Source organism: Culex quinquefasciatus, chromosome 2, assembly GCF_015732765.1.
Source record: "Culex quinquefasciatus strain JHB chromosome 2, VPISU_Cqui_1.0_pri_paternal, whole genome shotgun sequence".
Classification (NCBI taxonomy): Eukaryota; Metazoa; Arthropoda; class Insecta; order Diptera; family Culicidae; genus Culex; species Culex quinquefasciatus.
The window spans coordinates 120,800,965-121,033,254 of NC_051862.1; the positions used below are offsets into that span (position 1 = coordinate 120,800,965).

At 37.8% G+C, this 232,290-nt stretch overlaps 5 protein-coding genes across 6 annotated transcripts; 3 read left to right on the plus strand and 2 right to left on the minus strand.

Moving 5' to 3' along the window:
• Positions 1–12,608: 12,608 nt before the first annotated feature.
• LOC6038598 (E3 ubiquitin-protein ligase TRIM9) lies at positions 12,609–209,301 on the minus strand. 2 transcript variants are annotated; one of them, XM_038250894.1, is made up of 10 exons: positions 207,626–209,301; positions 85,349–85,444; positions 81,440–81,571; positions 81,260–81,361; positions 70,936–71,095; positions 66,811–66,843; positions 32,236–32,375; positions 24,286–24,424; positions 13,516–13,749; positions 12,609–13,426 (listed from the first exon to the last, which is right to left on the minus strand). In XM_038250894.1, the coding sequence occupies exons 1-10, from the start codon at positions 208,415–208,417 to the stop codon at positions 13,137–13,139; spliced, it is 2,118 nt and encodes a 705-aa protein (XP_038106822.1). In that variant the 5' UTR covers positions 208,418–209,301; the 3' UTR covers positions 12,609–13,136. The 2 variants fall into 2 exon arrangements, with proteins under 2 accessions (XP_038106822.1, XP_038106823.1); XM_038250895.1 differs by lacking the exon at positions 66,811–66,843.
• Positions 111,203–111,804, minus strand: LOC119766387. The gene is made up of 2 exons (XM_038250897.1): positions 111,470–111,804; positions 111,203–111,403 (listed from the first exon to the last, which is right to left on the minus strand). Exons 1-2 carry the CDS (start codon positions 111,647–111,649, stop codon positions 111,269–111,271), a joined length of 315 nt encoding a protein of 104 aa, XP_038106825.1. The 5' UTR covers positions 111,650–111,804; the 3' UTR covers positions 111,203–111,268.
• Positions 191,614–193,393, plus strand: LOC6034167 (cytochrome P450 9e2). Its single transcript, XM_001844416.2, has 2 exons — positions 191,614–191,888; positions 191,953–193,393. Exons 1-2 carry the CDS (start codon positions 191,677–191,679, stop codon positions 193,343–193,345), a joined length of 1,605 nt encoding a protein of 534 aa, XP_001844468.2. The 5' UTR covers positions 191,614–191,676; the 3' UTR covers positions 193,346–193,393.
• A 3,206-nt stretch (positions 209,302–212,507) lies between the features above and the next one.
• LOC6034103 (zonadhesin) lies at positions 212,508–217,416 on the plus strand. The gene is made up of 3 exons (XM_038257161.1): positions 212,508–212,547; positions 212,856–216,858; positions 216,919–217,416. The coding sequence occupies exons 2-3, from the start codon at positions 212,856–212,858 to the stop codon at positions 217,095–217,097; spliced, it is 4,182 nt and encodes a 1,393-aa protein (XP_038113089.1). The 5' UTR covers positions 212,508–212,547; the 3' UTR covers positions 217,098–217,416.
• A 4,751-nt stretch (positions 217,417–222,167) lies between these two features.
• Positions 222,168–222,967, plus strand: LOC6034106 (barrier-to-autointegration factor). Its single transcript, XM_001844419.2, has 3 exons — positions 222,168–222,325; positions 222,389–222,561; positions 222,617–222,967. Exons 2-3 carry the CDS (start codon positions 222,436–222,438, stop codon positions 222,761–222,763), a joined length of 273 nt encoding a protein of 90 aa, XP_001844471.1. The 5' UTR covers positions 222,168–222,325; positions 222,389–222,435; the 3' UTR covers positions 222,764–222,967.
• The last annotated feature ends 9,323 nt before the right edge of the window (positions 222,968–232,290 follow it).

Genomic DNA, 232,290 nt, shown 5'->3' on the forward strand with positions numbered 1-232,290 from the left:
TTTTCAGTCTAAATTGAGGTAAAATTACATCATAAAATAGGTAATATTCAAGCTTTTAAAATTACACCTTCCAAATTTACACAATTTTTGCTGGGTAATTTGTAAACAAATCCTTATCTTTGAAGCTTTTGATTTCAAACATGGTTTTATGTCGGAAATATAAATATATCTATAGAGCTTAGTGATAAATTTAACTAATTCTGGATTCAAGATTCGGACGAGAGAGGCATTTGAAATCCGTATTAAAGCCACCCCACCACAACAATAACTAATATCCTGCACAGAAAAAAAATGTAAATTTGGAAGCTGTAATTTTGGAAGGTTGAATATTACCTCTTTTATGATGTAATTTTACCTCAATTTAGACTGAAAAAGTGACATTACACCAGAAAAGTGGTAAAATTACACATTTCCAGAGGTAAAATTACACTTTTTTTCTGACATAAAAGATGTACCCCTTCCCAGATGTAATATCACCATGATTTTTTTTTTTCTGTGCGGACGGTCAATTTAATAATTGCAAGATTTATCTCATTCATAACAAATTTATGCTAAATGAACTTACCATGCGAAGTTATCAGAAGCCTGTTTTTTTAAATTAAAAAACCAACTTAATCCACCTATGTGGTTGATGCCTTCCTCTTTTTTTACCAACAATGGGTAATATGAGTGGTTTGGACACATATTTCAGCTATTTTTTTGAATCCAGAAAAAAACGTACACACATATAACATAAGTAATCATAACTCGGGACAGGGTTGCCAGATCTTCAATGTTTTGGACTCGTTGGAAAGGGTTTTCGATAACCTAACCAACGATGGGTCGGATGGTGGATCCGGACATAGTTTACATAAATTTAAGTGAGATCCGGCTTCCAAAAAGTACATAAATATTACTTATAGGGCCATATCTCGAGACAGGGTTGCCAGATCTTCAGTGTTTTGGATTCGTTGGAAAGGTTTTTCGATTATCTAACCAACGATGGGTCGGATGGTGGTTCCGGACATAGTTTACATACATTTAAGTGGGATCCGGCTTCAAAAAAGTGCATCAATATCTCTAAGTGGACATATCTCGAGGCAGGGTTGCCAGATCTTCAATGTTTTGGACTCGTTGGAAAGGGTTTTTGATAATCTAACCAACGATGGGTCAGATAGTGAATCCGGACACAATTTACATACATTTAAGTGGGATCCGGCTTCGAAAAAGTACATAAATATTACTTAAGTGGCCATATCTCGAGATAGGGTTGCCAGATCTTCAGTGTTTTGGATTCGTTGGAAAGGTTTTTCGACATAGTTTACATACATTTAAGTGGGATCCGGCTTCAAAAAAGTGCATCAATATCACTTAAGTGGACATATCTCGAGACAGGGTTGCCAGATCTTCAATGTTTTGGACTCGTTGGAAAGGGTTTTTGATAATCTAACCAACGATGGGTCAGATGGTGCATCCGGACACAATTTACATACATTTAAGTGGGATCCGGCTTCAAAAAAGTACATAAATATTACTTAAGTGGCCATATCTCGAGACAGGGTTGCCAGATTTTCAGTGTTTTGGATTCGTTGGAAAGGTTTTTTGATTATCTAACCAACGATGGGTCGGATGGTGGATCCGGACATAGTTTACATACATTTAAGTGGGATCCGGCTTCAAAAAAGTGCATCAATATCACTTAAGTGGACATATCTCGAGACAGGGTTGCCAGATCTTCAATGTTTTGGACTCGTTGGAAAGGGTTTTTGATAATCTAACCAACGATGGGTCAGATGGTGCATCCGGACACAATTTACATACATTTAAGTGGGATCCGGCTTCAAAAAAGTACATAAATATTACTTAAGTGGCCATATCTCGAGACAGGGTTGCCAGATCTTCAGTGTTTTGGATTCGTTGGAAAGGTTTTTCGATTATCTAACCAACGATGGGTCGGATGGTGGATCAGGACATAGTTTACATACATTTAAGTGAGATCCGGTTTCCAAAAAGTACATAAATATTACTTATGTGGCCATATCTCGAGACAGGGTTGCCAGATCTTCAGTGTTTTGGATTCGTTGGAAAGGTTTTTCGATTATCTAACCAACGATGGGTCGGATGGTGGATCAGGACATAGTTTACATACATTTAAGTGAGATCCGGTTTCCAAAAAGTACATAAATATTACTTATGTGGACATATCTCGAGACAGGGTTGCCAGATCTTCAATGTTTTGGACTCGTTGGAAAGGTCTTTTGATTACCTAACCAACGATGGGTTGGATGATGGATCCGGACATAGTTTTCATGCATATAAGTGAGATCCGGATATATGTGAAAACACATTTTTATATATAACTTTTGAACTACTTATCGAAACTTCAAACAATTCAATAGCGATGTATGGGACCCTAAACCAAGTCGAATGCAACCGGTTTGATCAAAATCGGTCCAGCCAGTGCTGAGAAAACTTGGCAAGAATTTTGAACACATACATACATACACACACACACACATACACACACACAGACATTTGTTCAGTTTTCGATTCTGAGTCGATAGGTATACATGAATATAGGTCTACGAGCTGTATTTCAAAAGTTCATTTTTCGAGCAGGATTATAGCCTTACCTCAGTGAGGAAGGCAAAAAAAGTTCACTTTACAGAATTGCCTTGGCGCTCTCGATTGTGAGATTGCTACTCGAACTAGGTGTCCGAAGGCTTGATTGTTAAGGCATTTTTTAAACCTCTTTTTACACCTTAGCTTCCATCCACCCCGGGATTCAAAGTGACGACCTTTGGATTGTTAGTCCAACTGCCAACCAGCGACTTCACCGAGACAGGGCCCAGGTAGACGACCTGGACTGAGCTAACGACCTAACACCTCTAGGTTATACCGGGGCCCACATTTACTTCCCCGTCCGATGGAAGGTGATCTCAGACAAATTTCGTCTCAAAAACTGGCACCGGCACCTTCTGGGATTGAACTCAGGCCGACTGGGTTAGAGGCAACCACGCTTACCCCTACACCACGGGTCCCGGTTTTTCAGAAACCTATTTTTAACCGTCAAGAATTATTTCGAAGGGCTGTGATATTGTAAAATTCAAGAACATAAGTTTTTTTTAAATCTTTTTTAATAATTCGATTAGAACGATGACCTACAATCATCCCTTGCTAGTTTCAGTTTTCTTCAGTACTGCAGTTTAGTTGTTTAATAAATTATCATATAATAGACTTTCCATAATTCGCTTGTTCTGTTTTATCTTTTCACACGGTTTTCACCACAGCTAAAATCGATCGTTGAAGACTATTTCAAAGCTTTTTTTGTCTAGTACTTTCTTTTGCGTATCAAATATGGACATTCCGATTCGATGTCAAATTGAAAGTTCCTCACTTTCAAGATTTGTTTGAGATGGGAGTACGAGTTTAGTTACTTTTGTTTTGATTTAGTGTTTAAAATCCATTTAGTGACCTGTATTTGAGTTATTCGTGCGGCATTTCATTTTTTACACGCTGGTGTGCGGTTTCACTATCAACTGATTTAATTTTTTATGTTTCAGCTGCAATGGTTGCATTTGCGTGTGTGGGTGCTTTTTGTTCAATAGCGTTTTTCAACGTGCCCGGAATTTTGCGATAGACTATTTTCCCTACATGATGACTCACTTGTACTAAACTACACTTTTTTTTGCGTGTGTGTTTTATTGTGGTTGCTGCTGTGTTTAAATAATTGCTAGCCGAATGCAGGAATAATTTAATTTTAATTTACAAATGTACAGAAACATCATCGCGGAAACCAACACTATTGCTGATGTGTGTGTTTATCAAAATTGATTCATCATGCCGTTGTTGGGTTTGTCATATTTACACTAGATTGTTTAACCCTTTCGAGCCTGATGGGTCATATATGACCCAAATATCAAAATTTCCAAAACTAGCCTATAATTTTCGTATGGTCATAAGAATCATTTTCCCATCATTGACTAAAAAAATATTTTTTTGAAAATTCAGGCCTGAAAGGGTTAAATTAACAATCATTAATACTGGCTTGCATGTGGTGTTTGCTGAAAAAGGCTGCATTAATCTTCCTCCGACAATCGGAAATCAAGCGACTAGCGATATTTTTTGCTCTCCCTATAGAAAACACACTCAAAGGATAAAGCGGGCAATTAAATGAAACAAAAACTCTATCAGTTTAAAAAAATTAAATCAAACACTTGGTTCGCTTGAATGCACATTTAATAATTGCTGATTTTTGTTGTATCGGAATGTGTGTTTGAATGGAGCGCCCAGCAAACAATTGCCGGTGCTAATTGACCTGAAAACAGGATTAATAAGGTGTGGAATGTTGTGTTTTTTTCCTGTCTTTTGAAAATATATGTTCTATGGTATCAATAAATTGGCAAAACAATCGGGTCAAAGTGTGGCCGAGTTGCAATTACACTGTCCAACAGAAATTGATTTTTTTTTTGTAATTTTAAAACTAAGGCATGATTTTATGAAGGGAATTTAGCCTTTGAATCCCAATCAGATTCTTTGTTTGGGAATTCTGCATGATTTCAGGCAGTATTTTTCTTAAATTTTGTCCCAACTTTTGTTTTTTCCTGAAATTAAAATAATTCTATGATTCTATGATTCATAGTTATGTTGTTGTAAAAACGACAGTGTTACACTAATTTAACATAACAAAATAATTTTCATTACCATTTCATTTCATTTTCAAATATTGTGGTTTGGTTGAGCGTTTTAGCAGAATGCATTACTGTGAATACAAAGCGACGAATTGTTCCTTTTAATTCCGCTATATATTTTTAATATCTTGACAGATACGTATTTCGTCTACTACTTGCAGACTTCATCAGTGTTCTGTTCTCGACTGTTGAGGAATTTTTTGATCCATTTGGTGTCTTCGGCAAAGTTGTAGGTATGGATATGGACTACACTAAAAAAAATGATACGTGGTAAAAAAAATGGTGATTTTTAATTTAACTTTTTGTCACTAAAACTTGATTTGCAAAAAAATACTATTTTTTTTATAACTTCTCAGAAATTTCCAGAATGGGCAAAAAATCTTTGACCGAGTTATGATTTTTTTAATCAATACAGATTTTTTCAAAAAAAATCGAATATTGGTCGCAAATTTTTTTCAACTTCATTTTTCGATGTAAAATCAAATTTGCAATCAAAAAGTACTTTAGTGAAATTTTCATAATGTGCACCGTTTCCAAGATATAGCCATATTTGAGATTTTTTAAAAGAATAGTCGCATTTTTCCATTTTTTTAAATGAGTGCACATGTTTGCCCACTTCTGAAAAAAATATTTTTGAAAAGCTGAGAAAATTCTCTATATTTTGCTTTATTGAACTTTGTTGATACAACCCTTAGTTGCTGAGATATTGCCATGCAAAGGTTTAGAAAGCAGGAAAATTGATGTTTTCTAAGTCTCACCCAAACAACCCATTATTTTCTAACGTCGATATCTCAGCAACTATAGGTCCGATTTTCAATGTTAAAATATGAAACATTCGTGAAATTTTCCGATCTTTCCGAAAACAATACTTTTAAAATTTTCAAGACTAACATTTCAAAAGGGCCAAACATTCAATACTACGCCTTTTTGAAATGTTAGTCTTGATTTAAAATTTAAATATTTTTTTCGGAAAGATCGGAAAATTTCACGAATGTTGTAAATCGGATTTATAGTAAGACTTAGAAAACATCAATTTTCCTGTTTTTAACCTTTGCATGGCAATATCTCAGCAACTATGAGTCGTATCAACAAAGTTCAATAAAGCAAAATATAGAGAATTTTCTCAGCTTTTCAAAAATATTTTTTCAAAGGTTGGCAAACATGGGCACTAATTTAAAAAAATGAAAAACTGCGACTATTTTCAAAAAAGTTACCTAAAAAGGGTTATAACTTGAAAACAGTACACTTTATCAAAAGTTCACTATATTACTTTTTGATTGCAAATTCGATTTTACATCGAAAAATGAAGTTGAAAAATTTTTGCGACCAATATTTGATTTTTTGAAAAAATCTGTATTGATTCAAAAAATTATAACTCGGTCAAAGATTTTTTGCCCATTCTGGAAATTTCTGAAAAGTTGGCATTTTATGTCCTCTAAAATATATCAAAAAATAAAAAAAATTAAAAATATTGTTTTTTTGCAAATCAAGTTTTAGTGACAAAAGTTAAATTAAAAATCACCATTTACCGTGTATCATTTTTTTTTAGTGTAGGCCATATCCATACCTACAACTTTTCCGAAGACACCAAATCGATCAAAAAATTCCTTCAAAAGATACAGATTTTTTAATTTTCACATATCATTTTTGTATGGACAGCTGCGAAATTTGTATGGAAAATTATATGGACAAACTAATGATGCAAAATGGCTTCTATGGGCATACCGAAGGCACCAAAAATGTTTCAGCCGGATTAAAAAAATACAAAAAAAAAAAAATCGAATGACCGAAATCTCAGAGAATTGCTCACAGGTTTTTGAATTTCCATACATCATTTTTAGGGTTAGTGAAATTTTACGATTTCACAGACAGCGTGAAATCCACGAAATTTGTCTTTTTCCGCGAACTTCAGAACTACTCTAGGATTAAGCGAGTGAATAACCTTGTTCAATTACTAATATATAGGGTTAGCAAATTTTGACGATTTCGCAGACGGTATAAATTTTTTGAAATTTTTCAGTTTTCTCAAATCATTTTTTTCAAATAGCATAATAATAAATATTTCAACAATAAAGACTATTTAAGTAAGTTTCATTAGTTTTTAATTGAAAAGATTAATATGAACCATTTGAAAAATTGTTCAGATTTTTCAGTATTTTAGAAACTAACTTAATTTGTTCATATTTTCATTCGTAAAAAAGTAGTAAAAAAAACTTACTACTGTTTTATTTGAAACGTTTATTTTTAAAAGAAATTTAAAGAGTTCAACTTTGTTTTATTCATAATGAAATAAAGACTATTTTTTATCTCTGAAATCGCCTTTAAAACATTTCAGATTTTGTTCTGAGTCCTGTTTAATTTTTACCATATTTGATTATTTGGGTGGATGGTTCTCGTGAAAGTTAAAAATAGCACCTTTTTTGTTTTCTGTTCATATCTTGAATAAAAATTTCGATTTCGTTACCAAATATATTATTTTTTCCTATTGATTTTCAATTAAGTTTTTGAAAAAGGAGATTAAAACCTTAAAACATATTTTGAACGGACTTATTGTCGCAGAAAATTGAAACTATTTTACTCATTTTGGCTGAACAAGATTGTTGAATCTTGCTTTTATAAAACAAAAAGTTCGGTTACACTCTATATTATACTTTTTTTCAACTGAGTGCTTTTCCAAAGCTTCAAATGGTGACCAACTGGAGCGAATTTGTTCGTGAATTCTGACTCAGGGTTCAAATTTTAATCAAAAGCAAACATTTTGTTTCCGAAAGAATCTTGCTCAGATTTTTAAACATTTTCGTTTTGAAAACACTGTTTAAATAATCATGGTCAACTTTGTTTTGCAAATACAACATTTCCAATCAACAATCCAATGAACACAATAAAGTACTATAGCTTGATAAAAGATTTATTTAAATTTTACACCATCCAGATTATTTTTTTTACTGTGTTGGTATAATCGATCAAAACTCTTTTAAAGAACCACAATATGTTTCTAAAACAAAGATGTAGGAAAGGTTCTCTGACATGGGCTGCAAACACTATTATATTTGTTAGCAAACCTTCTTTTACCCTTAAAAAATTACTCTTAAAAATCTTTGACTAAGAAATCTTAACTGCAATTAATTATCGAATTGATATTGGAAAATTAATATTTCAAATTCAAAGAATTTCATTCCAATATTTAGTCAGCTGACTGATTTTTTGAAATCGATTTCCGGTCGGAGGAGATTTCAGCATTTTGTTTTGCTTCAAATTTGATCTTATTTGTTGAGTTGTGAATTCTCGTGTGATATTTTATGTTTTGATTTTCGTTTTTTCGCTAATTGGTTCCACCTTTGGTGACCGCGTGCAGTAGGACGACGAGGAATGAGTTACACGACTATTTTGTTTTTATTTCTTCTCTCTCATAAAATCGCTATAATATCGTTTGATGATTAAAAGCAATCGATGATTTATGATACAATATTTACAGCTGAGTGGCTCGAAATGTGTTTGTGAATAAATTATTATTTTTCTCTTTCGTTAGACTAATATCCGAATCGAGTTCCAGCGGTTCGATTTTTTTTTCCGTTTCGTTTGTGAAGCTTGTTTTATTTGTTAACGTAAACGAGTTGAGGGATGGAAGTAATTATGGTAAATATCAACAGCATCATCGATGGCAAATCGAATGGAAATTAATTTTAATGAAAAAAAAAATCGTCAAACGCTTTTTGAGTACCGTCCCTTGGTGGCAAATTGTGCGCCATTCAAAGACCACATTATGATAATTAGGGGTAAAGCACACTATCAGGAATTAATAAAGTCATCGCCGCATGTACTTTCCGGCTCCGTCACAGCATGAAGAAATCGGAGTTCTGAAAGAAACGTGGCCACGAGCAAATCCTTTCGCAGCACCACGTGCCTCCCTCCAGCCGTTTGCCAGTGGCATCATCCTCAATAGACCAATGAGAGGGGGATGGGGAAAGCTCTCGGAAACCCCCCGGAGGGCTTTAGTTGGGCTGCTGATTGCCATCAGAAAACATTTCTATTAGTATGCAGCAGAGCTCGGACGACAGCCCAAAGGAGGAGAAGATGCTGCTTTTTTGTTTTTTTTTGCTCACTGTGCGGAAGAAAGTATCCAGCGAAGATTGTAACGAGAAGTATTTTTTTGTTTCTTTTTTCGGCAAGTCAATCGATGTCTTCAGCTGTCTTCAGTTGTCTTAATTGTCTTCAATTTTAATGAAAATTGTCTTAAATGTTTAAAATGTCTTCAGTTGTCTCCAACTGTCTCAAAATGTCTTCAAATGTCTTTGATGATTAAATTGTCTTCAAATGACTCATTTACCTTCGTTTGTCTTCAATTGTCTTCAAATATATATAACTGTCTTGAAATTTCTTCAATTGTATTTGAATGTTTTCAAATGTATTCAAATGTTTCCAAATGTCTTCAAAAGTTTTCAGATGTTCTCAAATGTCTTCAAATGACTTCAAATATCTTCAAATGTCAAATCTCCAAGTGTCTTTGAATGTATTCAAATTTTTTGTTTTTTTTTTTCATTTGTCTTCAAATGTGTTTTAGTGTCTACATTAAATATCAAATTTTTAATTTTTCAACGCCAATAACCACAAAGCTGCCAAAATGACACACATAATCCCACAATTCTTTCCATTAGCCACCATCACAAACACTCCACCAGTGCGCTGGACCAAACCTAGAGAGGACAAGAGAGATGGCAACCCGCTGATATGGCGTAATAGTTTCCAATCTCATTTCCCTTTCGCAACCCTCGAGCCAAAGTGAAACCAAGTCGAAGAGCTTTTTCCTGCCGGTCGGTCGGGGGTGTTGGTCTTGCGACCTCCCCAGAGTCAAGAACAATTTAATATGGTGGGATTTGTTGGCAATTCGCGCGCTGATGCTGTCGATGTGGCCCGTTTGACCCTCTCAACTCTCCCGGGGATGGTGATTTCTGTTGTCGCGAAGGGTGGTGTGCTTTTTTTATTTTTCTAACAACTTTAAGCTTTGTCTGTACACATTCTAAATAGCATAAGCATGATTATGTTTTTCTTTCTTTTTTTTGCACATTTTTGCCTTCGTTTTTCCCGCTCATTTCGTTTAGCTTTTCTCAGTGGTGCCTCCTCAAGTCGAGCTGAATTATCTTGGCTGTGCATCATCGTCATCAGCATCACTAGAGACTAGGAGAAATAGAGTTGCAGGTAGAGCAGTTCTCTGAGATTTAAGAGTCGATTTTATTAATTGGATGCTTCCTGCAAATCAAAGTACACAATATTTAAAAATATTGGAAAATTACAATAAAATTTTCCCTCTTAAAGTATCTTAACAATATTGATCGGTTTCTGGTATTATTGGTATTGTTCCAGAAAGTAAAAATTAATTGTTGTCATTGTGTCATAGTCAATATGATATTTATTTTCTAAAATCACAAACTGAATTTGTTTTAGAATCGTTAAAAAGATAACGATCATCTATAGTTATTGTAATTTCGTAATTGTAATTATGGATGACTACGGAAAAATACTATTTTTTTTAATTTCTAAAACTTAATTAATCCAGCCATATCTTAAATTTTCAATGCTTCTAAGAGTATATTGTTTGATATTGTAGTCAGTTTCAAAGCATAAATATTTTATATTCTTCTCAAAGTACCGTTTTTCGAAAGTAATTGAATTTCCAAAATTTGTAATATGGGTATCAAAACAAAGCAACATTTTGAACGAATTTTCACATTGAAGATCTGGCAACCCTGTCTCGAGTTATGACAACTTAAGTGATATTTATGTACTTTTTGAAGCCGGATCTCACTTAAATGTAAGTAAACTATGTCCGGATCCATCATCCTACCCAACGTTGGTTAGGCAATTGAAAGGCCTTTCCAAAGAGTCCAAAACATTGAAGATCTGGCAACCCAGTCTCGAGTTACGGCCACTTAAGTGATATTGATGTACTTTTTGGATGCCGGATCTCACTTAAATGTATGTAAACTATGTCCGGATCCATCATCCGACCCATCGTTGGTTAGGCAATTGAAAGGCCTTTCCAAAGAGTCCAAAACATTGAAGATCTGACAACCCTGTCTCTATTTATGGCCACTTAAGTGATATTGATGTACTTTTTGGAAGCCGGATCTCACTTAAATGTATGTATACTATGTCCGGATCCACCATCCGACCCATCGTTGTTTAGGTTATTAAAAGACCTTTCCAACGAGTCCAAAACATTGAAGATCTGGCAACCCTTTCTCGAGGTATGGCCACTTAAGTGATATTTAAGTACATTTTTATTCCGGATCTAAAATATAGATTAAATTTTTGTACAATTCTATCATATCAGCCATTGTTGGCAATAAGTGAGGAAGGCTCCAACCACATAGGTGGATTAAGTTAGTTTTCTATTAAAAAAATCACAAAATACCATATTTTTCAATATTACTCATATTTTTATGATTTTCACTGTGGGTCAAAAAACGATGCGAAATTTTGAATGCATTTTCACTTTATAAGAGTTTTTTTTTAAATACAAAATTTTTAACAGATTACCAAATTATTCAAAACAATCATATTTTTATAATTTGCAATGCGGGTATGAAGCAAAGCAAAATTTTGCATGTATTTTCAAATAGATATGAATTGTTTTTAAAACACTCAAATTTTAACAAAATATTTTTTTAAATTCGGTAAAAAATCATGCAAAACTTTACTTCGTTTGATACCCGTACTGTTAATTATAAAAAAAAATCGATTATTTTCAAAAAATACGTTTAATATTTGAAAATTTTACAAGAAAAACTCTAATAGAGTGAAAATGCATGCATGCAAAGAATAAATAAATGAAATTTTTGTTACATGTAAAAAGAAACTCTGAGAAATTCGAATTAAGAAAATTTGAATATTTTCTACCGTCAGTGGGGGTGACTATGGGTCAAAAAACGATACACCTCTCGTATTTTATAATGACAAAAACAATTTAAATAACATCGAAAATCTTTCAACGTATATTTATTTGTTCTTAGATAATTTACTAACATTTTCCCAAAATATGGTGGATTTTGATGAACACTACCTGAATGCCAATTGTTTGAAAATTGACCCAATCTCACCCCTCAGAGGGGGTGACATTGGGTCAAATGAAACTAAAATGATGCTCAAATACAACGAAATGGTAAAAACAAGTCATCCAACAGTGTTTCTTGTTCGAGGGAATCGTATTGGCATGCTACAATGTTTGAAGTAGATATTTTCAAACATTTGGGTAGTTTTGGAGCAATTCCAACAAAAATATTAGAAAAATGATTTTCCGAGAGGTAATTTTTGGCCAAAAACGTACCCCAACTTTAGACAGCTGCCAAAATAACAGGATTTGTTCTAGGAAAGAGATTTTTTTCAGCGAAGTCATCTGAAGATGTCCCCAACACAACCCTTTCAACAGAATTCATTTTCATTGAGAAAAACCTGAGAAATGGAAAAATCCGTAAAAAATCACTTTGACCCAATCTAACCCCCCAGACCCAATGTCAACCCCACTGACGGTATATAAACTATATTTTGCTAAAATGTTTGAGTATTGATACTTTAAGACTTACTACATTATTAAAATAGTAGTTTATGCAACAAGTTGCAAAAAGAAGATTTTTTCAGCACGAGTTGTACATTTATCCAACGAGGTTTACCGAGTTGGATAAATACGACGAGTGCTGAAAAAATCAAGTTTTGCAACGAGTTGCTTACAACATTTTTTGCAATTCCGAAAAATGCTTATTTAATGGAATTTTATGTCAAACATTCATGTGTTTAGTAAATTCATTGTTCAAAACAAAACAATATTGAAAAATGTTACTTTTCAATACTAGTGCTGAAAAGTTCAACTTTTCAACACCCATTTCAGTGCTGAAAAGTGGAACTTTTCAGCACTGTTATTGAAAGGTATTAATTTTCCATTCTGTTATTTTTGGTAGGGAAAAGTAGGCCGTTTCGTTTCTCCAGAAGGGCAGGAAAAGTTGACAGTTTCACAGTGGAATTGCAAAAAAATCTTTTCGAATGTATTCTTAGTGAAAATTTAACATTGGATTAAGTGAATTTTAGAGAGATTTAAAAAATGAGGTATCGTCTGTTATAACGATAGATAATTCAAAGAAGTTTATAACATATTTTGAATAATTTTTAATCAAAATATTCTATTTCTGGACTCTATGGCAAGATATTTCAATTTTGGTTGAAAAAAGTTGTACTTTTTGTGTTTCCTAGAGAACTGCTCAGCATCAAAAACTCCCTCCTCGTGTTGTCATCAGACGTGCACACACACTCAGACTCAGTACTCGGTACTTGCCAGGCGCGCTTTGGAGTTGTGCACGATAATTTGAATAAAATTTAAATTAAAGAAGGCTCGAATGATTCGCATGCTCGGCACGCCCCCTCATACTGTTATGCTGGAATCTGTGTCCTCTCCTGCACCACCCCCTGCCCCTCCCCCTAATGGTAGTCCATGTGGGGCGCATCCAGCCCGGTGTGAAGTGTCAGCGTGACGCCCCGGTTGACGCTAACGGCCGGATAGAAGACGCCGTACAGGTCACGGAACGCCACCGAACCCTGGGGCATCTCGTTGACGATAAAGTGCAACGTGTGGCGCTCCAGGTCGAGCAGCACGCCGATGGTGCTGCCAGTGGAGATTCCACCCTCGACGCGTCGCTCGTGGATTGAGTTGTGCTGGAACCAGGACCGCTGCCGGTCGATGTACATCGCAAAGCCCTTATCGTCCTTACCTGGAGAGATGACAAAAACAACAAAACAAACGCCCACAAGTTAGCAAGGCAAGGTAGTCCCGGGGAACAAAGTCCCGGCCATAACTCACCCAGCATCATATCGCGGGCCACATCAATCCGGGCGATTCCGAAGGCCGGGTCCGTGTCCGCGGTGTACTTGTCGATGGTAAACTCCCAGTAGTGGACACCCCGCGAGAAGCCAACTGACCCGAGGGCCACCCGGTGCTCCCAACCGTCCGCCGAGACGGTCCGGTTGTCGTTGGAGAAGCTCATTCCGGAGCCGGCGCCGCCGCTCAGCACCGAGTCAAAGGTGAACCAGGCCACTGGAAATGGAGAGAGAGGAAAAACAAAAGGGGCGAAATTTGTTACAGTTTGCAGATTCGAAATGGTTGATATGGGAATGTGGGTTTGCACGTGGAAAGAGAAAACGGCCGCCGATTTGCCCTTTTATTGCGGTTTGTTTTTGGGGTCAGATATGCAAAAAATATGTGTATATTATGCTGATTCGAAATCTGGAACCAGAAGTGATCTGTTGGAAAAATTGGCCTTTCGATAGGTTTAAGAAATCCCATATAAGATGTATTTCGTTTTATCACGATCTCATAATTGATTCCAGTTTTCTTTACATTATTTTAGGTCGAAACCGCTGCTGAATTTGTCATTTCGAAAATTGATGATGAAAAATAAGTTAATTTTTAAGGCACTATTTTTGTCGGAGACGAAGACGCCAAATTGATGAGAAAATTTTACCGAAATAATGTCGTACCGCCCCTTTCAAACGTTGCTCCAGATGTATAGGCCATCGCATAGTTATCGCATTTTGAAATTTTCTGAGGAATCCGATTAAAATATTTTCAGACATAGGCTCTTTGGTCTAGACATAGTCAAAACGCCATTTTAAGTTTTCATGCGACCTTTTCATATGTTAGGCTAGATTTTTGAAACTTCTTACTATTTTTTTTTTTGATAGGCCGACTTTTCACCTTTCATTTGCGTATAAGACAGCTAAAATCAATTTCATTGCTCATAAATGAAAACATAATATTTTTTCAGTGTAGTATAGTAACCTAGATAGTAAATTAGCTTATATCTGTAAGCCCATGCATCCAATTGAAATGAGGTCAAAGACAAACTTATGGGAAATTGGACGAGCTTTCCGGTAAAAATATTTTCGAGACTGAAAAATCAAGTCTGTCATAGATAAATTGCCAAAAACCTATTTTTTTCAACATTTTTATTTTTAAAACCGCTGTAACTTTACAAGGATTGGACTTAGGACAATGGTCAATATGGAGACTTTTGTCTAAAATTGTCTGGAAAATCGACTCTCGTGTTCGGTTTTTGAAAATTTTGACGTTTAGAGCACTTTTCAAAAAAACTGTTTCAGTAAATGATTTTTGTATTTTTTTAGGTGAGTTGCTCCATCCTGCATTTTTCGTGAGACTTTTTGTAACATCTTAGGCTATCTGAACAAAACAAATCGTGGGCTCACCTTCAAATTTGAATTTTAAACTTAAAAATCACAAAATCTCATAAAAGTGGAGTGTTTTTTTCTTTCAGTGTATTTTTTCGATGCGATGCAACGGCTTCGAGATACAGCAATATTTAAATTACAAAATACAAAAATATTTAAAACACTTACGCCCTTCTCTAATATCATTATCGAGTGTCACTAGCTCCATATACACAAAATGGCTTATATATGCATGCCTAGGATAACATGTCTACAAAGTTTCATTGAAATCGAAGAGGATCGAGAAAAATGTACCTAAAAAAATCTTGTTTTGGGCTGGAATTGCTCAATTATGAATTGAAGTTGTTTATGGAGTCGACGTGGTTGTATTCAACCAGAAGCTGTCTTAATCTTGATTTGATTCCGCTTGAAAACCTACAACACAAACAATTTTCCAGCAAAAATATCAAAAACTAGCCAAAATGAAACACAAACAACTGATTATAAAACAGCTCATTTATCAGTAATAAAAAAGTCATGATTGTACTTGAACAGCTTCCTAATTTGTAGATGTAAACAAAGTGGGATCATTCGAAAATCACGTTACGCATTCGCTCTACTCATCACCAAGGTTTACAATACCCAAGATTAACCAAATAAAAAAACCTAGTGTGCAGCTTGATAACTGACTGGTTAATTGACGTAACATCGTGTAAAAATATTCACCGAATTGTTTCTCTAAATAGTTCTACAACATTTTCAAAAATGAAAAAGTGTACGGAGCAAGTGTGTGCACTTAAATTTCCCAAACATTTTGATATGAGGAAAAAGTAAAAGTTGCTCAAATCAATTGATTCATAACAAAAATATGTTAAAACGATGAAAAAGTTACATCCATACCAAAAACATCAAAGTTTTCAAATAAATAACCTTAAATATGGCTGTTTTTATAATTCGAAATAATCGAAACTTTTAATTAAGTGTCAAAAATACCCTTCAAAAAATGTCTTTTTCATTTATCGTGGAATTTGTTGTATTTCGGCTGAAAAACAACCCACCAAACTAAAATAGGTGAAATAGTTCATTAACAAATTATAATAACCGGGGCAAGAGTGCGTATTTGTGATTTTTCTAGATTTTGCCCTTTATTTCGAACAACATATTTTTTTTTGAAAAAGTTTTGAAATACGTTTTGAAGGCAATTGATATAGCTTCCTTTTGATAATAAGGTCGAATGCTAAATCGTTCATTTTCAGTAGAAATCAGAACGATGTTTGTTAGGTGCGCACACTTGTCCCGGGCTACTTTATTGCAAACTCGTTGTAAAACTGGATTTTTTTCAGCACTCGTTGTATTTATCCAACACACCTCGATGGATTTATCTTCATTTTGCAACTCCTGACATAAACTACTATTTTGTTGTTGTTTATTGTTGATACGCAGATCGTTGCATAACTTTATAGATGGAATACAACAATTCTTCTATAAAAGAAACATTTTGTAATTGTTGGAGATGTAACTTAAGAATTGTAAATAGTACGGTTAAGGGGAATATTGGGTTGCTTAGAATTAGTTAATTTATAATTTGTAAATATCTACCTAAACCTAAACTTAAATGTAAATTTGTGCCAACACGATCTGAAAGTGATCTAAACCCGATCACACATGCAAGAAGAGATACAGCAGATAGCTGTACGGAAGGGAGTAAAAAGGGGAGAGAAATTGTACTTGAGATCAGTTCGGAATAAACGATCACCGCGTACACACCAGTTTGTGCCCTTACACGCCGCGTTTTCTCTCGGAATAAAGTTTGTTGACCCGCGATACTTAGCCGTTTTTTCTTTGCTGTGTCCGAACGGTTCGATCGCGCGTGAATTCGCTAAGTGCCCTAGAAATCGGGACTTAGCCGATTTGGAGGCAAATCGCTTTGCTCTTGGGGATTGTGGTGCATCTTGACCGACCTGGCGAAAGGTGTCAAGAGCGGCCAGCGCTGAAGATTTGTGGTCTGGGGACGAAGAAGGGCTTGTGGCGACCCAAGCCCTCGGTCACCGTGGATAGACCGTGTGTGTGTGCGTGTGCTTAACCGGTGCTACACAAGGTGTAGCAAGGAAAGCCCTTCGATCCCGGCACCGTTCGCTCTGTGCTGAACATTAGTGGTCCTTCGAGCCGGATCGAAGGCCATAAGGACCGGGAAGTGCGCGCATTGGGTGATTACGGGCCACGCGGCCGTCCGAGCTACTGTCCCGCGGATCGGGATCGGGATCGGCGCCATCGCGCTGGGAGGTTGTACCAAGACGGGTACACCTCATTCGTCGTGTGTGTGGGACATACCGTACGCGGTATCGTGCGCGCGCGCGCGTGGAATTACGGTCACGCGTGCCAGTGTCGTTGTGGTAGAAATACCAGGTCGCGCGCGAGTGTTACAGGTCGTTCTGCTGTTGCTGAGCAGTATCTGTGGTGGTGCTGCTGCTGTTGAAGAGGTGCTTGACCTGCGCTGCGGGTGATTGACCTGTAAGCGTCGTTTGCTGGAACGAGATCGTCGCGGGAGAAGACATCTTTGCTGGTAGCTGTTCAAGCCGTCGAGATGCCGCCTAAGGAAGCGACCAAAGTTCTGACCGAGCGGTTGGCCAAGCGCAAGGGGATTCTCGCGCTGCGTGACAACATCGAGAAGTTTGTGAGCAAATTCAACGGCGAGCTGGACATGTGTCAAGTGTCAGTGCGACTCGATTCCCTAGATCAGCTGAAGAACGACTTCCTGGACGTGCAGAACAACATCGAGAAGTTGGATGAGCCGAACAATCTGGACGCGAACATTGCTCAGCGGGTCGACTTCGAGCAGCGCTACTGTGACATCAAGGGATTTTTGCTCTCCAAGCGACCTGTCGATCTCAACCAAACATTGGAGATGTCTACGATGTCTCACTCGCACTCGCACAATTTCCACCTGCGTCTCCCGAAGATCGAATTGCCGCAGTTCGACGGAGACTACTCACGCTGGTTGTCCTTCCGGGACACATTCGTGTCGATGATCCATGCCAACTCGGACATACCAACTGTAGCCAAGCTGCAGTACCTGCTGCAGTCGTTGGGACCGACAGCCAAGAAGCCTTACGAATCCGTCGATATCAAGGCTGACAACTACTTCACGACGTGGTCAGCGATACTCAAGCGGTACGACGACAAGCGTCACCTTAAGCGACAGCTGTTCAGAGGTTTGTACGATTTGCCAGCAGTGCCAGAGGAGTGTGCGTCTGCGATCCACAACTTGGCTGATGACTTCCAACGCCACGTGAAGGCGCTCGAGAAGTTGGACGAACTTGTGCAGCATTGGGACACGCCGCTGGTAAACATGCTGTCGTACAAGTTGGATCAAGCGACGTTGCGAGCGTGGGAGGAGAAGAATAGCGAGAAGGCCGACGTTAAGTACGACGACATGATCGAGTTCTTGTACCAACGGGTACGCGTTTTGGAAGCTAGCGGATCGGAGTCCAAGCAGTCGGCATCGGCAAAGGTGGCCGGTTCCTCATCGAAACAATCTCGGCCGAGGTTCGTTGCCAACGCTGCATCTTCCTCCAGCTCGAACGGTTCGTGCTTGCTTGGGTGTTCGGAGAACCATCATCTACGCAGATGTCCAGTGTTTCTTGGGAAGGATGTGCAGCAACGCCGAGACCTGGTTGCGCAGAAACGGCTGTGCTGGAACTGTCTCTCAGCTGGCCACCCGGCCAGGAAGTGTGGGTCCAAGTTCTCGTGCCAAACTTGTAAGCAGAAATACCATTCACTTGTGCACGTCTCGTCTCCGACGAGGGTTTCATCGACTCCTGCTGTGACTTCCGTCACAATTGATCAACCGTCCAACACCGCGTCGGCGAACGCGGCCCCGGTAGGCTCAAGTTCTACCACTCCACAAGTCAGCATGGCAGTGCAAACTGCATGCAACACGGTTCTGCTGGAGACGGTTGTGGTGAATGTGGTTGACGATCACGGCAAGAAGCACAAGGCGCGAGCGTTGCTGGACTCAGCTTCGATGTCAAACTTCATGTCGGGTCAGCTGGCAAAGAACCTCTACAATCGGCCGATCAAGGTGGACGTCGCAGTAGCTGGGATTGGAGTTTCAACGCAACGAGTTCGCAGCGCAATCACGGCCGCGATCGAGTCCAGGAACACAACGTTTTCTACGAAGCTGGAGTTCCTGATCCTGAGGCAGCCTTCTGCAGAGCTGCCAACCGTGCCGATAGACGTGTCGACATGGAAACTTCCGGATATTGTGCTGGCAGATCAACGCTTCAACGTACCTGAACCGATCGACCTGGTGATCGGCAGTGAATCGTTCTGGGAACTGCACACTGGGCGGAAGATCTCGCTTGGAGCAGGTCTTCCATGGGTAGTTGAAACGCACTTTGGTTGGGCGGTATCTGGCACCGCATCCGCTGAAACTACCTGCATCCCCCGCATCTGTCAGCTTTCAGCTGTGAACGATCGTCTGGAGGCCGCAATCCAGAGATTCTGGGAAGTTGAGACGATCCCGGAAGGCCCCGCTCACTCTGTCGACGAGAATCGCTGTCGTGCGTCGTGCAAGACGTCGTCCGGCTACTCGGTGAATGAAAAGATGCTCGTTGGACCGGTCGTTCAACCGGACCTGCTGTCGACGCTGCTGAAGTTCCGGTTTCAAGCGGTCGCACTGGTGGCGGACGTCGAAAAGATGTACCGTCAAGTGCTCGTGCATCCTGACGATCGGCCTCTGCAGCGGATTGTTTGGCGATTCAATCCGACGGATCCCATCTCGACCTACGAATTGCGGACGGTCACCTACGGCACGGCAAGCGCTCCCTTTCTGGCAACCAGAACGCTCGCTCAGATCGCGCAAGACAACAAAGAACTCCACCCGGACGCTGCTGAAGCTGTTGCACGAGATTTTTACGTCGACGACTTGATCTCTGGTGCGCCGGACGTGGAAACGGCGATCAAACTGCGTCGCGAGATATCTACGATGCTTGCTGCTGCTGGTTTTCCGCTCAAGAAGTGGGCGTTTAACGCCCCTGAAGTGCTACGAGACATTCCACCCGAGGATCTTGCACTTCTGCCGGTTTACGACCTGCAAGATGGTCAAACTGTAACCACACTCGGCATCGTTTGGGACCCACAGACAGACACCCTCTGTTTCCGGGTCCAACTACCACCCCCTGCGTCGGTGCTCTCAAAGCGCAAAGTGATGTCTTACATCGCACAGATTTGGGACCCGTTTGGACTGGTTGGTCCAACAACATTGAAGGCGAAGCTGTTTATGCAGCGCTTGTGGGCGCTCAAACACAAAGGAGAAGCCTGCGCGTGGGACACCCCGCTCCCACTCAAGATCCAGCTGGAATGGAAGGAGTTCCACATGCTGCTGCACATGCTCAGCCAGGTCAAGGTTCCGCGGTTCGTCTCTACGCCTGGCGCCACTATCCAGTTGCATTTTTTCTCCGACGCGTCGGAAAAGGCTTACGGCGCCTGTTGCTACGTCCGAGCTGCGGCCGCCAACGGAGTCACCACTCGTCTGCTGTCCTCGAAGTCCAAGGTCGCGTCGCTGTCGTCCCATGACTCGATCAACAAATTGGAGCTAAATGGTGGCCGGCTCTCTACGCAGCTGTACAAGAAAGTCAAGAAAGCCCTGAACCTGTCTGATGCCGTTCCAGTCTTCTTCTGGACAGATTCGCTTACGGTTCTTCATTGTTTGAACTCTCTGCCCAGCCGTTGGAAGACGTACGTCGCGAATAGGGTGTCCCAAATCCAGCTGTGCACCAGCCGCCATGTCTGGGGACACGTACCCGGCGTCGACAATCCCGCCGACTACATCTCTCGAGGACTGAGCCCGCTGGAACTGCTCGATTGTCTGTGTTGGTGGTTTGGGCCCCTTTGGCTGAAGCAAAATCCGGACCACTGGCCAAAAACTGTGTTGACAGCCGCAGACGCTTCAGCTGTAACCAAGGAAGAACGCAAGGTGCCGATCGTTGCGATGACCACCGTCGAGGCTGATTTCAGCAACCGTGTTTTCAGCTTGACCTCGAGCTTTCCTAAGCTCCGTCGCGACATCGCATTCTGCCAGCGCTTTCTTTCCAAGCTTCGTGAACGCTCGGTGCAACGGCGCGATGCACCTGAACAGTACGCCCCGCTTACTGTTGGAAAAGTAACAACCCTCTATCGGTTACGCCGCTCTCTACGCACGAACTCCAACACGCTGAATTCTCGCTGGTGCGCCTAGCGCAGCAAGAACACTACGCTGAGGAGATTTCTGACCTCTCTGGAGGTGAACGGGTGTCCAAGTCGTCGCCACTCAAGTGGTTGAACCCATTTGTTGACGTTAACCGTATCCTGCGAGTCGGTGGCCGGCTTCGGAACGCCAAACTGACTCACGAAAGCAAACACCCGATTGTTCTCTCTGCGCGACACCCGCTAACGGCTCTGTTGGCTAGTTACTTCCACGAGAAACTACTGCACGCAGGTCCCGCCCTCATGCTGGCCACTCTCCGCCAGAAGTACTGGATCTTGGGCGGACGAAACCTGGTGAAATCTGTCTTCCATCGCTGCCACACCTGTTTCCGCAGTAAACCCACGCTGGTAATCCAGAGCATAGCAGATTTGCCAGCATCGAGAGTCGCACCAACTCGTCCGTTCTCTGTCTGCGGCGTTGACTACTGCGGGCCGTTTTATATCAAGTCACCTGTACGCAACCGCGCCCCCACCAAAGTCTACGTGGCCATTTTCGTTTGCTTTTCGACCAAGGCGGTCCACATCGAGCTGGTGAGCGATTTATCCACACCAGCATTCATCGCAGCTCTACGTCGGGTGGTCGCCCGCAGAGGACAAGTTGTCGAGTTGAACTCTGACAACGCGACCGCCTTCAAGGGTGCTGCGAATGCACTGCACCGTGTGTACCAGATGCTGAAGGTCGAACAAGCCGATCGGAACGAGATTTTCACCTGGTGCGCAGAGAACGGGATTCGCTGGAAATTCATCCCGCCACGCGCGCCGCACTTCGGCGGACTGTGGGAGGCGGCGGTCAAATCCGCCAAAACACACCTACTCAAGACGATGGGCACCACTAGTGCCAACTACGAGGACATGCTCACACTGCTGGCGCAGATAGAGATGTGCCTCAACTATCGCCCACTCACGCCCATGCCGGACGACCCGGCAGACGCTGAAGTCCTGACCCCGGGACATTTTCTCGTCGGGAGCAACCTCCAAGCCGTTCCGGAAATGGACCTGAAGGAGATTCCTGACAACCGCCTGAACAACTGGGAGCTGACGCAGAAACGAGTCCAGCAAATCTGGGCACGCTGGTACCCCGAGTATCTGCAGCAGCTGCAGTCACGTGCGACGAAAGGTTGCAACCCACCTGTCGCCGTCGAGGTCGGCAGAGTCGTCATCATCAAGGAAGACAACGTTCCGCCTGCAAGCTGGCCCTCGGAAAAATCGTGAAGCTGCACCCGGGAAAAGACGGCATCGTTCGGGTCGTGACCCTGAAGACAGCAGCGGCCAAGGAAGTCGTACGTGCTGTCGCCCGCATCGCTCTCCTGCCAACTCCAAGCCAATGATCATCATCAACGTCCAGGTAGAGCAACCCATTGTGGGAGATCTTGCTCGATGCGCACCTGCGCATAGTCCAGGTAATTATGTTTCCAATAACCCACATCAACCCGTTCGATCTACCTGGTCTTTCTTTTTCCGGTTTGGCGAGGATGAGCAGTCGAGGCAGAGCGAGACAACTCGCACAAAATCCAGGTAGAGCAACCCACTTGGGAGAACTTGCTCGATGCGCACCTGCGCAGTGTACAGGTAATTGCGGTTCCAATAACCCACACTCGCAAGTTTGATCTACCTGGTCTTTCTGTCTTTCTCGGTGGCGAGGACAAACGCTGAGGCTGAACGAGCCTTGCTGCACTTCACCTGCATCGGAGCATCCCACACCTGTTTGCTGCACCAATGAAAACAGTGCAATTTGAATTAGGGAAAATGCTAGATTAGGGAAGTGTGATTAGAACTTAAGTAGTTTTTAGTTGAAACGCTGCCACATTTCAAGGTGGCCGGAATGTTGAAGATGTAACTTAAGAATTGTAAATATTACGGTTAAGGGGAATATTGGGTTACTTAGAATTAGTTAGTTTATAATTTGTAAATATCTACCTAAACCTAAACTTAAATGTAAATTTGTGCCAACACGATCTGAAAGTGATCTAAACCCGATCACACATGCAAGAAGAGATACAGCAGATAGCTGTACGGAAGGGAGTAAAAAGGGGAGAGAAATTGTACTTGAGATCAGTTCGGAATAAACGATCACCGCGTACACACCAGTTTGTGCCCTTACACGCCGCGTTTTCTCTCGGAATAAAGTTTGTTGACCCGCGATACTTAGCCGTTTTTTCTTTGCTGTGTCCGAACGGTTCGATCGCGCGTGAATTCGCTAAGTGCCCTAGAAATCGGGACTTAGCCGATTTGGAGGCAAATCGCTTTGCTCTTGGGGATTGTGGTGCATCTTGACCGACCTGGCGAAAGGTGGCAAGAGCGGCCAGCGCTGAAGATTTGTGGTCTGCGGACGAAGAAGGGCTTGTGGCGACCCAAGCCCTCGGTCACCGTGGATAGACCGTGTGTGTGTGCGTGTGCTTAACCGGTGCTACACAAGGTGTAGCAAGGAAAGCCCTTCGATCCCGGCACCGTTCGCTCTGTGCTGAACAGTAATGTATTTTTTTAAAGAAATGCATTGAATTTTATGATTTTCAGAGATCAGCAATGACTTTCATGTGGTACAATACTAAAACATGAAGAATCTTCTTCAAGCTCCCCTCCATGTCAACATTATCACTCATTACACCAGGTGAGCTGTTTTCACCAGAAAGTGGATAACATACACTCAAAGCAGTCTCGTAAATGATATAAACTCAACAAGCACAAATTGGGTACTAAAGCCCTATGTAAATTTTATGTAAAACGGTAAAAAACACGGTTAAAAACCATTTCTGAACACTTTTTTTCATTTTAACGCAACAATTTTTTTGACAAGACAACATTTTTTCGATGGATCAACTATGGTCCCCTTGGCACGAGCTGTCAAGTAGGAGCTTTTCTGTCAAGAAGGATCGCGAGGTTAATTTTTCAAAATTGATTTAAAAATCCATTTTAAACTCTTTGTTGTTGAACAAAGGGTCATTGTACTAAGAAAAATAAGCTTTATCGCTGTAAACAATAATATCAGCAATCTAAGCTTCATTTTAGGACCCAATTCTAGAATGTTGTTTTCCCTTTATAAAAAAAAACTCACTGTTGGAACCCAAATGCAAACAAACAAATATGAAAATGCATCCACGTGTTTTGCGTAACTACGCGCGGGGAAAAAAAAACGATATGAAAAAATTAAAGCGCCACTCACCTTCCGCCGTCTGCAGGCCAACGAGCTCCGAGTATTCGCCCTCGCCGGTGCTGTTGAAGGCCTTCACGCGCGCGTTGTACATCGAGTTGAAGTGCAGCCCGTCGACGGTGCAGATTGTCTCCTTTCCGCAGTACACTTCCTGTGTTGGGTTGGGGGTGGGGGGTGGCGCATTTTCCACAGCAATGGAGAGGAAAAACCGTTGTCGGAGGGCGCATTTCCAGGCGGAAATAACGAAAAAGAATGAAGAAAAATACAGCAAAATGTTAGTAAGGGGATGATGTTATGCTGCTGCTGCTGATTCTGGGTAGCATAAAAAGGGGAGAAAGACATAAAAATGTAAAGGAGATCCTTTTTTCACTGGCGAACAGAAGAGCAGAGGAAACAGGAACTTTGTCGTGGTTAAAATTCTGAAGCAACTTTTGGCTCCAAATCCACACGACTCTCTGGTGTTGTTGCTGTTGTTGGGGAATAAGATTATCTTTATATTTATTCACATCGTGTACTTGCATTGTATTATTGCCAGACCGAGCTGTCAACGGAGCGGAAATGCTGTTTGACAATTAAGTGTGATTCTTCAAAGCAATTTTGTAGATTGCTGGCGGGGGGTTCAAGTGAAGTGCGACTTGTGTTTGGAATATCCTCATTATAATGAACGTAATTGTTGTTCTCAACTTTGATCAAAATTCAAAATGATCTTTCAGAATTTAACAAATTTACAAAAGAGTCTTCAATATCCCTTTGATTTATTGAAATTTAAGCTGATTTTACAGTTAATTTCTCAAAAAATAGTATGTCTCATTAGGGTGTAATATGGTTGTATGGAAAAAAATAAAGTTGTCCAAATTTAGTGAGCACAGCACTTTTTCAGTTCCTATTGGGTTCCTCAACAACTCTCTAAAGTTTGGGACCGATTGGTTTAGTCCTCACTTTGCGCAAAGCGATTAAATTTTCCATATAAATTTGTATGGAGAAAACCATTTTTTTGGAATTTGATATTTATTAAATCCACGTTTCATGCTATAACAAAACCGGACTCATATTCGGATGCTCTGGAATCTGCTCTACAACTTTCCAGAAGAGAGTATGGTGCTAGCTTGCCCCTTAAAAAAGATACAGCGTGTTCAAAACTAGTCTAAAACGTGTTTTTTGCTCGAAAATCACGTTTTAGACGAGTTTTGAGGGCGCTATATCTTCTTTCAGGAGCAAGTTAGCACCATACTCTCTTCGGCAAAGTTGTAGAGCACCTTCCAGAGCATCCGAATATGAGTCCGATTTTGATATGGCATGAAACGTCGAATTATTAAATATAAAAATCCAAAAAAATGGTTTTCCCCATACAAATTTATATGGAAAATTGAATCGCTTTGCGCAAAGTGAGGACTAAACCAATCGGTCCCAAATTTTGGGGAGTTGTTTAGGACCCCAAAAGGAACTGAAAAAGTGCTGTGCTGGAAAATCGATTTTGATATTACACCCTAATGTCTCATATTATTTTACAGTGGAGAAACAGCAAATGGAACAGGTTTAAAACTGCGTTTTTACCTGTTTTGATGAAAATCCTTGATAATATTGAATCCCCATCAAACCAGGTTTGAAATTTTACATCAATTTTACAATCAAATTTCATTCCATGTCATAAACGGGTAATTCTCCGCCAACTCACACAGCAGTTGCCCCGACCCCTCTTCGATTTGCGTGAAACTTTGTCCTAAGGGGTAACTTTTGTCCCTGATCACGAATCCGAGGTCCGTTTTTTGATATCTCGTGACGGAGGGGCGGTACGACCCCTTCCATTTTTGAACATGCGAAAAAAGAGGTGTTTTTCAATAATTTGCAGCCTGAAACGGTGATGAGATAGAAATTTGGTGTCAAAGGGACTTTTATGTAAAATTAGACGCCCTATTTGATGGCGTTCTCAGAATTCCGAAAAAACGTATTTTTATCGAAAAAAACACTAAAAAAGTTTTAAAAATTCTCCCATTTTCCGTTACTCGACTGTAAAAAAATTTGGAACATGTCATTTAATGGGAAATTTAATGCACTTTTCGAATCTACATTGACCCAGAAGGGTCATTTTTTCATTTAGAACAAAATTTTTCATTTTAAAATTTCGTGTTTTTTTCTAACTTTGCAGGGTTATTTTTTAGAGTGTAACAATGTTCTACAAAGTTGTAGAGCAGACAATTACAAAAATTTTGATATATAGACATAAGAGGTTTGCTTAAAAACATCAAGAGTTATAGCGATTTTACGAAAAAATGTTTTGAAAAAGTTGGTCGTTGTTGATCATGGCCGTTCATGGTCACCCGCGACAGACAAGGACGACGAAACAAAGAGAAACGCAAAAAGTAACTTTTTCAAAACTTGTTTTCGTAAAATCGCGATAACTCGTGATGTTTATGAGCAAACCCCTTATGTCAATATATCAAAATTTTTGTAATTGTCTGCTCTACAACTTTGTAGAACATTGTTACACTCTAAAAAATAACCCTGCAAAGTTAGAAAAAACACAAAATTTTAAAATGAAAATTTTTGTTCTAAATGAAAAAATGACCCTTCTGGGTCAATGTAGATTCGAAAAGAACATTTAATTTCCTATAAAATGACATGTTCCAAAATTTTTTACAGTCGAGTAACGAAAAATGGGAGAATTTTTAAAACTTTTTTAGTGTCTTTTTCGATGAAAAATACGTTTTTTCGGAATTCTGAGTACGCGATCAAATCGGTCGTCTAATTTTACATAAAAGTCCCTTTGACACCAAATTTCTATCTCATCACCGTTTCAGGCTGCAAATTATTGAAAAACACCTCTTTTTTCGCATGTTCAAAAATGGAAGGGGTCGTACCGCCCCTCCGTCACAAGATATCAAAAAACGGATTCGTGATCAGGAACAAAAGTTACCCCTTAGGACAAAGTTTCACGCAAATCGAAGAGGGGTCGGGGCAACTTTTTCCGATTTCGTGTGAGTTGGTAGAGAATTACCCAAACACCATTCTGTTTAGCTACATACTTTGGGAACAATGTCTCTCAAATACGGAAATATCATTTTGCTCCGGAAACCCGAGAACACAGACTTAAGTAGTTCCCCCCAAAAATAAAAGCGACAAACGCTGTTCACAACTTTCCTGTATAGTGTCAAACTGGCAAATCCGACCAAGTTTGATGGGTTATCCGCAAAGCCTCCAGAGCAGACATTCTTCATAAATATTTGAGCATGCTTTTGCCCACACCGCCCACCTGGTCAGAAGGAGGAGTTATTATAACCACCCCCACCCTGTTGCTGTTGATTTTTGCCTGGCAAAACTGTGGCAAGTTTAGTTAATCTTCCTCGCACCACACTGACTGTTTAAGCATAAAGAAGAGAGCCACGTCAGACACTCTTGTCAGCAGCACCAACGAATGACTCCTCGGTGGCCTCGGATGTTTGCGCTGTGTCCAAAAATTTCATCACTCCCACTCCTCTCCGTCGACCGAAAGAGCCACGAAGACCAGCAGAAGAATAACAATTTTCACTGAACCTGTCATAAAATATTTCCCCAAAGGAAACAGGTCTCATCTACTTAGTCCAGCCCGGGGAAATTCTCTGTTCATATATTTATGAACAGTGGTACCAGGATTAATAAAAAATTCTAATTTGCTAAAAAACAAGTTGATAAACTTTCAAATTGATTTGAAAATAATACACTAAATTTGTTTCAAATGAAATATAGATGCAAGATCAGCAAATTGTAAGTTTTCAAAATCATAGCATCACTGTAAAATATCCTCTCTGGCGTTGGAACCCACTGACAGTCATTCCAACGGCATCAAAAGGAAAGCGGAAGTGGTCCACCCACATTGCGGTGTGAACCTGGATGAAGAAGAAGAACCGCAGAGCTTCAGAGTTTGAGTGACAACGCAGCAACCGTTGGGCTTTACTTTCACTTGGTAGGGGCGTGAAGTTGCCCAAGATTATAACAATTTTACGTTTTTCATGTACTAAAATCACGGAGATATGTACTTATTTCGGCAAATTTTATAAAAACCTGTTCTAAAAAAACAAACCTATCAAAAATTGCATGAGGCATTTTGCTTGGTTTGTTCTAGAGGTCGTATAGAGGATGCCCCGATTTAGTTGAAACTTACAGGGTTTGTTTGTCTATGGTTCATTCCTTCCCAAGTGAACTGCTCATATTTGGCATGGGGGTTGTGTTTGCCTCAAAAACCAAGAATCCCAAGTTTGGTGACATTTGGTCAATCCACGCACCAGTAGCGCCCCCCTTTTTTGAGATTTTAGAAAAAACCTCAATTTTAGGTTATTTTCCCAAGGGGTCATTCTCAGCCTACTCACACAGCAGTTGCCCCGACCCCTCTTCGATTTGCGTGAAACTTTGTCCTAAGGCGTAAATTCTGGCAATGATCACTAGGGTGGTCCAAATCCGGGTTTTCTCGGGGCTACCCCCTGAAATCAAAGATTGGTCCATCACTAAGCTAAATTCCAAATTTGAGCTCATTTTGACCACGGGAACCCCTCCCTCGGATAGCGTCGAGAAAACCCGAATTTGGATCACCCTACTGATCACGAATCCGTAAAGAATATTAAATTTCCCTTAAATTGGCATGTCCAAATTGCCAATTGTTTATGGTTAAGTAATAAAAAAATGCCAGATTAAAAAAAATACGTTTTTTCCGAAATTTTGAGTACGGCATCAAATCAGGCGTCCAATTTCACATAAAAGCCCCTTTGACACAAAATTTTCATCTCATCACCTTTTAAGGCTGCCAATTACTGAAAAACATGTATTTTTCGCATGTTCAAAAATGGAAGGGGTTGTACCACCCATCCGTCACGAGAAATAAAAAAAGGACTTCCAATCCGTGATCAGGGACAAAAGCTACCCCTTAGGACAAAGTTTCACGCAAATCAAAGAGAGGTCGGGCAACTTTCCCGGATTTCGTTTGAGTTGGTAGAGAATTACCCTATTGAAAACTTAACATAATGGCAACTTTTACGTAGAATCCAATGGAATACTCAAAATTTACGTACAGTGTTGCCTGATATTAAAATTTTGCTTTTGAAGTTTTAAAATGTATTTTCAACCCCTTGGATGAGCACTTACAGCGAAAATGACAACTGCACTCGATTGCTGAGAGTTTTTAACATTAAATTCAATTTAAACCTCATTGTAATTTGAATATATTATTGGAAAGTTGCTTAGCAAATATTTTCCTAATCCATCCATTTTCTACGATATATTGATTTACAGCACATTAGGCCATTTTCTCAAACAGAAATTTCATCAAAACAATGATTTCAGTATTAAAAACGTTGTGATTTTAAGAAATGAGAATGTGTAATTCTAACAGAAAATTTCTCAAATTTATTTTTTTCACATAATTGGAATTCTTAAGAAATTCCATGTAAGATTGAAGATTTCGAGTTGCAAATTTGATATAATAAATTGCCATTTAATTTGTTATGTTTTTAATAATTTGTCGGATAAGCTGTACCGCCTACTTGATAGATCATTTGACATGCTATCTTGCCGCATGTCTCTTTTTGACGTTTCTAGAGAAATGCGTTTTTATGTTTGACCTTGAATAATCAAAAAATTGAGCACACAATGCAAACAATAACAAACACTTTTTGTTTGGTTTACCATTCTGTGCATTATATTAAAGTTTGGTTGAATTTGGTTGCTGGAGTCCCAAGTTATAATTACTAATGGTTACGATATTCGAGAACGTACTTGTGTCAAACACGTTCTGACTTGAAATCACTTTGCCCTTTGTTGCACTTACATCAATTTTCAGAGTGTGTCAATATAGCACGACAAGATTGACATTTCATTCATATTAAGAGTGACAACAATGCACGGAGTTTTTTTTTTCGATTTTTATTGAATACCTCAGGATTGAAATAGAATTTTGGGGATCTGTGAAGACCAAAGACAAAATGGCGTTCTTAACTCAATTTGGCCCAAAATGCACATGCGACAGGGTAGCACGACACTGAAGATATTGAAAAAATGAGCCCTTAATGTCGTCTTGTAAGCATACTGCGCAAAAGATAACAGCGTTGAATGTTGGTAAACAAACGCGAGAGAACGTTCGCTTCAAAATCACATCCAGTGCTGTTAAGCGTTAATTAACGTTAACGCGCCCGTTAATCGTTAAAATTAACGTGAACGCGAACGGAGCCTACGTTGATCTTAACTTTAACGTCAACGGAACACGTTAAATAACGCGTTGATTAACGCGTTAATCCCCAACTTTGAGGTATCTTCCAAACGGTAACATCTAGCGGGTTACTTCCAGTTGCAATTTACGGACATTAACTGTGACTATAAGTTCCCGGTGAGGTAATTTGTCCAAAGTGGCCACCGGTTCCGGCAACCCGGAAAACCGTAACTTCCTCCGGTGCAACCGGTAACCGGTTCCGGAGTTGTCCAATCGGGTCAAAGAACACCGGCATGATAATAGATGATTAATGATTTTAGTTTGATAAGCAACAGGTCGACTATTGAATATCACAATCATCGGAACCATTTGCGTGGTACCATGGAATCGGTTCCGGAGTGGATACAGATACTCTGAACTGACCCAATGTAGTCAGTATACCTATGCACTACAAACAACGTTTCATAACATTGGCTCAAATGTCAATTGAATGACAAAAACTAAAAAAAAAAAACATGCTTGACGGATGTTCCGGGTTGCCGGATCCGGTGGCCACTTTGGACAAATTACCTCACGCGTTAATCAACGCGTTAATTAACGACGTTAATTAACGTGCTCCGTTGACGTTAAAGTTAAGATCAACGTAGGCTCCGTTCACGTTCACGTTCACGTTTAGGTTATGCTTTGTAAGAATTAAGCTCAATGAGGCTGATCCAATAGGGTGTAATATCAAAATCGATTTTCCAGCACAGCACTTTTTCAGTTCCTTTTGGGGTCCTAAACAACTCCCCAAAGTTTGGGAACGATTGGTTTAGTCCTCACTTTGCGCAAAGCGATTCAATTTTCCATATAAATTTGTATGGGAAAAACCATTTTTTTTAATTTTGATATTTAAAAAATTCACGTTTCAAGCTGTACTAAATCCGGATTCATATTCGGATGCTCTACAACTTTCCCGAAAAGAGTATGGTGCTAGCATGTCCCTGAAAGAAGATACAGCGTCCTCAAAACTCGTCTAAAACGTGATTTTCGAGCAAAAAACACGTTTTAGACGAGTTTTGAACACACTGTATCTTTTTATAAGAGCAAGTTAGCACCATACTCTCTTCGGGAAAGTTGTAGAGCATCTTTCGGAGCATCCGAATATGAATCCGGTTTTAGTACAGCGTGAAACGTGGGTTTTATAAATATCGAAATCCAAAAAAATTGTTTGTCCCATACAAATTTATATGGAAAATTGAATCGCTTTGCGCAAAGTGAGGACTAAACCAATCGTTCCCAAACTTTGGGGAGTTGTTTAGGACCCCAAAAGGAACTGAAAAATTGCTGTGCTCGCTAAATTTGGACAACTTTATTTTTTTCCATACAACCATATTACACCCTACTGATCCAATTGATGGAAGAACATTTTAGTGCATTTCAAGCCAAAAAATAACAGTTCAAATTTCGAACATAAATACTCAGGAATCATGCTTGTGAAACTGTTGAGGCTGTATATCCATCAGATTAATTAACATTACAATGTATATCACAAGTTGAAGCTACTTACAGCAAATTGGACAATTTACTCCCAGTAATTTCTCAAAATGAGTCATAATTGTATGATAATTACACACGTTATCAAGGCAACGCAATTTGGCACCATTGCCTTGGTCGCTTCAGGGAAGGATTTTGGCAAGGCCAGCGCAGTAGTGCCAACAAGTGCCCCACGGGTAAAGACCCGGGATCCCGACCCCGTGGATGATTTACTACCCAGAAACCGCAACCTAAGTATATTTACTCACACTTACCCTAAATTCGCCACCACTGCCGTCGTCCAGCTCCAGGACGTAACCCTGCACAAAGGAGTGACTCGGCGGCTGCCATGCAACAGTTACCGAGTTGTTTTCGGCGGAACAATCCTCGGGAATTATGATCGGTGCCAGGGGAACTGTGGAAGGGGGGCGCCCAAGGTTGTCACGGGGTCGGAGATGTCCGTTTCCGACGCGATGCGATGTGATGATGGCGAAGAGCCAGGAAAATGGAAATGAATAATTTGAATTATTAATATTACGCTGGGGCACATTTTTGGCAAAAGAAGAGGGAAATGTGTTTTTTTTTGCATTCACATTTTTGGAAGGGAAAAGTTTCACTCTTTTGTCGTTTTGGGAAGGGCAAATTAAAGTAATCAAAAGATCATAATAAAGTTTAAATGAACACTGAAAGGAACAGAAATGTGAGCTTTTTATGGCAGTTGGGGAAAACGATAACCTTTAAGTTGATATATCCTTCGTCGCAACTAATCAGCAATGATGAGCTTTTGAAACCGTAATTGGTCTCATTTTACCTCCATCAGGCGTAAATTTCATTCATGCTTTGCATCTATGCGCTGATTGCAGTTGCGAATCTATAATAGGCCCAATAAATAAACGAAAATGCCATGAATGAACAGCAAACAGCTCTCGAGCCTCCTCCGATAGGCAAAAGAGGTAGGTAATTGCCAACTAAATGTGCTCTGTGCCTTTTAAGGTTAAATCTACTTAACATGCCCCAATTGACCACACTTCTCCAGTGCTGAGGCTGACGGCGGGCGCGTGATCTTGCCATCATCGGCCAAATGGCGACGAAATGCACCTTGTTGAGCTGCCTGCCACGGCGGTGATTTCGAAAACCCATCCAATCCACAACCGAACCGACACGGTTCACTTCACAGCCTTCGGGATGATTGATCTGTGGACGGTTAGATTTCATTTATCATATGGGTAATTCTCCGCCAACTCACACAGCAGTTGCCCCGACCCCTCTTCGATTTGCGTGAAACTTTGTCCTAAGGGGTAACTTTTGTCCCTGATCACGAATCCGAGGTCCGTTTTTTGATATCTCGTGACGGAGGGGCGGTACGACCCCTTCCATTTTGAACATGCGAAAAAGAGGTGTTTTCAATAATTTGCAGCCTAAAACGGTGATGAGATAGAAATTTGGTGTCAAAGGGACTTTTATGTAAAATTAGACGCCCGATTTGATGGCGTACTCAGAATTCGAAAAACGTATTTTCATCGAAAAAACACTAAAAAGTTTTAAAAATTCTCCCATTTTCCGTTACTCGACTGTAAAAATTTTGGAACATGTCATTTTATGGGAAATTTAATGTACTTTTCGAATCTACATTGTCCCAGAAGGGTCATTTTTCATTTAGAACAAAATTTTTCATTTTAAAATTTCGTGTTTTTCTAACTTTGCAGGGTTATTTTTAGAGTGTAACAATGTTCTACAAAGTTGTAGAGCAGACAATTACAAAAATTTTGATATATATACATAAGGGGTTTGCTTATAAACATCACAAGTTATCACGATTTTACGAAAAAAAGTTTTAAAAAAGTTGGTCGTCATCGATCATGGCCGTTCATGGTCACCCGCGACAGACACGGACGACGAAACAAAGAGAAACGCAAAAGTAACTTTTTCAAAACTTTTTTCGTAAAATCGCGATAACTTGTGATGTTTATAAGCAAACCCTAATGTCTATATATCAAAATTTTTGTAATTGTCTGCTCTACAACTTTGTAGAACATTGTTACACTCTAAAAATAACCCTGCAAAGTTAGAAAAACACGAAATTTTAAAATGAAAAATTTTGTTCTAAATGAAAAATGACCCTTCTGGGACAATGTAGATTCGAAAAGTACATTAAATTTCCCATAAAATGACATGGTCCAAAATTTTTACAGTCGAGTAACGGAAAATGGGAGGATTTTAAAACTTTTTAGTGTGTTTTTCGATGAAAATACGTTTTTCGGAATTCTGAGTACGCCATCAAATCGGGCGTCTAATTTTACATAAAAGTCCCTTTGACACCAAATTTCTATCTCATCACCGTTTCAGGCTGCAAATTATTGAAAAACACCTCTTTTTCGCATGTTCAAAATGGAAGGGTCGCCCCCTCCGTCACGAGATATCAAAAACGGACCTCGGATTCGTGATCAGGGACAAAAGTTACCCCTTAGGACAAAGTTTCACGCAAATCGAAGAGGGGTCGGGGCAACTTTTCCCGATTTCGTGTGAGTTGGTAGAGAATTACCCATATTGACTCTGGTCTGCTGTGCACTCAGTTTGCGTAAAAAGACAAGTTTATACTTGATTCCAACCTGTTTAAAAAAAAAACTTCTGTTGAATTTATATTTTAAATTTCATTGGACAATTTATTCGTTAGTTAGTTTTATATTTCGTTCTATAATTTGATATTCCCCGCACTCGATGGTCCCTTCAATATCGACATCGAGAGTGTCCACTATAATTAAAAAAAGTAATTGAAAGGATATGCTAATAGCATCGAGTAGTTGTCATGAGAAAAATTCAACAGTTTTATAGAAAAAATCGTTTAAATCTTCATAAATCTCCATTTTAAGCATTTTGAGCACGGCTTATCTGATCAGTTCAGATTAATCGTTGTATATTTTTGCCATATTATATTGATCCAAACCTTAAAATATATATTTTTATTTGTTTATTTTTCATTGGTTGATAAAAACATTAGAAGGATAATGATATTTCCTTCAATACTGAGCAGATAGGTAGCTTTTAAGATTATTCTGGAGAAAAATTTGAAAAGGGCGCACAAGCATTTTGACTGATGGAACTATTTTGCAAATTCTACGTCAACGGGCATTGCAAATCAACCGTACGAATATATAATGCATTTTTAAACAATTTTCTCATTGAAATGTATATATTCTGGCTTGTATTTTTGAATGTTATGACATTTTTGCCTTTCTTACTAAAGAAAGGTATAGGTTTTTACATATTTTTGATTTTTAATTTTTTAAGTGTCATATTTTGAACCACATAGATGTAAGACAAAAATGTTATCATTTTAATTATAATACACTCAAACCCCGATGGTTTGACACCAACTGTTGTCAAACGAACGGAGTCACTTTTTAGTTTGACACCCCTTTTACACGGGGTTCACACACACTACCAAACGTTTGTTTTGATAGTGTGCGTGAGCGCAGTGTAAAAAGTGACAGTTTGTCACTTTTTAGTTTGACTTTGATCAACCAACGAGGAACAAACTAAAAAAGTGTCCAACGAAAAAGTGACCAACCACCGGGGGTTGAGTGTACACGATTCTTCTAAGACATTTAAGATGGCTGAGCAAAAATTTCCGTCAAGATAAGTGTCAAACTCCATAGCATTATCGAAATGTATAATTTTTCGGTATAATTGCTGAAAAGTTGAACGTTTCTTTACAAGTGCTGAAATATTGAACTTTATTATACACAACGAACGCTGAAAAGTGCTTTTCAGTACTGTTATTTTTGACGATTAAAATTAGGTCTTTTCATCATTCAAGAATGACAGGTTGTAGATTGTCAACGAAGTTACAAAAAAATACGTCAAAATTCGTAACAATCAATGGATAATGAAAATTAATTATATTAGGTTTAGCATTTCAAATTTGAGGAACATAAAAAAATAATAGCTTGAATTTTGAGAGAATTTTTTGAAATTAAATATGTCTTTATTGAACTTTCTAATAATAATTACATTTCTTTAACATGCTAAGTGGTAAGGCTTAATGCTCTTCATCTTTGTTGTATTTTTTGTTTTTTTTTTTTTATTAACTGTCCACATTCATTTCAAAAAATCAAATTATTCGCTCTACAGCATTGCCTTGGCGTTCTCGATTGCGAGATTCCTACTCGAAACTAGGTGTTCGAAGGCTTGATTGTTGAGGCAATTGCAAACCTCTTTTTACACCCTAGCTTCCATCCGCCCCGGGATTCGAACTGACGACATTTGGATTGTTAGTCCAACTGCCTACCAGCGACTCCACCGAGACAGGACCCAGGGAGACGACTCCTACACCTGGACTGAGCTAACGACCTAACCATTAGGTTAGTCCGGGTCCAACATTTACTTCCCTTCCGACGGAAGGCGTGATCAGACAAATCTCGTCTCGAAAAATGCCACCGGGACCGTCTGGGTTCGAACCCAGGCCGACTGGGTGAGAGGCAATCACGCTTACCCCTACACCACGGTCACATTCATTTATTAACTTCAAATTGTTTTACATTTTTGCATAGAATTGAATACATTTGGGTAAAAAAGAAAAAAAAATGTTTTAACAACTAATCCTAACTTAAAACTAAAATAAACATTCTTTGGACTTTTGAACGATGTTATGTTCTTTTTATGAATCTTTGCTCTAATACTTATAAATTTGTCTTACAAAAAGTAATATTTGTTTGAATATTTTTTGCGAATATTTTTTTTATTAAAGTACAGCTATTTTCTGTTTACACCATGCCAAAAACAACCTCCTACAATTTGGGTACGAATTATTTTTTGTTGTTTTCATTTTTCGGCCAATTGAAAAACTGATACAATAGGATTAAAATTAAAAAAAAATCCCAAAGAATGTTTGGTCCTATCTCGTTCCTGGCAAAAGATATAGGTTGCTCAAAATTGGTCTAAATTATAAAAAAATCTCGTTTTAGATCTGTTTTGAGAATGCTTTGGGTGACAATACAAAAATCGACCTCAGAGATTCCCTCTGATTCGATTCCTTAGGCAAAAATAAGTAACTGTGAAAATTATGAGCGGTATCGCTTTTTTTTTATTTTCTTTAAAAAAGTTTTAGCAATTTTTCTCAATGGCAGAAAAAAAATGCAAAAATCAAATAACGTAAAAGTTGGTATTCCCAACCAAAATTTAAATGCTTTGTGGAATCCGGGGATGCACCAATTACTCTCAAATTTTGGGGTATTGTTTTGAGGCCTCATTACGATCACGATTGAATCGGACAATGTTTGAAGATTTTGTATGCATACGTCAAACCACGCTAATATTTTTTCTTTTTTTTAAATTTAACTGAAAATGGTAATTTTTTGTTAATTCAGCCGTTCAGTAAAATTTTATACTAAATTCAGCGTATTTTATGTTGTATCTTTTTTCACCCCCTGAGTGTGTTCTGCAGTGAGGCACTGGGCACAGAGAAGAGACCTCAAATCTCAGGTGAACAACATCGTTTAGTCTCAGGCCAACCTGGCAGAAGTGGTTTTGTACCGTATACCTCCCAGTCCAAGAGAATTCGATTCTGAGGCTTTGCTGGCTGGACAAAACCACAACCATTACAGCTTATTCGATTTAATTTTGCCTTAAGCTTGGCTCGGTGTTTGGCTTTCCTGTGTGAATGGTGCTGATAGTTGTGTTTGTTGATCTTTGAGCTGCAAAAGATGGGAAAATTTGTATCCCAAAGAGGAGAGTTCTTCCGGGGAGGGATCATCGGTGAATTGCTGGATAATGACACAATAGGTGGGTACTAATTTGAGACTAATGCATTAGAGGGAATTTGATTAATTGTGTTATGCAATTGCTTTGCATTTATTTACATGATAATAAGTATAGCCCAAACCATTCAAGATAAAATTAATTTGAAGAAGATTCCAAAATCACGTATAAAAAGAGTATGTATATCAAAAAAACTTTCATTAATTTCAAATGTTCATCCCTTTCCCCACAGCTACAACAGCTAAACCACAACACAATACGCTCGGCAGCCTCTGGCAACTGTTCCAAATCCTGTTACAGAGCTAACATTCGATATTGATTAGCATTCCATTTTCACCCACATTGCATAGCCCAACGACAACGCCGATGCTGAAAACCAGAGCCAAAGCTCAAACCCATTACTGCTCTCTAGAGCTGGAACTGCTGCTGCTCCTGCGGTTAGTTGTCGATGATGGGTTCAGTATCTGGCTGCAAATCTGGTCTCCAGTTCCACAGTACATCAACACAAACGGCACCGCTCCATCCGTCACGAGCAGGCTGGCAGCATCCAGGACCGACCTCCATCACACTCCAACGTGGACTGGGCTAAGCCATGCATGACTGTGGAATAGATTCGATTAAATCTAACCCAGGGCGTGCAGATATGCACATATGCAGCATGAGATTCAGTGTCGTTTCCGGAAAGAGAAAGAGAATGAAAGTGTGTTGCTGCTGCTGGTCCTCCTCTTAATGGTTGCCATGGGCACTAACCATCATTGTTACAATTTGCTGCTGTAAGCTTTCCGGGAGAGAAAACTGTGTGCCAACAAGAAACTGAAAACTGTTCAGGGATAAAAATTTGAGCTTTCCTCGGGATTCGGGACGGTACAAATGCATCGAAGCTGATTCTGGATCTAGATTGCACCAGAAACGGAATCTCGGTTACATTCCACAGGGTTTGCAATTGCATCCGATTTACACACTTGACCAAACTGACGATTACACAGTCGTCTGGACTTGGACCACTTCGGGGTCCGAGAGTAAGCAGTTTCGAAATCGGACGATTAGACTGAGCTCCGGATTGTGTTGGTTGATTCGTTACAATCATCGATATCAGTTGTTTGCACAACAAGTCTTCAGAGTGTTTGCAAGCTTTTTATTCAGATTACAGCTTAAATTCATTTCATGTTAGTTTATTGTATGATCAGAAATATTTGAATAATTTACATGCTTGGAATATTTGAAAATATCATAATCTGCAGAAACTTCAAATTATGAAATTTTTTAAAGATTTTATTTAAAAATCGCACCTTTTAACTTAGATTTTTTAACTCAAACACTCCGCAAGATTGTTAACTGGAATGTTGGAAGCAGTTGCAAACAAAATAAAAATGCATGGCATATTAAAAACTCACTTTTGAAGATAATGTTCATTGCAATGTTTTACGAAATGCAAATAATAAGGATAGCTGAATTAGTATATATTTGGTAACTTGTACTATCACTAACTTTCACAGTTGTTTTGCTGTACCGCCATCTTGGGTGAAATGGGACACATGGGGCGAATTGGGACAGCGGTTTTAGCCTTGTTACTGTACAACATTTGGATAATTCTGATTAGTTTCGGATAGAACAGACACAGAACATCTAAAATAGTGCATCGTGTTCCAAATTTCAAGCTTTTAAGTACCGTAAAACGGGGTGACTTTGATAGATTTAAGAGTTTTTTAAAAAAATTCGATAAAAAAAATTTAGTTAGTTGTAATTGGGAAAATGTTGATAAATAGCATTATTTTAATATTCTCGAAGTGTCATGATTTTCCCAATGAACTTGATTTCGAATCGGAAAAAGGTTTCCTTATTCGGATTCTTTGGACAATTTTTCTCTAAAAGATGGTAAAATAAATTTGTAATAATAAATATTATTATTATCCAAAGCACAGGAAACATAATTCACAAAATTTCTGAATTGAAAGGCATTTTCAGTAGAACAAATTTTATATAAAATGAGAAAACTTTTGCTTCGAATTCAGTTCAAAATGTAATATGAATCGATAATTTTATGAACAAAACTAGTTTTAACAAATTTTTGACAAAATTCTGTCTTTTTAGTAATTTTACCGAAAATGTTTATGTATTTTGTTGAAAAGCTTTTAAATTTGGCAAACAGCAATTCCATTTGAAAAAAGCCTAAACCGAAAAAAAAGTTCTCCGATCGGGCTTAAAAATTTTCTTGGCCAAAATAATTAGACCAGGGTGGCCACCTCGGGAAAAAACCGGGATTTTTATCAACCGGGAGAAAACCGGGAAAAACTCGGGAATTCGACTGAGAAACCGGGAAAATATTTTTAGTTTATATAAAAATTGACTAAAGCCTCTTTAATGTTCTCAATATGTTCTTTTCTCAAACAGAATATTATTCCTGTTATTCTAAATGTAGACTTCGCGAAAACTATGTTTGAATTTGTGTAATAGATTGTGTATAAAATGCTTCTTGGTTATGGATGATTTTTCTTTTGTACACCCAGAACTGGGCATCGGCATACGAGAGGATAAAGAGCACGGTTCGGTAGTAAAATGGTACTGTGTGCGGACGGAGAGGATAAATCCCAAAATTACCGAGAGTACTTTACTCATGGGTTCATTTTCAAAAAAAGTTCATTTATCAAAAAAAAGTACCGGTACCGAGACTCGAACCCAAGACCTTCGGCATATTGAACCGTGCCTATGCCGTATAGGCCACCAAGGTTCGGTGATTAAGTGGCGGTAATTTATCCATATAAGCCACTCAATAGGATGAACTGTTCCAATGAACGAATGAACACGCGAGAGGTCTATACTCTCGCAAAATAGTACTTTCCTCACGTTTCTTTTCGGGAGGACTATCCCCTCGATCTTTAACTTTGGGTGTATCCTATGATATTTTTACTTGGCGATTTTCATTTATTTAAATATGTTTGATCTACAGCAGTGGTTCTCAACCTGGGATACAGGTACCCCTGGGAGTACCACAAGCGGTCTCAGGTGATCCGGAAGACAAACCCCGTAATGGCGGGCATATGTCCCAAACTAAATATTTAAGAGACAAAAAATATCAAATGGATTTGAAGCAACAAACTAACAACCATATTTAGGGTGCAGTGAGTTACGGGTGAATTAAAAAATATTTAAATGATAAACCTATGATTTGCATTCGTTAAGCAATTTTAAGAATTTGAAGTAAAGTGCTCCGTTTATGAGTTTGTTGTTTTTTTTTTCTACGAATATTTGTTTCAAATTTGCAAATTGTGCCAACTACCATATTGGTATTTAAAACATTCGAAATGTTAGTAAAAATATCTTATGTTTGAACGAAGTTGACTTTATAGCTGTCGGCAACCATTGCTGGTACCAACCACTAGCGTTTTCCTTTTATCTACAAGGATCTTATGTTTTAGAATTTGGATATTGTCAATTCGACCTTTCTTTGCTAAAATATTAGTTTTGCATAAAATTCAAATCAGGATTTTTTTTTAAATTTAAAGATCAAGATTTTTCTCTCAAATAGTCACACAAAATACACTCTTTTAAATATTTTTCGTTGCCTGTATCTCAGCAACAAAGGCATGGATCAAAAATGTTCAAAAATTAAAGCAGTTAAGAATTTTCTCAACCATTTTTTTAGAGTTAAAATAGAATTATTCTTTATTGAAAACAGCTACAACTTCTGAAAAGTACTATTAAATAGAATGTTTAAATCAAAAAACAAAACAGTTCTTTAAAATCTTTTGAATGTATATTTTGAGCAGTTTAAAAAATCTCTGTTTCAAAAACAATTCGTCCGTCATCAGAAATATACATTAAAAAAATAATATGGGATGTGTATGCAGAAATGAAAAAGTAAATGAAAATTTGGTTTACAAAAAGAATATCTCTAAATTTATGGACATTTTAAGTAGATAGTTTAAAAGAAATAAAGAAATACATTTTATTTTGAAGCTTGACTAAAAAAACTGATTTAAAGAAACGACGTTGTTTTGGCTATCCAGTACAAGTTTTAAAAAAAAGATTATTTTTTTCAACAATATTTAGTTTAGCATTGAAATACATTTTTAACGACATTTTAATGCTTTAAAATTCAGGTCTTAATCAAGCATCAATAAAAAATTTTCACATCCGTGCAAAACAAAATTAATAAAAAATATAAAAAAGCCATAGTCTCAACATTTGAATGCAAAAAGTTTTCAAAATACATTTTACACTAGTTCAGTTATTTTGCAAACAGTAGTCTTCAAAAAATGTAAGATCTGACGAAAACAAAAATGTCAACAAAGAAAAACTTTTTACGATACTAAAGATCGACCATTTTCAAAAATTCAAGAGACTATTAAATCAACCTAAACATGCTTAAAAATGATTCTTAACGCAAGGGAATGCACTTTAAACAGATTTCAGCTGAATGCACTCAAATTTCCATTTTGATGTTTTTTGAAAAATTATTGTTTGCCCCCTGATTTTTCGGGTCAACTTAAATGGGGGGCGACAAAAACTTTAAATCAAATTTGTATCAGCCTTATGAGTTGTTGAAAAAATCTCAGAAAGGTCATTTTTTTACGATTTATACCATTTTGTGTTTTATAGAACTTTTTTTCAGTAAAAATTATTTTCGAAAAATTCCAAATTTTATTTTTTTCCCATCAATGTATGTATTAACTTACCAAAGCTAATAAATCCATAAAAAAGTCTCAAGGTACTGATTTTTTTACACTTGTTTGGCACTTTTCCTGCACTGCTGCCAAAGTGCATACATTTTTGTTTGGACTTATGACGCGAAAAGACTTTTAAAAAGAAAGTACTCACATAATATTAGCCAAAAAATAATAATTAATTAACAGGAATTGATAATTCTATGAAGAATCTTTCTTCTTGAATTTTTATAAATGTTGATATCAATGTATTCTTGCAAATCTTTTCTTGTAAATTCCATTTTCTGCTTTCTAATAATAATTCATGTTATTCTAAAAAATAAAAACTATTTTTTATTTTGAGTTTGTAAAATCTGTAGAGCATGATGATGAAAAATCCCAATCATTAAGAAAATTAGAGGTTTGGATTGGAAACAGATAAAAAGGCTTCGTTTACAACTTACTTACTTTGTTCTCAAGATATTTGAAAGGAATTCAAACTTTGAAACAAATTTATGCGTTAAAAAAGTATGTTGATACTAACGTTAGCCTGAAAAACATTGAAATTTGGTTTAAAAACATTCCGGAAAACTTCTTCTAGTATCGGGAGAAAACCGGGAAAAAACCGGGAAATTGAAAATCGAAATCTAGTGGCCACCCTGAATTAGACCCGTATTTTTTTGTTTGGCCATTAGGGTGACCTACATCGTGCTAGGGTGGTTAAAAAATGGCAATTTTCGACATTTTTCGCAAAAACCTCTTTTTTCCAAAAATCATATATCTGCGCCATTTCATCCGATTTCAGCTGTCTTAGACGCAAAAGAAAGGTAGTGAGTTTAGCTATTTGGGAGAAATAGTAAGAAGTTTCTTAAATCTACCTTACCATTTAAAAAAAAATCGCATCAAAACATAAAATGGCGTTTTGACCGTGTCTGGACCAAAGAGCCTATGTCTGAAAATATTTTTATCGGATTCCTCGGAAAATTTCACATAACATATTAAAAAATTGGCGATGTCGAACCGTACGTTTCGGAGATATGATTTTTTGAAAATAAAAACTGAGTTTTTAAACGCGCCTCGCGCGAAAACGGGAAAATGACGAAATCGGCAAAAAATCAACTTTTTCACTAAAACTGCGATAACTTTAAAATTTCAGCGATGACCTTTAGATGTTTGGGTATCAAAATTTTCGTAATTGAAAGGCGCAACTTTCTTTTGCGTCTAAGACAGCTAAAATCGGATGAAATGGCGCGGAGATATGATTCTTCGAAAAAAGAGGTTTTTGCAAAAAATGACGAAAATGGCCATTTTTCAGACCACCCTAACACGGCGTAGGTCACCCTAATGGCCAAAATTATTTTGACCAAGGAATACCCAGAAAATTTTTGAGCCCGATCGGAGAACTTTTTTTTCGGTATAGGCTCTTTTCAAATGGAATTGCTGTAAACATAAACATTGTTTTTTTTTTTCTTCTAAAAACTATATCTGCAACATTAGTAGTGGTTTGAACACCTTGAATATGAATTCAACAAGAAACACTATGACTATCAAAGCCACCCCGGCATTCAAAACAAGAATTTTTAACGTGACTATTTTTTTTAAACACTATTGAAAAAAAAATTCTAGAATAGTGCATGGACTTTGTGCGGCCTACCCCATTACATATTTTGAAAGCAATAATCTTTAGAAAAACCTTACCAGATGAAAAATATTTCAAAAATAAATTGAAATCCTATCAAAGTCACCCCGGTTTACGGTACTCTAAAAACTTATTCAGACTGTAAACCCCTTTCTCCCCAGATGACGGTACCTGATTATAATGGTTCCAAAGTGGCCACATTGGACCAAAAATGGTCTTGAGTATAATAAATGAGCATTATCTATCATTCTGGCATGGATTTGACATAGATTACACAGCGTAACAAAAATTTTTTTTTGTTATTAGCAGGACGATTCAAAAAACTCCCCGAGGGATCGGCTTCCTGAACACAATGCAACCTGGCCCATGTCTTAATTGTTACCCTAGCTCGAGATATTCAATGCAGAAGTTTTGCATATGAATCACCCCCCGTCGAAAAAATATTTTTTATTTTGTTTTCACTGTAACTTAAGTTTTATAAGGTCTTTTTAGATGCTTCTGGTGTCATTGGACGGTAAATTGTTATTAAAACCCAAAATATGGTCCCGTTGGTCGGTTCCCGAAACCGGTTCCGGTGGAAATCCGGATTATTGGCCAAAATTGTGCGAAATCTTCAAAATTTTGAAATTTGTTGCTCTTTATGCGAAAAAAAACATACTATTGCTTCAAACAATCAATACAAACTCAGAAAATGGTTTGGCCAAGCATATCCGAAGGTGTTTTATCAAAAATGTGGCCATTGAGAACCGGTTCTGGCCTATCCGGATCCGGAAACTAGAAAACATTTAAGCAGTTTTTTTTCAAAATTCCTATGTGTCAGACAATTTAGAAAATCAAATGTGGTGTTGAAGCATTTTTTGCTACTCTATACTTTCAGAATCTCAAAATATGGCCAAGGGGCCAATGGGAACCTGTTCTGACTGTCCCGGATCCGGGAAACAGTGGTCACATGACATTTTTATTGAATTTATTAAAAAGTTGTTTTAGTTACCAGAATTTCAAAATTCCTTGAAAAAAAATCTGATTTTATTTATAGCCAGAATCAGAAATGTGGCCATCGGGAATCTATTCTAAATGTTCCGGATCATGGAACCAGTGGACACTTGACAGTTTTATTTAAAATTTAAAAAATAAGTTTATTTTTTTTAATTAATCTAAATTTCATCAAAATCAGAATCAGAGATGTAGCCAAATGGCTAACCGGACCATGTTTATATATTCCGGACAGGGAACCAGTGGACAAAATTCAAGATTCCTGGAAAACAAATCAGATCAGAAAGTTGGCCGAGTGGCCTACCGGAACCTGTTTTAAATGTTGTTAAAATATTGTAAAATAATTTTATTAAGAAATTTTCAGGATTCCTTAAAATGCATCTGAATTTAATTAAAATCAGATTTATAAATGTGGCCAATGGGAACCTGTTCTAAATAATCCGGATTAGGAAACCAGATGACACTTGACATCTTAATTAAGTTTATTTAAAAAAAGAGCTATCGAATTTATAAGATTCCTGTTTAAAAAAACAGAATTCATTTAAATTTATTTTTACATTTTCATTTAATTTATTTTAAAAACATAGTTACTGGATTTATAAGATTCCTGTAAAAATCTAATTTTTTTGAAATCATTTTGAAATTTCAATTAAATTTATTTTAAAAATAACTACACTACTTACAAAAATTCTGCAGAAAATCTTGATTTATTTAAAATAAAAATCAGAAAGTATCTGATTTTAAGTAAATTCAGTTTCATTTTAGTGAGTTTTGAAATTATCCTAACTAATATATTCGACAACATTTTAACAACATTTAAAACAGGTTCCGGTTGGCCACTTGGCCAGATTTCTAATTTTGATTTAAAGAAAATTCTGAATTTTTGCAGAAATTTATTAAGTCAAATAATTTTTTTTTTTGAATAAAATAATTTTTTAATAAATTCTGATTTTTTAACAGGAATCTCATAAATCCAGTAACTGCGGGGAGCGGCTGTGGCTGAATGGTTACGGTGTTCGCTTTGTAAGCGAATGGTTCTGGGTTCGATTCCCATCTGCTCCCAACGAGAAAGTTTAAGAACGCATAAATTTGAAATGATGAATATGAACGAAAAATCAAAGTCGCTCGAGGCGGGGTTCGATCCTCCGTCCTTTGGATTGGTAAGCAAAAATGCTAACCACAAGGCCATGATGACTTGGTGAGCGTGGACTGGAATTAGGAATACTGTTACAGAGAGCGAGTTGTGGCGCTATAACCACGGCAAATAGTGTCCAGGGCATTCGTGGAAATACAATGTCCCATCCCAGAGGGTCCCGGAGTACCAAACCTTCTTAGCATGGTGCTCCCAACGAACACAACCAAATCTCGGAGCGTATGATGGTGTGTCCCCACGCTTCTTCCTCCCCTGTCGATTCAGAATTGTGTTGTTGTTCGAACACTCAGTGCTCAAACTCAACCCAATTACGAGTCATCTCTGCGATACGGCCTGGCCGGTTTAACGCTTGTGATGTTTCAATGCATTTCTAATGCAATGGCGCACTACAAATGTTAATAAATGACAAGAAGGGTGCTAGGCGTCATCTAACCTAAGGCACTCTCCAGGATCCTTTCGAAAGATTGGCTGCGCTAGGGTCTGATTTGATTAGATTAGATTAGATTAGAATCTCATAAATCCAGTAACTTTTTTTTAATAAATTTAATTAAAATGTCAAGTGTCAACCAGTTTCCTGATCCGGATTATTTAGAACAAGTTCCCATTGGCCATTTGGCCACACTTGAGATTCTGATTTTGAATAAATTGCGATTTTTTCAGGAATCTGTTAAGTCCAGTAACTATTTTTAAAAATAAATTTAATTCAAATTTCAAAATGATTTTAAATAAATTCAGATTTTTCGAAGAATCTTATAAATCCGGGCCAGGTCCGGTGAGGCAGTGGTTAGCGTAGTTGCCTCTCACCACAGTATGGCCTGGGTTCAATCCCAGACGGACCCGGTGGCATTTTTCGAGACGAGATTTGCCTGATCACGCCTTCTATCGGATGGGGAAGTAAAGCGTCGGTCCATTTGCGTAAAAGAGTTTTTGAGTGACTCACCACATATAACCTTCGGACGCCTAGAAATGAGCTTTGCTTTTTTATAAATCCAGTAACTATGTTTTTGAAATAAATTTAATAAATTTGTCAAAATAATTTCTCCGGGACTCTTATAAATCCAGAAACTATGTTTTAAATAAATTTAATTAAATGTCAAAATAACTTTTAATAAATTTTGATTTTTTAACAGGAATCTTATAAATCCAGTAATTTTTTCTTTTAAATAAAATTAATTAAAGTATCAAGTGTCAACAGGTTTCATGATCCGGATTATTTAGAACAGGTTCCAATTGGCCATCTGGACACACATCAGATTCTGATTTTAAATAAATTCTGATTTTTTCCAGGAATCTGTTAAGTCCAGTAACTATTTTTAGAAATAAATTTAATTAAAATTTCAAAATGATTCTAAATAAATTCTGATTTTTCGAAGAATCTTATAAATCCAGTAACTATGATTTTTAAATAAATTTAATTAATTTGTCAAAATAATTCAAAGAGAAGTCAGATTTTTTTTGGGTCTCTTATAAATCAAGTAACTATGTTTTTAAATAAATTTAACTAAGATGTCAAAATAATTTTAAATAAATTCTCTTTTTCAACAGGAATCTTATAAATCCAGTTTTTTTAAAATAAATTTAATTAAAATGTAAAGTAACAACTGGTTTCATGATCTTGATTATTTAGAATAGGTTCCAATTGGCTGTTTGGTCACATTTCTTATTCTGATTTTAAAATGATTCAGTTTTTTTCCAGGAATCTGTTAAGTCCAGTTACTATTTATTTAAATAAATTCAGTTGAAATTTCAAAAATAAATTTAAATAAAATCTGTTTTATTTAAACAGGAATCTTATTATTCCAGTAACTTTTTTAAATAAATTTAATTAAAATGTCAAGTGACCACTAGTTTCCTGATCCGGATTATTTGGAACAGGTTCCAATTGGCCATTTGGCCACACGACAGATTCTGATTTTAAATAAATTCTGATTTTTTCCAGGAATCTGTTAAGTCCAGTAACTATTTTTTTAAATAAATTTAATTAAAATTTCAAAATGATTTTAAATAAATTCTGATTTTTCGAAGAATCTTATCAATCCATGTTTTTTTAAAATAAATTTGATTAATTTGTCAAAATAATTTTAAGAATAGTCAGAATTTTTCAGGGACTATTAAAAATCCAGTTACTATGTCTTTAAAAAAATTTAACTAAAATGTCAAAATAATTTTAAATAAATTCTCTTTTTTTAACAGGAATCTTATAAATCCAGTATTTTTTTATATAAATTTAATTAAAATGTCAAGTGTCAATTGGTTTCATGATCCAGATTATTTAGAACAGGTTCCAATTGGCCATTTGGCCACACATCAGATTCTGATTTTAAATAAATTCTGATTTTTTCCAGGAATCTGTTAAGTACAGTATCTATTTTTTAAATAAATTTAATTAAAATTTCAAAATGATTTTAAATAAATTCAGATATTTCGATGAATCTTATAAATTCAGAAACCATTTTTTTAAAATAAATTTGATGAATTTGTTAAAATAATTTTAAGTGAAGTCAGAATTTTTCAGGGACTCTTATAAATCCAGTCTGTATGTCTTTAAATAAATTTAACTAAAATTTCAAAATAATTTTAAATAAATTCTGTTTTTTAACAGGAATCTTATAAATCCAGTTTTTTTAAAATAAATTTAATTAAAATGTCAAGTGTCAACTGGTTTCATCATTCGGATTATTTAGAAAAAGTTCAAATTGGCCATTTGGTCATATTTCTTATTCTGATTTTAAATAAATTCAGTTTTTCTCCAGGAATCTGTTAAGTCCAGTTACTATTTATTTAAGTAAATTCAATTATAATTTCAAAATAATTTTAAATAAAATCTGTTTTATTTTAACAGGAATCTTATTATTCCAGTAACTTTTTTAAATAAATTAAATCAAAATGTCAAGTGTCCACTGGTTTCCAGATCCGAATTATTTAGAACAGGTTCCCATTAGCCATTTGACTTATTTCTGATTCTGATTTTAAATAAATTTAATTAAATTCTGATTCTGATTTTAAATAAATTCAGATTTTTTTCAGGAATTTGTTAAGTCCAGTAACTATTTTGAAAAAAAAATTAATTAAATTTTCAAAATGATTTTAAATGAATTCAGATTTTTCGAAGAATCTTATAAATTCAGTAACTATGTTTTTTTTTCAAATAAATTTGATTAATTTGTCAAAATAATTTTGAGTAAAGTCATAATTTTTCAGGGACTCTTATAAATCCAGTTAGTATGTCTTTAAATAAATTTAACTAAAATTTCAAAATAATTTTAAATAAATTCTGTTTTTTTAACAGGAATCTTATAAATCCTGTATTTTTTTAAATAAATTTAATTAAAATGTCAAGTGTCAACTGGTTTCATGATCCAGATTATTTAGAACAGGTTCCAATTGGCCATTTAGACATATTTCTTATTCTGATTTTAAATAAATTCAGTTTTTCTCCAGGAATCTGTTAAGTCCAGTTACTATTTATTTAAAAAAATCAATTAAAATTTCAAAATAATTTTAAATAAAATCTGTTTTATTTTAACAGGAATCTTATTATTCCAGTAACTTTTTAAATAAGTTTAATTAAAATGTCAAGTGTCCACTGGTTCCTGATCCGGATTATTTAGAACAGGTTCCAATTGGCCATTTGGCCACACGACAGATTCTGATTTTAAATAAATTCTGATTTTTCCAGGAATCTGTTAAGTCCAGTAACTATTTTTAGAAATACATTTAATTAAAATTTCAAAATGATTTTAAATAAATTCTGATTTTTCGAAAAATCTTATAAATCCAGTTACTATGTTTTTTTGAAATAAATTTGATTAATTTGTCAAAATAATTTTAGGTAAAGTCAGAATTTTTCAGGGACTCTTATTAATAAACTATGTTTTTAAATAAATTTAACTTAAATGTCAAAATAATTTTAAATAAATTCTGAATTTTTAACAGGAATCTTATAAATCCAGTATTTTTTTTTAAATAAATTTAATTAAAATGTCAAGTGTCAACCGGGTTCATGATCCGGATTATTTAGAACAGGTTCCAATCGGCCATCTGGCCACACATCAGATTCTGATTTTAAATAAATTCAGTTTTTTTCCAGGAATCTGTTAAGTCCAGTTACTATTTTTAAAAATAAATTTATTTAAAATTTCAAAATGATTTTAAATAAATTCAGATATTTCGAAGAATCTTATAAATCCAGTAATTATGTTTTTTTTTTAAATAAATTTGATTAATTTGTCAAAATAATTTTAAGTAAAGTCAGAATTTTTCAGGGACTCTTATAAATCCAGTTACTATGTCTTTAAATAAATTTAACTGAAATTTCAAAATAATTTTAAATAAATTCTGTTTTTTAACAGGAATCTATAAATCCAGTATTTTTTTTAAATAAATTTAATAAAAATTTCAAGTGTCAACTGGTTTCATGATCCGGATTATTTAGAAAAAGTTCCAATTGGCCATTTGGTCATATTTCTTATTCTGATTTTAAATAAATTCAGTTTTTCTCCAGGAATCTGTTTAGTCCAGTTACTATTTATTTAAATAAATTCAATTAAAATTTCAAAATAATTTTAAGTAAAATCTGTTTTATTTTAACAGGAATCTTATTATTCCAGTAACTTTTTTAAATAAATTTAATTAAAATGTCAAGTGTCCACTGGTTTCCAGATCCGAATTATTTAGAACAGGTTCCCATTAGCCATTTGACTTATTTCTGATTCTGATTTTAAATGAATTTAATTAAATTCTGATTCTGATTTTAAATAAATTCAGATTTTTTTTCAGGAATTTGTTAAGTCCAGTGAATATTCTGAAAAAAAAATTATTAAATTTTCAAAATGATTTTAAATAAATTCAGATTTTTCGAAGAATCTTATAAATCCAGTAACTATGTTTTTTAAAATAAATTTGATTAGTTTGTCAAAATAATTTTAAGTAAAGTCAGAATTTTCAGGAACTTTTATAAATCAAGTAACTATGTTTTTAAATAAATTTAACAAAAAAGTCAAAACAATTTCAAATAAATTCTGATTTTTTAACAGGAATCTTATAAATTCAGTAATTTTTTTTAAATAAATTTAATTAAAATGTCAAGTGTCAACTGGTTAAATGATCCGGATTATTTAGAACAGGTTCCAATTAGCAATTCGGCCACATCTCTGATTCTGATTTTAAATAAATTCAGATTTTTTTCTAGGAATCTGTCAAGTACAGCTACTATTATTTTAGATAAATGTTATAGAAATTTCAAAATAATTTTAAATAAAATCTGTTTTTTTAACACGATTCTCATTATTCCAGTAACTTTTTAAATAAATTTAATTAAAATTTCAAGTGTCTACTGGTTTCCTGATCCGGATTATTTAGAACAGGTTCCAATTGGCCATTTGGCCACACGACAGATTCTGATTTTAAATAAATTCTGATTTTTCCAGGAATCTGTTAAGTCCAGTAACTATTTTTAGAAATAAATTTAATTAAAATTTCAAAATGATTTTAAATAAATTCTGATTTTTCGAAGAATCTTGTTAATCCAGTTACTATGTTTTTAAAATAAATGAAATTAAATTGTTAAAATAATTTTTAATTATTTCAGAATTTTGCAAGGAATTTTATAAATCCGGTGAATATGTATTTTTAAATAAATTTAATTAAAATGTCAAGTGTCCACTGGTTTCCTGATCCAAATTATTTAGAACAGGTTCTCATTAGCCATTTGACAACATTTCGGAATCTGATATTAAATAAATTCATATGTTTTACAGGAATCTTATAAATCCAGTAACTATGTTTTAAAACAAATTTAATTATAATGTCAAAGAAATCATAAATAAATTCTGATTTTAAAACAGGAATCTTATAAATCCAGTATTTTTTTTTAAAATAAATTCAATTAAAATGTCAAGTGTCATCTGGTTTCCTTAACCGGATAATTTAGAACAGGTTCCCATTTGCCAAATTTATAAATCTGATTTTAAATAAATTCAGATTTATTTAAGGAATCCTGAAAATTTCTTAACTAAAATATTTGACATTATTTTAACAACATTTAAAACAGGTTCCGGTTGGCCACTTGACCAAATTTCTGATCTGATTTGTTTTCCAGGAATCTTGAACTTTGTCCACTGGTTCCCTGATCCGGAATATATAAACATGGTCCGGTTAGCCATTTGGCTACATCTCTGAATCTGATTTTGATGAAATTTAGATTAATTAAAAAAAAATAAACTTATTTTTTTATTTTAAATAAAACTGTCAAGTGTCCACTGGTTCCATGATCCGGAACATTTAGAATAGATTCCCGATGGCCACATTTCTGATTCTGGCTATAAATAAAATCAGATTTTTTTTTCAAGGAATTTTGAAATTCTGGTAACTTAAACAACTTTTAAATAAATTCAATAAAAATGTCATGTGACCACTGTTTCCCGGATCCGGGACAGTCAGAACAGGTTCCCATTGGCCCCTTGGCCATATTTTGAGATTCTGAAAATATAGAGTAGCAAAAAATGCTTCAACACCACATTTGATTTTCTAAATTGTCTGACACATAGGAATTTTGAAAAAAAAATTAGTGCTTAAATGTTTTCTAGTTTCCGGATCCGGATAGGCCAGAACCGGTTCTCAATGGCCACATTTTCGATAAAACACCTTCAGATATGCTTGGACAAACCATTTTTTGAGTTTGTATTGATTGTTTGAAGCAATAGTATGTTTTTTTTCGCATAAAGAGCAACAAATTTCAAAATTTTGAAGATTTCGCACAATTTTGGCCAATAATCCGGATTTCCACCGGAACCGGTCACGGGAACCGACCAACGGGACCATATTTTGGGTTTTAATAACAATTTACCGTCCAATGACACCAGAAGCATCTAAAAAGACCTTATAAAACTTAAGTTACAGTGAAAACAAAATAAAAAATATTTTTTCGACGGGGGGTGATTCATATGCAAAACTTCTGCATTGAATATCTCGAGCTAGGGTAACAATTAAGACATGGGCCAGGTTGCATTGTGTTCAGGAAGCCGATCCCTCGGGGAGTTTTTTGAATCGTTCTGCTAATAACAAAAAAAAATTTTTTGTTACGCTGTGTTATTCAAGCAAATCAAATCTAATTTGTAGTAATTATTACCTACATAGACAATAACATTGGGCGGTTCATCGCTCTTGGAATCCAACCCAGAAATTGAACGGCAAAAAGACTTCAAACAGTTTTTTATGTTATCACGTTCCAATGAATTAAGTGTAAAGCAGTGGTCACCAAAGTGAGCATTGAATAATCATGTTTTGCATGTTTTTTTGTTATGCCAATGCAGGGCCGTAGCCAGGATTTTTGTTCGGGGGGGCTTGGGTGCAAAAATTCAAGGAGTATAAAAATCAGCAAATCATTTATACCATCACTTGGTTTGTGGTATAATTATTGAGATGAATTGTAAAATTTTAATGTAATGTATGCAAAAAAGTTTTCGAAGATTTTCATATTAAGTTATCAATGTATTTATTGAAGAAACTCGTTCGTCATTTTTTTCTTTATTTTAACAGCTAGTTTGTATTAAAGGAGTAGAGAAAGTGTTTTTTTTACATTTTCTTGAATTGTTTAATTGTAATCCAATTTCGTGATAAACGTCGCTAAATTTAAAATATACTTAACTTGAATCAAATTTTTGAAAGCATAAATTTTTTTTAAAAGAAATATCGATTTATCTAACCATAAGTATTATGTTTTCTGTATTTTATACTGAGAGAAATTTTAAACCGTCTGGATTTACATTTTCAGCTGTGTGATAATTGTGATGGTTTATCTAATATTTTTCATTTTTTCTAGCACAACATAAACTCATAACTGGAATATTTGTTTTTCTTAAAATTTTATAAACAAACTTAAACAATGTTTTATTTTAATTGTTCTAAGCTATTGAAGCCATTTCATATTTTGCAAAGCTCCTGGTGCTCTCAAAAATAAATAATTTTAATGAAATACAAAAAATATAATCGTTGAAATTTCAGCTTCTGAAGTGTCTCCATGGCAACAAAAAAAATTACGTCGAATCTCAAGTTTACACGGAGAAAAAAGAGTTCCCAAAATCGTGAACAAGCGTTCATGATAATGGGAACCTCGAACAAAGTGTTCAAATCCCATGGTACGATTTTGAAAAACGTACCATGAAATTTGAACACTTTGTTCGTGGTTCCCATTTTCATGAACGCTTGTTCACGATTTTGGGAACTCTTTTTTCTCCGTGTACATCAACTGAGTTTACATGTGATTCATTTTTTCCGTGTCGAGTAAATTCACATTTTTTTCTGTGTAGGCCTATAATAAATATATATTTGAAGAAAAAAAATCAGTGCCTGTGTTTAATTTTAATGTGTTAAAAAATTTAGATAAAATGTATTAAATTAATTTTTAACGCCAAAATATTCACTGGAAGAGTTGTTAATAATGCATATGTAACCATTTTTAAATGCATTTGTAACCGTTAAAATTTTCCACGATTGCATCAAACATTAAAACGAATCATGTTTAACTTTAATATTCCGACTAAACGCCATTTTCAAATTCATTACTCATTGTATTCTGAAAATTGGTCCAGAATTTGAGCAAAAATAAAATTTTAAAACATGACAAAAAAATTTAATCAGATCTCAATTCTAAAGATAATTTTTAATAAAATTTTATTCTATATACATGTTTAATAATTTAGGATTGTAACCATTTATTAAAATCGATGTTTGTTCAAGCAATATCTTGACTCTAGGAACAAAATCCTGCACATTTTATGGTTTAGAAATTTTATATTTACGAAACGTTGCTAAATTAAAATTAAAGAAAACTTTATGTAAGAATTCATAAATTGATTAGTTTTATCCTGTAAATCTAATCTTAGTCTGCACTTGAATTCAAACATACCAATATTCGAAGCATAAAAAAATAAGATTATTAAAACATAATTTATTGAAATGATTGAAAATTATTTTTTGAATATCTTTATTTAAAAATGATACAAAATGTTTTTTTATAATTTAAGGATTTTTTTAGTTGTAATTATTTTATATTTTTTTATGTATTTGATTTTTTTCATTTTTGGAATTTCTGATTTTTTTGAAATTATCATGTGTAATTATTATCTTAAATTTTTGTTTTAAAAGTAAAGAATACTTTATGTAAGAATTCATAAATTGATTAGTTTTATCCTGTGAATCTAATCTTAGTCTGCACTTGAATTCATACCATACCAATATTCGAAGCGTCAAAAAATAAGATTATTAAAACATAATTTATTGAAATGATTGAAAATTATTTTTTGAATATCTTTATTTAAAAATGATAAAAAATGTTTTTTTTATTAATTTAAGGATTTTTTTAGTTGTAATTATTTTATATTTTTTTATGTATTTGATTTTTTTCATTTTTGGAATTACTGATTTTTATGAAATTATCATGTGTAATTATTATCTTAAATTTTTGTTTTAAAAGTAAAGAATACTTTATGTAAGAATTCTTAAATCAATTACATTTTTCCTGTAAATCAAATCTTAGTCTAAATTTTACTACAAGAACTATATTTTACTTTCAAACGAAAATTTTAAAAAATGTCCTGTAGTACGGAGACTCTTAAAACTCCATACAAAAAAATCTCAAGGAACGGTCAAGAAAAGGTTTACGAAAAGACTTCTCTTAAGCGGTACGCAGCTGAAAAGGAACAGAAGCAAAAAGCGTCGTTTGATATTTCTTCGGGAGCAATATGTGTTGATGAAATTTTGATTTGTTTATTTGGATGCGACTGAAAATAACGCTTAAAACTAATGTATTCGCTTAAATAATATTGAAGAATTGCCTCATGAAGCTGAATCTTAAAATGCTGAAATAAGGGAAAAGCCATTACAAAAATCACTTAATTTTCTGGTAAATATAAATTAATTTAGGAATACTAGAATTCAAACATAAAAATATTTAAAACATCCAAAAATTAAGATTGAAAAAACATAATTTATTGGATTTTGAATAACTTAATTTTAAAATGATATTTTTTTTAGTTTAGGATTTCTTAAGTATCAATTATTTTATTAATTTTTCAGTTTTAGATTTTTTATTTTTGGAATTTCAGATTTTTGATATTATTCTGTTGAATTGTTATCTTAATTTTTTATGTTTTTATTATTTTTATTTTTGATTTCTGGCATTTCTTTGTCTTATACCAAAAAATTTAAATCAAAAATTATGAAAATTTAGAAATTTGAAAGTGTAAAATTTTTAAATCTTCAATTAGCCGTTGCGAATATTATTCTGAAGTTTATGTCACTAAACTCTGACCAAAGTTGAGAGGGTTACAAATCAAAGCTACAAGCTATGGTTTTATTATTTTAAAAGTGTTCAAAACACACTTTAAATCAGTACAGTTGTTTTGCATCATCAGTTTTCAAAATATCTAGCTGATGGCGAAATCCTTTTTTCGTGAGAAAAAACTTTCCGCGGTTCATGTTCTAAATTCTAAATATTTTTAAACGAGCCCAAACATGTCGTATATGATTATCAAAGCAGGAAAAATATTTCAAATTTGTTTTCCGGACCGACCTGGTCGCTGGTCCTAAAAAGACTTAATCGAAATAAGTTATTTCCATTAAAATTGTGAAGCTATTTTTTTTTTAATATTGTATTTGCTCTCTGTTTTTTGGTCCATTTTGAAAAGGTGGCAACATAAACTTTGGAAAATATTTACAATTGATATTCAGAAATAAGAAATTATAAAAAAATAATAAAGAAATTTTAAAATTTTCAAAATGCAAATTCTAATCTGTAAAATCCAAAAAATAGAAATTAAATAGTTTAAAAATGAATTATTGATCAGAAATTATATAATCTGAAAGTGGTGTTTAATTAATTTAATTTCAGATTTTTTGAATCCAAGCTTAAATTTTTTTAACGTTTTGAATATTTTTATCATTTTATTTCTTCCTTTAAAAATCGCAAGCTCATGCACAAAGTGAAAATTAGTTGATAATAAGTATTCACTTAGTTGATCTTCCGATTTTTGATATAATAAATAAAAATTGAAGATTGGCCACGGTAGAAACTAAAAAATGTGACCAAAAGAAAGCATTTTGGACGAGTGGTTTCGGAAAAAAGGTTTACGAAAAAGTAATAAAAATACACACAGATATTTCTCAAGCATTTTTCTCTAAGGTCTTAGATATGTAACTAACCATATTCTTAAAACCAAAACGATAAAATTAGAATTGTATTTCTGATAATAGTCAAAATTCACTCAAATGTTTTTCATATTAAATGCTTTCGTTTTTAAAAACAAAATCTAAATATTTTTGAGAAATTATGATAAATTTTGAAAAATGTAGAGAAAAAACATGTATTAACAGTTTAAAGGTTTTAACGCAAATAAAGGAGGGCTATTAATTTTACAATCCAAATTCGACTAGCCGAAGCCTCGATTATCCAAAGTTTCGATTGTCCGAAGTTCGAAGGACTTCGGATAACCGAATCAGGAACAAATGAAATCGGCATGTTTTATTTGCTTGTTTTTAACATCAAATTCGGCATCTGTTTTTTTAATGGTCCAATACACCAAGTTTTTGCTTTTTGGGTGTTTTTTAATACCCCTGACGGTTTCAAAAGCACCCAAAAAGCAAAAAATGGAAATTTGGTTTATTAGACCTTTAAAAAAACACCAGAAATATTTCTTGACCTCCATTTTGACCGCCACATTGAATCCAAAAATTCTAAATTATTTTATGGTTCTTCAGGGGTCATACACAGAAAAAAAAATTCGGGTAAATTTACATCATTTATGATGTACCAAAAGTGCACGTCATTAATGATGCTAATTTACATTAACTTCAACTTAAATTTACATGCCTTCCGACGTAAACGTGGCGAACAATCAACGCTTTGAAAAGATGTAAATTTCCGATGAAAATGATGTAAATTTACCGAACCAAAATTTTTTTTTACTCCGTTGAATTTTGAATCCGACGTAAATTTCAACTGCTTCAATGGCCAAATGATGTTTGAAAACTTTTTTCTGTCCTTCCTGATCAAATCAAACACTTGATTTCGTTCAAAAGTACTTGTTTTTGATCATAAAAGACAAAAGTAAATGATTCCAAACTACATTGGGTTTAGCGCTTGAAAAGTAGTGTCAGATTTTAAATTCAACGGAGTTAAATAAAAGTAATCTGGGGTGAATCGGGACTACAGTATGAATAGGGACAGCAGTTTTTAGAGCACTTAAGCTTTTAAATTTGGAAATGGATGTACACATTTTGTTGGTCTGAGTCTGTTCTTTTTGAAACCAACCAGAAAAATCAAAATATTGTGCTCCAACATGGTTAAAACTGCTGTCCCAATTCGCCCCATGTGTCCCGATTGACCCCAGTTTACGGTACATTTATATTAAGAAAAACAGCTCATTGAACATGCCAATTGTGAATTTACCTCTGCGGAATTGATAATGGTATTAAAAAACTGCAATACTTACAGTTTTACAAATATTGTTGTTGTCAAGATGATATAAACACAACAGTAATCGTCAGATCCAAATCTCGTTGATGTTGCGATCTTCTTCATTGTCTTGTGTCGGAAACCGTATAGCGACACGCTTCAGATGCACATGCCACAGGGCAAGATCGGGGAAGATGCCCATCATGATCGGCTCGTGCCTCATCATTTCGATAAGATCATCCATCTAAAGAAGGTAAAACGGACAACAACTTGTCATCGGCATGAAGCACGACACTGCCAAAATCCGGTTCAGCACCCTGTTCAGGACGGAGGCAGCTGTCAACCGGAACTGCAACAAAACACAATATTAATCAGACGCTAATCAGACAGATACCGATTCATCTCACCTGAGGAAATGAGACCGACAGCGCCATGGAGGCAGCGTGACAGTTTCCTTGTAGCGATCCAGCGTTGCCACTGGCCGTTACGGAAGCTTGCGAAGGCTCCATCGCATTCTTCAGGACAAATTTGACGTCCCCGTTGGTATCCAGATCTCCAGACTCGTTACATTTCTCAGTGGGTAGCCGCTTACCTAGTTTATCTCCTTGTGACGATGCCCCTGAGCTGATTGGCCACATTCGAGTTACCTTGAGCACTAACTCCTGCGCCGTCACTGCATTGAAGAAGAGAGTTTTATCAAAATTTACTTATAATGAAATAGCAAATCTGAGAATAATTTTACCTTCATCAACAGCTTACGGTCCTTCTCAAATCGGCCACGATCAGGTTGACACAGAGAGGTCAAACCTTGGCGGACAGGTATTGGGCAGCGGCAGTGTGCAACTTGGTGCCGTGCTCCAGCACGATCGCCGGAAAACGGTTGAACTTGCAACATGCAACGCAATCTACCGTCCAGGTCGCCACAGCTGACCGTCGTGGATGTTCCGGAGTGTCCACATCACCTTCCTTGGCCGCATCCAGCTGTAGACACTTGAGATCCACCGTCGATTCGCACATTTCGCACTTAATGTTATTTTTGTTTACTTTGTTGTGGTCATTGAGTTGTCAAGTGGACTGGCATCAATTTTAGTGGTGAATTTATCTAACGTTCAGCTGCGATAACACTATCGCTTCACATCTACCCACTGAGAAATGCAAAGCCCCGATCGGCATTCGTCAGCCGATTTTATTCTATCATCGGGTCGTTGCATTTCTCAGTGTGTAGATGGCAAAGGGGTTGTTCAAACATCACGTCCTTCAATTTTTGGCATTTCAAAACAAAATAAACATTTTTATTCTTTTAACAAATTTTGAATTTGAAACTGGTTGAAAATTGTTTTTTTAATAAATTCAATGATTCTATTTTTAAGCAGAAAATTATTTATTTAGGTAAATCAATGAAAAGAAAATAATTTATTTAATTAAATCAATGCCTTGAATCATTTGGCCTACGGCCGAAATACGACCTGAGTAGAAGAAATACTGCAAATCTAATTTTTAATATTAAATATAAAAGGCAATGCTCCTACAAAACATTGTTTCCATCTCCAGAGTTTAAAAATAAATATTATGGGATTTCCATCTTTTCAAATAAAACCTTAGATTTTTGATTAAAAAAATATAACAGATAATAGTATGTCAAATTACTTATGTGTTAATAATACATAATAATTAAATATTTAAATCTGGAAGTTTTTTTTTTAAGGCCCAAAAGCAAACATTGAATGCATCCCCTTCTCACCTTATGTCAATGTCCAGCAGGGGATACACTCAATATTTATATATGCTTATCGGACCTTAGTTAAAAAAAGTTCACAATTTCCTTCTCACCAGATTCAGCGTAGGTTATGAATGTCCCAAAACCCGTGGTGAAAACTGAAAATACCATGGCTACCATGGCTGAACATTCCAGGAGGTGAAAATGTATCAACTGTGGTCCTAATCTGTCAAAGGTTCTGACTTGTCAGCTGTGCCTACAAAGAGAAAGTTCTGAAAGTTTTTTACTGTCGCAGTGCAAAAATGCAATTATTGTCGGAAGACGTGTTTTTTGTTGTTGTTTTGTTGCTGCACTGGGCACCGATAATCCTTCGTGAAGAATCCGGTCAAGAAATGAACTTCTCCACACCGAGTGCCAACCAAGCTTGCGATGCCGAACCAACCTTGAGATGATGCTTCTCCGAAAGGATTTTTGAGAAGCCACTACGAATATTCTTTTTTGTTTACTTCGGCGCAGCTCAGCCTACTGATGTTTCCCTTCCAGGATCGGCCTTTTTAGCCTGGTTCGCCGGCAGATATTCTGCAATATTGGTAAATAATCTAGTTTTGAAAACAAAAGTGCGTTTTACCTGTGCACATCTGCACCTGCAGCATTGTTAAGTGTAATGTTTGTTATCCGGCACCTATGCTGGATTTACCACCGGACAGGAAAGCTCATCCGGTACAAATATGTTTATCCAGGACTTTTTTTAAAGAAAAACATGCAATAAAAATGAGCCAATGCCGTAATGTAAACAAACCGTCTATCCTGCTCACGTCAGTTGATGCTTTCACAGGATACACTGTTTGTTTACACTTGGGCATTGACACAGTTTCATTTTTTTGCTTGACTTGCTTGTCAATTAGTAAACAAACTGCATCTATAGACGAAAACATACATCAACGTGAACAGAATGCACTATTGTTTGTAAACTGACCACAAACCTTCCACAATAATCGCCCGAGATTGAAATCACCTCCTTTTCATTACGAGACAAACATTCTACTGGTTTGTTTTTGTCTGCTGTCAGTTTGAACACCATTTCAGAATTGAAATTTACAAGTTTGAAAGTTTTAAATTTATGTTGACACAATTTTACGTTCCTTTTCAAATTACATGCTTTTTATTTTTTCAAATTTGCAATTTTTCAGAACTTTTGAGTTCATTTACATCAAATACACGCTTTACGTTGAATCTAATTTTACATGAAGGTTCTTTAAATGCAATTCATCTCTTTACATTAAGTTTCAAATTTACATTGAGCATGTTTACATCGAAAACATCGATTCAGTGTCGCGTAAATTCACACTTTTTTTTCTGTGTACTTAAGTTCTACAATCAAAAATAAGACAACAAGATCTAAGGATTTTTGCTATTCAGACTGTAGTCCCGATTCGCCCCAGATGACGGTAATTATTTCTATGTAGCCCCTTAGAGCAGTCCGCTCGAAAATTGCTATTTTCGAAGGTTAATAACTTTTTAGCAAAAAACCTAAAAAAATAAGGTGTCTTCGGGAAAGTTTTTCCAAATTTAAAGAAGATATTACAGTTGCTTTTCTCCATACAATTTGACGATTTTGCCCAAACTTGGTGGTCAGTGGTCAGAAAAAGCTCAAATTTTGGAACTTAGGCTAGTGATGCGTAAATCTTTGATTTCAGGGCTAGCCCCAAGCCCCAAGTAAGCCCAGATTTGGACCATCCTAACCAATGTAATGCTAAAACTACAAGATAAATGAGATGTTACTGAATGGAACAATGTTCAAATCTGCAGCTCAATTTTTAAATATCCAAATTTTGGATCCATAATCTACAAAACCTGAGCCCGGCAATGGACAGGCAAATTACTTAGTTTGATCAATCAATTCTTGATTCTCTATCTTACAAATTATTTCTGGGAAGAGAACACACAATCATTGATTTAAAATTTTTTTAAGGTAGTTCAATTTTAAAAAAATTGGAAAAAATTTCGGGGGGGGCTGCAGCCCGGAAGCCCCCCCCCCTGGCTACGGGCCTGTGCCAATGTGTCAACTCTTTAGAAAACCCCCGAATATCATGATATATACAATAACATATTTGTTAAAGTCTTAAGGGGCTAATCTCTAGCACATGGATAAAAGTGCTTTGAGGACCACTGGTTTGAACTTTAAAGCATTCATTTTATTTCATTTCGTTTATTGATGAACGAATCGATCATGGCAAAGAAAAAAATATCCAAAAGAACCATCGAGTTTCAAGCATGCTTGCAATTTAAAAATGCATCCATTGTACCTTTGAAGATACATAAACCCTTCACTGGAAAATTCTCACACTGCGGAAAAGCCACAAAAATCCAAGGATTACGGTTCCCCCGTGATCGAAGGAAAAACCCCCAAGACCCTTAACCGATGACGCTGACGCCCTCTTCACCAGTTTCAGCAGCAGCGCTCTTGAAGCATCAAATTCTGCTGGTTAGTCAACGACAGGAATCGACAACGAGCGTGACAAACCTCTCAACACATACTTGGCCAGTCCACGCAAACATGACCATTTCCCATCACTAAGCTCTGGCCGCAGTCTGCAGCAGCAGCATCTGCCGTGTTGAGGTTGGTCTTCGTTTCGGTGTTTACTGTACTGTCCTGTGTCCTCACTCTCCCTTCGTGACTCCTCTTCACACAAAAATGTGTCCAAAGGTGAAGAGCATCGACACGACGACGTCGACGATGGCTAATGCCAGATCTTTTTCTCTCCTGGGGTCGTGGAAAAACGTTACATGACATCAAGAGGGTGACACACATTAGCTTGGGTGGAAAAAAAATACGAACCCCCGACAATACATCGATCTGGTGGGACCAGCGAACACCATGTGGGTTCTTCAAGAGGATTGCATGAATACACCATCACCACCACAACAGCCAACCCAAGCGACACAATACAAACACCGACGTCCGGGTTTATCCTCTTCCTCTTGGTCGCCATCGCCATCCAGCCGGAACTAGAAGGAAGGACGGCGGACGGACGGTTTTGCGGAAAAGGATGAGCAAATCCCATCGGGGAAAAGGAAAATATTTTCGATGGTCCTCTGTGGTCGATTCTTAGAAAGATGAATGGATAACTGGCTAGCAGGGTGGCCAGTTTTGGGAGCTGTAACTTTTGCATTTTTTTTAATTTTTGTATTATTTGTAGTTTTTGTATTTTTTGTATTTTTTGTAATTTTTGTAATTTTTGTAATTTTTGTAATTTTTGTAATTTTTGTAATTTTTGTAATTTTTGTATTTTTTGTAATTTTTGTAATTTTTGTAATTTTTGTAATTTTTGTAATTTTTGTAATTTTTGTAATTTTTGTAATTTTTGTAATTTTTGTAATTTTTGTAATTTTTGTAATTTTTGTAATTTTTGTAATTTTTGTAATTTTTGTAATTTTTGTCTTTTTAAGATTGGAGTTCAATGTCATGAGAACTGATCGTTTACAAGAATATACAGTCCAGACTTGATTATCCTAAAGCTTCGAAAAATTTCACTTCGGATAATCGAATCACGAAAAAAAATCCTTGTCTAATTTTTTATTGTTGATTTTGATTGATTTTACGCTAAAGAGCAGTTCTCTAGGATTTCGGTCATTCGATTTTTTTTGTATTTTTTAATCCGACTGAAACTTTTTTGGTGCCTTCGGTATGCCCAAAGAAGCCATTTTGCATCATTAGTTTGTCCATATAATTTTTCATACAAATTCGGCAGCTGTCCATACAAAAATGATGTATGAAAATTCAAAAATCTGTATCTTTTGAAGGAATTTTTTGATCGATTTGGTGTCTTCGGCAAAGTTGTAGGTATGGATACGGACTACACTGGAAAAATAATACACGGTAAAAAAATTTGGTGATTTTTTATTTAACTTTTTATCACTAAAACTTGATTTACAAAAAAACACTATTTTTAAATTTTTTTATTTTTTGATATGTTTTAGAAGGCATAAAATGCCAACTTTTCAGAAATTTCCAGGTTGTGCAAAAAATCACTGACCGAGTTATGAATTTTTTAATCAATACTGATTTTTCAAAAATCGAAATTTTGGTCGTAAAATTTTCAACTTCATTTTTCGATGTAAAATCAAATTTGCAATCAAAAGTACTTTACTGAAATTTTGATAAAGTGCACCGTTTTCAAGTTATAGCCATATTTAAGTGACTTTTTGAAAATAGTCGCAGTTTTCATTTTTTAAATTAGTGCACATGTTTGCCCAGTTTTGAAAAAAATATTTTTGAAAAGCTGAGAAAATTCTCTATATTTTGCTTATTTGGACTTTGTTGATACGACCTTTAGTTGCTGAGATATTGCAATGCAAAGGTTTAAAAACAGGAAAATTGATGTTTTCTAAGTTTCACCCAAACAACCCACCATTTTCTATCGTCAATATCTCAGCAACTAATGGTCCGATTTTCAATGTTAATATATGAAACATTTGTGAAATTTTCCGATATCTTCGAAAAAATATTTTGGAATTTTCAAATCAAGACTAACATTTCACAAAGGCCAAACATTCAATATTACGCCCTTTTAAAATGTTTGTCTTGATTTGAAAATTCCAAAAATATTTTTTCGAAAAGATCGGAAAATTTCACAATTGTTTCATATATTAACATTGAAAATCGGACCATTAGTTGCTGAGATATTGACGATAGAAAATGGTGGGTTGTTTGGGTGAAACTTAGAAAACATCAATTTTCCTGTTTTTAAACCTTTGCATTGCAATATCTCAGCAACTAAAGGTCGTATCAACATAGTCCGAATAAGCAAAATATAGAGAATTTTCTCAGCTTTTCAAAAATATTTTTTTCAAAACTGGGCAAACATGTGCACTAATTTAAAAAAATGAAAAACTGCGACTATTTTCAAAAAAGTCACTTAAATATGGCTATAACTTGAAAACGGTGCACTTTATCAAAATTTCAGTAAAGTACTTTTTGATTGCAAATTTGATTTTACATCGAAAAATGAAGTTGAAAATTTTACGACCAAAATTTCGATTTTTGAAAAATCAGTATTGATTAAAATTCATAACTCGGTCAGTGATTTTTGCACAACCTGGAAATTTCTGAAAAGTTGGCATTTTATGTCTTCTAAAACATATCAAAAATAAAAAAATTAAAAATAGTGTTTTTTGTAAATCAAGTTTTAGTGATAAAAGTTAAATAAAAAATCACCAAATTTTTTTACCGTGTATTATTTTTCCAGTGTAGTCCGTATCCATACCTACAACTTTGCCGAAGACACCAAATCGATCAAAAATTCCTTCAAAAGATACAGATTTTGAATTTTCATACATCATTTTTGTATGGACAGCTGCCGAATTTGTATGGAAAATTATATGGACAAACTAATGATGCAAAATGGCTTCTTTGGGCATACCGAAGGCACCAAAAAAGTTTCAGCTGGATTAAAAAATACAAAAATTAAAATTGAAGAAAAAAGACCGATCTCGTAGAGAATTGCTCTAAAGTGATTTAAAAATTTTTAATGCAAGATGGCGCCCAAATATGGCGGTGACGAAATATTGAAAAAATGCATTTTATTATGAAATAGGCAATAAACTATTTCAATTTTGACTAAAATGGGGTCATAACATAACAAATCTGTGAAATATTAAAGACATCCTACCAGGGATTCTAAACAACTCGAAAGAATACTGTTTTGTTGACCGCTTTTCCTTAAAGATTTATCACTCATACACTCCGATTGGCTTCCGGCTCCTGACGTCAGCAACTAAAATCCAGTGACCCGTCCCACGCCGGAAGCACACGAAGTGGAGGGTTCTCCGAAAGATTAAATTTGATCAACTTGATATTTTTTTTTTGTTGCTGGAAAAACGTTGATTTTGTTGTTGTTGACGATGTTGTTAGCGTAAAAGCTCATCCAAGCATCCCGGGCAGCGGAAGCAGCGCCTGCTAAGGAGGGCCACTTGAGATTTAATCTGGGCCCAAATTGGAGCTTATTTTCCAGCTCGTTTGCTGTGATTCGCACTTACACGTACGCACACGTACAGGCAAAAGGAGACGCATGATCTGCTGATGGTGATATACGGCCGTTGTAGAGCTGATGTTGCACGTAAACGTGAGTCAGAAGACGATGGAGCGAAAGGTCGCAAGCGCTGGCGACTGAATCAAAGTGAAACGATGAGAAAATAAATCATCGCAGCCTGCTTCGGGCAAAACTCGCCGAGCTCGCTACTGGAACTGGTATTAAAAAAGAAAAAGCATATAAAAATAAGAATCGCGTGGGAGGGATAATAATGAAGAAGTGAAAAAAAGAGTAGCTCACATAAATAAATTTATTCGAATGCAAACTGAAGAACCGTGTCTGTAATATATCGAGTGAGAGATTGTGCAGTTTGAATGTGAGTAGTTTGGGTTGTGCAAAGTGTACGTGACGTTGTTCGCCATTCTATGCATTTGTTAGCATTATCTTGTCATCGTTTCTCACCTGCTGGCAGTCGTTCTTCTCCTTCCTTAGCGGCTGCATTTGAGTGGTGGGGGAGGGGAGGAAAGATAATTGCAATTTTATTTATGTGTGCAAAATCGAAGTGATACCTAAATCGTGAGCAAACGACGACGAGAGAGAGAGAATCGGAGCGAGCGGAGAAGCTCCTCGCGAAAGACTGGATTCGAATAAAATAGGACATATTTAAAAAATGCTCAGTAATTTCGTGAATTTACTTATGAATGAAAAAATAATGCCATTTTTTCAAAATATTGAAAAAGTTACAAGTTAATGCCCAAAATTAAAGAGATTCTATCCTGAACTCCAGAAATTGGAGATTGATTGATTTAAAAAATATGTTTGGTGAAGTGTCAAAAATAGTCAATCCATAGTAACTTTCGAAAAGAGACGTAGCCTTGCTCTATTGACAGTTTATGTCGTGTATGAAGGTGATAGAGTATAAAGGGTTGCTCGTTAACATCAAAGGTTACTTCATGTTCCAAATTTACTACAGAAACAGTTTATGTTTGTGTTTTAGGGGTAGTCCAAATCCGAGTACCTGTCAATTATGGAGGCAAAAGATTGTCATTTTTTGTATTTGAATGCAAATTAATGCTAGATGATTCATCGACCTACAACTTTTTTAATGTTTTGCCTGTCTGTGTGAATTGAAATTTTTACAAGTTTCAAATTATTAATCAAAGCAGGCACCTTGAAGACCTACAAACAGTAACAAAATAACGAACTTTGGTGATTTTTGATCACATAAAATTATATTTTTTAAATATTTATGCGATTTTTTTTTTAATATTTTACCCGAATCTTATTTTTTTAATTTTGTCCGGTCAAGATGCTTGATATGATTAAAAATAAAAAACTTAAAACAAAAAAAAAAACATTCAACCACCTGGACTCTAACCACTGCACAGTGATCCACAACTAAAAATGAAGTGGAAAATTTAATTTCCGCTAAGGCCGTGGCAAATATTTTTCAAAGTTTATGCGTTTTGAATTTTTATGAAATTGCAATGTACAGCACCGCAAAAAAAAATATTTTTCGCAAAAAATAAAACGTTCGTCAATATTTAGATATTTTTGAAACTGATGATGGCAAAACAACTGGACAGGTGTATAATGCATTTTAAAACACTTTTTTCATTAAAATGTTGAAAACATGCCTCGTAATTTCAATTTTAAGACATTTTTATTTTTTTCCAAAACCACCCAAAACTGATTTAAATCCTGGAATTCCTGGAAAGTTAGATTTCCTGAAACACCCTAAACATGAACAACCCTAATTCATCATCCATGCTTAGAGGGTGACGAGCGGGAATTCCCGGGAAATCGGCCATTTTTGAGCCTCTCGATTCCCGGGAAATTTGGTCGAGATTCCCGGGAATTTTCACACTTATAAATATTGAGGCATAAAATTTAAAAAAAATCTTATCAGTGATTTTTACTTAAATAAAAATTGTTTTATGGTGCCTTTTCGAAACTCAAAATTACATGCCTCCAAATTCCGAAATAACCTTTAATGAAGGAAGTTTACTTACTTTCATTGACTACCTTAAGTTTTAATTTTTGGGCTGTGACTGCTAGTTTTTCAACGGAAAATGATACGTTAAATTCTATACACAGAAGACAAACATAAAGCCATTATTAGTTACGATTCTACCACTGCTTCTTTGATTTGTAAATTCAGAAAGTGTAAAATCAAACTTGTAAAGAAATCTCAACATTTGAAATTTTTGACACGACCACTAAATTGGGAAGCCCACATTTTTCGTTAAAAAACTAGCAGTCACTGCCCAAAAATTAAAACTCAAGGTATTTAATGAAAGTAAATAAACTTCTTTCATTAAAGTTTATTTCGAAATTTGGAGGCATTTAATTTTGAGTTTCGATTTTATTTAAGTAAAACTCTGGCATTTTTTATAATGTTCAGTTCAGTTTTCCTTGTAAATGTAAATACTCCTTTTTTGCTAATTAACAGTTGAGAGCAAAAAAAAAACTACAGTCAAATGTTGATCAGGATTCTTATTTGTCTAACAGCATAATTTCGATCTTGAAAAATGATACTTAAAATATTTCTTAAGATTTATAAAAAAAATCGAATAAAAAGTTGATGTCTACCATCACCAACTACGACACAGACAAGTTCATTAAACTTAGTAAAAATCATTTAGTGAGATTTTAAAATCGAAAAAAATAATTCGGTGCAGTTTTGAGTCCCAACAAACCATTGAAATGAACTTTTCAACAAGTAATTTCACGAAGTAATTGAAACTTCGATATTAAACTGACATTGTGTTTATTAACTATGACTTGATGATAAAGAATTTATACAAATGTTGTAAATTTTATATTATTCTTTTATATTTATGTAAACAAGTCATTGATTTTGCAAAAAAAAAAAAAAAATCCAGGGAAATTGCAAAATTCAACTCTCGATTCCCAGGAAATTTAAAATCTCGAGAATCGTCACCCTCTATCCATGCTAAATGTTAAGGCTTTCAATATGCAACAACTCTTCTGAGGACACCAAAAAACTAAATCTAAACATTTTTTCGGAAAATTAATTTTGCTTAATTTTGCGATCTGCGCAATTATGCCCTGACTTTCGGAGAATATTAAAAACAAATCTAAAAGCAGATTTTGTTCGGCCAAACTGCAGTATGTATTAAACATACCAGACGCAATAACACTCCAATATGTAGGTTACATTCATTTTTTTCTGGTGCTGGAAATGCTCAATTTTTCACATCCTTAAAATAAACCAAATTTACAAAAAAAAATATATAAAAATTTGATACAAAATTTTAAAATTTTGAATGCAGAGTTTTGTAAATTGAAAAAAAAGCAAAGCAATCCACTTTAACGACCCCCGGGTCTTTTGTGGTCTCTGTTTCAAGTTTCTGCACATTCCTAGGCATCCGAAGGTTATGTGTGGTGAGTCACCCAAAACCTCTTTTACGCAAATGGACCGACGTTTTACTTCCCCATCCGATAGAAGGCCAGGAGGATAAGGCGGGAATCGAACCCGCGCCCCATAGCAACTTAGGGATCGACAGCCGAAGCCGCTAACCACCGCGCCACGAGGCCCTCCTTGTAAATTAAGTAACTATCAAAAGTGTACAATTTTCATCGAATTCAGTCTTTACATCCCGAGCAAAAGAACCCCCCGCACTTCCAAATGTAGGGTAGTGTTCTGACTGCCTGCCGATCGGGATTGTCCCCATAGCCAGCAGAAACAACGTGACGACGCTACATATTGCAATATCATCGAGTGGTTGTGCGAGCCTCCATGTTAAGGCCTTGCGCCCGTCTACTTGATTAAAATTCAAGTGCTGATGTTGTTATAAGTAGTAGCACCATCAGTAGCATAGATAATGTTATTGTAGTACAAACATACTTCATGTCGGCGTCGTCGTCGCTCGTAGGCACCAACTAATTAATTTGCTTCGTCTCCTTTTTTCGTCGCCTTTTTGCCCATATCTGACTAAGTCCTCGTCGGCTTTGTCGTTTTCCTCTGTGCCTGGGGGGTTTTGGTGTGTCCCCACCAGTCCCATGATGATGTCTCTGCCCCAACCAGCAGTGTGCCAAAAGGCATATGATTTAAATATAGCCTTCCAGTGAAACGAGCTTCCATGCTAGAAAACATACCACGAGAACATGCTGATAATGTTGGATGGCATAAATGAAGGAGGAAAAAAAGAAGAGGAAGGACCCTTTCTCGGCTCGAACGCTGGGAGCCAATTTAAGTTAACAAAAGTGGAAAAGCAATAAGATCCTTTTTAAATAAAGTTTAAACAGACCATTTCTAGCACGCCTCAGAGGAAAATGACAAAGCGAGAGAGAGAGAGGCGAATGGAGGCGTAGAACAGCGTGACTTGATTAAGGACAAACCATATTGGGTTTGCTTGTGCTTGAACGTCATTGGATAGAGAGAAAAGTCCTCTCAAATTGGGTAACAAAACGACCAGTAAATTTTGTTAAATGGTCATAAGGTACATCAAGATAATAATTAAACTTCTTTATTTTAATGGCTTCAATTTCTTTGATCATTTCAAAAATCTTCAACTCCTGCAAAAGAGATTCCCAACGGTCCCAAAACCCCGTAATACTCACGTTTCATTTGGATAAAGTTGAGATTGTCGATCGCCCGCACCACCGAAGAGTCGTCCAGCGTAAGATCGATGATCGGCGATACCCGGGGGGCGGCGTTCGTAACCTCCTGGTGCCACGTCATGTCGGTGTTTGCTACCCTGTTAATCAGCATCGAGCCGACCTGCAGCAAAATTTGAGAAAAAGGGAGAGACAGAAAATAGCACATCAGCACACGGCGTTGAAAGAACATAAAACATAAACACTTCGGAGTCGTGGCTAGGATCGAGTGTACAGAACGTGCACTCAGTTGCATAATAAATACCTCCAGTGGGGTGACCATGGGACAAAAAACAATACACCTCTCTTAACCCACTGGGCAATTCTCTACGAAATCGGTATTTTTTTATAATTTCAATTTTTGTATTTTTTAATCCGGCTGAAACTTTTGTGGCCATTTTGCATCATTAGTTTGTCCATATAATTTTCCATACAAATTTGGCAGCAAAAATCTGTATCTTTTGAAAGAAATTTTTGATCGATTGGATTTTTAAATCAAGACTAACATTTCATAAGGACCAAACATTCAATATTACTCCCTTTTGAAATGTTAGTCTTGATTTCATTTTTTTAAAGATATTGTTTTCGAAAAATCGGAAAATTTCACGAATGTTTCATATTTTAACATTGCAAATCGGACCATTAGTTGCTGAGATATCGACATTAGAAAATTGTGGGTTGTTTGGGTGAGACTTAGAAAACGTAAATTTTCCTGTTTTAAAACCATTGCATGGCAATATCTCAGCAACTAAGGGTCGTATCGACAAAATTAAAAAAAGCAAAATATAATTTTTTTTTTTTTCAATGGCTGGCAAACATGGACACTTATTAAAAAAAATCATGCGACTATTTTCAAAAAAGTAACTAAAAAATGGAAATAATTTTATCGGAATTTCACTAAAGTACTTTTTGATTGCAAATTCGATTTTACATCAAAACATTAAATTGAAACATTTTTGCGAGCAATATTTAGATTTTTTGAAACAAAATTGTATTGATTCAAAAAATCATAACTCGGTCAAAATTTGTTTGCCCATTCTGAAAATTTCTGAAAAATTGGCATATCAGGAAATAAAAAAAAAATAAAAATAGTGTTTTTTGCAAATCAAGTTTCAGTGACAAAAAGGTAAATTAAAAATCAACAACAAATTTTAACCGTGCATCATTTTTTTCAGTGTAGTCCATATCCATACCTACAACTTTGCCAAAGACACCAAATCGATCAAAAAATTCCTTCAAAACATACAGATTTTTGAATTTTCACATCATCATTTTTGTATGGACAGCTGCCAAATTTGTATGGAAAATTATAAGAACGAACTAATGATGCAAAATTGCTTCTCTGGGCATACCGAAGGCACCAAAAAAGTTTCAGTCGGATTAAAAAATACAAAAATTAAAACTAAAGAAAAAAATACCGATTCCGTAGAGAACCGCTCAATGGTGCCGTTTTATAGCAGAAAATGTGGAGAGCAAAAAAAAATGATAAGGTGACTGTAAAAACATGGAAACATTAGAAACAAGATGTAGTGTTAGGAAGTGGTAAAATAGGCCAAATAATATCAAAAACAAACACAAATTAAGCAAGATAAGTACAAATTAATATACCTGAAATAAAACAAGAAAAACATAAAACAAGAGGAGTAAAGATTTTTGTAGAACAAAAAATGCTCAAAATGACTTCCTGAGGAAAGGGAACCATATTTTTTTAAAGCAAAATTATTTAATAAAATTCATTTCTGAAATATTTCACTTAAAACATGTTTCTTCTTTTAACGCCACTAGATTTTTTTGTACATTTTTGGACCCTTTTAGACAATTGTAGAGCTTGTCAAAGGGAACATTTTTATTCATGAAAACGAATTTTGGTCAATTCTTTAAAAAGTTATGGACAAAACACGATAAAAAAAATGCTCAGTTTCAATTAATTAAGCTAGGATGAGTCAAACAAAAAAGACCACCTTTTTTATTTATTCGTAATTCAAAGTTTTCAATTTTCAAAATTTCAAATGTCTAGAAGACACCAATTCGCTACGCCGTATGTCTGAATTGATAAATCAAAAATATATTTTTTTTCATAAATACCTAAACCGAAATCACAAAAATGACTCTAAAAATGTTGTGCCCTTCAGCAAAGTTGCTCAGAATGGTATTCCCTACAGCTTTCTGAAGACACCGAAGTGCTATCTTGTCATCTTGCTACAATACAAATTCTTAACGCTCCTAAGATTTGGACCACCCTAATGTCCATCATACCAAAAGATGCCCCTATTGGCCCTGATCATTTGTCCAAAAAACACCGAAGCTCTAAATCTTGACGTTTGGCCGCTATCAATTTTATCACGCTAGATTTCGGTTTCGGATCACTGTCCAGTAGGGTGCCCAGAATATGGGACTTTTTCTCAAAACCTCGCTCCACAAACAGAATATTGTTCCTTGTGCTATTTTAGGACTCTGGACCAAGTTTGAGCAAAAACGGTCAACAACCCATTGATACTCGAAGGTAATGTTTGTATGGGAAAATTCGAAAAATGTACGGAAAACGCAATTTTCTTACGGTTTGGCCTGCACGGTGCGCTTCGAGTTTCTGCTCGAACACAGGATTCCGAAGGCTTGAATGGGGAGAGCACCCAAACCTATTTTTACTCCAAAGAGCCTTTCACTCCAGGGTTCAAACTGACGACCTTTGGATTGCGAGTCCAACCGCCGCCAGCAATGCCACCGGAGCAGGCTTGGTTGTGTGTGTTGTTTGTAAACAATATGCTTATAGCGTGGAGACGACTCCTACACTTGGAGTGACTAAACGGTCTAACATTCCTAAGATTCCCAGATTTTTTATTTGGAGTTTGACGATCAACAAAATTTAACTATATGGAAAATTATGGCAAAGGGAAATGCCAGAATAAAGTCTCATAAAAAATAACTAAACTTGTTAAAGTGGTGTGATCTGGCCTCGCAAACCTGTCCTTAAAATAAAAAAGGATTCAAAATGATGGAAATGTCTAAAACCGAATAAAAAGTGTTTCAAATTCTACTTTAGATAGCAAAATGCCAATTTAATTCTACTATTTAAAGGGGAAAATTCTGAAATAGCTGCTGTTTCAACAAAATCAGTTTGCTTTTTTGAAGCACTGAGTGTAATAGAATAAGCATGTGATTTATCATCGCAGCGACAAAACCAGCGTGTGAAAAAAAGTATCCATCGAGGGTTTACGCGTTGATTAACTTTTCGAACCAGCTTTGCCAATGACTTTTGGCTCCCTCGAGCTCAACTGGGAGGAGGAGAGTCAACTCCGCGTGGCGCCCCCTTCTTCATCGAAGGTCAGAAGGTTGATTGTGAACCCATTCCAACAATCTGACCCCTGTCTGTCGTCGGAAATGTTATAATCTAGCGGTGGCAGCAACAGCAGCATGATGTTTGTGCCCATACAAGGAAGAGGCGTTGAAAGTGCCTATCAAAGTGGAATGGACTGGACATGCTGACCGCAGCCCCAGCCCCCGACCCAGCCCAGGTTCGTGTGGGACATGTCTCAAAGACATGCGAAGTTTCACAAGGTATGTCACGAGGAGCCACGAACCCGCCCATAAAATCCTCATGAAACACCCCCCGCGGCCAAAGTGAAGTCCAAAATCGAAATAGCAAAATTGCACCAAATTCCATTACGTAACGTCATTTTCCCCGCTTCATGGGGACATGGGGCGATAATGTGACACAGCATCATTACCCGTTCCATTTCCGGCGTGCCAACGAAACGCAACGATGTCCTCGAGGAAGAAGACCCCGTTTCGGTCCGTTGCGATCCGCTGCCATCGTAGCCGCCGGAATACATTGGAATCGATTATGTTGAGAACCGGAAACCTTCGAACGCGCATGATATTTATTTACACACAACTCATAAAAATATTTAATGTTGGTATTTCCCCGGGTGTGTGTGTGAATGCGGCTTGGCGCAAGTAATGCAAAAGTATACTTTGTTCAGTGTGTAGCCACAGAGTCGCAAAACAGAGGGTACCGTTTTTGCGAGAACCTTGGACACTTGATGAGATTATACAAAAGCTGTATTTTTTGCATACTGATTGAAAAAAAAAAACTTTTCCACGCTGCCGTGTTATCCAGCGTTGGAATTCGAGCGAGAAGAAAGAAAGCATTTCTTTCTCGCGAGCGAAGGAGAGAACTTGCAGTACTTTTCTCTTCTCGCTCGCATTTTCATTCGCGTTCTCGCTCGCGAGCGCCTCGTGCTAGCCGTTCGTCTATCAATTTGTTTATCAGGCTTATGAATGCAAATAAGAGGTGTTACTTCAATCGCTGTGTTGTTTTTTATTCGTTTCTAACACGTTAAACTTCTCGCGAACGGGCAATTCTGGCTCGCGAGAAAGCCCGTTCGCGAGCGGAGGAGAGCACGGCAATCGGTGAGTGTTTCTCTCGGTAGCTCAAGACTCTCGGCGAGAACTTGAGAGAGAGGAATTTTTCTCGCGAGAGCGCGAGAATACCAACACTGGTGCTATCATATCGCACGTCGCTTTTTGACGTTCCGAGATAGTGAGACAGTTCACACAATATAAACCACAACAAACACTTTTTGTTTGGTTATCCATGCTGTGCAATGTCCCTAAGTTTGTTTGAATTTTGTAGAAGGATTCCCGAGATATAATTAAAAATGTTTTCAGTAGTCTGGGGAGTTGTCGCACTTACAATTTACTTCTTTCATATGAAAAGTGAAAACAATGAACGGAGTTTTTCGGGTTTTGCTGAATATTGGATTGAAATCGAATTGTTGAGATCTGTGAAGATGAGACATTGTGAGCTGCACAATATGGCGTCCTTAACTTTATTTGGCCCAAAATGTACGTGCGACAAGATAGTACAATCACGACGCAATGAAAAGCAAAAAAAAAACAAAACAAAAAAATAGGCTTAAATAAGTAAAAACTTTTACAGATCCTCACGAAAAAAGGTCAAAGTTCTCAGGTGTCCGGGTGTCGACGCATGACGGTAGTGCCCTTTTTATTTCTCGCTCTGACACGAATTTCTCCACAGTCGCTTCACAGCAGTCCCGACAACGATACGGATTTGGCCCGGAGCGGGAAAAAGGACGCAAAAACGCAACACGAAAAAAAGGAGTACCGGAAAATTCTTTCCGATATGTGACCGTTGGCCGTAAATCTCTTTGTTTCCCGCAAACAGCTTTTTGCTTCCCTCCTCCATTTTCCTCCGACCCGGAGCTGACCAAACCGTCCTTTCATTCCGTTCCGGGAGGGATATTCTGCGTATCACACAACTCTCGGAAAACTTTTGTGTATGTGGCCGGCCATTATAATACACTTCCCTCGTCCTGCCATCCTTTCCGGGATCCCCGAGCTCCCGAGCCGGACGTGCAATACGGTCGCGTGACATTTTTGGTATTGTTTTTGTGGGTTCTTTATTTGAACTTCATATTGGATGCCACTCAAAGTCAAAGTCAGAGTTGAGTAATGATACGGAGTGGGAAATGTCGGTGGCTAATGGAAGCACGCCACCACGGATAAGTTGGGGGCGCAGATTTGAGTGATTAGATAGAAAGATTGACGGACTGGATTTTAATAACTTATTGCTTATTTAGAATAAGTTTGCCCTTTTCACCCTTTGGTAGTCATAGTTATGCATTTCAATTAACCTTTACTGAGGCAAATTTGATTAAAGAAAAATGTAAAGTAGTCTAAATTTAAGGGAATAGCAACTGTTGAGTACCTTTAGGGGTGTAAAGCAACTCGATGTCGTCGTGCTATCTTGTCGCACCCGCCATTTTGACGTTCCGAGAAAAACGCGTTTTAATGTTTGACCTTGAATATTCAAAAACGAGAGCACACAATGTAAACAATAACAAACACGTTTTGTTTGGCTCACAATTCTGTGCATTGTCCCAAAGTTTGGTTGAAGTTGGTTGCTGGAGTCCCGCGACAACGCATCCTGACTTTCCTGGCCTGAAATCTCTTTGGCCTTTTGTCGCACTTACATCAATTTTCATGGAGTGACAAGATAGCACGACAAGATTGAAATTTGAAAACAGAACTTCACCATTTTTTGATATATTATGTAAAAATTTTCGAGGAATCAGGTAAAAATATTTTCAGACATAGGCTTCAAAACCTTCAAAACAGCATTTTAAGTTTTCATACGACCTTTTCAAATGGTAAGCTAGATTTTTGAAACTTCTTACTATTTTTCCCAAATAGCCATACTCATCACCTATCTTTTGCGTCTAACACAGCTAAAATCGGATGAAACGGCGCGGAGATATGGTTTTAAAAAAGTGGTTTTTGCGAAAATCGACGAAAATTGCCATTTTTCGGACCACCCTAACACGGCGTAGGTCACCCTAACACGGCGTAGGTCACCCTAATTGCCAAACAAAAAAATACGGGTCTAATTATTGATCCTTGCACTGTAACTTGGATTTGGCCCGCACTTTTCTCTCGCACTTTTGACAACAAAATTTCCAAAAACTAGGCAACCAGCAGTTGTTTATTTACATTTACAGTCGCAGTTTTCACCAAACTGGACATTCGCACTTTAAAATTGCGATTGACAGGAGAGCAACATCGGCTCGCTTTGATCATTTTTTGAGAAATTTAAAATTTCCCAAGCCAGTTTGACAAGTCGCAATAGTGCGATCGATAGCAATAATTTAGTGCGAAGTCCAAGTTAGTGAGAATTGCGCAATACACAACAGAATCGAATAGTAACCTTTTTCAAAACAAATCGTCGCCGTCGTGCTAACTTGCCGTACGTGCATTTTGGGGCAAATTGAGTTAAGAACGCCATTTTGTACATCTCACAATGCCACAGCTTTGACCTTCACAGATCCCCAAAATTCTATTTCAATCCTAAGATATTCAATGAAAACCAAAAAAGCTCCGAAAATATTTGTCAATTTTCATATAAAAGTAGTTTCAATCTTGTCGTGCTATCTTGTCACTTCCTGAAAATTGATGTAAGTGCGACAAAAGGCCAAATGGATCTCAGGTCAGGATGCGTTTGACGCACTTACAAGCTAGACTACCGTAAACATTTGTAATTATAACTCGGGACTACAGCAACCAACTTCAACCAAACTTCGGGACAATGCACAGAATGGTCAGCCAAACAAAACGTGTTTGTTATTGTTTACATTGCGTGCTCTCATTTTTGTTTATTCAAGGTCAAACATTAAAACGCGTTTATCTCCGAACGTCAAAATGGCGGGTGCGACAAGATAGCACGACGACGTCGAAATGTTAAAAAGTTCAACTTTTTGCTGAAATTTTGAACTTTTCAGCACTTGTTTGAAAAAGTTATACTTTTCAACACTTATTTAATAAAAACGATTCATTGACTCAATGCATGGACATTTGCCCTGAAATTCTGTTATTTTTTTCATCCCTTGTCGTATTTATCCAACTCGGTGAACTTCGTTGGATAAATGTACGACTCGTGCTGAAAAATCCTCATTTTGCACCATGTTGCAAACTACTATTTTCCAGAAACCTCATAATTTAAATGGGAATACAAGTCTTATCAACTGAAAACAATTTGAAATGCATTTTCCTGCTTGTAAAATCATATTTAACATGTCTGGAATCGATCAAATATATTTTGAAGTTTTGTGAAATTCCGTTGTACAGTACCCAAAAAAATTTTTTCGGCGAAAAAAAAAGGTCGGTGGATACATAGATATTTTGCAAACTAATGCTAAAAAAACAACTGGGCAAAAAAAATCACTCAAACATAAATACACGGAGAAAAAAGAGTTCCTAAAATCGTGAATTTTTTTTTTTTTTTTGAATTAAATATACTTTATTGAATCTTTCTTATAATAATTACATTTGGTTTACATAATAAGTGGTCAGCTGTGGCTCTTCAGCTTTAGTTTGCTTTTCGTGATTTAAACACTGTTCATTTTTATAACTTTAAAAGTATATGATTTATCATTTTTGTAATAAAATCGTGAACAAGCGTTCATGAAAATGGAAACCACGAACAAACTGTTCAAATTTCATAGTACGTTTTTCAAAATCGTACCATGGGATATGAACACTTTGTTCGAGGTTCCCATTTCCATGAACGCTTGTTCACGGTTTTGGGAACTCTTTTTTCTCCGTGTACCATGGCTTGTATTTTCAATTGAACATTTTTTATTTTGTTTCAATTATCCGAAGTGAAATTTTGCCAAGGCCTTCACAGAGCCTTCATAGGGATCAAGTCTCTCCAATCTCCCCTACCAAAAATAATATTTGGTCTGGTTGGCTCATTTCTTGAACATAAGTTTATTGGTATCATTTGAACAGTTTTGATAATTTAGAAATTACAAATTTGACTCATATTCATTCAGAAAATACAAATTTGACTCATATTCATTCATATATGCATCTTTTTATTTAAATACTATCAACGCATTAATTCTAAAATGGATCGTTAAATACGCGCAGCAAAATATTAATTTCTACACCAGCATAATCTAGGCTAATTCTGTTTCTATGTACAAATACCGCCATAAAACTGAACCACTTTGTGGCGTTTTCGCAAGAGAAAGAACGGCCAATCCTGCCTGCATACCACAATGCGTTTGGTTTTTCGATTTTCCGAAAATCTCTGCCTTTGGCCATCCAAACAACGTGCAACGATCCGGCAACACTTTTTTGCCTAAGCCGATCCCCCGACCAAAAGTTTTTGATGGCGGCGGCGAATGGATTTATTCAATATTTATGGAAGCCTCGGAAAAATAACATTCGTTAGGCTACGCATCGCTCACTGTGGCCAGTCGTTTATGCTCTCTTTTTGCAAATATATATTTTGTATATGGTGGCGAGCCACGACGCACCAGCCAGGATTCCCTCGAGGATGCCAGCAACGAGGCCGATATGGAGTTAAATCGAATGTTTTTTTTTTGTGACCGAGTGCGTGTTGTTTAGATGGCCATTTGGCTTTCACGGCTCCTGATGCGACTTCTGGCGATGCTGCTCCAGGGAAGATAAACATAGAATATGATCGGAACCGGAACAAAGTAGCTACAATCGTGCTGCCAAAGTGGCCAGTGCTGATAAGCTTGATTTTGAAGGGGAAGGAATAATTTGTTTGTGTATATTTTTGTTTAAAATTTGAAAACTCTCACTCTCTTTTTAAAGCTAATTGGATTCTTGCAAATATGTGGACCAACAGTAAAAACGTTACTTAATCCACCCTTAGGTGGTTGGTGCCTTGCTCACATTTAAAAGGTAATGCTATCCAAAATAAACACTAAAGGGTGGACGTTTCAGTGTTCTATCAACTTGTCTCATTATTCATACCATCAGATTGGGTAGTCAGATCTTCATATTTCAGAGCACTTATGTGCTTACAACTTATAATAATGCAGTCAAATCTTCAATTCAATTCGTGCTCGTTGGAAAGATCTTTTAATTACCTATCCAAAAATAAGTCGCATGATATATCTGGACAACGTTTTCATCAAAATATGTGAGATCCGGCCTCCAAAAAGTGCAACACTTAAGTGCTTATAACTTTTGATAAGGTTGTCATATTTTCAATGTTTTGGACGCGTTGGAAAGGGTTTGACGGGGTTTCTTACAAAAAACCACCCTTTTTACAATCTTTCGAACTTTAGTAATAATCGTTTTTTCAGCATAACTTTTGAAGTACTCTAAGCTTAATAATTTTTAATAGCGACTTATAGGACCCCAAGACGAATGAGGCCAAAACGGACAAAATCGATTCAGCCAATGTCGAGATAATCGAGTGACAATTTTTTGATCAACATCCCACCACACACACAGACATTTGCTCAGAATTTGATTCTTAGTCGATAGGTATGCATGAAGGTGGATCTAGGAGGTCTAATTGGGAAGTTCATTTTTCGAGTGATTTTATAGCCTTTCCTCAGTAAGGTGAGAAAAGCAAAAAGAGTGAAGCGAAATGATAAACCACGATTGAAAAAAAATAGTTTGAAACTCGACAACATGAACCTTCATCGGTGCGCCGTAACTAATCGCTTTTTTTTCTCCATGGCCACCGATAGCTGAACACTGGAAGCCATACATCGTGTTCCGAAATTGCTACTCTGTTGCTTCCAATCCAGCAGTGACCCACCACTCCATGCTTGTGGCTATTTCACGGTGCCCATTTGAGCCACATGTGGACTACACGACCGATGTCACCGGATAGGCCACAAATCGGATCATACCCTCTGTCCTGACCTGTCCCGGCTCAGCCCAACCGGTAGTCGTGCAACAAATGCGAAGCAATCAAGTAAAATTAAATTTAAGTACCGCGTACCTGTAAAAACGCCGCACTATCAGTCTCTTTTAACGCTTCGATGCAGAACTGTATTAATCCTGTGGTTTGCTGGAGCTTCCCTGTACAACTCGCTTGTTGATCCTGTGTGGGGGAAAAAAGTGGAACACGAAACCGTTAGAAGGACAAATTGTGGGCGCTGTGGCGGTTACTACCGTGTACCTTTAACGTCCTAATTTTGGTATCTTTGTCCTGTCGGATGGCCTCCAGTAGGACTTCCCTCCGGGCGTGTATCGCCTCTATCAACGCTTCACACTGCGCCGTCACTAGCCGCTCAAACTCGATGCAGGATTCCTGGAAAGATAGAAAAAAGTCATAAAACTGAACAGTGGATTTTTTTTTCAAAAGCTTTCACAAAAAAAATGAACCTAGAATTTTCAAACAGTGCAAGAAAATATATTTTTTACAAAACAATATCAATATTTCAACATAATCAAGCAGGAAAAAATTAACAGTACTTCTTTGTGGCTCAAAAGTTGCGGGTTTCTGTCCCCTAGAGCCTAGAACAGGGGTGCCCAACCTTTTAGTCTTGCGGGCCAAATTAGAGTTTTCGGAAGCAATGGCGGGGCGGACATTTTTTGTTAAAATTTCGGATGAGGAATATTACAAAATAGACAAATAAAACTAATGCTTAATAAAGTGTTGAAGGAATATTTGCTTCAATGAATGTTTTAAAAAGTGTTCTTAAATGTTATTCTTTACATTAAAAGTTTTACAGATATTATATATTTATTTAAATTTTATGATTTTGTTTAAGATAAGGGTTCTTAAAAACCTCTCACAAAAAATCAAATTGAACAATATCAGTTTATATTTTTTCTTAAAAAATATTATTAATAAGTTAATTCAAATTCAGTGATAAAAACATAGATTTCTAATGATTCAGTTTCCAGATCAGATCAGGGAAACTGTTTTTTTACTTCTTATATTAAATTAGTACTTGAGAGTGATACACCTCAAGTACATTACATTTTTACATTTTTTTTAAATATATTCAGAACTATAGTCCAAGATTCTAGTCATCATCAATACCTACAACTTTGCCGAAGGCACTAAATCGATCTGAAATTCCCTTTAAAAGATACAGATTTTCGAATATGTACGTATTATTTATGTATGTGCTCTGTCAAAATTGTATAGAGACTTGTATGGGTGAACCAAAAGCACAAAATGGAAACTTTGGTCACAATGTTTGAGCCAAATGAAAAGTACAAAAAATAAAAATGCACAAAATCGATCGCAAAGCAAAGCAAAGCAATCCACTTTAAATACCCCCGGGTTTTGGTGGTCTCTGTTGCAAGTTACTGCTCATTTTGTGTGTGGTGAGTCACCCAAAACCTCTTTTACACAAATGGACCAACGTTTTACTTCCCCATCCGATAGAAGGCCAGGAGGATAAGGCGGGAATTGAACCGGCGCCCCATAGCAACTTAGGGATCGGCAGCCGAAGCCGCTAACCACCGCACCACGAGGCCCTCCACAAAATCGGTCGATCCGTGGTAAATTGCTCATATATAAGGCTACCAACTTTTGCTGAGCACAAATTCATAGGGGAGAGTGGGAAGACTTTATCCCTTTTTTATCGTACGTAACTCTCTCATTTTCTCCATAAACAAAGATTCGAAGTATGAACTCTTTGAATCATGCCCAGCTCTTAGAAAAAAAAATATTTAAACCGGCTCTTTCAAAATAATAGGACTAACTTGATCCTCCTTCAAATATTTTTAAGAAATCTTAAGCAAAATGTTTCTTATTCATCCAAACTATTGATTTTCTATAAGTTCCAGCAATTTCACATAAAACCTGTACGTTTGTGATCAAATTATAACATGTTTAGTATGTAAAATATTCAAAAAAATAAAATATTATTTTATAGATCAAATTTGGGCATGTTTACCAAACATTTGAAAAAATGTTCAACCTGCAGTAAGTCATCCACAACTATACTGAAGAAATCCATGTACGAAAAATCAAACCTATTAAGAGGCGGTATTTGTAGATTTTGCTCGGTTTGTTCTAGAGGTCGTATCGATTTGCTCCGATTTGGATGAAACATTCAGCGTTTTTTTATCTAGACATGAGATAAACTCATGCCAAATATAAGCCCTCTACGATAAAGGGAAGTGGGGTAAAACGGGCATTGAAGTTTGAGGTCCAAAAAACATGAAAAATCATAAAATTGCTTTCATTTGCGTAAAACTTGATCAATTCCAACTCACTTAGATGCATTCGAAAGGTCTTTGAAGCACTTCAAAATGTGCTTTATACATTCAGGATTGGTTTAACTTTTTCTCATTGCTTTTGCAAATTACTGTTAAAAATGGTTTTTTTTAAAACCTTAATATCTTTTTGCAACAGCCTCCAACACCCATACTCCCATAGGTCAAAAAATAGGAAATTTCATGGACTATAAGCCTATGGAATTACCTTTTTGGCCAATTACAGTTTTTCACATAGATTTACGATTTTTCTATACCAAACTTTTTACAACGTTAACTTTTGCCCTGTAACCCAAGAAGACGGCACTTTTTGAACTCAATTTTAACATATTCGGAATCCTCGGAAAATTTCACGTAAGTATGAAGCTAAAAAATTGTTAATTTGATTGAAAAAAATGCCATTTAGAATGAATTAAAATATTTTTTAACATTTTGTTGGATTAGGGGTAAATCAGATATTCGCCTACTTGATACAGCGTTTGACGGATTGATCACAGGGTTAATTAAATCTAACTTTTTTTTCAAAAATGTTATATTTTATTATTTTTCAAAATCAAATTTAAGACTCGAATACTTCAAACTTACGTGGAATTTCCTGAGGATTCCAAATATGTAAAAATTGAGCCCAAAATGTGCCGTCTTCTTGGGCTACAGGGCAAAAGTTAACGCTGTAAAAAGTTTGGTATAGAAAAATCGTAAATCTATGTGAAAAACTGTTATTGGCCAAAAAGCTAATTCCATAGGCTTATAGTCCATGAAATTTCCTATTTTTTGACCTATGGGAGTATGGGTGTTGGAGGCTGTTGCAAAAAGATATTAAGGTTTTAAAAAAATCCATTTTTAACAGTAATTTGCAAAAGCAATGAGAAAAAGTCAAACCAATCCTGGATGTATAAAGCACATTTTAAATTGCTTCAAAAGACCTTTCGAATGCGACTAAGAGAATTAAAATTGATCATGTTTTACGCAAATGAAAGCAATTTTATGATTTTTAATGTTTTTGAACCTCAAAATTCAATGCCCGTTTTACCCCACTTTTCTTTGTCGTAGAGGGCTCATATTTGGCATAAGATCATCTCGTATATAGATAAACAAACGCTGAAAGTTTCATCTATATCGGAGCAACTCGATACGACCTGTTACACATTGGTGAAAAACTCGCTCTGAAATAAACTTGAGATTGATGCCAGTAACTGTAAAAATTTCCAAAAAAGTTTCCAAGTGGTTTATGGATGGTCCCATCTTAAAAACTTTCTCTAAATAAACGTTTCAAAGTTTACGAAATGTCATGTTTCCTTCTACGAATAATATTGCTCTGTTTGTTTTCACGAGAACATTTCGATGCCTCTGTGCTCTCTTGTACAAAGCTTGCTGGTTTTCCTATCTAGTTAGCATAAGAGAGCACAGAAGCATAGATTTGTTAATTCAAATTTTCACAGCCTTGTCAAAGCTTTAAAAAACATTTGGATCCTTTATTATATTAAGAGATTTAGAAAGAAATAAAAATAATAGTTAATAATCAACTTAAACTGAGGCAAACCTGTAAACTATAGAAATTATCCTTTTAAACTGACAGTCAACTAAAAATATTTCACTAGCAAAAGTTTTGGAAATATCAAAAACAGCAATTTTAAAAAGTTGTTATTGTCGTCATAAGATTCCGTACAAATCCGTATTGAACAAAAACAATCGTACCAAAAGTCCGGCCTGTTTAAAATTCGCGGAATGGTTTGCAAATCTGTACGGTAGGGTACAGTTGGTAGCCTTACCCATACACTTCAAGCTTTTTTTAGGATAAATAAACTTAATTTGAGCAATCAAACACACGAAAAACTCATAATTCAACACTCACCGTCACTTTATCGCTCATTCCTTTCAGTCTTTGGATAAATTCTGTCGTTGATCGCGCCTTCTCCGAAAGCTGCTGCAGGTTATGTGATAGTTCAGTCTGTAAAGGAAACAAGAGGAAGAGAGAAAAAAAAACACCAAAATTAGTTTCCAGTTATCAAGCTCATTGGATAATTTTCCAGCACGTGACCCTCAACTATGTGACCACATTGTTGACACAAATATGGAAATAGAGAAGAAGAAAAAAATGCTCACACAAGTGGGCTAATATTGATTGGCGAAAAGACAAAAATGTCAAGGGTAGCACACAATTGCAAGTAGCTCCGAGTCGTGCCCGCTCAGCTATGATTTATGATCCCTCTCGCTTCCAAGTGTCACGGAACGTGGAACTTCCAATGGCAACCAGGCTCAGGCTCAGGTCCGGCCAGAAGAAGTTCATTAATGGCCCATACGCTACGCCAAACGAGCCGTGGAATTTGAGTATGTAGTACTATGTGAGATTGGTGGTGCATGGACGATGGATGCATTTATGTGCAATTGACCATGCATCAGTGAACGGCGACGTCATGCCGCCGTGGAGTCCCCAATCAGCCGAAACCCATCCGATGGCCGATGGCAATGGATCGGGAGGACGGTCCTGGAGTTCAAGGGCGCCAAACGACGACGTCGACGGCCAGCGTTGTCATACGAACCCGCTATGCATGATTTGAATTTAATTTTTTGATGAATTTGCCGTCGTGTGGACTGTGTGGCACGGTGAACGAATGACAAAGTGGATACGAATTGGCAATATGTGTCTGGCATATTGGATTTTCGGGACTTTGATTAAGAGGGGCAAACAAGGGTTTGTTATTTTTCGGTAGAATTGCATGAGATGTTCAGAATTTGAAATTTATTGCACCATTTAAAAATAACTTATTACAAAACAAATCACACCTTTGTCGTGTTATTTTGGATTGCATATTAAGCAAATTCCTTGAAAGTTGTGTTGTGTATTTTTTTACTTCTTTGATCTACATTTAAAACTATTTTATGATTAATACTACTTAGTTGAAACAAAATTACATTTACGATAAGCAAACCATTAATTATTTTTTGAAAGTGATATGACAAATTTATTTAAGCACGTGGAACAGCAAAACCTGATATTTTTAACAAAAGTATTGAAGGACTCCACCGAATTTGAAAATTTAAATCGAAATAATTATTTTATTAACTGTTCGTCGGTTCCAAATCCTCATTCCATGAATTAACCCTAATCATTCAACAACACACTCCACAAACGACAAATGATGTGTTACACATCGCGTGAATTGGCCAGCACGTGCAATGATGGGACAACTTACAAGCCGACACTATGACCGCGCCCCTTTGCCCCTTCTAATGTTGACGACGAGGTCATAAATCCCGCCACGATTAAGCTGCGGGCGTTGCTGCCGGGATGGGTTGGCTGGCTGGCTGGCTGGCAGTGGCCACTTATCGCGCCGTCAGCTGCTGGCCCGCGCCAATGTCTATGATATCCGGTAATTTAGAGTAATTGCCTGGGCCCGGGGCGATTTATCGGCGCGAAAGTGCAAATAAATTCTACCTGACTGATTTATGATGCAATTGATCTACATTTTATAACAGTTTGGGGTGGCACGTGGTTGCAACTGGGGCGTCAATAATGGGTGCAGTTTGGGGTTCTCCTCTCCCCTTTCCCACATCTGCACCAAAAAAGCATCACGTAACGCGTTTCCAGTTGGCCAAAATTTGCCGCAGTTTATTAAATTAATTTAGGGCTGGCGCAAAATGGACGGTTTAAATTAACGACCCCAAGCCGAGATTATCTAAATTTATGGAAAATATTGGTGGAGGGAAGCTCCGATAACGTGACAGCACGAAGCTCCACCACCAAGCGCCACCACAGATATGGAATACATAATATAGGTCAACCGGAAACGACTATCTTGATAGCACCAGTCGGAACTGGGCGGAAAATACGAACGGAAGATTTTCCCGGCTCCCGAACCGTTTTTGTTGCCTTTCTTTCAATTTGAAGATACTGCTTGATTTCCGTTTCTTGTTTTTGGGAAATTAAATCAAGGATGCCATGACATTGTAACCACTGACTTGTTTCTATTGGAGCAGATACAATGTTGCAAAAATCTACGTTGATAAAACGAGGCTTGTTACGCACGAAAAGCAATCCTGAGATGGTTTTAGATACTGGAAGTTTTTCTGTCCTTCGGCTCTGGTCGAGGTTCACCGAGTTGGATAAATACGACGATATGATGAAAAATTCAAGTTTTGCAACGAGTTCCATACATCGTTTTTTTTGCAATCCGAAAAACACCCTTTGAACAGAATTGTAGGACAAATGCCCATGCAGTCAATGAATCGTTTGATTAAAAACAAATGTTGAAAAGTATAACTTTTCCTAACAAGTGCTGAAAAATTCAACTTCAATTCAGTGCTGAAAAGTAAAACTTTTCAGCATTTGTTTTGAAAAGGGTTACTATTCGATTTTGTGATTTTTGATACAGAAAAGTAGGCTATTTCGTCGTTCAAGAATGACAGGAAAAGGAAAGAATTTCACGACGGAATTGCAAACAATATTTTATTTCTTTTATTTTGCATAAATAAGCTTTGTACAATGTACTCTGAATTATTATCAATTGATTTTTTATTTTTTTCTATTATAAGGGACAAAAACTTGAAATAGAATTATAAAGGCCTCATCTTTCTATGATTTTAAATATTAAGAAACCATATGGGTTATTCTCTACCAACTCACACGAAATCGGGAAAAGTTGCCGCAATCCCTCTTCGATTTGCGTGAAACTTTTTCTTAAGAGGTAACTTTTGTCCCTGATTATGAATCTCATGTCCATTTTATGATATATCGTGACGGAGGGGCGGTACGACCCCTTCCATTTTTGAAAATGCGAAAAAATACATTTTTTCAATAATTTGCAGCCTAAAAGGTGATGAGATGGAAATTTGTTGTCAAAGGTCCCTTTTCAAGGGATGGGGCAACTGCTGTGTGAATTGGCGGAGCATACAAGCTAAGTGATTTTACAAGCTGCAAATTTCAAGTTTTCAACTTCAAGTTGGAAACTATCAAATAAATTCATCAGAATTTGCAAATGTTTCACGGGACTAAAAAAATTAAAATATTCCAGAGAAGAGAACTTGATTTGAATCGTATTTTTTTTAATTCTACCTTTAAAATGAAATGGTAGTCAAATTGTCATTGCATAAAATTTCTTTATCATGTTAACCGCTTTCATCAGTTTTCAAAAAAAAACAACAAAAAATGACGAAAAAACTTTTCACCGAACAGTACATGGAAATTCCACTAATTTCAAAATGATTTTATAGGTACGATCTCATTCGTGTTTATAGTGACAAAAATGTTGGAAAATGCTGCTGGAGTTGGTTGCATTACTATTTTTACTAACCATTTCAAAGAACCTTTTTGGAAAAATGTTTTAGTTTTAGTTTTATAGTTTTTGTCCCATAAATCGCTCCGCTAGGAGACGGTGATTTGCAGAGTAGATTTAACCATGTGATGATATTATTGTCTAAGCTCAAGTTGCCTAGGAATCGATAATTGGGAATAGAACCAATTCCACCTGAACCAGATTTTCACCACCATGACAGCCATCCATTGCCGGCCGCTCTTATCTCAACCGCGCACCAGGGACAAGGAAAAGGATTTGGAAGACTGGAAGTGTTGTTGCTCCACTTTTTTAAGGGGACAAGGGAAAATCTCCACTGTGTCTCCAAGTAAGTTTCGCTTGGAGTGGAATGTTGTTTTTGTCTCTGAAATTAAGAAAAACTCTATATCAAATGTTAAGTAGTTTTATTTTATTGGGAGCTAAAAGTATCAAATAATGCATTATACAATTTTAGAGATACATGTTTCTGTGAAAAAAACTAAATTTTAATGAATCCCGGAGTTCTACGGATATTTCAAATCTGTGGTTCCAAAACAATTGTTTACACTCGCTTGTTCACTAGGGTGACAATAAAAAAAAATCGACATCAGAGATACCCTCTGACTTGATTCCTAATGCAAAAATAAGTATCTGTGCCAATTATGAGCCAAATCGGTTAAGGCAAAGGGGTCGCTTTTCATTGTTGAAGTTTATATGAGGAAAATCACGAAAATGTATGGGGAAAAACATCGTTTCAGTAATTTTCTGCTTGGTGGCGCAGGTCTCGCCCAAAATTGTCCAAGTGTGAGATTCTTGTAGGAAATTTAATTCTACAACTTTGTCGAAGGGTGGAAAACGATCCGAGTTGATCCTGATTTTTGGTGATTGTTCTAAAAAAAAAATTTCTTATATACTTCCTATATACCCCTTGTACACTTTCAAGTACATAAGCCGATTTCTTTTCATCGCATTGCTAATAACTCATCAGGATCAACTCGGATCGTCTTGCACCCTTCTACAAAGTTGTAGGTAATTAAATTTCCTACAAGAATCTCACACTTGGACAATTTTGGGCGAGACCTGCGCCACCTGCTGCAAAAATCCTAAAGCGATGTTTTTCTCCATACATTTTTGCTTTTTTCCACATATAAACTTCAACGATGAAAAGCGACCCCTTAGCCTTAACCGATTTGGCTCAAAATTGGCACAGTTACTTGTTTTTGCCTAAAGAATCGACCCAGGGAGTATCTCTTGTGATTTTCCGAAATTTTCAATTTTTCTTGACACCCTATTGTACACATTTTTTTAATGCAAATTTATATTTTTAGCATACATATTTTGTGACTCCCTATTATTCTGGAAAATTTCCCAAGTACCATTTTTTTCCAAGAGTTCTACAAGAGCTCTTCAAGATAGCTACAGCATAGCAGTTTGGTTCGCGATAGGATAAAACTCTCATCAAGTACTCTTCCAAACTCCTGAAGAAGTTTTGAAGAGAATTTTATCCTACCGCGGTCCAAACTGCTATGCTGTAGCTATCTTGAAGAGCTCTTGTAGAACTCCTGGAAAAAATGTTACTTGGGTTAATGGGGGGACAGATACATTAAATAAAATTGAAATTGGCCTAACAGAATTCTTACAATTCTCATTTTGATTTGAATTATTTTTTGCTTCAATTTGGTATTCATAACACTCATTTCATATTAAATTTTGTAACAATTCTATTTTTTTAATTCTATTTTTGTATTCCTTTCACATATTAGAGTTCAATTCAACTGTAGAATTCACTTATGAATGCTATTGCTATAAACAATAAATATTAAACTATTGAAAGCCATTCGAGTGCTCCACACACTGCCGTCCACAATCACTTTTATTCATCGAAAGCATCCCTCTGCACTGTGCACACGTAATGAGAAATTAAATCTTTCCGCAATACTAATTGGCACCCCCATTGTTTTCACCGTTTGATAATTTCCCTAATGGGGTGTGACTGCCATCGTCATCAACCACTGATAAAATTAAATCAGAATGCAAACGAACCAAAACCATACAATTTAACTTCTGATTATGTGTCTGGTTATGGGTACTGAACATATCATTAAATTATGCACATCATAAAGCATACGACAGTGCCGGTGCTGGTGGCTCCCACGTGTACTGATTATTAGGAAAGAGAGAGTGGAAAACTCACAGTGGTAAATCACGCGACAATCACTGTGGCGAGATAAACAACAATCACGAGTGATTCCCCACCAGCGATAAGAGAGTTCATTCAATGAACATTGTCCCTCTTTTTTTCTGTATTGATTTGTGGTTGGAATAATTTGGAAATCCAATCCAGCGGTAGCAGTGTCGATGATTGCGACACTTTCGGTAGAGATAGCCGTTGAAACTGGTTGTGTTCGCATTACGAAAGCCGTGGTCGTTGAATTATTATAATAATGGGTCATATCAGAACGAGAACCAAATTCGATTATGGTACGATTGTAACGAGCGAGGTGTGGCCACCCACAATCGTTGCCTCTGGATGGGTTGTTGATTCAAGCCTCGTGTTCCGTGTTTCATCCTGGGTTGGATGTCGGTGGAGTAAGTTGGTCTATGTTGGATTCAATGGCACACAGAACAAGATTTACATGATAAATACAAGTATCATGATAATATACCGTCGTGCTCGTACATCTTGCTACTTTTGCGGCTTAGTTGTCATTTATTATAAATAAAATCAATCGCCCATGGTTTTTTAGAGAACTTCCCGATGATTTATCCTCGATGAAATATTCGGATTACGAAGATTGATGTACCAATGCCTCTGTACTCTCTCAAATCGAAGAGCAAACCCTATACCTGTCTCTAGTAAGAAAAGCAAAACGTGAAAAAAATATCAGCTTGACGAGGACATTCTCTTATTGCAAAAAAGTAATAATCATCAAAGTAAAATTTCAATGAAATATTTTCACGTATTTCTTTAACTCAAAGGGTCCAAACGGCCCCAAAATCGCCAAAGAATTCCTCACCAAACTCATTAGAACCAATATAGCATCATAAACCTGCCCGTCGGTGCGGAATCTGGTACAAACTCGTGTAATAATAACGATCATTGTCGGCCAAGAATAAATTGCTTTCGTGATTCGCGGCTGACCAACAAAAGTGAGGGCGCCTCCTCCCCCGATTGTGGGTGGGTGGCTGACCCAACAACAACAACAGCAACAACAAAAGAGAACTTCCACCCTTCCTACCGATCCATTTCGTGCGCTTTTGTCGTGAACAAGTGTATAAGGGTGTATGTGCCACATTTGGGTCAGCTGTAATTAATGGGAGAACCTTCCTTTTTATTGCGGTGCTTGTGAAACTCGTGAAATCTGCCCAAATTGCTCTCCTGTTCGAATTAGTCATCCAAATATTCACCGTGACCGGTCACGGCTGATTTGGCTGGCTGGCCGGCTGCCATGGCCAACGGAGGACATTCCAGGGTTCCTTCCGTGAGCCGGCAAAAGGGAAAATTCTTATCATTATTGCCATTTTGTGTATCGTTGAACTTTTAATGGGCAAACTTTTAGGGGTTGTCGCTGGCGATGCCGTGGCAGGAAATAATATTTTTTCAAACTATTTCATTGAAACTCGGGTGAAGTTTTCAGGCATAAGAGACTGAAGAATGCTTCTTTTGAGATGGCCTAAGGAAACGAGCGAGATGCTGCGCTCTGGAGAGGAATTGAATAAAGGCAGGCTCTACGCAAACACTAACAATGTTAAAAATAAAGTTTCCAGTCAAACCGAGGCGTATGCAATTTGCAGAGCAACAATGAATTATATTGAATTCTGTCTCATTGAATTGATAATTTTCATTTTGTCATCGAAAACAGTTTTCTTGTTTTGAGAATCATGCAACAAAAGTTACTTAAGGTGACGACTTCCAATATCGCATTGCCATGATTTTGCGTTCGACGGTATAAATTTGGCTCCGTTTCAAAAATATTCAAAAAATTCCTTCTACAAGTTGTTAAAAATAGGGTACACGTGTTGATACTTTTTGGTAACGACATTCCTCTTCTTTAAAGAGTTATGAATACCATCATTAATCAAAGATTGTCAATCACACAACAGGTTTGCATTACAACATTTTATAAATTTTAAGACACTCTTTAGTTACACGCTCACAAATTCCTTAAAATGTGGAAAGTTTGTCTTGTTTTCCAATTCTTTGCACACTTGTGAAACGTGGTACGTGTTTACATTCAAAGCACAAAAAATGAATCCATCATTCATCATTCATAGTTTTCAAAATATTTACCATAAAACTTTAAAAATCTATTTTCTGGAATAGCCGTTGCAAATATTTTTCAAAGTTTATATAACCCGCCAGGACTTTGAAATTTTAGAAACATATGATTGCAAAACAACTGGACAGGTGTATAATGCATTTCAAAACACTTTTTTTATTCACATGTTGAAACCATGGCTTGTATGAGTGCATAATTGACAAAGGGAGCGCGTGGTCGTAAAAAATATTCGGAGTGAAAAGTGATTTTTTTTTGTGTGTGTGCCTTTTGCTACGCATTTTTGTCGTGAATTGTGTGCTGCGAGGAGAAGATTGCCCTCTGAAAATGCAGCGTCATCAGTGCATAATTGACAAAGAGAGCGCGTGGTCGTAAAACATATTCGGAGTGAAAAGTGATTTCTTTTGTGATTTTCAAAGCCCCTTCTATATCATTGTTGATCGAAAGGCACGGCGTCGGGTGGATTGTGTTTTAATTTTTCGAATAAGGTTTTATTTTTTTGCGGTGAAAAAGCCATTTCTATATAATGAACGAAAGACGCACTGACAATTTGGATCGTTGAGTTAATAGTGGAGCAAAATAACTGTGTGTGAGTGAGTTTGTGTGTTAACCAGAAAGACCTTCCCATAGCATCGTTGCTCGGAAGGCTCGCCGACGGGTCTGTTATGCAAGTCCTCCCCATAGCGTCGTAGCTCGGGAGGCATCGAAAAGCCAATACCTTATCCTACTAACCCAAACAAAAATTAATCACGTGATGCTTGAAGGAGATGCTGTGGATTCAACGGTCTCAAGCGGTATCAACAAGTATATAGCGAAAAACTATGTGCTTGATGAGTCTGCAACTTCAACTATCGGACTAACATTCCTCCCTTTCGTTGAACTGCAGACTTCTTGGGAGGGCGCCGGCATTGACTAATAAAGTAGGGATCTTCAGAGGTTAAACAGTGAACGGATGTTTGGCTCCCACTGATCATTTTTGATTCGTTGTTTAACTTCAGCTGATCTGTCAATAACGGAGTAGCAGCTCAATGGCAGTCAACCATGCTCATGCTCATGCTCATGCTCATGCTCATGCTCATGTTGAAACCGTGGCTTGTATTTATTTTTAAACTTTTTTTTATTTTTGCCCATCCCCCCTCCCCTTGACTTTGGTCAGCGTCGAGAGACATAAACTTTAAAAAATATTTGCTACGGCCTAAATGATCGTTGTCCTAAGATTCACAACAGACGTGTAATACACGAATAAATCTTAATTCAAATTTAATTTACAGAATTTCATATTGTTTCTCAATATATATTTTTTCTGATGCATTAATATCAGTTTTCTCTAAAATATTACTTTTTTGAAAAGTCAGTACTTCTTTCTGTTATTTTTATTTTGCTGAACCAGCGTTTTTGCACTGATTCAGCGTTTTATTTCTCTGACTTATGTTTTTTTCCGGCGGCAGTAGCTCGTGCCAAAATAAACAAGAAGATTATTCTGCTGGTTTTGAGTGAAACTTCGCTAGTCCAGTGATTGTTTGCATTGGACTAGCGTTTGTTTGCAGATTTCGTAACGTAAACCAACTCACGCAAAATCGGAAAAAGTTGCCACGACCCCTCTTCGATTTGCGTGAAACTTTGCTCTAAGGGGTTATTTTGGTTCCTGATCACGAATCCGTGGTCCATTTTTCGATTTTTCGTGACGGTGGGGCGGTACGACCCCTTTCATTTTTCTGGTTTTTTACTAAGACACGTTTTTCAGTGATTTGTAGCTCGCAATCGTGAAGAGATAGAAATTTGGTGTCAAAGGGACTTTTGTGTGAAATTAGACGCCCGATTTGATGGCGTATTCAAAATTCCGAAAAAAAACGTATTTTTCATCAAAAAAAAAGTAAAAAAAAAAAATTTTAAAATCGCTGCCATTTCCCGTTACTTAACTGTCAAAAATCGTGAGACATGTCATTTTATGGGAAATTTATTGTACTTTACGAAACTGAAATAATAATAGAAGGGTCATTTTTTCATTTAGAACAAAATTTTTCATTTTAAAATTACGTGTTTTTTCTAACTTTGCAGGGTTACATTTAAGCGTGTAACAATGTTCTACAAAGTTGTAGAGCAGACAAAACACAAATTTTGATTTATAGACATGAGGGGTTTGCACGAGTTATCAGAATTCACGAGTTATCAGAATTTTACAAAAAAGTTTTTTGAAAAAGTTATGATTTTGATCATTTTTGACCAGTTTTTGAAAGTTTTTTTTTCGGAAAGTTCAGCAAATATTGCATAAAAATGACCCCTTGGACGATTGTTGTGGCTTAGTGAAAAACTAGAAAAATGAAAGGGGTCGTACTGCCCCACCGTCACGAAATATCGAAAAATGAACCTCGGATTCGTGATCAGGAACCAAAATAACCCCTTAGAGCAAAGTTTCACGCAAATCAAAGAGGGTCGGGGCAACTGCTGTGTGAGTTGGCGGAGAATGACCCAAACAATAAAAATTAACATTACTGGAAGCTGTGAAAAACGAAAGCTTAATATATATTTGGATAGTCAGATATTTCTACAAGTTATAGTAATATTTCTCAATAAGTGAAACATTGTTGGAAAAGTTTTCGAAACATAATTTTGTTTGTTTTGACATGTTTGCAAATTAATTCCCCCTTCACATTATCATATTTGTTTACATACGCGTTGGAATTGTTGATTTGATAAACCGACACTGAGTGAACATAGAATTTCAATTGAGTGGTCGATTTTACTGCACGCTACCACTTCACAAAACAAAATTTGCTTTTTATTTTCACTAAGTTTCAAAAGCTTGTTGAGTCCCATCAATCAACTCTGAGATGAGCATGACAGAAGAATTTCTACCAGAGTAGTGGAGAAAAGTTTCGCTAGAATTTCTGCGGTCAAATATGTTTGCCAGTAATTAGCGTATACAAAACAGCACAACTAAGTTGCTGGATTTGATTTTGCTCTTCGCTGGTTTCAGCGAAAAAAAAATCGCCGGTTCAGTGAAATTTCCCTTTCCGTTTGTTTTTCGATTTTTTTTCATGAATTTCCAGAAATTTAGTTCTACTTGCGAATTACTATTTGGGTAATTCTCCGCCAACTCACACAGCAGTTGCCCCGACCCCTCTTCGATTTGCGTGAAACTTTGTCCTAAGGGGTAACTTTTGTCCCTGATCACGAATCCGAGGTCCGTTTTTTTATATCTCGTGACGGAGGGGCGGTACGACCCCTTCCATTTTTGAACATGCGAAAAAGAGGTGTTTTTCAATAATTTGCAGCCTGAAACGGTGATGAGATAGAAATTTGGTGTCAAAGGGACTTTTATGTAAAATTAGACGCCCGATTTGATGGCGTACTCAGAATTCGAAAAAACGTATTTTCATCGAAAAAACACTAAAAAGTTTTAAAAATTCTCCCATTTTCCGTTACTCGACTGTAAAAATTTTGGAACATGTCATTTTATGGGAAATTTAATGTACTTTTCGAATCTACATTGTCCCAGAAGGGTCATTTTTTCATTTAGAACAAAATTTTTCATTTTAAAATTTCGTGTTTTTTCTAACTTTGCAGGGTTATTTTTTAGAGTGTAACAATGTTCTACAAAGTTGTAGAGCAGACAATAACAAACATTTTTATATATAGACATAAGGGGTTTGCTTGTAAACATCTCGAGTTATCGCGATTTTACGAAAAAAAAGTTTTGAAAAAGTTGGTCGTCATCGATCATGGCCATTCATGGTCACCCGCGACAGACACGGACGACGAAACAAAGAGAAACGCAAAAAGTAACTTTTTCAAAACTTTTTTTCGTAAAATCGCGATAATTCGTGATGTTTATAAGCAAACCCCTTATGTCTATATATCAACATTTTTGTAATTGTCTGCTCTACAACTTTGTCGAACATTGTTACACTCTAAAAAATAACCCTGCAAAGTTAGAAAAAACACGATATTTTAAAATAAAAAAATTTGTTCTAAATGAAAAAATGACCCTTCTGGGACAATGAAGATTCGAAAAGTACATTAAATTTCCCATAAAATGACATGTTCCAAAATTTTTTACAGTCAAGTAACGAAAAATGGGAAAATTTTTAAAACTTTTTTAGTGTTTTTTTCGATGAAAAATACGTTTATTCGGAATTCTGAGTACGTCATCAAATCGGGCGTCTAATTTTACATAAAAGTCCCTTTGACACCAAATTTCTATCTCATCACCGTTTCAGGCTGCAAATTGTTGAAAAACACCTCTTTTTTCGCATGTTCAAAAATGGAAGGGTCGTACCGCCCCTCCGTCACGAGATATCAAAAAACGGACCTCGGTTTCGTGATCAGGGACAAAAGTTACCCCTTAGGACAAAGTTTCACGCAAATCGAAGAGGGGTCGGGGCAACTTTTCCCGATTTCGTGTGAGTTGGTAGAGAATTACCCATTTATTATTACTATACTTTTACTATTTTTGAATACAGTAACTTATTTTCAAAAGTAATCATATGTAAAAAAATCATGCAACAATAAAGTTCAATACATTGTGAAGTTTTAGATCGATTTCTTATGCAATCGAGTGTTATTAACTGATGGGTTACAGACAAAAGAATAGTGAAGGAGTGACTGATGCATATCTCAAAAAGCCCTTCAAACAATCAAAAACCCATAAAAACAGACACTCCACTCAGACCCATAGATAAGTAACCCAAATTTCAAAATATTGATTGGAAATAAAACTATTCCATCGCCACTAATTGAACCCAACTGAGTGGAACGAAAATAGTTCACACCAGTCTCGAATGAGGGAGGGAGGGAAACAGTTCCAGAATGCAGCAAGAATTCCAAATGTAGAACGCGGCTCATAAAAGTCGGCTAGAGTTTCAAGGCTGGATGCTCCCCCTCGTAGCACTTCCCTAGCGCACAGCATGGAAGTGCTGCTGGCCAGGGAGCATAAAATATCTGTAACAGGACCGATAAATCTTGAGCTCCTAAAGAGCGGGAAATAAAACAAAGGCCAGTGTGCTGACGAAAAAAAAATAATATAAAAGTCAAGAATCCAATTTCCTTTCCTGGGGCGTAATGATCGTAAAACAATGGCGTTGATGAGTTTTCGAAGAAATTTGGGCCAACTAGCGATTTTTTGGGATCGGGGGAATGAGGAATCTATTGAAGAAGATGTTGCTGAATCAACTTATTTTATCGATAGAATATTTTATTGTCATAACCCAAACAAAATGTTGGAAACACATGTTCTTCTAATGTTCAAATATAAGAAAAAAAATATCAAATTGTCGTAAAACTTCCTATTCAAAGATAATTTTGGTCTCTCAAGCCAAATTATATCCCCCTTTTCCGTCTGCAGGCGACGCACACTTGCTAATCCTCTGCATCGATTTTTCATAACTCCAAACGGCTAACCCAAACATACCATCAACTTTCACTCAAATTCTGAGCCAAATACCAATGCCTTCATCATTTGCCCCCGTTGCTACTTTGCCCTGGACTTCTTGCCAAACATTCTAGAGGGTGCGGTGGCTCGCCGCAGGAAAAGGAAGTAGCTATTTTCTGTTATGTAGCACGGCAAGTAACGAAATAATATGAATTAGTAAAACTTTTTTTTATGGTTGAATGTCACGAAGCGAAAGAGCAAGTGGTGGGGAGCCTACAAAGTCAGCCACTCTGCACTATGGGGTATTTCCATATAAGCGAGCGGCCAAAAATATTTTTTTGATTTCTGTGACTTTTTTGTGTTGTTTGTACTTAGTATAATGAAAACAAATAAAATTTGATATTTTTCCAAAAAAAAGTTAAATTTTCGATTTTTTTATATATTTGAGGCCACATGCATTAAAGTGGTGAATTTTAATATTCTTGCTCTGTCTATTTGATGCACGGAATGGCGGTTTATGCTATGTTAAAGTTTCAGATTTACGTTCAATCTCCCTCCCCTTTTTCTTGAGTTAAAATCCACATCTCTTTGAAGACCCCCCCCCCCCTCTCCCTCCAATTAAAATTTGATTTTTGCGGTGTATTAGAATTTTAGACGGTTTATTTTATGGAACATTGTATGGATTCTCGTCCACGTTTTTGGTTGATCCACTTGCAAAATTCACGTTTTCCACGATAAATTCTTCTAAATCAAAATCACTATGTAACCGATTGTCGTTAGATTACTTAAAATATGAACTTCTTCTATGGGCTTTTGTATACCTCGTTTTGAAGCTACAGAACAACGTGCGTAGTTTTTCCTCTGTGGTTTTTCCCTGAGTTGATCATGTGATGGTTCTGCAATGTTGTAATTCTTACAAATATACTCGAAAGCAGTTCTCACGACGAATCGTTTCTGTAAAATACTTAGAATAGGAATTTCTAATTTTATTAAACGTACCTAAGTACCAACAAAGTCATGAATATCAAATCAATTTCAAAACATACATAACAGGTACGTCATTTCTGCCTCCGCAGGTAAATAATGTGATTTTAACCAAGCGTATACGCGAAATCATTAATTTCCTTGAATGAATCAAAATGTTCAAAATGGTATAACTCAAAAAGTGCACATAAGTGCACTTTGAAATTTGGAGACAAGTTAGGACATGGTTCAAATTTTAAGCAGCAAAATTTTCAGATCGCACAAATGCACACAAAAAAAGTACTCCATTAACAAAGTTGAAAAAAACAAAATTTTGAATAAAAATCCATCTTTTTTTATTTTTATTATTTATTTAGCCTGTAAAAGTGTGTTTTGTAAAATATTATTGAAAAGTTAAATCAATTACCTTTCTGAATATATATAATGATGCAGGAAAAAATACATAAACAGCTACACAGTACAACTATGAAAAATAATATTTTTTTTGTCAAAAAACATGTTTTTTCTTACCATTTTCGCCTTTGAAGGATTGCAATTCAGTGAATTTTGAACCTACAACTTTCAAACTCCGGATTTTTCTTATGTTTATTTTCGAAAAAAAATACCAAAAAAATAATAAGAGTATATCGGTTTTTCGATTTATGGCCGCCTGAAACCCCATAGTGCTCTGCAAGGAACAACGACTACAATGAAAGGTTCAAGGAGAGAGAAAAGTTTTCCCCCAGGTCGGTGGGGGTGGAAAGTAACTTTGCAAAGTTCTTCGAACTTTGAGTGTGCGGGGAAAAGTTGCGGAGAAGGCCTCCGACATTCATTTAATAACTGGCATCATTCATTCGTCAGTTATTGGGTGCGGAAATTTGGTTATGGAGGAATTACACGGAGAGACTGTTTGTGGCGAATCCAATAATCGATGGGTTAATTTTCATCCTGATCAATGTTTGTTTGGATTAGGAAAAATATGGGTTCATTAAACTAAACAAAATAAACTCTGCCAAAATTTATCAATTTAAGCTAGTTTTTAGCAAATTCAATTTTTTAGCTACAGTCTTTCCATAAAAAAGCTAAATGATGACATCATGCTTCTGTTATTTTCTAAATTTTTAATCGAAGTTAACATAAACTCACACAGCAGTTGCCCCGACCCCTCTTCGATTTGCGTGAAACTTTGTCCTAAGGGGTAACTTTTGTCCCTGATCACGAATCCGAGGTCCGAAATAAGGGGTTTGCTTATAAACATCACGAGTTATCGCGATTTTACGAAAAAATTTTTTGAAAAAGTTGGTCGTCATCGATCATGGCCATTTATGGTCACCCACGACAGACACGGACGACGAAACAAAGAGAAACGCAAAAAGTAACTTTTTCAAAACTTTTTTTCGTAAAATCGCGATAACTCGTGATGTTTATAAGCAAACCCCTTATGTCTATATATCAAAATTTTTGTAATTGTCTGCTCTACAACTTTGTAGAACATTGTTACACTCTAAAAAATAACCCAGCAAAGTTAGAAAAAACACGAAATTTTAAAATGAAAAATTTTGTTCTAAATGAAAAAATGACCCTTCTGGGACAATGTAGATTCGAAAAATACATTAAATTTCCCATAAAATGACATGTTCCAAAATTTTTACAGTCGAGTAACGGAAAATGGGAGAATTTTTAAAACTTTTTTAGTGTTTTTTTCGATGAAAAATACGTTTATTCGGAATTCTGAGTACGCCATCAAATCGGGCGTCTAATTTTACATAAAAGTCCCTTTGACACCAAATTTCTATCTCATCACCGTTTCAGGCTGCAAATTATTGAAAAACACCTCTTTTTTCGCATGTTCAAAAATGGAAGGGGTCGTACCGCCCCTCCGTCACGAGATATCAAAAAACGGACCTCGGATTCGTGATCAGGGACAAAAGTTACCCCTTAGGACAAAGTTTCACGCAAATCGAAGAGGGGTCGGGGCAACTTTTCCCGATTTCGTGTGAGTTGGTAGAGAATTACCCAGTTATGACCATTACTCGAAAAATAAACCCACCTTCACGTAAACATATCGACTCAACTAGAGCGTCCAATTTCCCGGGGTTACAAAATTCCCGGGAAACGGGAAATTTTCAACAAATTTCCCGGGAAATCCCGGGAATTCCCGGAAAATTTTAAATTTATCGAAAATTGTTCTGATTTTGGTTTTGATTGATATTTTGCAACAAAATTGAATAGAATTGCAACTGAGCAGTTCTCTAGGATTTCGGTCATTCGATTTTTTTTTGTATTTTTTAATCCGACTGAAACTTTTTTGGTGCCTTCGGTATGCCCAAAGAAGCCATTTTGCATCATTAGTTTGTCCATATAATTTTCCATACAAATTCGGCAGCTGTCCATACAAAAATGATGTATGAAAATTCAAAAATTTGTATCTTTTGAAGGAATTTTTTGATCGATTTGGTATCTTCGGCAAAGTTGTAGGTATGGATACGGACTACACTGGAAAAAATAATACACGGTAAAAAAATTTGGTGATTTTTTATTTAACTTTTATCACTAAAACTTGATTTACAAAAAACACTATTTTTAATTTTTTTATTTTTGATATGTTTTAGAAGGCATAAAATGCCAACTTTTCAGAAATTTCAGGTTGTGCAAAATCACTGACCGAGTTATGAATTTTTAATCAATACTGATTTTTCAAAAATCGAAATTTTGGTCGTAAAATTTTTCAACTTCATTTTTCGATGTAAAATCAAATTTGCAATCAAAAAGTACTTTACTGAAATTTTGATAAAGTGCATCGTTTTCAAGTTATAGCCATATTTAAGTGACTTTTTGAAAATAGTCGCAGTTTTCATTTTTAAATTAGTGCACATGTTTGCCCAGTTTTGAAAAAATATTTTTGAAAAGCTGAGAAAATTCTCTATATTTTGCTTATTTGGACTTTGTTGATACGACCTTTAGTTGCTGAGATATTGCAATGCAAAGGTTTAAAAACAGGAAAATTGATGTTTTCTAAGTTTCACCCAAACAACCCACCATTTTCTATCGTCAATATCTCAGCAACTAATGGTCCGATTTTCAATGTTAATATATGAAACATTTGTGAAATTTTCCGATCTCTTCGAAAAAATATTTTGGAATTTTCAAATCAAGACTAACATTTCACAAAGGCCAAACATTCAATATTACGCCCTTTTAAAATGTTTGTCTTGATTTGAAAATTCCAAAATATTTTTTCGAAGAGATCGGAAAATTTCACAATTGTTTCATATATTAACATTGAAAATCGGACCATTAGTTGCTGAGATATTGACGATAGAAAATGGTGGGTTGTTTGGGTGAAACTTAGAAAACATCAATTTTCCTGTTTTTAAACCTTTGCATTGCAATATCTCAGCAACTAAAGGTCGTATCAACATAGTCCGAATAAGCAAAATATAGAGAATTTTCTCAGCTTTTCAAAAATATTTTTTTCAAAACTGGGCAAACATGTGCACTAATTTAAAAATGAAAAACTGCGACTATTTTCAAAAAGTCACTTAAATATGGCTATAACTTGAAAACGGTGCACTTTATCAAAATTTTAGTAAAGTACTTTTGATTGCAAATTTGATTTTACATCGAAAAATGAAGTTGAAAAATTTTACGACCAAAATTTCGATTTTTGAAAAATCAGTATTGATTAAAAATTCATAACTCGGTCAGTGATTTTTGCACAACCTGAAAATTCTGAAAAGTTGGCATTTTATGTCTTCTAAAACATATCAAAAATAAAAAAATTAAAAATAGTGTTTTTTAAATCAAGTTTTAGTGATAAAAGTTAAATAAAAAATCACCAAATTTTTTTACCGTGTATTATTTTTTCCAGTGTAGTCCGTATCCATACCTACAACTTTGCCGAAGACACCAAATCGATCAAACAATTCCTTCAAAAGATACAGATTTTTGAATTTTCATACATCATTTTTGTATGGACAGCTGCCGAATTTGTATGGAAAATTATATGGACAAACTAATGATGCAAAATGGCTTCTTTGGGCATACCGAAGGCACCAAAAAAGTTTCAACCGGATTAAAAAATACAAAAATTAAAATTGAAGAAAAAAGACCGATTTCGTAGAGAATTGCTCAACTATAATGGTAAAAACAAAAGTTAGGTTCAATTAATTCCTTGGCTGCATGTATAAAAAACATAAAACTTGAAGAAAATGCAGTAGTTGTTCGGTAACTGGGCATCGAATGTTGCTCGTTAACCCTCTACTACCCAACCCCGCCTTTAGACGGGCTTCGATTTGAAAAATCGCCAAAAATCAATTTTACAACCAATTTTTGATCTTTCAAATGCATTGTAAAGAAGAACTCTTAAATTTCAGAAAATTTATGGGTTGGAAGTTTTACTTGTTTTATGTAACTTTGCCAGTGTTTTTAAAAATGTCATTTTTTTAGGGGTCAACTTTGGTTTTGTTTTTTACTAACATGTCCTATGTTTTAAGTAAAAAGATGTATGCAGTAATTTTTTTAGTGTCCTAGGCTATGCTTCTACGCATTTTTTACAATTTCAATGATAATGGTGCCGTTCTATAGCAGAAAATGTGAAAAACAAGCAAAAAAATGGAAAAGTGACTGTAAAACATGAAAAAATTTAATAGGCAAAATGTTATGATAGGAGGTGGAAGAATAGGCCAAATACTACCAAAAACAAACATAAACTAAACAAGATAAATGCAAATTAAAATACTAAAAATACAACAAGAAAAACATAAAACAAGAGAAGTAAAGTTTTTCGTAGAACAAAAGTTGCTCAAAATGACCTCCTGAACACGGGAAAAATAAAAAAAATCGAAAAAACAATTTGGGCAGTAGAGGGTTAACTGGGATGAACAAAAAATAACGAGGAGACCACCGATGCATAATATTTTCCAGATGAAATATAAAAATAAAAGTAACTCAAATTTGTGCACAATGCTTACTTTCCATAATTCTTTAATTGTAACATGAAATTAAACAAAAGTTTGAAAAAACTTTTTTTATTTATTGAATATGTTTTTTGCATCCATTAACCCCTCGGTCATTTTGGTTTGTTTTAGTTTTTTGACATTGTCTGCTTTTTAACTGGGCTACGGCCCAGTTATCGAGCGCCCAGTTAAAAAGCAAACCAGTCAAACAACGCCTAGTTACCGAACAACTGCTGTATAAAGAGTTTAAACAATTGAAGCTAGGTATTATTTTTTAATCGATGCCTCTGTGCTATCTTGTACTAATCTTGCTGGTTTTCCTATCTAGTTAGCATAAGAGAGCACAGAGGCATCGAAATATGTTTTTCATAGCAAATATTTTATCCAGAACAAATCTTACTGATTTGAGTTCATGAACATTGAATTGAATTCACCTTAAAAATCTGCAATTCCCTTGAAATATCATTTTTATGTATTAACAACTCAAAGTTTTCAAATGTTTGGAGCGAGTATTTGAAATATATTTGTATTTTTGGGCACCTTTTATATAATACGAAGTAGTTTTTTTAAATGATTTTTTAATAATTCGGTAAAAATATGTTCATAGAAAAACAAGTAGTTTAGTTGTTTCATATTTGAACCGTCACGCCCTTGGTAGCTCTAGTGCTCTACAAATTTTCAACTTTTAACTGTAATTTCTCGAAAACTTTTAAACAAATTAACCTAATTCTTCTAACAAAAATCCTCTTCTCCTTTGGTCAAGGTAAAGAAAATGAAATAAAGCTCTATTTTAATCTTGGCGGCCAGAGGAACCTTAGTTTCAAATAACATAACATGAATTTTCGTTTAAAAAGCTAACCAAAATTATAACAGTTAATTTTAATTCCATAATATCGTAATTTTTGTTGCCCAACAAATAAACAGGACCTATTCCCCGTTGTGAATGCTTCAGAAATTAATATCATCTGAAATAAATCTTAAAATGAAATTTTCAGACGAACTGATAAGTTCACTAAAAACGTACATTTAATTTATAGTACCTAATAAAATTGTTCTTTCATTATTATTTTTTTTTTTTTTGTAAGTTAGACAAAATTTTACCAAAAAGTTAGGAAAATGTTTACTTCCGCTTGCATTTCGGGAATTCCCGGGAAATTTACAAATTTCCCGGAAAACGGGAAATATTTTTTTTCGGGATATTCCGAAAATTCCCGGGAATTTTTTTCCCGGGACGGGAAATTGGACGCTCTAAACTCAACATTAAAAACTAAACAAACCGATGCCTTCGTGCTCTTTAGTTCTCACTGGATAAGAATACCAGCAACCTTCGTACAAGAGAGCACCCGTCAATGGATGGATGTTGATGTGTCCAGCGGAAAATCTGTATCTGATATATTTATTATGATATTTTTTTTACTGTGGAGGTACGAAATCATGCTTTAAAATGTTCCCAACACTATTTTGTGTTGTTACATCCTATATATGTATTTTTATTGTATATTGAAAGGTATTTTGATAATTTGACCACATTATCAAAAGTTATGAAAACCTAAATGTTAATTGTGTGCTATTGGTTCTCAGATATTTTGTCTAAACTTCCTAAAAATGTATTCAGCATTCATCTTCTGGTTTACATGAAACGAGATGTACTTAAAGTTAATTCAACTATCGAATACACTTCTCGTGTTGATGCAGCAATGATATAAATTACTTTATGACTGCCATTAGCAATGAATTTATCCTTTATTCCAATAAAGTTGACATGACCGAGTAGCAAATCACAATCGTAACAGTTCAATCATAACTTAAACAATCCATATGGTCAAACAACCGTTCATACAACCAGCCACCCAGCTAGCCCAACAGCGAACACACTTCAGTCACTCTTAATTGAGGCAAGTGTGTGGCGTACGTCGCGTCACGTCGGCAGCCTAGCATCTCAAAGCAAAGACCATCCAATCTGAGCTGGTGCCTGTTGAAGAACCAGCTATAGTGACAAACCGCACATTACATCTGCTCGCTGAGGAGGGACTTTATCTTTCGCGTTGCAGCCGTAAATTTCCCATCTTTATGAGATACTCTTGAACATCTCCGACTCTCTACGGACGGCTTAACCTCAACGCTGGTCTCGTCGCGTCGCGTGTCGCGTCAGACACCGCCGCGTGCTCAGCTCAACAAAACGCAACGCAACGCAACACAGTAGTCAAAACATTGGCCCAAAGATAACATCGACGAGGAAAATTTAATAATAAAAACAAATCAAAACATAATTATGCTAACGCTGAGTGAAGTTATCTCGCCGCTGCATCTGACATCAGACTTAAGTCGAGACCGCCGCCGCACGAGCGGTTCCAAATCTGGCCCAGGCGCGTCGTGTCACGTCGTGTCACGTCGCTTGAACTACTTTTCGCCGCCGCAGCCAGCTGGGTTGACTTTGAACCACGTCTAATGGGGTCATGTTTTGCCTATAATGAGCGACGCCAATGGATTGTCTCCAGCGAGTCTCTCTAGTTCACTTTTTGTTATCTGATCATGTGACAAGTTTTTTTTTTCTTGACTTTTTGATTCTATTAAGTCTCAAATCTCAATCACTTGGGTGCGATAGTGTGTCGCGATATCGGGCGAGCACGCGTTTAGTTTCGTTTAATGAGGTGAGAATGAATGATTGGCATATGTCTTGATTTCCGTTGGCACTATGGCAAAACATTCAGAGGTTATTGGACCTGTTATAGAGTCTGCTCAGAATAAATTGTTGCATATGTCAAGTTTCATGTGAACTTTTTCAACTAAAATCATTTGTTTTGGCTGTGTTTGCACGCAATGTAAACAATAACAGACACGTTTTGTTTGGCTGACCCTTCTATGCACTGTCCCAAAATTTAGTTGAAATTGGTGGCCTGATTCATCAAAAATGTATACATTAGTCGGGCTTTCTCATTTGACTAAACGAACGTGGCTAAATTTTCTCTGGCTATATGTCGCACTTGCATGGTGTGGCAAGTTAGCCCGATCTGATCGCAATTACTTTCTTATAAAGTGTTACAACAATGCACGTGGTTTTCGTTGAATATCTCAGGTGTCCAAAATGGCGTCCTTAACTCAATTTGGCCCAAAATCAACGTGCGACAAGATACACAATAACGACGAATATACGTTTGTTCGACATCGTCGTGCTATCTTGTCGCACCCGACGTTCCGAGAAAAACGCGTTTTATTGTTTGACCTTGATTAAACAAAAACGAAAGCACTCAATGTAAACAATAACAAACACGTTTTGTTTGGCTGACTATTTTGTGCAATGTACCGAAATTTGGTTGAAGTTGGTTGCTGGAGTCCTAGATATAATTACAAATATTTACGGTAGTCTAACTTGTATGTGCGTCAAACGCGTTCTGACCTGAAATCCCTTTGGCCAGTTGTCGCACTTACATCAATTTCACGAAATTTTTCGGTTTTTATTGAATATCTCAGGATTGAAATCAAATTTTGGGGATCTGTGAAGATCAAAAGGTGAGGCATTGTGAGCTGCGCAAAATGGCGTTCTTAACTCAATTCAGCCCAAAATGCTCGTGCGACAAGTTATGCAAACTAACTTACAACAAACATGTGCAACTGTTCCTCCAATTACAGTCATTGCTTGCTTTGGATTACACAGCTCTCTGCTGTACAACATAGCCGACAGTGGCATTCTCATTGACGTTTAGGTCAGCCTACTCACTATGTAGCCCCGTGGAGAGAAGAAATCCCAAATTATCCCAGTAAGAAATACGGGGCCGATCGGGTCTGATCGTAAGAACGACGATCAGACCTACAGGGGCCGATGCGGGTCTGATTTTGAGACACGCATCAGACCCGAATCAAGGTGTTTTGCACCCGAAACGTCAACCTGTCAAGGTTGTTCGAACATCGCAAGAGGCCTACATGCGGGGCCGATGTAAGAACGACGTAAAGGTGGAAAATCGGACGCGCATCAACCTCTCTTTTAGGTTCTTCTTCTTGTTATTCTGTCATCTGTCAAACTCATAATTTGTTTTGATTGAAACAATTAGTTTATTTTTCGCGTTTTTTGCACTTTTTTTTACTTTATTTAACAAAAATATATACAGCGGGACAGGTTCCGGGTGATCTGGACCTGAAAGGATTCGTGTAGCGATCGTTCCGAGGAAACTTGAATGGCGGTGCTGGAACGTGGTCGTCCGGTGTGGCATGTTTCGAGCGGCATCGATCCGAGTGCGCTTGCAGTGCCATGGCCGCGTGCCGGTTGCGGACGGCGTTTGGGGTTGGGTGCAGAACAGCTCGAGATCGCTGCATAAAAAGAGTCTTCGTTCACTTTATTGGAGTAGATCCTGGCAGTGACTGCTCGAGCGTTCCGTCGTGTTCGTCCCCATCGAACTGATGCTTCCTTTCCTTCAGTGACACCGATTCCGCTTCCGCAGACTGCTCCTGCGTCTAATTCGAGGTGGCCTGGCCATGAGCCACCATTGTCGTTCTCGGTCCCGGTGAGGACGGGCAATTGCGGCAACGTTTTAGATCAGCTGAGTAAGAATCCGGTTCGATTCTGGAAAGAATGAAAAGAAAAACAAAACAATTTAGAGAAGGAATTTTACAACATTTTTTTTCTTGCCGAGAACATACTCAATGTCATGTGGTTCTTCTCCGAGCCGCCGAGTTGGAGGAGTGTCTGGAACGGCGACAGGTGCGTTGAGCGGTGAGACTGGTTCTTTCTGAATGCCGGGGTTCCGGAGGCCGGAGTGCGGCTGCAGCATGCGCTGCTTCTTTTCGAGTTGGACAAGCCACTGCCGACGTTCTTGATCAGCACCGGCAACCGGTTTTTTGCACTCCATGTTGACCTTGAAGCTTTCGGCGGATCCTATGACATTGCTGGTTCAGTTCGGCGGTTAGATGGTCATCTCTTCATGAAGTGTCGTATCCGGTGCCGGAGTGTTGCTGACAATTTCCGCCGTCCGGAGTTCCGCCGATGATCGTCGTGATCCCGGTGCTGGTTTCGCTGATGCCGGGTGGCCAACCTTGGAGGTTGCGCCTCCTCCGTACGAGTCACGAATAGTTTGATCCGTGCGATTGGTGATGATTCGTACCGCCGCCACTGCCGCCCGAGACGAAGCTCGGTATTATACTGATGTATCCGCTTCCGCCACCACTGTTGTTTCGCATTCCACGATTGTCTCGGCCGTCGTTAATCGGTCCCAACGAAGGTGGACACTCCGACGGTGGTGGATCATTTTGGTTTAGGTGACCGTTCGGGAGTGGCGATGCTGTAAATGTTAGAAAGATTTGAATACGAGAATAGTTGTTTCAACTTTATAAAGAAGAATACTTTTCTTACCGTGGGACTCGCACTGTCAGCATATGATCATCCGGCTGCCGAGGCCTTCTGTCAACGAAGAGGTGGTTCCGGTGTTGAACAGATTGCCCTAAGCAATTTGGCACGAGTTCGGCAGACTAGAATACGCCACCGGGCAAGAATCGTGTTTGTTGTTTCGGGGTCACGGAATCTTGATTATGCCGTAATGGTTTGATCGTCGACAGAGGAGGTGTACTCCAAGGTTTATGTATATTTTTCGTCCCCATCATCAGATTCGTGTTACTCGCGGATCAAAACGACGTTTCCTCTTCCGGGAGCAGGGTTTTAGAGCTGGAAAGGGAGAAGGTTAGTTTGGAACATTTCTCTGATGACTATTTTTACCATTTTACCTGTCCTTCGACAGCACCGGTTCCAAGTACACCTCCAATGTAGTCCTGTATGGTAATGTCCCGAAAGAGGCGTGTCGCCTCCGGTCTGCTAATTCTATTTGTTGTCACGGTAAGTCAGCCACCGCCCCGTCGTCCTTCTCCGGATGAACTTATCTCATGTTTAACATGATGCTGCTGATTCTGGTTCGTCTGTTTGAATCGCAAGTGCCTCGGCAGATCAACCCAGCAGGGTTGGTCCTTATTGATCATTGTCAAAGAAGTGGCTCGGGACCGTTGGATGGCCTTTTCAGATACAGCTTCTGGACCGCTTTGGTGACGCCAGCTTGGTCGATTCTGCTGAGTCTTGGGAACCGCGTTCAACACGAGCCCTTTTGAGCGGACGGCGACTATCCTTCGAGTCTGTTCCGTGCTACCCTTTTCTGAGGGACTCTCGAAGTCCATTGCCGTTTCGCAAAGCAACTCCGGATTGCATGAACCTGTTAGAAAAGAAAACTAAACAATAAGTGAACAGGATAAAATAAATGTTACGAATAAATTACCGAAATTTGAAAGCAATAGTCCACAATCGACCGGTTTTGTTTGATCTGGACCTGGACGCATTCGTCGTTCCGGAACGCCTCGATTAATCTGCGTCGTTGAACGGCAACCGCCGCCACTCACTTTGTTGGACGAAACCCGTTCACTGCTGCTGGTGCGATCGTCCTGCTCCTGAAGCTTCCAGGTCACGTTATATCTTCCTCCGCTGGTTCATCTCGCGACGCAACTTGAGACGTTCATTGGCTAGTCCAGTCCACGACCTCCTACGCCGACGTTGCCATTCTGTCGCGAGAGAGCCGGTGGTTGACGGACGGCCGATTCACTCTCTTGGTATTGCGCTTGTCATCTTCCTGGTGGTAAAGTTTTTGCTGTTGTTGGCCCCGGCATATCCATCGGCGTACTCGCCTTGGCCAAGTCCCCTCGTCCTTGGTGATAGCCTCGATGTGCAGCAGATCCTCTTTCTGGATGAAAGACCGCTGAACGACAATTTTCGGATCCATGAACGGAACCGCCGCCGACGAAAAGTCCCGCCGATCATCGTCGTGATCCTAGTGCTGGTCTTGCTGCTGCTGGTTGGCCATCCTTGGATGTTGTATTGTATTGACCGTCCGGCAAGCCACCGGAAACCGGAACTTGAAAAGCAGGAGCGGCGGCGACCGTCCGGCGATCCTGATTCATCCAGCGTCATTCCGATGGAGCTTGCAGGGCCACGACCGTCCATCGAGCTTGTTCCGTACAGCGTCGTTCAGATGGCACTTGAAAGTTGGCGACTCCCGGCGAACCTTCTCTAGAGTCATGGCCGTTCGTGGTGGCAAGAACCTATTTAAATAGAAAAAAAAATAAACAAATGGTGCACTACATTAAGCAAATGTACAAATAAATTACCAGGATCGTTGAGCGGATTCGGTTGATATCTTGATTGGACGTGTTCGGGAAGCATTTTATCCGAGGTTTCGAGGTCACTTGCAGGGTGGCAACCGTCCGCCAAGTCTGATTCATGCAGCGACGTTCCGAGGAAGCTGGCAGGGCCATAACCGTGCATCGAGCCCATTCCGTCCAGTTCATTCCGAGGGCACTTGTAGGATTGCGACCGCCTGGCAAACCTGTTCCGTGCTGACTCTTTTCGGGGGAACCTTGAAGACCACGGCCGTTTCGCGTGGTAATTCCAGGTATATGCCGGCCCGGCAAGCGAGCCTATTCCGCCCAGTGCCATTCCGAGGGAACTTACAGTTTGACAACAGTACATGCTTCTTTGTTCTATGGGCATTTGCAGAACGGCGACCGTTCCGCGAGCCTATTTTGTGCTGCTTCTTTCCGAGCGAACTTGTAGGGCCATGTCCGTTGCACGTGGCAGATCCAGATTGAAGAACCTATTGAAAAAAGGATAAAAGAATGCTCTGATACTGGTCGAAAATGTTACTAGAAAATTACCTAAATTATAACAAGAATTGGCCGGGAACATGAACCGGTTTCGGTTGATCTTGACCTGGCGCAGTCCAGCACTGAATCCACCGTTCCGAGGACAGTTGTAGGGCGATACTAGCGCGTTCCGAGCTGTTCCGTTCTGATTGGACGGTGCGGTCACCTTCAGCACTCTGGCCCGACGGAAGTTGTTTGGTCGATCGATCTCCGCGTGGCTCCACGGCGGTGGCGGAACTCCAAAATTGACTTCCGTTTCCCTGCTTCCTGGTTGTGACGTACGAATTATTTGGCCTGAAAAAGGAGATATTTAGATTGGGTAGAGAAGTCTCACAAATTACTGTTTGTACCTGTGCTCCAGCAGCACTGGTTCCGCTGCTACCGGTTGCTTATGTTAATTCTCTTCGTCGTCATCATCCGACCGATTTCCCGCAGATCAGACCAGCCAATACCTAGTCGGAAGCAGAATATTGAAAAGAACTGGAGTCAATCCGACGATTCATAATAAAATCACGTGCGACCATGTCACTGCGGCCACGATCGTCCCGTTCGCCACAATCCATTCCCCGACGCTGCTGCTGGCCCGCTGACCCTTGCCCATTGCTGGGTTGAACCGCGGATCGTATCATTCTTACCGTCACCCTGCTGCTCCGTTTACACCCTTCTTAGTCTTCAGCTGCTGCTCCAACTCCTGCAGTTTCCTGGCCGCGGCCTGCTTGCGTTCCCTTCGCTGGTCCTCACGACGCAACTCGAGACGTTCCTTGGCCTCGACGTCCAGTTCAAGACCTCCGACGCAGGCGTGGCCATTCTTTGGAGAGGGCGGTGGCGGATGACTGACGGTCGATGGTGAGCCGCTGAACGACAATCTTCGGCTGTTTAAAGGAAGCCGCCACCGACGAAAAGTCCCGCCGGTGATAGTCGTGATCCTGGTGCTGGTCTCGTTGCTGCCGAGTGGCCAACCTTGGAGGTTACATTTGTTCGAGACAGCCTCGTCACGATATTTGCCACACGAATGCGTCGGCAAATAGTTTGGTCCATGTGATTGCTGATGATTTGTACTGTTGCCGCCTGAGACGAAATTGTCCCGGTCGTCGTTCATCGGTCCCGACGAAGGTGAACCGTCCGATGGAGGCTGTGGCGATCCGGAACTTCCACCTGCGCCTCCGCTGCTATAGTACGGTGGCATCTGCGTACGGAACTGCGTCGTAACGGAGCTTGTTGCTGTTGGGGCCCGGGCCCGCAACCGCAATCGCTCTGAGAGCACTCTTGTAGTGCCAAAATCTTCCTTCGAACCTGTTCCGTACAGCGTTTTTCCAAGGGTACTTGCAGGGCGGGAAAACCGGAATCACCGGAGATTTGCAAATGCCCTGAAATAGAGAATTTGAAAAAGTTAAATTTTACAGCAAACAAAACAATACAAACTAGGGGAAATTCTCGTATCTTTGGCAGGTTAAGCACTCGCTCCTAACTCCATCCAATTTGCTGATTTTCACTATTTAAACAACTAATTTTGCAAAACTTTTTATAGAAACTTGCATGCTCACTTCTTATTGAGCTATTTATCACTCGAGTTCAGTTGAAACCGCTTTTAATTAGCTTTAATTGAATGTCAAAGTTCTGACCTGCCAACATTAGAGGCACGCTGGAATTAGATGCTGTTCCCCTACTTGGACTGCCGATTCCACCTACAACCCGGAACAAGCCCAGAAAAGTTGACTAAATGCCAAAGTTTCGCGAAGGAAAAAACTTGCACGCCACGTTTTTTTCGTTTGACAGAACTGCCGAAAAATTCGCAAACATGAAGGAGCGAGATAGCATGCTTAGCGAAACTTCGATGAAAATACAAAGCATGCTTTCTCTTTCACTCTAACGCGCAGCATGCAGTTCATCGAAATTTTCGAAAAACATCGTGACCTTACAAAACATCGTGGGTTTACGGACTTTCGATCTGGGATGCGTTACGTAAAAACGAAAATGACGTTGATATGGATTCGTCGTGATAAGAGGCCATCCATAAACTACGGGGACATTTTAGAGGGGGCGATTGTCCACGATCCATACAAACAAGATTGTGTTTGAATGGAAAATGTCCACGAAGGGGGTGAGATTTCCAAAAACGTGTCAATTACCGACCCACAAACAAGTAGTCAAACCCTAAGTTAAACAATTAACCCAAAAATTTTGTCTGTTTCAAAAATATAGATCGATTAACCTGGATATTTTCTTACCCCGATAATTTGGACGCCCTAAATGTAACCCAGACACTGCGTAACCAGACCCACATGGGTCCCGAAAGTCACTGCTGCCGGGCTGTCAGACGCCCTAATCTACCCCGCCGCGTTCCGTCCCATCTTTGAGCCGTCACGAAACGCTTCAAATCAAAAAGGATTTCCCGCCATAATCTGTTTTAATGCCGTTTTAAAGCACGTTACATTTAGTGGATATTTTTTCATCTTCGTCATTCCGGTCCGGAACACCACCCACCGTTGGCCCCCGGGACACAGGGCACAGGGATCGCAGGGTGGGCGGTACATGACACACTCAATCCCGGAGTGGCGGCAGTCTCGTGTGTATGGTTTAATGTGTGCGCGCGGGGATCATAATATCAATTAGAGCAAAGAAGGTACTTAACAGTCAGTCAGTTTGCAGGCCGTGTGGCCACATGTGTTTCTTGTTTGGGCCACGCGCCTTGCCCTGCCAGCCGGTGCCCGGAAAATCGGGAAAAAGTGGTGCTCTTGCTTTAATGTGGGAATCGTGAGTGACGCGCCGCTGGAAAACTGTTTGGTTGTTAGTCACCACCCTCATTAAAATGCGAGGTTTTCATGCTTCAGCTTCAACGTTCTTCATGAAAGATGTAAGGAAAGAGGCGAAATTGCATCCAACCGTACATCTTTACAGCCATAAACTCATTGAGATTCGGTCGATGTTTTTTTTTTCCTCCGCCTGATTTTTTTTTCGGAAAACCAATGTTTGTACAACTTAAAGAGATGTAAAGGAGAGAAAAATGAGCTTGTGGATGAAAAATAGGGCCAGTAATAAATGCCATCAATGCTGAAGGAAGATATAATAACATGTAAACAAAGTTCGAGCATGAACACGTGCTGCTTTGGGTGATGCTGCTTTTGCTACTGATGGTGTTCTTGTGTCATAATACCTACCAAGTAGCAGCATCACCATCCTCATCATCATCATCTGCAGTCACAACATTTCGGAAGCAGCTCTAGCTGGTGAAAAGAGGAAAAACCTCAAAGAAAAATATCCGTCGTACGAACTACGATCAAAAGACATGGCATATTTAAGCTCTTATGTGGTCGTTTCTCGTTCTGAATTTAACATTCATTTCTATAAACGATGTTAGAAGCATCTTATGTAATATAACATAGTATTGGATTGTAGTATTGGGTTTCGATTAAGGGTATAAGAGTAAATAACACTTAAACGCTCGGGTAATCATTTTACCCCTATTTTTTTTCTTAAAAATCTCATAACTTTTGGTAGAATTGACCAATTTGGATGCTTCCGGTTGCAAAAGATCCAGATTTGTCTATATTTTAAACTGTCAGATGGGGGACAAATGTGGTCCACTTTCACTGGAGATATTCCGGATTCCGTTAGGGAACCTCGACCCTCCTATTTGGGTTTCGGGTCAAAATAACAATAACTTTTTCACAGAACAATGCCGGAAATGACGCAAAACTTCTAGGCTAAACATCCCTAATATATTCATCATCCTGCAAAAATAATTGACATGGTCAAAACCTTCATGCACCACAACAGGTTCTAACCGGAAACGGTTAACTGAGCTGACGTAGATTGGTCCTCAACTGGAACCTGTTCCGTTGGTGCTAGTAGAGCCTTTAAAAAGCCGTTCTGTTTACATGTGATGCGGTTCTTTACTTCGTCGCCATCGTGCTAACTTGTCGTACGTGCATTTTGGGCCAAATTGAGTTAAGAACGCCATTTTGTGCAGCTCACAATGCCTCACCTTTTGACCTTCACAGATTCCCAAAATTCGATTTCAATCCTGAGATATTCAACAAAAACCGAAAAAACTCCGTGAATTTTTGTCACTTTACATATGAAAGTAGTTTCAATCTTGTCGTGCTATCTTGTCACTCCATGAAAATTGATGTAAGTGCGACAAAAGGCCAAAGGGATTTCAGGCCAGGAAAGTCAGGATGCATTTGTCGCACGTACAAGCTAGACTACCGTAAACATTTGTAATTAAAACTCGGGACTCCAGCAACCAACTTCAACCAAACTTTGGGACAATGCACAGAATGGTGAGCCAAACAAAACGTGTTGTTATTGTTTACATTGCGTGTTCTCGTTTTTGAATATTCAACGTCAAACATTAAAACGCGTTTTTCTCGTAACGTCAAAATGGCGGGTGCGACAAGATAGCACGACGACGTCGACTTGCTGAAAGATTTTTTTATCAATAATACATCAATAATAATCCGATAGAAAAAATGGCACTGTGAACGGACGGAGAGGATAAATCCCGTACTTTACTCATGGGTTCATTTTTTCAAAAAGTTCATCTATCAAAAAACAGTGCCGGTACCGAGACTCGAACCCAAAACATTCTGCATAGTTAACCGTGCCTTTGCCGTATCGGCCAACACGGTTCGGTGAATAAGTGGTGGTCATTTGTTCATATAAGCCATTAAATGGGATGAACTGTTTCAATGAACGAATGAACACGATTTGTTGTTGTTGTAAGTGCGAGAGGTCTATGCTCTCGCCAAATAGTACTTTCCTCTCGCCTCTTTTCGGGAGGACTATCCGCATGGACTTTAACAGTGGGTGTAGATTCGAAAAGTTTTGGAATGCAAGACAAAAGGGCAATTCCGCGATAATTACGTACCGTAATCTGGGGCGAATCGGGACTACAGCCTGAATAGGGACAGCCGTTTTTAGAGCACTTAAAGCTTTTAAATTTGGAAATGGATGTACACATTTTGTTGGTCTGAGTCTGTTCTATCCGAAACCAACCAGAAAAATCAAAATATTGTGCTCCAACATGGTTAAAACTGCTGTCCCAATTCGCCCCATGTGTCCCGCTTGACCCCAGTTTACGGTATGTCTGATTTTGGGCCTGACTTAAAAGTAGGCACCAAAATAGACTTTTTCCATGTTTGTGGGAATTTTCCAGTATTTATTGACATGTTGAAAAGATGATACAGTGGAAGTGTCAGTTCTTCTGCAAGGTTCTTTAGAAATGCAGGTGCTATTCCGTCGGGTCCTGGTCCTTTTGATGAGTCAAAGTCCTTCAATGCCTGGCGTAGGGTAGAGTAGTCATCAATGAGACACGGGAAACAATGATAAAATTGCTCTCACAAGACGTAGTTTCAACCAATCAGGGGGAATGGTGTGTCTACTAGATACACGTCTACCATAGTAGTGGCTTTGGTTATAAAAGCTCCTTTGCAAAGTTATTCATGCATGTTTGATTCTGGGGCGTAAAAGTAAATTATGACTAAAAATTACATTTTCGCTCATAGGCTGCCATTAACACAAAAACTAATATTTCTCCAAATTTCTTTCGTCACTTCACAGGGCATGAGTTGGGCTATAATGTCCTATTATTAGGTTTGACCAAAATTAAGAATATATCCAGAATCCAGGGCTGTCTCATTGTTCCCCACTCTTTTCGGCCAATGGGTAACAATGAGATACTTTGATTTTTCTTCATTAAACTTTTCAAAATCTATGGAAAGCTTTCAAAACATGAATCGGAAGTGATTTTTGACATATTTATTGAGTTTGAACTTCATTTAACCAAAAATATAAAGTTATTTGGCATAATATATGTATTTTACAAAATTTAAATACTTTTAAGTATAACTTTTGTTAACTGAAGTTTCATGTAGACTTTTGCTTAAAAATGTTCAAAGCAAGTCACCTGCCATAGAACAATATAAAAAAACGTGATGTTTTACTAGAAAAGTATTGATTTTTGTAAAGTGTCTCATTGGTCCCCAGCCGTCTCATTGTTCCTGCCAAGTGCGTCTACAATGAGACAGTTGAATAACTCTGGCTGTAAACGTCAGATCGATCTCATATTTTTATTAGTGTTAGAACACACTAAAAGAAAGAAAATGCAACAAAATGCTCTTTAAAACATGCTAATGAAAAAAAAATACAAAAATCGTAGAAGTTTAAAAACCAAAAGTGTCTCATTGATGACTACCCTACCCTACTTCCGTTTCTGACAAAGAAATGACTGAGACGTCATTTGAAAATTCTGGTATAAATGAAAAGTAGTCGCGGTCGTGGTCTTCTTCTGAAAATGAGATGTATACTTCTTTGAAAATTTTTGAAAAAATATTGCGGATTTCTTTTGAGTTATTGCCTACATTTTCGTCTAGTTGCATTTGCGATAGAAAGTTACTACTTTTGGATTTGGATTTAACGTACACAGAAAAAAAAATTATGGTAATGTTCATCAGGAAATGGTGACAGATTTTGTGGCAAAATAAATGATAAATTTTACCCCAGAAAATGATGTGTTTTCATCAGTTTTTGATGAATATTCATCAGGTTCACATTTTTACACATTTTTTATGTAATATTACACAAATAAAGAGGTAATATTCAACCTACCAAATTTTCAACATTCCAAAATTCAACTTTTTTTTCTGTGTAGTTAAAGAAATTTTTCGGGCATTGAGTGCCGAAAAAAAATGGTCGGAAATATTCAGATAATTCAGAAGATTTATGTCATTTGTATTGTTTCTGTATAATTTGCAGGCTTTTGTTTTCTATTTTTTTGAATTTCTTAGTTGTGGAGTGAACACTAGGTATTTATTGCGTCGTCTTCTTCTAGTACACAGAAAAAAAAGTTGAATTTTGGAATGTTGAAAATTTGGTAGGTTGGAAATTACCTCTTTTTTTAGTAATATTACATAAAAAATGTGTAAAAATGTGAACCTGAAGAATATTCATCAAAAACTGATGAAAATTCATCATTTTCTGGAGTAAAATAAATCTTTATTTTTTGCCACAAAATCTGTCACCATTTCCTGATGAATATTACCATCATTTTTTTCTGTGTAGAATACTCCTACTAATTCGTCGACATTCTTTCATTATTTGCAACAGGCTAATGCAATGCTTTGCAAAATAAGCCTAGTACAAACTATTATAAAAATATTTCGAAATGTGTCTGGGTCCTTCCGTTCTTCGATACAATTGCCACTTTACATTTCTAGATGAGATTTTCAACCAAAAAAGTGCCAAAATCTTAGTAATTTTAGGTATGCATGAAATTACTAGAATGGTGATTTCCTTGTTTTTATCATATTTCTATAAACAATATTGTTTGGTGATATTTGTTGGTTTTGCTTCAACTTGATTTTGCTTTAGACCAAAATAAACTCATGACTTCAAACGTAAATCAGCTGCATCATAATAACTCATTCCAACACTTTAGGTCACTTCAGCTTCCGTTCTATCTGCTTTTCGAGTCCATTTTACAGCTCTGCTCCCCCTTGTGAGCCGTATCTTAACCAGGAAAACACCTCAAACATTTCATAAATCATAAAAACTACCTTTGTTGGCGGCATTTTTATCCAACCCTCACAGTGTCAATAACGGCTCCAGGTCGCGACCTAGCCCCCTCGGCCAGGTCGTATCTCATCTCGATGTTCCTCCCCCGCGACCAAAAAAAACGCACGCCGATTGGCTTACCTGCAAGTGGAGAGAAAAGAAGCCAGAAATAAAGACAGCAGTTAGTATAAATAAGTCATAACGGCCGCGGCTGCTGCCACTGCTGCTGCATTAAATTCATTTATTCATTTCGGTATGAATATTCAACGACACATTTTCTCAACCAGCTAGATTTGGAATATGAACTTGGACTTGGAAGTCGTCGTCGGCGTCGCATCTTTCTTTCTGATGATGATGATGGGACAGAAAGCGCGTTCCATTATTGAAGCAATAGCAATGAGGCCATTTGCGCTACATTGTTCCGGCGCGTGTTTTCTGGTAATAATCAACCCCTTCTGCTGCGGAGTTACTCTCAACAAAACATTTTTTTTTAACTGTATGTATTACAAATGCAACAATTTATTTAACCACTTTTTCTACTTAGGATCATTAACTCAAAGTGAAAATATGCATGGGACATTTTTGCGAATTTCCAAAGAATGCTTAGCTGTCATCTAGACGCTGGAAATTATGTCGTAAAGTCGAATGGTCGACCAGAATCGCTTCGCGAAAAAATGAATCTGCATCAATAAACTTAATTATTTATTCGAAATGAGTTATAATATTGCGAAAGAGCTTCGTGCAGAAGCAACTTTGGCGGGAACTTGCCCAAGTCTCGCTCCGGAGTGCCACCATGCGACGTCCATTAGCTTAATTAAATTTCATGTAAATACGGCTGCTCCAACATTTTCTGCTTTTCTTGGACATTTTTCCTCTCGATTAGTACCATTCTACGAGACTTGTACATGTCAGCCGTGGCATAAAGGGGCCATAACTCACCACCACTTCTTTCCCTTCTACGGGTCAAAGTCGGACAGAGAAAAAAGGATATCAATGAATAAAAGCTCCCCCAACAGAAGAATGCAGCTTTGATTAATATACAAATTAAAGTTGCCCGCTCAATAAAGAGTCAGAAAAGTGCCATTTCATTATGGCTCCATTAGTGGGGGACAGAAAAAAATGGTACGACCTTTTGACGAACGGAACAATCGATTCTTACAACACCGGGAGGCTTGTCGACGACAGCAGGCAACGAACCTGGTGCCGATTCATTAGCATACACACAGTTTAACGAGGTCTAAGCCCGTGAAGGGATGAGAGGGGGGCGCCAGTAAATACACCATAAAATATTTAATCTTTCTGCGGGGAATAACTTTCAACGAACGGTGGCACATTCTTCACGTGGCGAATGGTGACAGATTAGGCTATAAAACTGCTTAGGGTTGGAACTTAAGTAGGGTTTATTAGGTATTTCTTTATGGTGAATTGGCTTTAGAATTTGAAAAAATGTTGATACTTGGCTATTTAAAATGTACTTGTTTGAAACTTTGAATAAAAAAAAAGAAATTGATTCAAATTCAAAAAGGATTTTTTGCAATTCCGCCTTGAAACTACTTACTTTTCCTGTCATTCTTGAACGACGAAATAGCCTACTTTTCTTTACCAAAAATAACAGAATCGAATAGCAACACTTTTCAAAATAAATGAGGAAAAGTTCTACTTTTCAGCACTTGTTTCGATAAATAACACTTTCAACATTTTTTTAAAATTTAAATACATGAAAATTTGACATACAATTTCATTCAGTGTGTGTTTTTTGAAATTGCAAAAAAAATTGTATGGAACTCGTTGCAAAACTCGTTGTACGACTCGTACTGAAAAAATCCTCTTTTTGCAACTTGTTGCATAAACTACTATTTTAACAGAAATCATCCCATGATAGTAGGTTAGAGTCCCGTATGAAAATTGACAGTTCTTTACTTTTTAGTTAAACTTGTCAAACCAAACCGGAGTACAAACTTTAAATTGTCAAACGAAAAAGTTGAGTGTACCTTAAATTCAAGTTTAAGGTTCGTATCACAGCTAAAATTCACTTATTCTCACCATGGAGTAATACATGTGGTATATAAATAGTTTGACTTAAAATTAACATTCGATTGTCAGTTCAGTATTTAAGGTTTCAAAACTATCCACGAGACATTTTTTTCGAAAAAAAAAATCAAATATTTTGCTACGTTGCAACGTCAAAATGTGTCATAAATATAATAAATTATTGAATTATTCTAAAACAATAATCTGGCTCCTAGAGAATTTAAAAGTTGTCGTTTTTCCATTGAACCACCGAACTATGGAGAAATACTGGTTGGGAGCGGACATACTCAGTGCTAAAGTGAAATTGTTCACGTCAAACGATCCTGATTAGAACCTGGAATCTGACCTCGCGGCGTCTTTTGAAGATTTGAACTTTATGTTAAAGATTTGCTGTTTCTTGGTGAGAGCTGTCCATCATAAGTTGTTAAATTGTTATATGCCCCTATATTATGATATAATAAATTAAAATAACCCTTCTATCCCTTCCCCATTATCCCTTTCCCAATTCCCATTTTCCCTAACTTCAATTGCCCAATTCCACTTCCCTCCTTAAAATATAATTATTTGCCAATTTACACTTACACACCACACCTAACTGATTCGGAGCGTTTGGTACGGTATGTCCACGCATCCTTCCTCCCCTGTTGATTCTGTGAAATGTGATCCGTTCACCGAATCTGTCTCTGCGGTTAATGCAACGCAGTAGGCCTGGCCGCTTTAATTTTTGCTGTACATTTTTGGGGTTACTCGGATGTACTGCAATTATTAATATAGACAAGAATAGACTTGAGGCGTAATCTAACCGCAAGTTCTTCCAGGATGCTTTCTTCGGACTGGCTGCGCTTGTGTTCGATTAGATTAGATTAGATTAGATTAGAATTATTCTAAAATAATAATCTTCTAGGTTGACTCTTAAATCAGTTCCTGGTCATGTCAATGTACAAATTTGCTTAAGACCATGAAAAATTTCAAAATACCAAAAATCCTTAAAACTCATTTTTTATATAAAAAATAATAAAAAGGGTCATTCCATGTCAACTGAAAACAGAAATCACAAGTTTGGTGCCGATTTTACCATCCCTCTATTTTCGGCACCACCCACTATTTTGTTTATTTACTCTAAAAAATATTATTTCTTTTACTAATCACTTTCAAACTATTACAGTCCAGACTCGGTAATCTGAAGCCTTCGAAAAAATCACTTCGGTTAATCGAATCACGAAAAACAAAATATTTTCGTTGTCTTATATTTGATGAACGAGCTTAAGTCCTATGACCCCCAAACTACTTAAAAGTGTTTTAAACCAAAATGCGGCCATATTGGCGGTGATGAAATGTTGAAAAAATTTATTCATTAATATAACATTGAAATAAGAAAACAAATTCGATAAAAATAAAATCTTAACCCACAAACGCCCTACCATATTAATTCTATAGTTATTTGACCGATTCTCAGCGAAGCTACACCAAAATGTCACATTTTTCAATTTTCAATGTGATTTTTAATATGATAAAAATCATTTTTATTATGATGCAATAATTGCAATGTGCTTTAAATGCGTTTTCTTACCTTAAAAGCCAAGAACATTGACCAAATGTGGTCTGCAAGCCATTGAACGGAAGAGGAGTTTTTTCATAAATCTGCTCCTTTCGTTGTCCCGTCACGAAAAGAAATGGCTGGCAAAAACTCAAATTTCAACCAATTCTTTCAGTTCAAGGAGCAAAAGATTCGTTTTTTAATTAGTGATAATGTGTAGAAGAGCAAAAGTTTTTACAAATCAAACTGGCAAAACTGTAGCGATTTTTGTAGTGTTCCTTTTAAAAGTCCAGTTTTACGATGTTGTCCCGTCACGCTACATTTTTATTTCAGGAGAAGCACAGGTACTATATGGTTAATTCTGCATGATATTTATTTTTAGGAAAATCAATTATCTTTCCAAAAATGTTATAACATTGGTGGGTTTCTTCATTTATTTTGCCACTACAGCCAAAACGCTGAAAAAAACTTGGAATTTTTTTGAAAAGGAGCCGAAGAATCGGTCATTTAGTTAATTCTATGGTTCCATTAGTTTCAAAATGTGGTTTGGAGCCATTTCCAATTTTTGTTATTTTTTTATTTGATCGCTTTCGTGTTCCCAATTTCAAAGAAAATTAATTAAAATCTCAAATAAAAATGAACCGAAATGAAACGTTTGATTGAGCGAGTTTGGTTTATACTAGAACTGGGCCTAACACCAAAAATGCTCAAATGATTCTAAACGCAGAGACTTTTGATTTGATTCCATTGATTTTTTGCAGTTTTTGTTCAATTAAATAAAAAAAATTGCTCTCTTGTTTTTTCACTAGTTTTTACAGTTTGAAAATAAGTTCCTGTGATACAATTAAAAATCAGCTAACATCCCATAAAACGTAAAAGATAGCCGCCTTATAACTATTTTTGCATCAAGAAAGTTCTAAACATAATAGTTCTCCAAAATTTAACCTTCATGAAATCATGCCTGTAAGTGCATTGAAATATTATTTCGTCAGCTGTGTGCTATCTTGTGACATAGACCATTTTGTTCGAAAATGAGTTCATGATGACGTTTTGCTATACTTAACAAACACTACAAGATGCTTTTACCCGATTTTGGAAATTCGCTTCCGTTTCCCGGATATCACAATACACACTTGTGACATAGACCAATTTATCATCAAAATGATCATGCACACTTGTGACACGTCATACATGTTGTTGGAAAATGTGGAACAATTTTCTTGTTTTTCACAAATGTATGTACACACATACTTTCTAAAGGCAATGAAACCCTTTGTTTTTGAAAATATACTGATTAAGTCGGTAAAACTATTGATTTAAACCTATTTTAGTTTGTATGGGAATTCTGTGCACACTTGTGACACGTAGTACAATTTAACTTTCGAAACACACTTGTGACACGTGCTTTTCAGATCTTTGTTTTCATTATTTACTGTATCTTTTAACTGGTGTAACCAAATTAATTGAAACTTGGAGCGTTTGTTAAGCGATAGTATACGAACCGGTTGCTTCAAAAAGTTTGGCTCTATCCTTCATAGTTTTGAAATTATTTACCAACAAACTTTAAAAATCGATTTTCTAGAAAAGTACTAAATGGTCGTTGTCACAAGATAGCACACAACTGACGATTTGACGAAGGTAACTTTCTCGTAAAAACGGATTTGCAACATACTGTGCAGCAATAAAATAATCAACTTTGTTGGCGATAAGTAGAGCTGAATAAAATTCTAATCATTAAAAGATTTCCCCGAGGCAACAAAACAATGTTTTAAAGGGGTTCCAAATCAAACAATACTATCAACAAAAAAACTCACAATTGTTGTAGAACCACCAACACTTGACAATTCCACCCTCGCAATAACCCAATGAAGCAAACTAACAGCACCACATGGGGAGCCCGGCCAGGACACCACCCCCTTCTAAGGATTGCACCGGTTGGTCGGCTGGTGTACACCATTTGGCCCCTCATTAAAAAGCTGTTTTCAACCCCCGGAACGCCGGCAGTGCCGCTTCCGGGGGACTTTGGAACGGTACAATTCCCCAGAGACCCCTTTCCAACAGACAGGGGTTGAATTCTGCGTTCGTCTCTGAGCAGACGGGGGAAAATATGGAAGTAATAAAATAAAACGCAAATAGACATTAACGTTTGGGGCGTTACGTTATATAACAGCTCAGCCCGGCTAATCTCTTTTAGTCGGAGTGTGTGCGCGTTTGTCGTTTGTATACCTTCTAATGGCACCGATGACACTGCAAAGACTATTCCGGCTAATCTCTCGCCAGCTATAGTCATGTTTACGTTTGAAGTTTCCACCGCTTGTGTGTGCTTTTGGATCGACGAAATGATGTGCTAATTTGCGAAATTGTTATCTTCACCGCTTTTACACGGTAAATAGTCAGGGATTAACGCCATCGTCGGCGCCTGGCGCTGGATTGACTTAACATTATTTGCATGTGAATGAGTTGTTTGTTGAGCTCCGTTCAGTGAGACGTAATGGTGGGGTCCTTTTTCCCGCCACTAAACTAGATATTTAACCGCTTACCAGACATCAACTTCAGCAGGTCGGTGTTTACCCAAGCAGAGGGATGCAGCACCGGTTGGTTTAGTGTAGAGCGTTCATGTTAAGGTGGTAACTACTCCATTGTGGGTAAAATTGTTTGCAAGTTAGACAAGGCTCAAACCTTGTTGTGTTGTGTTGTGTTGATTTTAACAAATCGATGCCTCTGTGCTCTCTTGTACTAAACTTGCTGGTTTTCCTATCTAGTTAGCATAAGAGAGCACAGAGGCATAGTAAAAAAATGTGTAAATTTGAAAGGTTGAATATTATGTCTTGTATGATGTAATTTTACCTCGATTTAGACTGAAAATGTGACATTACACCAGAAAAGTAGTAAAATTGCACATTTTCAGAGGTAAAATTACACTTTTTTCTGACATAAAAGATGTATCCCTCCCCAGATATGATTTTTTACCATGATTTTTTTTAGCTGTGTAGCACTTCTTTTAAACAATCAAAATTCCATAAAATGGAACACCCTACTAGGTTTGAACTCACTTCCGGTTATGTGATTCACGACGCGCGGAAAACCTAGCGTTGGGTGGGCGGAAAAAGTTGTTCGTTCGTCGGTGGGGTTGTTTTTCTTTACATTTAGCCATTCAGTCAGTGCCTGCTGAACTCAAAGGAATAAGAGTGAGTCTAAAAAGCCGGTGTGCAAAGTAAATATAAAGGTCCCGCCGTTGGTGGAGCTGCAACGTCGCGACGTCCCAGGGGCGGATTAAGGGAAGGGGTGGGTGTTGTTCTCCTTTGGGAGGGAAAATGTTGAGACTGTTATATCATAACGAGACCTAGGAGAAGACGCTAGGAGATCAAGAGGAACCACTCCACGCTCTTTGTCGTGCCGGATGGCGAATAAAATAACAAACACGCGAATGATGACGAAACGATGACGTTGATTGGGAAGCGAATGCCGTTTATGGCTTTAAGATTGCTGTCTAGGGCTCGTTTGGGGATTTGAAGAAGGTACAGAAAGGGGTAACAAAGAATATTGAATGCGATAAAATTTTATTAAAACCCGGTCGTAAATTGAATAAGATTTCCAAACTTTATTATCAATCAACTTTTTATATTTTTTTTCTCCTAAACAAATTAAATAAATTACAAAAAATAATTTGATGAGTACAATCTTATTGTAACCATGAAAATTCTCCTGTCTAAGCAAATCTGACTGCCAAATTCAGCTGAAATTGCAATCACAAGATAAGAGCCACCACCCCCAGAGTGTCCGTAATTGCAATGACCATGGCAGTTGCGAGGGCTCGCCTCATAATTTGCGTTTTCCCCTATTTGAATCCCACCCAAAACTCGCAAGTTCGGAAACGACTGGGGTACGGGATAATGCCGAATTTGTGCACACGGAAAATGGAATCATAAATATTGGATTAGAGCATAATCTGATGGAATGCAATGATGATGGTGTATTTTGCTTTTAATGGCTTCTGATGTTTAATAATATGGCCAGCGGTGATGTTACGGTCTTTCTTTAATTACATTTATGGACTGCATGGCATGTGGTAAAAATGCATATTTTTACAAATCACCCATTCCAAGTCCTTCAAATCAACTCATACGGGGTTATGACTCATTCTACTTCCACATCATTTCACACACATACAAGCCTAAACATGCATGAAATCGGATTTGGTCGCCACAAGGTCGGTTTACCATCGAAATTTTATGCATTCGGATATTGAAAGAGCACTTTTGCATAATTTATTTTTGAAACGATCAATCGGGTTTCGAAGCTAGAGCCACCCTTCGTCGACCATTTGAAAACTGCAACAGGCTTATATCGCACTCTGTCTAAAATCTGCATGCCAAAATAACTTGTCCCATCAATAATACATTCCATCAAAATGGTTTTGACCACAGCATCAATTGACGCACTTATTAATAATTCATGCCGAGAGCTGGTGCAGATTTAATACATTATTGGTTTAGATTGATGTGGTTGCGACATCTACTTTGTAAACTAAAATTTCTGCTTTAAATTAGCCATACAGCTTTAAATATAAGATTCGTTTGGGACCTCCGTGTACGCACGAGAGAAAGCAGCAGTGAAGTGCTCAGTGCTCTGTCGCTGTTTCGGATTTTTTCGCCGCAATTGATTGTGATTAGTTTGCTTATCCAGCATGCCAAAGGCATGCTGGCGGCCTCGAAAAACCCGCGAAGTTCGTCTACCGGCCGTGTGCAAAAAGGTAAACAAACCAACGCCGTGTCGACCGCCATCGCGCAGGGGAGCGTGAGGGCAGAAGGCATCGACAAAAAGTTACTACATCCCGGATATGTTCCGAGATCACCAATGCGAACCCGTTCCGGTACTTCCGGTGCCACAACCAGTACATTATCAAAATTCGCCAACATCCCCATCAGGAACGAGTACCAGATGCTGAGCGACGACGAAGAAAACAACAACAACAACAACAACAACACCGACGGTAGCAGCACTACCGACGACGACGACGACGACAATGATGGTCGTGCACGGAAAAAAGTGTCAACGTCAAAAAAGAACAATTCTCCTACGGAACGAAGACCACCTCCAATTTTTGTTTTGGACACGTTGGCGGACGATGTTGACGAGTTGCTGGAAGGCCTCGGATATTGTCTGAAAATCGGCAAGTCGTCAGTGCAAGTGATCACACTGAATAAAAAGAACTTCGACCTGGTGTTTGAAGAATTGAAGCGTAGCAACTTCAACATTCAACCCCGAGAAGCCCCCTGTTTAGGTCGTCTTGCAGGGTTATCAAGAAGTACTCTCGCGCAAAACAACGGTAACAGGTACACACACACTGTACCTGTTGTACTTCGACCGCGGCACCGTCAAGATCCAAGATCTGCGGCGGACTAAGACGTTGGACGGTTTTTGGGTAAACTGGCGGTTTTACACCAAGAACCCGACGGACGTAGCGCAATGCCACCGTTGCCAGAAATTCGGCCACGGCTCGCGGAACTTCAACCTCCGGCCCCGCTGCGTGAAGTGCGGTGAGTCACACCTCTCGGAGGCGTGCGTAAAGTGCGCGAACTGTGACGGCAACCATACCGGCAATTACCGCGGATGCGTCGCGCGCAAGGCCTTCCTCGAGGAGCAGGAAAAGAGTAAAGAGAAAGCAGCAGCGTCCCACTCTCCTCAGCGAAGTACGAGCGCAGCGTACGTTTCCAGCTGAAAACTCAGCGTTCCCTCCTGGTTGAAGGCGTTCGTTCGCCAGCGTGGTCGCTACCGGTAACGGCAATGCGGCCCAGCAAGAAGTCACCGGGGAAGATCTCTTTACCCTGCCGGAGTTCTCTGCTCTCGCGGAGATGATGACGCGGTTTCGGATCTGCCGGAATAAGGCGGAACAATTCCTGGCCCTTGGGGAGCTGATGATCAAGCACATCTATAATTGATATTTTTTCTGTGATCTAGTGTTAAGCTTTCTCTTTATATATCCTTTTCCCTTTGCACTTTCTGTAAGTTTTTTGAAAACTTTTTCTTACTCTTGCCTTCTATTTACTATTTATAAGTAATAATACATTCGATTGAATTACGATGTAACACAGCTGAATGGAACTCCAAAACTCGGTTACCTGTACCTGTATGAACTCATTGTAACTTGATTATTCACAAATAAACCGAATTGAATTGATTTGAAGATTCGTTTGCAATCATCTAAAAATTTTGAAATCTGACTAGCAAGCTTCCCATGCGCCAGTGCCAACGCACACCGCGGGTTTGGTTTTCTAGCTTCGGTACGTGCCTGAACCCATTTGTGTATTGGTATCTTGGTACATCGTACCAGCGCACCACGACACTCTCGGCTCGCCCCATCGGTTTTGTGTCTGGCACTCACCCATGGCATGAACCCAGCGTGCTGTGGTACGCGCCGTGGTATTGAACCCGTTTTGTACCGCCAGCGCATACCACGGCACGTACCTCGGCCAGGCTTGCCACAAATACAGATTTTTCAGCACAGGCCCGAAACACAAACGAATTTTTTTTCACAGTTAAAATAAATTTGAGCAGTTTTTGTTAAATTGGCCAAAAAGATAAACATTGTTAGCATCTTTTGGCATGTTCAGTTTTTGGTAAGAATATTATTCTTTAAAGTTATACTCGATTGAGTGTTTGGTATGTGCCAAAAAAATCTGTATTTGTGGCAAGCCTGACCTCGGCTCGTGCCGAGTGAAGCACCTTGGTTCATACACCGGGTTCATGCCATGGGTGAGTGCCAGACACAAAACCGACGCGGCGAACCGAGAGTGTCGTGGTGCGCTGGTACGATGAACCAAAATACCCTCGGTTCGTGTGAGTCGGGTACGGGTGTAAACCGAACAAAGCAGGCGCAAAGCAAACCCGAGGGACAAGTGAACCGCGTGTACCGCACGGTGCAGGGAAGCTTGCTGACTAGAAACAGCTAATAATTCGTCCAATTTTAATAAAAGTATAAAAATAAATTTTGAGAATGTTAACTTTTACTGGAGACAAAGTAAGAGAGTGGCCTAACAAGTATATTAAAATAGTAAGATCGGCAAATAAATTCACAGAAGTATCCCAACATTGTGGGTATTTTGAAATGGAGGGATGACTATAAAATTACTATTTTGTTAAATTCGTGTAGAGTGTAGTGGAATTAATCACTCAATTGAAATAGTGCTGGTTTATCAAAAATGGAAGCAATTCAAACGCTGCCCACATTACTAGATTAAATTTTGAAAATGTCCTCTCTGCATACGAAACCCATGACTAATAGAATGTTTTGAAGATGTAACGTGTTAGTAAACAAAACAACGGTTTGCAAACTTGTGAAAAAAAACAGGTTTATCTTTTGAAAACATTTCCGACATAATTTCACTCGATGATAATTATCAATACTTTAGTAAATTTTTAAAACAACCTTTGAGTCATATGTTCCCTATGCAGATAGGACCTTTTTAAAATTTAATATAGATAAACTTGTTAAATCATCCGACTCTCCAGATATTTTGAAATCGTTTGCCACAGCTTTCATTACTGTTTATTTTTATTATCTATTATCTGCAAAAAACGCCGATCCATTGTAAATATGTAACCTCTAGTCCAGTGAAAAAATCACAAAACAAGCGTATTTTCCTAGAAACTAGCGGAAAAATCGTCTGATTTATTTAGGCGCAAGCGACTCCCGCCGGCAAAAAATGCTGATTCTGACGAAACTGACCCCGCAACCAGCGAAAAATTGACTATAACAGCAGACTTTTTCACTGGTTTGGTTAGATTTGACCGGCATCCAAACCAGTGAAAATCAAATAGCGAGTCCGGGTAATTTTTCTGCATGATATGAATTTTCGCAAATTTAGCGAACTTTATCGCTCTTGGATCCTCTTTCCGTGTAGTATGAACATCTGAATTATACGTTTCCAGTCATACAGTAGAATGGAACTGTGTTTCCGATAGAAAGATAAATGATAGTAGAACAACACGAAGGACTCTATCCAAGGGCTCTTCATGCTCGTGTGGAGAATATTGTCGCACGGGTGAAGCGAGGCTCACGCTGGTAAGAGGATCAATAAGTTGCCAGAAGTAGCACCGGTACTGTAAGATAAATGTATCGACTAATTAGCAGATAACAGTCTGCTGGTTTCCGAAGGAGTTCTCTAGAACTAAGACAACAAACGACGGTGTTGTCTGTTGCACAATGGGATTGCTTATGCTTTTGATTACGACTGTTAGTGGTATTCCTAATACTATTTGATTTGGGTTTGCACCTAATGATTTCGAATAAAACGATTCACCCTCTTCAAGAAATCTGTTGCTTCTTTACTCCACAAAGCGCCTGGAATGCCAAACCCAGTTCATGCTTTATCTATTTGTCTTCATGATGATAAGTGAAATGCGTTTCGTTCGCAGACGAGTTTTATTAAATCAGACAAATTGATTCATGTAATCAGAGATAGATTATTCAACGGGAAAAGTTGGTGCTTTTCACAAGAACCAACAGCAGCCGCCGAAAGTACACAAAACCAACCGTCAGCATCAGCGTCTAACGAACAGTCACAGACAAACAGATATTTCTTACTTTGATATTTTTGAAACCAATTCAACCCACGCAAGGATAAAAGCATTTCATGTCTGTTGCTCTGTGGAGCAACGACACGGTAGCGGATAGATTGGAGCAACAGTCCCGGAATGACGGAGCAAGGATTTGCATTCCGTCAGCTTCCCCCCTCGGGCAGACAAATTTCATTTATTACTGGAAGTGAATCCATGCTGGCTCATGGATTTTCTTTTCGTCGCGTTGCAACCCGGAAAGCTGCTCCTTCTTCCCAGAATGACGGTGCGACGCGACGTTGGTCCCTGAGACGGCTCTGTCTGCGGCAGCAGCAGCAGAGTGTAAACACAAAGTTACGGAAAATGTTCCGTAATTCAATAATGAAGCAGTTTCTGCAACGGTGAACGAAAGTTTGGGAAGCGTTCATCTCTAAGGTGTTTTAAAATAAAATAGTTTTCTGAATATTTAAACAACGCGACTTTTTCTTTGTTAAAACGCTGCCATTTAGCTGATTTCAATCAACGTTTTAATTCATCTAACGAAGTATTCAAATTTGTCGAAATAATCGATTTTGACAGTGATTGGACCGCCAACAGAGTTCGCTGGCTAGCACGAAACAACTGAGTTTGCGAAATAATTTTAGCATAATTGATTTAGGTTGTGCGCTCTCACCGGCAGTGCAGTGAGGCAAAATTTTCAATGCTAATGGCGTTTTAATAGAAACAACTCGCCCCAACTCCAGTCTCCAGCAGCTGGGTGCTTGAGCTGATGCTGGTCTGAGCAGAGAACACCGTCACCGCCCTGCTGTGCTGGTTTTTCAGGAAACTCTGGCGGCTATCTGTCTTATTCCAGCTTGTTGCTGCCGCCGCACTATACGCGAGCGCGTCGTAATTATATGGAAATTAGATTTGAATTATAATAAACAGCTCCATGATAATCTAATTAACCCAAACATGAAACGTGAAAACCGCTTGAATCGCCGAATTCGCAACATGAAAGACGGTTTGGCGAGTGTTAGGTGTAATTATGTTGACTTTGTTTGAAGATTTGGACTTGAGAGCTGGGCTTTAGTGAAACTCGTTATCATATCATAACAAGGCTAAAGCTAACATTGAAATCTCATTAAAATACCACCAAAAGTTAATCATTGCCCTTGAATATACTAATTTGTATTCTGAGCATTTTCCGACCACTTCTAATTCGAAAATATACACTTCAGTGACCTATTTTCAGCTCATTCGAAAACAGCATCCCAAAATTTTGTCGCTTAGGTTGTAAATAGAGTAGAAGCTTAAGTTACAAGTAACGATTTAAAGAAACTTTATGTTCATCACAATGGTCATTTTTAACAATTTTTAAAACAATGGCAATTTTTTCTATGATTTTTAAAAAACTTCATAAATTTTTAGGCAATCGGGCCAATGTTTTTTTGATGTTAATGTCTCTCCTACCCTTCAATTATTTTTTCAGAAATTTAGAGCAAACATTACTTTTTTTAGATTCATTGATTGAAAAAAATGTTGATTGTAATTTATTTTGCAAACATTGCATAACATTTATTATTGCATTTTTAATCTAACAAGGTACTTCAGCAGCCATCCATAAACAACGTGGACACTTTTTTAAATGTCTCTCTCACGTGAACAGTAGCGTGGTTCACGTTTCTATGAAAAAGACAAAAGTTGTTATTTTGTCTTGCATCAACCGGAATTTCGTTCTTTTATGTCCCCAGAAGCACTCCTGAAAATTTGAGCCCATTTGGTAAGGTCTAGGAGCTCCAGTTTTGATTTGAAATTTATATGGGATTTTGATTTATTTTCCATGGGAAACTATCTTTTACATTGTATTAGGATTTTTTTATAAATCGATGAAATGACTTGATTCTTATAGTAGGAGATAGGTTTTGAACTGGGGAACAACTTTGTAGAACATACCAACATGCTAGGAAGTGACCCTTTAAAGATACAGATACTTTTAGATGGTGGCTTTTGAAGGCCAGCCACCATCTAAAAGTATCTGTATCTTTAAAGGGTCACTTCCTAGCATGTTGGTATGTTCTACAAAGTTGTTCCCCAGTTCTACTATAAGAATCAAGTCATTTCATCGATTTATAAAAAAATCCTAATACAATGTAAAAGATAGTTTCCCATGGAAAATAAATCAAAATCCCATATAAATTTCAAATTAAAACTGGAGCTCCTAGACCTTACCAAATGGGCTCAAATTTTCAGGAGTGCTTCTGGGGACATAAAAGAACGAAATTCCGGTTGATGCAAGACAAAATAACAACTTTTGTCTTTTTCATAGAAACGTGAACCACGCTAGTGAACAGTTGTTTTAAAAAAAAAGTGATGCAGCGAGAATATTTAAAGTATGGCATGCGACACACCTAGCATGACTGATTCTGGCTGACAAATCCAAATTGACACCATACAAGTTTTGGCCCCTTTGACCACCACCCAGAATACAAGTAGTGGATTATGGATTTGTCAACAATAATTAAATATTCGAATAAAAAAATACCAATAATTTCATAACAATTTGTCAAAAAAAAACGCTGCTATTTAGCTGATTTCAATCAGCGGTTAATTCACCTAACGAAGTATTTAAAGTTGTCGAAATCATCGATTTTTGCAGTGATTGGACCCCCAAAAGAGTTCGCTGGCTACCACGAAACAACTGAGGATTTATCATAAATAATGAATTATTCGATATAAAAATAACAATCAGCGATTCCCCACGAAAACAGCATGATTCGAAAAAAATGTTTTCCGATCGGGCTCAAATTTTTTTATGGGGGTTCCTTGGCTGAAATGATTAGACCCGTATTTTTTTTTGTTTGGTCATTAGGATGACCTACGCCGTGTTAGGGTGGTCCAAAAAATTGCAATTTTCGTCGATTTTCGCAAAAACCACTTTATTAAAAAAAAAAATAACTCCATGCGATTTTAGCTGTCTTAGACGAAAAAAAGAGGTGATTTAGATTTTGGGAAAAATAGTAAGAAGTTTTAAAAATCTAGCCTTTGAACCTTTGAAAAAGTCGTATGAAAACTTAAAATGCTGTCTTGAAGGTCTCTGGACCAAAGAGCCTATGTCTGAAAATATGTTTAGCTGATTCCTCGGAAAATTTTACATAAAATATCAAAAAAGAATGTGAAGTTATGTTTCTAATCCTCTGAGATATAATTTTTTGAAAATAAAAACTGGGGTTTTCGACGCGCTACGTACCTTGGCTGCTAAAGTACCTTGTAAAAATAAATGGGAAAATGAAGAAAAACGGAAAAAACCGACATTTTCACTAAAACTACGGTAACTTGAAAATTTCAGCGATGACCTATACATGTTAGGGTACCAAAAGTTGCGTATTTCAATTACGAAAATTTGGTACCCTAACATGTATAGGACACCGCTATAATTTTCAAGTTATCGCAGTTTTAGTAAAAAAAAGTTGATTTTATGTTTTCATGCGACCTAGCTGAAAAATTTTGAGCCCGATCGGAGAACTTTTTTTCGAATCATGCTGTTTTTGTGGGCAATTGCTGAATAATTTCATAACAATTTGTCTAAATTTAAAAATAAGTCCAGAATCAATTATCCGAAGGCCTCGGAAAAAAATACGGCAAATAAGGACAAACTTTATTTAATGTTTTTGTCACAAGTACACAATGTCAAACATAGTTTTCCCGAATTATTCATTTAGAATAATTCGATTGAGAATAAAAACATCTTGAAAATTTCAAGTGTAGTCGAATTTGGTCGAATTTTAACTTAACTCAACTAAGCTAAAATTTTCCCAGTTTTCCAGTCGAATTCCCGAGACATTTTACTGATAAATCAAAGAGCAACTCTCTTCAAAATTCTTAAGATTTATTCGAGTTTAAATAGTAGTAGCATCTTCAGTCAATTAAAGATCAATTTTTCTCTGTACAAGCAACAAGTACTTAGTATCAACTTTCATTGGCCATCAGTCACTACTTCAACGAACAGTTAATTAGCCTCCCATTGCCCACAGGACGTTTCGTCCCGCCATTTACGCTAATGGTTCCGATAAAAGACCCATCAGTGGCACTGGCGTCCACCCGAAAACGCCACCGGCCCAAGCGATAATCACTGCTTTTATGAGTTGGATTTAATGAAGTTCGCAGTAAATTCATCAAAACCTGTCACTCTCTCCCTCTCGGCTCGACGGTGACACTTTCGACAGTCCCGGCCAGCCCGGAGTCCATTCCGAATTCCAACCGTTCGCTGGTCGTCCTCGTCGCGCCGTCGTCGTCCGAGGCCAGTTTCATTGCATTCGAAAAACATCATATTGAAAATTCCACCCACGTTCCTCTGGCGTTTGTGTAAACACAGCTTCACAGTGAAGAGAGAGTCGGCGGCGGAACAGGCATGCGCCGCGGCCATGGCCAACTGAGGTGGCCTCGGGGCCGCCTGGCAGAGTATGGAAAAAAATCAGCGGCACAAAGCGAAAACGCCGGAAAATTTTAATAATTCCGAATGAAATGATAAATTACAGCGAGAAACGCCCGGACTCCGGAATATGAACCAGCTTGGACAGACACGACTATCGTTCCGCTTGCCGGTGTTGTACATCATCATCATCATCACATCGTTGTTGCTGGTTTGGTTTGGTTTGGAGAAATTTTCAGCATTTCAAAATTTTACATGCACAGCAGGTCCGGATGCGGAAGTTGCCGTTGTTCTACTGCTGCAGATCGTCGCCATCGTGCTAACTTGTCGTACGTGCATTTTGGGCCAAATTGAGTTAAGAACGCCATTTTGTGCAGCTCACAATGCCTCACCTTTTGACCTTTACAGATCCCCAAAATTCGATTTCAACAAAAACCGAAAAAAATCCGTGCATTTTTGTCACTTTACATATGAAAGTAGTTTCAATCTTGTCGTGCTATCTTGTCACTCCATGAAAATTGATGTAAATGCGACAAAAGGCCAAAGAGATTTCAGGCCAGGAAAGTCAGGATGCGTTTGTCGCACGTACAAGCTAGACTATCGTAAACATTTTTAATTATAACTCGGGACTCCAGCAACCAACTTCAACCAAACTTCGGGACAATGCACAGAATGGTCAGCCAAACAAAACGTGTTTGTTATTGTTTACATTGCGTGCTCTCGTTTTTGTATATTCAAGGTCAAACATTAAAACCCGTTTTTCTCGGAACGTCAAAATGGCGGGTACGACAAGATAGCACGACGACGTCGAGATGACGTTATTCGCGCACCCGAAAATACCCGGTAGCAACATAAAATTCCATTTGCATAGAAGCAACAATTGAGATTTTTCTACATGTCGTCGTGACGGTGCTATCTAACCGCATGTCGATTCGCATTTGAAGTTCTAGCCAGATGTCGTTTTGTCACTCTTGGATGTACGTTTACTCATAACATTTTTGATTTTAACTCAAGACTCCTGCATCCAAATTGAACCAAACTTAAGGACAATGCACAGAACGGTTAGCCAAATGAAACGAGTTTATTATTGATGACATTACGGATTTTTAAATTCTCGAAACGTTAAAAAGCCAGATACGACAAGATAGTACGATCACGCCGAATTGAGGTTTTACTACATGTAGAGCTGAAATGGGACTGCGTCGAACGTGGCAACATATTCGCTCATTAATTTTTCAGATTCTATCCACTACTGCAGAGTTTGGTATTTTCTTTGGCGGCATGTAGTTCAGTGCATTTTCACATGGTGCAGTTTTGACAAAATATTTCTTGAAAACATTTGAGAATTTGAGGGAATTTTAGTGCATTTTGTTGCAATTCCTGTCCTTGAGTAATTGAGCCTTGTAGGTGCTTTAAGTCCAAAAAAAAACTACCGTCATCAGGGGTGACATTGGGTCTGGGGGTGAGATTGGGTCATACAAAAATGCAGAAATTTGTATGACCCAGACTCACCCCCCAGACCCAATGTAACCCCTGATGACTGTAACTTAATCCACCTACGTGGTTGGGGCCTTCCTCACCCCTATCCATATCCGGGAATAATTTCCATCTGAATTATAAATTTAATGGAAACAAAGTACGCAGAAAACAAGGTTTTAGGTATAAAACCAACTAAGTTCAATTCAAATCTAGCCTCAAAAAGTATTGACAAATTTGCCAGATCTTTGATTTTTTAGACTAGTTAGGATGGTTTTAATATGATTGAAATATGAGCAATAAAACACAAATTTGTTATGCAAAAATTGTTAATTCGACTAAATAATATCAGGATTGCTCGAAATGTTCATTTTCTAGTAAAAAGAAGGTTTGCAATTGAATATTCCAGCTATTTCTCACCCACGTGGTAGCTACCTGACATATGGCGTCGCGGTGTGCATCAAGCTTTCATAGCATGCTAAGGAAAATTTGATGCTTTTTCAGGAAAAACCGTTGATTCCGGAGACATCGGATTGTTTGCCGATGCGCCAGCTGTAGGTACAACGAATCCGTATGCTCTCTTCGGGAAAAGTGTTCTCCAGACCATTCCCCTTAGGTCTGACCAAATGAGCTGATATTTGGCATGAAAGTCCCTATGGGCATGCCCTACAAGAGGAACCATACGGAGAACTTTTTGAAAAACGTACCCACCCTAATGCACCCCTAAGGGAAAACTGTGAATTCTCAACCATAACATCAATTCTGTGGAAGAATTTTCTTAAATGTTCTAAACCAACTATTATTCTTCGTCTTCCATGTGTAAAATGTCTTGAAAAACCCTCAAAATTGTTTAAAAATCCAATTTTCTAAAAATATGTTTGATTCATTCCAAACAATCAATGCACTACAACAACGGGGTAAAATGCACCACAACAATTGGGCAAAATGCACCGGGTAAAAGCAGTTTTCACTAGTCACCACTAGATGACACCGCTGTTTTTACAATGGAACATCACAGCGGTGCTTTTTGCCCCGACCACGCTTATTACATAAAATTCAATAAAAATACATTTTTTTATGTTTATGTATTTCGAGTCATCTATTTATAGAACAATGAAGATTGAGGCAAAAAATGTATAAATCAACAGTTACAATATCAATAAATGCTTTTTATATTGTCCAAAAAGTATATTGGAAGTTCAATAAAAATTAGATCAAAACACAACATTTTAATATTTTGCTAATAATTTTGGCTGTTTTCATCCAACCAGGCTCAAATTTTTCCAGCATAGTTTTACAATGTTAAGCTTCCAATTTCTATGACTTTTTCACCGGAAAATGCTTTCAAATGTCGAGAAATGCTGGGGGTGCATTTTGCCCCGGGGTGCATATTACCCCCTCTCCCCCTGTAACGTAATGATTCGAAATCCGGACACTTAGTAGCATATCCCTTCTCTCTGATATCATTTTTGTTATAGCTGGCAAAAAATCATGTAATAAGTTAGAAATGTAGAAATATCATCAGGATGTAGTATAAACACTGATGTTTACTAAACAGTCAATTTCAAGGGAATACATGCAAGATATGTCTTTTCTAACCATTTTTCCTCAGAATTTACAAATTAAAATGACGTGTTGTTCGAACACCTATGAAATATTTCCGCAGAAATGTTTCACAGTTTTGGTAATCACATGATTTAATTTAATTTAATTGTTCTAGCATTGGCCACAACGTATAAACATATTTGAAATGAAAGTTGATGTTAAAATTCCGGCCTCCAAAAAGTGTATAAATAACACTTAAGTGCTAATAACTTTTGATAGGGTTGTCTTCAATGTTTTGGGCTTATTGGAAAGGTTTTTTAAATACCTTTCTGAAAATGTGTAACATGATAGGTTGTCTTGCAAAAACCACCCTTTTACAATCTTCCGGACTTGAATGAATGAATGAAATGAATAATTCTCATACCCGCCGGCAGCTTGGTCCAGTTACCCTTTTACAATCTTCCGGACTTACGCCAAAATCGTTTTTTAAGCATAACTTTTGAAGTACTTAACTAAATTTGCAGATTTTAAATAGAGACCTATGGGACCCCAATACGGATCGAATGAGACTAATACGGTCAAAATCCGTTCATCCAGTCCGGAGATAATCGAGTGACAATTTTTTTGTCCACCCACCTACACACATCCACACAGACATTTGCTCAGAACATGATTCTGAGTGGATATGTATACGTGAAGGTGGGTCTACGAGGTCAAATTGATATGTTCATTTTTCGAGTGATTTTATAGCCTTCCCCTCAGTAAGGTGAGGAAGGCAAAAACTATTCGTTTTCTTTCCATTGTGAAAGTGCTAATACAGCGTTTTCTTTTAAGTTTGTTTCCAACCAATTCACAGCTTCAATTTCCCAAAGCTTTTCTCCCGCGAACCAAGAAACAATACCAATCCATAAATCAACCCACTCTCTACGCGACAAAGTTAAACAAGAGATAAAGCATCCTCCGGGCCAACCGGGAGTGCGCGCGTGAATTTTCAATCCATTACTGTCTTCGATCTGTCTGTCGTGGCACCTTTTTTTCTGGGACTGGGACCGTTTTTCGCGCTCGTTTGAATTTTAAAGCGTCCGCTGCTCCTCCCCCCAGGGTGGTGGAAAATGCACTTATCGCCTTCTGGAAAATCACAGCGCGCTCAGTGTCACCCAGTCAACGAAAGAAGAAAACGCATAATAAATGACACTTTCTTCGTTTCTTGGCTCCTATCTGTCAGTCCCAGACGTTTTGTCGTCCACTCTTTGAAGATTTAACGCCCATTTCTCATTGAATTACATTAAAGCGACAATCGATTCATTACTCATTTTCTGATTCAGCAAGCTTTAGCCGGGGTGGGGAGGATTAGCTTGGAGAGACGGAGCCATCTCATCTTGGCGGAGGACGTTTTCTTTGAAACAAAGCAGTTCTTATTGGTATATTTCCAATTCCCGGTTAGATAAGCCTCTAAACGGCTTAACAAGGTGCCATGCGGCTCCATTCGAGCATTTCAATGGGATCAACCGGTAACACCTTTTGTTTCGTCTCCTTTTGCTGTTTATTGAATAAACCGAAAAAGAAATCCACTTTCCACACAGGTTCGTCGATGCGTACAGACATCCGCCAAATATGGAACAGTTCCGAGTTTAACATGCAGATCTCTTTCTTAAAATGGAAAGGTTGAGGTTTTCTTTCTCGGGTAGATTTTCAAAAGATGCTAAGAGCCATTTGTAAATTAGGCAGATTTTCAATCCATTATCGTTCGGTTTACGAACCTTAAAAATTGTTGATCTGAACGTTCTTTAAATGCTCATTACTGAAAGAGTCGGAGGTCAAGATGGCTGTTACTAACCCAAGAAATGCACAGTTAACAAATCTTGGAAAGTTCTTGAAATGACCGAATGCCAAAATCATTTTTGTAGTTGTGGTTTTTTTTTTTGTAGGTTTGAATCAACCTTATTACGGTTTATGTATTCAAAAAACTAACCTTTGAAAAGGAGCGGCCGTGGCTGACTGGTTACGGTGTTCGCTTTGTAAGCGAATGGTTCTGGGTTCGATGCCCATCTGCGCCCAACGAGAAAGTTAAGAACACATTAATTTGAAATGATGAATGTGAACGAAAAATCAAAGTCGCTCAAGGCGGGGTTCGATCCTCCGTCCTTTGGATTGGTAAGCAAAAATGCTAACCACTAGGCCATGACGACTTTGTGAGCTTGGACTGGAATTAGGAATACTGTTACAGAGAGCGAGTTGTGGCGCTATAACCACGGCATATAGTGTCCAGGGCATTCGTGGAAATACAATGTCCCATCCCAGAGGGCCCCGGAGTACCAAACCTTCTTAGCATGGTGCTCCCAACGAATACAACCAAAATTCTCGGAGCGTATGGTGGTGTGTCCCCACGCTTCTTCCTCCCCTGTCGATTCAGAATTGTGTTGTTGTTCGAACACTCAGTGCTCAAACTCAACCCAATTACGAGTCATCTCTGCGATACGGCTTTACGCAGTAGGCCTGGCCGCTTTAACGCTTGTGATGTTTCAATGCATGCTAATGCAATGGCGCACTACAAATGTTAATAAATGACAAGAAGAGTGCTAGGCGTCATCTAACCTAAGGCACTCTCCAGGATCCCTTCGAAAGATTGGCTGCGCTAGGGTCTGATTAGATTAGATTAGAAAAAACTAACCTTTGAATGTTGAAAAATATCTTCAACATATTAGACATTCGTGTATTTTTTTCCAATATTTGTTCACGAACTTTTTACAAAAGAAAGGCTTCAAGATTCACCAATTTTGCCTTCCTCACCTTACTGAGGAAAGGCTATAAAATCACTCGAAAACTGAACTTCTCAATTAGACCTCCTAGACCCACCTTCATGTATACCTATCGACTCAGAATCGAATTCTGAGCAAATGTCTGTGTGTGTGTGTGTGTGTAGGGATGTGGGTCTGTGCACCAAAAAATATGCACTCGATTATCTCAGCACTGGCTTAACCGATTTGGACCGTTTTGGTCTCATTCGATTCGTCTTGGGGTCCCATAAGTCCCTATTGAAAATTATGAAGTTTAGTAAAGTACTTCAAAAGTTATGCTAATAAAACGATTTTGACTAAAGTCCGGAAGATTGTAAAAAGAGTGGTTTTTGTAAGAAACCCCAGCATGTTATACATTTTTAGAAAGGTATTTAAAAGACCTTTCCAACGCGACCAATACATTGAAGATCTGACAACCCTATCAAAAGTTATTAGCAATTAAGTGTTATTTATGCACTTGTTGGAAGCCGGATCTCAGATATCACGATGAAAACGTAGTCCGGATCTATCATGTAACCCGTCATTGAACAGGTAATCAAAAGACCTTTCCAACGCGTCCAAAACATTGAAGATCTGACAACCCTATCAAAAGTTATAAGCACTTAAGTGTTATTTATACACTTTTTGGAGGCTAGTTCTCAGATATTTGGATGAAAACGTATCCCAAATATATCATGCGACCTATCTTTGGATAGGTAATTTAAAGACCTTCCCACGAGCGTGTCTATTTTGGATAGCATTACCCTTTGAATGAGAGGAAGGCACCAGCCACCTAAGGGTGGATTAAGTAACGTTTTATATGAAATTTTAAACAAAAGATTATTTCAGCACTAGTCATAAATTTATCCAACGAGGTTTACCGGGTTGGATAAATATGGCGAGTGCTTTAAAAAAACAAGTTTTGCAGCGAGTTTCCTGGATTCTTTGTATCCCCCTCTTGAAAATTATTAGATGTAAAAATAAGTGTCAAATTCCTAAAAAGAAATACCATTCATTAAAAAGGCCCTCAAATGAATGCTGTAATAGTAGTTTTTGCAATTCCGTCGTGAAACTAATTACTTTTTCTGTCATTCTTGAACGACGAAACAGCCTACTTTTCTGTACCAAAAATAACAGAATCGAATAGTAACCCTTTCAAAACAATTGCTGAACAGTTCTACTTTTCAGCACTGAAATGGATGCTGAAAAGTTGAACTTTTCAGCACTTGTTTCGAATAGTTATACTTTTCAGCATTTTTTGAATTAAACGATTCATTGACTCAATGCATGGACATTTATCCTATAATTCTGTTCAAAGGGTGTTTTCGGAATTGCAAAAAACTTTTTATGGAACTCGTTGCAAAACTTGTTTTTTTCATCACTCGTCGTATTTATCCAACTCGGTGAACCTCGTTGGATAAATATGCGACTCGTGCTGAAAAAATCCACTTTTCGCAACTTGTTGCATAAACTACTATTATGCAACATGTTGCAAAAAGAGGATTTTTTAAGCACGAGTCGTACATTTATCCAACGAGGTTCACCGAGTTGGATAAATATGAAGAGCGCTGAAAAAGTCAAGTTTTGCAAAGAGTTCCATACAACATTTTTTGCAATTCCAAAAAACACAAACTGAGTGAAATTTTAAGTCATGTTTTCATGTATTTTGTCAAAATACATACATAAATACATAAATCAAAAAAATGTTGAAAAGTGTTACATTTTGAAACAAGTGCTGAAAAGTTCAATTTTCAGCACCCATTTGAAAAGTTCTACTTTTCAGCATTTCTTTTGAAAAGTATTGCTATTCGATTCTGTTATTTTTGGTACAGAAAAGTAGGCTATTTCGTCGTTCAAGAATGACAGGAAAAGTAAGTAGTTTCACGACGGAATTGCAAAAAGTACTTTTTGCAATTCCGCTGTAAAACTGTCAACTTTTCCTGTCCTTCTGGAGAAACGAAACGGCCTACTTTTCCCTACCAAAAATAACAGAAAGGAAAATTAATACCTTTCAATACCAGTGCTGAAAAGTTCTACTTTTCAGCACTGAAATGGGTGCTGAAAAGTTGAACTTTTCAACATTATTATCGAAAAGTAACATTTTTAAATATTTTTTTGTTTTAAACTGTGAATTTACTAAACGCATGAATGTTTGACATAAAATTCCATTCAAGAATCGTTTTTCGGAATTGCAAAAAATGTTGTAAGCAACTTGTTGCAAAACTTGATTTTTTCAGCACTCGTCGTATTTATCCAACTCGGTAAACCTCGTTGGATAAATGTACGACTCGTGCTGAAAAAATCTTCTTTTTGCAACTTGTTGCATAAACTACTATTTCAGTAGGTATGTTATTTTTGGATATTTCGTCAACAATAAGTTGTTCATAATAAGGCTACCAACTATGTATTGCTAAGCTAAAATCCGTACACTTAGCCGATATGACCCCATGCATGGTATAACAATAACTGTTAAGGAATTATTCAGATAAATTTGGAACATAAAAAGATTAAACTGAGTTGTATTCACAGCTTACAGATTTCACATTGAAGCCAAAATTGAAGCTTATGACTTGCACGTTTTATAACATTCTCAAAATAAACCGTAACTTGCTGAATCAAATCTTTATGGTTTTTGAATTGTCAAATGTTTAAATGTTTACGAATTGTCATGTTTGCTTTATCAAGCATTATCGCTTTGAGTGTTTTCACGAGAAAATTTGCTGATTAAGAATTTAACAGGTTTTCACAAGCTTTTTGAAGCTTTTAGATTTATTATTTCATGAATTTGTTTTTGAATGAATTTGGAATTTGAAATGAAACAATTGATAATCAAGTTTGAACTGAGGCAAACCGGAGAACGACTCAAATTATCGGTTTCATAATCAAATTGACAATTACATTAAAATGTTTTATTTGCAAAAGCCTTGGCCAAAGCAAAAATGCATTTAAATTTTAAGGATTCAATTTCTTACAAATGAATATTATACGAAAAAATCCGTACATAAATCCGGCCTGTGTTATCGGTATTGTCAAAAAAAAATCTCACTACAAAACTCTATTTTTTATAAGAATATCAATCTTAAAATCTGAAAACATGAAATCTTGGAATCTTCATATCTTCACATATTTAAAAGAATATGATTATGAATTTCACAATACAAATTTTGGAAAATGGTTTATTGTGGGGTTTGGGTCATTCTAGAGTTTGGAGTGAATGGAATTCTGAGAAATTAAACATGGGGGAATTGAATTCTGAGGAATCAGACATCATCCACTCCAATTTATCTGATTTGTGATCTTTATTTGGATTATCACACTGACCTACACAAATTGACAAAAAATACTGCGCAGGCTCAACTCGAGAGGAAGTATGAACTTTGGGGTCCCCAGAAACACGTGCACTTTGATTATTTCAAAAATATTTAGACATAAATAATAATTGTGTCTGAGATCTAGTCTTAAATTTGCGACTGTCCCAAAATTGTAAGACAACTGTTCTCCACGACTGAAGAAAGCGAAGACACCTTTCAAGGCGCCACGTATCGATACACCCCGTAGAGCTAGCCGGGCCAGTTGTCGAACGAAACGTAGGTACATGCAAACGCCATAATGCTTTCCCAGTGGGAAAACGGAAAAACATTCACGTGCGTGCGTGTGTCCGTGCGTTTGTGTCTCACCATTGAAATAGGATACACACGCGTGTGTCTGTGCGTTTGTCGTTTGTGGCAGGAATTCCCATAAGAAAATGGACTTATTTTCTCGTTTGCCCATCCTTTCGTGCCCAGCAGACAATGCTTGGGTCTGAACGGTGAATGTCGCTGTATTTTTTTTCTTTTTTTTACCTTTCTAGGAAGCTGAGAAGTTTCCCGATAAAAGTTAGAGTATTGAGAAAAAAATGTGCACCACTCACGAAACGAGATAGGTAACGAATGAATTGGAAGAAAGTGGCTCGATTTTCCCAGAGGATCCATTCACCTAAAAAAAACAGGTAGCGTGTAAAAGGGTACTGTTCAGTTGGTGTTTTGGACATGCTGATCTGAGTGTTTTGTTCAAGTATCACCTATTGGGGGAAAATGTTTCGCAGAAAATACATAAGAGCAAAAAATCTGTAGCTACTAAATCATTGAAATATTTTCGAAAAATAATACTCTCAAATAGATTTACAAATTGAAGATTGATTTGCAATGGGATGCAAAGTTTTATTAACCAAATTTTTGGATTTTTTTAATGCAATTGCTATTATCGTCAAAAAATTTTAATTATCTAATCTTTTTTTCCACTGTAATACTTTTTATGACAAACCCTCAAGTGAAAACATATTTTCATAATAAAGCTACAAATAAAGTTTACCCATGTTGTTATTGACAAGCTTCAAACCATGTCGAGCTTTTATTGTTCCGTTGAGAAATTCCGCGCTCCATTAAAAAGCGAGTATAAAATTCATCAAAACACTCCCAAAACTCCCCTCCAGAGACGCACTTTGTCCGCGTTCAGTCAGCTGTGTCCTCGGAAAAATTTCACTCGGTTTCAACTTTCAACGCCTACAATCGTAACAACAACAACAACAACAGCACCCCATAAACTTTGATCCAAGTCGTAAAACTCGTCTCGAAGTGAGAATGCCTTACTTCCCTAATTTACTGCTAAATGGTGCATTCAAGTGAGCCGAAGAAGAATGCGAGGCTGCCAGTCGATAAATCGAGTGGTAAAGTGGTACCGAATTTTTTACTTGCTATTTTGTCTCGATATCCATCATCTCGGTTAATATCCATACTGGCAGTTGAGTTGAGGAATCTGGCACCTTCCGCGGACGTCGAAACGATATTGCTATTTGCATATCTGGTTATTTGATGTTGGTTGGCTGGTTGGATGGAATATTGCTTAGATGTGACCGGTGGCAACTAGCCAGAACGGCAAACAACAAACCACCTGGCAGATCAAGTGGAATCAGAATTTGATATTGATGTTTGACTACGGCCATATTTGATGTAAGTATCATGCCAAATAAATCAATATATTTATCAAAGGATCAACAGCGTAATCAACAATTTTTTTTTGATTGACAAATTTAGCTTTATTGCACTTAAAAAAAAAATTGCCTCATTTTCCTTCATTAACTTTCTATTGGATCAACACCAACAAGATGTTCTGAAAATGATGTGTGATTGTTCATTTTTGGTTTTAAGTCAAAAACGTTACCCACTGAGCCTTACTCACATTAATTTAATTTTTGATAGGGTTGCCAGATATTCTAATCTGTTAACATTTATTGGTCTTTTGATTACGCATCCAACTATGGGTTAAATTTTGGATCCGGGCATAATTTTCATCAATATATCTGATTCCGTCGGACGGGGAAGTAAATGTTGGTCCCGGTCTACCCTAGAGATAAGGTCGTTAGCTCAGTCCAGGTGTAGGAGTCACCGATTTGTGGTTTTTGTGCACTGTTGGTTTTTGTGCCAAAAAGTTGAGAAATTTTTTATTTTCGCTTGAATTCCGGGAAATACCGGGAAAATTCAAAATTCCCCGGGATACATGAAATATCTGATTCTTCATTCTGAAAATACCTTAAAATAAATCAAGCAAGTTCAACTTTTGAATCCAATCTGCCAGGGCTCTATAATTCCCTAAATTTTCAACATTTCCCATCATAAGGATATTGATATTTGACACTACTTTAAGAGTACACAACGCCCATGGAAGTTGTTGTCTTCTGATACCAAATTGTTGAGCTAACGGACCGAATCCTTAAATAGGGGAAATCTACCCTTTCCAATCAAACACCTATCTTCGTCATATGGAGAGTTTGATGCTCGATTAAAGCTCCAAAAATACTATTTGGGCTATAAACTTACCAGCAACAGCACCGCCTCGAGTAAGCACGCAAATGTATGCCACTTACTGGCCAAAAGATCACATTTAATGCACTTTTGATCATAATTTGTATTTTGCGAGACCACTTCTCATCATTTTGTTGGCACACACAGTGACACACACGAGAATCCCTCAAACGCTTAATGAATATCGCCAAAATTAACTTTTCACTTTCGTTTACTTTTTCACGGCGTTTAAGATATGAAATTGCTTCCAACTACCGGCAACATGTTCTTTTGATCATTAGTAAGGCACTCACTTGAAGAATAATCCCGAAAAATGTAATAAATTAGCAAGCGCCATCAAAAAAACAAACGCGCCAAGTCGTTTGACGTTTCAATTTTCACTTTGCATTCCAATCGAAGGCTGAAGAAAACCGAGCGAGAGACGAAGGCAAAAAAAAACAAAGGCTGGCCGTCAACACCACCAGCAGCACAGCCAAGGATGCCAGGAAACTTTCCCTATAAATGCCACTTTTCGTGAGTGTTCGTTTGAACTGTCAGCGCAAATGGCAACACTCGACAGAGTGTTGGAAGAAAAAAGAACTAAGCCGATATTAGAAAAATGGGCGTGGCCCAATGCATTCGCCTCGATTAGAATACCCTTGGGAATTTTTTTTTAAATGCTTGGTAAAGAAATAGAATAACTTTTAGTGAAAGTGAAAATAAACAGAAATGTTCACAAAAACTTGCTCTACTCGTTGGTGTACTTGGTTTTAGTAAAATTCAAGGGAGACTCTAGATTATCCAGCATCATTCAAACACGACCGCTTATTAGGATTAAAATGGGTAGATTTCCCCTAGTTTGATAGTAAAAATTAGCTAATTTTGTTGTAAATCCATCAAAGTTATGGGATGAATCAAAAATTATATTGATTGTTCAAGTAGCTCAAGTATCTGGATGCTTGAGGCTCAGGTAGATGTGCATCGTAAACACGAAATTAATATTCTTCATAAACGAAACTAATAAACATCAGTTCATCATGCGTAAGCACGTGTTTAACACTCGCAATCCCACGGATGAGCAAGCAATCCTTTTCCCATATGACACTTATTCATCTGAACTGGCAACAATTTCGAGCTTCATCCATCGACAACAACGACAGTACGTCCCCGTCCCATCCTGATGCGCAAGAAGAACCATTTTCTCGTGAATTTTGCCACTCGGTTTGCCTCGCTCACTGAAGTGCAATTTATGATCCGTGAACTCTTGCACACACAGACACGAGCGCCAAACGAAACAGAGTCATCCGATACTGCTGTCGGAATTAATATTCGGAATTACCATCGCAGGAGGCCAAATCCAGGTCTCTCGCTGGCAGGCAGATGGCAAAGCTCCATTTTATGACATCTCAAGCACCAGAAGGAGGAGGCCGTGTAGGCTGGTAAACACACTTCCCAGTCGCCATGAATCAGGATTAAAAGTGGAGTAGAGAGTGGGAAAACGAACGGAACAACTGCAGAGTAGGTGGAATTATTCCGCAAATGACCCAGATTTTTGGAGTGTCTTATTTGGGGGATTTAAGCTGCGTTTTTGCTTGCTTATGTGAAATTTAGTTCGGAGCTTGGACAACTTCATCAAGAGATTATAGCTTGAACCAAGATGTTCAAAACTGTTTGGGGAATCATTGGTCGATACTCCTCTCTTTTGATACAAAGTGCTAAAACATCACCCTGTTAATATGTGACCATCACCAGAGTCAAACTAGTATCGCACATTGACAAGTTGGTCGAACAGCTGGCAGTTTGTAGCACGCGTGGGCCATCTACAACACTAGTGCTAATCTTCCATCAATCAGCGGCAAAACAAGTGACTGAAAAAAAAACTATTCGCAGCATCATCCATCGTTTCCCCCCTTGGAGCAATGCCGCTTGATGAACTAATAATGGCCTCGTGACAATGATGCTGTAATAAATCATCACTGATCAATCAATATTCATCGGTTTCATAAATTTATCTCACTTCAGCTCGCTCGCATTCACCACATTGCTGCCATCCGAGACTTCCTCCCATTGATGTGGTCCACACTATGGGCCACATCAGGAGTGATTTTAGAGCCTTTTACAGCAAAGGGCACTAATGGTGCGTGCTTTCATAGGGTGACTAGAAAACAAAATCAGTTCCAACGCTAAACCAGCAAGTGCATCTAATTCACTATAGAGAGTATTGAGTATTCCGATGGTGTTATAAAGAAACAGTCGGCTTGAGAGGAATGTGAGCTTAAGGAACAGGTTGATCTCATGTCAAAATTATGTTTTCTGGGCACCCTGTTTCAAAAGTCTAGTACGAAAAATGCCGTATATTTCATACACAGATGCTGTCAGATTGATGATCAAACTGTGGCCATTCATGAGCCTGATGGTCCGGGGTCCATGTGCGAGCAGCTTGTACACACTGCATACAATGATGTTACCTCCTTACACCTTGTCCATCATACCTACTAGAAGAAGGGATCTCTAGGGATGCTCAGGTGGGACTATTAGCATAACATTTCGAATCATTAACTATCGGAAAGAAACTATTAACATGAATTCTGTGCTGTAGTTCATTGTTCAGACACTGTTTTACAACAAACAAACCAGGTTCTTGAACAATCCTCAAACACCTGAACACATAGAGTAGCTTAAAGAATGGGTCTACAAAAACATGGCCAGAGCACGATTTATGACGTGTGTACTCTCCTTTCGATAGGACAAGGTTCACTTTCCATCAGAAGGGCATACAATACACCCTCTTCCTCCCCTCTTTCTCCACTGCCGAAGTTAACGATGGATGCATGCATTTACGACACATATGGTCCTACACGGCTCACGATTATGCCGATAAACAAAACTGGGAAGATTTGCGAATTGTTGCACAAGCTGTGCGACGCCACCGTTCACTGTACGAAGGTTTGCGAGTGCTTCTGGGACGAGACGTTCAACTAATGCATACTTGGAACGTCGACGGAACCCGTACGAAGCGACGATGCTAATGATGAGATTTTGATATGAATTTTATAGCCGGTCATGACTTTGTCAGCAGTGATTTATCGATGCGTACACTCGCAGTCGGTTACTGTCGGCAGGTTCGAGCACACATTGGATTGAGCAGAAGCAGTAACAGTAGCGCTGATAGATGGCTGTTTATTGTTTCATTTTCGGAGATTATTGATTATATTTGTATAGCTATGTTATAAGACCGATGCTGCCGAGCATGTTCGTTCAAACCGAGTTCTTCGAAGTTCATCACATCGAGAGGTCAACACCGTCCGGCAGCGGAGCTTTGATCTCGCAGAAAGGCATAAATCTCCACCGGACAAGAATGGTCCACAGTTCATTTCGCAAGAAGCCATATGTAATCTCCGGAAGATCGTAAATCCACCGAAAGCTTCGAGTGTTTATGCTGCGCTTGAATATTTCATGCAAAAAGTTCCTTCTCTCTTTCTATACCTTTTGTCGGACGCATCATTTATAATACATTCGTCCGGGGTTCAGTTCAAGAAGTCCAAGTGAGTGCAAAACGTAGTTTAACATCTTTATCTGATACAGCGCGAACGGAGCATTATGTGATGAGGCTCCATTGTTATCGAATTTCTCTTGCGAGCCTCTCCATCATAACTTATTGAGCCTTCCTGGACCTTTGAGATGATATGTGTGTTGCCGTTGCATTCCCGGCGAAAAGGTCGCTCGTGCCAAGTAAAAGCCTCTAGATTACTGTCAGATTGTGATAAATAGCATCAAGAAAATGCAGATGTTTCCGAGCACTGTTTGGTTTGAGTTAACCGTCAGCTTATTAATCTTATTTTAATAATTTGAAGCAACATCAACTTTAAGAAAATTTCTCTAGAATTTTGACATTTGCTTCCATAGCTCAAAATCGATGCGTCTGAATCATATAAAATGTTTGACTGAATCATTTTCCGGTGACCAGCACATTTATCCAAAAAATATCAATTTAGTGAAAAAATTAAATTGATTTGGCTTATTGTGGTAGTCCGAGAGATAATAGGTGATAATAGGACTTCCAGGCAAGAACAACGTTGGTTACCGTGGCTGATAATTATTTTTTGATTGAATGATCATTTACACTGAACTGTATTTACATACTACAATTCACTCTTTAAAAAAGAAAACAGGCAGCATATTTAAGGATTCTGTGTTGCTTAAAAATATAACATTTTCCGAAAAAGATTTTTGCCTTTCTTACTAAAGAAAGGTATAGGTTTTAGTTTATAGCTGGACGTCATTTTCATCTTTGTAAATATTACGATTCAGCATGAATTTTCATCGGAAAAATCGTCAAAAAATCACACTGCATCGATTTTCGGCGCTCTATCGATTCGCCTAGACAGAACTCGTCTATCGCGAAGTCCTCGGCTCCCCTATTTTCGATTTTGATTGTCCCAAGTGCATTTGAAAGCTGGTGTGCTGAACCCGGGTAATTTTGAGGCCGAATTTAGAAATATTTATCTGTTTTCGGATGTGGCCAGACTTTAAAAAAAATACACAATTTTCAAATGAAAATATGGTAATTTTTTTCATTTTCATATCTTTTATTTATCTCAAAAATTGCAGTTTTTGAGCTCTACAACCTCCCAAATGTTCATCCAGATTCATAATTTGGTTTTAGAGTTAGAGCCGTTTGATTAACCTACCATAAGAAACAAAAATTCCTTTACATTATGGCTGGACGTCATTTTCATCTTCGTAAATATTACGATTCAGCATGAATTTTCATCGGAAAAATCGTCAAAAAATCACACTGCATCGATTTTCGACGCTTCGTCGCCAAGTCGACAAGTTTTCAAGTTAAGCTTCGAATACTGGCGCGAGAATGCTGGCGCATATATTTTATGGCGCGACTTATACTCGTTTTGTAGTAACTTGTCTACCGATGTTTCCTTCAACATGTAAGATATCGTAGCTTTTCGGTTTCTTTTGCCCTGTCCGTTTTTGCATAATTGTCCAATGTTTATGCAAAAACTTTTGTGACATAGGACATTCATCCGGCTGCAATCAATTTGTTTCCCTTGTGCTCATTAAATCGCCTAAAAGTAGACTTCATTTTTCGTGATTTCGTAAGTTTATTTAACATGGTTCATTGGATTCCAATAGGAGCTTTCTAAGCTTTTCATCGTTTATATCGTTTTCAATGTTTTCAATGCTGGCGACGCCAATGGCTTTCTACCTAAGGTACTCGCGATTGAGTGTGTAGTTGTGCCGATATAAAAATAGCTATCTCTGACTCTGTCACTTTCGTAGAAGCTGAATGGCTACCTTCCCTGCACACGCGGTTCACTTGTTCCTCGGTTTTTCTTTGCGCCTGCTCTGTTCAGTACGACGGTACGATGAATCAAAATACCAACACACAAAAGGGCTCGTACCGAAGCGAGAAAACCAAAACCGCCGTGTGCGTTGTCACTGGTGCATGGGAAGCTTGCTATGATCGCGTTTCTCATAAACGCTTGTTTGATTTTAAGTTGAAGGCGTTGATCATTTTCGTAGATAATTGATCATCAATCTAAAATATTATGTACAAAATTCAATTTAACGAATTTTTGCACCAAAATGAATCAGCATTTGCCGGTTGTTGCCTTCTTGAATCCACTGAAAGAATTTTTGATCTAAATCAAATGTGTCTCAAAATTTATATAATTTTGTGGAACAATCATTGACGTCCTAGTTGGCAATCAGTGATTAATGACGATTTCCATAACTTCGCAAGGAATCGGATAATTGTTACCAAAACGAATCCGCATGTGTAGAGCACTATTCTAAACAACTTGTTGAAGGATATTTGTCAAAATATTGATAGCGACGCAAAATTTAAATCATCGAACAAAAAACATGGCAATGATGGAAGTTTTCACGTTAAGAATATGTAACGTCATGATTCGAATTCCCGGACGCTTCGAAACCCGGATACTTCATATTATTTTATCAATAATTTGGATATAAGTTCGCATTATGAATGTCAAAACTATGTTATTTGATGAATTCTAACATCAACTTTCATTTCAAGTTTGTTTGAACGCTGTAGTTAATGTCAAAACCAGTGTTGCAAAAGAGTGATAGAAAAGCTATCAATAGATTATCTCTGCACCAAAAATATCCGAGAGTATAGCGGCCGTCACTATAGCTTGTGAGATCTCTTCTTGTGTCTCGTGATTCCCAGCGATGACATTCTCTATCTATCACTCCTTCCCTTTTCCTCGACTATGCGCTCTCACCGCTGAGTCTCTCAATCTCTCCGAAAATTGCAATGAGAGAACGCGAGATGGCGATTAGGAGCCGACCACGCATGACGCCCCTTCAAACTGCGTTTGCAAAATTGGTTTTGTGGCGGCTTTTGTGGTTAAACGCTGTTGCGGTAGGATTATCGTGGAAGCGAGAATGAGAGAGAAAAGGAAAATGTCAATCGCGAGTGGGTAAACACGAAAACGTGTTCGGCTATGTTCGGCGCTGAGAGTTTTAATGAAAAGAGAAGAGCAGTTGTATTTGAGGCATGAATATTCAGGCGAGATAATTGTAGTTGCTGAGAGCTGATATTTTGATATTTTAACAACCCTGGTCAAAACAATTAAATAAAATAAAATTATAAGATTACCCGGTCCAAAGCACCGGGAAGGCAAAGCAGAAATTTATGGTTTTGATTTCCTTAAATTCTAGCAAATTTTTATATAAAATATCGATTGTTTTGATGTTAACAGCTTATTTGAGACCTAAAGAATGCCATTCGATAACATTTCAGTCCAAATCTGTGCGATTCATTAGCAAAAATGAGTGTCCGGAATTCGAAGCAAAAGTGTCCGGATTTCCGGGATTCGAAGCACAACAAGTCATTTTAATTTTCAAATTCTGATGAAAAATTGTTAGAAAAGACATATTTTGCATGCATTCTCCTAAAAACTGACTGTTAATACTACATCCTGATGATATTCTTCATTTCCAACTCATTACATGATTTTTTGTCAGTTGAAACGAAAATGATATGCTACTAAGTGTCCGGATTTCGAATCATGACGTTACGATTAAAAATATTCTTTTGGTGAAAATAGCATCATACTTTGCTTTCATCATAAGACTCTCTTTTGTGCTGACGTTATAAATAAACTAAGTCGATGTTATGAATTGAAAAAAGTTCTACCATTGTTATATTTTTTAGTAAGAAAGGCTCTATCTCACCCCAGGTGGAATTAAATCGGGTTTTTAATTTCAGAATATCTAATTCTTATTCGAATATTCATGGGAATACAACAAACAAAACCTGCAATCGAAAGTTGAGCTTTGCATAATCACCCAAGCCAAAAACTAAAGCATATTTCACCCATTTCAAGCTCATTTGCACAACAATCCATCCCCCCGAAAGGTCACACCACAGGCAGACACATTCCCATATTTCATTTCCCACCGGCAGCAATTGCCAATCGATTGGCATTAAAATTGCATTTCATCAGGATTCCTTTTCTGTGATGTCGGGGCTGAGGCTGCTCCGTGCGCCACTTCAAAAGTTTGCCCACCGACGACGGACTGCCTAACCCTCGTCACTGCACTTGGAATCTCTCGCCGTGGCACTCCTCAGACTCCAGACGAGCTGACGGGGGTCCGACAGTCACATGGATCAATATTCTATTGCCGGTTCATATCGTCGATGCTCATAAGCTGAACGATGGCGACTCCTCAAGATCCATATTTGTGGTCTCGAGATATGTATTCAAAGCAAATCTGAAGCAGCACCCCCTAAATCCCCCAGCCCCAACGAACCACCCAATTTCGCAATGTTTACGAGGTTCTTTGAGCCGCTGAAAGAGATATTAAAGCTGGACTCGCCCTCCCTCCACATGTGGAGAAGGCAGTGCCTTAAATTTGTGGCTACTGTTGTACGCGAATGTTGGTCAAACAAAAATATGATTACTGACGGATGAATCCACCTGAAAGGATAATTCCGCTTGATTTTAAATATCTCTAGATAAACGTCCAAATTTTCAAAGTTTATGATCAGCTTAGGTGTCATCCATAAAGTATGTCACGCAAAAATCGGCCAATATTAACCCCCCTCCCCCCTATGTCACATTTTGTCACGCAAGGTTGAACCCCCCTTGCTTTCGATGGGATTTTTTATAGTTTTTATTTCTTTAAACCCTTATAATTTTGGTATGCATGCCAATTTTAATATGAAAAAAATATAAGTTGTCTAAATATTCATTTGAAAAACATTGCGATGTAAAATTGCGAAACAAAAAAAAAACAGTTTGGTATCTTTTAAAAATAAGAAGACCTTGTACAATATTCAAGTATTAAAAAATCTTGAAAACTGTTTTTCACAGCTTTATATCTAATAAGTTCAAACCATTAATAGCAGTTTTCTTATGAACACCCTGCTTTCAAAGCATTTATTTTTATCGAGCAAGAATTTGCAAAATATTGAAGATCCAGCTGAATAAAAAAATGTGACTATATAATCAATTATAATGTGATACTTCTAAATAATAGTAAGCATATAATTTCAGATAAGAGGATTTCATTTAATTGTGTACATTTAGAATTAATATTATACAATAATAAAAAAAACCTAGCATGACGTCACAGTCTCGCAAACCCCCTCCCCCCTTCGTTACATCTTGTCACACCTACGGTAACCCCCCCTCCCCCCTAAGAGCGTACGTACTTTATGGATGAGGCCTTACGAAAATCACCTGGAAGTTTCTTTTTCGCGTAATTTTGAAACTTTTCTTCAGCGAGAAATTTTTTTTATAAAAACTGGACCCAATCCCAGGCTTCAAATGGGCTACAATTTTGTCCCCACATACACCGCAGTGAAGAGATTTATCATTGAGGGCCTGTCGCCATGTCGTGGCCGCAGCCTCCGCCGAGGGACGCCCTCGTTTTTTTCGTTGTATTACTGCGTGCGGTCGCGAACACCAGATCGTACCATTTATGGAAGGGCACACAATATTGTTACTTAAAATGATGGCAGAAGCTTTTATGCTTTATAAGTCCACCGGCCAAACAAAACGCCACACTCCTCTACGAATGTTTGCCCCCAACCAAACATCATCCACATGTGACTGAGTGCCCGCGCCGCGGTTTATGGCCGCTGCCTCAAGCGAAAATAAACATGGATTTTGAATTTGTTCACAGGCAAGGTTTGAACTGTTTTCGACCTTTAACGCACAGATCTGAGAATAGGATGTAAAAACACTTCACCGCCGTGGTAAAGTGAGGCAATCGAACAAATTACATCACGCTGCATGATGTAATTGCAGAACTACCTTCAGTAGGAATGATTCTACGAAATTTATGACCAGATTCCAAGAGTTTCCAAGAGTGATTAATTCATCGATTCCGCCTGGACCAAGATCGAATCCCATCTCCAAATCAGTCCAATCGACTAGGCAGAAACATTCAATCAGGTCAGTCCCGAAGTGCCAAAAGACACCTGCTTGTCCACTCCGGATTTTTTGTTCTGCCCCAAAAGTGTGTCCCTCTCGGATGTGTTGTGATTAATTCTAGTCATGCCACGCTCTGACGACGTGTTAGTCCACTAGATAAGAATTCTAAAGCAAAAAGAGAGAAAAAAACAAGTCACGAGAAAAACTGGTGCACTTCATTCCGACCCGGTGGACACTCTGGCAGGTTCAGGACAGAATTCAATCTGTCGGCCTTGCATTCGGTCTATATGCCAGCAACAGAGAACTCATCAATGATGCACATATCAAATGAGTCCCGGGCCCGACAAACTCCAAAAGTCCAAGAAGAACAAACGAGAATCCCTCTCTCTTTAGTCCTAGTCCGTGCCGCATGCATATGTACATCGCATGACAATAGTTCACATAGTTCGTCTGCTCTGGCTGGGAACTACCGGGAAACAGCAGCAGCAGGTCCGCAGACCGAATGCTAAACCTGACCGGAGGAATGTTTTCGTCCCAATAAAACGAGATCAACGGCAAGGGATGCCGTGGCGTCCGGGCCGGTGTATACTGTTGCAGTGCTGCCAGATTAATTAATTTCTAAGTTTTCTAATCCTTGCTTCATTTCAAAATTTAAATCATGATAAAACTTGTAGTATTACAATAATCGATACAGAAGTTCGAGTCTTGAACTCAATATCGTTTTAAATACCGTCAACTGGGGCGAATCGGGACCGGGAGGGCAAAGCAAAAATTTATGTTTTTGATTTTCTTAAATTTTAGCCATTTTTTATATAACCTATCGATTATTTTGATGTTAACAGCTTATTTGAGACCTAAAGAATGCCATTCATTAACATTTCAGTCCAAATTTGTGCGATTCATAAGCAAAATCGAGTGTCCGGAATTCGAAGCAAAAGTGTCCGGATTTCGAATCAGCTTTTAACAGTGTCCGGGATTCGAAGCACAACAAGTCATTTTAGTTTTCAAATTCTGATGAAAAATTGTTAGAAAAGGCATATTTTGCATGCAGTCTCCTAAAACTGACTGTTTGTACTAAATCCTGATGATATTTCTACATTTCCAACTTATTTCATGATTTTTTGCCAGCTATAACAAAAATAATATGGTACTAAGTGTCCGGATTTCGAATCATGACGTTACAGTCTGAATAGTGACATCAACATATTTTTGTTGTTCTATGTCTGTTCTATCCGAAAACAATCATAAAGATCTTCAATATTTTGATCTTTATACTTGTATTCAACTGTCCCAATTCACCTCAGATGATGATAGCTAGTCTGCCTTCCTCATGAGGTGAAACGCTAATTCGAACGTATTCGAATTAAAAGAACTCAAACGTCAAAATCAGTTGTCAAACTGATGTTGACATTTCAATCCCGTTGTTCGACGATTTCCGAGCACGTGGTTTCAAGCTTTTGACAGCTTTCAGTCGTTCCAATTAGCGAATAAATATTCTTGCTTGATACAAACAATCTTGAACAATCTTTAATAAGGGCGCATACGCATTTTAACTACTGAAACTATTTTCGTTTTCCCAGCACAACACAGGACAAGCAACTATTTAACAAAACCCAATTATTCACCCTCCAGAGATATAGTAGCATAGCATAGCATAGGGTATGTACCTCGTTGTAGGGGGTGCCACAGTGGTCAATACAATATTCTTAAACAATTTGGTTGTTGAAAAAACTTCGCTAGGAGACGGTGATTTTAGCAGATTGCAGACTGGATTTCGCCACGTGATGTGATGATTGTCTAAGCCCAGGTTGCCTAGGAATTGATAATTGGCAATAGAACCAACTCCACCTGAACCAGATTTCTCAACACCATGACAGCCGTCTGTTGCCGGCCGCTCCCATCTCCACCGCGTACCAGGGACAAGGTAAGGAGTTTGGAAGACCGGAAGTGTTGATGCTCCACTTGTTTAAGGGGTCAAGGGCAAATCACCTCGGTGTCCCCAAGTAAGTTTCGCTTGGAGTTGGACGGTTTTTGGGAAGGTGAATGGTCTAAGGAGCCACCCTAGGCAAGTGGTTACGACCGTTTGCATTGTTGTTCGAATTTTTCGTGTGTTTCTCATTTCTAATAGGAAATTCTTCTCATCTCTCATTGGATGAATTCTGTGTCGTCCTAGCTATATTAGCGATGTAATGTAGGTTCATTTCAAATGCGCCTGCTTGCATGCAATGCAATGCATTCTAGTACAGTTCTGATATTCAACTTGCATTCAACTTTATTCTCGTCCGTTTCTTGGATTCAACTATATCTGTCTAAGTCTTCTTCAAGCTTCCAATGTTCCACGGTCAAGTGGAAGGCTTTTTGCTTGCCAATCCAAAGGGCAGGGGATCGAACCCCGCTGTGAACATACATGTTTTCATCAATTCCAATTCAATGAGTTCAAAACATTCTCGTTGGGAGCGGATGGGAATCGAACCCAGGACCATTCGCTTACAAAGCGAACATCGTAACCATTCAGCCACGACTGCTCCTAATTTGGTTGTTGAAAAAACTTAAGAGAAAAAAGTGGAACGATGTTTTAGATCGTAAAAATTACAGATTTGATCAAATCGAGCTCTGCAAAGTTTTAGAATCATGTAGACATCCTTACAAATTACTTGAAAAAATAATCGTCCCTAAAGAAGGTTTAACGACCAATAGCGACCCTTGAATTTTAACCGATTTGGCTCAAAATTGACACGGTTACTTATTTTTGCCTAAGGAATCGAGTCAGGAGGTATCCCTGACGTCGTTTTTTTATGGTCACCCTATTGTTACAAACAAAAATATCAGAGAACGTAAATTTCCACACTGTGCTCCAAGGCTACGCTGATACAATCCCAGGGGGATCACATAAAAATTATAAGATATTTCATGGATTTTGTATAAAGAATTTCAGTAAACATATGAAATGATTTTCAATTTCTGATGGATCTGTTTAGCAAGTTAAAAAATTTACCTAATTATTTTTTTGTGAAAGCGTTTTTTATAAAGGGGTGGAATCAGTTTAAATTTTTCAGTGCTCTTTATATTTAGGCATTTTCCAACACTGCCCACGTCATCAGCGGTCCCATATAGCTTAAACAAACGACGGTTGAAATCGTTACTTCTACCATCGTGATTAAAATGTTAACAAGCGAACATTTACCAAATCAGATGCTGCGGCACGATCATACATGTGTACACCTTCACCCACGCCGAGACTGTCACTGACACGTTTGGTTAGTTGGTGGGTTGGTGGTAGTCCTTTGTCAGGTTTGCTGGACCACGTGTGTCTACCCGGGTGGAGTAGGTGCAACTACGACGTGTAGTTCAGTCGCGCTCGCACACTCTCCAGCATAATTAATGATTCTAGAATGTCAGCCCGCTGCCCTTCGACCTGTTTCCCAGGATCTTCCCTTCTGCTGCTCTAAATGTCATCGGAGAAAGGCTTGGTTGTAATTTTCCATCCCAATGCACCTCGCCACCAAGAGAGGTGGTCGACGACCTCCATTAACAAGTCATTTGGCACCCCCGGGGTGGAGACCGGAGATCGAACACATCATTCCACTCAGCTGAGTACATCCAGTCTGTGAATTCATTTTTATATCCCGTGCAGATCTCCCATTCCGGAGAGGACAGTTTTCCCACAAACGCCACAGACACATCAACAGACACATTCGTCGAGCATGGAATTTTCAATTTGTTTCGCATATTTTAACACATACTTCATTACAGTGAACAAAAGCGAAACGGAAAATTAACAGTGTCTTTTTTTTAAGTTTTTAATAAAAACGAACATAATCGAAATTCGTTTTCCGTGGTACTTTAACAATTGCATTTTTTTTCTTCCAGTTTCATTCATTCGAAACCAACTAGCAGAAGCGTTTTTTTTTTTCAATTCACAACTCAGGCATCTGCATGTTGGATTTTATTGCAGGAATTCATTTGAAAATGCAGAAGCGTAAAATAATTGTCGCTATCTGTGCAAATTTTATTCATCGTGCCTATCTGCATATTTATCACCTCGATACTTTTTTTTCTCATTTCACCCGTTTCTCCAATTGTTCACCACACAGTTTTGTCTGCTGGCGACAGTTCTCTGAACCGTTACTGATTGGATGAGTGATACAGAAAAGGGTTCTGGTCGGGTTTGCGGTGTGGAGTCTTTTATCGCTTATTTTTGTTTCAGTTCAGTCGGTTTTTCAATTCACCACCTCATCATTTGTTTCGCGCAGTACTTTTCGGGGTACCATTCTTCAGTGGGACTTCGGGATGCGATATTACATTCAGTGATTGTTATTTTTCCATGAGAATAGAAAGGATGAAGTATCAATTAAAAAAATCATGATGAAATAATTAAAAAAAATCATTTTTTGGGATCACCCAAACACGGCATAGGTCCAAAAAAATACGGGTTTAATGATTTTGGACAAAGAACTCCTAAACAAATTATGAGCCCGATCGGAGAACTTTCATTCGGTTGGAATAGAATTGCTGTATAGGTAAACCTCAAATATAACAAATCCATATTGTAAAAACTTTTTAATAACACTTCTTATAGTTCCATCTTTCATTAAATTTATATCATCGGGACTGGCAACACCAGCCAGCAACAGTCAACTGTTCGGAGCTCCTCAAACTTTTCGATTTTTTCGCCGTAATTAATAGTGTTTACCCGCGAGTTTGCTGCTCCAGCATGCCAAGGGCCGGCCGTGGCCGTGGCAGTTCGAGTGCGGCCTCGAAAAACCCGCGAAGTTCATCTACCGGCAGAGTGCAGAAAGGTAAACATACCAACGCCGCATCGACCGCCATCGCGCACGGGAGCGTGCCCGGTGACGTCACCGATCCTTCTTTTTTACACGTGTCATACCGTCCACGTGAGTCCCCAGTACGGACGAGACAATCGACCCGGGCATCCGGAAGCACTTCCGACCAGCAGCAGCAGCAGCAGTCCACCAGCACTACGGCAACAACCACTTCCAACGTTCCCACCAGCAACGAATTTGAGTGAGATGCTGAGTGGAGAAGAAAACAACCAGTGACAGCAGCAGTGCTGGCGACGACGATGACGATGATGAACTTGCGCGCAAGCAAGGAAAGCAGAAAAAGTGTAACTCTCCGAAGGAACGACGACCACCTCCAATTTTTGTTTTGGATACGTTGGCGGACGATGTTGACGAGTTGCTTGAGGGACTCCAATATTGTCTCAAAATTAGCAAAACTTCTGTGCAAGTGATTACGCATAAAAAAACAGAATTTCGACTTGGTAGTGAAGAAGTTGAAGTTGCGAAACTTCAAATTCTTCACATTTGACCCAGCAGAGAAGGTCCCAGTGAAGATCGTCCTTCAGGGATATCCGGACCGCCCGATCTCCGACCTGGAAGAACACCTGTCGGGCGTCAAGGTTAAGCCTCGAGAGGTTAAGGTGCTCTCGAAATCGACAACGGTGACAGGTACGTACACATTGTACCTCCTGTACTTCGATCGTGGGTCGGTCAAAATCCAGGACCTACGGCAGATCAAAGCACTGGACGGCTTCTTCGTGACGTGGCGATTCTACACGAAGAATCCGACCGACGCAGCGCAATGCCACCGCTGTCAAAAATTCGGACACGGTTCAAGAAACTGTAATCTTCCGCCCCGGTGCGTTAAGTGCGGTGAGACCCACTTCACCGAAAGGTGCAATCTTCCGCGGAAAGACCAGCTGGGGGAAAACGCCCAGCAGCACAAAGCGCGCGTCAAGTGCGCGAACTGTGGTGGAAACCACACGGCGAATTTCCGTGGCTGTGCCGCGCGCAAAAAGTACCTCGAGGAGCAGGACAAGAAGAAGAAAGCGCCAGCGTCCCGCCAACCTCCAAAGACTTCGAGCATGAACGCTGCAGCAGCTGGCGGCGGAGCGGTTCCATCGACCAACCCAGCGTTCCCTCCCGGTTGGGGAGGTTCGTACGCTAGAGTAGCCGCTTCTGGGGGTGGTACTTCACCGGGACAAGCAGACGTTACCGGAGATGATCTCTTCACGCTTCCCGAGTTTTTCGCTCTTGCTGGAGAGATGCTCACGCGCTTTCGTGCCTGCCGGAACAAGGCAGAACAATTCCAAGCTCTGAGTGAGCTTATGATGAAGTATATCTACAACGGATAAGCTGCCTTGTGCAGCGAAGTTTTTCGACGTCAAAAGACAAAACAAACTGTGATCAAGTTTTAAGCTTTTCTATCTCTATCCTTTTCCTTAGCAAATTTAGAAGGTTTTTTTAAAATAATTTTTCCTTCTGTTGGCAAATCCATTGTTAGAATATCCAATTACATCAAAATGAACTATAGTACAAATCATAGTTGAAAGGTACTCCAAAACTCTATTAAGTTATAAGAATTACGAAATTAAGAATTGATTATTTACTAATAAAAACTAATTGAATTGAAAATTAAATTTATATTCGAAATTGAATACTGTACAATTTCCAAAGTTGTTCAAATGGTAGGCAATTGCTTCTTCTGGCTAATTTGTCTTTTTGCTTTCTTGCAATGCCATTGTGAAACAGTTTTCTTTTCCTGCCATTCTAGATTTGTGAAACGGCCTACTTTTCACCATCAAAAATAACAGAATCAAAAAGGAATACTTCTCAGCACACAAATAAGTGGCATTTTATTTATTTATTTATTCGTCAAACATAGGTAGACTACATGATCGTTGCTTAGTTTCTAATTACAAGGTGAGAACATCTATCTTTGATTGTAGAACTGTTTTTTTGCAATTCCGTCGTGAAACTACTTACTTTTCCTGTCATTCTTGAACGACGAAATAGCCTACTTTTCCGTACCAAAAATAACAGAATCGAATAGCAACACTTTTCAGCACTTGTTTCGAAAAGTAACACTTTTCAACATTTTTTTGATTTAAACGATTTATTGACAAAATACATGAAAATTTGACATAAAATTTCACTCAGTGTGTGTTTTTTGGAATTGCAATGTTGTATGGAACTCGTTGCAAAACTTGATTTTTTCAGCACTCTTCGTATTTATCCAACTCGGTGAACCTCGTTGGATAAATGTACGACTCGTGCTGAAAAAATCCTCTTTTTGCAACTTGTTGCATAAACTACTATTTGTAACTAATGGTGGGCTACTCCAGCATCAGTGAGACCCCCCTCTTTGCCTCAGGGTCGGCATGTTAATCCGGAATCGGAAAGGGAAACACTCGATTGGACCAACGGACAAAACAAACCCACTTTATTCCGGAAACTCGTGTTTTATTCAGCAGACTCAAGCTGCGCGTTCTTCGTTCCTCGATCCCCCACTTCCTTACTATCTAATCCTACCTCACACGTCCTTCTTCCTTCTTCTTCGGGCCCTTTCCGGAACTGCTGCTTCCGCTTTCTCTCCACTCTCAGCTCGCGTTCCAGGAACAACGGCTACACGCCTCCACCGACCTCCGGGACTCGGTCAACCGGGGCGGGACACGTCTTCCTCTCACGTTCAGCGACCACTATGGGCGGTCAGATACTGTTCTCGTACTCGACCCTCTTCTGCGCCACCTGCCTCGACGCTCCCGAGTATGTTGACGGACTCTGGGACTACGGTAGATGAATCTACCGGTCTGCCTGGTTTCCGGCGTCGGTTGATATAACGGCTGGCGAGGCTGGCGTCTTATCTCGCGACGGTTGGTCCGCAGACCAAAATGGCGGCGTCGCGAGGGCGGTTCCCACACCGGAACGGTGTCGCGGGCGATCCTCGTGCGTGAGCGATCGTGCTCGGCGGTATGATGTACCGCGCGGGGAATACCGCGGGTGTCGGGTGGCTTACGGCGGACGAATGCGTCTGTGCCGGCCTGTACGCGAAGCGTACGAACACCGAGGGGTTCTGTGGGCACAATGGGACGGAAATTAGCGATGGCGGAGGGAGGTTGGACGGCGATAGATCGGGGAAGCAACGACATTTACCTGGATGTCCACAAATCAACGCAGGCTCCTCCTGCTTGCGTCCGGATCTCCAGATCGTCGGACGGCTTTCCTCCGGGATGGCGTCTACCGGATCTACTTCCACTTCACTTCCGAAACTTCACTTTTGAAACGGTGATATTACGGGTATCGACCGTTCTTGTACAAAATACCAGGCAAAGTGACCGTTGCAATGGCGGGGTTTCCCAGCGATCCTCAACCTCCCCCTTCTGGACTCCTTCGTCCCATCGTCCCATCGTCCTGATCATCGCCGCTACCCAAGGCGGGCGTTTGCGATGATCTCGTGCGCTCCTAGCGGTGACTAGCGCAACTAGCGGTGCAGCTTTGGTAGCGTCCGTAGGGGCTGGACAGCTACGCTAGTAGGTCGTTCTGCCCGCAAGCCTGCTCAAGTGCTCCCTCCGTAACTTGCCGCGGAACAAACGATCGCACTAATCTTGGGATGCAAATACCACAGGTTACATATTTCATGGTGGATTTTGTCATTGTGAAATCGATTATGTTATTATATTTGTTAGGGGAGTGTGGGGTAATTTGGACACCCTAAGGAAATTGCTCTGTTACGGGCTGTATGGATATTATAAAGGAATGTGGATGACACCAGAGGATAATAGAGACCATATTTGATGGAAAAATGTCATTCATTTCGATAAATTTTGATGAAAAACCCATTTTTATCGCAAAAGTTAAAAGGTGTCCAAATAACCCCCACATTTTTGCGTGGGGGTAATATGAACACCTTTTGTGGGGTAATTTGGACACATGTTGAAGAATAAGTTTAACATTTGATTTTTTGAGCATGTTTTTTTATCTTTCAACCTGGTTTTGTAATTGCTTTATATTTTGAAGTGTTGCTCACAATATTCCATCAAAGGTTTAAATAATGATTTTGTGATAGAACTACAATTCAATAGGAAGATAACAAATAGTTCAGTGTAGTATACATAATTTAATCATTAATACTGAAATGATTTAAACATTGATTCTGGATCAGGCACACTATACTTGTTTTTAGTAATTAAGGTATCGTTTATGTTTATATAAATCAATATTTATATAAAATTTATTAGCCTGAAAATATATTTTTTTAATTTTACATTCTGTAGCCCTTCAAATTTAAATATTATTGTAAACCAGCATAGAAATTAGAAATGTCAAAGAAATTAATTCAAAGCAATCAACATTAGAGTCTTGTTGAACGCCAAATGTACAGTAATCAGATTTTCATCAATTCGAATATTGGAATGAATTTATCTAAATTAAAAAATAAGGGTTTTGTGAAAGTTCTCTTTGCTCACATTCATTTTTGATTGTTTTGACATATTAAATCCCTCTAAATTTATCTAAATCCCTTTTAAAACTCATCCAACCATGAAAGTTACTTTTTTGTTGCCTGACAGGTAGACTTTCAGGTATGTCCAAATTACCCCACAAGCCTTGTCCAAATTACCCCCATAGCATATTCTATCATAAATTGCGATTTTTGATGATAAAAATGGATAAAATGCACAATTTTTATACGTACATATCTCAGGCATCGTCCAAGCATCCTCCTTAAACAAAAATGTCCACTTTTTTGTCATATAACTCCTGCAAAACCTTATTTCCTAACCTTCAAATATTATAATTTAAGGCAGTGCCAACCGGCCTTTGGAAACTTTTACATATTATACCAAAACTACTTAACCTATTCCAATTTTTTTGGTTTGTCCATACTCCTAGGCCATTACTAGTACTAGCCTTATCACTTAAATTGCCGTTTTCACTTTATATCCGAAGAAAACGTGATTTTTAAAGGGGTGTCCAAATTACCCCCACTGTCCATATTACCCCAAACTCCCCTATACGTTTCCATCATTCTATTCATGGGCCCGTGTTTAGCGTAGAACGAGTAGCTTGTGAACTTTTCAGCACTTGTATTGTAAAGTAATATTTACTCTTCAATATCATTTTGCAAAATGTCTTGTTACATAAACTATTATTTTCGTGTTTTTTATCTTTACTTTTAATATCAAATTCGAGTTCTGCGCCCCCATTTAAATCAAATCTGAATAGTTAAATTACAAGACGCATTTTTTTTTTTTGCAATTTCGTCGTAAAACAAATTACTTTTCCTGATGTTCTCTAACGACAAAACAGCATACTTTTCTGTACCGAAAATAACAGAATGGAATAGAAACAGTTTTCAAAACAAACTCCGAAAAGTTCTACTTTTCAGCACTGAAATGAATGCTTAAAAATTTAAATTTACAGCACTTGTTTTGAAAAGTAATACTCTTCAACATTGTTTTGATTTAAACGGTGGATCGACTAAACACATGGATATTTGACATACAATTCCATTCAAAAGGTGTTTTTCGGAATTGCAAAAAAAAAATTGTAAGGACTTGATTTTTGCAAAACTTGATTTTTTGAGCACTCGTCGTATTTATCCAACTCAGTGAACCTAGTTGGATAAAAAAATCATTTTGCAACTTGTTGTATAAACTACTATTTAAATATTTACTCATCGCCATTTTGCCCATCTTGGATTTCAAAATTTTAAATCACTTTAGCGTAGTCTATGGGTCATCCCTAGGCTAGACAATCATAAATTATACAAGAAAAACACATTTTAGCTTGATTCGATTATCCAAAGTGACATTTTTCTAAGGACTTCGGATTGAATTGTTAGGAGCGGGCGGTGATAAAAGAAATCTAACCAGTTCGACTTCCAGTTTTAGAATGCCTCTTTATTTTTGTCATGGACTTAAACTACCCTGCTTAAGTCTAGTTACATAATCATAATGTACTCACGTTACATCTACATAACGTACAGAAAGAGATGGCGAGAGTCAGTCATACAAGTTATTTACCTCGAAGCACTCTTCGGGTGGTAACTTGTAAACAGCCGAATGCTCGGTGCCTGTTTGTTCAACATCTGGTACCCATAAAGAGGGTCAGTGTTAAATATCAACAAGGAACCGAGTGTTATGCTGATGATCGTGTTACTGAATTTGGGTGACAAGTAGGTCGCCCAAGAAGTAGAACATAAATAATTGTTCTGCCTCAAACTTTGTAATATGAGTCAGCAAGAACTGACACTAAACTTGTGTTGACCCACTACACGCCTCTTCTGGGAAAAATTAAAAATTATTCTATAGTGATAATTTTTAATACTATTTGAAAATTAATCTAAGTACTATATGTAAGTATGTGTTGATGTTATAATATATGTAAGTGTAGTGTATTATGTTATAATGGTGTATTGTGGTTTTATATATTTACTTTTGTTCTGCTTGTTCCTTCAAAAATTTTTTTTAGATGAATTTTCGTATTCGATTCTTATGAATAATATCTATTTTATCTTTAATTTTTATTCTTAGATTACTTCCTAAATCTTCTAGAACTTCATATGGTCCTTCAAATTTCTGTTCCAACTTGGAACCAGTTTCATTTTTAATGAGTACTAGATCTTTAGATTTATATAGATTTTTATCGTCATGTCCGGTATTTTTAGCAATTCTCATTTCTTTAAATTTTAACAGACTTTCTCTAGCTTGCTTTTGAGCTGTCTGTAATTTAAATTTAAGAATAGCGGAATAGTCGTCTATGTTGTAGACTGGACTGATTTCCGTTTCATCTTGTATGCTTGAGGGTAAATTGCATAATTTCCCGTATATTAATTCGAATGGAGTTTTTCCAGTTGCGCTGTGTACCGTAGTATTATAAGCGAACTTATAATACGGCACCCAAGCAGACCAATATCCATAAGAATTATTTGTTTGGATTCGTAGAAAATTCCCAAGCACTTTATGCGAATTTTCTAACGCTCCAATTTTTCATGGTGATATGCTGTTGAATTGAGTTTCTCAATTTTCAGCATATCACAAATTTTTGTGAAAACAGAGGACATGAATTCTGTACCTCTGTCCGTCAATATTTGGTCGGGAACGCCATAATTTAAAATTATTGCTTCAACAAATGCTTTGGCCACTGCATTTGTTGACTTGTCAATAATTGGCGTTGCAGTTATGAATTTTGACAGATCGCACTGGGTAGTCAGTATGTACTGATTCCCGTAGGCGTCTGGTAATAATGGACCAACAATGTCCAAAAATATTTTTTCAAAAGCAGTTTTTGCTGTGCTTGTCATTGTCATAGGTACTTTTGTGCGGAAAGACTTATTTTGTTGGCATTTCACACACTTTTTAATAAAATTTGAGATATCCTGGTCCATGGATTTCCAGTAATATCTTTGTTTGATGGTATTTTGTGTTCGTTTTATACCAGCATGCCCTGCAGTTGGCAATATGTGGTAATTATTAATGATGAGTTGTTGCTCATCTTTATTTTCAACATGTTTTATTTCATTTCCTATTACAATGATAGGTGGCATACCATTTATTTTTAGAGCTTCTATTTGCTCTTTTATTTTTTATATGTCTGCGTATTTTGCATGACTAGGCCTTTTATCGGATTCTTTTCTGTAAACACCACTAGTCGTTTCAATACTCCCCGTAGGTGAGATATTGACGTTTTAGGGTTAATAATCAGAGTTCCATCCTCAATCTTAAATTCATTTTCATTATTTCCAATTTGGATTTGTATGTAATCTGTTGCAACCTCACTTTTATCTTCATTTTTCTCAGCTGATTTTATTTTATTTTTATTTTGTGCTCTTGTACACACAAAATTTATTTGAGGCGTAAGTGCCTGGAGATCTTCAATAGAAATACGTGACAACGCGTCCGCTATCACGTTTTCTGATCCCTTTTTGTATATGACATCAAATTTATATTCTTCGAGTGCTAACCGAAATTTGGTTAATCTACTCGAAGGGTCAGTTAATGTGAATAAATAAATTAAAGGACGGTGGTCTGAATAAACATCAAATCTTCTCCCATACAAATATGGTCTAAAATGTTTGATTGCCCAAACCACTCCAAGTAGTTCTTTTTCAATTGTGCTGTAGTTTATCTCAGCTTTATTCAATGCTTTACTCGCAAATGCAATAGGTCTACCATTTTGGTTGCTTAAAACAGCACCAATAGCTTTTCCTGATGCATCTGTGTGTAAAGTAAATGTGTTTTTATCCGAAAAATCTGGATAATCTAATATTGGTGGAGTAATAAAACAATTTTTCAAATGCTGGAAACTGTTTTCACATTCTTCCGACCACTCAAAATCTACACCTTTTCTTGTTAGTCTATTTAAAGGACTGCAAAGTTTGGCAAAATTTTTGATGTGCTTTCTATAGTAATTAGAAAAAGCTACAAATCTCTTTACTTCATCAGCCGTTTTAGGGCTGCTCCATTTTTTTAATTATTTCAATTTTCGAAGGATCTGGTTTGATACCTTCTTCAGAAACAGTATGACCCAAATAGATCAACTCCTTCTTCAAAAAGTTACATTTCAATGGGTTTAATTTCAAATTAGTTTGTCGTAATCGTTCGAAAACATCAAAAAGATTTCGATTGTGATCTTCAAGTGTTTTGCCAAAGACAATTATATCATCAAGATAAACTAAACACCTTTCCATATTGAGACCAGCCATCGCAACGGTCATCAATCTTGAGAAAATTGAAGGACTATTTTTTAAACCCATAGGTAGACGAGTCATTTGGTACTGTCCCCTATTAGTACAAAATGAAGTACAGGATCTGTCCTCCGGTCTTATCTCACATTGATAATAACCTTGAGTTAGATCCAAATGCGAAAAATATTTTGCTCCTGCTAAAGATTCTATAACTTCCTCAATATTTGGAAGTGGAAATTTATCATCCTGTAAAACGTTGTTTAACTTACGATAATCTATGACTAACCGCCATTTTTTACTATCGTCAGTTGATTTCTTAGGAACTAATAACAAAGGACTATTCCATTCTGATACAGTCTCTTCGATTATATTGTCGTTTAGCATCTTATCAACTTGTCTCTGTACCTCATCACGCTGAGATTGAGGTAACTTATATGGACGGGTATACACTGGTTGTGTATCCGGTTTTACTTTCAAAGATGGCTGATAAATTTTTGTAACAGTTATTTTGTCATCTGTTAAACAAAATATATCACTAAATTTCAAACAAAGTTTAGTAATTTCAACTTTATCTTTTTCATTAATTCCATCAAAATTTAATTCTGATAAAAGTTTGTTTGCTCTGTCCACATTATGAGGATAAGCACTACCTATTTTTATCAAATCATAATTTTTAAAAGGTTTGGCCAAAAGTTTCAAGTCATTTACCTTTACGGCTTTATTTTTCAAATTCATCAGTCTAACCGGAATCTTTCCGTTGACTGGAGAAACTAACGCATTAGCTATAAAAACTAAAGGTTCTATTTCTTGATTTAAAATAACTAAATCCTCCTTAAAACTTGTTTCAATAAATGTTACTACTTCCGTTCTTGCGGGTATAACGAAGTTTTCATGGAACAATGGTTCCCGTAAAATCATAGTAGAATTTTCAAAATCTATTACTGCTCCGAACTTTCTTAAAAAATTCATTCCAACCAATCCTACTATAGAAGGTGATAGGTTTTCAACAATATGAAATGTTATGGGGTATTCATAACCATTATATTCTATAAACAATGATACAGTGCCAAGAGTGTGCGTGACTCCGTTTAAACCACGAACCTCTATGGACTGCGTAGCATTGATTTTTCACGAAATTTTTGGGGTAAATAATTTATGTCTAGTAGACAACAAGATGCTCCACTGTCTACTATTAACGAAATTTCCGAGTTATTAATTTTAAATTTTAGGCGTAGGGCTCTTTCGGCATTTGAACTATGCACGAAAAACTCGCCTACATTAACCTCTTTACGTGGTTGCTGAGGTTGTTGTTGTTGTTGCTGAGGGCGAAGTTCTCCTGCGCCACATTCGCGACTCCTCGATTTCCACCTCCGCGGTTATGTTGGTAACCTCGATTTCCTCTGTGGCCTCGATTCGAATTATAACCCTGCTGCTGCTGGTTATAACCTTGCTGGTTGTAACCTTGCTGGTTATAATCGTTTTGATTTTCAAAATTTCTATTATTTTGGAAACCACGGTTCCCTCTAAATTTACCTTTCTTTCCACGACCACGGCCTCTGAAGCCTGGGTTACTATAACTGGCATAGGTCCACATGACTTCCTCGGGCATGGGCTGCGCATGTATCTCCAGAGCATCCGACAATGCTTTGGTTAAGGTTTCCGGATTTCTTGACCGCATTTGCAATACTCTCGATTGATCCTTAAGACCATTTATAAAAGCTTCTACAGCAATTGGTTCGACTATGGGCCGCGTGGCTGCCTCAGTTGGGAAAAGTTGTGGTTGTTTCGATACCCACGCTGCGGCTAACCTAGCTGCCACTTTTTCGATTTCATTCCCGAAATCGACTAAAGATTTGCCTTTTGTTTCAACCCCGTAACTCGGCTGTCACGGCAACTGGGGTTAATTTAATCCCAAATCGGGATCTTAGAGTATTCCGTGCCTCTATAATGGTAGCTATTCCCGTTAACTCACCGCGGGCGGCACCAGTTAAACGGTTGTTCATAAATTGAACAAACACCGCTTCATCGACCGTTGGTTGCCCCGCTCGGAGAACCGTCACGTCGTTGAGCCAGTTTTCCAACTCGGCTGCGTCGCCATCGTATTTACCCACGACGCGAATAGCTAATGACAAATCTAAAGCAGTCGCCATTTTCACTTTTTTATATAAATCATTCAAGGCTATAATAACTTTTACCAAATTCTTAATAGAAAGTGGTTCAATATTTTTATCGAGCCTCGCTGTTAATTTTGTATATACTTCTCCATATATGTATCGTAAATTTTTTAATAATTTTTCATGGTCTGACTCTTTACAGAGTTCGATCTCAGTTAATGCTAAATCATATGTTTGCTTCGCTTTTTCCAATTTTTCAATTAGCGTTTTATTTTTATATCTCCTTGTCGGAGCCTTTGACAATTTTTTTATAATTTTGGTCAGACTTTCAAAGTACTGATCCATATGATGTGCTTACGTGTGCTTAGGGCCTGCTTCTCGGGTTGTGATGGAACCGACCGTTCCCACAACCGACGCTTCCCGACGCTTCGATGATTTCTCCTTAGGGTCTGCTTCCGGGCTGTGTCGGTACCGTCCATACCCACAACCAACGCTCCCCTTGCTGATGTGATATTTCGCGGATGATTTCTCCTTAGGGTCTGCTTCCGGGCTGTGACGGTACTGTCCGTACCCACAACCAACGCTCCCTTCTAGATGATCTGCATCTGCTGCTGATACTGCTGCTGCTGTCGGAGCTGTTGCTGGTGCTGGTTCTGCTGCTGAATCTTTGATCCTGGACGATCGGCCTCGCGCACGATGAGGGTCAGTTCACTGATCAATTTTCCGTCAAGATGTTTGATAACGATACAACCTTTTTATTCTGTTTTCGGTTTTCAATCGTTCATAGCGAATGACTAACTTGCATAAAATATACAGTAGTCCTAACACGATGATCGTTATACCAGCGTAGGCTAGTATTGAAGTTGCGTTCGCGGTTTTTCTAGGTGCGCCGTTTGCGCCACGTTCGCATTTACGATGCGAATTATGTCTTCGTGCACCGGGGTTTTGGAGTTGTGTTCTCATTACCCATTATGCAGAGGAAAAAATTAAAAAAACTCGTTTCACTTGCGGTGTTTTAACTGTGTACTACTACGCGGCGCGAAAACTTCCAGGCACGCATCGATTCACTACGGCGTGGCGTGCAAAATTCTAACTCGGGCTCCTGGCATCTTCTGATCCGCGGCTCCTGGCAGCTTCTGATCCGCGGCTCCTGGCAGGATCGCCATGAATTGTTAGGAGCGGGCGGTGATAAAAGAAATCTAACCAGTTCGACTTCCAGTTTTAGAATGCCTCTTTATTTTTGTCATGGACTTAAACTACCCTGCTTAAGTCTAGTTACATAATCATAATGTACTCACGTTACATCTACATAACGTACAGAAAGAGATGGCGAGAGTCAGTCATACAAGTTATTTACCTCGAAGCACTCTTCGGGTGGTAACTTGTAAACAGCCGAATGCTCGGTGCCTGTTTGTTCAACATCTGGTACCCATAAAGAGGGTCAGTGTTAAATATCAACAAGGAACCGAGTGTTATGCTGATGATCGTGTTACTGAATTTGGGTGACAAGTAGGTCGCCCAAGAAGTAGAACATAAATAATTGTTCTGCCTCAAACTTTGTAATATGAGTCAGCAAGAACTGACACTAAACTTGTGTTGACCCACTACAGGATAATGGAGTCTGACTTGAAAAGACAAGAATGCATCAACGTTGTTTCTCTTTTGCGTAAATGTTTGTAAAAAAAACTAGGCTGATTATATAAATAAAAATATATATAATTCTGTTAAATTATTGATAAAAATTGTTGGTACCCGATTCACTACATAATAGACTATTTGTCTCACAGATTCACATAAACCCATTGATATTGTTTGCTAGAAATATCCAGCATTTTCATTGTTTATCTGTTGCAAATATTTTTTGAAGTAAAATTCTCCAATCCTCAATTTGAAACGTTAAGATGAAAACACATTTATTTTTAAATATTTTTTAAAGTTTATGTCCATCGGCTCTGACCAAAGTCGAGAGGGGGGGGGAGGCAAAAAAAACAACAAAAATATAAAAATTGAAATTACAAGCCTAAGTTTCAACATTTGGATGAAAAAAGTGTTTTAAAATGCATTCTATAATCGATTATAATCGCAGGAAAATGCTTTTTAACTGGTTTAAAGTTGATTAAACTTTAATTTTCATTAAAATTTTAAAGTGATTATTCAGGCCGACTTTGAAGGGGGGGGGGGGGGCGGGGAGGCATAAACCTTGAATTATATGTGCAACGACCTAAGCAAAAAAAAAGTTTGCTATTTTATTCAATAAAAAACTTCTAAGTCCGATTAGCTATTAGAATTGAATTTTTAATAATTCTTACGACTTTATAATCAGATACCTTCAGATTACAATAACCGATGCATCGTCACATGATAATTTACCTGTAAAGAAAAAAGGCAAAAAATTATAAACATTTTTCACATGTAAGAATCATATGAACATAATCAAATCATGAACAAAACGCCAAGCAGAAGATACTACTAATTCAAATCACTTCACTGAATTCTAGCTATAATCCCTCATCCACAACTAACCAGTTCATCAAATCAACGAAGCGCAAATTTCCGCCGAATCAATCTCACCCCCAGCCAAACAGCACCCATTGGCAACAACAGCATTAGTGGAGTTGAATGAAATCTGAATGAATCGAAATCGGATCAATAAACAAAAGCCAAATTCCTCCGGTCTGAAGCTGGGGTGCTGAGGGTTGGAGGTCGACGGATGTTCCCCCGTTGCGACCTAACGAGATCTCAACACCATCCCCGTCCGTCCCACCTGCTGCTGCTGTCCCACCACCACCATTCAATCTGATGCCAGTAGCAGTTCATCTCCGACACAGCACAGAAATGTAATCAATAATGTTCTGACAGCGAAAAGATACAACGAGTTAGCGCGACCATTTAGGCAGATGGGCTTTCGACGGCTAGGAAGTGAGGGGGGGGGGGCACTCTGGTTCCTTCCGTCCGACCCCCAACGCCGGATGACGAGATTGATGCTATGAAAATAAGAAAAGATTTGTTGATCTAAGAAGCGGGAGATTACGATGGATCTGATTTCGGGTGCGGGTGTTTAGAGAAGATTGTTTTCTTTGGAAGCCGCAGAGCCGATGGTGTTTGAGTTGGGTTGGGAAATTGCCAAATCTTCAAATTAAGAGCTGTGAATGTGACGTCAATTTCATAATTTCATCCACAATAACTCACTTGAAGGTTGTATTTATTGGGGTTTTGTTAAAATCTCAGGAAAAAGCGTTAACTTTTGCTTAGCTCAGTTGAGAGTAGAGACATAAGCTAAGAATTATACTGGACAAAGCTAGTTAGATGTCAAGACAGAGAATAAAAGTGCAACCCTCTTTGCTCTCCCGATCCCTCTAAAATTGCTCCGTAATAAGAATAAATAGAGTTACTAGGTCTTCAATTGAAATTAACAACCGTTTTTTTAACTCGATTTCCACTAGAATTTGAAAAAAAACACAAAGAAATCTCTGTTACTTTTTATGTATTTCCACATTCCAGATCTGCGCACGTGGCTACGGGACTAAAAAGAGACAATAAAGCACAAGGCACAAACGGACAACGAGCTGGAACGAATCACCCGTCCTAATCACGGCACAACACGATATTCCGTATCAAAGCAGAGAGCAGCAGATGTTGTCTGATCCTTTTGCCACAAGTTTTGGTCTGATTTGCTACTGCACCTGGACCAGGACGACCACGTGCCCAAGATTATTTATTTGGACAAGCCAGCCCGCATAAAAGGCTTTTGACATAGGGCTTACTCAGCAGCTGAAGGATTGGATTCGACTTTACAGTTAGATATTGGGATGTATCTGAACAAAACTGTTGTATACATAGTACAGAGCGGACTCGTTAATTTGAATTTCGCTACTTCAAATGTCCGCTTTTTCGAATCCTCGCTAATTCGAATGTGTTTGAATTAAAAAGCACTCAAACGTCAAAACTGAGTTGTTATACTAATGTTTACATTTCAACTCCTTTGCTCGTCGATATCCGAGCAAGTGGTTTCGTTGCTTTGACAGCTGTCAGTCGTTCTAATTAGCGAATTCAAATTCGCTCATTCGAAGGCAGTTCTATATGAATTAAAGAATCCGCTCTGTAGAAATTTAACCTACAACGTACAATGAAGTTTTTTGCTTTGATTATGGAAACATAAAGACATGGTCTTCAGATAAAATAATTTAACAATTTGTCTCATTGAAATTTTCCACATATATATTCCAACTGTCCAAAGTGATTTCCCAACCACGTTATATATTTCTCCCCAAAAGCTCTCTCCACTGGGAAATAACTCAATTGAATAATTGAGATAACAAGAAGAAAGAAAACTGCTCCTTCTTGCTTGCCAAATAAGTGAAAACTTTTGTCTCTCAACTATTTTGGTGAACCCAAGAAAGTTCTCGTAGAGCAGAAGACAAAAACTTTCCCTCGCCAACTGCACTCTCCATCCGGATCGATTTGATCAATTTTGCGTCATATTTTCCGGACTGGTCCATGCCAAACTTCGCACCCAGCTAAAAAAATCCGACCCCATGGGATGATTTATTGTCTTTCAACAACTGGGTGCAAAACAAATTGAAAAGAACTTTTCAAAATTAGACCAAACAGCCACCAGCCAGCCCAAGTGGGTGGATGTTTTGCAAAGGGGCATGTCCCAATGAAACCGTAATCCAATCAAGTTTTCTTGACAATCCCAAAAAATCCCAGCTCAGCGCGTTGGCCAGATTTGAATGATGACCTGCCAGGCCAGATGAACCTGAAACGTCCTCTGACGACGGCAGACGATAAATTTTTGCAGATGTTTATGCTCAAATGCATTAATTTGCCAGTGTCTTTTTTTTTTTTTTTGCCTTCTTGTATTATGTTGAGTTTAGGGGGAATCTTGCGGTGGGGAAGAGCGGAAAAGTCTGTTTTCAATTATCCACATCGATAGCTTTGAGACACGAGACACATTTGGTGATTTTTATCTGCCCCGCTCCTGAAGGGCCTGAACTGCACTGCTCTGCTCTGGCAGAATGTGTTTTTGTTTTTGTGTCGGTGGTCCCGAAATGAAACGTAATCCAACCATAGCCGACAGATGTGTAATTAGCGCGAACAGACAAACAAGCCGAAGGAACAAACGGTAGAAAATTTGGTTTTGTACAGAATGGTTTTGGCTTTCTGGCTAACTAAAATATTTGAGAACATAATCAGTCGGACTATGGTTCAACTAATCTGTGCAAAAATATGCAACAATATTGTATTAATATTAAATTTGAGATTTTAATTTATCCTATGAAAAGGTCATAATTTTGGAACATCCCACATTACCAAAAGTATCCATTTGTATAAAAATAGCAACAAAAGGTCATTACAATAAAAAAAAATCCAAAACAGGTCGTTCTTGCCAGATTTTTATAGTATCTGACTTTCCTGAGAAGTTATCAAAATATTAAAAGTATATCGCAGGGTTGCCATAATTGTTTTTTTTTTTTTGCAATGAAAAGGTCTGTCTGAATAATATTCTATAATATTTGAAAATCCCATACAAAATTCTTCCTAATTAGAGCCTAAATTATTTGAGCTTGAAGGTTAAATGTAACAAATGTTTTTTTTTTTTGTGTAGACAAAAGAAATTCTTCAATAAAACTAAAAAGTAGATCAATAAGGGTTTTTTTTTATATTTTAGCTTTTTTTGAAGAAATTTTGGTCATTAGAAAACATAAAATGAAAATTTTCCAATAGTAGTTTGTTCAAAAAAGTTTGCAATCAATAGTTTTAAATATATTCAAAGCTTTCTATTCCATTTTCATATCACAACAAACATTGGAATCTGTTAGATCGTTGTATGTTTTTTTTTATGAAGTTTCAAGTACCAAAACAAGATCAAGGCGTGGATGAACTATTTTATGGTTAAAGAAAATCATAAAAAAGTAAATAAAATCAGGTTTCGTTTGAATGCAGTTGTGTTTTCGTTGAAATATTTCAGTTTTTTTTTTGTAAAAAAACGTTACTTAATCCACATTAAGGTGGTTTGTGCCTTCCTCACATTAATCAACTCTTGATAGGGTTGTCAGGTTTTCAATCTTTTGTAAGGTCTTTTGATTACGCATCCAATGATGGGTCACATGATAGATGGGTAATTCTCCGCCAACTCACACAGCAGTTGCCCCGACCCCTCTTCGATTTGCGTGAAACTTTGTCCTAAGGGGTAACTTTTGTCCCTGCTCACGAATCCGAGGTCCGTTTTTTGATATCTCGTGACGGAGGGGCGGTACGGCCCCTTCCATTTTTGAACATGTGAAAAAAGAGGTGTTTTCAATAATTTGCAGCCTAAAACGGTGATGAGATAGAAATTTGGTGTCAAAGGGACTTTTGTGTAAAATTAGACGCCCGATTTGATGGCGTACTCAGAATTCCGAATAAACGTATTTTTCATCGAAAAAACACTAAAAAAGTTTTAAAAATTCTCCCATTTTCCGTTACTCGACTGTAAAAATTTTTGGAACGTGTCATTTTATGGGAAATTTAATGTACTTTTCGAATCTACATTGTCCCAGAAGGGTCATTTTTTTCATTTAGACAATGTTCACACAATGTTCTACAAAGTTGTAGAGCAGACAATTACAAAAATTTTGATACACAGACATAAGGGGTTTGCTAGTTATCGCGATTTTACGAAAAAAAGTTTTGAAAAAGTTGGTCGTCATCGATCAAGGCCATTCATGGTCACCCGCGACAGACACGGACGACGAAACAAAGAGAAACGCAAAAAGTAACTTTTTCAAAACTTTTTTTCGTAAAATCGCGATAACTCGTGATGTTTATAAGCAAACCCCTTATGTCTGTACATCAAAATTTTTGTAATTGTCTGCTCTACAACTTTGTAGAACATTGTTACACTCTAAAAAATAACCCTGCAAAGTTAGAAAAAACACGAAATTTTAAAATGAAAAATTTTGTTCTAAATGAAAAAATGACCCTTCTGGGACAATGTAGATTCGAAAAGTACCTTAAATTTCCCATAAAATGACATGTTCCAAAATTTTTTACAGTCGCGTAACGGAAAATGGGAGAATTTTTTAAACTTTTTTAGTGTTTTTTTCGATGAAAAATACGTTTTTTCGGAATTCTGAGTACGCCATCAAATCGGGCGTCTAATTTTACATAAAAGTCCCTTTGACACCAAATTTCTATCTCATCACCGTTTCAGGCTGCAAATTGTTGAAAACACCTCTTTTTTCGCATGTTCAAAAATGGAAGGGGTCGTACCGCCCCTCCGTCACGAGATATCAAAAAACGGACCTCGGTTTCGTGATCAGGGACAAAAGTTACCCCTTAGGACAAAGTTTCACGCAAATCGAAGAGGGGTCGGGGCAACTTTTCCCGATTTCGTGTGAGTTGGTAGAGAATTACCCAGATCCGGACAACGTTTACTTCAAAATATCAGAGATCCGGCCTCAAACAAGTGTATAAATCACACTTAACTGCCCCTGATCGAGAAGTATGGGAGTTCCGAGTCGGAATTGGAGAGTAGCAGCCCAAGACCGAGTTCAGTGGCAGCGCATTTGGAGACAGCTCATGACCCGGAGGTTGTACGAGCAGTAAAAGTAAAGTAAAGTAAGTAAGTGCCCCTGATCGCATAAATGTCCCATATTCACTATATGCATTTTCATCGTGTTAGAGTTCAGTTTGGTTCAAAATCGTTTTTTTAAGGAATGAAAAGTTAAAATGCCATGCTCCCTATGTAACCCAAATCCTCAGCCTAGAATCGGTACTTGAATCAGGTAATGTCAAATTGTTTCATGCCTCGAGGGCATTTCGACAAACTCTGCGCCTCTCAGTAGCTTTTCTAGCACGTGATTCAAAAATTTAACACCCCAGACGTGCCGGGATATTGTAGACCTGGAGAGGAAATTAAACCAAATCAATATCAGTGTCTTGCGAACCTTCGTGGTGAACGGACACTAGAGCTGCGGTATTTTTTACTACCTAAGCTCAGAGTTATTTCAAAACAAAATTCACAGTCTTTTTAAAGACTACCTGAGTTATTTTCCAAAATTCTAAACAGTCTTTTCAAGACTAACCCCGCCTGAAATTTTGTTGTATTTTACAAACGAAGCCATCTTTTAAGAGAACTTTGCTTGCAAAATGCGTCAAAACAAAGGTAAACGCAAATCTTCTGAAGATTTGGTCGTTACGTCGGTGAAGCGTTTGAACGCTAAACCGGCTAACGGAAGCAGAAAAAGAAAACAGCCTCTTCTGAGGTCTGATTCTGATTCTGAATGTGAGGTCAATCCTCCAATTCCATTGACAAACAGTTTCGGTGTTTTATCCGAAACTGATGACAAGGAACCTTCTCCTCGTACTGAGCCTTCTGCCGTCGAGAAACGAGTAAAGGCTCCGCCAATTGTAGTGACTTCCGTCTCCGATTTGGCCAGCTTTCGAACGCAACTGAAGAATTGCAAGGAAACTTGCAATTTGAAAGTTTCGTTCCAGCTTGGTCGAAGAGGAGAATGTCGCTTGTTGACGGAATCTTTACAAGATCACCAAACTTTTGTTGGTTATTTGAAAAACCACAAACACAATTTCTACACGTATGAGACCAAGAATGCTCGGCCATTCAAGGCGGTCTTGAAAGGTCTCTCCAACGACTTGTCGGTGGATGAGATCAAAAACGAACTTAAGGTGTTGCTTGGCTTTGCCCCATCCCAAGTAATACCGATGAAGAAAAAATCAAACGGGAATATTTCTCGCTTTGGTTTGACTTCACAATTTTATCTGATTCATTTCAACAGAAATGAAATCAACAATTTGAAACTTTTGGACAAAGTTCAGTTTTTGTTCCATGTACGGGTAAAGTGGGAGCATTTTAAGAAACATGGCGGTAATGGCCAGAATCTGACCCAGTGCCGGCGTTGCCAGGCATTCGGTCACGGTACTGATCATTGCGCCATGGTTCCAAAATGCATGGTTTGCGGGGATTCTTCTCACGACAAGGACAATTGTCCCGTGAAAGAAGTCACCCAATTTAAATGTGCAAATTGTGGTGGAAATCACAAATCAAATTTTGGGATTGCCCCATCAGAAAAAAGGTTTTGGATTCTCGTGCTAAGCATCAGCCGAAATCCAAACCGAAATTTTCTCAAAGTCAGGTTGTACCTGAAACTTTAAACCAAACGTTTTTGCTATCTCCCTCTAATGAGAGAGCTAGAAAAAATACTTCTACCATTGAAACAGGCAACGGTATTTCCTATGCTGCCGCTGTTTCAGGTACATCCAAAATTTCAAATCCTCTGCAATTCTTCCTGAAATTGGCCAGGTACCTCAAATTTCATTTGAAAATTTTTCTGCTGGCAACGCTTTGGGATCTTCTGATCTCGGCGATGTTACGTTTGAAAAATGACTTTTTGCAAAACTCACTGTTTGGTTTGATTCAAACAATGAGTAATGCTACATCCATGATGGAAGCAATCCAGATTGGATTAAAATTTGCGAATGATGTTGTTCTTACCCTGAAGTTTAATCATGGATCTAAGTAATTCCATCAATATTATGAATTTTAATGCTCGCTCTTTAAAAGCGAAAGAAAATGAATTTTTCAACTTTTTACGAGTTCATAACGTGCATGTTGCTGTTATAACCGAAACATTTTTAAAAACTGGCACTTATTTGAAAAGTGATCCAGATTATAAAGTAATAACTAATAACCGAATGAATCGAAATGGCGGTGGAGTTGCAATAGTTATCCACCGTAGTATGACTTATAGCACGTTACGTGACTTTAAGTTAAAAGTTATTGAAAGTTTGGGCATTGAACTTGAAACTTCCTTTGGGAAAATTATGATTGCAGCTGCATATTTGCCATTCCAATGCACTGGGGAAAATAAAAATTATTTCAAAGGGGATTTGAATAAACTTACTCGGCATAGATCTCGATTTTTGATCATCGGTGATTTTAATGCCAAACACCAATCTTGGAATAATTCAAAAGTAAATTCCAATGGTAAAATTCTGTTCAGAGATTGCACTTCTGGTCTTTATTCGGTTTTATACCCGAATGGGCCAACTTGCTTCTCTTCTGTTAGAAATCCATCAACAATTGATTTGGTTTTGACAAATCAAAGTCAGTATTGTGGTCCTTTAGTGACTCATGCTGATTTTGATTCTGATCATCTTCCAGTAACTTTTTCACTTTCTCATGAAGCAGTTACCAGACCCAATAGTTCTGTGTTTAATTACCACAAAGCTAATTGGGACAGGTATCAGCATCATATTGAGAATAATTTAAATCATGATTTTGTTTTAGAAACCAAAGCTGATATTGATTCAGCCTTGGAATCTTTAACTAATGCAATTTTGAATGCTAGGAATATTGCTATTCCAAAAGTCCAAGTCAAATTTGATTCTCCCATTATTGATGACGATCTTCAGCTTCTGATTCGTCTGAAAATGTTCGCCGAAGACAGTATCAACGTTCTCGTGATCCTGCACTGAAGCGAATTCAAAAGATTTGCAAAAGGTTATTGACCACAGATTCACTCTCCTGCGAAATGAAAAGTTCGCAAGAGATGTCGAACAAATTAAACCTTATTCCAAACCTTTTGGAAACTTTCAAAGGTTCTTAAGAAACCTCAAAACCCATCCCTTCTTTAAAAGATGGTGATAATATTCTATTAACTAATGGGGAAAAGCTCAAAAACTTGCTCAGCAGTTTGAGAGTGCTCATAATTTCAACTTTAATGTTTTGAGTCCTATTGAAAATCAAATTTCAATAGAATTTCAGAATATTGTTGAACAAGAATTTTCATCAGATGAAGTTTTTAATACGGATCTGAATGAAATAAAATCTATTATCAAAAATTTAAAAATATGAAAGCCCCTGGTGAGGATGGCATTTTTACATTTTAATTAAAAATTACCAGAAGCAACTTTAAGTTGCTTGGTCAAAATTTTCAACAAATGTTTTGATTTGGCATATTTTCCCAGTAGTTGGAAAAATGCCAAAGTAATTCCGATTTTGAAACCGGATAAAAATCCTGCTGAAGCCTCAAGCTATCGGCCCATTAGTTTGCTTTCATCTATTAGTAAATTATTCGAAAGAATAATTCTTAATAGAATGATGACGCACATTAATGAAAATTCAATTTTCGCTGATGAGCAGTTTGGATTTCGCCTTGGGCATTCAACTACTCATCAGTTGTTGAGAGTTTCAAATTTAATTCGAAGCAACAAATCTGAGGGCTATTCTACTGGCGCTGCTCTTCTAGACATAGAAAAAGCATTTGACAGTGTTTGGCATAAAGGTTTGATTGCGAAATTGAAAAGGTTTAATTTTCCGATTTATATCGTGAAAATTATTCAAAATTATTTGACGGATCGTACTCTGCAGGTATGTTATCAGAATAGCAAATCTGATCAACTACCTGTACGTGCTGGCGTCCCTCAAGGAAGCATTTTGGGTCCAATTTTATACAATATTTTTACTTCTGACTTGCCTGATTTGCCCCCAGGATGTCAGAAATCACTTTTTGCTGATGACACAAGCATCTCCGCCAAAGGCAGAAGCCTTCGTGTCATCACAAGAAGATTACAAAAGCTTGGATATTTTCAATTCTTATTTGAAAGAATGGAAAATTACTCCAAATGCTGCAAAACTCAACTTATTATTTTCCCTCACAAACCAAGGGCTGATTTTCTTAAACCAAAAAGTCATCACATTATAAAGATGAATGAGGTTAATTTAAAGTGGGAGGATCAAGTGAAATATCTTGGACTTGGTTTTGACAAAACCTTACCTACAAGGATCACATTGAAAGTATCCAGGTTAAATGTAACAAATATATTAAATGTTTGTATCCACTAATAAACAGGAATTCTAGACTTTGTCTCAAGAATAAACTGTTAATTTATAAACAAATTTTCAGACCTGCCATGCTTTATGCTGTGCCGATCTGGACAAGCTGTTGCTTAACCAGGAAGAAAAAACTTCAGAGGATTCAGAACAAAATTCTGAAAATGATTCTGAAACTTCCTCCCTGGTTCAGCACCAGTGAACTTCATCAATTAGCCGAAGTTGACACTTTGGACGTTATGTCCAATAAGATAATTGATGCATTTCGACAAAAATCATTGCAGTCTTCAGCTGCATTGATCCGCTCTTTATATAGTTTATAAGTTAGTTTTAAGGTATCCCTTTTCCCTTTTGTACATGTAGGACCTCCTACATTTGAAATCACTGAATTGCGAAAGCTACAATATTTCATGAATAAATGAAAGTTGCTAGTATTTAAAATTGAGGTGAAAAGTCATCGTTTGTGATTGGACACTCAATAATATTTTAACTGAATGAATGTACATGGAAAAAAAAAATTTGAATAAATATAAATTTAAAAAAAAAAAAAAAAAAAAAAAACCAAATCAATAAAGAAAATTGCTTTTCTACAATTTCCTGTACTCCTGTGCCGATTCTGCCAGCGCCAGCCAGGGAAGGGGCAGGGATTGAAGTGCCAAAACGGCGGTGGTGCGAACAGGCAGCAAAGAGCATGCTGGTAAAGTCGTCTAGCTCTCAGGGAAGGGGCACGAGCTGGAAACCGTTGTAATCCGGCAGAGTTGAAGCCTTTTTCGTCGCTACCACCACCCAAGACTGCCACCCGAAAAAGAGGTCCTCGGAATGGAAAATCGAGAAATCCATGAACCGTGGAATCCCCGCATTTCGAGTTTTCTCGACCCCATTTCAGGGGGTGCTGCTGGCCTTAACCCTTGATTGTACAGGTTTGTTTCGATGTTTGTATGGATAGGATGAAACAAACATTTTGGATAGTTCTAAAGTTATCCTATCGATATTTTTTAAGAAACTACACAACATGAACATTTAAAAAAACGTTAAGTGGTTCGTTCGTGGTTCTCAAATTCATGAACATAATTCACGATTTCGAGAATTGACGTTTTTCCGTGTTGAGGGTTAACAGCAAACCCAGACCAGCAGTTTCTGAAGGGATCAAAACCAGAAGGACCTCATATCGAGCGAAAAAGAGAGAAAACGCGAAGCGAATTAAACAGAAAATTTAATCCTTCTGCCTCCGGGGTCACAAGCTTCCAAGCTCCGAGTATTCTGGGTCTTGTTCCTGCAATGCAGTTCTGCTTCCAATGGCGAATTTAGCCCCAGAATGCGGAAGCTGTTCAGCGTTGATGATTGCCATATTATACACTCTCCCGGTTCCAAGCGCAGGTGAGCGCTCTGCTTCCGATTCCGAATTGGGTTACCAATTTTGGGGCGCTGATGAGGATTACAGTGGAAATCTTCGCGAAGAAATAAGAATTCTCCTTTTTTCCATTTTGTTAAGTCAGGCGTGCTATTAGTGGAAATTGGATTCACTGACAGTTTTTCAAGCAGTCGGTGTATGTAATAAGAACTGGATTAAATTCAGTTGCATTGAAAAGACAGTATAGCGTTTCTTTTCAAAAGCGTTCATAGTGAATAATCACTGTGGGAGCGTTCTTTTATTACGTAACGCGAAAAATCGGACTTTTAGACCCCCTCCCCCCCCCTCGTAACAAAATTTCCATACAAATTTTAAAAATTTTGTATGGAGCGTAACACGGCCTCCGACCCCCCCTCCCCCCCCTACTGCGTTACGTAATAAAAGAACGCTCCCTGTACAATTTCCAGATTCCTGCTTTTCAAAAATATCTTTTACATTTTTCCTTTTCTTAAACCATATTTGCGTCAAAATAACAAGGCAGAAACAATATGTCAGTTTCTTGAGTTACAAATTATTTTAACTAACCCACTAGCTCAAAGCATCCACTTCAAAAACCACGTCCAGTAAAGATCAAAATCTTGATGGCAACTCCGTCCAAAAGAATGTGCCCTCCCAAAAAAAGTGGGAAAAAGCATGACTAGCCACTTTAGCCAACGTCGGTCGGTCGCCATCAATGGGTCACCAACAACATGTGACGAGAACATAAAACACCGCCACAACATCGGGCAGAAAAGGATCATTGACCCCATTACAACACAACACAACAAGCCCGATGTGCCCGATGTACAACAACAACTGCAACTTTATCCGGGCAATAAAATTTCACCCAGGCCCTTCCAGGATTCGACGTCGAAAGTAAAGTGTGATGGTGAACGATGGTACACGGGAACATCCCGGGTTGAAGAAGGGAAAACTTTTTTTTCTCTTTCTAAGGAAACGAACAGATTTTCCCCTTTCCACGTGCCTATTGTGTGTGTGTGTTCGGGTTTGGCCGGAATATATAAGCGCCCATCATAGTTACCGCCAACAACCCTCGTTGCACAGTGCGAAGGAGAGGTTCGCCTTTGCGATGCATTAACTTTTTGCCCGAAGGTAGGCAATCAACGGAGTGACATCTGTCGGCAAAAAAAGTCTCTATTTGCATAATAACGACATCAAATGCAATTAAAGCTATCGATAACCTAACGATTACTCACACTGCCGACCAATCTCCCCTACGGCAAAACATTCTAAAAGTCCATCGCGCGGCCAACCTGATGGGTCGATGGGTTGCTTGGACCGGGAGAAAAGTACTCTTCCATCATCAATGGAACACGCAGGAAACTGCCACACAAAATAGCCTACTACTTTGGCGTTATTCCTGTTCACCCCTGCGTTCAGCCAGAACCGATCCTTCTTCTATTCTGACATGCAAAATTGTAATTTTCCTTTTATGTGATCCACTCACTCTTGGCACTCTTTGATTGCTTTTTGTTTCTGTGAAAGTTTTCCCTACCACCGGGGTTTCAACCTGATTTGAGGGATAATTTATGTTGGAAAGGTGGGCTAAGCTAATGGGATTCTATAGGTGAGTGTTTCGTGAAAACACTGATTAAAAAAACTGTAAGTATCAAATGTTCAAGTGAAGACGCTAAAATAAAATACGAATCTTTTTTTACTGTGAAGGTAAGTGTCCATTAACCATGTGAATGTTATTCAATAAAACACTCTAAAGTTTTGTTGACTGATTAATTAGTGTCACGAAACGAGGGCACTTATCACATATCTAATCAATCATCAATTTTAGTTCAAATGTATTTAACAAGTTTTTTTTTTCAACAGGGAACAAACTAAAAATATGACCAACCACCGGGGGTTGAGTGTACAGCGATCGCTTAATCCAAACCGAAATATTCCGCAGGATGTACACACTTTTTGTGGTTCAATTTAAACTGTTTGCCTTCCTTTATTAGACTGAATAGGGTTTGCTGAGGCCATTCTTGCGATTTCGTTCATAATTAGTTACGAAAAACTGTGATTAGTAAATTATTTCATGTTTTTAATTGTATATTTGGTTGAAACTTTGTTGGCACTTTCTTTACGACCATTTACCATTGAACCACTTCAATTTCAATGCATGACGCAGAATGTTTTCAAATTTTGTATGTTTCAGGAATTTTTAAAATAATTGTTAACTTGATTTTTGCCTTAGAGGTCTGAAACGGGTTTTATGCGGTTTAATCCGAAAATAAGCTTAAATTTCTGATCATGGCCATTCTTGCAATTTAATTAAAAACAGTTTCGAAAAACTGGAACGACCAAATTAATTATTTATTTTTATTTGTGTAAAACCATGGTGGAATCCTGGGTGATGAATAGAGAGAATGCGTAACGTGATTTTCGAATGATCCCACTTTGTTTACATACATAAAGTAGGAGGATGTTCAAGCACAAGCACGACTTTTTTCTTATTGTTAATGAGATGTTTTATAATAAGTAGTAAATGTTTTATTTTGTCTAGTTTTTGACAATTTTGTTGGAAAATTGTGTTTGATTTCAAGTTTTGATCGGTTAGAAGAGGTTTTTCATTTCTACGGGTGACGAAGAACTGCGGCGAGAGTGTCCTTCTGCGATGTCGCAGTTAAATGTCCTGGCTAATGACTATCTCGCCTTCAACTTTCTTAAGATTTCTCGACTTCAACTTCAAGTCCTCAAAAGCCACATATTTTTAATTCTTGCTAACAAAACTTCTAAATGATTGATAACATACTCTCTACTTTTGGCAAACAGTAAATTGGTTCCACTTTGACAGTTCAAAATTGAGGCCGTTTTGCGAACCACTACTCAGCACCCAGGTGGAAACTTTCTCTATGAACAAAGCTTCATACCTCGCTTCATACTTTGCTTATGTTTACAGCTGTGGGGTTGCTGTTGTAGAGAGGATTTGGAAATCACGTTACGCATTCTATCTTTTCAGCACCCAGAGTCCAGTTAAAAGGGAATAGGTAAAAAACAGGATTAAAAACACTTTCTGATCTTTTTTTTTATTTTGATGCAAAAAATAAATTGACTAGACAACATTTTTTCGGTCTCTTTGGAACCAGCTGTCAAGTAGAACCTTTTCTGTCATGAAGGGCAACGATGTTATTTTTTTAAATTGATTTTAAAATCCATTTTAAATCCGTTGCGGTCGTACAAAGGCCTTCGACTCAGTAAATAAACTTTATCGTCGTAATATCACAAATTTAAGCATAATTTTAGGACCCATTTGCGTAATATTTAAGCGATAATTCTCAATAAGGCTTTCTAGTCAGAAATTTAATAATACGTTCAAAGTATGTAATGTTTACATGGCAGCTAGGCGTTTGTTTGCATCAGATTTCCTATCTGTCATGGGAAGCGCACATCCAGCACTTAAAACGTTGTATAGCGCCAATCTGCGGAGTCGTCAGGAAACTAGCCTCTTTTATACCATCTGATTGGTTGTTGAAATTGTACTTCGCCCTTGTACAATCTAGATTGCAGTATCTCGCACTGAACTGGGGTACAGCTGCCGCGTTCAGACTACGTGAACTCCAGACACTGCAAAACCGTTGCCTGAAGGCAATTCTTGCAAAACCCTACCTCTACCCAACACGCCAACTCTATATTGACGCTCCGGAAACTGTCCTTCCGGTTCGGGGTCTACACATGCAGCAAACACTAGTTCACATGTGGAACATGTTGAAGGATGATGCTACCCACCACAATTTGGAGTTCGAAATAATTAACTCTATGACAAGACAAAACGGGGATATTCGGATTCCCCGGTCCAACACAGAACTCTGCAAGAACCGGGTTACCTACGTTGGAAGCAAATTGTTCAACGAACTCCCCAATGACCTAAAGGAACTAAACTCCAAAGTAGTATTCAAAAAGAACTTACGCCGACATATAAAAAACAATCTACTGAACGCTTTGTCCTGATCCTCCACTAACCAATATAAAAAAAATCTGCTCTTGTCGTTTCCGCCGCCACCAACCGCCCGCCGCCCACCGCCAACCGCCAACCGCCGATCGCCACCGCCCACTGCCAACCACCCATCGCCCACCGCCCACCACCAGCCGTTACCCTACACTGCCCATCACACACACTTTCGTCTGAACACCACCAAATTGAAATTCCACACACTTTTTATTAACATTTGAACGCCAAGATTAGCACTCTCTTAAAAGAGCAAACTTTGCTCACTGAGATGTGCAAATAATGTAAATGTTAATTGTATTTTTTTGAAAAGATAGTAGGTTTTATGCCCTAGTGCTTTTGTCCTACCAAAAAAATTGTACTGCAGAAAAAAATATAACTGCAAATAAAGAAAAGAACTATCGAGCCTAACCTCAATGCCTTGAGGTAGGTGAAAAATTCCAGTATAGTAAGCTGTGAAATTGCGTAATTCGATCTTTTCAAAAAAAAAAAAAAAAAAATCTCTTTCTAGCTAAAGTTTTTTGTCAGGCGACTTCTAGCTGTTTTTTGACTGACCGCCAGATATGTCAGCCAACATAATTCGCAGGGCTGTGACAGCTGGCGCTCGATCATTGTTTGCATCAGGACACTGTGACGAGAAGTTCGTAATTTTTGGGTTAAATCATATATTTTTCACTGGGCCTAGAAAGCTTTATAAGCATTCACATCAAAATGCACCTGAACCTGCATCTGTTCTAATCTCACGCTTAAAACTATATGACACTTGAAAATCTAAGTGCGCTACACTGCAACAGTATTTGCGCTTCACTTGTCTAGGAAGCACAAAAAAACAATCTCTGAATTAATATTTATTTGCTTCAAGCAAATTGATAAAGAAACAGTCTACCGAATGGCGTGCCCTAGAAATACGTAACATTCGTGGAATCAACTTGAGATTCGTCGTCTTCATGTCAATCATGTTTTTACGCATAATTTGTTGCAAATTTACATCAAATTGCAGTCCAATTAAAATGTTTAATGACGTGCAAAAGTGTTTCATTCGGAATAATATTTTTGTGTGTAGATGATCCTAAAACATTGTTGAACTCAATTTGATCAAATCTGTAGTTTTTGCGATCAAAAACGGCGTTCCAACTTTTTTTTCGCGTGTAAAAAAAATCACTAAAAATTCCGCGAAGGCAGTGATTTAAAAAAGTTGAAACGATGTTTTCGGTTGCAGAAATTACAAATTTGTTCAAATCAAGTTCTGCAAAATTTTAGGATCATTAACTCACTGGAAACAATAATCTTCCCGAGTAGTTGAATTATGCCCGAGAACCAGCGAGTTGAAATTACCGTTCCAACTTTTTGGGGCGGCTTGGGCGTCCGTGTAAGTTGGACATGCGTTGGGCGTTCCAGTGTAAAGCAGAATTGGAAGCTGTTTTACGCTCATTACATTTTTTTTTAAATTTGTATGGAAATTTTGTCCCGAGGGGTAGGGGATCTAAAAATCTATTATTTGCGTTACGTAAAGAACGCTCCTTAACAAAAAAATCTTCCTTTTTTCGAAGTAGCTCCGTCTTTAAAAGCACCTTTTAAGGACGACACCTCCGCTATCAAGCTTGGTCATTCAACAAATTTATCAATTGCCTGACAAACAGCTATGATAAGCGAGATGAGGGAAAGAGCAGTCTCGGCGGGTAACACTGGGTAATTTTGGGTGGTCAGTTGAAGGTGAGCCGCGGTTGGGGACGAACGTTTGAAGATGGAAATAGATCTTGGTGTTCTGGTGCCACTAGTCCTGATCGTGGGATTTCTGTACAGGTTGTTGACCAAAAACAATGGCTACTTTCACGACAAACCGATCCCGTCGATGGCAGTTAAGCCGCTTTTGGGGAGTACCGGACCACTAACGCTTAAAAGGTACACATTGGCAGGATTTGTGGAATACATTTACAACAAGTATCCAGGTGCAAAGTAAGTCGTCATTATCATTTCAAAATGGCTATTCTCAGTTCAGTGAGGTTATTTTTCATTACAGAGTTTTCGGACTGTTCGATAACATTACTCCGATTTTCGTGGTGCGGGATCCGGAGCTGATCAAGAAAATAACCATCAAGGATTTCGATCACTTCATCGATCACCGACAAGTTTTTGGCAACGGTGACAACGATAGCCCGTACGTGTTGTTTGGGAAGACGCTGTTTGCAATGACCGGTCAAAAGTGGCGGGACATGCGGGCCACACTGAGTCCGGCGTTCACCGGCAGCAAGATGCGTCAAATGTTCGAACTGGTGATCGAGTGCTGTGAAAGTGTGACCCAATTCCAGCTGAAGCAGTCCAAGAACATCCAAACGGTTGAAGTGAGCGAAATGTACAAGCGATTTAGTACGGACGTGATCGCTTCGTGTGCATTCGGGGTTAGTTTGGATTCGTTCCGTGATCCTGATAATGACTTCTACAGAAATGGAAAGCAGATGATGCGTTTTGAGCGATTGAGTGTTGCGTTGAGGATATTTGCGAATCAGTTCTTCCCGACGCTAGTTGGAAAGCTTGGAATTGATGTTATCGACCGTGAACACAATCGTTACTTTAGTGGGTTGATCATGAACGCCATACGAGAGCGCAATTCCAAAGGTATTGTTCGAAACGACTTGATTAATCTTCTATTGCAAGCTAGAGCTGGTCTGCTAAAGCATCAACAAGAGAAGGATCAGCACGCGGAAGGTTTTGCAACGGCTCTTGAGTCAGATCTCGGAAAAGTCAACTCTGCTTTCAACATGACGGACACGGAAATGATCGCACAAGCATTTGTCTTCTTCCTGGCAGGATTTGAAACTGTTTCAACGTCACTTATGTTAGCGACTCATGATCTTGTCCTTCATCAAGAGGTTCAACAGAAATTGTTCGAGGAAATCCAGGAAACCGAAGCCGCTCTCGATGGCAAGAAACTAAACTACGAAACGCTACAGAAGATGCAATACATGGACATGGTAGTTTCGGAAAGCCTTCGGATGCGACCTGCAGCGGTTTTCCTCGATCGCGTGTGTGTCCGAGACTATGTCCTAGACGATGGAGAAGGACTCAAATTTACCATTGATCGAGGTACCGCCGTCTGGATTCCTACCCACGGCATTCACAGGGATCCAAAATACTTTCCAAACCCGGAAAAGTTCGACCCGGAGCGATTCAGTCCCGAGAACCGTCAATCTATAGATCCCTTGACGTACTTGCCATTTGGATTAGGCCCACGAAATTGTATTGGTTCGAGATTTGCCTTGATGGAGATCAAGGCGTCCTTGTACTACTTGCTGTTGAATTTCAAAGTTGTCAAAAACGACAAAACTCCAAATCCACTGAAATTCCGCAAAGGCTTCACAATCGCTGCACCAGATGAGGATGTATTTGTCGATCTTGTAAAGCGCCAACCTTAATAAATCTTAATCATGCAAATAAAGAAATATTTCCACCCACACAATCAATAGACGTTTTCAGGCTCCATAAGAGAGAAAAAAAAATATTATCAGAAGACAGACTGACAGGGTGGGGGCGAAAAGAACATAAATAGAAGCCCGGTGGTTGGCAGTAATTTATTTGTTTTTTCGCAGAACCATTGCTGGGGAGTCAGTGTTGATGATGTTGGGGGGATTTTCCTTTTGGGCGTGCGTGGATGAGGCCTGGTGTTTTTCTTTTCCGATATGGTTGCCGACAGTTAGCACGAATGTGACGCAGGCTTGTACGGTTTGTTTTATGGCGCCCACGTCTGATTAAAGAGGATGGATTCTAATAACGTTGAACAGGTTCTGGATTAACTTTTGATGGCATTTTCTTACAAAAAATCTCTATATTCACTTACGTCCTATTGTTGGATAGGAAAAGGCAGTCAGTTCTAAGATCTGAATTTTCTCTTAAAAATAGTTTTAAATTTAAGTTATGAACATTTTTCAATGAGAAAAATCAAAGCATTGGCTACAATATTAACAGATATAAGTACTAATGTGACATTAATTGAACTCTCTTAACCCTTATTTCGTAACATTGATAAAAATTACGTCAGGAAATGTAGTAGGGTAATTCTCCGCCAACTCACACAGCAGTTGCCCCGACCCCTCTTCGATTTGCGTGAAACTTTGTCCTAAGGGGTAACTTTTGTCCCTGATCACGAATCCGAGGTCCATTTTTTGATATCTCGTGACGGAGGGGCGGTACGACCCCTTCCATTTTTGAACATGCGAAAAAAGAGGTGTTTTTCAATAATTTGCAGCCTGAAACGGTGATGTGATAGAAAATTTGTGTCAAAGAGACTTTTATGTAAAATTAGACGCCCGATTTGATGGCGTACTCAGAATTCCGAAAAACGTATTTTTCATCGAAAAAAAAACACTAAAAAGTTTTAAAAATTCTCCCATTTTCCGTTACTTGACTGTAAACAATTTTGGAACAAGTCATTTTATGGGAAATTTAATGTACTTTTCGAATCTACATTGACCCAGAAGGGTCATTTTTTCATTTAGAACAAAATTTTTCATTTTAAAATTTCGTGTTTTTTCTAACTTTGCAGGGTTATTTTTTAGAGTGTAACAATGTTCTACAAAGTTGTAGAGCAGACAATTACAAAAATTTTGATATATAGACATAAGGGGTTTGCTTATAAACATCACGAGTTATCGTGATTTTACGAAAAAAAAGTTTTGAAAAAGTTGGTCGTCATCGATCATGGCCGTTCATGGTCACCCGCGACAGACACGGACGACGAAACAAAGAGAAACGCTAAAAGTAACTTTTTCAAAACTTTTTTTCGTAAAATCGCGATAACTCGTGATGTTTATAAGCAAACCCCAGATGTCTATATATCAAAATTTTTGTAATTGTCTGTTCTACAATTTTGTAGAACACTGTTACACTCTAAAAAATAACCCTGCAAAGTTAGAAAAAAACACAAAATTTTAAAATGAAAAATTTTGTTTTAAATGAAAAAATGACCCTTCTGGGTCAATGTAGATTTGTAAAGTACATTAAATTTCCCGTAAAATGACCTGTTCCAAATTTTTTTACAGTCAAGTAACGGAAAATGGGAGAATTTTTAAAACTTTTTTATTGTTTTTTTCGATGAACAATACGTTTTTTCGGAATTCTGAGTACGCCATCAAATCGGGCGTCTAATTTTACGTAAAAGTCCCTTTGACACCAAATTTCTATCTCATCACCGTTTCAGGCTGCAAATTGTTGAAAAACACCTCTTTCTTCGCATGTTCAAAAATGGAAGGGGTCGTACCGCCCCTCCGTCACAATATATCAAAAAACGGACCTCGGATTCGTGATCAGGGACAAAAGTTACCCCTTAGGACAAAGTTTCACGCAAATCGAAGAGGGGTCGGGGCAACTTTTCCCGATTTCGTGTGAGTTGGTAGAGAATTACCCAGTAATGCAATGATCATCAGGCAGATTACGAATTATATATTTAAAATATCAATAATTCAAATCTGGCAATCGAGCCTCGAGATAAAACGAAATTTATTAATGACGTCAAAGATCATCTTTTTTTTAAACTTCAAAAAACACATTTAAACGTATTCTACAAAGTACACGTTTTCAAACAAAGTGTAACACACTCAAGTACCTTCAGCTGCTGGGTCTGCCTGGTCCTTCCAAACCACAACAGGTTCCACGACAATCAGCGTCGTGAGACACACATCGATCGTCTTAAAGTCCTTGGCCACATGTACCAGCCCAGGCCCAGGCCCAAGCACCCAGGCTGGGGGCCAGTTTGGTTGATTGCCTTTCTCGTTTACCTTACTCTCGCAATACGACCAGAACAAGTCTGACAAACTGTAAAGAGGTAGAGGTATAAACGCAAAAGCTCAACGATCCACGAAAAAAAGTGCCAATCATTTTTTTACACTTGGTTCAAGTGGTGTTCGTTGGGTGCCTGGGAATGATAGCTTTCTTTTTACGACAAGGGCAGACTTGAGAAGTCTGACAAAATATTTTTGAGAAAAAAACAAGCGTCGCTTGAAACTGCATTTCGTGTGCCATATCTGAAAAGAATAAGTGCACTTTTATTAGCATGATTCGTAAAAATATTTTGGAAACGCTGCTGGCGCCACGGAGATCATCGAGTTTCGGATGGCCAAGCTGCCAGAGTGAAGGACGTCTGGCGATAAATTTGGGTCAGCTGACGATTTTTCGAACAAAAAGACACACAAAATTGCGAACCATGGTTGCAGAAATTGTATTGATTAGCAGCCGGAACCCCTGTACAAACAAGGGGCGCGAAGTGGCATTCCTTTTATAGAGTCTCTGGAATTGCATTTTTGTACCACAATCAAGAAGGGGGAGGCCAATCATAATTCATGGCGGCGCACTTGTGCATGCAAACATGAAATTCCCCAATAATAAAACGAACATATGTTGACAAATATATCTTGCCGTCGTTCGACATTTCCCATTTCGAGGTTGCCGGCGCAAGTGAATGAAAGTAAGGCACGGAATCCAAAGGGAACGCGAACCCTAGTTTACTCTATCGTCCTGCTTGCATTACTTGTCTGATACGCGGGAAACCGTTCCATTGGATAGCTTTGGGAAGGTTGTAACAATCAAAACAAAGCTGGATTTCAATAGTTTCCCAACAACTTGCGATGTTTATAGTCAATTTTTAACGGTTTTGCTCTCAAAGGTAGAGTAAATCGTACACCCAAACAATATATCTCTGACAAACGATGTAAAGTAATCTGTTCTTTTCTTTGTTCTGCTAATCTTATCTAATTCTTGACGCAATTTCTAGTGAGGTCGTCAAGACTTTTATTGTGAGATCCGTATTGACCTTTACCTCAAATCTGAAAAAAAACCCAATGACCTCGCATGGCTCCAGTTCGAACCTCGTTGGCATCAATATCTGTACTTTGTTTTACCAAAATCAAACTCACACCAAACCACGGTGGCGCCACCGCTATCGGAAAATTCGTTCCTTCCAGAAAGAAGTCCCTCTACGTTCACGGTGCAGGACGAGTGCGAGGGGTGCCTTCCGTCGTCGTTACGTACAGCGCGCAATTTTTCACCCCTTGCATTAGAGGGTTCCACATACCTACCTGCCTGCAGGCAGACCGAAATCAGCTCTACATGAGCCATAAGATGTGGGAAACGAATAGAGCCAGTGGCGCAAACTGCTTTGCATCATCACCATTGAAGCGAAGCATTGAAAAGGAGATTTTTTTGAAAAAAAAAACAGTTTATATTGTTCAAATTCATCGAAAATCTTCATTTCAAACTGTCGTCGATAGCTATCTCGTGGTAAACTAAAATTGATGGCATTTGTCGTCTTTTTCATAAGCTGAGTTCCATTCGTTTCGTCGTGTGTCCCTTTTTCAGCGCTCATATTTCCCTCCAAAATTGAAGGGACGAAGCGAAAACACTCTCTCTCTCCTTTTGGGATAGATAAGAGGGATGGAAATAAACTGCAATAATAAAAATATACGTACGTCGACGAGAGATGTAATTCTATACTGCAGTGCCGGTACGAAAACCGTTCGGTGATCAACGGAGTAAACCATATAAATACAGATGGCACCACGGCGAACGAACGATAGATGGATTCATCCTGTCGTCCGCGTTTGGCGCGGATTGCGAGGGAGTGATGAAAGTTGGGAGGGTCCTGAGGATGATTAGAATATTGCAGCTTCTTGCAAAGTTATTCGTTTCAGATCGGAGATACTGATCTGATTGAATGTCTAGATGAAAGTTCATGGAAAACCCATCCAATCATTGAATCAGCTAATATACAGACACAATTTTCTTGTAAGCAACTCCAATATAAAGACAAAATTGAAAAAAATTACTTATTCCACCTTACCAACATAGTATGTTGTATGTGTCTTCCTCACTCCTTACCAAAAATGTGTCACATAAAGATCAGGAAATAATTGACATCTAACATCAAACAAAAAATCCGACACCAACAAAGTATATGAATATCACTTAAGTAGTCATAACTTGAGACAGGATTGTGAGATCTTATGATTATTCCAGGGTTGTTACGGACGGCGCTGATCGCGCGGATAGCGCGAATCTGGCACGGATTTGCTGGCTAATTTTGCTCAGGCGCGGATTTCGCGCGGATGGCAATTTTGAAAATGTTTGTTTGTAAATGAAAAATGAAGATAAAGATTATGTAGAAATTATTTTTTATACGTTTCTTGTTATTTCTTAACATCTCTGGCTCTGAATATTTAATTTCTTTTTAGTTTTGAGTAATGATTTTTAACCTTATTTATTTTTAATTTTATACTGGATTAATTCAATTTTTAATTTTGTAAATCAAATATTACAAACTTTTCCCGAAGATATAGATATTAGAATGTGTAACAAAAACTATTATTGGGGCTTGTTCTGGTGGGCGCCAAATATGAGCTTAATTGGACGTAACAGAAGCTGGCCTCCACTTTCGAATTCTGGAATGAATTTTAATCGGTAGAAATATTTTTTTTTCTAAATTTAAACATTCTTGGCGAAATTAAACAGATCAGAACATTCCAAATTCAAAGCTTCATAAATTCAAAAAATCGAAAAAAAATAATTCTTTTAATAACAAAAATAATCACAAAAAAATCAAACTTTTTACTTTTTTCGAAATTTCTAAAATCGTAATTTAAAAATATCTTAAGCAATCTGAAATTCAAAATACCAAAAATTTGGGTAATCGAATATTTGAAGATTTAAAAAAGATCAAAATTAAAAAGTCAAAGTTTAAAAACTAAAAAATATCAAATTCAAAACAATATAGAAAAAAAATCTCAAATCTAAAATGATTTTAGTATCCTTAAGCTTAAAAATTCTAAAATCCTAAATTCTAAAATTCTAAAATTCTAAAATCCGAAAATTCTAAAATTCTAAAATGTTTTTATTTTTAAATTCTTGAATTCCACAATTTCTGAAGTCCTATTTTATGTAAGAGATTTTGAAATTATTAGAAGACATTATTTTAAATATCGGAAATAAAATTTCTTTCAGAGTGAAATTTTAGCGAGGATTTTAGATTACAAACTGTATAAAAATTATTAGATTTTGAATATTTAGACTTTCGAAATTTAAAATTTTATTATATTAGATTTTGATTTAATTTTGAGGTTATATTTTTGAAGTTAAATTTTTTGGTTTTTAAATATTGTATTTTCTATTTTGAAGATTGTTTTTTCATGACCCTTGCCTTGACCGTCTCTTGAGGATTTTTTTTAAATAGATTTGTAGCCTTTAAACATAAAACGAGTTTTTTTTTAATAAAATACTTTCTGAATTAGTTTTTCTTCATTAAAAAATAAAATTTCTTAATTCGTCGCCATCGTGCTAACTTGTCGTACGTGCATTTTGGGCCAAATTGAGTTAAGAACGCCATTTTGTGCAGCTCACAATGCCTCACCTTTTGACCTTCACAGATCCCCAAAATTCGATTTCAATCCTGAGATATTCAACAAAAACCGAAAAAACTCCGTGCATTTTTGTCACTTCACATATGAAAGTAGTTTCAATCTTGTCGTGTTATCTTGTCACTCCATGAAAATTGATGTAAGTGCGACAAAAGGCCAAGGGGATTTCAGGCTAGGAAAGTCAGGATGCGTTTGTCGCACGTACAAACTAGACTACCGTAAACATTTGTAATTAAAACTCTGGACTCCAGCAACCAACTTCAACCAAACTTTGGGACAATGCACAGAATGATCAGCCAAACAAAACGTGTTTGTTATTGTTTACATTGCGTGCTCTCGTTTTTGAATATTCAAGGTCAAACATTAAAACGCGTTTTTCTCGGAACGTCAAAATGGCGAGTGCGACAAGATAGCACGACGACGTCGAAATGTTGGTCGCGATATTCTTTTATATGGCGTTGATTTTGCGCGGTTTCGAATTTTAGGTCGGCACGGATTTGGCGCGGATTTTTTTTTTTTTTCGACTCTCCCGTAACAACTCTGTGGGTCTCGTGGCGCAGGGGTAGCGGCTTCGGCTGCCGATTCCGATGATGCTATGAGACGCGGGTTCGATTCCCGCCTTATCCACTGAGCTTCTATCGGATGGTGAAGTAAAACGTCGGTCCCGGTTTCTCCTGTCTCGTCAGAGGCGCTGGAGCAGAAATCCCACGTTAGAGGAAGGCCATGCCTCGGGGGCCGTAGTGCCAATAGTTTCGTTTCGTTTCGTAACAACTCTGTTATTCGATTATCTATCAAATGATATAAAACCAAAAAAAAATGTATTCAAACAAAATTAAAAATATGTATTATTTTTATATTCATTTTTATTTCATGACATTGGGCTCTCTAAAAGATTGTTTTATTTAATTTAAGGTTTTTTTTTATTCTTTTCAACTTTACCAGTTCTTTGTAAATTATTTCAATTGGATGTATGGGCTTACAGATATAAGCTTATTACATTGCTCATAACTGAAAACATAATATTTTTTCAGTGTAGTATAGTAACCTGGATAGAAAATTAGCATAAATCATTAAATAACGAGTTATTTTGAAAAGTGATCAAAGACAATCTTATGGGAAATTGGACGAGCTTTCCGGTAAAAACATTTTCGAGACTGAAAAATCAAATCTGTCATTGCCAAAAACAATCAGAACCCCTATTTTTCAACATTTTTATTATTAAAACCGCTCCACAAGGATTGGATTTAGGACAATGGTCAATATGGAGACTTTTATGTAAAATTGTCTGTAGAATCAACTCTTGTGTTTGGTTTTTGAAAATTTTGATGTTTAGAGCACTTTTGAAAAAAGCTGTTTCAGTAAATGATTTTTGTATTTTTTTAAGGTGAGTTGCTTCATCCTGCATTTTTGTGAGTCTTTTTGTAACATCTTAGGCTATTTTCACAACAATTTTGAACGAAAAAATATCGTGGGCTCACCTTCAAATTTGACTTTTATTCTTAAAAGTCAAAAAATCTCATAAAAGTGGAGTGTTTTTTTCTGTCAGTGTATTTTTTTTCGGAAATCCCGTCAAATTTCCTACAAGTTTGTCTTTGACCACTTTTTGATACGATGCAACGGCTTCGAGATACAGCAATATTTAAATTACGAAACACAAATAAATATTTAAAACACTTACGCCCTTCTTTAATATCATTATCGATACAAGCGTAATGCTCATATGATTTTTAATGCAAAAAAAAATATTTTAAATGGGTGCTGAAATGCTGAACTTTTCAGCACTGGTATCGAGAAGTAAAATTTTTCATTTTTTTTTTTTTTTTTTTGTTTTGAACGATGGATTTACCCATGAATGTTTGACATAAAATTCTATTCCAAACGCATTATTTCGGAATTGCAAAAAAAATGTAAGCAGCTCGAAGCTAAACTTGTTTTTTTCAGCACTCATCATATTTTTTTAACTTGGTAAACCTCGTTGGTAAATGAACGACTCGTGCTGAAAAAATCTTATTTTTGTAACTTGTTACAATTTTACTTTAAAGTTGTTTTGATTTTGTTTCCCTCTAGATATCACATTTCGAGTCATTTGATTTTCAAAACACAAAATCTATCAGAAATGGTTCCGACAGTTTCGTTCCGCTCAGGCTGTCTTCCTTTTAGATTATCCCGACATGAAAGTTCGCTCTGAGATTGAATTTCCATTTGTGATCAATGCAAAAAGGGGTTTCGGCACACTTTTACTTGTTAGCCGTATGTTTTATGCACGCACCATATTTCTTGGAAATATTGGGGTGGCTCCAAAATTTTCTAGTCTTGCCAAACATCATCATAGAGTGATTATTTAAATTTTCTCAATTTCAATTGAAATTACTACAAAATTATAGACAAAAAGCAAGTACAGATTACAGATACGTCTCTACCTTGACGATCTATCCGCTGCGATAAAAGGGGGAAATTGTGGAGGGAATAAAATTATGTAAATTATGAATAGCGCGAGAGAGAGAGAAAAGAGGAGGATTTAATATTGCCTCATTGATGGTGTCTGGCAGCCAGGGCAAATGGCGTAAACGAAAAATATAGGTCTTCCACTCCACCAAACACCATATCATACTGTATAGTAGAGAAAAGGTAATAGGACGAAAACAAAAAAAACGGGAAGACGTCTAAGGATTTTGATGGTTCACCACGCAAGTGGTGGAGGAGTGAATCCAACTTTTCCTTCGCTTAAAATGCTGGCTTATCTGAAATTGATGCAAAAAGGTCGATTTTGGATGGCCGAGAATACTGATTGCTGTTGTTTTTTTGAATATTTTTCTTTTTTATTTTCGTGTGTCTTTCCTTCTCGTGCTTTTTGAATGGATAAAGTACAACGAAATGGATTTCATTTTTGGGGTTGTTATGCTGAAGAAAAAGGTTACGTGATTTTTAAGTTGATAAGTTGAATCTGACTATGGTTCATCGGATGGCTAAATCCTTTGAGATTTGAACGATTTATTCACGGTTTGGAATATAAACAATGTTGAAATTAATACATTTTTAACACTTGTAGCACCAACGGGGCCAAAACTTACGCGAAGCTTGACGCGAAGCACCAAGGGAGTCAATAACCCAAGTAACTTTTTTTCCAGGAGTTCTACAAGAGCTCTTCAAGATAACTACAGCATAGCAGTTTGGACCGCGGTAGAATAAAACTCTCTTCAAGTACTCTTCCAAACTCCTGAAGATGTTTTGAAGAGAATTTTATCCTACCGCGGTCCAAACTGCTATGCTGTAGCTATCTTGAAGAGCTCTTGTAGAACTCCTGTAAAAAAATGTTACTAGAAGTTGGAAATGCAACTTCATCCGGCTGTTTCTCGGGTAAAACTCAACCGATTTGGATTACCGTAAACTGGGGTAACTTTGATAGACCGGGGAGACTTTGATAGGTTTTTCAAATGCCCGTCAAATTAATATCTAAACATTTTTGAAAATTTTGAGTATGTCAGCATTAAGGGATAGCTTGTTATCGAACATATATGCAAAAATGTGACTGTTACATTGGATGTATGAATATTAGTGGCCAAATCAAATTTCTATCAATGTCATCCCGGGCTATCAAAGTCACCCCAGTTTACGGTATTCTTGTTGCATTCGATCCGGAAGGATCACTGTTACGACACGACTGCCATCCACATACAAAGCGAGTGAAGTCAAAATCGAACCAAGATCGAACCAAGTTTTTAGCGCGTGGCATTTGAAAAGGTCGTATGCTCATCGGACTTAAATTACATTAATAAAAAAAAATCCGTTTTTTTTTTCTTTAGAAAGGTTTATGTTTAATCTCAAATTTGAACTAGCGGAACAGCATATAATTCCATTGAGAACCTACTGTTGTCATATAAGCACTTTGGCGTTCAGTTACAGCTAGTTTAAAGCATTTTCGTCAGAAATTTAGTTAGTATTCTGAATGCGTAATTCATGTTAATACAACGGACAGGAAATATAAACAAATTTCATTTAGTTTCAAACCGAGGTAGAATCTAACAAAAACATAATTTGAGAAAAAAAATGTATTTATTTCATACGACCTTTTCAAAAACCATACGTAAACAATACTGACAGCGCCTCTGGTGGGGACTTCAATAAACTGCATGCGTGTCAGATCCCTGGGAAGGATGTCAAGAATCACATTCAACATGGTAGATCTAAAACAAAAAGGCATTTCCAACTTTCTTTTTTCCAAGTGTTCAAAGAGTCGGCGAACTTGCATTTCCAACTTTTTTGACCCCGAGTGTTAATATCACTAGGTTTTCGTGAGAAAGTGACAAAGTTGAATTGTATTGAGATTGAATTTTGCTCAAGGCAATTTAATGTCAATCAACATTGAGGTAGCGCTGATAAGTGCGTGAAGAGAGCATGACAGTAACGTAGTTTGCGGTAGAATATTAAAGTGCTCTTTGACAGAAGGCTCCACTACACTTCTGTCCAAACACGCAATACCGGATATTTCTGCAATGTTTGCAGAAAGTTCAGTTAGGAACTGCACTGCAATTAGAGACACCTTGGGCATTGAAATGGATTTCGCACCGGTTTCCCCTCCCCATCACGTGACCACTTATGACAGCTCAATTAAGAATGTCTAGAATGGGGAGGAGTGGGGGGTAGGGTGGTCAATTTGCTCGACCCGGTCCTAACCCATCTCGCCACCGTGGACAGAGCGACCTTTCGGAGTGACAAGTCATGGACGGGAGGCGCGCGCAAAACCGATAAACCGATAAATATTTGTATACTCTGGTATGGAAATTTCTTGCAAACCGCCGGAAAACACACAAAGTGCATTTGCCGGGAACAAACAAATTAATAATTGTTGTATACAACAAGGGAGAGAGGAGTGGTTCCCAGCGGGAAACCCCGTATATCTGCACAAGACCGAGGTGATTGTGTCCAGCCAGCTTATTGATTTTGACTTTCTGTGGCCTGATGCCGGCGGTCTTGTCCAAGTCCCTAGCCCGAACTTCTCCCCACCTTTTTATGGAAGTTTCTACCTTCACCGTACGGGCCGGGAAGGGGATTTTGTTTTTAATTGACCGATTCCCGTTCCCATGACCATATACAAGTGCAGTCCGGCGGCCCCTACAAGGAAGCGACTGACGCATCGGCCGGTCAGAAGAACATCATACTCTTCCTTGCAGAGTTAAAACTGCAAATATTGGAATGCTGGCGGAGAACCATTCGCTGCCATTGTGAGCTCTCGGTGCAACTGCAAGTTTTGAGAATCTGAAAAATAGGATTCGCCCTGAGCATGTTATATGACCACTCATTTCATTCAATGAAGTATGTATTTTACTTATATGAAGTAATTAGTTTAGGCAATTTGATTTCGATTATACTAAATCTTGTAGAAACTCAACAATCATTAGTTTAAGTCACTAGCTCCGTCCGAATGCCACCTGCGACAGCAGAGCTCGAGTCCAACGCGAATTGCGCAAAACGGGAGCCTCCTGCTCTCGAAGGGCTGTTTCGTCGAATCGTCGTCGGTGAAAGAGAATAAAAAGCCCCAAGAAGCAAAAACTCAATCATTCCGAATTCCGGTTTTTGTGTGTGTTATGTTGTTCAAAAGTGCTCTCATCACCTTCGCCGGCGCATTGTGTGTTTGTGTGTGTATTGAGAGGCGCGATGAAGTAAAGAAACTTGTATGAACCTTTCTTCACTCTTTTTTTTCAGTTAGTTATTTGCCCATGTTTGTTTTGCCTTGCCTTTCCGTTTGTTTTATTGTTCTGAACCATTGCTAATTAGGCATTTCTTTGTTGGTGAAAAGTATCGATCGAAGATGAGGTTCTTGCGTTCGGAGAAAATTGAGCAATTTACGAACGATACTACTTTTTGAGAGGGCAATGAAACTGATTTGCGATTAGCCTAAATAACTACACGTAACGGTAAATTTACGTATCTGACCACGGGTTTTGGAAACAAAAAGGTGGAGTTTAGCTTTGAAAAAAAAATCAACAGCAAGAGCAGTATATATACGTATACGTATACGCAAAGTTGTCCCATATATTGAGTAATTTTAGAGAAATTTGGACAAAAATTATATTTAAATCTCAGAAAATAAAATAAAATCTTTACCGTATAAGATTTTTTCTTTAAACCTTGAGTAAATTTACAAAAATTTTCCCATGACCGATGAAGAGTATCGGGGTCGCATTTACAAAGCGTATTCAGTTGCTATTTCTTAACTCAATGTTAACATGTTGAGGTTAATGTTTCCAGAAGTTGCCTTCCCTAAGGTGTCATGATAGCCCAGTTACTATTGCATACAGTTTTTGTAACATTCTAATATTACATCCCGAAAATATCGACTTAAAATGAAGTGTCTTACAAGTAAAGTAAAGAAAATTCCTTAACTTAATACAAAGCGTTAAACTAACAGGCTATCGTTTATATGTAATTGCAAATTACAATTAAAACGGGACAAAACACTAAAATCCACAAGCTCTTCAACCTAATGAACCGAAGGACTCGAACCTGCAACCCACCCAGCTCGGAAATCAAGTCCCCCGACGGAAAACTCCGACGATACTGTCGAGACGTGAAACGTGGAAAGACTACATGTTCGAAATACGTACGCGTACCAAAAATTTCATACAAAAACCTCCCTCGGGCCATTCTTTGCCAAGTCGGTGTCGAAATTTGGCTAAAGTTCACCGTGCCGCCCCCTTCTTCGCTGGGGGAGCCTAGGCGCTACTGTTTTCTTTGGATTATTGATTTTTTTTTCCAGCTCTTAAAAAAACACCCCGCCCTGGACCAGGGGGAAGGTGTAGATGATGGCCGCCACCGCAGACGATTTCATGCCACTTTGGCACACACCACGCGGGACTCCCCCCAAACCGAAATGCTTCCGTCTGCGGGGTTTTGTTTGGACGTGTTTCTTGATGTTGTTGTTGTTGTTGTTCTGTTTGGCGCGTATTTATATTTATGCACATTTATGCCTTTTCTGCTACCACATTTCTGGGTGTTGTTTTCTAATGTACCACCCTCCCCCAAGCCAGCCTGCAGTTGTGGGGTTTGATTTTGTACGTGTGAATGCTGTGATTTTTCGCCTTTTCAAAATTTATGATACGACAAACACGTCTATGCTTTTGAATTTATGCCTTCATAAATCATGCGATGTATAGATTTGGAAAAGTAGTTTGAGTGTCGAACGAGACTCTCGGAGGCCCATGCAGCAAAAGCGTACGCTGCGACTCAACGTTCGGGTACATTTTTGTGAGCGTGTAAGGAGGTTCTGTTGGTGGGAAATGTGACAGTTATCTTGAATAAGTTATACAATTGTATTGTAATTTAAACTAGGGCTATGGAGTTGGAATCAGGGTCGGCTTATTTGGCTGTGGAGAGTCGGGTACTTTTTTAGACTCGGAATCGGAGTTGCGAGGCCAAGTCGGCAAGTTCTGAAAATCTGATTCGCAATTTAAAAAATAACATACAGTCCAGACCACGGTCCAGACTCGATTGTACCAAGCCTCGATTATCCGATGTTCCGATTATCCGAAAGTTTGTATCGGACTTCGGATAATCGAGTCATGAACAAAACAAAATTTCGTATTTTTTTAATTTTCTTTCTTTTAACATCAAATTCGGATTCTGCGACCCCATTTTAGTTAAATTTGAATAGTTGATTGCCTTAAAAATTACAAAAGGCATTTTTCAATATTTCATCGCCGCCATCTTGGCCGCCATCTTAGATTTAAAGTTCTAAATCACTTTAGAGTAGTTTGGTGGTCATACTGAAGCTCAGCAATCAAAAATAAGACAACGAAAAAAATCTCTTTGTTGAGAATGAAAGACGACGAATACGAGCAGTCGGAGTAATCAAACAAAACAAATGAGTCGTCTTTTTATCTTGAGTTAACGTTAAGTTGAGTTACTTTTTAATGTTTCTAGAGAATCTGTTTTGACCCACTAAATGGCTGACCCCAACGCATCATCACCGGGAAGCCTCACGAAACACGTCGTAACAATCACCGAGAACACTTCTGCACCAGAAGAAAGCCATAAACACCACACGAGAGAAAGAAACAAGAACGAAGGCGCGCGCGCGCTTGAACGACGAAGAGGATCGCAGGTTGGAAACCGGTTGTTTGTGAACAACAACGAAAAAAAAGTACTACCCATCCATCCATCCAACGTGCCGCGCTCCAAACCGGTTGTTCCCCCGCGACTCTCTTCTTTGATGCGTTCAGGGAACTTAACAAAATAACAAAAATGCATTAGGCGCATCCGCAAATTCCTCGTTGCGTAACTCTCTGGAGCTCTTACCTTTTGAGATTTGCACATCGCCATGATCGACTGCAGGTCATGGGACTGGTGGCGGTTGTCCGCGGTACACTGGTTGCAAATCGGGAGCTTGCAGCCCATGCAGTACATGGTGAGGGGCTCGTTGTGCTCACCGCAAATGGACTCTCGAAGTTGAGATGCGCCACGTGGCTTGGTAAGGGTGTGCTTAGCCAGCGGTCCACGTGCCGGATGGCACAACTCGCGGCAGCCGTCGCAGTAGCGAATTTCACACTGCTCACAGATGACCGAAGCTACCTTCGGTGGTTCCGTTTCGCACATCTGGCAACGGAGGGCTTCCCTCTCGCAGAACCGATCGACGATGGACTCCATGGCGCGATACAGTGGGAGATTTCTGGCGCCAAGCTCGTCGAAGAACACGATTTTACGACAAACGGGACAGGCGAGTGAAAAGACGGATCCGGATCCGGAGGGTGGAAACAACAGTCCTTGTAGATTCGGTGTTCCGGCGTACGATCCGGGGCGTGAAGTACAGCAGATAACCCCGGAGTCGGCCTCGCTCAGGATGCTGACCTTGTCGGCCTGGTCTTGATCGGATGAAACGCTCTCGGGAGCACTCGAGCTGCCCGTACTGACCGAGGACGCCGATGATTGAGAGTGTTGTTGATGCAAATGAATCGCCGGAGCGTGATGGACCTGACTCGCCGTCGTCTGGATGTCCACGGCACACGCTAGGCAGAGCGCATGGTAGCACGGCAACAGCACCGGGCCGGAGAACAGTTGCTTGCAAACAGGGCAACGCAGTTCCTCCTCCATGCTAAAATCCTTTTGAACAACAGGCTCTCGCGCAAACTTTAATCAATTCACACATTCAACTATTTTTTTCGGTCACTAAACCATTTAACAACTTTTTCCGGCTTCACTTTATCCTCGGATCCAATTTATATGCAAATCATCCCACACTTTGAACAAGTTGGCTCTTTTGCTTCCTTTCCGCACTTGAATATCTGCCGAAAATTAATCTCTGCACCATACAACATACAACAACACTCCAGGAAGTACTCTCATTCACACTGCCTTCTGCCTTCTACCAGTGAGGGAGGTTTTTCATCTCTTGCTTAATTTTCCCAGCGCTGAAAATTTTATCGATTTCCTCTTCACGTAACTTTGCACGGTTTTCCGTTCTCCGAAAGCCCAAGGAAAAGAGCACGCGCTTGTTTTCTTCCGCCCGGCTGATGCTGCTGGCACAATCTTATTTATTATTAATCACACTCCGAAAAAAATTCTCACCGACTGGCTTTCCAATAACCAACAACATAAATCACAATTCTTCTCTCCTTCAACACGCCAGAGCTATTTCATCAATAAATTATCACCTCTTCATTCACCACCACCGCCAGAACTCACTCATCAATTATAATCGAACAGTAATGCATCCAATCATTCCAACAAATATATTTACTCTAACGTGCTCCTCTAGCGACGTTTACCACAATCCCATGCTCTCGCAGGACCTCAAAAGGGCACCACAAACATCTATCTGCAAAAAGATTTCCTTCCCGTCGGGGGTCACCAACTGTCCCTCTCACTTCGTCTTCCTTTTCTTTTTCACCTCCCGGACCGGTGGTGGGGGTGGAAGCTGTGATAAGAACACACGTTGGCGAAGAACGGAACTCAACCTGCGACTGTTCGCGACCAAATCTCTCACGGCACTGAACTGAAGAAGAAAATCCCGATTCTAGCGATGGTTCGCTACCAGAAGAAGGGTGTTGTTTCCGTGAGTGAGCGATAGGGAGAAGAGAGCAATGCAAACTGTGAGAGAGCGAATGGTTTGTGAAAAAGACTATGACGTAAACAACATTGATTAAAACTGACGAAGTGTGAATTTTGTTTGAGAATTTGTTATCTACAATTAAATGTAATGAGATTGATAATGTTGATTAATTACACAGAATTTCACAACAAAACACCATAAAACAATAAGAAATGGTCATTTAAAACTTCATTCATCATTACAAATACAGGTAACATCAATTCATTAGATAAACGCAAGTGGTTCCATTGAGAAAGGTGTAAACACTGAAAACATGCCGGTTCAGAGAGATGTGTTTTTATTCTCTCAATCAAAAGTGTTCCCTCTTTGCTCTCTCAATCTAAAACACTCTCGGAGAAATTTGAGCATGCATTGCATTCTGCACCGCATGCAACACAGAGTCGTAGAGAGAGAGCATAATGTGCTTCTGGCGCATGGACTGTTCGACTCTCGAAACAGCCTAGCAGTATGACGTACAAGAAGGAACATCTTCATTGCGTGATCTAATAATGCAATGAGCTCGTCTATTGAGAAGGACGCCGATTAGATCAGTCACGCATGCTTGAGACGTACAATAGCTGATAACGAATGTAAACTATTGCTAACGATTTTGGTTAAAATGCACATTTAACGATTATATGAGATCAGCTTGATCTTATATTTTCTCTTTTTTATGGTACTAAGACCCTGGGTGCTGAATAGTGGTTCGCAAAACGGCCTCAATTTTGAACTGTCAAAGTGCAACCAATTTACTGTTTGCCAAAAGTAGAGAGTATTGTGATCGATCATTAAAAATTGTTTTTTTTTTTTTTTGAGGAAATGAAAAAAAATGGCTTTTGAGAACCTTGGATTGAAGTCAAAAGACCTTATGAAAGTTGAAGGCGAGATCGTATTTTTTATAATTATGAATGGAAGTTGTTTATGGAGTCGATGCGGTTGTATCCATCCATTAAAAACCATGTCTGACCACTTTTTTCATTTTAATGCAAAAAAAAATGACAGGACAACATTTTTCGATGGATCATCTATGGTCCCCTTGGAACGAGCTGTCAAGGTGGAACTTTACTGTCAAGAAGGACCGCGAGGTTAATTTTTCCAATTTGATTTAAAAATCCATTTTAATGTCTTTGTGATCGTACAAAGGGTCATTGTACTTGGGAAAATAAGCTTTATCGCTGTAAACAATAATATCGGCAATCTAAGCTTCATTTTAGAACCCAATTGTTTAGTTTTATGCTGAAGTTTAAGCATTTTATTGGTGAAAAAGTTTTGTGAAATACTTTGAAGTTTGTTTATTTTTTTCAATAATCATTGTGGATGTGACAATAAATTTGCAATCAGAATGATAAAAAAAAATAAATAATATTTACTATTTCATTTTGCTCTGTAAGTACAGCTACGTTGGCGTAAATCTTCTACACGTAAAGGGGATCCATCGCCAAAATGCGAGAAAGTTCGCTAAAACTAGCGCCAAAACGCGAGAAAGTTCGCTAAAACTAGCGAAAATTGATACTATTTTCTCAGCCTTCAGAAAAAATAGCGAAAAACTACACTATTTTCTCATTCTGCAGAATAGAAACCGGAAAAATTGACCTAATCAGTAAAAAAAAATACTAATTAGTAAAAAAATTCCCATTTTTTTCGATCAGTTTCACTAGGATTAGCGTTTTTTTGCTGGGTCAGAATGAGCTGCAGGCTTCCAAGATCAATTAGGATTTTTTGCTGGTTTCAGGAGACAATGCGCTGGTCCAGCGCATTTTTTTTTTTTTTTTGTTGTTGTTGCTGTAAAAGCGGTTTGTTGCGTTGATTCAGCGTTTTATTCCGAAGACATCTGCTTTTTTACCGACCGCGGATGTTTGTGCCAAAATGAACCAGAAGAATGTTTCGCTGGTTTCGGGAGAAAATCAGCTGGATTAGAACATATGTCAAGCGATCAAAAATCAAATTATTCGCTTCACAGATTGCCTTGGCGTTCTCGATTGCGAGATTCCTACTCGAAACTAAGTGTCTACTAAGTGTTGAGGCAATGGAGCACCCGCAGTCGAGCAGTTTTTGATAGTTCGCTCCATAAGAAATACATTGTTGAAAAAAGCAGCTTCCATCCACCCCGGGATTCAAACTGACGACCTTTAGATTGTTAGTCCAACTGCTTACCAGCGACTCCACCGAGACAGGACCCAGGGAAAGCTGAGCAAACGACCTAACCTCCAGGTTAGAACGGGGCCAACATTTACTTCCCCGTCTGACGCAAGGCGTGATCAAACAAATCTCGACTCGAAAAATGCCACTGGGGACCTTCTGGGATCGAACCAAGGCCGACTGTGTGAGAGGCAACCACGATTACCCCTAATACACCGCGGGTCCCGGCGCCAAACGATAACACAATAAATAGTTGGGGAGTTTCAATAACCACGTGGACACTTTTTTGAATACTCAGCCCATTTCAAAAAATACAATTAAAAGTCGCAAATCGTTGCAAAATTGTATTGAATTGCTCATATTGATTTAACTATATAAAAAAAAATATAATGTTCGAAGTAATTTTTAGGGAAAAATCCTGATCAGACAATCGGTCCTTATCTCACGTAACTACGTTGTTTCAGAAACAAGGATCAAGTTGTGCTTCCTCGTATTGATTTTTCTTTCTAAATCAAAGCATTTGTATTTCATCTCAGCCAATGCAACTCTACAATGTATCAGTTTGTTATCATCGCTCACCAACAATGTTGCCATATAAATACGCACTGTTATATTGCTCAATCATAATAAAACAAGATGATAATGGAAAAGATTGCAGACAAATTACTATTAAATGATAAATGTTATATTTTAAATTTCAGAACATCAAATTTAAGTAAACAGCATGGCTTATAAACAAATACATCAGGCTTAAACAACAATTTGATAAGTCTGCTTGTCTATGTCTAGGCACCATGCAAAACTTAGCGAAAGATCACTTTACAAAGATAAGGATGCCTATGCGCTAATCAGGATCCTTGTGGTAAAAGTTTATTTAAAATATCTAAGAACCTATTTATACCATTGAAACTGATTAAATCCGATCAGTTAAGAGTAAGCCTTCGATCGGTGCATTTCTAGTTAAGTAACAAGTGATAATATGATTTTGTGAAAGGTACGTTTTGAACACTATATATAACATCTACTGTCAAAAGCAGTGTTAAGCTAATCAAGTGGAATACAATTTGGATTATACATAATTGATTGAAATTTGAAATGAAGAATTTAGTTAACAATATAGAAGTTACCAGTTTTATGGTTTCTGATTTTGACTTTTTTCTTTAAAATGGCGGTTACAGTTTATTATAACATCAAACCGTTACATAAGTAACTTAAAAAGGAAAAGAAATACAAACGGGTTATGTAATTGATACAGTTCCATTCCTTTATTCAAACTATACTTTTCAACATTTTAAATTCAAGATGAAAGCATCCAACGCAACTCTACTAGCGATTCTTCTCGCACTCACCACGTGCGCCAGCTTCTCAACCGCCAAAACGGACAAACGTCAGCTGAAGGACGTCCAGCTGAAGATTCCGCAGCAAATCCCGGCACGACGCCTGTGCACCGACGACGCCGACGACTGTGTCGAAACTTGTCCCATTGACTATGACCTCGATCCCAAGAAGCGGTACTGCCGTTACAAACGGGCTTCCTGTCCGCCGAACTACATCCGCCGTCAGGGAAGTTGCGTCCTGGCTGACGTGCAGTGCCCGCCAGGAAGTGTCCGGCAGGGGAATCGATGTGTGGTGAAGAGCTTTGAGTGTCCCTCGGGGTACCTGCTGGAGGGAACCAATTGCGTCAACTCCAAGTACTGCCCGAACGGGTTTCACTGGGAGAACGGATTTTGCTATCAGCAGCAACGGCAACGTGAAAATTTACAAATGTGTCCTCATGGTTATGAAGTCCGTAATGGGATTTGTATTCAAATTTGTGTCAATTGTGATGCAGCTTGTGCGGAATGCGAAGAGGAGGTAGCACCTCTTAGCTGCCCCAGCGGATTTAATTCGTACCGCGGAAAATGTCTCAAGATATTGCAGGGGAGAGCCGAAGTAGTGCTGAGAAATATTACATACAAGGTTCCGGTTGAGTGTGATGACGAAGAGATTTACAGTGATGGAAGCTGCATTTCTTACAAATACGATCCAATACGCTGCTCTAGCGGTCATTTCTACAATGGGAAATGCGTTGAAGTGGCGAAATGTTCTCGTGGATCACTGCAGAAAGATTGTGAGTGTGTCGTTGAGCACAGTGTTCCGGCTACGTGCCGCCAAGGTCAGCCAAGGCCAGTTGGATGTGTTACAGGAAAGGCGCAGTGTCGGAAGCCGGCTCAGCTTATCAACGAAGCGTGTGTCAGGAAGGTCGACACTCATAAAGCCTTCTGTTCGCGAGGTAATCCATCTGGAGATGTGTTTTGTGAAGTTGGTACTCCTCAATGTCCAAGTGGATTTACACTGGAAGGATCTTACTGTAAGAAGAATCATTCATATTCACTGAGTTGTGGCAGACAACAGTTGGAAAATGGTTGGTGCACATCGGACGCAAGCTGTGACTACGGGTACAAACTGTACAACAACAGTGGATGCATCAAGGAATCCAACGTTCCGGAAAGCCTCTGCCCACAATCCACAACATACGACGGCGAGCATTGCGTCAGTAACGTTGCCCTGTGCAGCCAAGGACTTGTGTACGAAAGTCAGTACGGAATGTGCATAAGATGTGCCGAAAAGAGTGTTGTTTGTGATGAAACAGCCGGTTTCCGCTTGAGGGAAGGAGTCTGCGTTCGTTACGAACCGCTTTGCCCGGCGGACTATCGATGGGAGACCAATCACTGTGTCAGGGACTTTTACCAAGAATGCACTAAGGGACATTTGTACGAAAACTACTGCATCGACAGCCACCTGAGGTGTCCGGATGGCTACGAGCTTAAAGACAATGTTTGTATCAAGGAAGAACTTCCGGGCTGTCCCGAGGGAAGCATGTTCCAAAACGGATTCTGTACAACGAATCTGGAATGTCCGGAAGGTTATAACTTCGGACCAAACAGCTGCATACAAGAGACGCGAACTCCACTCAACAGCACTTCAAAACCAAGCTGCCCTGCTGACTATCACTATGAGAACGGTATCTGTATCAGAACAATCTGGAGAAACGCAACAATAGAAAACAGAACGCCAGAGTGTACCAATGGATACAGAATGGAACAAGGAAAGTGCACGAAGGACTATTACGGAGTTCAAGTGTGCCCCCCGAAAACTATCCACATGAATCAAGAAAACAGCTGCTTCTGCAAGGTCGACCTCATTTGTCCCCCCGGATACGAACGGATCGGTGATGAATGCATCTTCCGATCGTCAGGATACTATTCGCCATATCTGAACTTTCTGAACCCTTGCTACGGCATGCAGTGTGGACTGCAGTACTGCCTATCCCAGTGCTTCAGTCCTCCGTGTCCGTTCCAACTCTGCTCATTTGGAGCCCACCAACAGCTCAATCCTATGTATATTGGCAACATTCAGCAAACCCCCGATCAGTGCGGAATCGGTGGCGAAGCATGCATCGAAGAAGAGCTGTCACGCGAAACAATCGTCAGGCTAATCTGTCCACCTGGGTACAATCGAGAGAACGGCACATGTGTTGCATATTACGAGCGGATTTGTCAGTCCGGCTACAAGATGAAAACTGGACGATGCGTGCGAACTGATCAGGTTAAAGCGCTTTGTCCGTTGGGTTTTGCTCAGTTGAACGAAACTTGTGTTCGCATTCAGTGTGACTTCGGCTATGCCCGTGAAGGAACCAGCTGTAAGAAGGTTGAGTATCGATCGACGATTCCCTGTCCAAAGAACTACGTTCTGTTGGAAGGGTTTTGCATCCTGAGAAGCGAGTGTTCTGGAGGATCCATTGAAGCGGGATCCTGCGTTAGAAGACAATACGCTCCGTCCAGTTGTCCACTAAATTTCCTGATTCACAACAACACGTGCATCGCACAAGGATTCTGCACGGTACGTGACATGTTCCTCACAGATCACGTATGTCGCAGCAGAGCTTCACTCCAGCTGGTGTGTCCAGCGGGGACGAAGCGCGTCAGGAACCTTTGCATTTATCCGGAAGTTCCAAAATGTAAGCAAGCAAGCATCATGCCAACAAACTGCACCGGTAGAATCGAACGAGGAGATCTTTGTGCTTACATTGAAACACCGTCCTGTAATCGAGGCTACATACTAAAGGAAGGCAAATGTATTCTTTGCTCTGCGGAGAAACCTTACTGCCCGCCCGATATGGTCATTGTCGATGGAAAGTGTGTAAAGTATCGAGTTTCCTGCAAAAACGGAATGTACCTGAACAAACAAGGACATTGCACATCAATCGACACCAAGCAAGCAGCCTGTCAGCAGGGCAAGTTGTGCTCCGGAAAGTGCATCCACGAACTACCATCGTGCAAGTCCGATTACATGATCGATGGAGATGTTTGCATGACCAACGAAGTCACCATTGCGACTTGCAGTAATGGGATGCTGAGGGATGGCAGGTGTGTCGAGATGATTCAATGTAAAGAGCATGGTTACACACTGACCAACGGATGGTGTATTCGCGACGAAAGCAATGAACCCACCTGCAGCAGTAAAACAACCCGCGTTCGGGATCAGTGCGTCAACGGTGTGCCAAAGTGTCCGGAAAACCACTTCAACGCCAACGGCCATTGTTACGCGAGCCAGGTACAACCAGCCGAGTGTGCCGGCGGTGGAAAGTGCCTGGACAACTTTTGCCACATCACTTATCCCAGCTGTAACTCGTTGTTTGAATTTGATGGTTCAGTTTGCAAAACTCCACAGCTAAGTGGGCCCAAATGCCCGGTCGGAACCGTGTCCGATCCCAACGACCGCAGTTACTGCCTCTACTCGTCGGAACATGCTGACTTTCTCTGCGCAAGTGAATACTACTACAAGAACGGTATCTGCCAAAAACGGCAGTACGGCGATGCATCCTGTCCAAGCGGATACCGTCGAAAGGGTGATCTGTGCGTTCGACGATCTTGCAACAGTGCTTCTCTCACAAACTACTGCCTCACAATTGGCTCAACCCAGACATCATTCAGACCACCAGAACCTCAACCCCATTTTGTAGCACAAGACTCAACCAGTCACATGAATCCCATGAATCATGCAAATTCACCGCAGGGCGAAAAATGCTGCCATATTTACTCGCCTCGAATTTGTCAAAAAGATGAGATCAGCCAAGAGTGGACCTGTTACCATACGGAACATGAGCGCTGTGGAGCGTTCTGCACCGAACCGGATCAACGTATTTACCTCCAAACATCCCGCTCATACAATCTCGACGGCAAGTTGATTCTGTTTCCAGCGGCTGTGATCGCTGACGAAGAGGATGAAGGAGACGACGACTACATCGATGAACCTTATTCAGGTAACTTCCTAATTTAACTTGAGCAAATTCAAATTAACAAATCATTCGTGTTACTTCCAGATTGCGATGGATGTTCGGACCTGAGCTATGACTGTTCCAGCTACTGTTACACGTTCGACTGCTACAAGGATGAGGGTGGTTGCACCTACATGAATCAGGAAGACTTCTGCCGTAAATATCCCGGAGCGGGATGCTCGGCAAAGGATGGGTGCCACGATCGGCGAGTGTGTCAGCCGTAATGGGACACATGGGGCGAATTGGGACAGCAGTTTTAACCATGTTAGAGCACAATATTTCGATTTTTCTTATTGGTTTCGGATAGAAAAGACTCAGACCAACAAAATGTGTACATCCATTTCCAAATTTAAAACGTGTAAGTGCTTTAAACACTGCTGTCTCTATTCAGACTGTAGTCCCGATTCACCCCCGATTAGTTGTTTTTCCCAGCTTTTCCATAATTAGCCAAAATTTAGACATTGTCAAACAAAATAGGGACATTTTCTTGCAATACAGTTTCAAAGAATAACACAAAAAGATGTATAAATATCACAAGTTTCAGAATATATTATTTGTTCTTAGGCTGGTACAAATATTTTTAAAAGTTTTGTCACCCCCTTCAAAATTGGCCCGAAAAATCAGGGGGCAAAAAAAATAATTTTACAATAAACTTCAAAATTTCAATGAAAATTCAAGTGCAACCAGCTGAAATCAAATTAAAATACATTCTTCTGCATTTAAAATCATTTTTAGCATGTTTGGGTTTATTAAAAAATCTTAAGATTTTTTGAAAATTTTCGATGCAAAATCTTTTTTTTTTTGATACAATTTTTGTTTTTGTCAGATCTTAGATTTTTTTGAAAACTAATGATTGCAAAACAACTGAACTAGTGTAAAATGCATTTTAAAACACTTTTTTCATTTAAATGTGAAGACTATGGCTTGTTATTTAAATTTTTATATTTTGTTATTTTTTTTGCCCCCCCCCCCTTGACCTCGGCCAGGGCCGAGGGACAAAAACTTTTTTAAATATTTGCATCGGCCTTATCCACAGAAATTTCCCCGACATAAGGTTCGAAGATCCACGTCGGACATTTTTCCTGGTAGCTCTAGGCTATGCCGTGCTAGAAGCTCTCTCTTGTCAAATCAATTTCCTTGAATTTCTTCGGGTCTATCCCATTCTGCAGAATCCCATTTCCCAGAACGACCCATTCCCCAAAATCCCACTCCTCAGAATGACCCATTCCCCAGAATGATCCATTCCCCAGAAATATTTAGAACCTTGCAAAACACGTTATGTTTCCCATTTGGCATAATGCCATTTAGTATAACGCCGTTTTACATGAAGTAATTTGGTATAATGGCACATAACGGTCAATTGGCATAATGATAATCATTTTTTACATTAATTCAATATAAGCATTGCTTTAAAAGTAAATCTTTCCCAGTTCCTGAGGGGAACACCCTTGAAGAGTATCGGGGCCGGCATTTACAAAGCGGATTCAGTGGCAGTTTCATTCTCTACTTAATGTTAACATGTTAGGGTTTATTCCATAAGTCGCCTCCCTAAGGTGTCGTGATAAGGTCCAGTTTGTGACGATACACTAGGGTATTTGTCCCTTTTTTGGGCGTAGTACCTATTTTGGGTCTACTAAACTTAATTCAACGAAAATGAGCATTTCTGGAGTTTTTTTTTGAAAAGGTCCAATAAACCAAATTTTCATTTTTTGCTTTTTGGGTATTTTTGAATGTCCCTGACTCAAGACGGTTCTAAAAACACCCAAAAAGCAAAAAATTAAAATTTGGTTTATACGACCTTTTCAAAAAAAAACTCCAGATTTCACCAAATCTGCCGTGCAGTCATTATCTTCATTTTGGTGGGCAAGAATAATTTACTTTTCCCTTCTAAATTACAAATAAAGCAATAAAATTAGCACTCTTCACTTTTTTCTTGGCAAATCGCTAATTGCCCATTAGGGCGAAAATTTTCACCACTTTGTCTTACCGCTTGTTGACACTCAGCGTCCGGCTTTTATCGAATAAAAATAACTGATTAATAACTTCGTCCATTTCGGAGAGAATGGCTCTATATTCAGTCCATTTGACACTTCTACAAATTGTGACAGTGTGTGTGCACTTTTCACAAGTTACAGTGTTTATTAAGGGCTTGTTGTTTGGCTATGCAACAAATGTTTTATTATAACTCACGACAACCGAAAAGCTTGCGTTGCAGCCAGATCAGGCCGACCCGGATGTGGCCAGCAAGGAGAACGATCCATCGAGAAGCAGCTCAAGATCTACGGACTGGCCCTCTCAAAATATGAAAAGGGAAAAATTTGCGCCGGATAGCGAGGAGTCTGCAATTTCTAAAATAATATCGAACAATGTGAAGTTTTTCATTTAACGATGCATCGCTGCGACATTAATGGGAAGATTACTAGAAATTTATTAGTTCTAACTTTTTTTCCAAAATTGTTACTGTTTATTTTGCTAAATAAACAGAACATAACATCACTACTACATTTATACTCGATTGACGTGATGACTAATACATGTATATTTCAATGATCATCATCGTAACCAATACATTCACACCACACTAACACAAACGCCTCACGATGATGAGGCGTTTCACCTTAAAACTCGTAAATAATTATATAAATCACGTCCAAGCTATCTATGCACGTAATGCAAGTGAAATCAATCGTTCTAATGTTGATTTGTGGCTAAAACATCACAATGATAGAGCATGTTTGTCGACCGTATTTGTGCGGCTGTACTGTACGAGCTGGGGCTGAACCGTACGTCAAAAAATTTCGCCACGTGCTTCGAGATTTCAACCAATCAGAAGGTAGGTCGAAAATATATACAGAGAAGGTCGTATGCTAGAAGCAATATCCCCAAAATAGGGACAAAAAATGTTTCAGTTTCTCGGGCTTGTACAGAAATATAAAGTATTTTCGTCAAAAATGTGATTAAGTAAGAGCATTAGGATTAAAAAACCAACTTATTCATGTAATAAAAGCAAGGCTGCCTATAGCAGCCTTTGAGAATACATCAAATCTGGAGTTTTTTTTTAAAGGTCCAATAAACCAAATTTCCATTTTTTGCTTTTTGGGTGTTTTTGAAACCGCCTTGAGTCAGGGGTATTAAAAAAACACCCAAAAAGCAAAAACTTAAAATTTGGTTTATTCGACCTTTTAAAAAAAAAACTCCAGAAATAAAAAGTGCGCTCGGCTGAGTAGGCCCAAAATAGTGACAAATACCCTACCTTCCCTTTACTAAGCAATCGATTCCAGAAGGGAAAAGATCATCAGTTGTGTTGGTCCGAGCCGGGATTTGAACCCCGATCTACCGCTTACGAGACGGAAGCGTTACCACTGGGCTACGTAGCTCGGTGCTTTAAAGTCTTGTGGTAACTGCTGACACTAATTGTTTTTTCTTCTTTAAGAAGGGAAATTCAACTTGTGTCAGCAGTTAACACAAGTCATGAGAGTTTTCTTTTCTTTAAAAAAGGAAAGATTTTTGGTCAGCAGAAATAACGGTCAAGGGAGTTTTCCCTTCTTACTAGAAGGGAAAATTCAACTTTTATCAGCAACTATCCCAAGTCAAGAGAGTTTTCCCTTCTTTAAAGAAGCAAAAATTCAATTTTAAAGCATAAATTCGACTTTAAAGAGAAAATTCAACTTTTGTCAGAAGTAATGATAAGCAAGGGAGCATATCACTTCTCACTTTAAAACTGATCACTTTTTGAAATAAAGTAATATGTAATATAATATTTTATTGAAAATAAAAATTATATCAAGTTTTGACGAAACTTATGGAAATTATTCTAGATAGCATTCATTCAAAAACTCAGTAGGCAGAGTCCATTATGTGAAAGGGAATAAAATTCAGAAATATTGGAGAATGTAACCAAAACTGTTTTTTAGAATACTGTTCTCTACAATGTGATTGGTTCTTAAACATGAATGAATGTATCGATTTTTAGCGACTTTTTTAAAAGAAATATCCCTTAAAATCGAGAAAAAAATCAAAAAAAGTTGCTCTAGACCCTCCGACGAAATATTTCGGTATGCCCCGCAAAATGACGGAAAAGAGCCCTTTTTCACGGTGCCAAATATCAGACATACCGATTTTTTTACAGCCGTCCCCTAACATGACAGTTTTCGTGAGTTGCGCGTATCCACCGACAGATGGCGCCCAGTTAACTCAATCCGAATTCTGAAACAGAATCTATTTAGAATCGTATACAAATTCGGTTTCAAACGCCACAGCCGGTTCCGTGTTCGAACCGGTTGTTGCGTTTTAAACGGAAATAATGTCACAAGGTCATTTACATAATACAACAACCCCTTTTCAAACGACTCCCTTATACACACTACACACCATAATCTATAAATAACTCGAAGTGGTTGGTATGGTATGTCCCATCTTCTTCTTCCCCTGATGATTCCATGAAACGTGGGTTCCGTTCATAGAATCTGTCTCCTGCGGTCTCATGCGGTTAATGTTACACAGCAGGCTGGGCCGATTTAGAGTGAGTGTAATACATTTTGGGGGTTCTCAAAAGTACTGCAATCATTAATAATGGCAAGCAAGAACTTGAGGCGTAATCTAACCATTAGTTCTTCGTGGATGCTTCCTTCGGACTGGATGCGCTTGTTTTCCATTAGATTAGATTAGATTAGATTAGAAAAGGTCCTACAAGCTATTGCGTTTTATGTTTATTGGACCTTTAAAAAAACTCTCGATTTCTCCATTTCATGATGCTACCCAGTCAAATCAATCCGAATTCTGAAACGGAATCTAATTAGAATCGTATACAAATTCCGTTTCAAACGCAACAACCGGTTCGAACACGGAACCGGTTGTTGCGTTTGAAACGGAATCAGTCCGAAGGAAGCATCCAAGAAGAACTAATGGTTAGATTACGCCTCAAGTTCTTGCTTGCCATTATTAATGATTGCAGTACTTTTGAGAACCCCCGAAATGTATTACACTCACTCCCAGTCAAATCAATCCGAATTCTGAAACGGAATCTAATTAGAATCGTATACAAATTCCGTTTCAAACGCAACAACCGGTTCGAACACGTTGCGTTTGAAACGGAATTTGTTTAAGATTCTAATTAGATTCCGTTCCAGAATTCGGATTGATTTGACTGGGTATTTCTTTTCTTTTTTATTCTCACTTAATCAGCTACCCAAAAATGTGTACAATTCAAGTTTACCCAAAAATCCTTCAAACATTCCCACCTGTTCCCCGTCTTGAAACCGTGTAGACATATCTGACATTGACATGTTTGTGTAGAGATTTTCGAGGCGGTAACGCATAATTTCAAACACAACTGTCACTTCGATAAACTGCTGATCAAAGCATAAAAATTGTAAACGAACGCCAAGCCAAATTCAGGAAATTTCAAGAAAGACGCGGCACTTGGTCATCCGAATAGTTTTCCCTCTTGTTGGTAAGTCGTGGTGTGATTTACTAAATGTTAATTTGATAACAATCGACGTATATTTGCTTTTAGCTTAGCAGAACTCTTCCGGCGAACGTAAAACACAACATTCCCGCACAATGTCAAGCACATCGCAAAAGCACAGGAACTTTGTGGCCGAACCCATGGGGGACAAACCCGTGACGGATTTGGCCGGCGTCGGGGACGTACTCGGAAAGCGACTGGATGCCGCCGGTTTTGACAAGGTAAGTGTTAACTAATCCTTTCGGCATAACCTAACCTTGAAATTCGCTTCCGAAGGCTTACACGGTGCTGGGCCAGTATTTGCTGCTGAAAAAGGACGCCGAGCTGTTCAAGGAATGGATGAAGGACACCTGTGGGGCCAACTCCAAACAGGCCGCCGATTGTTACCAGTGCTTAAACGATTGGTGCGAGGAGTTCCTGTAAACGGACCCGGAATCGTCCACCCGGAGCATTTTGTTTTCTCTATTTTCGTGTGTGTGCGCGTTCCGCTTTTACTACCAAACATTCGAAGCTTCTTTGTGTTATACTCGGATAGAAATCTTATAAATATGATTAACGGAGAAATAATAACAGCATCTAAACTGGTGTGGTATTATTTGTTACTTTATTAAATACTAATGACATGAATCATAGTAACTTTTTACTTGAAATCCGAATGCCCAATAACAATTACAGTCATCCCACAAATTCGGAACACTTTTGTGATTATTTGTCAATAGCATGCCAAATGTAGCTTTTCTGTCTACCCCTACTATTTTTAGAACCTTCATTTGAACATTATCTTGCTATTTCACTAGTAAAAGTAGTTCTTTCTGAACAAAAAACTTCATTTTAAGACTATTTTATCCTTAGCAGCAAAACACTGCCTCCAAATTGCCTGTTCCATAATTGTGGGATGTTATTGTGCCTCCCTCACAGCGCCGTACCTAGGGGTTGGCGCAGTTGGCGACCGCCAAGGGCGCCAGCCCTTGGGGGGCGCCGAAAACGATGATTGTACAAATATGTCATGTTATTATAAAATCCTAGAAAGGTATTCAGAAAAAAGGGGCGCCAAATTTCAAAGTAGGACTACAAAATAACTCGATAATCTTGGTCGGAATATTACAAATATTACTTATAACACTTGGGGCGCCAAAATCAACTATTTCAATAATTGTACCAGAATTAAATTTAAAATTAAATTCTCTCAATTTATTTATCAAAGGCGCTCAAGTGGCAAAAATTTCAGGGTTTTATAACAATTCTTTGAAATAGCTAGAGATTTTATATTTCAACTACAGTATATAAAATTCAATTTAAATTTCACCATTTTTCCCAGCATCAGGAACCATCAAGCTTTTTTATGTTTTGAAGTATTTTTTTTTATATAATCAGCTATTAAATTGAAATTTACACATTTCTATTGAAAATCTGAAATAAAAAGAATAAGATATTTCAAGTTTAAAGAAAATGGCATTTGAGATATTTCTATCGTTTTAAATGCAAACTTGTGCGTTGAGATTGGCCTACGTTTTCGAAATACTGAAGTGTTTAAATTGAATATTTCTAACACAAAAAATGCTTTGACTTTTGTTAAATTTCTAGCAAAATATTTTTTTTTTCAACATAAAAATGTTGGTTTTTTAAGAGCACATAAATTGCTCTAAATATATTATATTCTGCTGCTTGTATTCAATTGCTTGTAGCAAGAGTGAAAAAGTAAAATTTGGGTGTCTTCGACAAAGTTGCATAGATTGGCATGCCCAGCCCACCAACTTTTTAGTCGTAAAAGTAAAATATTATACAATTTGTTGTATAATTTTGATTTGCAGAAACACCATTATCGCGGACCCATTAGAATTTAAACCAAAGCAAAATTCCAACTCCAAAAACAGCAATATTTTTTGGGAAAACACAAAGTTCCACTTAATTTTGCTTCTAGGGTCAATAATTTGAAGAATGTTAGTAACATTTTCCTTGAAAATTTTTGTTTTGTTATGTTTTAATGGAATGGATAAAGTTGCTTATCTTTCACAAACATTTTTTTTATTTCATGGATTTCATGTGTTGGGCTATCCAGTGTAATTTCGCCTAAATTTTTACATTTACACAAACGGTTCTAAAAACTTTGTGTGGGTGACTATTTTCGAGATTTTAAATTTCCCGGGAATCGAGAGTTGAATTTAGAAATTTCCCGGGAATTCCCGGGACCTGGTAGTGTTTATAACTATGCCAATAGTGCCAGTAATGTATAAAGAAAAGTTATAAATGTGTTTCTTTTCAATGAATTCAGTTACGATTTATTCATACTTATTTAATGAAACGTTAATTAGTAGCCTCATTATTTTTGGGAACTATGATCTACTTCTTGATTTTTTTTCTGAATCTGCAATACAACTTGTTGTATGAACTTGTTATTAGATTTTTGTGAAATAACAAAATAGCTAATATATAATTTCCCAGTATCGGGATTTTTACAATATAATAAATAGCGATTCAAAACAACAATTTTAATATTTTTTTCTTTTTTAAAACTGTAAATATGCATTGAAGAAATAGTGATCCGGAAAACCCGAATGTTCACATTCGGCGGACTTCACAAAGATTTCCAGAGTTTTTTTTTCTAAGATATAATTTAATATTGAGGTTTGAGCGAAACACAAAATTACTCCATGACATCAAAAAAGGAAATTACCTTGATACAGCGAAATTAAAATAATAAGTATAAAAAAAAATGGATTATAAGAATTGCTATGCTTGAAAGAGGATATGAAAATTATACTCTTAGTAATAACAAAAAAAAATTAGACTTTCTTCTTGTGGCTAACTGCTAAGTATGCTTTAAGGTTAATTTTGGAGTCCACATTATTTTAAGTGTTCCCAATTATAGTTATTGGAATTTTTAATAAGTTAAAATTTACACTTTCTGAATTAGAAGATAAGAGAAGCATTGGTTCATTCGAACTTGAACATCTTACATTGAACACTCAATGTTCTGAACAATTTCGAATTTTCATTTTTTTTTATTTGTTTATATAATTTTGCTTCGACCAAATTTCCCGGGAATCGAGAGGTCCAAAAATGGTCGATTTCCCGGGAATTCCCGCTCGTCACCCTCTATTTGAGTGTAATGGTTTTTATACAAAAATTTAAGAAACTTTAGATGTCGAAAAATAAACACAAAAAATTTCAATGTGTTAAAAAGGTAAAATCTAATTGCCTTTGTTTGAAGCTATGAATTTTCAAAAAACAAATTTTAGGAATTTTATATCAATCAAAATACACAGTCACAGAGAAGAAAAATATTGTTTTCAAAAATAAATTGAAAAAAAATAGTTTCAAAAGGAATCCATCAAAAAACAAGTTTGAAAAGGAGTCCATTTTCTAATCAGTTAAACTATTTTTTTCAGGAATGCAGGAAAATGCTGATACAAAGAAATTTAAGCTAGGTCAGACAAATTCTGTTTAAAACGATAAAACAACACTCTGCTATTTTCAGTCAACATTAATCCTAAAGCACCTTTTCGTTACAACCTATCTGTATTGGAAAGATATAAATCGATTGAAATGGTTTAAAAATAATAACACATTTGAATATTCTTCAACTAATTAAATTGTGGTTGGATTTTTTAGCTGTTATATTTATTCAATCAATTACCATTATATTATTAAAACTCTTTGAAGCAATCGCTGAAAATTTAAGTAAACATATCAAAATGATGAAAAATTTGGAGGGGCGCGAAATTGATGCTTCGCCAAGGGCGCCGTGGACCCTAGGTACGGCTCTGCTCCCTCAATTGTGGAACATCTGAATTTAACAGGTATTTTCACAAAAAAAAGTTATCAGACCATTCATAAAACATGACTAAGCATGAGTTTCATTGGTTCCAGTGTATGAGGTCATTATTTTGTAGAAAATATGTACTCATGGAGAGAATCAAAGTCGTAAGAAAAAAGTGTTCCGAAATTGTGGATTTCAAGGGTCAAAGTTTTTCTTCAAAAACTTGATATAAAAGTCGAAATTTGCAGTTCTTGGATACAGCATTCAGAAGATCGCAAGAAAAGCTTTCAAATAAAGGTAAAAGCGAATTATTAAGTTCAATTATCGATTTGCTATGATTTTTTGAACATTGGCCGATCTGTAAACTGTTCCGAATATGAGGGATGACTGTACATTAGGGTGGGTACGTTTTTCAAAAAGTTCTCGGATCAAGTTTTAGTATGGTTCCCCTTGTAGGGCATGCCCATAGGGACTTTCATGCCAAATATCAGCTCGTTTGGTTGTAAACTGGCTGCGCGCATCAGGGTTAAAGTTTACATGGGAATTACTATGGGAAATTGGAACTTTTTGTTCAAACGCTCCTACACTGCCGTTCTACGCATAATTGTCCCATGTCAGTTTTTGACGATTTTGACTTTATGTCATTTTTAAGTTTAATCTGATTTGTACTTTAAGAAAAACACATAAAATCTGGTACTTTGTTCGGAAACTCATCAAAAACAACACCAAGTCTGTTTGTCCCATCGTTGAACTTCTACGCATAATTGTCCCACCAAGTATTTTCTTACACGGAATCATTAGTTTTACTAAGCATTATGCCTTGTTTACCTGTTGTATAGCAAGAGGATCATAAATAAGGGTGATAAACAGCTAACTGGGGCGATTAGGGACACATAGGGCGAATAGGAACCCACGGGACAATTATGCGTAGAAACACAGAAATCGGTCGAAAAATTTCAATCGCATTTTTCTCAGTTGCACTTTTTTGAACATGGGACAATTATGCGTAGAACGGCAGTACAGGTCAAGGAAAATCACGCGCCAACTTCTGGTATGGTCAGGCCTATGGGGAATGATCTGGAGAACACTTTTCCCGAAGAAAGCATATGGATTCGTTGTCCCTAGACCTGGCGCATCGGCAAACAATCCGATGTCTCCGGAATCAACGGTTTCCCCTCAAAAAGCATCAAATTTTCCTTAGCATGCTATGAAAGCTTGACGAACACCGCGACGCCATATGTCAGACAGCTACCACGTGGGTGAGAAACGGTTGGAATATTTAATAGCAAACATTCTTTTAAGTAGAAAATGATCATTTCGAGTAATCCTGATATTATTTAGTCGAATTCAAAATCTTTGCATGGCAAATTTGTATTTTTTTTTTTTTTTGCAAATATTTCAACCACGTGGTAGCTGTCTGACATATGGCGTCGCGGTGTTCGTCAAGCTTTCATAGCATGCTAAGGAAAATTTGATGCTTTTTGAGGGAAAACCGTTGATTCTGGAGATATCGGATTGTTTGCGGATGCGCCAGGTCTAGGGACAACGAAGCCATATGCTATCTTCGGGAAAAGTGTTCTCCAGACCATTCCCCATAGGCCTGACCATACCAGAAGTTGGCGCGTGATTTTCCCAGACCTGTACTGCCGTTCTACGCATAATTGTCCCATGTTCAAAAAAGTGCAACTGAGAAAAACGCGATTGAAATTTTTCGACCGATTTCTGTGTTTCTACGCATAATTGTCCCGTGGGTTCCTATTCGCCCTATGTGTCCCTAATCGCCCCAGTTAGTAGTTTATCGCTCTTATTAGTTATCTTCTTGATTAACAACAGGTAAACAAGACACAATACTTCGTAGAACTAATGATTTCGTGATAGTAAATACTTGGTGGGACAATTATGCGTAGAAGTTTAACGATGGGACAAACAGACTTGGTGTTGTTTTGAATGAGTTTCCGAACAAAGTACCAGATTTTATGTGTTTTTCTTAAAGTACACGTAAAACTAAACTTAAAAATGTCATAAAGTCAAAATCGTCAAAAATGACATGGGACAATTATGCGTAGAACGGCAGCGTTTGAACAAAAAGTGCAGGTGCATGATACTGATGATACTCGTCGGTTGACAACACCCAGACGAGGAACATCCCGGAAGGAGCCCAACTACATCCGTAGTGCTGTTTGGACAAAACAGCATGGCTCTGGTTCCTTGCAAGTGTCCTATTTTCTTACCTCCACGTTGGCTTGGATTAGTCATCATGATGACAACCCTGTTTGAAAAATGTCGCACGTCGTACGAGTTGTCGCACGGTTGTGATTTTATCGTTTTGATATCGATTGGTCGAAAGGACGACAAACGGACGACAAACACTCGACATGCTCGACATGGTTTTTTCAATCGATTTACCTTCAATTCGACGTCGATTATCGTCGACGCAAACAGTTTGACAGTTCTCTTCTGTTGATCTTGTTCGGACTTGATTGCAACCGAGTCGAACCAGTTGTTGTTGCTTTTAGGCTTTTGGAGGATTTTGGACAGTTAATAGGTAAGTTGTTTACTAGGTTCAATTACTTTTTCTGCCGGAAAGTTCCGGCCGGAGTGGGCGAGTGACCGAATCAAAGTGTCTTGTATTCCAGATTTCGGTCTTCGTGGCGGAGGAGGAGGAGGACGGGAAATATGGTTTACTCGGCGGGTCATTCCGGAAGACGGGACGGGAAGGAACCAGTTTGCGATCGTGGAAGCGGTTGGTGTTTGGTGTTTTACCGTCCGCGGGATGTTGCGACGCATACCTAATGGAACTGGTGAGTCATGTTTTAAAAAACGATGGAGGTGTGCTGGAAGTGCGATTGGACGATCGAAATTAAAAATAGGATGAATGGAACAAAACAAATTCTCAACTTTTCAATCCAATAATTCCAAACTGAAAAATAAAAAATCAAAAATACTAAAATTTTAAAAAACTTAAACGCTGAAATTGTAAAGTTGTAAAATTCTAGCATTTCAGAATTTAAAAATGTAAGAATTCGAAAATTCTAAATTTATTGAATTTCTTGATATTGTGCAAATTGTTAGTATTCTTTTCTTAAATTCTAGAATTTATTAATTCTTCAAATTCTCAAAGTCTTCAAATATTTTTGAAAAAAATTGAAATTCAAAAATAAGAATTTTTTTTAATTGACAAAAACTTAAACACTAAAATTCCTTAATTCTTAAGTACTGAAATTCTTCAATTTATAAATACAAAAAATCTAACATTATAAAGTTCTTGAATTCCCAAAACGTTGGACGCACGAGTTGGAATTTTGAATTCTAATATTCAAAAAAATATGAGTTCTAAAATTCAAAAATTGTAAATTCTGTAAATTCTAAAATTGAAATAATTTATATTTTTAAATTCTAAAATTTCAAAGATCATTATTTTTTAATTCTACGCATTTGAAAACTTATTAAGTTTCTTAAAATTTTAAAAATAAAAAAAAAACTGATTTTATAGATCTTATTTTTTTTTTAATTTTCAATAAAATACAAATTTAAAAAACTTCAACAAACTAAAATTAAAAAAAAAAATACATATTACAAAATTAAAAAAAAATACAAGTTCAAGTTTTGTTTTAAGTTTTAAAAATTGTTTTTTTTTTTTATATTTAAAAGTTTTAAAAAATTTTAAATAGTAAAAAAAACTTTTAACTTTTGAAAGTTTTCAAGGTTTTTACAAAGTCAAAATTTTAAAAAATATCACGAATTGAAATAAATGATTCTGGTATTGAGGCACCCTAAAATTCAAAAATTTTATAATTCAGAAAATTTTCATTTTTTAAAATTTCGAATTTCGGAACTTAATTTTTTTTAAGAATTTCAGAATTATAGAATTTTAGAATTTTAGAATTTTAGAATTTTAGAATTTTAGAATTTTAGAATTTTAGAATTTTAGAATTTTAGAATTTTAGAATTTTAGAATTTTAGAATTTCAGAATTTAAGAATTTTAGAATTTTAGAATTTTAGAATTTTAGAATTTTAGAATTTTAGAATTTTAGAGTTTTAGAATTTTAGAATTTTAGAATTTTAGAATTTTAGAATTTTAGAATTTTAGAATTTTAGAATTTTAGAATTTTAGAATTTTAGAATTTTAGAATTTTAGAATTTTAGAATTTTAGAATTTTGGAATTTTAGAATTTTAGAATTTTAGAGTTTTAGAATTTTAGAAATTTAGAATTTGAGATTTTTTTAGCATTCTTAAATCAGGTACAATTTTCAAATAATAATATTCTCGGATTTCAAAACTAATTGCAATAATTTTAAATTTAAATCTATCATCTATCTAGGCATCTTTTATTTATAATTCTTTTTTAAATGTTTAAATTGAAAGTTCATAAATTTAGTTTTTCTTTCATAGTTCAAAAAAACATATTTGAAATTTTATTGAATTGAAATTTTATAATTATTATTATTATTGAAATCTGAATTTAATTTATAAATTCTTGCCAATTGTTGATTGATGATACATTTTTTTTCAGGCAACAAACATTTTCCAATCTGATTCTGCCGGAAACCGGAATGCGTTCCCGTGTGGTCACTCGTGGCTTCCGTAGAATCCACGGAAGCAGCCCCGTTTTTTCGTACTCGTACTCCACAAAACACACGTTTCCTCGTACTCCGGTAAACATTAATCCTTCGGAGATCCAAGATCGTCGCCAAGGCGTCGCATCCGGGTTTTGATCAGCTCGTCGAGGAACAAGAGTCCAACACGACCAAGATGCTGCCACGGCCGCCTCAGAAGAACACCAACACCCAAGCCGGAAGCTGCGGTCAAGGCAAATCCAGAAGGAAGCCAAGTTGGGGAAGAATCGGCGATACGCAAGTGAAATTAAGTGTACAATAAATATTTTTGTGAAATTTTGACAGCTGGAATAAAAAAAAATCAATAAAAACAAAACAACAGTTTTTTCAACTGCAACATAACCCAAAAATCCGAAATGACAGCACACGACAATAGCACGACATTCTAAATAACAAAACCGTGCGACGTCGGTCGAATGTCGTACGACAATGTCGTACAATTTCGATCATCGATCGCACGACAAATACGACATTTTGGTGCAAAAACGTATGACATTCGTGCGAAAGTCGCACGACATTGTCGAGCGACGTCGTACGATTGCACGGACGACAAACGACGGACGTCCGACGGACTTTTCAATCAGGGAAGGTGTAACCTAGCTGGTGGCAGCGTTGCCACATGTACAGATATTTTTGGCACAGACCAAACACTCAAACTAATTATTTGTACATTTAAAATACACTTGAGTAGTTTTTGTAAACTGCACTAAAAAGATAAACATTTTTTGCATCTTTTCACTTGTTTAGTTTTTGATAAAAATGTTTTTCTTTAAAGTTATACTTGATTGAGTGTTTGGTCTGTGCCAAAAATATCTGTACTTGTGGCAAGCCTGGCTGGTGGCCTGTGGAAACGACTCGTAAACCTTTGACCAGCGAGGGTCAGAGTAGAGACGGATAGAAGAAGGGGGCGCGTCAATGTGGGAAAGGGAAGTAATTTGTGATTGTAGACGGTATTGTTTTGATTCGCAGTATGTTGAGTCAACTGCTGCACTGAAAACCCAACCATGGTAGTTGCTGCCATATTGTAGGGTTAAATTGAGAACACGCACCGACGTATTTTTGCTTAAAACATTCCGTGCGTGGATTGACTGATTAACGCAGTCAGTTTTACTATGTCGAGAGCGGTATGGTAATTTTAACCCTCGATTATGGAGAGAATGATAATGATTTCGTATTAGCTACCATGCAATTTTGTGGAAGCATGGTACATTTTACCATATTTGCGTTTACTTTCACCTAAAAGCCACAGTTAATTTAATAAGCAGCATTTTTAGCAAATTTTCTTAAAACTACCATGGTCGGGCTTTCAGTGTGTGGATGTATCTGAACATCGCAGAACGGGGTTTCTCTTCTTTCCGTTTTTATCTACCAATGATTCTCTAACACGCCTTATGTTTATTATCGTCCATTTGTTTTCGATTTTACTTTCATTGATTCTCTTATTTCTCAACGCTTTTCCACTCTATGTACTAATTGATGCTGCTGTAACAAACTGTCTGTTTTCCCTTAATTTGGCAGCGATGTCAATTTTGTTTATCATGTGCCTTTTCTTTATTTATCTATTTGAATAAC

Bases quoted from the DNA above. Each gene is read 5' to 3' on its own strand.
- LOC119766387 (XM_038250897.1), bottom strand. From the start codon at position 111,649: ATGAACTGGACGGAATGGGCTCGATGCACGGTTATGGCCCTGCCAGCT. The intron at 111,404-111,469 runs GTAATTTATTTG...CTATTTAAATAG, and splicing joins GAATCCGCTCAACGATCCTG to GTTCTTGCCACCACGAACGG.
- LOC6034167 (XM_001844416.2), top strand. From the start codon at position 191,677: ATGGAAATAGATCTTGGTGTTCTGGTGCCACTAGTCCTGATCGTGGGA. The intron at 191,889-191,952 runs GTAAGTCGTCAT...TTTTCATTACAG, and splicing joins AACAAGTATCCAGGTGCAAA to AGTTTTCGGACTGTTCGATA.
- LOC6038598 (XM_038250894.1), bottom strand. From the start codon at position 208,417: ATGGAGGAGGAACTGCGTTGCCCTGTTTGCAAGCAACTGTTCTCCGGC. The intron at 81,572-85,348 runs GTGAGTGTTGAA...CTATCTTTCCAG, and splicing joins GAATGAGCGATAAAGTGACG to GAATCCTGCATCGAGTTTGA. The intron at 13,427-13,515 runs GTGAGTTATGGC...TCATCTCTCCAG, and splicing joins GGCCCGCGATATGATGCTGG to GTAAGGACGATAAGGGCTTT.
- LOC6034103 (XM_038257161.1), top strand. From the start codon at position 212,856: ATGAAAGCATCCAACGCAACTCTACTAGCGATTCTTCTCGCACTCACC. The intron at 216,859-216,918 runs GTAACTTCCTAA...TGTTACTTCCAG, and splicing joins CATCGATGAACCTTATTCAG to ATTGCGATGGATGTTCGGAC.
- LOC6034106 (XM_001844419.2), top strand. From the start codon at position 222,436: ATGTCAAGCACATCGCAAAAGCACAGGAACTTTGTGGCCGAACCCATG. The intron at 222,562-222,616 runs GTAAGTGTTAAC...TCGCTTCCGAAG, and splicing joins ATGCCGCCGGTTTTGACAAG to GCTTACACGGTGCTGGGCCA.